Source organism: Arctopsyche grandis, chromosome 6, assembly GCF_051622035.1.
Source record: "Arctopsyche grandis isolate Sample6627 chromosome 6, ASM5162203v2, whole genome shotgun sequence".
In the NCBI taxonomy this organism is placed as follows: Eukaryota; Metazoa; Arthropoda; class Insecta; order Trichoptera; family Hydropsychidae; genus Arctopsyche; species Arctopsyche grandis.
Window position 1 is genome coordinate 7057120 of NC_135360.1, and position 288358 is coordinate 7345477.

At 34.1% G+C, this 288358-nt stretch overlaps 14 protein-coding genes across 16 annotated transcripts; 6 read left to right on the forward strand and 8 right to left on the reverse strand.

Moving 5' to 3' along the window:
- Window positions 1-8011: 8011 nt before the first annotated feature.
- LOC143913074 (extracellular serine/threonine protein CG31145) lies at window positions 8012-157436 on the forward strand. Of its 2 annotated transcripts, XM_077432618.1 has the most exons (12): window positions 8012-8227; window positions 25990-26096; window positions 75962-76526; window positions 85671-85979; window positions 113369-113493; window positions 124312-124390; window positions 146777-146869; window positions 151016-151259; window positions 152583-152663; window positions 152780-152892; window positions 152972-153112; window positions 155972-157436. In XM_077432618.1, exons 3-12 carry the CDS (start codon window positions 76324-76326, stop codon window positions 156162-156164), a joined length of 1581 nt encoding a protein of 526 aa, XP_077288744.1. In that variant the 5' UTR covers window positions 8012-8227; window positions 25990-26096; window positions 75962-76323; the 3' UTR covers window positions 156165-157436. The 2 variants fall into 2 exon arrangements, with proteins under 2 accessions (XP_077288744.1, XP_077288745.1); XM_077432619.1 differs by lacking the exons at window positions 8012-8227; window positions 25990-26096 and adding an exon at window positions 62041-62085.
- Window positions 52616-55081, reverse strand: LOC143913295 (uncharacterized). Its single transcript, XM_077432992.1, has 2 exons — window positions 54879-55081; window positions 52616-54808 (listed from the first exon to the last, which is right to left on the reverse strand). Exon 2 carries the CDS (start codon window positions 54763-54765, stop codon window positions 54187-54189), a length of 579 nt encoding a protein of 192 aa, XP_077289118.1. The 5' UTR covers window positions 54766-54808; window positions 54879-55081; the 3' UTR covers window positions 52616-54186.
- A 9167-nt stretch (window positions 157437-166603) lies between the features above and the next one.
- Window positions 166604-173555, reverse strand: LOC143913125 (uncharacterized). Its single transcript, XM_077432728.1, has 2 exons — window positions 172711-173555; window positions 166604-172333 (listed from the first exon to the last, which is right to left on the reverse strand). The coding sequence occupies exon 2, from the start codon at window positions 172021-172023 to the stop codon at window positions 167848-167850; it is 4176 nt and encodes a 1391-aa protein (XP_077288854.1). The 5' UTR covers window positions 172024-172333; window positions 172711-173555; the 3' UTR covers window positions 166604-167847.
- A 12124-nt stretch (window positions 173556-185679) lies between these two features.
- LOC143912551 (uncharacterized) lies at window positions 185680-191958 on the reverse strand. Its single transcript, XM_077431836.1, has 3 exons — window positions 191917-191958; window positions 186025-186148; window positions 185680-185948 (listed from the first exon to the last, which is right to left on the reverse strand). The coding sequence occupies exons 1-3, from the start codon at window positions 191956-191958 to the stop codon at window positions 185680-185682; spliced, it is 435 nt and encodes a 144-aa protein (XP_077287962.1).
- A 1787-nt stretch (window positions 191959-193745) lies between these two features.
- LOC143912552 (general transcription factor II-I repeat domain-containing protein 2-like) lies at window positions 193746-197048 on the forward strand. Its single transcript, XM_077431838.1, has 2 exons — window positions 193746-194247; window positions 197005-197048. Exons 1-2 carry the CDS (start codon window positions 193746-193748, stop codon window positions 197046-197048), a joined length of 546 nt encoding a protein of 181 aa, XP_077287964.1.
- Window positions 197049-197960: 912 nt separating this feature from the next.
- Window positions 197961-215231, reverse strand: LOC143913078 (uncharacterized). 2 transcript variants are annotated; one of them, XM_077432622.1, is made up of 3 exons: window positions 207400-207764; window positions 200458-200581; window positions 197961-200381 (listed from the first exon to the last, which is right to left on the reverse strand). In XM_077432622.1, exons 1-3 carry the CDS (start codon window positions 207439-207441, stop codon window positions 200164-200166), a joined length of 384 nt encoding a protein of 127 aa, XP_077288748.1. In that variant the 5' UTR covers window positions 207442-207764; the 3' UTR covers window positions 197961-200163. The 2 variants fall into 2 exon arrangements, with proteins under 2 accessions (XP_077288748.1, XP_077288749.1); XM_077432623.1 differs by lacking the exon at window positions 207400-207764 and adding an exon at window positions 215060-215231 and having other exon boundaries at window positions 198804-200381.
- A 1008-nt stretch (window positions 215232-216239) lies between these two features.
- LOC143913075 (developmentally-regulated GTP-binding protein 2) lies at window positions 216240-219360 on the forward strand. The gene is made up of 8 exons (XM_077432620.1): window positions 216240-216349; window positions 216624-216781; window positions 216853-217023; window positions 217099-217242; window positions 217319-217426; window positions 218637-218794; window positions 218867-218993; window positions 219075-219360. Exons 1-8 carry the CDS (start codon window positions 216286-216288, stop codon window positions 219234-219236), a joined length of 1092 nt encoding a protein of 363 aa, XP_077288746.1. The 5' UTR covers window positions 216240-216285; the 3' UTR covers window positions 219237-219360.
- On the reverse strand, window positions 219264-220549 carry EMC3 (ER membrane protein complex subunit 3). Its single transcript, XM_077432621.1, has 5 exons — window positions 220339-220549; window positions 220128-220266; window positions 219944-220061; window positions 219711-219872; window positions 219264-219640 (listed from the first exon to the last, which is right to left on the reverse strand). Exons 1-5 carry the CDS (start codon window positions 220488-220490, stop codon window positions 219423-219425), a joined length of 789 nt encoding a protein of 262 aa, XP_077288747.1. The 5' UTR covers window positions 220491-220549; the 3' UTR covers window positions 219264-219422.
- A 2258-nt stretch (window positions 220550-222807) lies between these two features.
- inc (BTB/POZ domain-containing protein inc) lies at window positions 222808-227081 on the reverse strand. The gene is made up of 2 exons (XM_077431839.1): window positions 226878-227081; window positions 222808-225497 (listed from the first exon to the last, which is right to left on the reverse strand). The coding sequence occupies exons 1-2, from the start codon at window positions 227079-227081 to the stop codon at window positions 225045-225047; spliced, it is 657 nt and encodes a 218-aa protein (XP_077287965.1). The 3' UTR covers window positions 222808-225044.
- Window positions 227082-236076: 8995 nt separating this feature from the next.
- LOC143913373 (4-galactosyl-N-acetylglucosaminide 3-alpha-L-fucosyltransferase FUT6-like) lies at window positions 236077-239679 on the forward strand. The gene is made up of 5 exons (XM_077433105.1): window positions 236077-236330; window positions 237011-237153; window positions 237226-237483; window positions 237560-237799; window positions 239151-239679. Exons 1-5 carry the CDS (start codon window positions 236094-236096, stop codon window positions 239650-239652), a joined length of 1380 nt encoding a protein of 459 aa, XP_077289231.1. The 5' UTR covers window positions 236077-236093; the 3' UTR covers window positions 239653-239679.
- A 124-nt stretch (window positions 239680-239803) lies between these two features.
- On the forward strand, window positions 239804-244221 carry LOC143912554 (alpha-(1,3)-fucosyltransferase 7-like). The gene is made up of 7 exons (XM_077431840.1): window positions 239804-239876; window positions 241460-241525; window positions 241570-241808; window positions 241882-242021; window positions 243081-243335; window positions 243409-243648; window positions 243725-244221. The coding sequence occupies exons 1-7, from the start codon at window positions 239804-239806 to the stop codon at window positions 244182-244184; spliced, it is 1473 nt and encodes a 490-aa protein (XP_077287966.1). The 3' UTR covers window positions 244185-244221.
- A 72-nt stretch (window positions 244222-244293) lies between these two features.
- Window positions 244294-246370, reverse strand: Lamtor2 (Late endosomal/lysosomal adaptor, MAPK and MTOR activator 2). The gene is made up of 2 exons (XM_077432889.1): window positions 246227-246370; window positions 244294-246145 (listed from the first exon to the last, which is right to left on the reverse strand). Exons 1-2 carry the CDS (start codon window positions 246292-246294, stop codon window positions 245836-245838), a joined length of 378 nt encoding a protein of 125 aa, XP_077289015.1. The 5' UTR covers window positions 246295-246370; the 3' UTR covers window positions 244294-245835.
- Window positions 246371-247931: 1561 nt separating this feature from the next.
- Window positions 247932-269349, forward strand: LOC143912555 (uncharacterized). Its single transcript, XM_077431841.1, has 4 exons — window positions 247932-248145; window positions 266792-266884; window positions 268799-269003; window positions 269143-269349. The coding sequence occupies exons 1-4, from the start codon at window positions 247932-247934 to the stop codon at window positions 269228-269230; spliced, it is 600 nt and encodes a 199-aa protein (XP_077287967.1). The 3' UTR covers window positions 269231-269349.
- Window positions 269350-273341: 3992 nt separating this feature from the next.
- LOC143912778 (uncharacterized) lies at window positions 273342-282137 on the reverse strand. The gene is made up of 8 exons (XM_077432149.1): window positions 282043-282137; window positions 279181-279365; window positions 278919-279107; window positions 278704-278841; window positions 278512-278617; window positions 276782-276915; window positions 276576-276700; window positions 273342-276503 (listed from the first exon to the last, which is right to left on the reverse strand). Exons 2-8 carry the CDS (start codon window positions 279361-279363, stop codon window positions 276428-276430), a joined length of 951 nt encoding a protein of 316 aa, XP_077288275.1. The 5' UTR covers window positions 279364-279365; window positions 282043-282137; the 3' UTR covers window positions 273342-276427.
- Window positions 282138-288358: the final 6221 nt, after the last annotated feature.

Here is a 288358-nt window from a genome sequence, read left to right on the forward strand (position 1 = left end):
ACACGAAAAAATGTATGGAAATGTGTGCGACAAACAAGTTGACGGGTGTGGCATGTCCCATCTACCTGCATGCATTGGTCTGGTCGCCCTCAACCAAGTCGCTCGCAAGTCGCACGGTGCGGCCCGGCCCATAGTGCGTTCAGATCTCAAGCCCAATTTAGAGGTCAATTAAGTCAACCAATAAAGCCCTCTACACGAGGCCACCACCCCCCAACTGATACAGTCTGAGAGACACCCTTATGTCGGAGAACGAGACGGTTGTCCGGCAATAGCACTAACTACCGCACATCACTGTTCTATTAAAAAAAATGAAACACCACAGTATAACTACATAATATATATTATATAAACATACATAAATTTAAAGAAAATTACATCCTAAATGTGAATCGCTACCAGGACTACCACCGCTACGAAAATCGCCCGCGCGGTTTCCTGTCGCATGAAAATTCGTCGCACAGGGAAATTGCCGTACAGAAAACTGCCCAAACATTGCTCAAAAAATACTTTTTTATACGAGATTTGGGCAGTTTTCTGTACGGAAATTTTCCTGTGCGATGAATTTTCATGCTACAGGAAATACGCGCGAGCAATTTTCTTAGCGGTGGTTGTCCTGGTAGCCATTTAAATTTGGGATGTAATCACCGAAACAGAAACCACGTGTTATACAAACGATATTTAAGAACCTTTCAGCTTCGGTTAGTTTCATATACAGACAGATTTACCATGGGAGACATCATTCATTGCGGAGCTTGAGACCGTTTTCAGGAACTTGGAATGAGATACAGTAGGATCAAGCATCATCGGTCGGCTCTTGAGTTACCTTCGGTTCGCTGATGATGTACATATTATTATTAGCTCGCAATTCAGCTGACTTACTTAACAGACAGCTGGATAGAGAAAGTAGGAAAGTGGGATTTAAAATGAACAAAGATAAGGCCAAACGAAAGTTCAATAGTTATTGCATGCCTGATAGCATTTCATTAGATGCTAAAATAGTAGAAGTAGGTAGTAACTATTTACATTAAGGGCAATTAGACATGTCCGGTAGAAAAGAAGAAGAAATAAAGAGATATATTAAATTACGATGGAATGTATTTGGACGAACGAAAACTGTTTAGATTAAAAAAAAATGCCACTTTGCCTGAAGGAAAAGATCTTCAATCCACTAACAGATCCAGAAAATGGTAAGGGAGGGGGGGGGGCGCATTCAAATTAATAAATAAAAATACATAAAAAGATCTTGTTGAAAGCCATAGATTTTAAGGACTTATTTTTTGCATACATCGCGAAATGCATTAAACTTTCATCAAATGGTACATGAGAGAATGTGAAAGAGTAAAAGGAAGGATACAAGCGAGATGGGTTAATAAGATTTAAGAAAATTTGTAAGATGAAATGGACGAGAGTAGTCCAAAGCGAAGATGAATGTAAGCGTATTGGAGAGATCTTCATCCAGCAGAGGATGATGAATGGCTGTATATGATGAGGATAGTGATTATTTTTAACTAAAGACTTTTAAAGACGATTTAAAGCAAATAGTGTTTTATATCTATCTATCTATGTAATAGGTATAGACATCTTGTTGTAATCACCGAGACTCTACTCATGTTTATTAATGATTCTTTCATAGAATCTTTAAGGTTAGTATAAATAAATGATTTTTAATGTTACACGAAAATAACATAGATCCGGTTCATAGCAAAATAAGGTACATAGATGAATTGAATCACATAGAAACCTAAATCTAGAAATATCTAATAACTCTATCTACAAAAATCTGATATGATTTCGTGGAAAAAATTAATACCTACTTGGCCCCGATATTGGATACGAAGATTGAAGTAGAACAATAATTTAATATACATATACATATACATGTACCTATAGATGTAGCACATATTTCTCATGAACCAAATTTATTTTAAATTACATTTACTTTTATTAATACTATTAATACCAAGCCTTTTCACTTTCAACTCTTATTTTATTTGGCATTATTTTATTGATTTGTTGACTTTTCATCTACATACTCACTGTTGCCATTAAAAATAAATGAAATTACATAAATATTTATGTACGCTGAAAAGGTACTTATAAATCGCACCGCTATTAAAAATTGAGTTATTATACTTCTGGCATATTCGATAAACACACAATTATACTGATAAAATATAAGAAAAAATAAAGTATTAGTACAAATCTACATATGTATGTACATATAATACGAGTACAATTGATTCACATGCAAGTTCACCATTACATGTCTAATATCTGAATTAGGGTTGCCACTACATAAGTTTGGCATCATTATGTCAGCGAACATTGTCGATAAATATAGCGCAACAAGGGAGGCGGGGTGGGGCTTTTAAGCTAGAAATTTACGACTGGGGAAACGTTAAACCTTTCGTTGATATCTGTCGTTGATGTCGCCCATTACCAATGCCGTAATTTAAACGCCCAAATCGACAGGGACTCGTTAATATTATCATTCAACCGAATTTATGGTGATTACGATAAAATGTATGCGCTGTGTGCGGATTAGCCGAACGTCTGTTTCGCACTCCTATATTCTATTTCAATCGCAATTTATTATGGCTAAACGAAACACTACATTGCATGCTCTTGTGTAATCACACAAGACAATGCTGGAGTGCTTAAGTATGCGGATAAATACTAAGACATATTATTACCTACGTACCTCGGAAATTGTGGTATAAATATTTTGAAAGTTTCGGTACCACGACCAGTCTTGTGGATAATGTGTTCTCGATTGTCTGGAGACGCTCTTCGGTCTATTAATTTTAGCCTTGTCGCATTACTAAAATCAATTTGCCGATTTATTTATGATATTACGTCAGTGCTATGACTGTTTTAGCTTCTTATACACCGTCCATCATCGGTGTGACCAAATTGATATATGTTATAGTGTAAGTCGTATGTTTATTTATTATACTATTCCAAATAACTGATAATAGTAAAATATCAGTAATTATTATATTGGCTGCATTTTCAGATGGTCATAATTAAGAGCTCAAACGCTGCTCGTTCTAAACGTCTACTAATATTTGTTACTTCCAAGTGGTTCAAAATTGGGCTGACCAACTTCTTTAATCATCACATTCATCAGCCAGCAGCATAGCTCGGTCGTTAAGCTTCTGCTTAACACTGAGAGGCGCCGGGTTCGATCCCATGAGCTGACCTCGATTGAAAAGAATTTTTCTGAGTATATCTGTAGTGCTGCTGGTCAGACTTGGATATTTGTGGCTCCAGGTCGTTCGTTTCCTATCAGAGTTTGCTAATTTCTCCGATTTCATTGTTGAAACGGTTCCCGATTAAAATTGGCTAAAAATCCTTCCTACCTACTATGTCACCACAATGTATTTGAGTATGATTAATCTACAATAAAATGTATGTACAATTCATAGATGTCTCGTTAATTTGCGAGTTTTCGGTAAATGCTGCTTTGTTTGTAATTGGCCAGGAAGGTGCATTGGCGTTACCTATAAGGCCTTCCTGGAATATATGTATATGTAAAAAATAAAATAAAATAAAATAAATAAATAAAAAATCTACTTTGATGGAGGCAAAAAACTGCAATAAAAAATTCAAAGTTTGGGTAGAGATCAATGGGATCAGGGCAATAGAAAACAAATTGTTTCTACTCTTCAAAGTTTTTACTATGATTTTTACATATAATACTTGTCACGGTCTATAATCTAACTTATTTTTAGCTACTTATAGTAGCTTTCACGGAACCGAAAGTCTAAAGGTCATTTAACGTGGATGAATATTGGTTTACTTTGGGTTGAGGTCGTTCCATCTACGAAGGCCTACCCCCACCCTTCTCAAAATATGCGTTCGCTAAGACTGGTCGAATAATAAGCAATGACTTTCTGCAATCCTTTATTTGGTAACTTTTTTGTTTTGTGGTTGCAAGATCAACTGGCTGAGCGAAGTTATCAGTCGTCCATCTTGGTCCAACGGAGTATATGAAAAAAAAGGGTCGCGAGGACGCTTTCACTGCCCTTCGCAAGTGAAGTAGAAAATAAACCTAATAAAAAGCCTTGCAATTAGGATCTATTTCTCTCACTTTAATTAATCGGTCATTGATCTCGGAACCTTGAAACAAATATTTAGAGGTCGCAACATACTCCTCCCTATAAATTCTTGTGGAACTTATACTTAACAAAGACCATGATTGGATTGGAAGTGGGTTTCGAAAATGGGACTACTTCCAAACTTTGGTTCACGATGCAGATCTACCACTGAATATTGAAAGGGAAGTTTACCATAACAACAATAGGTCAGGATAGTGAAGTTTTAAGGGTGCATAAGTTGGCACTGGTTTGGTTGTATGTACTTTTGAAAATTTGATGAATGGGGCATTTGCTACATACTATATGCCAAGTTCATAAGCCGCAGTGATGTAACGGTTGTAATGTAAATACAATCCAAAATTAATTGTTGTCTTTAAAAACTGTCAAAAGTATGCGTTCGGCTCTAGTAGACCGTTGTCGTGAAGTAGACGAAGAATGGAAGACGTGTTCAGAGTCAAATTAGGAATGAGTGAGTAAGTATGCGGCGACAATTTGGTTCGAGTAATTTCGAACAAAACGCATCTAGAATATTAAAGTGTATATGTGACCCGTTCAGAATCCAGTTATGCCAGAAGAACGGTTCGCCGACCATTGTTTGTGTGTCTTCACCGTTTTGTTGTCAAATGTACGTAACATGTGAAGGTCAGGGTTTGGTGAACAGGAACTGATATTATTTTCCGGTTTCTATCTTTTGTATAATTTGCCTTGATTCCATGTTTGCATATTACCATGAAGATATGAGTCGTTATATTTGAAAGTGGTGGAATTTCAATTTTTAGTTCCAAAAACACTCTATCCGGGTTGCTGGTGAAAACGACCTCTTTAATATAAGCTGTGCTGAACTGGTTGAGTGGTTGTGGAGCAACGCCCATGGTTGTTTTTACTAGTTGAACCCGGCATGTGTTGCAATGCCACAATAACGGATGCATTTCCCATTCCCGTTCCCGTTCCCATTCCCGTTCTCGTTCCCGTTCCCGTTCTCGTACCCGTTCCCATTTGTCGGAAAAACACAGACAGCGAATACGTTGGTCGCGACGAGAAAACATTTGAAATTATAGCGTTGCAATGACACTCATTCTCGTTTTTCCCGTTTCCGTTCCCGTTTTTGGGTGATTTTTTTCTCAGTAATCTTCCCGGATATGCATACAACAAATCCTGAAAGTTCCATCGTAATCGGTTCAGTGGTTTGGGAGCCTATTAGAGACACACAGACAGACATTCATTTTTATAAATATACATATCATGTAGAAGATATGTAGATATATAAATAATATAAAATATAACCAGGTAGTAATTATTATGATTAAAGTTATTATTATTATGTGACTACTGAGTATCCTGTAATGTCACTGTGGCTATTATTTTAAAAAATAAAAATAATGAAAAACCGCCCAAAGGAGCTAATTTTGACTTTCAAAAACCGTCAACATGAAGTCTTTAACTTTCTTGTGTTTATTTTTTTTTATTAATTTTTTATAATAAACTCAAAACATGACTATACATATGTATACGTAACTTCAAACGCTTCACCCGAAAGCCAAATTTATACAAGATCAAAAACGTATATTATTATATAATACATAGTACTTTTTTGGTGTTTGGTGGAACAAGTTCAGCGGTTTAAATACACATTGATAATTTTTTTATGTAATTAAATGTTTTATCACGCTTGAAAATTTTATTTTTTCCAAAAAAGTCATAAAACACGTTTCACAACGATCGTTGTTTGTTTTTATTTAAACTGAAATTTATTTATGAATTTTCATTTGTTTTCAAAATTTTCTATCCATAACCGTCGAACAATAGACGCAAATCTATTAAATTAAGTTTGTAGGAGTAATTTTCAATAAGTTTATTTATATTTCGCGTTTTGCTGAAGCTGTGATCTTCGAAGAATTTGGATCTTACGGAAAAATGTTTTTGCATCGTTGCAGAAAAGAAAAGAGGCTGTCGATCGACATTGCGCCATACGAGAGTTCTCAAGTACTTTATATTTTGTGTGAATTCAGAAAATTATAAATTACAATGTTAATCAATATCTGTGGAGGTATTTAAAGTTCATATAAGATGTATAAAAATAAATTTACTTTATATTATTTTTTTTGAAAATTTTATATGCACTAAAATTTGCGTTTGATTGTTTAATGAAACCATTGTTTGATTCAAATTTCAATAATGTTAATGATGGTTTAGCAGTTGCATTGTTCGTAATAATTAGTAATATAATAATTAATAACTTTAAATTTCTTAAGGGCTGTCCAAAATTTGGACTTTTTTGAACATCACTTTTGCGTTCTTATATAATAGTATACTTTTCTTTAATCTAATATACTTTCGAAAGAGACTTTATATGTATGTAATTTTGGTTAATGGAATCAAGAAAAAACTGTATATGTATATATTGTTGGCTATCAATATTTCCTTTTAGAAAATAGTGCCTCGAGCATTTAGCGCCATCTACTGAAAATTAATTAAATTAATAAACTAATTTTTCTATTGATGTTTTTATATTGTTTATATGCAGCAAGGTAGTTTTTACTTACAATACACCCGATGAAATTTTAATTGGGTGTATCATCAGTTTTCATATATAACGGCTTAAATATACAAGTACGTCCGTACCCAATGAACCCAAACTTTTTTTTTGTATTTTTTTGACAACCCTAATGTTATTAAACAAGCTAATCTTGAATAATTTTGTGTATATATTATTAAATGTACACACATATATTCGCCATTCTTTTCTCAAACATTGGAGTAATGAGTATTTCTTCTAATTCTTGCCTGTAAATTTCAATGAAATGGGTCTCGACTTTGAGAAAGCTTATTTGGAAAGGGAAATTACTCAATTCAAACTCCATATAAACTATGTAACACACCGTTACCTAGGCAGCGAACAAAATATGAATCAACCAAATCTAATGTACCTAAATGAAACACTTTACACGTCTATGATCGAAATATGACTAACCAACTATGACCAACTGAGATGGATCTAAATTTTTTGATTTCTAAAAGCTTTTTACTGTTCAAATAAAATGTACTTATTTACATATACATACATATATGTATGTATATTTTAGGCTACATTACAGCTCAAGTCTATTTTAATAGCTACTGATTAATTCAACATTTTACACATTATTTTTCTCGTTTAGTATTTATAATATTTTATTATTTGAATATTAGTGCTTATGGTATAATAAAAAAAAAGTTGCATTCTGGACAAAAAAACTTTAAATTGCATTTGAACATGCCATTAAACTTTGCTTTAAGCTATTCTCTTTTTTACATTATATACCTAGATGAAAATTCGTTAAATTTCATTCAAGTTAACATTAATTACTCTTGCTGCAAATTTTATAAGCTTTGCTAGGATTGTGTTTGTGAATGTGCTGCTAAATCCTCAAAAACCAGCTCGCTTTTTTTGAGAAAAATATACTTTTAATATTTTACCCTCCCCCCCCACGTAAAAATTTAGAGATCATTGGACAACTGTAATTGTTAAAATGCGCTACAGGTGAAAATTTTGAACGTATGTTAGTATCAATAAAATCACGAAATTTATTAATATCAATTTTAATTTTAAAACTTGTCTCAACATCATAAGTTTTCCTGTGCTCGAGCTTGTCTACAAACGGGTCATCGAATTTTAAAAATCTCAATATCCAGCTCCAACACACCCCTGCATATATGTAAGTACGTACGCCTCCTTATTATTGCAAGATATTGAAATCGACAAAAAACTCTTATCACTGATAGTAACAATTATCAATATTAATGCATGGCCGCAAAAACGCTCACCTTGCGACCCGTTCGAAGTGTTCGACGAGCGACCAATCACATTGAACCGCGCGAATTTTCCAAATTCTCAACCGGTTTTCCGGCGGCTCGTTCGTTCGTTCTTCTTCTTCTTGTCTGTTTGTTCGTTGGATAAATCACGGCAACGCTCAGTCGGCTCCCCGAGCTCGTCGGGGTAGGACGTGTAGTGTGTGTACGCGGGGTACGATTCGCGTCATATATCGCGACGTTTGTTTACGAAAAGTTTTGTGTTCGGATATAAACGCGCCATTTTGGATAATTTCTCCCTTGGAATATTTGCTCCCGCCACAATTCTCACGTTTCTGGTAAGGCGAGACAGATTTTGCTTAAAATAGTTAACTTTGTGACAAGTTTCGATGTGTGCACACGTGACTTCGTAGTAATAATGTACACCTATGTAAATACCCTGTTGTTATTTTTTTTGGAAACACATCCGTCTCCATTAATGTCGTGTTTATTTTGACGGATTTTAATCTGGAACGTGTTGCGTTTTGTAAACACTGCGGCGTTTTGAAGTGTGTCGGAATAATTTTCGCGAAGAAAATTGTCTGTTTTTTTCGCGTCAATCGCATAGAGTTTATATTCATTCATTCGAATCACATCAATGTTACTATTTACATATTTTCATTGTCTATTTACAATTATTTTAGGGGGGTCACGGTTTTTTAAAGGATGGTGTTTGTAAATTGTGCAAATTTCGATTTTAGCGTGTGTTGTATTGAATTTTGCACGTTTGCAATTTTCAATTTTTGCCGTGTCATTTGTGTGGAATATCTTGTTGGAATTTTTGTTCAGCAAAAAATCGTATTGACGTCTGTATGTATGAATGCGTGTACTATATGTGTGCATAATAACATTCGAGATAATTTTTTTTTCGGTACGATAGTAGCTATTCGTTTAATTTTAGTGTTATCTAAAGAGCCCAGTAAGTAAATAGTACACGTTCATAATCACCACAGTAGTTTGTCAGTGTCTAGAGATAATGTTCATTTCAAATGTTGAAAATGAACGGCTGAAATTTTTAAGATACGAAGGGAGATAGATACATGCATGAAGTTTGTTTGTTAATACATTAGGTATAAATATAAATTTGAAAAGTAGTTTTAAATACAACGGGTTGTTTTTTTATTGCTTTCTTTTTTAGCTTATTATTATAAAATTATAATTGCATTAAATTTACTTCGGTCGATCGAGCGGTTCAATTCCTCGTATGAAAAGCTCGCGAACGGTTCATATCCATTAGCTTCCCGTTAAACATACCCATTTGCAATAAAATTATCTATTTATAGAGACATTTGTATTTTAATGCTTCATTCAAAGCGTCGAATTTGAATTTGTCGATTAATGGATCTGTTACGGATCCGAGCCACCAAACAGCACGGCTACCTTGAATCGCAAAGATCATCATAGCTTTTTACGAGCTGGAAAGTATACGTTCTAAAAGGTTGAAGAATTATCTACATAGAAGTTGCGACCTTTTTTTTGCCTGAGACTGTGCGGTGAACTTATGTACATATGTATTTCAGACGCTACTTTAGTACCAGCGATTGGCCCAAATCGAAAAAAATATAATGGCAAATTTATTATACGGTTATATCGTGTGATTAAACAATGTCGAACCGTTTCACGGTGTAACGGTTTTGATACACGACTATCTGTGTAGGGGAAATGTTTTCTTGATTTTTCCGATAATGTTGAATACATTTAAATGTAATGTTCTCTGCGTAATTCCGCAATCAAATTCTTATCCGCCGTTTTTATCGCTGAATTGAAATCGTGGATATAAATAAGCGGTTCACAATAAAACCGCAATCATTGTTACATTGTTGTGTGTATATAAAGTTGCATCGATAAAACTTTACCCGTTGTTATTACACAATAATTTAATAACGCTGTGATGTGCCGCGACGCGACGTGCCAAAACGTATCACACGAAGTCATGTACTGAATTTCAGACGATCAAATATTTTATTTAATTAAATTCCGCACACCGACATATCTGTCACGGTGCGGATGTCAAATGTCTTTGCGGTTTCAAATATTAATCAAGGTCAAATCACGGGTCAAAATTTGATGTCGGATTCTTAAGTTTGGATAAGTACATAATATGTATTTGAAATAAATAATATACGTAAGTTGTGTATGTATGTATATATTTATCACTTGAAAGTTGGCATTCGTAGTTTAGAAAGTATGTGTATTTGACATATGTATGTATGTATGTATGTATATATATGTATGCAATTTAATTCAACTGAAATTTGGAAAAAAAAACTGGCCCTTTTGTAACTAATATGTACTTAGTATTATTTATGTATGAAAATGGGGAAAGTAAAAATTCAAAAGCTCACTTAAGTATGTATGTATGGGTTAGAAATTATCTAGCGAGTGTTTTTTTTTTTTTTGTCAAATATTTTACTAATACTTTTGTTAAGTGGGCGTATCATACGATGTATGTATGTACATACTTCCATACATACGTATACGTAATTGCGTGTATACAATTTAAGTATATATAATGTGTGTGTGTTTGTATTTTATGTACATAATGGGCCAACAATTGGACGACATCACAAAATGTCGGAACAGATGCGAAATTCCCATGTCATCCGTTCGATAGAAAGCGAAGTTTTTCACTTTTGTTGAGCGTATTTTTTCGTAAAAAAAAGAGATCCGATGTTACATTTTAAAACTCGTTCTATAAATTAAAGTTCAAGTATACAATGATTTTTTTGTGCGTATTGTTGGAATACTTACATCGTTGATAATGAATTACCGGTTTTATTGGTGTGCAAATTTGATCCCAGACAACGCACGTTACTTAAATGTTATTTTGTGCATTGCTTTCAAATGGAGTATAACGAATGCATTATAATTTTACAAATTATATATTAAATTATTTTTGCAATATAAAAACAGCACATTCTCTGTTTGCAAGAATAATCGGAAAATTCCCGGAAAATCGATTTCTAAATTGTTTCAAACGTGTAAATATTATGAAAAATAGATCTAAATTTTTGCATAAACGTGTGCACGTATGTACAATTTTAATCCACTCATTATTTATTCATTTATTAATAGTTGTTTTACCTGGCTCAGTATTTGTAATATAAACAGCTTACTAATGGCGAATCTAATAGTAAATATTCATTTGTTTTTTTATTAAATTTATTTGAATCGAAAAAAAAATAATATTCAAATAATCGAATCGTCGTCATAGAAACTTTGACTTGTTTTCGATTCGCAATCAAAAATATATACTTACATGCAAAGTCTCTTTCAAAATTATATTTATTTATTATATGCACATACAATGACCGTGGCCAGATTTTTTTAAGGAGGGGGGGGGGGCTTAAACACAGACACTCCCCTAAGCGTTTTTTTTTTAAATTAATTATAAGCTTTTTTTGTTCCTAAAATACGCGAAAAATTAGGATTACTGTACGTATATATGTAAATCTTAGCTATGTACATATTATTCGGCACAATTTAAAGAAATATTTATCCAGGGAATTCATACGATAAGAATATCAAGTTGAATAGAATAATCGATTTTACGTCATTTTTGTGACATTTTCGAACCGAATTAGCAAATTTATTTTTCGGAAAAAATTTGCGTCTGCGCGCTTTAAAATAAATAAAATATGTGTGTTAAATTTATAGACCAAATAATTATTTTTTTTAATTTTAGGGGGTTTGGCGCCTCCATATTGTCCCCCCTCCATACATATGTTGTCATTATTTTTCCTCATAAAAATAAATTTTCAGGAAAAAATCGAATTTGAGGCCTTAATTTTATATCTGATTCCAAAGCCTTGTGTTACAATATCAACGGGCACTATTATTCGAACTTTTATCTCAACTATTTTTTTTCTTTTTATAATCTTCTATGTAAAATTGTATAATTGTTGGAAAATTATATACTATCACCATTCTATATTTTTTATTTTTCCTCAGCTATACCCAAATCTAAATATGTATTATACATACATATATATAGTTATAAGAAATCTCTGTATCACGTTTTTATTTATACGGTATCGTATTTTGTTGTATTGGAGTTTTGTCTACACGCACTTTTCCACAGTCGATTATATATACATGGAGTAACATGTATGTACGTATAAATATCTATAAATATACATACGTATATTTTCTCGGTCTATCCTAGCGTCATTTGCATGATACAACGGCGCAGAAAATTAGCTCTTGATTAACAATTCTCTCAATATAATGGCACGCGTATGTGTGTTTGTATCGACCTGTCTAAAGTGACCGCCACAACCGTTACACCTTTTCAATGAGAACAAGAGTCGACTCGAAAAGAAATTAAAAAAAAGGAAAAAAGCTCGACAACTGTCCGTGTGCTATACACGCGCATTTATGCAAATCTATCGCTTTTATTTTGCGAAAAAAAAAAATTTCGTCGCGCAAAAAACGCTGAGAGGTCAAATATTCGCATCCGGCACATCAACCTTTGAAAGAGACATTAGTCTTTATAAAAGTCGTAAAATGTGTTATGGACATACATATGTATGTATGTATGTACATAGGTATTTGATAATGTGTTATTGTATTTTGGAACGATGACGGCCGGAGACGCGTTATTGAGTCGAACAATGCGATCGATTTCTATATACATACATACCTAGGCATCCGTTGAATATTTATTGCATTTTAGTTGGGATACTTACTTGGGATATTGTTGCTTTATGGCGGTAATTGCAAATAGGTGGCACGCTATGAAACTTTTGATGGATAAAAAATTGCGCCCCGGATGATTGTTTTCAAAATTACAGAGCGTTCCAAATTTGGCAAAAGAATATTTTTTGGAAAAAATCGTCCGTCGCGCAATTTGATACGTTTTCCTGTAATTAAATTAAATATAATATGTAAGTTAATGTTTCTATAATACCATAAATAAATACGGTTCTAGGTAAATTGATTTTTGTTAACTTTTATAAAAAACTAGTGTTCTGCCCGCTGATTTCAACGGGTGGTTTCGGAAAGGAATTTATACACGAATTAAAATAAATGAATATATTGTAATACAAATATTTATTAAGGTAATTTTAAGGCACGCGGGCGCACGTAATATTAATCGTAATAAAAAGTATGTGTGTATGTGCCACCCGTGACTCGGCCCAACGTCGCACATGCCTGTCGTCAAATGACGCTCCACACCCCCCCCCCCCCTCTTGAGGGGGGATTGAGTGTGTATCCACGCGTCTGCCACACATATAGTCACATATCCACACAAGTCACGTCCATTTTTATATATATTATTATTAGTTTATTTATTATTTATTTAATGTTTAAATGTCTTTCATTCATAGGAAAAAAATTAAAAATAGACAAATTAATAGAAACTTTCATGTCTTTGTTTTCTTTCGACCAAATAAATTGTATTTCGCGCTTTGTGATATCCGAGCCATTTACCGGATACTAATACATGTTCAGAATTTTTTTTTTCTGTAATTTCAAATAATTTTTCCACATGACACGTTATTCTATACAAATCGTTTTTGCCACCTTTTCTGTATGTAAATACACAATTGTTTGTGTATACCTTGATGGTCTATTTTATACTTTCTAAATCTGAAGAAAATACGCATGTATTATATGTATGTACATAGTATGTACTTACATAGGACGTTGTTTCTTTTCGTTTTAATTTGGCAGTAGCCATTACGTTCGTCATCTACTCTAATTGTTATTTCGAGCGTTAATTAATCGCACTAATCCGCAGTTCAATGTTGTCACGGAATTTAATTAAGTCATTCCTTCGGCGTTTGAATTCGTACAAATTAGTCTCTAATCCCTTAATACCATTGTGCGAATTTTCTCTGGAGAAAAAACGACCTGATTTTCAAGTTTCAATGTTGTTTCAAACTTGTGCAGATTTCCTATAATCGAGTGTATGGTCTTAAAGGTGATTTCCAAGTTTTTTGCAGAAATTATACATATCTAAGACATGCTATCGTCGCTCTCGACCGCAACTTCATTCATTCCGATTGGTTAGGAATTTTTGTAATTAGCCTTGCACACAACTCAAATATTTAAATACATTTCATTGTCAATGGAAGTGTTTAAAAATAAACGTCACACGTACATACATACATTCCACTGGCGAAAAAAAATTATAAATAATTTATTTTATGACGAAACACCGAAGTTTAATATAATACGATTTTATATCATCATCATTTACAGCCGTTCACCATCCACTTGGTAACACGCTCGTTTTTGTTTTGCGCAATTTTCATCCATCTCACCCCACATATTTTTCTAATTTCGTCTACCCATCTTCCCTGCGGTCTTCCTTTTACCCTTTTGCATTCTCTCGGGTACCATTACCGCACTCCTTTTATCCACCATTCGTCCATTCTTCTAGATACGTGACTCACCAATTGACATTTCAATCACTTTATTCTCTCCTCTATATCCACTACCCCTTTCGTACTTCTCGCTCATGTATTCCGCTTCCTATATTTTTATCGCTATGCCGAGCACACGGCGTTCCATACATTTCGGTACCGCAAAATTCGTAAATATGGAATATTTGGCATTCGAATTCTCGTTAGCGTAATATAGTTCGCGTGTGACTCTCGATGGGTGGAATGCCAGATATTCCGTGTTTGAGATTTTCGTGACGTGTATAGGTCACAATTTTGTATTCACACTTCATTTCACTTAAATTGCAAATTGATTATTCACTTTGAGTTTACGAGCGTTATGCAGCTTATCCCAGATATGTTTCTGACCAATTGCGATCGCACGTTTTTACGCCAATTCGAATCAAGAGTAGTAGGGTATACGAAAAATGTGGTGGTTTTTTTTCGCACGGTACGCGCCGGTCGTTGTCGAGTTTAAACATAAACGTCGGACAAGTTTAAACCTTGGGAAGTTTTTTAGGAACAAGAAAACCGTTTTCCCGTGCTTATTTTTATCTACGTTAGAGTTGGACCGCCCCCGCTCGTTCCGGAATAGAAATGCCACTTGTTGTTTAGCCGCCGGATTAGAACGACGCTCCCGTCGGTCCATTTTCGTAAATTTTCCCGTAGGAATCGGTTACCGGTCGCCCTCTCTAAAAGCCGTTACCGGCCGCCGGAAAATTCTGTAAATAAAAATTATGAAAAAAAATACGCACGTTTCATCATAAATATTGACGATGACGTGACGGCTGGCTCTCCTCGTTCGGTGATTTTTATGCAGGCGGTCTACGCTTGTCTGCAATATTGGAAGATATGACTATACATATGGATGTATGTACATATGTATGTATGAAGTATGTGAGTTTAACGGGTCAGTTGCCGTAACGGTATATTTTAACCTGTATGCAAAAATTAATCGATTGGTTTTATGACTGAAGGTCACTTTATTACATTTTTATGTATTTACTTTATGTATGCATATACATATCTTTAGGATTTCTTTTTCTTACCGAATGTAGGAAAAATAATTACATAAATTTGGGTTTTCGAAATTTTATCAGTTTTTAATATGTCGACTGTGAATGTGAACTAGTAGGTATGTATATAAAATATGTAGATTAACATTTTCCAATATGTATACATATTACATAACATTAGGCCGGAGCGAAAAATGCGAATTTATGATTTTCTTTGTTGTACCTAGTGGAAAACTTTCGTTGTATCAACAGAACGTTAAATAAAAAGCTTGTGATTAAAAAAAAAACGTTCTGTGCCTTTAGCCAATCGATTTATATCGAAAAAAGTGGGATTTTTTTCATATACGTATACAATATATTTTTTTTTGAGAATAGTTTTAATTTTTTAATATTTAAAAAATAAATAAACGTCTTTAGATTAAAGGTATATTCTCAAAGAAGCTCTCAACGACTTTTTTTTTCACAATAATCACGAGAGCATGAAAGAAATGACGATTTTCTGAAAATAGCGCTTCTCCCATACAAACACCCATTGCGGCGCGCTTTGTATGGGGACTTTCAAATGAATCTTCGACTTTGAATTCTCGTTTATCGGTCAAAACTTATCATAACTAACCCAAATAAAGTTAAATATGTGAATATTAAGCTTTTTTTTTTTAAATATTAAGAATGTTAAGCTTTTGGTGCTTAAAATCAACGATTATTTTACGTTCCCTCGATACTATGAAGGTTTTCCATTAGGTCTTTCAATGAAAATCCAAAATTCTCGTTTTTCGTTCCGGCTTCAAATTCGATAATATTATACATATGTCTATATGTACATGTGTTTTATCAGGTTTGAATGTAAATGTATTCCATTTGAAAATACGTTTGTATTATTTTTAATATGACTTCGTTTTAAATTTTTTTTTCGTTCACTATACATTTTCCATACGTACATATGTTCACATGTTTATAAAATTTAATATAATAATAGGATACCGCGTTTTGTGAATATATTATATTATGTAATTTATCTTATTTTATTACAATCATCATATGTTGAGAAGATTCTTATAATATAAGTCGCCCTTATAATAGCAATAGGTAAGGGCGAGTTCATAAGACTATTTATCGGTTTTGGCTCTTTGGAAAAGTTTTATAGAGTAAGACTCCTTACTAAGCTCACGGACCCAAATAAATAACGAAAATAGTCGCTGTCACAATAATTAGAATCAGCGTTAAATTTAACTATTTACGTAGTTCTTAACTAGGTTCAATTGAGATGGTCTATCTACATACATACATACATATAACCACACACATACGCGATTAGCGAGTGGCCAAAAATATCGCCAGCCTGTTTTGCAAAAACCGGCGAACTCTGACCTGGAAGTTTGACAGTTCGGCCGGCCACCGCAATTTTCATCGTCGAGATGAATTCTCACGTAATGGATTTTCTTGCAGTCGGTTTCGCAAAACCGGCGACTACAAAAGAATCAACCTTGAACTTTACACACGTGCATACATACATATATACATTCGACGCCCACTTTGCACCCACAGATTATATGATGCACGTTAATTAATAACTATCTCATTACCGACCGAACCGTGTGCAGATTATACGGTCGGTCGAGAATCCCCGTCGACAGGGGATATCGTCGAATTAACAATTATACTAATTGCGACCGTTAAACGCGTCGTTTGACAACTTTTGTCAATGCTGCCAATTGGCAGACGATTCGAAACGCCCGTGTAATGTTATATGTTTGTACGAGTGACAAAAAAAAAAACAAAACACAACATTTTTTTCTCTCTTTCTTACTATTGTTCGGTAAACTTGAAGTGTTTTTCTTGAATATATTATGTATTGCCTGTTCATGACTTTCGGTCAAAGTTTTGTTTTTGTACGCATGTTAATGGTAGTTTACGTAGTATGTAGTGGTCGTTTCGTGGTTCTCAATTAGTGCGTTATCGCACATCCTGTGTCGTCAAGTTGTTGTTAAGTTGTTGAACGAATGTGTATGTATGTATGTACGTATATACTGAATTTTTGTATGCAATCGATTATCCTGGTGCAAATTTTCTGCTCTTTTTTTACCGGCAAAAGAAAATTTTTTTTTAGACAAAAAAAATTGAATTTTTAAATTATATATAATATAATATAATCTGTCTTGAAGTGATGAGATTAATTTTTCATTGTTATGCTAACAGGAATATCCTAAATAGCCTACTTTTCTTTTAGTCGATCCGATGTAGCGTATGACTTATAGCGGTGAGCGGCCCTAGGATGCGCCAGCTCGAAGTTAATTGTCAATTTCTATTGTTAACCAAAAAATTGTTGAATATGATGTTTGATAGACACAAATCGGAATATTCTTAGTTCAAATTCCATAAATGCTCGAAGAGAGGGGTAAATGAAGAAATGTTTTGTCTTTGACGGAACGCCGATACTACATATACATATGTATATGTACATACATAACAATTCGCCAGTACCGCGAAGGGAACATAATTGAGACGGAGTCCGTGTAAGCGGTGTAAGCGAACGACGCGGCGGACCATACCGTAACAATCCACTACCTCTACCTTAAGTAGGGCCAATTCCGGTTTTTGAAATTCACTAATGCAAGTGAATAATATCAAAATGGACAGCGATTTGAATTTATTGATATTTTTATCAATAAATGATTAGAGGGGCTATCCTAGTCTCTTTAGTCCAATGACGGCACACCACTTACATGTATGTACATATTATGTGTTTTTGGGACTGGAATTATATATGTGCATATGTATGTATGTATGAATGCAGATATGTAGTTCTTGTGGAATGTTTTGTCTGTCAGTGGGTTCGTTTCAAGCGTTGACGTGCCGCTGCCCGTCGAAAATGTGACATCTTGAAGTTAACCTATTTTCGTGAAATTATTTTCGTTCGTTTATTGTTGTCGTGTTGTGTAATTATGTACGTACGTAAGTATGTATGAAGGTATGCATTGGTGAATATTTGAGTGTGCAAAATATAAGTTGCATGTTTGAATGTCGTATGTTAAGACGTGTCGTTGGTTATAAATTGGATAGTTTCAATGATGATTGGTTGATCGATCGGAAGTGTTCGGTTCTAGCACGTTTGTCGATTGAGTGCGTTGTTTGTTTGACCAATTTCTTTCGATTCTTTCAACGGAAAGATCCTTTCAGTTACTTTTTTTTTGCAACTGTGAGAATCAATTTTGATAAGGCGGAAAACTGTAGCTGTTTTTTTTATTAAAAATGCCAACAGTTTTCTGTTTTTGTTGGTAATTGATGTATTATATATAAACATATATGAAGGGAAATTTAGCTTTATACATTTAAAATTATTATTGTATTATGTATGTACATACATATGACACTCATTATATTATAGAATGAAAACAATGCAACTTCTGACTCATTCGGCCTTTGACTTTGACGTTTCTTATGCATATACGTACGTACATTAATTGCAATTTAATTACAACACACTAGAAAACGCACTGAAAGCAATATCACTATAGAATGGATACAATTTTTTTTCACATTGTATGTACATACATACAATATATTGTATGTATATGTTATATAAAGTTTTAACATTTGTGTGTAGAAGCAAGTGGTCTCTATTTTTTTTTTGACGTAAATCTACCCATATTCGTGAAGCTCGCATTTCTTACATACATCTTGCATTAAATCCATAAAATTGCAGTCCACTTTGTTGGAAACATGGAAGCAAAATTTAATAAAAAAAATAATACAAAGAATAATATCATTCGATAGAGTGAGAATGACGCTTTGTAATAAGTTTAATAAGTTAGCTTGGTGACATGCAGTTAGTCCGCAGTATTGCGTCGAAGCTATGCGAAAAAAAAGGCATGAAATTTTGTATGAAGTCCCGTAAGTGACCGTAATAAATGGAACTATCGTTAATTCCAACGATGTTCGCAAAGCAAATGTACAATACGATGATGATGACTTTTGGACGTGACAGTGCCCTTTGTAGGCGGGGGCAACTTGCCAATGGGCCCTATTGGTAAAACATTTTATAAATTTAATAACATCTAAAGGCTAGCGGAAATATAAAAAAAACAATTTCTATTCTTCCACTATCAACCTAAACGAGTTTTTACTTTATCTATGTACGTAGTAACAATCCATGAAATTTTGTGATAATGCGAAAATTCGAACGCGAGATTTTGACTGATTCGAACTCAGAATCGATCACTGATCACGTTTTCATGATTTAGAAAAAAAATTTGTGTGTGTATTTTGGGGATTTTTTGAACACCGTTAGTCCTATCGAGCTGAAACTTTGTATCGGTTACTGAAATTCTTATCGATACGACGTAATATATATTTTTTTAATTGGTCAGAGGAAGAATTTTAGGCCTTACGGTTCATAGAAAATATTAGATGTCCATTGATTTGGTACTTATAATTACAACCAACATAATGTTCCCTACTTAAAAAAAAAACAATTTTAATTTTATAAATAACAATAGTTCGGCCCCTCAAATTCCCATTTTTTGCGTTCGGTTTCTTTTTTACAAGGTTTTTATTAGTTTCACCTCGTCAATTAGTCTGACAAACTTCCTACACTTTTCCGATCGCTTTGAAACTTTGCTATTTTGCGAGGTTGGCCGCCGATATTATTTTAATTGGGTCCGCTTAGTCGATGGTGAAATATAATCGTAATAAACACGTTTAAGAATCCAAAAAATTTGAAGGAGCTGACAGCTCACCCACCGCCAATAGCCAGTATCCTTGTTTGTTTGACTTTCCACCCTCCCCCCACCACTCGTTTCGTCAGATTTGAATTGCTTAATTGCCTATATCTTCATCATTTTCACTCTATATATTATTCAATTTGCACTATACGCTCTCATTATCTTCCACATATATTTTTTATTACTAATAGGTTATTTGTGACTATAGCACCGATGAATAGCCGCCATTTAATGACTATATAATTGCAAATCTGCTATTTTCATTTCAACGGGATATCCTAAGCTGACGCGTACGTAGTTCTATGCCTAAACACAACTGGCAAAATCACTTTTTTTTCACACAAGCATAATGTAGATTGTGTGTTATATAAATACGCTTATTTATGTATGTAGATACGTTTAATTTTATGTTCAATAAAATAACACAGACTTAGCACACGCACACATTTCACATTATCATATTTTATATAATCCCTAACAATTAAGAATTAGAACAACATTTTTTTTTCGCCAATTTGGCCGCCATAAACGTTCCATACATCGTTTGCATATTTCCATGTACATACATGCGCCATTTACTGTTTTTTTTTATTCGCCGGTATAACATTGTTTTAATGTCTTCACTTAAGTAACGTAACATGCGGGTCGTTTAACCGTGACTTACTTAGCCTAGGTTAGGGTGTATAAATACTCGCGTAATAACATTCAGATCGGAATCTTGCGGTGTAATTTAGTAATTTTGGCGTCTCCTTCAAGACGACCTCTGTCCTTAATGAAGCGTTATTACTTATATTGCGATAATGAGCGGTCTACTTGTTTGTGTGCATATTTGCCAACTTTATCAGTCTGGAAATGCGATGTATGTAATGGAGACCTTTCCGTTTCTGCATTTCGTGTGGTATTTTATGTGCTATTTTTTTTTTTTTTTGTTTGGTTTGAATGCGTAATGTCGTTTTCTTGCGTATCAAGTGTGTATACTTTTGTGTTTCTGCAGCTTATCTGTGCAAACGGGGGAAAAAAAACCAACAAGTTGGCAATGTGTGTTGCCGCTTCTGTTGTATTGAGATAACATAATGTATCGTTTGTTGTTTTTGAATTTGTGTTTTGTTCGCTTTTTGACTATAATGTTTGAATTTTTTCGTAAGTGGGTTTTATAATGTGACGAGTTTTTTTTATGAAAGTGATGGGCTTTGTATCGGCTAGTTTTTCCTGTTTTGCTAATAAAACTCGATTGCTAATTTAATTTCGGTTTTTATCTTTTTATTAGACTGTGATGATATAGTCGTGAGATATTTTCGTATGCTATGTATTTTGATATAAAATTATCGTACTTTGTCTGTATATTATAATAACATTTTATATTATATTTCTGGATCATGTCCTTTTTTTTTAAACTATATCTTGGGCTATTTAATTTAAAAAGTTAAATATAATCTTTAAAAAAAATATATGTAATATCATGTTTTGAGCTTTCGGATTTGATTTGGTGTTTTATTAAATTTTACTCATTATGGACCGCCCGAATTTACCGAAAACTCTCTATGAGGATATGATAAATTAAATAGTTTAAAAAAAAAAGGTAGGATAAATTAAACTTAACTCCCAAGTATTTCTATCAATTAAATCGAAAAATGAAACACGCTTCTTTACGGTTGTGTTCATCCGAATGAATTATCAAATCAGTATTTCTCAAACTGTGATGATTGATTTATTCAATGCTGTATAAAATTTATAAACACTGCAATATATTTTCACATAATAAACAATATCTATCTTATAGATAATCATTTGAATAAAATATTCAATTTAAAAAGTACTATACATATATGCTGTACGACAAAAAACCGGTCAAATCTGATATGTGTGGTTTTTTAAATCTTTTCTGTATATGTATACATATTTTTATTTCGAATTATTATCGATAAATTACTTTTACGGCCCATGATGAGTTAAGTCTTCTTTTTTTTACTTTATGTTAATTGTATATTCATTTCCTTAATGTCGAACATTCCTGTTAAACGTCATGTATTAAGTTTTCTTGGGATTGTTTTCCGTTGTTTCTAGATATCATACAATGGAAATGATCTATGAATTATTTTAGGAAGGTGGCTAATTTTGTATGGAATCGCATCTGATTTACATAGATAAATTCAAAAAGAAACTAGATGATTTATGTGTATTTCAAGCTTTTTATTTTACGCTATGGACATTCTTTATATGTTCAATGTATGTATGTAGGAAGTATTGAGAAAATTATATCCTGACATAATTTTTCATGCCCCTTAATTTATTGCCTAAAATCTATTGAAATGGGTCTTGACTTGTGAAAAAAAATAATCTTATACATACATATATTTTACTAACAAAATCGCGCGCTATTACCTAGGGAACCGATCTTGATAAGGTAAACAAATAACGTTACTACTTTATGATAAAAGAAGCGTGTCAAATGTAAAAATTCGATTTCCGAAACATTAAATGAAAAAATATAACATTAAATCTAACGGAGGACTTAAACTCACGACTTCTCGATCGGTACTAAAATACATTGTATCTTTTTTTGTTTATCAGTATTTTGATATATGTAAGTATATTGTAAAAAAATGTTTACCAAACTGCTCCGAATTTCCGGGATCGATTCGAAATTGTTCTCGCATCATAAAAGAATGAACGAATTTTACAATGCAATTTTCTATAACTACACACGGTAGTTCTAAAATAATTATTTATCAGCAGGTATGGTATTTTCAGAGTATTTTTCGTTACTCGATTATAGACGGTACGAGTAGTGGGAACACTATCGTGTTCGCGTGCAACAACCAGATTGGGATGTTCAATCCTTAATTGGTACAGACTTTTATGGTCCTTTCATGCGATGCACACGAACCGAATTGTATCTATTATTTAAAATTCGATTCGACATTTGACTTTTCAAAATGACATTTTTAATCTATGTACAATATAAACCGTTATCTTCAGTGGGTAAACATATGTAAGTACATACATATACATATCTGTTTTACGTAGATATATTGTGCAATTGTATATGTCACAGTGAAATTATATTCCAAGTGCAAATATATTTTCACTGACGTTTCAGTGAAATCAATCAGTTTTATTCGTTTAAGATTAGATTGTTAGGGTTGGTATTATTTAAGGGTTAGGATAGGTTAGGTTAAGTAAGGGTTGGCCATATTCATTTATGATTGGGTTGTTAGGGTTAAATTAATAGAGTTAAACGTTGTATGTAAATTCATTGTTTGATACATTTTCACTGCTTGAATTGGTGAAAATATATTTTTATTTCAAATATGCTTTCACTGTAACATATACACAATCGATCAAATGTATTTACATACATAGGAATGATTCATATGGTAGTTTTTGTTTTGATTGCTTTGAAATTATTAATTATTAAAAGTAGTATATTTATGTATCAAAAATTATTACACTTTTTAATTATATATGTAGACGTATTTCTTTCTGGTATAGCACGGTGGATATGTTTTGCAAGAAAGCGGTATTTTTATTGCAAATCGACCGTTTCCTTTCTCACTTTATCTAAATTAATTGTTGAGGTGATTCCATTCATTCCATTCAAATTTCACCACATTTGAAAAACTGATCATAAATCGTTATCTCCACTGTATTGTATTGTAACGTAGAGATTAGGTGAGTGACGTTCGTCAACCACTGGCTTACTAGCACTGATCACTTGATCTCGCGTTCGCGCCAAAAAGACCCCGGCGTATAAACAATAACTAAAATACAAGTAAAAAAGTAATTCCACCTGCAAAGACCCACCCCTCTCCTTGAAAAAGCAACGGTCTATACACGATTCTAGTATGCGTATCTTTTCTATGTGATGGGGGTGGGCCTAAATCCTAAACAGAACGATCGTTTTTTTAATTTATTTCCTTTTGTTTCTTATTGAATATATTGCTCTTATTGTAACGTTTTTAGATGAAAGGCTCTTTCAGGGTATATTCGATGGAAAATTGGTGGCCTAATGTTGAAGGCTTTTATCGCTTCACTTCATCGGCCGTTGAAACGGCTTTAATAACACTAATAATAATTCAAACTATGTATCTACCGTGTTATAGAAACGGTGACTGTGTGTATTACATTTCATTCATTTCAATTATCAAAATTGAATCGCAAGCGTATTTTTTTAATAAAACTTGATGCACTTTTTAGTCTTGAGTTTCATCAACGACAGTCCTTGAATTTCACAAACGATGCGTTTTTAATGTCATCTTCTGTGCATTTTTACTGACGAGCGTTGCACAGCAATTATATTTTCCTCAATTGGGTAAATGCACGTTATTAAAAAAAAAAACAGAACTACGTTAATGCCACGTTATAACAGCACGTGTACCACTAACAACGTACATATGTATGTACGTTTAAATTGACGTCTACGAGACGATTTGTCGCGTGTGTGATGACAAAATGGCCAATTTTCCGCACCGTGACGACCTTCTAGTACATTTTTCAGATTTGCGAAATTGTCTCTCGCGTCCTTAGCCTCATGCCGAGTGATTTTTACTGTCCGTAATAAGCGTTATATGTGTGTATAATATGTACATATGTACATACATAGTTGCGTGGGTGTGCTAGAGTGATCCGAGAGCAATAGTCATCTTCCTGTCGGCCGCGGGGCAAAGTAGCCATTTCCTCTCTAGTACACTACTATTTACTACGAATTGGTCGCTTTTTGCCGGTCTTTACGTGCATGTACATACATATATATGTGCATTACTTTTCATCTCTGTCGGCCGGGCGGTAGGCAGAAAAATGCGCGATTGCTGTCGCTAAGAGAGATACCTGCGAAATAAAAGCACGCATACATAAATAAATACGCTCGTTGAACGGGCATTTTGTTTAATAAAAACACTCAAGAGGTCATTCTCTCACATTCCAAAAGGATAAATCTAACGAGATGATTAGAGAATCCTTCTTTACGAATTGAGTGGTTCAAGTTTGTATTGGTTTGATAAATTCATTTGTTACTTTTTATTTTTAGTATTTCTTTTTTAATTCCTTTTTTTGTTTTGTTTTGTATCGAATGACAAACTACATACTTGGATTCATTGGCTTTGCCGCATTTCCATTTATATTTATTACTACATAGTTGTTTTACCCGGTTTCGCTCAGTATTTGTAATATAAACAGCTTAAACATGGCAAATCCAATAGTAAATATACATTTGTTTGTTTATTAAATTTATTTGAATCGAAAAAAATATAATATTAAACTACTTGAATTGTCGCCATAGAAACTTTATTTTGTTTACGAAGTTTCCAACCAAAGATACTTACATATATACATACTTATATACATACAAAGTCTCTTTTGAAATTATATATTTGATATAATCGCCTTAATCTGTGACTGTGTATGTGTGTGTGTGTGTGTGTGTGTGTGTGTGTGTGTGTGTGTGTGTGTGTGTGTGTGTGTGTATGTGTATGTAGTAACGCTCTCCGTAGTATAATAGCCGTTTCAATTCGACATACGTCGCAGTTAAAACAATGCCAACATAATAACGAATCAAGAAAAAAACTTGTATATATGTATATGTATACTGATTGCTACTAATATTTCCTCTTGGAAAATAGTGCCACGAGCATTTAGCGCCATCTACTGAAAATGAAATCATAGTTATTTCCATTGTTTATATGTATGTACATACGTAGTTTTTATTTATATTAATGAAATTAATATAACATTTTACTTATGTTATAATAAATTAATATAAAATAATATAAATATAACGGTGAAATTTTCATCGGGTCCATCACTAGTACATCTATTATATAAAAGGCTTATATCTTCACACACAATAATTATTCGTACAGACAATGCGCATGCGTTGTCGTATTATTTTATTTTATTTGCTATTTTGTTTTTGTAATTTTATAATTTTTAATTCCAGGTCACATCATTGAGCAGTACGTTGTTCGAGTTCGCGTCTACGTCTCTTCAGAGATGAAATAAGAAGAGGCAGCGGTAATAATCGAGTTAGATAATAATAAGCTCGGGGTGAGTGATATTTTCACTTCATTGATTTAAAAGGCTCATTTACATATATATGTATGTACATATGTATATGCGAGCCCACTGCACATTGTTTACAGCGCGTGTATATTGCGCAGTGCCTACGTTATATTATTATTTATTTAAACTTACACCATTATGGAATTACAGTATTATGGAATCCCTAATGCGTCAAAATTTATACATACATAAGTATATACAATACAGATAAAAATACATTTACATATACATAATCCACGAAAAACAATAGCATTATAATAATAACAGATAAAGTAAAAATATCAAATAAACAGAGTATGTACATCCAATGTTATGTCATTAAATAAATTATGTTTAATCATTTTTTTTGCCAGTGGTGCTGTGACGTTTATTTATAGACTTTCATTATTGATAATGAACCGCATTTATTTGGACTAAGTGCGAAATTCATCACAGAACTCATGGATGAATCGGAATTGAGATCTGCATTTCGCTTAATGTCTTGTAAAATGGAATGAAAAGTGTACATAATTGGGGTGAATGGTTTTATTTTTTGTTTTTTAATTTTTGGCGTTGGAAATAAAATGAAATTTCCACGTGCAAATGTGTGAATTTGAATTTATTATATGGAAACTCGCGTATAAATTTCGTCCGAGACAACCTTTTTCGCAGAGGAAACGGCATAAGTTAACCTAATCGAATCGGTAAATCCTCGAATTTAAAAGATAAATGTATTGAATTCAAAATATAATAATATTATTAATGGGCATCTACGATTTATGTACATACATACATATGTATGTGGTTATTGATTGTTGTTCTGTTTGTGGCCACGTAATAATAAATTTGGTTTAAAATTTATGGTTGAAGATATTTCGGTAGTTTTTTACTATATTTTTGTGTGCGTTTGAACGGAGCCGTTGTTTGGATTTGTGGGTGTATAATGAATTGGTTAGTGTCAATGTTGTGTATTAATCATTTTGACACTGCTTAATCTTGACTATGTTCATATGTATTGTATATACATACATATTTCCGAAACACCAGTTTATATTGCTTGTATGTAGTTCTATCCATATTTTATGAGTGGATCGTGTTTATGGGAAAATATATATTTTTTGTTTTTATAGTATTTGTATGAATGTACCTGTCATGAAGTAGCTGACCCGATTCAAATGCAATGTTCTCTAATAAATTTCGATTTGCTATGCAAAGGTTTCAAGTTTGTAAGGAATTAGATTAGAAAAATGTAGATAGCATGCTTAGTAGTATACTATAGGAATAAGTATGTATGTACATTTGTACAATGCATGCTGGTATAAATAATATGAAGGAGATTTTCACATATTTAATATGGACTATGGCTAAGCTGAGTGTGACCGTTTTACTAATCTACATAAGAATATTAAATTGAAGTGCTATTATTGAGAAGGTCAGGTGCATTAGATATGGGGTCACCATGCGTCCCGTTTCAGCAGGGACAGTCGTTTCTTACGTTCTTTGCGTTCGTCCCGTCGTTTTAGTACAATTGTTTAAAAAGTTCTGTTTTGCCCGTCCACTAATGTAGATGAGAATTTTATTACACATATATTTACATATTTTTCCTTGTTTTTCCAAATGAATTTTTTTCCCAAAAACAAATATTATTATATAAATACACTTTAGGTATGTATGTACATACGATATATTAATTTAAAAGTAACATTTAATTTTTTTTGTTACATATTTTCGAAAAAAAATCACATTGTACTATTATTTTCATCATAATTATTTTTAAATAACTGCAAAATATCTAAAAAAAGATATTCTTTTAATTGCAAAAATTATGTATGTAATTTTACCAGAACGTAAATTCCTTTTCAAGATGAAAATGAAAGAAGATAAAATATTCTTTGGAAAATCTGAAAAATTTGTTATTATTTTTTTTGTTAATTTTAAAGACAGCCGGCGGTGCATGACTTAGAATATTGTATTTTTTTTTAAACTTGTTTCTATTTTCTTTGTTTACAAGAATTGTACATTCTGTAAAAAAAAAAATTCCTTGCCACTATTTAAAATTATTCCTTGTCAATTTTTTTGCGGTGCATCCCGTTTTGAGTCCTGGGAAATATGGTCACCCTAATTATATAAGTAATAAAACAGAACATATACATAGGTAGGTATATGTGCTAAAACTTGCAGAAAATTTCTGCAAATATAGTAGAATATAGTATTTTCTGCAGTATTATACTATCACATCTAGAGAATCGTTAGTGTCAACATGTCACACTTTCCTGTCATGGTTGCCATTGTATCGTGCTTCTTCAATCGATTTACACATAACTGTTATGTTATGTTCCGTAGCATCAATGCGAATTAATTTCGAAGTTTTAGACACGATAGCTTATAAAGATATAACAATAATTATAATTCTTTCGTACATACATCTCGTTGTTAATATGTGATATTTGATCGGCAGGTTAAGAGTTAATACGCTCTGTAGTGGAAGCGGACTCCTTGAATTTAGCCCCCAAATAAAACAGACGACTCTTTTTATACATCTATCGACCCAATGTGAACTCAAGATCCATATGGATGCGGTGCATCCGCTCTAAAATCGCCAGACAAATTGAACGACAGATTAACGGACGGCTGCTGATAGATTGCACATCAGATGACGGGTAACCTTTCGATGTGCACAGATGCAATTATTAAAATGGTAATTATTAAAATTGAGTTGGATCTTTCTGGCGAGTTTAATAAGGCAAGATTCGATAAGTTCCAAATCTTGCCTTATTAAACTCGCCAGAAAGATCCAACTCAATTTTAATAATTGCATCTGTGCACATCGAAAGGTTACTCGTCATCTGATGTGCAATCTATCATTCGAGAAAACGAGAATTACGTTTAAAGCTGCCGTTCTGTTAATCTGGCGATTTTAGAGCGGATGCACCAAACCCGATCCATATACATATGTAGATTTCAACTATGATTCATACATATGTACATATATAAAATATATACGAACATCCGTCTTCTTATATCATAAATAAGCAAAGTAACTGCTATGTATATGTAGGTAGATAGCGCCAAAATATTCATCGCAATCTTGCAAATCCGGTTTATCTTTTGATCTTTTACTTTTTTTTAAGTATTTTTGTTTACACTTTGATATTTTTCTCGTTTTATATACGTTATACATTTTGTATGTATGCAGGTTGAAGTAGCATGAGCAGTCAGTATTTTCTCGCACGTACATACCTATATTTACCTTATCGTGTTCTTTCAATTAACGCGCCGTAACTGAATACCTTATTCACTGTTCGGATTTGAATGAAAGTTGTTCCAATTGTCGCATACAACCTTCTGTCCATATTTGCACTAATCGAATAGAACATGATTACATTATTGGCGATGGACGGTGAAGGGCTCTCGGCTGGTGGGTGGGTAGGTGGATACTATATGATACGTAAATATACATATATAGTCTGTCTCGGATGTGGGTTAGTGGAATTTGGTCGGATGGCCTCGAAGTCGTTGTCTTGCACCAGTTGCAAGTTGGAAATAGTACCAATCGATAGCAAACTGGCGTGTCTGCCTCGTAATGCCCACCACTGTCTCGTTCTGGACTCCTCCCCGTCGAGAAATTACACGTTTCCACGACATTGATTCCAAACATTGTCCGTAGTTTATACTGCCGCTTCTCCCGGTTCGTTGTTTATGTTTTTGGCCTTGTGAAATTTGTACGTTTGTTGTTGCACTAAGTGGTCGGATGGATGGTTGGACTTGGTTGGTCTGCGTTGTGTGGGCCTGTCTGGAAGTGTGACGTTTTGATGTGATTAAGAAGGATTTGGGTACTGAAAATTTGTAATTATAAACTACATACATACATGCATAGCTAAAACAATCCAGCTTGGTTTGGACTTCTATTAAAGTCTACTGTAATTGAATATCTGTTGATTTAAAAGCAAACTACATATGTAACATATGTATATATGTATCAGTGGCGTGCGGTGAAAGTCTCCCTATTTTTGTCGCACAGCCTTACTTACATACGTGTGTGTGAGCAGGATACAAGGGGACTTGGTATGACGTCACCTAGTCCCCTTATATCCTGCTCGCGTAAGACTGTGCGAAAAAAACAGGGAGAATTTCACGGCTCGCCACTGATTTGTATGCATGTATATTTTGAAAAAAATAGCTACCTCTCAATGTAAAGCAATTATGTGTGTTATTTTCGAATGTATGTAGTTTTTTTTTTATTATTATTTATTTAGTAGATTCTTGTTGTCTTTTCATTTCATATCTGAAAGGCAGGATAGGGACTCTACTTTGACCCCAATTGAAAAAAAATTGATTGATATTTTCAATGATTGACTTTAACTCCAGGTCTCGAGTCCTATTGGTCGATGAGCTTTAATATTATATATCTGAATATTTAATCGTACGATTTATTTATGGGCACAGACATACATAAATAGTACGCGGTACGTGTTTTTGTTTAAGTTGTTTTAATAAGTTTTGTAAAAAAAAAACGCTAGCACGCCCAATATGTGCTATTGCAATCCAGGACGAAATTTGAACCTTGTAGTGTTTTCCTTGATGTTTTATCTTTGTATTGACATAGTTTTGACTTTGATCCGATAATGGTGATTCCCATATTTGAAGAAATGTAGGAGAAACTTGTTGAAGTCATGAGATCGTACGAATTAACAATGACATGAAGACACACCTATCACAGCCTGAGTTACCTGGCCGTACTTTTGAGTGGGTTCTTACCACTAAGCAATTCCTTTCCTGCTGTTCTGTCGCTCTTGTAGCGTCACAGCTTCAATATTCTGACTGAGAATTATTCTGATTGTATATGTACATATTTGATGATTTTTTTTCCAATTGTCTTTGTTTTCAAAAGAATGCTGAACGAATGAACCCCTTTGTCGAAAATTTGCTCAAGATTGCCTTTTCTTCTCAGCCTCACACGTATACATATGTACATACATACATATATGTATAATATTTATTTATTTATTTATTTTATTCTAAACAGACCATTGTGGCATAACAGGAATTCCTAAAGCGCCACAATGGTCAAAAAATATAACACAAAAAAAAACAAAATAACAATTAAACATAAATTAATACATAACGAAAATAATATACTTATAAATTATACACAAAAAAATACATTTGAACATAAACATAAATACATCCATACATAAACAAAAAAAATAGCATTTAATAATAACAGATAAAGTAAAAATATCAAATAAAAAATATAGCATAAGGAATGCCTTGCACCTACAGCCAGTTTCAATAAATATGTAAGAAACAACTACAAATACAAAACATCCCTGTAAGGCCCAAATGGAATAGAGTTAATCAAAATTTCACCCATAAATCACAATCAATCATGAAAACAATGATGAGCGCAGACTACCAGATAAATGGGTTAGAGTAATTTCCGACAATTTATGCTCACTAAGGTGAAAAATATCACATTCAGTCTCGGCAGCAACGATTTCATTAAGAAGTCGAATAGCTCTTGGAATATGAGCCATTCGAAAAAGAACTGTACGGGCAGGAGGTACAGCCAGCAATTGATGATGTCTACCACGCACATAGTGATTAGGGACATAAAGTCCCAACTGCTCCAGCAACAACGGGCATGACGTATTACCACGTAAGAGCAGGAGAACGAAACGAATTAATGAGAAGTTTCTCCGAAGTTCAAGGGAATTATACCCAAGCATGCCCAAAAGGAAAGGAGTGGGGTAGAGATATGGGTAATACCCATATTCTTTCCTATATAGGAAACGAAGAAATGCTTTTTGCACTTTCTCAATCATCAGAGAGTAATTTGCTTCATGCGGATTCCACACAATCGCATTATACTCTAGCTTACTTCTCACAAGCGAATTGAAAAGCAAGCGAGAAGACAAAGGATTGGAGAATAATCTTGCATATCTCAAAACAAATCCAAGTCGCCGAAAGGAAACGTCAGCGACTTTCTTGATATGGTTGTGAAAGGTGAGTTGAGGATCAAAAGTGATACCCAAATCGACTATACATATATTCCACACGCTTCAACAAGACGGATCTAATGGAATATCCGTGACAATAGAGCGAATGTGCATGTCCATAGCTCATAATTGCACATAATGTGAGCTGTCGTTTGTATCATATCATATTATGTCATACAAATATCTTTTATATGTATTTTTTCTGTTTGGATAGGGCAGATTTTTTTATATTCACAGATTGGAAAAATGTATCGAAAATGAGAAATTTAGCAATCGTTGTACTCGTAACGTAGAAGCGACTATTTTATACGCTGAAAAGCATCTAATTTCAAACACCAAAGCATCAAGTATACGTACATTAGAACAGGTTGGTTACATCGAATCATCATAAAATCACGAGCCACCCTTCTGCTGTCGACACCACTATAAAATTCTCCGATGACGTTAACGTTGAGGATACGCTTATCACAGCTGGAGTCAATCTAGGCATACCATGCCGTACGATCCAGTGTATTTGCACCTATAGTCAGACATCTTAGCCAAACAATAGGATTAGCGTATTTTTTCGTACTGTCATATTGTCTAAAATAGGGTATGTCGTCTTTGGTGAATTGAATATGAAAGAATAGTAGATTTTGAATGTGACTTCATGGCAGGTATATAAAATAGCTTTAGGCACTTGTTGAGAAAGATTTTTTCCCATTGGTTTTTCTGAAAATTTGGAGAGGGAATTTCTAATTTGCCGAGATTTTTCCGGTTGTGTCAATTTTTAAATAGAAATTTTTTAAATAGAGTTAGATAATTCCGATAGAATGGAAAAATTTTCGCAAGAGACACGTTCGTAACCATCAAGGAAATTGGATATATTTTTTATTGGGATTTCGGTCGGATTAGTTTAAATCTACGACCTGTCAACCGGTATGCGAATGCGGTAACAAGAGAACTATGCTGTTATTTTGTACAAAGCTATGCTATTATGTGGGTGTTGATAATGTGGTTTAAAGACAGATACATAGAACTCGTCTTCGTTATTTTATACAGTAATTGCAGGTAGTTTGATGACAATTTTCAAGATATATTTTCCTCGTATTTATCTATTTTTTTTTTGGTGGAAATAAATTTCAACTTGTCCGTTTTAATGTCCGTCGGGACAAGGTATGGGAAGACACGCAACGTAAAAATAAATTACCAAATGAAAAAGTCCTGGTATTTAGTCGAATAGTAAAAGAATGTTCAAATTTTAAATTCCAACGGAAACTCTGTATATGCGAATTGAGTTGAACTTGTGTAGACGCTGGAAATTTGATCTTTGAACCATGCCACTGACAGATATCGTTATCCATACATACAATTAAACACGATCAGGAAAAGAAAGTGAATCGATTAGCACGCGATTCACATTATACTTTGACCCCGGGTTTTGCTTTTTTTCGCATAGAATTTGAATACGACATGTAGACAGTTGCGTCATGAGTTTGTCTCCTGACGATATAGAGAGAGAGAGAGAGAGAGAGAGAGATACCTACATACATAATCTGGCTGATGACCAGATCCAGGACCCATCGGGGTATGTACCTATACATACATATGTATTTTGTGTAGATAGGTGCTCGTATGTGTTTCACGTCACCAAATGCGGACAATGGCCGGTGGCCAGTGGATAATCTGTGCATAATTCGTTTCGTATATTGGCCGTTTCCTGTCTGGTTTCGTCGTCTGTGCGTCGTTGTCTACAAACTATCCGACGTTCCGACGTGCTGTGGGTCGGGTTTGGGGTTAAAAATTGAGGATTGGCTTCAGAGGTGTCATCGCTGATTGTATTTTAAATGTCAAGCTTAGTCGCAGCGAGTGATGATGAACTCTTTATTATGTATATTATTGTGGCAAAATGCTTACCCTATTTTTTCGTGATATTTTACAATCGTTTTGACAGTGATACTAGTATATCTGCACGTTTGCAACTTTTCATCGGAATTCCTAGATGTGTCCGTTTCAAATAGTTTGTTTTTTCAACTCAAATAGAGTATCATTTGAGACGAGGCTTCCTATTAAATTGGTATTCTATGAATGTATGTATGAAACGTTTGTTCCATTAAAGTCCCATTAAATTGTCGATTATTTTTTTAAATTCTATAAAAGTATTCATATTCCATTTGAACGTTTCACAATCGTTGAAAAAAAATTACAATTGCATAGTTTAGTAGAAAAAATTGTAGTTCCATGAACGAGATTTAAAATCGCATTAACTCTAATCAAATTGGAGCTATGTACATACATAGCTATGTATACAAGTTTGCCAATTAAATTTCGATTACTTCACATTAACACTGCAATGATATTGAATTTCAAAGTAAAAATACGTTTAAATGCTTATCATAATATTGAATTGGATAAACTTTCAATTAGCATAAAAAAATATTTGAAACCGTTCATAATATTTACCACAAATGTTTATATATTTTGTTATACTTTTTTGTTAACTTTTTTACATATAATTAATTTTTTTATAAAGGTTTATTTATCAGTTTAGTCAAATTATACGATTCACGATCATTTCATCGCAGCAATTTTATCTACATAAGTGGATCTCATCGCAGTCAAATTCATCGCGGGAATAGGTCGCCAACAGATTTTATTTTTTGATAATATTATCACCTGTTAAAATCAGTTGAAATCTCGAGGTAAAAAATAATCTTCTAAATGACCCATATTTTTATATTTTCACACTGAGTCGCCTTTGAGTGTGATGTTTAAGAATTCGCTTGAAATCCCGGGTCTATCGCTTGGATTACATTGCTAATATTTTCCAAAATTTTATTGAAAAAAAATATAATCCTTATTTTAAATGTTCCACTAAAGAAATTCGTGCTCCTGAAAATGCTGAACCGAGATCAACATTGCTTTTATATATAAATATAAACTGTTGCATTTGTCACGACTATTATACGGTGATAATCTAAAATATTCGATATTCAAATCATCCACAATATTAATCTGTATTTTTTATGTTAAATGTACATACATATGTATGTACATATGTACATAATGTACTTCGTGAAATGTAAAAATATATAAACATTCCAATAAAATATTGAGAGCCTTTGACCATTAAACAAATATTTGGAGCAGAGTTGTTCGGAATCATAGTTTTTAGTTAGTTTTTTTTATCAAAATCAATTGAAAACTTTCAAGATTTCTTATATCAACAAAACAGAATAAATTATAATAATTTTTTTATTGCCGTATATTATAACTAGTTGCCTTGTGTGGACATAATTGAGTACTCAGTACAATATCGCAATTCGGATCAACGGAATTAATAATTTATTAATAATTAAAACTTTTATTAATATTTTTGAAAAAAAAATCTTTTGTTTTAAGCTATCCCCGCGATGAAGTTGTCCCGCGATGAAATGGTCATGCGATATTATGTCCGGATACCAACATATACCTACAAATATCTACAGGAAATATTAAAAATAAAAACTTTGTAAAAAGAGATGATTTGACCTTCATTATTATTTAAAAAAAAATTACATACAAGTGATTTACTGTAATTTTTTGGTCATTGGTCTGATCTATTTGTTTCAAAATTGGATTAGAAGCATTGCGACTATTCGTATATGAGGAATTTGAGTGGCGTGCAACAATTTTTCACACAAAAAATTGCATTTCATGATTTCGGGCATTGCCCGTATTTCCACGTCATTCAGACCGTTTCGCTTCGTTTCAATGAATGTATTGTATGCTTTATACGTCTGCATGGACATGCACAGATATCAGCGGTATATGTATTATAGTTTGTTAAACTCGTCTCAAAGTTTGCACTCGACCGGCTGCATTCATTGAAAATTCGCATTTTTTCAGCATCGATTTCAGCTTCGTTTTCAGCGCATACATGTACATATGTACCTATGTAAATGGTAGGTTGAACTGACCTAGTGATTTGTGTAACGATTGCCATGTAAGCGAGCGAACTGAAACAACTGCATTTCCGTTTGCATAGCGAGTAATAATTATTGCCTACCGAAGAACATCTCCTGTGCAATTTTCGTGACGCGTCAATTAATGCAATATGCATCGTCGTCGCCATTGTTTCGTTTGACGAACGCGCAAATTGCACGGATACACCACACCGTGTGCTATAAAAGTTTCTGCAATGTTAATAATAAAAGCTCGAGCGTCGCTTGCACAAAGTGCGATTACGCTGCGTTTATGTTTGCAATTCGTACCTAATAGGTTTTGTCGGTGTAAAATTTGTGAACATGTGTACTTTTTTAAAAATTGATTATTGAGATCGTTTTAGTGAAGTTTGCGTTGCATTGCTTCTTTAACTAGCACAATGTGCAATTTTGTTGAAGTTGATTATGCAATAAATGTTGGAACTTTTTTGCAATAACTTTTAAACAGTCATATTTTATACGATGTAATTTATTTTTACTAGCATCTTATAAAGAAAACATCATAGTTGCTGTCACCTTTGTCTTGTAAAATTGCATTGCAATTAACAATAGTTTCGTTTATTACGGTCATCAACGGGATTTTATACATTTGAAGCAATATTGCGTACTGACTGTCAGTCATCAGACCGACTAATTATTATTATTGTAAAAAGCAATATTCTTTTTTTGCTATTATGCGATAGGGAATCTCAGGTTCATGGCAATTTTATATGCAACACATTTTCATACTACAACTATTACTAATATACATATGTACATTCATATCCTCACAAATAGTTGTAGTTCTATGTCAATAGAAAACCGTTTTTGACGGGTCGTTTACATTAGAATTATGAATGTCGTATTAATTATGAATGTTTCGCTTGAAGCTTTTTACTATTTATATATAGCCACAGCGTAGTGTACTGGTAAAGCTATTGCATACCAGTGGAGAGGTCGTGGGTTCAAGTCCCCGCTAAACACGTTGCTGGTGAAATCTTGTGGTTATTAAGAACAAACACAGATCGACCGTCTCCTGTTAGAACTTTCTGATTTTTCGAGCTTAGTTGTTGTTACGGATCCAATTAATCGATATCCTCCACCCTAGTTTCTCCCAAATTCGAGCTATTGGCATCTCGAATTTATGTTTTAATTTAATATTTTATAAATGCTACCCACTTAATGTGTTTCTAGCAAATTTGCTGTGTATCGAAATATTTGTTGATTATCCTTCGATGGTTCTATTTTATTATATGTATGTACCGTTATGTTTGAAAAGTACAAAAATAATCTAACCAAATGTGTCGCCTTAGGGTGATTCATTTCATGGCATACATATGTATGAATGTATATGATGTGTGTACATATGTAATAAAAATAAAATATTATTATTATTACATATGTACACACAATACATCTTAAGTCTATTTTGACAGCTACTGATGCAATTATCATAATCTATTTTACACATGATTTTACTTTTTAGTATGTATGTATTTTATCTTATTTTAATTTTAGTGCTCAAGGCATTATAGGAATAAAAAAAGCTTTTTAAAAACAAACTTTTTATTAGATAACAGTAAAAAACTGTAAAACGTAAAGTAGTCTTAGAATAATTTCTTTATATTTCTTTATATGGTCATCGTTTCAATTTGACACAAGATTTTGATGTAAATTTGAATGATTAAACTCTTCTAGTTTCATGTCGGAGACATTAGCTTACCTGAATGTATTTATGTCGGTAAGAAATTAAGGCGACCTTAAGAGTGGAATTGGTGCAAAATCAGATCACAATTTTTTGACCGGCAGGAATGTCACTGAACAATAGAGTGAAGCGAATAAAAAGTTTGTAAAGAGAATTCAAATGCTTCTCATTGAAAATATTTAAATTACGATATGATTGAATTTTCGCACAACTTTGACACAATACTGCTGACCTACTGTAAGTCGCCAAGCTGACTAATTATTATTGTTTTCGTTTAGTACATATTAGTGCTGTACGATGAATAATTTAATTGGATTACATGTAGCTCTACGTCAAAAAACGTCAGTAAACGTGAGTTGGGTTTGCAAATTTGACGAAATATCGACGTGACAGTCGTGCAATTGACGCCAGTGCAGTTCACGCAACCGCGTGTGCCGTTGCAACGTAATGCTGCAATGAGCGCGTCTGCCGTTGCGTTCGCGGAAATGCACTCCCAAGTCACGTGTCGGCTAAATCTAATTAACGGGAGATTCTTTTATTATCATTTTATTGTATTGTAATGAAAGTTATTCGTCGATAATAAAATGAAATGCAATAAAGTCGGAAAAACGCCGGGGAACGGGCGTAACGATAGGCCGCGACGCGACTCTCACGGTGTTGCGTTCGCACGTGTTCCCACGCGTTGTGCAACAGATTGGGTTATTTAACTCGTTGAGCACGCGAACGCCGGCGAATATTAATCGATTTGACGTTAAGGTCGATTTTGGCGCTTAAATTTCGGCTGATGATACAGTTTTATGCAGGGCTGTGGAGTCGGATCAAAATTTAGCGACTGTGACTTTATTTTATGATACGACTTCGACTCAAACTTGAACGATTTTAGTAAGATCGAATTTTCTTGCCAACGCATAAAATTGTTGGCAAGCAAATGTCAAAATACGTTTACTTATAATGGAATTCATGATTTTTGTAAATAAATCATTAAATTGTAATTTACTTCAATAAAACTGGAGACTCTACATACATAGTTGTCATATACTGTAATACTGTTAATTAAAGAAAATAATAATAATAAGTCGTAGTCGGTTGATTTATTTCGACTCCGATTTCGCAGCCCTGGTTTTATGTGTAAACAATGATAAATTTTATTTATTTAGTATGACAATATTTTTTTGAAAAAAGATTCTCCGTAGTTGTTTTTATTTATCCTCTAGCGGTGCTACCCGGCTTCACTCGGTAAATGGATATGCAGTCAAGTATTGAAAATACCGTTGAACCACGAAAAAAATCTTAATTTTTTTTTATTAAATTTATTTGAATCGAAAAAATTAATATTACTTAACGACCGACCAATCGAAGACTTTGACGACAGCCAATAGGAAGCGAATTACAGTCGTTTCGGATTTATATATGTATAAGATTTTATTTATAATTTTATTGATATTTTGTTAAATAATTTATTTATCTACAAAAACAATAAAAAACAACGATGAAATTTCCATTTTTAATTCAATTAAAAATGAAGCGGTGATTCAAATAATAATTCATTAGATAAACAAAAACAAAAAATATATAATGTATAGTTTTAGATCCTGTTATAATGATTTAATATATGTATTTCCAAAGACATTAAAGTAGATCGAATCGAACGATTTACGTTGATATAAATACATATATCTGCCCACGATTTAAATCCAAAAATATTTGTATATTTTAATTTCGCCTACTCTAATATCACTCCTCAGTAGATCAACTCTTATTATTCGCTCAATTTTTATTCTTACTATTATTATAATAAATGTGATCAGCGAAAATACCCGGTTCTGTTTGGCTTCAAATACACATACATATGTACATACAAAAATAAGTAGTTAGATTCACTTTATTATTAAATAAATTGGTTTGATTAGCATTTATACGTATGTATAATAAATACGTGCTAATAATCATACGTGCACGGCGAAAATCATTTATTAATAAATATACTATTCTATTCTTACAGTCGCATCTGTAATTACCATGCATATTATTGATTGATTGTATCAAATTACCGAGCTGCTAGGTTGGCCGCACACACGCGAAAATCATCCTTATATAAATTATACATATGAAGATCACAATAAATAATGTAATTTCTCGGTCGTCATCGCGTTAGCTATGAAACGGTGTGATTTTAATGAAAAATGCATGAATCATTTTTTTTGTATCTAGGTCCGCGTATACGCGACCGCGACGGTCACGACTGAGTAATTTATTACATATCATCATCATCATCATTTCAATCATCGTAGTATGTATCGCGCAGTTCATGACCTTGAATTGAAACGATTCGCATTTATATTTTGTGTTGTTAATGTGTTTGCTTGTTGCAGATGCGTTTATTGAGGAACGTTCTTAAATTTTCGATTAATAATGTTCAATTGGTGATAAATTTATATTATGTATATAGTAGCGTTGTGCCCGGTGATATTTCAATGGATGTTTTTGGAAAGGAATTGACATGTGAAAATTTTACTGGATAATTTGACACGTAAAAATTTACAGGATATTGCACTTTGGGACCTAAAGCTTGGGTATTTCAACAAACAAATTTCTAACGATGTACACAAACAACTAATACATGCTTTAACAGCCCAAGGATCGGTTAAATTTTTTTATGACTGTCGAAATATAAATCTTCAACATTTGCGTGGGCCCTTTTGCGCGGGTCCATTTCCAACCTCAAGATTATGTACATATGTATATACCTATGTAACAACTACCCACTGAAATAAAAAGGGGAATAAACAAATTTCCGTGAATAATATAAACTGAATTGCTTAAAACAATTTTGATAGGACCATTCATCATCAACCAGCGATTTAAATTTATTTCATACTTTCAAAATAACAATTGATTATACTTCGACAATATAGTAAGATTTAAATACACAATTTTAAACATTTTCCGAATATAAAATCTTGATACATCCACGTATGTATATAGAAATATAGGATAGGGGCCTTCTCCCCAAAAGCCCGATTTTCGATTAATATTAATCGAAAATATTATGCATTGTTTTCTACCGAAAGTAAAAGCCGCTTTTATCCCGCATTATTTTATGATGCATTCTATTTACCTAGGACAAGGGTTAAAATGAAATATACAATGTAATTTATGGATCTATTTTGCTTTTGCCATTTTTCTTGTTCCTAAATTTGTTTATTCCCATTTTTGAAAATTTTATTTATTTTTTACCCTTGATTTTTAGCGTGATGGAAAGAAGAAAATTTTATTATATGGGGGGGGGGGGGGGGGAGATAATTTTTTTAACCCTGGATGAGCCCCTTTCGAGTCCTGGCAAGCACTGATTTCAGTCCCATTCCACCACCGGCTATCTCATTCCATCCCCGCGCGCTCACCCAGCCGTCCGTGTACAAATGAGCATCTTCGTGAGTGTCTTCGTCAGTGTTCACGGCGTGATATATTGCATTTTTACGAAATTCTGATATTTTTAATATTATTTTTTTTATCTTCATAATTATGTATGTGCATGCAAAAAACATTCACACATTTGCGTTTTTTTATATATGTAGATATGTATTTTGATTTCGATTTTTGTAGTCAACTACTTTAAAAATTACATACAGCATAGTTTTTTTATAACAACTTGGATTTAGTGTTGGATTCGGATTTGAATGTTCGCTACAGGTGAAAAATTGCCTTAGTGGATCTTCGCCAAGTTTTGTGTATATATATATATTTTTCAACATATCGCAACGGTTGTAGCGTAATAATATATACATAAATACATGTGTTTTCTAATATCGCAATGAAATATTGTGATGCTGAATTTAAGGTCGACAGACTATTGGCTGAATGGTCACTAGCTTACAGACGCTTGGCCGAACGGACATTAGGTCGACGGACATTTGGCCGAACGAGCACTTGGCTGAATGGGAATTAGGCCAAAAGAAATTTTTAATTGTTTAAATTTATCAAAAATATCAAATTAAAATGAGATCAAGGTGATTTCTGAATGTATCTGATACACAATCGGCCAAATATCCGTTTGGCCAAAAGTCCGCGAACGGAATCTAATCGCCGAAATTACATATACATATATAGTTGTAAATTTTATTATATTATTTAAATCAAACCCCGATGATACGAAATGTCATGCAAATTTGTTAGGCAATCTGTCGAAATGAATTTGTGTACTTATATATATGTAGATATAAATTTAAATCCAATTACTTTCGCTATTAATTTATACAAAGTAGTTATATAACATCTTCTAGATATGCTGATATCACGTTGGATAACGAATTTTAATAAAATAGCACAATGTGTTTGGCAGTCATATCCAGTATTGAAGTCGAAGTTTTTTACGACACCACATAATTCCGATGCATTTTTTTGGAATCAACACAATTTTCTATCAATTTTTTATGTCAACAGTAAGGTAGTACAATTTCATTCGTATTTTGACATCAAGTGTCTATGTCGATGTCGTCATAATTATATTTTTAATGAAACTGAATCATTATGTATGTTTTTTTTTTCGTAAATTCGATTGCGATTCTTTGCGAATGTCCCAAAAAACTCGTTATTGCTCAAGATTAAATTTTCGAAATAGTATAACGATTCAAACAATAATCTCAAAGTTCACATTTCATTAAAACGCTTAATTCAAATTTATTCAATTCGTCCTCGTTTTACAACCACCATTCTCCAAGTGCAATTTCTATGCAAGATTTCCCTTGACGACCTTCCGGTTGAACGATTTTTTTATATAGAATAGCATATTTTTTTTGGCGCACGCCAATGTCTTTCACTTCTGCCAACTTTCGCGCCACCACTGCACTTAAATTCTCATGTTAATATTCCTACGGCGACGTCCGTGGACTTTCCTTGATTGCGCAACGTGCGATTTTTGCGTACTAAAATACAAAAATCACGGTTTGCCGCAATAGGTACATTTAATATACAATGTATTCACTGTCGCTTTTGACGTTTTCGATGATTTTGTATTGGCATCATCGTCGTCGTCAGCTGTTTCATCCGCGTAGAAATCTCGAAAGACCGGTCAGTCGACCTTGAGGGATTAGCCTCTGTCGAAACGCGGCGCGTTATGCGTGTAGCATTCACGTTTTGTACGAGCTCGTTATATGAAATTTTCGATCAGGCTCGTTTCGGGGGGTAATTGTGATGAATATATGGGTCGAATGTGTGTATGTACGTATTTAGAGCTTTCTCGTTGTGCCGGTCAGCACCTGCTGGCCAACTGTTGTTGCTTTACATTTTTTCTCGAGTGCTAATAAAGAAACCTTTTTGACTGTCTTTATTGATGATCGTCGATTTTTAAATGACGGGGTGTGTTGACTTTCAAATTGAAGGTTAGTGCATAGGTCAATCTGCCGGTAAGTGTGTTCTGGTAACTTTCGCTCCGTGTGCTTTGTCCCGTTCCACAGGTTTGATTTGCCAATTGAAGTTGAATTACTTTGTAATTCACGGTTTTATTTAGTTTGATATACCTGTTTGTTTGTGTGATTCAAATATTGAAATCAATAAATAATCGATTGTCTAGCAATTTTGCAAACATGGTGATTTCCAATGACAATGCAACATTCTATCAAAATTTTAGTCAACTCCTCCCCCTCCCGCAGTTATTTTTTATTTCTATGAAAGTAAATTGTTAAATTGTATCCGTTTATTTATGTAGATAACATATCAAGTAATCAAATTTTTTTCAAGTAAAAATAATTAAATTTTTTAAAATCATTATATTTCACTGCTTTGTCGCTCGTTAAATGATCCCAATTGTCGTTTCGATAAGTTGCCCAATTGATTGCCCTCTACACAGCTTATATGTTTTTTTTTTCAATAACTTTCCTTTCAACTTGACCCTCGTTAAAAATGTTAATTCATTCATAAAAAGTGGTATTTGGTATATCGCCTCTAACGTTTGTTCTAATAATTGTTATCCAGCTTTTACGTGGTAATACATCGTGATGCCCATCGTTGAACAGTTGGGACTTTATTTATTTATTTATATAATTTTATCTATTTAGCTAATTTAAAAATATATTCTTAATTATTTAACTCTAAAATGTTATATATACTTGTCTTAAGTATTAATGTGCGTGGTAGACATCATCATTTAAGCCGTTATATTTGAAAGTGAAAATCCACTTTTCTTGATTTCGAGAAATATTTTGCAAAATATTAAATACTAGCTGTATTACCCGGCTTCGCTCAGTGTTTATAATATAAACCGCTTAAACATGACTAAGCTAATTTAATTAAAAAAAAAAAAAATTAAAAAAAAATTTAAAAATTAAAAAAAAAAAATAAAAAAAAAATAAAAAAAAAATAAAAAAAAAAAATTAAAAAAAAAATAAAAAAAAAATAAAAAAAAAATTAAAAAAAAATTAAAAAAATTTTTTTAAAAAATCAAAAAAAAAAAAATCAAAATTTTTTTTTGCCTTCTAGGGCTTCGCCCTCGGCGCCCCCCTGAGCCTTTGCCTTCTAGGGCTTCGCCCCTCCACGCCCCATGAGCAATTGCCGTTTAGGGCTTCGCCCCCCTTAGTTAATGCCTTTTAGGGCTTCGCCCCTCCGCGCCCCCATGATTAAATGCCGTCTAAGGCTTCGCCCCCATGATCAGTTGCCTTTTAGGGCTTCGCCCCCCGCGCCCCCAAGATTAATTGCCGTTTAGGGCTTCGCCCCCCTTAGTTAATGCCTTTTAGGGCTTCGCCCCTCCGCGCCCCCATGATTAAATGCCGTCTAAGGCTTCGCCCCCATGATCAGTTGCCTTTTAGGGCTTCGCCCCCCGCGCCCCCAAGATTAATTGCCGTTTAGGGCTTCGCCCCCCTTAGTTAATGCCTTTTAGGGCTTCGCCCCTCCGCGCCCCCATGATTAAATGCCGTCTAAGGCTTCGCCCCCATGATCAGTTGCCTTTTAGGGCTTCGCCCCTCCGCGCCCCCATGATTAATTGCCGTCTAGGGCTTCGCCCCCCTTAGTTAATGCCTATTAGGGCTTGCGCCCCATGAGGCTGGGCCCCCCGGGCCCCCTTCGGGGCCCCACGGGGCTGCGCCCCATGTGGCGCCCCCTTTTGAGCCCCATGGGGCTGCGCCCCATGAGGCTGGGCCCCCCCGGGGCCCCACGGGGCTGCGCCCCTTGTGGCGCCCCCTTTTGAGCCCCATGGGGCTGCGCCCCATGAGGCTGGGCCCCCCGGGCCCCCTTCGGGGCCCCACGGGGCTGCGCCCCTTGTGGCGCCCCCTTTTGAGCCCCATGGGGCTGCGCCCCATGAGGCTGGGCCCCCCGGGCCCCCTTCGGGGCCCCACGGGGCCCCACGGGGCTGCGCCCCTTGTGGCGCCCCCTTTTGAGCCCCATGGGGCTGCGCCCCATGAGGCTGGGCCCCCCCGGGGCCCCACGGGGCTGCGCCCCTTGTGGCGCCCCCTTTTGAGCCCCATGGGGCTGCGCCCCATGAGGCTGGGCCCCCCGGGCCCCCTTCGGGGCCCCACGGGGCTGCGCCCCTTGTGGCGCCCCCTTTTGAGCCTCATGGGGCTGCGCCCCATGAGGCTGGGCCCCCCGGGCCCCCTTCGGGGCCCCACGGGGCTGCGCCCCTTGTGGCGCCCCCTTTTGAGCCCCATGGGGCTGCGCCCCATGAGGCTGGGCCCCCCGCGCCCCCTTCGGGGCTTCACGGGGCTGCGCCCCTTGTGGCACCCCCTTTTGAGCCCCATGGGGCTGCGCCCCATGAGGCTGGGCCCCACGGGGCTGCGCCCCTTGTGGCGCCCCCTTTTGATCCCCATGGGGCTGCGCCCCATGAGGCTGGGGCCCCACGGGGCTGCGCCCCTTGTGGCGCCCCTGGCGGGGCCCCATGAAGCTACTCGCCTTGCGCCCCCGCGGGGGTGAATCCATTGAAACGAAAAAAAAAATCGGCGCCCATGGATCGAAAAAAAAAAAAAATCGAATCACGTGTTCGATGACGTCACCGATCTACGGACGACGACGACGACGACGAAGACGACGACGACGAAGACGACGAAGACGACGACGACGACGACGACGAAGACGACGACGACGAAGACGACGAAGACGACGACGACGACGACCAAGGATATTTACATACAAAGTCTCTTTCCAAATTATAGATTAGATAATGTTGTGTTTAACTATATTTAATATAAAACTACTAGAAACTTGAACACTATTTAAATAATAAACAAAAAAAAATTGTAATACGTTTATTCTGCTTTTCCGAGATTCTGGACGTACCGAATGATGAAATTGTTATCACATCGAAGATGTGATAACAGATGGTGATATCAGATGGCTACCAATAGCTGTCCGACATCTTAAGAGGGCTGGACAGCAGCGCCTTGTCCATACAAACGTACTATACTTCTCCCTTCCTCAATTATGGCACTAGAGAAATTATTTTTTAATATGCTATGGATATCCACCATTGGGGTGCATCTATCGTTTTATTTTTTTGATTAATTATTTTTTATAGGAGCTAGGAGCCGCCAAACATCTATAAAATCGCCTCTTTTTTACACCCACGAAACGTGTCCAGCGGCTTATTTAACGGTCGATTTAAAAAATACGCCGATAGATGCACAGAAAGTATCTTTCTCATACCGATGATGAAATTTTTTTAAAGATTGGTCCAGTTTTGGAGGAGAAAATAGGAGAATACGAAACCTCGATTTTGTCAATTTAAAATACATTTTATCTGGTCGAAGCGCAACTGTCGCATTCACTCAATATATATATATTGTCGCATTCACTTAATATATATGTACATAAACTCAATATATATATCGAAGAAAGGAACGGTAACAAAATTAAGGTTTCGGGTGTATAGCCCTCTTAATGAAATCGTTGCTGCCTGAATGTGATATTTTCCAACTCAGTGACCGTAGATTATCGAAGATTATTTTAAACTATTTGTATGGTAGCCTGGGCTCATCATTATTTTCATAATTGGATGTGATGTATGATCTCCTCCATTTGGGCCTCGCAGGGATGTTTCGTATTTACGGCTGGTTCTTATATTTATATTGGTGTTAGATGTAGATATAAGACATTTCCTACTATGCATTATTTTTATTTGTTGGTTTTACTTTTTTTAAATAAAATGCTATTCTTTTTTATGTATTATGTATGAATATATTTTTGTATGAAATATATATATATATATATATACATATATATATATATATATATATATATATATATATATATATATATATATATATATATATATATATATGTATATATATATATATATATATTTTTTTTTTTTATCTCTTATATATATTTCGTTATATTTTCTCTTGTTATATTTTCGACCATTGTGCCGCATTAGAGTTTCCTGTAATGCCACTATTATCCAAACTTACATACATACATACATAATATCACAATTTTTCCGATCTAATTTAATCAATTAATTGATGTAAGCTTGCACTTCGGATTTGACCGAATCCACGTCGATTACACTCGTGAATACCTGATAAAACAAGTACCTAAAAGCTTACCCTAATTAGTTTAAAAACAGCATTTAGTTTAATGACTTTCTTTCTGAACGCCTTACTTCTCCATATAATAGAACCATTATTTTTTTATGATCGTAATAATAACAGCCATTAGAATTGTTACTATCACCTTTCAGTATATTTCTACTTGGATACTTGCGTCATAGCGCTTTTTCTCTCGCTTGTGTATAAGACAGTAGCACGGCAGCGAAAGGGTTAAGTTGAAAGAGTGCACGCGTTCAAATCTCTATTGTTTTGGATTTGTATGCGAATTGCGTGCGGATCGTTTGCATAATCGGAAGCAGGCGATTCGTCAGGTTAATTAATTTATATATGTATGTGTGTAAATAATAAGAACTGAAAAGAGATTTCGAGAAAAGTGAAAGGCTTCCTGCTCCCTATTTCGATTGTTTTCGTGTGAATTTAATTATGTCTCTATTGTTTGTTGTGTTTCTCGTCGTTAACCCCGAGCGTCACCTCGTCTTGACACGTGAAGACCACTTTTCTGACATTTTCGTGTTTTTTTTTGCGAGCTTCGCATTTTCGCCGTCGGTGTCACGACCGTCGACGCGGAACAGTGGCGCCGCTACTCGGATGAGAACGCGAAACGTCATCGCCATTGTTCGCGTTCGCGCTCTTTTGCGATTGCGATCTCTGACTGAGGATTGATGGTTTTGAATTTCACGGTTGGGATGTGGAAAATTTTCGGATGCATGGCCGAGTTGGATTTTTGTGTAATATTATATTATTATGGTGTTATCATGTATAAAAGAACAATTGGTGTTGTTAATCGGTTGTATGTATGTATGTACACACACACACACACATGGGATAATGCGTTTTATTGAATAAAAACAATGAATAAATTGGAAATTATCAAGGTTGTGGGCGGTTGGCGGTTGCTCTAACAGGGTCGCATTATGTATATTAATATTCATGTTTTCATAAAAATTCTTACTAAGATTTTATTTTAGATATTTACAAGGGCATACTTTTCGATAGACGAATCAATTTTAAATATATAGTCTCGTTAAATATACATATCTTTTTCTCGTAAGTACATGTGAGATGAATATAATTTATTTATTTTTTTAAATTAAAATACACTCAACGTAATATATTTTTAAAATAAATACAAAATTTTGACTTTTTTCACTTTAAAAAGTTTCTTAGTAGATAATACATATGTATGTATTTCTAATGGGAAGGTTCGTCTATGATAATATTTTATTTTTAAATGACGATGGCTAAGCATTCTTTGTTCCGACATCTTTAATTTTGGATGTATCGCGATTTGACGAAACTCTTATAGCAAACAATTTCGAAAACGAAAAGGATCGCTTCAGACTGATACGTAATAATATTTTAAAATAATATTCATAATGTGGAGATTAGGTAATTGGTGCTCGTGGGCCACTGGCTTACCATCACTAATCGCTTGATTTCGTGCTCCCGCCAAAATGACATCAACGGATGAACGAGACGTATACAACTACCAATAAGGACTCGCGACCCATCGACCAATGATCTCTCTGTAAGGAGTAATTAGTAGACCAATGATGCCTTTTTCATCATTTCGGGTAGCATTTTTAGCACTCCTTTATTCTATGTAGTTATGTGAACCGTCCATCGCCATATCAGTTTCTTTACTCTCTCCATTATAACAATTCATACAAAGAGTACATTTTAAATTTGACATAATTTCTCAGTTCAGAATGAAAATATTATATTTCCGGCGAATTGCTCGATTTTCAGACGTCATTTAGAGCTAATAAAAATCGATGAGACTGCAAGTTTTCATTCTGACCGATTTTCAAACGACTACGACGATGGTGATGATGATGATGTCGCATTTGTTTAGAGTGGGAAAAAGGGGGACCTGAGGTCGGCGATTTAGGAATGGTTCATTATCTTTGCGTAATACGTTTTCATACATTAATATTTTTGACACATTCGATTTATTACTCACTCTGTATACACGAGACGGATCGATTCGTCGCGCATTTCAAAAGTAAATAATGTCGTCGCATTTTTTAATAACGTCTTTCGGCCAAAAGAAACAAAAATAGCGTATAAATTTGAATTTTTAGCAACACGCTAATTATGCACCATTCTCTGCGCGACACTATTTCCTTTTTTATTTTTTATTTAATATACTTGGGGGAGGCGGCAAAGCCGATAGGCCCAAGGGGTTTGAATAAACATAATTTTACAAATTATACATATATGCAATAAAACAATGAGAAAAATTAAAATACATTAAAAAAAAACAATATTAAAATAAAATAAAATAAGAGAAGAAAAAAAATATATAAAATAAATAAACAAAAAAAGATAAAAATACAGAAATATGATTATGGGAAAGAAGAATCACAAAAATCCTTTGGTTTTAAAAAAAGTATCAAGTTTATTCTTAAAAATATTAATATTAATAGAGGTTACTAAATCGTTGGGAAGACTATTCCAAACTGAAACCACTCTGTTAGAAAAGAATGTATCTCTGATCAATTTATTAGATTTATCTTTTTGGAGTCTAAGCGTGTGACCTCTGAGGTGAGTGTTTATGTTGAATGAAATAACATTAGACATATGACAATTATAGTGATTATTAAGAATTTTATAGACTTCGATTAAGTCACCTCTAGATCTTCTCGTCTCCAATGTAGTGAGATTCATTATTTTCAATCTTTCATTATAAGAAAGTGATTTGAGTTCAGAAGGAATCTTTGAAATTCTCCTTTGAACCCTTTCAATACATGTAATATCCTTTTTAAAATGAGGATTCCATATGCAAAAAGCGTATTCAAGTCTAGGTCTGATGAAAGTTTTATATATTTTTGTTAAAATAGTTAAATTTAGAAAATTGAATACCCGCTTTATAACATACAAAAATGAGTAAGTTTTGTTGACAATATGATTTATATGAGCGGACCATTTTAGGTCGCAAGTGGTGATGATACCTAGGTCTAATTGGTATTGGACGCAATTCAGGAAAAGGCTGTTTATTTTGTAGGAAAGATTTGGGTTATTATTTCCTAGGTGGAGAACAGAGCATTTCTTAACATTTAAAGTTAAAAGCCAAGTTTTAGACCACGTGACAATTGTGTCCAAATCGCTTTGAAGGGAATTTCTGCCATCTGAGTTGGCAGGACAATAAAGTTTAATGTCGTCAGCGAAAATAGAATATTTACAAGTGAGGTCATTTGCTATATCATTAATAAAAATTAAAAAAAGAATTGGCCCTAAAACAGAGCCTTGGGGAACACCACTAAGGACGGGATGAGATTCTGAAGAGCAGGATCCAATCCTCACCGAGAAGTATCTAGACTTTAAAAACACTCTGATCCAGTCAAGTAGCCTTCCTCTCACACCTATATGCTCGATTTTTAGTAAAAGCCGATCGATAGGAACTCTATCAAAGGCTTTTTCGAAGTCAAGATAGACGACATCTACGGGTATATTATTATTAAGAAGGAGAGACCAATCATTGTGCACGGTTAAAAGGTTACTCAGTACTGATCGGCCTTTTATAAAACCATGCTGGTATTTAGATAAAAGGTTACAAGACTCAAGAAATTTAGTCAGTTGAGAGGCGATGATTTTTTCAAAACATTTTAGCAAAATGGGTGAAAGACTGATAGGACGATAATTAGTGGCTTCTAATTTGTTTCCCTTTTTGTAGATAGGAATAATGTTAGAAGTTTTCCATTCGTTGGGTATAAAGGAAGATATAAAGGAATGATTGAAGAGTTTAAAGAGGGGACGAGATATGGATAGAGCAGTTTTTTTAAAAAAAAGTGAAGGTAAGTTATCATTACCAGGGGCGGAGTTGTCTCCAAGGTTGTGTAAAACCTCTGAAACGACTTTTTCGGAAAACATTATATTATTAATTACTGTTGAATTTCGGGACAAGTTAGGAAGCATCGGCAGATTTGTAGAGTCTTCTTTGATGAATGAGTTGCTAAAGGCCTTAGCAAAAGTGTTGGCTATTAAGAGGGGATCCGTAAAAAGCTCCTTTTTTTCATTCATGATTGTGGAAACTACAATTTTAGATTTTAGGTTAGAGTTTAAGTATTTAAAGAAAACTTTGCAATCGCCAGAAGCGATTGAAAGTTCAAAGTCACGCTTTGAGTTTCTTATTTGTTTAGTGACTTCATTATTAAGTTTTCTATAATTAGCATAACCCTCATGGGTTTTATGTTTAGCATAAATGTTCCAAAGTTTCCGTTTTTCTTTAATCAGAATCAATATAGGTTTATTGATCCACGGTTTACATTTGGATTTGAATGGTTTAAGGAAAGGAACAAATTTTTGTATGCCAGCATTTATAATATGATAAAAAGAATCCCACTTAGAATGAATATTAATTTCGAGTTCTAAAAATGACCAATCGCTGTCTATAAAAAAATCATTCAATTTCTCATAGTCGGCTAATTTAAAGTTACGCTTTAAGAAAGGATCAGTTTGAGGTTTACATTGGGATCGATCACACCATTGAATCAGAGAGTTAATTGTAATATGATCACTTAGACCAATTGGGGAGTCAGAGAGAATCGATGATAAGAAATTGTGGGAGTTTGAGAAAACTAGGTCCAATGTCGATGGTCGATTACATCCTCGAAAACGAGTAGGGAAGTCTACCAGTTGATTTAGTCCTGAATTTGCGATGCAATCAAGAAACTCAGCTGCAGAGCCGGAAAGACCAACTGGGCTGAGAAACTTCCAGTTAATGGTAGGAAAGTTGAAGTCTCCAAAAATCAGCGTTGGACAGCTTTTACATCCTTCATTGGCGATGACGTTGAAAAGTTTGATGTCTTCCTCAAATGTGGAAGTGGGAGGTCTATAAATACACGCTAAGATAAATTCGCAGCAGTTAAAACAAACCTTTAACCACAAGTGTTCGATGCCTGATATTGAGATATTGGATGGTAAAAACCTTTCAACCACAATACATGGATTATTAGAAGAAATTTTTACATAAATGCAAACACCTCCTCCTCTTTTATCGGCAAAAATTATATTAGAGCTTGATTATCACTCCATTTCTATTATCTTGACGCTAAAAAGATTCGAATATTACAATATTTCGTTTCGACCGGTTTTTACGACCTCGATTATAATATTTTATGACTCGTTCAAATTTACAGAGGACCTTTGCATAAATTTGTCTACGTAGTCTCTAGGGTGCATTTTGCAATCGACGGATTTGAGACGGTGTCTCTTGTTATTATATTGTTATATATTTATATATGTATCAGTGGCGTGCGGTGACTTTTCAAACAAGGGATGCTGTCTCTTGTTTGAAAAAAAAAACCGACCAATTTATTTTTTAAAATTTTATTTTATTCTTCGTTCCTTTTTACAAAATTCATCGATAACCGCATCATAGAATTTTTTATTGTTTTTTAAATTTGACATTATTTTCTTTTCGATTGCAATTTTAGTAAGACCAGAGAGTCTTTCTTCACTTTGACTACTTCTGGTGAACGTTTTAATTCTTTTCATAGTCGAAAATGATCGTTCAGCCGATGCGCTCGTGGAAGGTATCGTACAAATTAATTGTATTAAACTAAATACTTGTTCCAAAACTTCTATTAGATCATCTTTCACAATTAATTCCTTTACGTCATTTATAGATTTCAAATGAAAATCTTGCGTTGAGTACATGTAAATTAATTCGCTTTTTAATTTCATCAAATCAAATTATTTTCCATAAGTTAGGTGGAGTGATTTAAATAGGATATCTGGAAAATTATTTTCATATTCTTTAAATTTTTTGACGTTAAAAAAAATTAAAAGAAATTTTAAATTTTCGATATCTCGAAATCGATTGGTTGTATTTACTGAAAGAGTTTCTAAAATTTCAGAATAGTGAAGTTTATACGTTGTTTTCACATCTTCTTCACATTCAGCATATTTTCTTTTTCTATTAAAATTTTTAGTTATTACTTTGTTCCACAATGAATCAAAATCGTCTTTTTTGTTATCTAAATATTTTACAATTTTTTTAATTTCACTTACGCAATACGATATGTCAAAGGTTTTTTTTTGTAAAATTTCAAATAAAAAATCTGCCGAATTAAATATTGCAGAAAATAAATGCAAATTGAAATTGAATTCAAACTCTTTTAAATAACGATGAAGGACTTCAGCATTTATGACAGCATCAGTATCCCATTCGTCTTCATCATTAATTATTTGATTAAATATTTCCATTAATTCTGTTTGATATTCTAATACCATATTTAAAATTTTGCTATTGTAGTTCCATCGTGTAGGGGCAGCAGTGGGAAATCGTTTTTTTATTTGACAATCGAGAAGGGAAATTCTTCTTGAAGACTTACAAAAAAAAGTTGAAAATGACAACATACGGCTGAAAAAACGTTTGCATCCGGATATATGGTTAACAGATTGCGACAAAACTAAATTCAATCTCTGAGCGTAACAATGGACAAATAAAGAATTAGGACAAATATCTCGAATTTTTCGTTGCACTCCATTATGCTCCCCGGACATTACAGCCGCTCCATCATACGTTTGTGCAATTAATTTGTCCAAACAACCAAATTCTTCCAAGGTCTCACGTATGTGCTGAAAAAGAGAATTAGCTGTTCTATTGGGACTAACATCGACAAATCCAACTAATCTCTCCTGAATTTCATTGTTTTCATCTACATATCTAAAAATAGTAGATAGCTGAGCTTTGCGACTGATATCTGTAGATTCGTCCACAATTATGGAAACAAATTTTGATGCACGTATTTCAGTTTTAATCTCATCTAGCAAGACTTTTGATATTGCGGATACCAAGTCATTTTGTATATGGTTCGATAATCCAGTAAACACCGTAGAGTTATCTAAATGAGTTTTCAATTTTATGTCTGATTCACTCAACAGATACAGCAATTCAATATAATTCCCTCTATTTTACGATTCCTGGTGTTCAAAATGTCCTCGTAAAGGTTGTTCTTGTTTTGCTAAAAAACAGATCGCGCTTATTAATTTCGACAAAATGTATCTATTTGCAGTAACTTCTTTGTTGTGCATTTCAATATTTGCTTTAAATTGAGCACTTAAAAAATTTTCTATACGAGGTCCCTTTCCAAATTTTTTAAATTGAGCAGCAGAACATATGTGAGCTTGAGAACATTCATGTCTCTTGCGCGATTTACTTAAATTGTTTAGGTCAGAAAATCCAAATTTACTCCAGACATTCACTTCTTGAGAAAATAAAATACATGGCCAACAGAATAATTTCGTTAAGTGAGCACATCCACAAATCCATGAAATTTTTTCGTATGTTTCTGTGTTAAAATACCTTTTAAATGTTTTTGTTTTAGACTGAATATTTAATATTGGTGTGGGTTTGGGGCTCTTAACAATAATCTCCTTTTCATTAAATGGGAGAGAAGCAAATCTTCTTTTCAGCACATTTTCAATTAAACAATTGCAATTATTATTGATCTCGACGACAAGTCCACTCTCATTGTTATTTTCGATATCCATATTAAAGGCAATAATGAAAACTCGTAAGTAGTGGAACAGTAAACTAAAAATAAAGTTAGACGAAACTAATTAAAATGAAAACTTAATTCAAAAGTAAAAAATAACCAACTTACAGTATAAATGATTAACTTCGTCTAAAGAAATGAATCGGCTAGCTTTTTGATAAATAACTTGGGGCGTAGCGTGCGGAAATATCGATCAACAGCGGCTTCCAAGTGAAACTCAATAGATAAGCAAACAGAGAAACCGAATCCACCGTAGAGGTTAAACAAGTGTCAACGCGTCCGCGCGAATAAGACAGCCTCATAGTGCGCATGCGCAAATGGGATCGGTATCGACTCCGAATCCATGACGCGGGCGCACTTCAGTCAGCGTCTACTCGCCAGCGTCACTCGCCTGTGGCCGGCCGGCCGGCCGCCCGCCTATGCGAATCCTTAATAAAAATTATCAAAAGATCCTATATAATGCATCATGTAACAAAAAACACGTGATATGTGAAATATATATATATATATATATATATATATATATATATATATATATATATATATATACTCATAAACTACATCATAATCACGTACATCACTAAGAATACATCGAAGCGAAATTCAAATATTTATTAAAAATACTCTTGGCTTTTTAAAGTTATAGGGGATGCGCCGCATCCACCGCATCCATGGACCGCACGCCACTGATATGTATGTATGTGTTTCCCTTTTCATCGTCGTGACGAGTTACTTGGGAAGTTTCACCATTCATATGAAGTTACACGTGCTATTTATTGCACATATTGTATACGTACTTAGATAGCTGTGATGTATGACACGATTGTTGACAGTGAACGAACGAGTTCTGAGCTCGCTAAAACCGCAGATGGGTTTTCAGGTCAAGTCAATACTTGTAACATATCCGAAGACTTCACGTCTGTATAGTTTTATCGATATACAAAATGATTTTAATGGTTTAGTCGGCAATACATATGTTGAACGTCCGGGATTTGTCTAGTCTATTCTTATCTGTCTGTCTATACGTGTGTAATTGGAAGTTTTTCATATTTATCCTTTTGGAATCTTAAACTGGGTACTACTTTCACGGGAAATGTTTATTTCTATATTGTCATCGTTCAATACAATATGGTATACATATATATGTATGTGAGCTTAAAAGAACGTGATTAAATCATATCTTTGACATGTTGAAATGTGAATGCGTATAGAAATTACTGATAATTGTCATTGACAGATCTGTATCAGGTGTTTGTCATTGTTTGAGTGCGTTTTGATTGGTTTGTTTGAGTGGCTGTCTGTTTGTGATTTTGTAATGCTGGCTCTCTCATAAAAGTTTGCCATTGAGATTTTGGTATTTTAATTCGATTTGTCGGTTTAATGTAGTATTGTGCAATATAAAAAAAATCGACCGTGGGATTTTTACGTAATCTACATCATGTATGTACATATTTATGTATATGTACTATTCAAATCGGAAATTTGAGCCATTTTTTATAATGAATTCGTTTGTCTCGTCAGTCGTATGATTTTCAATATTTTTGTTTTAACTATTGAACGTGATCGTGTAGAGAGGTTTCCGAGATTTGAGTTAAAGACGCAGCAGTAGTGATAGAGGTAGTTATTGTTCTCGATTCATCGGCCTACTAGCTCCGAATGAAGCATGAACCAAAACCGCCTAATATTTATACCCATCGGGTGATCTCTGCACATAGAGATCATTGGTCCATGGATCGCGAGACCTTATTGGTTATTGTATACAGTTTTTTCATACGTCAAAGCCTTTTTGCCGCGAATGCCAGATCAGGTGATCAGCGCTAGTAAACTAGTGGTAATCTCTACGTTACAAAATTTACACTTCTTTAGACGTGTGGTTTTGATGACAGATTTTGAGTATCCATTGGATAGATATACGAATCAAACTTAGCATATATGTACATATAAGGGAGTTTATTTTTCCCCAGAGGAAGATTCTTCAGCTGGTGGATAAACATATGGTATAGTGAATGAAAGAGCGAAATATTGAAAGAAAAAGTCTGTGGCTGGGAGTGTCCGCCACGCGATTTTTTTGAGCATAGTTCATTTTTCCAATATTATCTTATTGGCCAATTTTTCATCTAAAGATGCAGTGGACAGGGGTTTTCAATATAAAATACGATATATATTTTAGTAAAATATATCATAATCAAATAAATAAACAAGTATTACGTATTGTAATAAAGTAAATCAATATCAGTGTAAATATTTTCTTGTTTAATATTGATAAGATAAGATCCATCGTTTCACTTTTGTCTTTATCGGGGAGGTTTACGCCTACTTTTATATTTAAGCTTGCATTTACATTTAACGACATCCGATAACGATCCGTCCGTAACAATGTTTCCTGTTTTTGACTAATTGGCTCCTTTGAGAATATTGTTTTTAAATAAAATGAATATCCCTGCTGACAGCTAAATAATGTCTTGTTTAGAGAAAAAAGTATTAAGTTAACAATAATTGCATACAAAAATAGTTTCAATGAAAAGGCATAGCATACCTATACCATATAGCTAATATACCATAAGTATTCATTGCAGGTATTTATTTTCAAAATATACGAGAACAATATCAGTTTCATGACTGGTATCGTACTTTATTAGTGAAAAAAAGGTATAAAACACTGCGTAGCATGAGTCAACCATCAACCATCATGAGCTACGAGTCATGATGGTTGATGGCATGGAGTGAACAAGATAAAGAGACCGATTAGAACTTTTCGTTTATTTTAACAGAGACAGAGACAGAGACATTCACAATCGAAATCTTCGATTTTGAGAAATAAAAAATAGGAATAGGTATACTTGATGATTTTGCATTTGAGCATAAACTTTAAATATGAAATCAAACATACATATTTTCATAGATTTACATAAGAGCATAGAACCTTTTCAATCAGAATTTAAGCTCATCTTTCACAAAACGAAAGCTTACATGTTTTTATACAATACTAGTGGTGCTACCCGGCTTCACTCGAGTCCACTTTTGACGATCTCTTCCCTTTTAGCACGAATATAATGAAAAGTAACTTGAAATGGAAATGCAGTCTAGTTGTGAGAAACCATGAAAAATCTTTATTTGTTTTTTTATTAAATTTATTTGAATCGAAAACAAAATTATATTATTTAACGACCGACCGATCACAAATGTCTTTGACTAATCTAGCCAATCAGAAACGACTTTGACGACAGCCAATCAGAAACAAATTACGGACGCCGTTTCGGTTTTATATACATATATAAGATATACGGAATAATTAGTTATTGTCTAACTTTCAAGATGTCGTTTCTGAATAAGCTGTATATATTCTATTAAAAAAGAAAACGCACTTTGAATATAACTTTATACAAGTTTTAACAGAATTACAGTACATATGTATATTTTAGTGTTTATTTTTTCTTCACAAATTTCACAATATCAGTAGTTGAAATCATAAGTTATATTTTTGCGGTCTTGATAAAACGCGTGTATGCGTCTTGATAAAACGCGTATTTGAATTGTAATTCAAACACCGTCATACTTCTAATTATTTATATTATGAATCAGAAGCGACATATCTTATTTCAGTATACGAATTGCTTGACTCAACATTTAAAACTAAGTTATTCGACAACCGTTAGCCACTGACAAATATTTGCCAATTCAATTAGAATTTCACACACTAAGACCAGAAAAAAATGTAGGTAGGATGCTGAGAAAGTTTCCCAACATACATATATATGTACATATACTCGTACTACCACTATTTATAGAAATCGATCACAGTTATTCAAACACTTTTTGTACGCACGGTACTCGCTACTAACTATTATATTATACATAATAGTTCACGTGGGAAAACTCGAGTGTCATGTTAGAGATAGATCGCATTAAGGTTAACATTTCAAATGCACTCTCGTGCGTGCAAAATACACATTGCACAATGTGTATGTATGTATGTATATGTGTTTGAAGTATCACGTTCTCGCTATTTCGGTTCATCAGTGACATAATGGTGATTTTTTTGAAAAAGATGCGTGCTCTGAGACGACGGACGTGTCTGGCCTGTTTATAATATGTATATATGTAATATGTAAATGCTCAGACTTGAACCGGTTTTACGAAACGTCAAAAATAAAGGGGAAAATATGTTTTGTTCGTACTTTGTAACTTCAGTTCGTGTTCGGAAGAAGATAACGATAAAATTTGACCCTTTTATGCTTTCGGGTTTATCTCGTCGAGTTTTTGGGTCCTGTTGAACGTGATCGATAGCGGTGGAACTAAAAGTAACTTGCGTAGGTTGCGGTGTTTTGAAATTTTCGTGTGTGTCTAATATAATATGTAATAGAGACCGCGTGCCCAAGTTTGTGCGTGACTGCCGTGGAAAAATATGATCGAAATTGTTTATGAATTACGGTGAGACGTTCATTCTTTAAAATTTTCTCATATGATTTCAGTTTTTTTTTCTTGTTGTGTAATTCATTTTTGTACAGATATAATGGTAGGTCGTTGTATACTCGAATACAGATATTTTTTTATTATTATTATATTGACATTATTGTGCGATACAATTGTGTCCGTTTGTTATTTTGGTATGTCAACTTGTACGAAATGACGTTTGCGTTTTTTTAAACGTTTTCATTGATTGGTAAGATTTGGCCGTAAGCGTAAAATTTTCGGCCAGTCATTCACTTTTCACACTCACGCACGGTGAAATCAGGCAAATATAATATGTACATTGCAATTATAAATTTTCTTTTTTTTTTTTTTTTGTTCAATGATGATAAAATATAAATGAAAAAAATTGAATCCATTCTAAAATACTCTATACTAAATAAAATATATTCTAATTTAATTGACGATCTCACTGTATTTACATAAGTACATATGTATGTGGGTACGTAATATTTCTCACATTAGATTCGGCACGCATTAAATCTACAATCGCCCAAATATATATGTCACGGTCAATGTGCGTGATGATTATTTATGTAAAAACATTCTTAAATTAATTAATTACTTACTGAACTGTGCTATTCAATCAGGGCTGTGTCAAAATTGTTTAATTTTTATTTATAAATCAAAATGCTGAATATGATGATCAAAATGCTGAATATGATGGTAATCTTAATATTGGTTACCTTGCTTAACATTAACATTAGAATAATATAAAACTATGATTACTAACCAAATTAAATTAAATTGTAAAATAGAAAATGATCAGTAGATCAGTAGCTATTAAAATATATATAAGATGTATTGTGAACATAATTTCGTAATAATAAAAAGGATTTAAAAATCAAAATTAATAGCGGTTGCAAATTAAATAATATAAGGTATTTTTTACAAAGCTTTTCAACTCACGATTCATGTCATATTCGGTTATGAATAGAGAATTGTAGTAATCCATTTTATCGTGAAGAGAAAATTTCTTGATCTATTATATGTACATGTGTATGTATGTATATGTACATATATAATTTCATTTTCTGGGTGTTTTTGATTATTTGAATTTAAAGTGCTTTTTAGTATTACTAAATTACATATGTTCACAATACATCTTATATCTACGTCTTTTAATAGCTACTGATCATTTTCAATTTTTGTTGTTAGTAATTATACATAGTATAATATGTATTATTTTAATATTAATGTACAGCATAATAGGAAAAATAGCTCAAAAATCTATTTATAATTCTTACGTGGGTGTTTGCAGTATAAAGAAAGACTAGGGTTTCTGATTTCCCTGATTTTTTCAATTCCCGAGACACGGGACGGAGCTCGGGACCATTCCCGGGATTTCCGGGATCCAGGGGTTGTAATCAAAATGTAAAATAATACATTTTTTCAATTTAGTTTATTTTTAATTAACATAAAATTTATTTATTTGCAAAATATTATTAAAAGTAAACAATGTATCTATTAACTGGAAAAAATGTGACTATAAAAGTAAATTTATTTTAATTAACTTCAGGAATACTAAAATATTTATATGGGAAACCGAAAGCCTGTATACATATATCTAGATTTGGCAAAAATATTTCCAGCAATGAATGGAAATATTAAATTTCACCCTTTCAGTTTCGGTCGAAGTTGGTTTTATAGTAAAGAAAGACGAAAACAGTTTTGTCTAGGCTATTTTTATTGACGTTATTTTGTAGTTTTGTCGTCAAACGCACATTTGTCTCAGCTTCATTGAATCTAAAAGAATTTCTTCCATTGTGGAATCCTCAACACAAGAAGGATACATTCGCTTCATAATTGTTTCATCGTAGGATACATGTACATTCCCTTTGATTGAAATATTTTTTCCCGGATTCTAGATACGAATTCCCGGGAATTTCTGTCCCTGGCTGACTCAGACAGAAGCCCTAGTTCTGACCAATTGAAATCGCGTATTTTAAGGTTCGCGTATGTTTGACATTTTTAATAAAGCTTTTCGACCAATAACAATCAAATCGTAGATTTAGTTTAAAATGAAAACACAGCGTGCATTCAGAAAATTGAAGAAGTTGATTGGTCACTTTAGAATTTACATAAATGACTCAAGTTGACATAAAAAATTCAGGATCTCGTTCGATGACTCATTATATGCGATGATTCAATACGTTTATTGATATACTCATATAAATAAATATTATGATTTATTATTAGCATGTTTAATCGATGCTTTTTTATACTTTAGCAGTGTTTGTTGAATGGTTCTATTTAAATTTTCAGTCACAGATTTCGTTTCCGAAATGCTAAAATCGTCTCACGCAATTTCAAAAATATACGTATGTATGTATAAGAAAATTATCTGTGAAATTAATGCATACATTTCACAGTTCCTCAAATATTCGTTCAATTTCCGAACGCTTTGCGATGATTAGTCAGACCTCGTCTTGCCACACTCGTGTGCGCAGTTCAGTAACCTTGCGAATTTTTCTTTATCCGGTAAATTTTATTTATCCGTATGTGTAAAATGGGAACGGAACCGGTCGGATTGTGCACTCCAGCGATGTACGAAAATTCGATTTGGCCCATATGCCAATTTTTGATCGTCAACGGCCATGAGAACGATCTGTTTAGATTAAGCGGTTCGTGGTCGTAAATGCGAACTAACAAGTATAATAACAAGGTTTGTCTCGAACGATATGTATGTACGTACTTGAGTACTGATAGGTATATTTACTATCGGTGGGTAATTTATCGTAACTTACGACATGACATTGTGCGTTTTTTTACGTGTAACGTCAGTCGGTTTATCATCATCAGTCACGGGAAACATCTCGAAGGTTGTGTGTCGTCGAAAATTCAGGTATGAGAGTGATGATCGCTTTCCAAAACGGTGAAAAAAAATTGAAATGTTCGCTAATATTGATAAAAAGTCGTTGTGTGTGTGTATGTGCGGATAAATTGTATTAAAGTGATGAATGAAAATGGGAAAACTTTCTCAAACTGAGTACGTTCCGCTTCTATAATAGTGTTTACATACATATCTGACTTGGCATCTGTATTGTTTGTTTTGGAGTGTGTGATTTCGAATGTAAATTTTGTCTTTTGAGTGATATTGAAGAGGATGTAAGTACATATGTATTTGAAGTGCTTTTTTTTTCTGCATTTGAAAAGTCATCAGAATTTTTATTTTTGATGAATCAAATATTGTATGATCGTTTCGCAGAACTACGAACTTGTTTTTTATTCATATTTTTTTTGATCGGTTTATTAATTTTCAAATAATTTCCTATCTATGTTTGCACGTACGTATCATATATCAAATGTTTGCTTACTTGGCCCTATTTTATATTATTCTCTTGAATTACTATTCTAGCACTTCCTTTATCTATTTGCTCTTAATTTGTCTGGTTTCATGATTTGTCATGAATCGTTTAACTCTATCGCTGATTTTCACATATTTATATCCAAGTACACATCTTTCCATATATGTATTTATGTGTATGTATCAGTGGCTTGTCGTCATTGAACTAGAGGGACTAGGCTAGTCTCCCAAAAAATTTTACCTAAATTGAAAAATTCAAATCTTTGTCCATATTGATATAATCGTTCACTCGGATTATCGTTCAGAAACCGGAATCGACTCTACCCGAGGTGGTGGTAGTGGTAGTGGATTGGTATGGTATGGTCTGCCGCGTCGTTCGCTTGCACGGAACTCACCGTCTCAATTCTATTTCGTCGAAGATAAAACATTTTTTTATTTACTCGTCTCTTCAAGCATTTATGGAAGATTCACTAGGAATATTCTGATTTGTGTCTATCAAACATCATTTTGACCTATTTTTTTCGGACAACTTACGAAACGATTCCCTCGGAACAAACAGTGGAAGCGCGCGGAAACAAATAATGAGGCCTTGGAATGTTGCATTCTCGATCGATTGTTTGACAAATCACTGAGAAGATTAAGCTTTGAAGACAAACAAGATATTATTTAGAAAGTTAGGCTACTCAGAATATTTCTGTTATTACAAAAATGAAAAACTATACCCATCAATTCTAGACATATTATTATAATTCAAGAATTAAATTAATATTTTTTATATATATATTTTATTTTTTATCCATACTTATTCCCCTGTTTTAAAATTCATCGCACACCACTGATATGTATATATGTATGTGTATGTATTATACACAAAGAGGAACTTTTTATATTTATTCACATCACTAGATGCTACCTACATATTATTATATAGGTAAATACATATATAACAATGGATACATTTTAAAACGAATGTTTTACTCTCAAACTGTTTAGCCATAAGTAACTTTATTGATCTTTATGGTAAGATTTGATCTTTTATGTGGTAGATTTCCACATTTAAAAGATGCTCTATATAGATTTTTCCTTGATTCGTGCAATATTATGTATCTACATATATGTATGTAAATATGTATATGAGACAATATAATTTTAGTTTATAATCTAAATTCATATATGCACATCGGTGTATATAAGTAATTTTTTGATGAGTCTTTTCTTATTTATTTAAATTGAATATCTATCTTACATTTTTCTTCAATACTTATATTTTAAATTTTATAACCCACTTAAAGACATTACAAACGTTCAAACGACAATCTTGCCTGTCTTAGAGTCGCTTTCTACGATATTTTGTGTCGTCATAAAGTTTTTCGGGAATCAAAAATCAACTCTGCCAACAGATTTCCAAGTCATTGAATAACTCAACGACAGATTTATAGAGGCAGACAAACTTCTGCATCGGTGGACTGCATCATCTGAGCAATTTCATAATTTTTACATAATCTGAGCAACTTCGTTGTATTTTTTTTTAAACGTTTGATACTTATACAGTAAAAGGGTCAGAGCCACACAAGATGATCGTTTCGCAAAAGCGAAAGCGGGAGCTTCGAATTACGCGTGCACTTAAAGAACGCGAACGTACGCAATTGGCACAGGGCCGCCGGAATTTAAATCATCTCTCGACGTGTGATAATGACCCCTCACTTTCGGGCCAGGTAACCGATTCGCACGGTAGATTGACCGTGTGTATATATGTATGTGCGTTTGGTGCCGTTCCAACAGTGGTCGTGTGTTGACGTCAGGTGGTCAGCGATGGTGCCAAGATGAGGTGGGTGGGTGGGTGGGGATGGTGTAGCCTCATCTTCGTCTTTTCACCGGTATACATCTTCACCTGTCGGGCGTCATTAGCCGGCAATTAACGCACACCGGACGGACGCCACGCTTCGTCAGTGTCGGACTGTCGTGTGTTTTTTTTTTTGTTTTTTTTTTTTTATGTGCGTGCGCGATTGCCGTCACAATGGTATGGTTTGTCTGTTATTATTTTTTTAGTGTGGAATGTCTGAATTATTTTACTATCGCCAATTTGTGGGTGATATGTGTGTGATGTTCGGTCAGGTGAATGTGTGGGAGGATTTGGATTTAGATGATTTTTATTTTTGATTAAATTGATATTTGTCGTATTATTTTTGGGTCTACTCACGGCACCGAAAGTCAAAAGATCGAAAGGCAAAGATCGAAAATCTTAATTCGAAAGATAAAAAAAGGGTGCATGGTAAACGGTACTATGTATATACATACATATATATATATATATATATATATATATATATATATATATATATATATATATATATATATATATCTATATTTTTTTATTTTTTTTTTTATTTTTTTATTTTTTTTACATATATACCAGGAAGGCCTTACAGCTAAATCCCATATATATATATATATATATATATATATATATATATATATATATATATATATATATATATATATATCAGTGGCATGCGGTGAAATTATCTATCTTTTTGTCATACAGTCTTGTTTAATGTGCGCGCGCAGGATACGGAAGGAAAAGCCTGTTCCTCCCTTTTCTTGCTCGCGCAAATTAAGTGAGGATGTACCACGGGGGGAGAGATACATTTACCGCTCGCCACTGATTTACGCCACGTATTAATGTGCGCGCGCAGAATACGGGAGGAAAAGCATATTCCTCTTGTTCCTGTTGTATCCTGCTCGCGCAAATTAAGTGAGTATGTACCGTTTACCATGCACCCTTTTTTTTTGATCTTTCGACTTAAGATCTTTCGATTTTCGATCTTTGCCTTCCGATATTTGCGTTTTCTGTCGTTTAACATTTTGTCCCGTCACGTAGACCCATTTCAAATACCTAGATAATGAAATTGGCTGATTTTATTTTCGCGTCGCACACATACATATTTATCAAATTGATTTACCGTTTAATACGCCCGACTCTCATATTTTAAAGTTTTCGGAAAATTCAGGCGGTCCAAAATGAGTTAATATAATAAAATATATGGAAAAGAAGAGACTATAAAGATTGCTTGGTAATTTTTTTCATATACATACATTAATTGCCATGACGGGTCACCCTAAACCTATAATTTACATCCAATTTCATTATACAATTTAAGTATACAGATATTAATTACAAATCAAAAAATTCAGACTAATCAAATTCGCGAGAGAGAGAGGGGATTCTGATTTTGTTAGATTCGCCACAACAGTTAAATTAGATGAATTGGCAAATTTTAATGTACCTATGTATATATCAAGATCTTTCTTGTAATAGACAGTCGTAATGTTTGAGAAAATCGTTGATAATAAACACCGTTTGTAATTTAAATTCATATTAATTTATTTTCACTATTATATTGGGCTTAGCGTTTGTATTGTACATACATACATACATGGGTGTCATCAAATTTTTCATAAATTTGCCATTATGAAATGTCGATGATGCAAAAGTGTACGTGTTTTGTTTAGATTTTTTTCCATATTCCATATTTTTGTGTTCATATATGTATTTTTGACACACAAAAGACTTCGTGATATGTTGCACTTTGATCAAATTCAGTGTATTCGTTGCACAATTTTTGATAAAAAATAAATAAATAAAAACTTAATACACAAACATTCTTATTGAATAAAAAATATCTATATGTACATACATATATCTATAAAAATGATATTGTAATAATATTATTATTAAAATGTATGAATGTATGTACATGTAACATTTCCAGTAACCGATACTTAAATAATGATAGATGTGCATTTTTTATTGAAATATTATAATACTTATGTACATATATTACATAAAATATCCATACATATGTACAATAGAACGATTTTTCAATGCAATCGACGCAGCATTTTTATCGCCTTTCATGGAATTTATACGCGATACTTTGAATGTATGTAAATATCGGCAATAAAATTTGTTCAGCTTGTTTGTAATAAATCTCAGTCGAAATGTAAAACTTTTATCGGATTCGCAGTGCGATTAAATTATCGTTTGCGAAGGTTTTGATTCATTATTCAAAAATTGGCTATTCAATTCAAATGTCATATAAATTTATTAATTTAAAAAGCATTTTTAGTCACATCGTAGCTCATTCGTTTATTGGTTTAGAGGTCATGGGTAGAAAAGTCGAAAAAACTTGCAGTATGATTTGGATATTTTTCATTTCGTCTCCAGAACGTAACATTAAACGTGTTAATCTCTGTTAATCACTGAACGTGTTAATCGCTTCAAAAGAGTAGTTTTAATATTGAGAAATATATATGTATAGAATCGGATGATGATTTTGATGATGACTGTAATTATGATTTAGGAATACGAATTGTTAGTTTATTGGAGTAAAACTTCTTTACCGACTATATGTATGGTAAATTGCGTATACCGCGTCATGAAAATTTGCATCGCTGAATACATACATATCATGAAACTTAAGGTTTCCCCTTTTCCCTTTCTACTTCTCTCCCTTTTTTCATCTTCCTGGTTGCAATATTGAAACATTGCATGAAATTATAGTGAAACGCTGGAAAAGTGCTCAATCTAATCCTGTTTCCCTTTTAACCTCTTCCCCTCCCATCTTAAGAACTACCCCACCAACCTGTTTTGTTTATTATTATGTGATGTGTATGTGAAATTTGTGTACGGAAGTTTTAATTATTTTTATTTTATTTTTTTATTAATTTATTTTATGTACATAAACTCAGTGAGGGGCGTAAACACATACGCTGTGCTTTTAATAAAACTTCATTCGATAGCCGTCAGCACAGCGTTTGTGTTTTTGAATGCTCCAAACTTCATATAAAAAAATAATTATTGAAAAGATTTAGTTTCAAACTTCCATTCATACCAGCATAACTTTGTACAAAATTTCGATAAACATTGAAAATTATATGAAAAATACATAATTGAAAAATATTAATATTTCTAAGCTTGATTTTTTTTCCAATGAATTTATCGATAACATTCCTAAATAATAATATTCAGATATTATTTCAAATCTGCAGATATCGAAATTCTCTGATTTTCTGGCGTAGCATACATACTTCTTTTCAAATTGAATATGTAATTAAAATGAATAACATAAAAATCTATAAGATAGATATCGCTTATTACGTTAAAATATATTGAAATGTATATAAATATTATACAAAATTGAATACAGCAATCGCCACATTTTGAAAACTATTAATCTAATAATTCATACGGTCGAATGCATCTGCGAAAAAGTTGTATTCAAAGTTTTAATTTAATTGACAGAAAAATGCTTAGGAATTATGTTTAATTTACAAACCCTACTATTTTTATTACCGTTACTTTTTGAAAAATACACGGACTCTCATAATAATTCTAAAAACCGTGTTGTTCTTGGTGGGTCTTTATACTGTATTGAATCATAAAAATAGCGAAAGATAAGTCTAAACTAGCTTACTTAACTTTAATATATTCTAGATTTCAGGTAATATTTTAAATTATAATGCACATACATATGTGCTCGTATTATATGAGCTCAATGAGTGATTGGTCCAGAGTCAAGCTCCGATTGAAACATTCATTTGGCATTTGAAGCATTTCTGTAGGTCAGATTTGGATGATTGTGACATGCAAATCGATCGTTTCCTATCAGAGATTTCCGATTCATCTGATTTAATTATTGAAAATATTCCTTTCAAATTGACTCTCCTACGCATTGCAACGGAATTTGTACTAGTTTAGCCGTAATTATCGACTAAACTTGGTAATAACCTATTATATAATAGAAACTGATTCGTAATGCTATGCATAAATTCATAGAAAGGCTTAAAGTTTACCAATATTTTCTTATATAACATGTACAAAACAAATAAGCATATAGTCTATTTACGTATATATGTATGTATTTACACCATAACCTAAATGACTTTTCCTTCTAATCTGCTTTGAAAACACTCACTTAAGCGTCCATTGCGTCTATCTATCATGGTGGTTAATTGCTAATAAATCTGAATACCGACACGACTTATCCATGCCGTTAATGGTGCTATAAAAAGCCGTGCTCTTGTTGACACACAACAACACAAGCGATGCATTTTCCTCGATTTTCTCAAAGGCCGTGTTGACTTCCTTTTCCACCGGACTTACATAAGTGTGTCGGCCCAGATGCCTATTTAAGATCGGACTTGTGTAAGGGATGAAAGCTCGCAGCGGGAGATGCAAGCGCTGAATGCACTTTTGCAACACCGCTGTGACCACACGATCGGAAGAAAATGCGGGTCACGATAATTGAAAGAAAAGTCGGAAAAGCTCCACTGTAAGTATATGTATGTATAGGGGGTGTGTCTTATCAGAGAGTGTCCTCGGGCAGACAGTAGGCCGTCGTCAAATAGATAATGAAAAGTGTGTCAAGGTCACGTGTGTTGGTTTTCGCGGTCTGCGATTGGTCGGCCGCACCCCGCGGTCTCACCTCTGATTGGTCAAGACAAATCCGCGAATTTACACCGTTCCCGCCCTCCGCAGTAACCGACATCTCTCTTTGATCCGTTCGTTATAAACATTTTTGTCTCTTTTGTGCGTGCGAAGTCGTTCCAGTTTGCAAATTTTATGTGTGTGTGTGTTGAATGTTTGGGGATGGAAATATCAACGCCCGGATTCGTTTCGGTTGTACTGTTTAATTTTTGTCCGGTTAAAAAGCCAGTTGTATTTTATTTTTGAACATGGATTTAGGTTTAAAAACGTTTTATGCATTTGAAGAATGATAGTTTATTTACGTGAAATCATGCTACGTGCAAAGTGACAATAACAATAACAAAAAAAAAAAAATCAATGACCGATGTGACAGGTTGCCCCAATGCGTCATTCCAGTCTTACAAAAAAAAGAACAACAACAAATCAATCATTCATCTCATTTAAATAGACTCTGGTTGAATCTCAAGACACAGACCGTTATCGAAAGCAGACGTTTTCGCAATAATACCTATAGGTTGGAAAAGTTGACGATGACGCAAAGCTCTACCGTATTTAGGAGCCCAACGTTTGAGCTCATGCAGAATCGAAGGGTTGTCAGTACTGCCCTTTAATACTACAAAGAAGTATTTGGAAATGGCAATAATTCTTCTCGAAGGTAGTGAGTCAAAGCCTAGAACACCTTGTACATACATAGGGGTGGTATTTATATTTTCTCATGTAAAGGTATCGAAGAAACTTTTTTTGGACTCTTTCTATCAAGAGATAATGCCATTTCAGTGGGACTCCGAATTACAGACCTAAACTCTAATATGATCCGGACAAGCGAACAATAAAGGAACACCACAATACTTGGATCTTGGAAGTAGTAAGCCTTACAGCACATACATATATATGTTTGTATGTATCTGTAAAGTCGAAGATAAAGACTTCAAAAAGTTCATTTACCAGTAAAATTTAATTTCGTGAACAAAAAAAAGCAAATGAATGATTAAAGATAAAAAAAAAATGATTGTGCTTTTAATATTTATTTTTTTATTTATTTACTTAACGTAGTAGGAGGAGGCGGCAAAGCCAATAGACGCATGAGGTTTGAATTATACATATTTATAAATTAAATGGAAAATATTAACAAAAGAAATAAAAAATTCAAGATAACAATAATAAAATAAAAAATAAACATATAAAAATAAAAAGAAGAGAGGAAAAATTAAACAAGAAAAGGAAATAACAAAATAAATTAAAATAGAAAGTGATAAAAAATAGAACAGTAAAATAACGAAAATATAGAAAGAAATGAAGATATAGGAAAAGGCGAATCATGAAAACCCTTTGAGTTTCAGATAAACATTTATGTACATAGCTTGTTTTGAAAAATATTAAGGTTGTCAGAAATTACTACATTGTTAGGAAGACTATTCTAAAATTTAACTACTGTGTTTGAAAAATTAACTACTGTCGGATTTTTCTTTTAGTAGTCTGGGAGATGAGTGTTGTCATTAAACATAAAGAGGTTGAACATAGGACTTATTTAATATTTTAAATATTTTTAAGACTTCTATTAAGTCGTTTCTTATTCTTCTCGTTTCCAGAGTAGTACTTATCCAAACAAATCATACAATTTGGGTCTATAGATTTTATTTACAAACCGCAAGCGTGTGTATGCTTGCAACAAGTATCTATCTGAATTTACGAGTAATAATAAACGTTTGCCGTAATGATTTTTGTTAATAACGAAGTTTCACATTTATGAACCGATTTCAATAATTGCATTCTCACCAACAGTGCATTTAATTGACACATGTAAAATTTTCGACGAATCACAGCTCGTGATTTACGTACATAATTGTAATATTCACACGTTGATTTCAATTTGTACGTAGCGTGTAATTGCGGAAAACACGCCACTCCGTGATAGCGGCAATTAACGGGTTAAGCGCACCAATTACGAATTTGTTCGTCGTATTTTCCTTTTATACTTTTTCACGACTCGTTGAATTCCCAACTGTTGGCTATAATATAAAAAGAAAACGTAGAGAAAAAGGTTCCTTAAGCCCGAGGATATCCAGAATATGTAGATATCCTTCCGTAGGACGTCTCAAGGTGTTCTCGTCCTCGTATTTTTATCCCAACTCAAGGTCAATACGTAAATATGTACATATATTCTAAAATATATATTTAATTTTGAATAAATGTAATCGTCGTTTAAATTTAAATAAATATTATATGGGCAAATTTTTTCGCATAACATGTATGTATGTAGTAAAATTATTTATTGATTTATTTCACGTGTTTTGCATTGAAACAATTAGCGTAATAATGTCAATTTTAAAAATATTTATAATAATGTATTTATTTACAGCGGATGTGTGTTATTTAGTCGGGTTGTTTGAACTAGCGCGCTATCGCCTGCAGGAATCTCTGTTTTAGAGCTTTTACATGTACCTACATTTTTTTTAGTAAATAAAAATACTCGATGCACTCACAATATCACACAAATAAATAACAAAAGCATTTTTATTTTTATTTTATCGCAATTCGACTATTATTTAGTATGGCAGGATATCCGGAAACTCGGATTACGATATGTTATGAGAACAAAATATGAATAACACGTAATAACTTCATCCGATCTTTGTGCTTTTATTGTACATATGTACATATATGATGTATGAAAATTATGAATTTAGTATATAAATAACAGTACATTCATAAACAAGTTATAATTGGCGATAGTGTATAGTATGTAAACAAAAACGCGTGTGAAAAGTTTACGACGCGAATTAAAGATGGTGCTACATTTGATGATGTGTATCTCATGTTAGAATCTTATATAATTTTAATTTTATTTAATTTCTATATAAAATTTTGTATCAAATCTTTGATTCGTGTCGATTTAATTTTAATTTAATATTATATTAATCGTATACATACATGAATTGAAAATATTTTACTTGCTCGTTTACGTGTATTTACGTGCACGTGTAGTATGTATATTTACGTCTAAATATAATTAAGGTTGTTATTTGTTTGAAAATTTAAATGATTTTGTTGTAAAATTGGTTCGTTCCGGAATTTCGTTCATCGTGTGGTTGTTCGAATTCCGTTCTTTTTTTTTCAAGATCACCTGTATTTGGCCGAGTTTTTCATTTTTTTTTACCATTCGTTGCGATTGATTACACAGAGCAAATGTTTGGATTACGCTGGCTGAAAACAGATCGTTCATCGGCTCATATGTTGAAAAACCTTGAATACTCTGTTTTATATTTAATGGATGCTTGACGGTTGTACGTGCGGTATTTCACATTATATTACGTGGTAATTAATTTTATTATATTTGATTTTCATAATGTGAAATAAACTTTCCTGAAAGAATTTCTAATATCATTTGGATTGAGAATTGAATGGGCTTGACGTGTAAAAATTTGAGATATTTAATATTTTTAAGTTATGACCTAAAATGCGGTATAAAATTCCCATTAAGAGGGCGCACTTCCAAACAGAATGAGAAATTATTTTGCTTATCACTTGCTCAGTAATGACTTTAATTATATTTACAGACTTAATATATTATACATTTATATTTTATACATATATTATTCAGTTTGCAAACAGGACCTGTATCACAATCAAAATTTAATCATTTTTATAAACTTATCTGAATATTATATAATGGGAAATTTTTCGACTATTTGATTAGACGATTTTCCGAATTTCAATAGCTGATTCGACGATTTTCCGAACAGCAAAAACGCACCAATAGTCTTGGAACCTCTGACGCATTCAGACTGGGAGTTATAAATTTTCACAGCCCTTTGTATAATACTTTCCTCCATATTTTCTTTTTTTACCCTACTTAGGGTTAGATTATTGTGATATCTATGTAGTTATAACTATGGACATCACAATTGATTTATTTTTTTGTAATTATCAAAATATTAAGATAATTTATTTAATTTTTATGACATTTTACTATTTATAACATTCATCCATTACAATTTATCTAGCATACTTTTAAATCATACAGAACGATGCATACAGTTGGTGATGAAAAATACTCATATATTTAAGGCATGTGAATACATGGTTCGATTCGGAAAAGCGACGTTCACGTATTTTCCTACTGCCGCATGAAAAGTGTCAAAATTTGGTTTGTTTATTACGTTTTAATAATAGTTATCAAACTTCCACACCTGTCTATATGTATTGTATCAGATAAGATTAATCTCGCGACTATGAAATAGTGTAAGCTAGCCTTTGAGAAGTAGGCGAACTTGATTTTTACAATATTTATGTACCTATAATACATATGTATGTTAGGCCGGAGCCGTACCTTACCAAGGGTACATTCAATTAAAATTTATTGGTTTAAACCATTTTCCTGTGCCTTCAACCAATCGATTTATCTGGACAAAAATTTCAAAAGGTTTTTTCATATTTCTCTTTTTGGAGAATAGTTTAGATTTTTTTTTACTATTTAAAAAAAAAATATTTTTTGTTTTCAACTTAAAGGTAAATAAATACCCAAAGAAGCTCTTGTTGAATTTCATTATCAAAATAATTACGGGAACATCTATTCCAAGAGCGGCGCTTTTTGCCATGGGGACTTGCGAGCGAAACGGGGACTTTGAATTCTCATTAATCCGTCAAAACTTAATTTAAAAAATCTTAAAAACTTATCATAATCGATCTAATAGTGTATGTCAAACTTCAATAGATGAATATTCAGTTTATTTATTATTGTGTTCTGTTCTCGAAAAAGATATATGAGTCGTATATTTGTCGCTTTATATACAAAGCAATTAGAAGAATAACATGATGATTGATTCTAATGATCAATTTGTGGGAACGATGGTCTCATTTTGAAAGTTTTGGATGTGAAACTTAAGCTTTGAGAAGACTATATTTGAAAGTGGCGGAAGTCCAATTTTCAGTTCCAAAAACACTATTTCAGTTTGACTCAATTCCTAAATTGTTATCACTACATTTAATTCGATTTATACAGTATCTTGGAATGGCAGAATAAACTTATTACAGGCCACCAGTATTTTTTAAATATTGAAAACGCAAAACATTATATTTCTCGAAATGAAGAAAAGTGGACTTTTTCATATACAACTGCTAATATATATAAAAAAAACTGACTCTTTAACTACTTTAACCTACTAACGAGATAAATCATTTGATTGGAGTCACAGGAAATTGTATAAATTCGATGATTTTTTTAATGTAATGTTCCCTTGATACGACGTCAATTTTCCACTAGGTTCATAGATGAAAATTCACGTCTTTCGCTTATTGTACATACATATATGCGTAGGAACAATAAATTAATTTTTGTAATGATGTAAAAATTCCCGGGAATTTGAGATTTTGACTGATTCTAACTCAGAATCGATAACTGATCACGTTTTCATGATCTATATATCTGTGTGTGTGTCTGTGTCTGTACTGTGTGTCTGTGTCTGTACTGTGTGTCTGTGTGTTATTATGTGTGTATTTTGGGGATTTTGTGAACACCGTTTGTCCTATCGAAATGAAACTTAGTATCGGTCACTGAAATTCTTATCGATACTTCGTAAATTTTTAATTTTGACCGGAAATGGTACCTCCCCTTATACATAGTTATTCTCTTTTAAAGTTTTTGGATTCAATTATCCCCAAGGTATAAAATGTATAATAGAAATTATATATTTTATACCTTGATATTAAGCCACAATCTAAAATACCATCGGGAAATTCCGGTGTAAACCAGTGTTTATAAACATTGACATGGATTACACGACCCATGTTCAATGCAGTTTTTTTCAATGCTACCTTTAAAGGCTTAGCAGTTAGTATTCTTGTTAACTTTGTACTACATGCTCAAAATACAACGCCTATCGGCGTTTTCAGGCCCATAGACTTGTTGACAAAACGCCGATTGGCGTTGGTCAGCATTCAAAGGATTAATTAATGTATTTTCCAAACCATTTTCTTCATTGTTGTTAAAATGTAACACTCACGATCTAAATGCCAAGCTACAATCTAAAATACTCGGCGGGTACGGATTTCCATCGGGAAATTCTGCTATGGTTATAAATTCAGAAATTCCGGTGCAAACCAGTGCTTATAAACATTGACACGGATTACACGACCCATGTTCAATGCATTTTTTTTTCATTTAAATGCTACCTTTAGCATTTCAATATTTCAATGCTACCTTTAAAGGTAGCATTGAAATGCTCAAAATACAACGCCCATCGGCGTTTTTAAGGATCATGGACTCGATCGGTATTGTTGAGCATTAAAGGGTTAAACGCCTATAACTACATACATATTTGAATGTGATGTATGAGTGGAATCTTAATCTACCCTCTTACATTTGGGCCTCGCTGTGATTTTATTTTTTATTCATATTTTATTTTACTTTTTTTTTCTCCTTTGTACATTTTTATATACTATTTTAATTTTGTTCAATATAAACAAAGAATGGGGATTTATGGATTTTATTTGATTTTTACACTTTTGTTCATTTTTTTTTTCTGATGTATTATTTTCCTTTTGTTACTTTTTTATTATTATTTTATTTACCATGTTTTCTGCTTTTTACTAATTTTACTTGTTTTTATATCTTTATTAAATGTAGGCCATTGTGGCGCATTGGGTTCTTCCCGTGTAATGCCACAATGGTCCAAAACTATTAATAAATAAATAAATATGTATATTTCAAGCTTTTTATATTGAAGTCGATACAAAAGCACACACATGTGTAGTACATATGTGCATTCATACGGTTCCACACTGTCGGTCAGACACCAAAACGAGCACCAATTGCACACTTATCATAACACACAAGATAAGAGAAGGCACACACACAAAAGACTGATAAATATAAATTAATATACATATATAATATATATATTTTTTCAATTGTTTCTTTGGTAGGTACGTCGAGCAGCGTGGAGATAGAGATAAGGCGAGCGTAGTGCGAGAGAAGTCGCCATGTTGGGCTGAGCGTCCGCGGAGAGGTGGCGGCGGGCGCGCTGTCATGGCGGGGCGCAGCCTCCGCTCCTGCGGCCGCCGCCCCCGCCGATGGGGGCCCGGGGGCGCCGCCACACCACCACCCACACCCGCCACCCGCCAAGCCGAAGCAGAAGTATTCGCCTCCGCCGCCGTCGCCATCGCCATCGCCATCGCCATCGCCGTCTGCAAACAACAAGTGTCATCAACAGCGACATCAACCACCATCATCGGTAGCGGCGGGCGGTAGACGCGCGCAGACGCTCGCCGCACACGCACTCCACAACATGAAGCTCAAGGAGCGAATCATCCTCGGTGCCAGCGTCTCCATCGTCCTCTTCACCCTGCTGCTGGTCATCGATCTGCAGATGGACTATGGCTTCAGCGGCCACCATCTCGCGCGCAGCTACGGCAAGGGAAAGGTCGGCGGCGACGGTGGAAGGGTCTCCGCCTATTCCGGCTTCAGGAAAATGTTCCTGCAGAGGTCCAGGTATGCACGCATTTTTATCACAATACATACATATGTATATGCATGTATATTACGTGAATTATATATGTAAGTAAGTCGTGGCTATCGCGACTCTTATCGCGCGAATGTCAAATTCAAAGACGCTCCGCTGCAGTGATGTGCTGCTTCATTTGCAAATATGTATATTATTCAGGCCGAATAAAACTCTCAACATGAGGCGCACACCCCTACCCTATAGATCAATTATCGTTAAATGAACGTCGGCTTGGTACTACATAGGGTCATCGTAGTAATCATTCTAGAAACATTTCACAATATCTCTATGTATTAATTAAGACATATCTCAACTTTTTAATTCAATGTTTATTAAATGCAAATTAAGAATTTTCAATTTAAAATGTTTTGGTTTCGTTACATTCGTATGTTAGCATGTAGCTGTAATAAACAGTGGCCGAAAGGGATCCCGGGCCCTATGACAAACTAAAAAACAAGATCTTATAGATTTATATATGTATTAGAATATGCGAAAAATTATTAGAAAAATACCTATGTGCTGGTTTTTATTTTTTAAAGTAATTGAATAAGAAAGTATGATATAATATGTAGGTACAATTTCGCATCGACGCAAAGAATGCGTGGATCGTAAAATAATGAACATTTAGCATTAAATAAATATATGTATTTTTATGTAGAATAATATAAAATATCAGAAAGTCCCCATACGGGATCCTTGAGTACTCCGGGCCCTGGAACTTTGCTCCAGCTTCCCCCCCCCCCCCTCTCGTCGGTCCTAGTAATAAACATCAAATTATTTATCATATTCAAAATTGATTATATTCGTGTATAGAAAAAGAAGTGTTAATTTAACGAGAATTTGTGAAAGCAGGCCCACCCACCGCATATGAAAAAACGAAGGAAAGGATTTGAAATTATGTCTAGTATTGTATTTAGTTCAATTTCCACTCGTGAAACAATAGTTTCTGTTCGTGAAATTTACGGAATTATAGCTCCGGCTCTGGAAGTCTACGAAACTTCAACTCCGGCTCGAGAAATCTACGAAATGTCAGCTTCCAATCGGAAATTTCCATTGGAACGAATTAGTTTCGCGTTTCATTGTAACCGATTTTCAGTATAACAAAATAATTTAGTAGTTGAGTGATACATATGTATATGTGTGTATGTATGAATTGTGACGACATCTAATGAAAATTTTCAACCAAACTTTTTGTATGTACCTATCTATGTATATTAAGATCAATTCATTTTGATAATTTTGTCACATTGAAATACTTGAATTAGAATAGAGAGAATGTGTACTTATCTGAACATACTGACGTATGTATGTGTGTGTGTGTGTGTAGATCACAAAAAATATTCTCAATACGCAAAATACGCCCGTTGATGAACTTTTATTATATAGTGATGATTTGGCAAATAAGGCAAACAATAATAGTTTATAACACTTTCCTGAGCAATTTTTCTCTGGAATTTTCGTTTGATTCCATTCAGTCGTAAGCTATGCTTAGCATTGTGTTTTAAATATGTGGCATAGTTTAATTACATTCATTTTCCAGTCGTAACTACATATGTGTATGTACATACATACATACATATGAATTTGAAAAACTTTAATATGAGTTACAAGTGAGCAACTGAGTAAACTTTGCTAAACGCGGTACTAATGTATGAAAATTTTCGATCGAGTCGTCAATTTAAATGTCGTTGCTCTGTGTTTGAATGTTCGGCGTATGAATTCTTAATCAAATGTGTTGTTGTTATTTTTAAATACGTGCAGATTCGAGTCTCGTTTATGACATGTTTTTTTTCCTCTAAATTTACATGTGAAAAATGAATTAATTTAGCCAAACTTAAGTTTTATATACTATTTTACATAATGCAATGTTGCTATCAACCGTTTTAATATCATACGTATGTTGTATTTTATATGTATGTATGTACTGTAGAGATGAGCATGAGTTGAACTATGCGGTTCGATCAAAAGGTCAATGTAAATATGTGTCAAAGGGATAATTATGTGAACGATTTTATGCTGAAAATTATGTATTATTAAATTATAATCGGATGCAAAGCAGATAATGACTGTTGTAATGTTGAAACAATTTATCACTCGATTCGAAACTTTGTTTAAATTGCAATCCTGCAATTTTCTTATCTGAAATTTATCATTGTTGTGAACTACATAAGTCAGCACTTCAATATGCATACGTATGCATGCTATAAATTGTATACATTATATTTTAATCGATTATAATATATGTAGTTCATTTTAATTGCTAAAAAAATCATTAATTTTATTTTTAGTATTGATAAAAAAAGTTATCTAATCATTCCATTCAATTAGATATATTGGTAAATCGTTGGATGCTTTTACAAAAAAAAATTATGTTAGTTTTTCATATTTTAATTTACATTAAAGCTTAACTAAACTTGGTGAACGCAACGAACACGAAATTTCAAAGGCAATTTGTCAGTTTTGTATATGTATGTATATGCCTTGTTCATATTGTTTAGACGAACAGAGGGATCTATGCGCGAACTCTTGGCCGAATGGACAATTGGCCGATGATGGACATTAGGCCGAATGTACATATATCAAGCCGATGAACGTTTGACCGAACGGACATTGTTTGATTGAAAATTTTAATTGCTTTAATTTATTTCTTAACAGCAGTGAATGGTGAACAACTGTGAATGATGATGATGATAATGTTGAAAAGAGGAATAATACCAAGCGGTATTTAGTGGTCTGTGACACGAAAAAGTTTTAATAGCACTGGGGTAGGGAAGATCGAAAATAGTAATTTTTGAATTCAGGTACAACTTAAGTTGAAAATGATGTTCCATATCATAAGAAATGCATGAAGAACAATATAGTTTTTATTGCACTGTCACCAGCCCATTAAGTGCTTTTAACACCGTTTTTATCGTCTACTATTTAGGCAAATAAAATTTCATTCGGCCAAATTTCCGTCGGCCTAATGTCGTTCGGTCAAATGTTCGCCAATCCAGGGTTCGGCGAACACGACGAGCACCGACAAACATCCATTACCTTAAAAACTTCAAACGGACAAGTCTTTATAAGAAACAAAATTACTATTGATAGCCATTTATGTGTTTATTTTGGTTGCTACTGACTTGGTCTTGTTGGGGAGGGGAAGCGAGAAGAGATAGAATTTTCGCGTAATATTCTGAGTGTTCGTCTTGTTCGCCTTGTTCGCCTTGTTCGTCATGCGTGTTTCCTCATATGTTTGAACGCCGTACATAAATCATAAATACATATTTGTAGTATATTTGTATTAAAATTTTGAGTGTTTTGTATACATATGTTCATACATACATATGTATATATTGCATAGTCAATGCACACATCACGATAATCTAGTTATTGTTATACATAATATCAATTACAACACCTCAATGTTATCTATAGGTACTTATTATATGAAAAGTTAAACTTTCGGCGAAATCTATTCCGACTAAAAGCAATAATATGTACATGCATAGATATAGGTATAATGCTTGCCCATGTAATATCACATAACATTATCTATCATATTTAACGCTGGTATATCGGTTGTCAATCGAATATATTGTTTGTATTAATTAATACATGTACAGTTATACTTCTGTATTGATTGATATTTGACAGGGTGATCGTTCGGATTTTTGCGAATTTGATACCGGGCTATTTGTTTAATTATACTTTTTTACAAAATTTCGTAGTAATGTTGTATCTACATATATGTACATATATATATATAATATGTATAATCAACACGTGTAATAATAATAGATCGTTACGTGCCAACGCAAATTTTAAGTATGCTCTGACGTGTTATAAAGCGCTTTTACTAAATATAATGTTACTAAGTATTAATTAAAATTATACTTCGGTGAAACGGTGTTTGTGCAAGTGTGCGCGATTCACTCGAAACAGAGGTTTTGTGGCGTTCGACACTTTTCGCCAATAAAAATATTTGCAAATTTTATTTTATTTATTTTTATTATTATTGTAATTGTAATGTATTATAATATTGTGACGGTTTGTTGTGAATGGGAAAACGGCGTGTTCGGAATCGAGTGGCAGTCGATTATTTTGCAATTTGTGCGGTCGGATGAAATTAGCGCTCGTATTGTATAATTTGCGGATTTAAATGCGATGAAATAACTAACGGTCGCAATTCTTTTCTATTTCCTGATTTTCATTTTTTTTTTTTTAGTTGTTTATCGTATCGTTTACGTTGTGTCGATTCAGTTCCAAAATCAAACATGGAAATTCCAAAACCGTTAACTGGAGTGAACTATGATTTTTGGCCCTCGTTTTTTTATTGAATTCTTTAAAACAATCAGAGCAATTAGATTTTGTGGAGTGGAATCACTTTTGCGCTACAAGGTTGGGGCTTTTAATATTATTAATTTTTGATAAGAGTTTGTAGAAGTGTTTGCTAAGTGTTTACAATTGCCATTGCATAAATGTGTATTATTTAAAAACCCTTCACGAAACCTTGATAAAAATGATCATCCTTAGTTGTGTTTTCTAGCTTGAGATAAATAGTTTTCCGATGGCTCTCTCGTTTTAATGGATCTCTTTCACAGGCATACTAGGCACTCACCTTGGGCCCCCGATCAGTGCTCCCCCCCTTAAAAAAGCCCTACAATTATAAATAATTGCTTTAACATTAACATTTTTTAAAATTAAGTTGATATACTCGTACATATTTGAATGTATGAAAAAATCAAATCACGTATTTGATGGGGGGGGAGGGAGGGAGAATCGTGTTAGGTCTAGGGCTCTCAATTTAGTTGATCTGCCACTGTGTAGAAGGGATAATGTATAATAAAAAGTATTCTTTTATTTTTTTTGCAATTATAGCGTATCTAAGTATAAAAAAAAGCATTAGATTTACTATTATAGTCGATCTGATGTAGCGTAAGACTTACGAGAACCGAGCATGCTGTCACATTCATGCAATGTGTTGTAACATTGTAAGGACGTAAAATAATTTCTTTATCTTTTTTAAATTACTTCTTATTTAACCATATATCATTATTACAATATAATTCAATGTAAGGTTTTTAATAATATTACTGTAAATTTTACTGTCCATAACATGACGTTGACAATTAATTTTTCCGTCTTAAAAATATAAATTTCAATTCATAAAAAACATATACGTATTCCACACATAAATTAATAATATCAACAACTTTACGTATTTATATTAAATATTTCAAAATACGAAACACGAACTCAAAACTAACAAAAATGAAAGTTAAATTCTAACGACCGCTTTACGCACGAACAATGTTGTATTTCTTGACCAAAATGTAATGCGAAACTGAAACGAAATGTAATTGGTCATCGTGGGTTAACTATTCTAAATCCATGTGAGTAATAGTTTTGAAACCATATCTATAAAAATAAGTTCATGAAAGCGATATAAAAATGATTAAAAGTTTTAATTTTTCCTTTTATTTAAATGTAATATTGTATTTTCGAGGTTTAAAAGTAGTAGAACTATTAATCTCAAAATATCCTATGATTAAGATTGCCAATGTATTATCAAAAGTAGTTTGAACAGTCTACAGATATTCATATGCCGTATCGTTAACTTGGTAATTATTTTTTTTCATATTAGATTCTATAATGATTATTTGGTATTTCTAATAATGGTAATGATTATTTGAAGTCTATACATATTTGTATACGTAAGTAGATTGACACATACAAGATGAGGGTTTTCTCATCTCGTCTGTGTCAATTTAAGATGTATGTACATACATATATTTAAATCATGCGTCGTGTATGTAATTAAAAAATGGTGGTTTCGCTGTCAAAAAGACCACGTGGCCGGCCGGCTAGAGCGACACTTACGTGGCCTTCTTTGAATACCTGAATCGGTCTGAAAATGGACAAATATTGACACTGTCTGTGTTCGAGGGCGAGTCGAACCAGAAGATTCACCTGTTTGAACAACTGAACATGTGCACCGCGTACCTATAGACCGGCATAGTCGTGAATGTAATGAAAAGAAAAAGAAAATCGAAAAAAATACACCGAAACGAGAATAATTGATCGATCCATTGTGTTTTGTGTGGGTGTGTGTGTGTGTTTGTGTGTGTTTTGCACTGTTTGATGTTGTACTGTTCGATGAGTGTAATTGAAACTTGGACGATTTTTTTATTTTATTTTTACATAGATATATACCAGGAAGGCTTGACAGGAGGACCCCAATGCGCCTTCCTGGACAATTAATTACAAACAATGCAGGATTTTTTATTATTACATAAATCACTGTATTTCCATAGGCAGAAGAACACGAAATAACAACTAATTAATTAATAAATTACAGAATTAATCATTTGAGACACACAATAAATACAGAAAATTTGTGACAACAGGAAAGATGATTTTTTGCTAATTTTGGAGGAACCGTTTCAACAATGATCAGATAAAATTGGCAAACTCTGATAAGAAACGATTGATTTGGAGTCACAAATACCCCCAAATCTAACCAGCAGTATGGCGGATCGAATCCACTGATCACTTGGTGCTAAACATACACGCTACCATTAAACCAAACTGCTGGCTTACATACATATTAGCCAACCCCTCGTACATACATGTAAATAAGTAAAAAATCCATTTTTAAGAATGTTAATGATCAATTTTCCTTAGAAATATCCTATAATATTAAACGAGCCAATCTTGTGCTTGAAAAATAAGCTGATGATTTCGTCGAAACTTCATTTCCCTTATTTCTGGCCTAAAAGTTTTATTTAAATGGTCTCGTTTTTGAGATACCTCATTTAGGAGAGTGGAGTTTCTCAATTAAAGTCCTATGTTTGGTTGCCTAAGTAGCCAACATAATACTTATTAACCCTATATATGTATGTACATAAGTCAAACATATCATATATGTAATTAAAAAAAAAATCGATTAACGAAGCATATAAGAATTATTTATAAATTTGTATACCCTCTGCCTTAGCGAGCACAATTTGATCATCCAGATATTAGATTTAATAAACGCATAATGGATTTTATTTATCTGAATTAGTTACATCATTTAAATGTTATCATAAAGAAAATGTCGCAAATAAAAATTAAATGTAATTTGGGGATGGAGGGGGGGGGGGATTGCTTACCCATTGTGACATTTACCGATTTTTTACTTCCGTTTTAAATTTATTCAAATAAATTTTAAAAAAATGACATTTTATTACATTAAAAAATAACTTTTTATTACATTTTATGGTTTCTCACTTTTTATTATAGTCTTTATATGTGAGGATAATAAAAAAATACGTATATTTTTTTTAGTCATGTAATATGGATAAGGCAGTCCATTATTCTTAAGGTTATTTATTATAAATTATATTTTTCAAAAATACTGCACCATAAATAAATTTAAGGCTCTCGGTTTATTTATAATGGTGCATTTATATCAAACGAACGAAAGTCATAATTCGAACGGTTTTCTTTGTCTCTATGTTGATAAAGATAAGAAATAAAATTTATATAAATATAAAAGCCCAATTTCGAAAAAAAAAATCGCCTTGGATGGGTCTCGAACCCATGAACCTCCTGCTGATAGCTCGAATGCGTAACTGTTGATGTTATCACTAGTTTTAAACGCACCTTAAAATGTTTCAAAAATATTTCATAGCATACACTAAAATAGTATTGCTCAGCTGAATTACATGTGTATATATGTACATACATACAAGAGTGTATATATGTACATACATATGTTCAGTTGAGGTGTATCATCTTCCAGTTGTTATATATTTTGACTAGTTGGAATATATTCCATTTAACTTGGTACCAACTAGCATTATATTATAGTAGAAGTGTATTTTTATTTGTAATGTATTTTGATTAGTTGGAATATATTCCGACTAATCTACGTAAGTTGACTCATAGGGTGAATTACATTCCAACTGAACAAAGTATATTACAAATGAAAATACACTTCAACTAAACATATGTTGGTACCAGGCTAGGTTTCCGTGAAAACGAAAACGGAATTTACTCGACTAGTAAATTGAAAGTCACATTTTTTTCTTTTGAACACATTTTAGAGCAATACGTAATACGATACGCTACGATATTGTAAATAATAACGCATTTTTGAATTTTAAACACATCATAACTGTCAAAGATAATATATTACAACTCGCGCACATTGTTGAAGGTGCATTTGCGCTTGTTAAATTTGTTTTTTTTTCATGCATACATACATATATACCAGGAAGGCCTAACAGATAAGCCCCAATGTGCCATCCTGGCCAAACATTGCAGTATTTTTTTATTACATAAATCGCTGAATTTCGGGATGCTCTAAACTCAAAAATTAGCGAGACATCTGTGGATTTCAACTTGTGCATATTATGTATATTACAAGTGTTGTACTCGATGACATATCATCGCATGGGTATTGACATATTAAGTTATTTAATAATAAAAAAAATTAAAGAAATGTGTCATCGGTCATGAGTTTGAACCCCCACGCGGTCGAATTTTTTTTTTGAAATACATACCTTTTAAATATATTTAATTTAATATTTATATTTAATTGTTTAATATGAAAAAAAAATGGTAAAAGCTACCTACCCACCTACATATAAACAATATATAAAACACCGATAGAAAAATTAATAAATCAATTAAATTAATTTTCAATAGATGGCGGTATATTATTTTTAAATTATTTCTTTCTATTTTCTTAGCGGAAACATTCGCATCGAACTATATATGTATATATATAGAGCTTTTTTCTTTTGTTATTATTCGTATTATATGTACATTCGTACGTCGTTTTGTTGGTAGCGGTCTAGCTTACGTACACATGTATGTCAAATTGAAACGATTATAATAGTACGGTGAACGTTATACACACAGACACACAGACGGAATAGCGAAATGATATATGTATATGATTATTTTCGTACGTTTTGTTGGCAGTGTTATAATTTTGATGTCGAATCGAAACGACCGTTGTAGTACGGCGAGCGTTATCGCAGACATACAGACGCACAGAATAGTGATAGTATATGTATATATGATACGAGTATTATACATAGCTTTTCAATACTATCAGTAAAATAAATCAGAAGTAATACATGTATTTTTCTTTTTAGCGGTAACGGTTCAGACGAGACGGCGACGATGCATCCCCATGCTCCGTTGATCCAGGAGGCGTTGGGAGGGGAGCACCCCCGCATCCCCCCCGGTCCTGGACTCCCGGATTCGCTGAAGCACGGGAGTGATCCGGCGACGAACGAGCCGCACGACTATTTCAAAGACGTTCAGTTGTCGTTGCGCGTGTTGCAAAGGGACAAACAGAGAAAGACATCCGTGAACAAAGTGATTGTGAAACCGTACGAGGATGGCAACTCCTTCAGGTCGGAAAATCCGACCATTGCCGACCTCATGGACGTCGACCCATCGTAAGTACACTACTTATTTCATACATGCCATAGTGCTATCATTTTGACATTGAAATCGTCACCCCAAATTTAAACTATGACTATCTATTGTATGTTCAAATCTAATCTGGGTTTTAATAGCCATCCAGATAGCAGAAGCGGCGATACTCGTGCTTGTGATCAAACTTTTCGATTCCATATCCACGACCTACATATGTAACTACTTATTTATTTATATAGCAAACTGCTAATACACATAACACAAAATAGCAAAATAATAACAAAAAATTATAAATTATCTTCCACAAAGGTATCCATTAACACCCTTCAAGAAAGCATCAATGTTATTAGAACTTCTAATGCCTTCAGGAAGGGCATTATATTATACATTTGAACACCTCTGTGAAAAACACCTCCTGCAGTTTTAGCTTTCTTAACTCTACCTATAATTAATTTATTCGTTTTATAATTATGTATATCTCTATTCCTAACACAAATAGCAAAATAATAACAAAAAATTATAAATTATCTTCCACAAAGGTATCCATTAACACCCTTCAAGAAAGCATCAATGTTATTAGAACTTCTAATGCCTTCAGGAAGGGCATTATATTATACATTTGAACACCTCTGTGAAAAACACCTCCTGCAGTTTTAGCTTTCTTAACTCTACCTATAATTAATTTATTCGTTTTATAATTATGTATATCTCTATTCCTAACTATATGATTATTAAAATATTTGGGTAATAGATTCTTATCTAGCTTATATGTAAACTTTAAAGTGCTTACTTTAAGACTATTTCTGATGTCCAACCATTTCAATTCATCTAACATACTTCTTACATTCTTACGTTTCCTCACATTTAAAATTGCACGCATTGCTATATTCTGCATTTTCTACAGTTTATCAATACACAAACCACTAAATAGGTTGAGCACTGTAGCACAGTATACAGTATGAGGCCGTACAATACAATTATATATCAATATTTATTTTTTTATATACATATATACTGGTAAGCAATCGCTTTACCTTGTGACTTAATTCACTTGATCCATCATTTATAGTACATTAGTGGTTTTACCCGGCTTCGCTCGGTATTTGTAATATAAACCGCTTAAACATGACTAATCTAATAGATCATTTTATTAAATTTATTTGAATAGTTTTATTTTATATAAATTTATTTGAATACTCAATTGTTTTTTTTTTTTTTATTAAATTGACTGTGGCCTGTGCCCTCAGCGCCTTCGCCCCTGGGGAATTTGAATACTTTGAATTGAAAAAAATTGAATCGGCGCCTATGAATCGAAAAAAAAAAATCGAACGTGTCGTCTACGAACTAACGAACGAAGGTTACATACATACATCTCTCTTTTCATACATACGTCTCTTTCCAAATTATATATTAAATTCATGTTTTGTATATGAATCGGTTTATTTTACAAACAAAAATTGACTTTTCGTTGAATGGCATTGTCGATATGATCAAAATTATGTTTAGAATTGTTGAGATGATGAAATTATAAGGTGTGAAAGTGATAGTTTGACGTCTCTATCACCATTGCATTGGTTGAATAAATTGTTTGGGTTTGGAATAAATGAGCCGCTATATTTGTACGCGGCGTAAGTCCACTTTTCTTCATTTCGAGAAAATATAATGTTTAAATAAAATATGATTTTTTGCGTTTTATAATATTTAAAAATACTGGTGGCTTTTAATAATCTTATTTTGCTTCTTATGAGATTCTTGTAATATCCAATTAAAGCAAGACAACAATTTGGGAATGAAGCAAACTGAAATAGTTTTTTTGGTTTTGAAATTGGACTTTCGCCACTTTCAAATATGCGACAGCCTACATTGTTTCAGTCTTCTCAAAGTTTAAGTTTCACTTCTCAAAGATTTCAAAATGAGGCCTATAATACATTTAAAATCTATTGAACGTGAAACTGAAGTTATCTCGGAGTTCCCAAATAAAAATGCCGGGTGTGTGTTTTTTCGCTATGAAAAACCATATTTTTAAACTTAGTACATATTATCAAATTTGATATACAACCTCCCTATACCCCAACATGAATCTAAATTAGTTTTGGAAAGGCTCTGTAGTCTTGGGTGGCCTTTTTAAGCATTCATCCGCACGAGCAATGCCGGGCAATTTCACATACATACATATATGTAAAAAACTTTATTTTTTAAAATAAAAATACATTTTTTGTATCTTCTTCAATAATAATAGTTTGGGTGAATTGGAATTTTGAAAAATTTGATAGATTTTTAATTTAATTTAAAAAATTTTAAAATCTGACAAATTTTCTAAAATTTTAATTTAAAATTACTAAAAAAGTAAGTCAAACAGCAAAATATGTTTGTATTGTTTATTGTAAACATTAAGTGCATATGTACATATGTATGTCTATGTGAATATATCAAAGGTTTTGACTGCCTTTTTGTTACACATTCTCACTATCAATGACGAGACACGTCTCTTTCTTATCCAGATACATTTTCTTCCGACACGTGATAACATTACAGCAATTAACACCGTGATAAACAAATGTGAGATAAGGCGAAAATAAAGCAAAAAAAAAAACTAAAAGATACATACATACTTGATGAAGTTATCAAACATGTTTGCATCTATTCAACTATACTTAAACACAATCGACCGTAAACGCGTTTGACTTTAATGTATTACAATTTTGAACACATGTGCAAACAGTGACATAGTCAAAATAACACGTAAATATGTATGTGGGGTATGTCTGTCGCTGTGTGTGTGTGTTAACTCAATTTTATTTATTTCTTCGGGAGAAAAGTTTTATTGATCGTTTCGTTTAAATTGGCCGAAACGTCGAATGCATATTTTACGAGGGAATGTCGTGTGATGATCGAAATTGGATTCTGTCGTTTGAACGTATTTGTATCTGATACATACTAAATGTCATAAGTAGGGGAGCCGATTTCGCGTGCATTTGTATAATTTTGTCGATTTTTATTAACGCTAATTGCGCATATGAAATACATACATAAATGGTATTCAATAAGATGATTGTTTTGTGACTGTTTCGAATGTGTAGTTTTTGGATTTTGTTTTTTGTAGCGTAGTTCAGCGCCTCTGGCGACGTGTGATGATATTAAAATGACCGTCAGTTTGATAGTGGCCTTTTTTAATATATGGTAATCTAACAATAATCCCAATTGCAAATCAACATATTTTTTATATTTGATTTATTTATTTATTCAAGAATACTTGGGAAAGGCGGCAAAACCAATGGAAAGTCGTTTTTAATACAAAAAAAAAAAACAAATATCAAATAAGATAAAAAAGTTAACAAAAATCAAAATTTATTTATTTCAAACTATCTTTAGACCTATAGTGACTTTATAGGTTTCTTTAAACCGCCACTATGACCGGAAACATGTAAGCGAGATTAATTATAAAAAACAGTAATAAAAATAATAATATTAAGTCGATTAAATAAAGAAGAAAAATAAAAATAATACAATATGTAAAAATAAAACCGTGAATGAAACACAATAAAAATAAAACAATATTAAATATGAAACGAAATATGAACCAAAAATAAAGGCAACAAAAAAATAAAATGAAAATAGAGGGTCAGATGAGACTTTAAATAAATTATTTTTAATTAATATAAAATATAAATTTGAACACTATTGAAAAGTTTTAGTGTTATTTGTGAGTAGCCCTTTGCCCGCGGCTACATTCGCGGTACTTTTTTAGCGAATTTGTAAATCCAGTTTTCGACCATAGATTGTATATACATACGTATTGTAAGATTTATTCAAGTGACCAAACACATATGTCAATTGACACCAGAAGTATTGTTTTTGAAATAATAAATCACGCCTGAAATATTTTTTATATATTTTATATACAAGTGAGTCGCGCCCATCTAGCTACTATCAATTTACTTATGACGTCTATAGCGGTCATTTAAAATAGATATTGCTCAATTTTTTACGCTCACACTTATCCTGCACACGCCGAGTGCCTATAGAGTAGTTGTACTTCATATATACATATGTATATGTTTATAAAAAATCAAAAATTACTAAAAAAAAATATAAAAATACAATAGTTTCGAAACAACATTATCAAAAATAAAAAAAAATCGGCAAATACAAAATTCCGAATGATAAATGCTATGTTAAACAAACTTTAAGCGTCAATCATAATATGTCCTGCGATTTTTACGCGGTGTTTCATCCGCGGCATCTGACAAAAAATGTCATAGGAATAAAAGTTAGTTTCAATCTACAGTCAGATGGAGCTGTCGTAAATGGGCATTATGTAAGTAAGTGCACCCAGTAAGCGTCGAGCACTTTCGATGCGCATTAATAAAATCACGCATAAATAATACTTACATACATACATTACTGTTTGCTCGCAGATTACTTACCATACATTACATTACGCGCGCTTGTCTTCTTTACTTATTAGCGGCAATCTGTAGGGCAAACAGTGGCGGCGCGTCGCAATTTAAGACGCAGGGGCCGAACTAGATTAATTTCTCGTGGGGGTCCCGAAGCGGGTATCTCAGGGGGAGGGGGGTTGTAATAAATAATGGCGGCCGCCGAGTCGACCTGTCAAATTAGTCAGGGCCGTGCGTACACACATTTGCAGGGTAATGAGGATTCATTAGCTAAGTGAGAGTGCGCGTGGACGCCCGAAATTCCCGCAGGAAATAACCGAGAGTGAGCGAGAGCGGGCCGTCCCGGGAAACGCCGCGGGAAATCCCGGGAAATCGACGATTGTCGATTTCGTCGACTCGGCGGGTTTGTCTTGTGCCTTCTCAGATATTTAAGTATGTATATCGATTCGCACAGATTCTTTTGCGCTCTCTTCTTTGTGCCGTGCGAATTTAAGAATCTTTCAGTTCTGGTCAAATTTTAGTTCGGGAATGTATGTATGTATGTATATGTATATGTTACATTAAGAGCGTCAAATCTCGAATCAGTATACATACATATACTAAAAATAAGTGTGTACACCAGCTTTGGATCTTAGCTAAAGCTTGCGACGCTAGATTCCACAGATAATCATACTAGACAAAGTATACACTGACGTGCAAATTTATACATTTACTGCTGTGCACTAGTAAATCTGCTAACGAATGAAATTTGAGTGGTTTGACAGTTGACCAAAGTTTGTCGTTGCTCTTCCAGTGAATTTTATGCTCAGGAATATAATTGGTTGTGTTCAAATAACTAATTGTTGATGAATTGATACGAAATATACAATAATTAACAAGGCTAAAAATATAATAATTAAAGTATGTACATATATCTGTTTTACCTACGATTTCAGGTTAGGTAAGGTTAAATTTTATTTTGTTCATTAATAATATATTCTTCGATATAATGTCGCATTCTTTCAGTTTTTAGTTTAATCCGTCATAGGCCGACTATATACTTGTTAATAATGTCAACTTATTATTCCTTTCGTAAACATTTACTGTGTATGGAGAGCTAGTATATAACTTTATTAGTAAATGTGTTCAATCATTCTCTCGTGTATACTGTTACTAGGTGATTTTGATGATGCATACACTTACTAGTCAGTGTATACTGATACTGACTTAACACTCTTACTGTAACATATACATATATATTTTTGACCATTGCAAACTATGTGAATATTATTTGTCCTATGTGAAATTTATTTTTACTAACTTTTTACAGAGTAAATTAGTTTACACTATAAATTTAAAAAAAATAAATAATAAAAAAATCTTAAACCAAATTTTATTTCTAGAATACTTCAAAAATCGTTTATATCTTATACTAGTGTTGGACCCGTTGATTTCAACGGGTGGTTTCGAAAAGGAATTGAAACTCGAATAAAAATAAAGTTAAAGATATTGAATCGACTGGTTTCGGAAAGAAATTGATGCACGAATTACGAAGTGATTACGAATTACGAACTACGTTTTGTGCATCGCCGACCTCCTGACGCCTTTGCCCCCGATGCCTCCGTCGCTCCGGGGCCTTCGGCCCCAGCGCCGCCGACGCCTCCGGCGCCCCCGACGCCTTCGGCACCCCGGGGGCTTCGCCCCCAGCGCCGCCGACGCCTCCGGCGCCCCCAGCACCCCCGATGCCTTCGGCACCCCGGGGGCTTCGCCCCCAGCGCCGCCGACGCCTCCGGCGCCCCCAGCCCCCCCGATGCCTTCGGCACCCCGGGGGCTTCGCCCCCAGCGTCCCCGATGCCTTCGGCATCCCGTCGCCCCCAGCCCCCCCGATGCCTTCGGCACCCCGGGGGCTTCGCCCCCAGCGTCCCCGATGCCTTCGGCATCCCGTGGGCTTCGCCCCCAGCGCCGCCGACGCTTCCGGCGCCCCCAGCGCCCCGATGCCTTTGGCACCCCGGGGGCTTCGCCCCCAGCGCCGCCAGCGCCCCCGGCAATGAAAAAACTGAAAAAATGAAAAAAATGAAAAAAATGAAAAACTGAAAAAATGAAAAAAATGAAAAAACTGAAAAAATGAAAAAAATGAAAAAAATGAAAAAACTGAAAAAATGAAAAAAATGAAAAAACTGAAAAAATGAAAAAAATGAAAAAAATGAAAAAACTGAAAAAATGAAAAAAATGAAAAAACTGAAAAAATGAAAAAAATGAAAAAAATGAAAAAACTGAAAAAATGAAAAAAATTAAAAAACTGAAAAATATGAAAAAAAAAAAAATTTGTTCCCCATACTGGTTGATGGTTGATCGTCCGTCACATACAAATATACAAATATACAAATATACAAATATACAAATATACAAATATACAAATATACAAATATACAAATATACAAATATACAAATATATTTAGCGACAGTCCGTTTTTATATATATTATGGTTTCAAAAACGCAATAAAAATGATTCAATTTAAATATGAAAATAATAGTTTTCATTATTCTTTGATTAAATTTAATTTTATATTTACGAGGCTTACAAATTAGTGTAATGTAAATGTGATTTCATGTGGCGTTGTGTTTGGTTTAGTTTGGTTTCGGTTGATTGACCAAGATTAGATCAGTGAATCGGTTAAATGGCTTTGTAATCAGATTGGTCATTGATTACACTGAGCAACAATAATAAATCACTTTTTTACATATCGGAGCTGAAACTAATTAATTTTAACTAAAATGTGACCCACTGAATTCGAATATGACAATGATTTTTGTTGTTTTCTCGTTTATGATATAAGAGCGTTAGAATAATTCGCAATTTTTACATATTTTTGGCTTTTGCAGCTTTCACTGATAATTAATATTGTTGTCTTAAAAGATTGTATCGGAATCCAAAGTCAGATGCTTTTTATACGTATAATTAATTATCTAGCGAATTTTAAGTCAAAAATATATCTTTTTACACATTTTTTATGATTCAATTGATACATATCTATATATTGGTTGACCGTTTGTGTTTTAGTTGAACGAACTGATTTAATTACTCAATGATCCAATTGGTTCAATTCATTGCCTGTTAGTTGAATGAACTGGTCAATGGTTTTTAATTGGTTAATTTAACCGATTGGTGAATTTTATATTGGTATATAAACGGGTCCATTTCTACATATATTTATATATGTATATACATCATAATTATAATGGATCAAGTGAAAAGTCAATTGGTTTATTGAACCGGTTGATTGATTTTTATTTTGTTAAATAAATCATTTGGTTATTTTTGCTTGCATCAACTGATCGATACAGGGTAGGTATATATTTATTGTTTGGTTATTTTTATGTTAACTGGACTGCAAACAATTAAATCGATTGTTAATATGTTTATATATTACTTTATCCATTATAAATATAATTATATATATTTATCCATTATAAATATACTTTATGTTTATATGTTTATATATTATTTTTATATATTACTGTTTGGTTTATATTTTACCAAATAAATAAGTGTTTATAATAGTTGAACGGACCGGCTGATAAATCTGTAATTAGCTAATTACTTACTAGCTACTGCTTAGATTATTTACCAAATTAACAGGTTTTATTATCGGGCTATTTAAATTAAATGGTTCATTAGTTCAGTTTATATAAATAATATGTACAATAGTGGTCACCACGCGGGATTTTTTCGGGCATAGTTTATATTTTGGGCGTGAACCTGTTTTTTCGACTAATAAAAGACGAATAAGAGTCAAGAAATTGATATTGCTCTCGTTTCTTTAAAAAAATAAATAAATGCAATGAATAATTATGGTATATTACATAGTACCTGCTAAGCCCATTTATTGATACTATTTTTGTATGAAATTACTGTTACTGTTCATTTTATTTAAAAAGTAATAAAAAGAAAAAGGAAACGACTGATATTCTCTAAAAAATTTAACACGAAATTATTTATACTGTTATTGATTTATTTTATTACAATATATGTATATAGTACTTGTTTATTTATTTTATTAAAATACATATTATATTTTATAATGAAAACTACAACTACATATAGAAAAAATGCGCCAAAAAGATAATACTCAAATGAAAGATATGATACATAGAAGAGGCTTGTAAAAAAAAACTACGCCCAAAAAGTGCTCACGTGGCGACCACCGATGTACAATGTTAGGCAAATAATAAACGTGCAATTTTTTTAATGTATTTGTGTCTTAAACCAACACAATTATTATACATCACATATATTGGATTTTATTATGAACTAGTGGTTTTACCCGGCTTCGCTCGGTATTTGCAATATAAACCGCTTAAACATGGCTAATCTAATAGTAAAAATTGTATTAAATTTATTTGAATATTTTTATTTTATTTAAATTTATTTGAATATTCATTTGTTTTTTTTATTAAATTTAGCGTCACGGCCAAAACCACGAACCAAAACTTACATACATACATACAAAGTCTTTTTCGAAATTATATATTAGATGACGCAAGCCAATCAAATTTCACTCAGTTTGATATTGAAACTCAATGAAAAAATAAATTTTTGCAAGATTACAACTTTTAAAATTATCACTATATACATATGTAAAATTACTCCAGGGCCGTATCAGTTAATAGTCACCCTTATATTACTACGTAATATCTGTATATGTACATATGTACATATGTACACGGGACTCGGCCCACTTTTGATTTACGACGGGGCAATTAAAACAAACTGAAATGTGGTCAGGCCATAATTTCGGGTTTTCCCCGCCACGTTGGCTGCACTGCTATCATTTCGAAAACGCCCATTTGTTTCGGCTTAGCGAGACGCTAAGTCGCAAAATAAGTCGCACGCCACTGGCCAAATTGACACTACTTACACTGTAAACATATGCGTTCGCATATACTACATACATACATACATATGTTCTTGAAATTTTCCATTTTATATACAAATGTATATGGGGGGGGGGGGGTTCATAATGTTTCGTTACGCAAGTCGATATACATACAATATAGGTATTAAAGGTTTCGATTGTTGTTGTAGGAGGCGCTAATTTCGCCGTGGCCGGTTATTTGTTATTATTAGGCCGGGAGAGGCTGGGTTTTTGCTATGGCGATTCGCAATAGTAAAATCGGTAGTAATCGAGCGGAATAACGGGTGGAACGACGACGTGTTCCCCTGCCGTACTTTCTTCCATTGTTTTGCGGCCATTAGACGCTCCCTAATGGCAAATCGATTCCAGGACCTGAAATTCCTGGTTTTTAGGACACTCGAATTCGCCCTCCGCCCCCCTTTTGTTTTCGCACTTCTAAACAAATTCCATTGGGCGGATTCAATATGCTCTTTATCTATCCGTACGCTAACAGTTTGTATACATTGTAGGTATTTATTTTTTATTTTATTTTTTCATATGACAGATCATTCGAAATCAACACTGTATATATCCTTACATAATTTAGGTATATACATATGTAGATATTAATTAAAAGCGCAAGCATATGCAATGATTGCAACAATCAACAAATTCTAATTAGTTGAATTTGCGAGATAGGAAACGGATGCTGATTTTATTGGAACTATCACAAAAATTAAGTTAGATAAATTGACAAACTCAAACAAGAGACGGTTGATCTGGTTTCAATAACCATTCAGATCATACTAACATCGATAATCATCAAAAAAAAAAAAAAAACAATTCCGGCTGGGATTTTATCTCAAGACCTCTCTCTCTACTGTTAAACAATCACTTAACTAATGCTACCTGTATATTCATATTTTTTATTGACAATGTGTGGGGTTGTATTTTTCATCAATCGACATGAGAAAATTTGTTTCATTTTGATATAATAATAATAAATTTTATTCCGGACGATAGGGAGTGAAATCCCCATCGCCCATATAAATAATATATAGATAATAATATTATTGAAAGATAATAAAAAAAAATAATAAATAAATGATTCAGTGTTGGTTAAAATATATTTTTTTCATTTAATGTTAATTTTTCCAAGCAATAAGTTGGAATATTAAAATAATTAATGGATCAACTTAATTAAAGAGCTTGTAATGTTATGTTATAATTAAAATAACGTTGTTTGTTAAATTATTAGTTCGGAAAAATCAAAGTTTTCCACGGCTTGTTTGGTCGATTATCGCGTCGACTTATTAGTACGTCCATAAAATAATATATTGACCATAAAATAATAATAATATATATAAATGGACGAGATGCTTGCGCGTATGTTTGTACATATGTATGTGGGGAGTACATGATTTGAAAAACACAAATTTATTAATTTATAATTTCAATTTTGATTCCCATTCCGGTTCTGATCGCGATCCTGATTCCTGTTTCACTTCCATTTCCGATTCTGATTCCTATTCCAGTTTCGTTTACAACGCCAGCTGTTGATATTTGTTATTAATTCACGTATCAATTCTTTATCCGAAACCAATCATTGAAATATCAACGGACACAACACTATCGAGTTTTAATGGCCGACTTTTTGAACTGTAAATGTACGATATATTAAAAAATTTGAAGCGTTAACTTTAATAATGATGTAATTTTCTTCAACAATTTTTGTCAACTCACATCGACACGCATAGAGTAAATTTGTATGTTAATGTTTTTTATAATATTTATTTTCGTATTTTCGGAATTGGTTCCATTAAGCAAAACTATATAAAAAGTAATAAGAATCGGTAAAAATGAAATTCATTGATAAGTATCACATAAATTAGCAGCAAATGTATATATTTTCTCACATAAAATCTACACTTTTATTATGCTCAAGTATGAATACCTACTTCATTTCCTCGATTACGCACTTTAACCTACATTCATACAGTGTACACGCATAGGTACATAAGTGTACAACGAATAAATCGCAAATACACAGAATCGGATAAATAAATCAACTGGTGACAATTCAAGTGCAATTAACTCACCCTGCTAAGTTTTCGCTAACGATGTCGTTAGTGGTGTGTGTGGGGTTCATTAATTTTTCAATGACCGTTTGTAAATTGTCGCAGTTGTTTATAATTACGAATGTTTCCCACCGCTCTTTTATTCGATATCTATTTGAATTTTTCAATAGTAGCACAATTGCACTTTTCCAGCGGGATAGATCCACTTAGATTAGCCTCTTTGAATATGCATCGAAAAATTAACCGATCGATGAACAATTCGTTTCAGAGGAAATGTGTTTTTCTTTATTTTTGAAAGCTCTTATCGGGAACTGAATTGAAGGGGCATGTGGAGGCTAGGTATGTACATGTAGGGTGACCGAAAATAATTTACGTTTTTCATTTCCCGGACTGCGGTCACCACTAGAGACCTCCATAGCACCGAGGTTTTCCCAGCCATAAAGTGTCCTTTTTATGGCTAAGATGGCGAGCGTCGATATTGTATGGTGTATCGAAAATTTTCACTCCAAAACTCGAATAGACTATTCAAAAGCCTACAAACTAATATATATGTATGTATGTACATAGAATGGCGGAAAACTTTATATACCTATATAATATGTAAACGTGATTCAAATTGAAGTTTTAACACTAACAATAAATTATACCTTGCTCTTATTGAACAGTTTATCAGATGGTTAATAAATTTGAGATTTTATTTCAATTATTTTTTTACATACATATATGTATATTATGTGTCATGTCAAGAATTATATTACGGTAAGATTAAATTTTGTACGTAAATACCAACAATTTTTCAAACGTAACTATTGCATCTATTGACAATCAACAAATTTTTGATACGCAGCAAATTTACGAAAAATACATATAGATAATATAATTCAAGATGCTGATAACTTGAATTTGCAAGGAACTGAGGGAGGAAATACCAATTTATTGGATTCTAATTAAAAATTAATCTAGATAAATCGAAAAATTCTAGCAGGAGACGATTGATCTGTATATTTTTTTAATAACCACTAGACCTTTCCAGCAGCGTATTTGGCTGGAACTTTAACCCGCAACCTATCTACTGATATAGTAGCTTTACCAGTGCACTACACTGTGGATGAAATGCAAAATCTGCGAGGTTAATCATTGTTATTAGCTATAAAAATCATTTTATTATGTATTTAATAAAATAAACGCAAGAAATTAAAAAAAATGACTGCTGAAGCAGTCACTCTAAGGTGGATATCATTCTCACACTGACCATTGAGCGCGGCGCGTACTGAATTCCCCTTGTCTCGCATCTGTAAGGCACTTGTACAAGAGACTTGGCGCGAAAATAATTACTTGTGTTGATATTGAAATCGAATGGTTTTATTTAATATTGACATAATTCGAATCATAGAGGGTTTGAAGAGGAATACATAAATTATGAAGACCCCGCATTCAGTATATTTGGAGAAATAAAATAAAATATATGTCCTCCTAGTCACTCGATATCCATCACAGTATGGCAAATGTTAAATATATTATATTCAAGGCTGATTTTCAAATGATATCCAAAATATATGAAATCAAAATACCTGTATTAGGTTAATGAAATCCTAGGAGTTAACACAGATTGAAGAAACCAAATTGTGAAATTTGATTTAAAGATTAGTTGGGGATCTTCAAATGGTTTCAAAAGAAAGTACTCGTATATTTATTCAAACATAGAAACAAAGTTGAAGGTAAAACGTAAGGAAAGGGTGTAGAATCAGTTGATTGAATGGAAAAAAAGTATTATAATAATGAAGATCAATAAAACAGAACGTGATTTAGAGCGCATTATATATACCTACATAGTACGACTATATTCATGAAAAATCGCATTAAATTTTCCTCTATCCGATTGAAAATTCCATCGGCTTTTCATCCCTATCGTCGCGAATTAATTACCTCGATCGAATTTTCCGGTTTTGCGAGTGCCCCGCAAGTGTGGAAAATACTATATAATATGTACAGGGAAAACTGAATATTCTCTCGGGATAATGGGGTCGTTAGCTCGGAGGCTTAGCAGGGCGAGCTTCGATTGCGAACCCCTGCCTGCGAATTGGGTGCACCTGGCTCGACTGCATCGATGCACATCTGTGATTTTTCCTAATTATGGTGCATCCTCGAAACGAAATGAAAACACGACCGAATCCTCTCCTCGTTGAAACCGATCACAATAATGATCAGTGTATCGCTACTGCGTTTCTCAAACTGCGATGATATTAATTGGAGCTCTATTATTGTTTGTATTACAATGCTAGTCATTTTATAAAATTGTTCTTACTATTATATCACGTATATACAGACATATGTAAGGACAAATTTGAGTATGATTTTTTTCTTTAAATTATAATCCAAGCTTTAGGGTCACTTTGTAGGTTCGAGGGTCGACGCAGGGAAGGTATAGGGAAAAATTGCTGAGCGGTTGAAAAATAAAAATGTCGATTTGAAAGAGAAACCGCTGTAGATTGGACCAGATATAGGGGGCGGTTGGTCGGACAGCGGTTAGGGGTCGACCGTTTGACTCTGAATTTTCTGGAGATAAGGACGGTCACCAGGGCGGATAAAGCACGGCCCGCGGACCCCACGAGTGCCTCTATCTACCACCCCTTATACACCCTCTCCATCTCTATGTACGCAAAAGAATAATATCTATATATGTATATATAAAAAAAATAGTACACCCTTGTATATGCGGCCGTAATCCCAAATTGGATACATTCCTCCGTGAATGATAGATCGCATACGCTCATACGTATGTATTATTATATATTATATTATTTGTTGTGTGCAGTGTGGCCTTTACTCAACTGTATATAATCTACAAATATGTGCTTGTTATGCAAATCCACAGTTTTCAATTTTATGCTATCGAATTTGGTAGAAATTGGATAGAATTAGAAACATTACATATTAGGAGTTTTAATGTAAAATTGTTCCATTCATATGATGAGGCGAATTTAAAAAAAAATTAAATACTAAATCTGAGCACAAATTTAAAAAACATTTAAAAGAATTGGTAAAATTTACAATTTCGACAAACTTCAATGCAAATATATTTTTTTATTTTATATTATTTTTTATGGATTATCCATGATATATAACATCTTTTCTACCTAAAGGTGTTTCCAAATTCCAAAATTCGCTGTTTTCGATGTACCATACATATCTAATGGTACTTACAATACAAAGTTTTCTGAAAAAGTACTCGTAAAGCGCGCTAAAGCTATTTTATTATACATAAATTAATCAAGCACAATCGTCTAAGAGAATGCTCCAAAGTGACGAGTGTGCTAAACAGATTAAAAATGGAAGAAAGTACTTGAAAATACAAGTAAAAATATATAAAGAGAAGAAAAGAAATATAGAAGAATAAATTAACGTGACATTAAAATTCTTAACTGATCAATCTAACTGAACTGTTCCTATTGGTTGCGACCTCTGTAACCAAGGCAGTGGTGCAGCAAATGACGAGAGATGTGACAAATGTCAATGGTACCATCTAGTGAATTTAAGAAACGGAGGGTACGAGGATAGGAGAATTGAAATAAGCCACAGTTCTTGCCAGAGGACAGGACGATGGCGGATCCATATCAAAACCTACATATGTCTCCACTTAGTCGCTTTCGTCTTTCAATTTTCATTTCAACATTCAACATGATGCATACCTTACGGCATATGCGTAGACGCAGGTAGTCAACCGTCCACACTTGTTAAATACCGTTGACTGAATTGATGTTTCATCACTGTCAGTGCCATATTTTTGTTTACTATCTTTGTTTTCTGTTTATAATATTATGACACTTAGTTTTTTTCTTCACTTATTCATAGTTCATATTATGATTTGTTCCCAAAAATTTTGAAGCATAATTTTTTTATTTATTTAAGTTTTTATCCTTGCAGTCCCATAGTATCGGAAAATTTCAATAATCTTCTATAAAATATATTATTTCCTTCGATTTGAGTGTGTGACGTCACATGACACACGAAAAATTGCAAGAATACCCGACCGTGTATATATGTATATGTATATATATGTATATATATATATATATATATATATATATATATATATATATATATATATGTGTGTGTGTATGTGTATGTACTTTTTGTATTTTACTACATATGCACATATGTATATAGAAGTTTTTCCAAAAACCAAAAAATTTGTAATATGAAAAGAAAGCTTAATGACCTCCTTATGGATTGAATGGAGAGGGGGAGCTTAACTTATCGGTACATCAGCTTCTCACGTCATCAATTTTATCATAAATATTTTGAAGATTTGAGTTCAATTTTATTAACTTATTTAAATACGTGTTTCGTTTCTTTACCGCACCGTATGCTTGATACGATTACATTTTATGCCAAAAATGATTTTCATACCTGTGCAGTTCGCATTTTTTCGGCTTTTTCATAGGCTTCGCAGGCTTCATATTCTCATTCTATTGTAATCCTTCCCAAATATCTCCCCCCCCCCCCCCACCTTAAGTCTCGGGTCCTTGAAATAACAATAACTTAACCGGTCGGCCAGTAAACCTTCGGTGTGTCTCCTGAAAAACGTGCACTCTGAACTGGACCGCAATAAATAGATAATCTGCAAACCCCTTCTCAGGGAAGGGGTTGAAAGTTATCGTAGTGGGGTAACGTAGTAAGTGGAGTAACAGACGCACCCCCAGCACGTTTTATTTTTCAACTTTGACCTACCCACCCTCTTACCGAAATCACGTTTTACGGACTACGTACATACATACAAGGGTTTGAATACTGTTTAGTGATATATTTTTTAAACCCCATACATACATATATATTATATTTTTTGTCTGGAAAATAATTATTCTACCATTTTTTTTATTATTTTACTTAGAACAACTTTTCAACTTAATCTTCATAGTATTTGAAGTCCAAGATCGAAAGGCTTTTAAATTTTATATGTAAAATCACCAGGGGACGCTTTGCTAATGGGTGTCTGCTATTTAATTCGCCTGTTTTCAATACATTCAGAAATGTCAAATAAGGTATACACTCTCACGATATCCTGACTAAGACCCTAGGTGAGTTTTGATAGCGCTCGGATTCGAAAATCGAAGGGCTCCCATATAAAGACACATTTGGCAAAGCCGTTCAAATGTGTGTATCCGCTATTTAATTCGACAGTTTTCAATAAAATCAAAAATGTAAAATTATGTATACTCTCTCATGATACCATAGCTTAGACGCTAGATGAATTTTGAAAGGAGTCCGAGTCCAATATTGAAGTGTCTGCTTTTTATTCAGTAATGTCAAATTAATTATACTTTCTCATGATACCCTAATTTAGACCCTAGAAGAGCTTTGAAAGGGCTTGGAGTCCAAGATTGAAGTGCACCTACGTAAAAATACCCGGGCGACGCCATGTTAATTTGTACCCACTATTTAATTCAACAGTTTTCAATATATTCAAGAAATTTCAAATTAGGTACATAAAATAAGTGCTGTGTCCAGAATCGAGCAGCTGACATAAAAAAATACCTGGGCGATGTAACATATAAAACTGAAGGCCTTCTAAATACTTCAATTTTGCCGAGCAACGCCGGTTCATATGTTATTTATGTTGAAAAATAAAAGTATACAAACATTTCCGAATTTAGGCTAAAAATTAAGTACATACATACATACATATACATATGCAATAACATAGAAAATGTATATACATAGATTAACAATCCTTAATTTAATTCGGGAGCACCAAATAAATATAAACTCACCACAAATCCCGGATACATACTGATTTTTACATTATTATATGCAGATTGTTTAAGGGTTTGTTACTCGTCCCACCCACCCATCCGCCCACTCACCCTTAGGTCCCCCGATCCGGGACGGACATCTCTCTCCCCGCTATATTTTATACATTCCACCTTTCTTGGTCGTAAAGGTTGTTGCGTCCTTTACGATGTTTCAACCGAATGCTTATGTATTTCAACCCCTCACCACCCCCAACGTAAAAATGTGCGAATATCAATTAACTTTCGAAAGTTATTGCCGCACTTTATGTATGTTTGTATATATGTATGTATGTATGTATGTACATACATACAGGGCTGGTTTAAAATTCTGGTCGTGTCCAGCGTCCAGCGTATCCTCTGTGCTGGTCGCTGTTTGCTTTGGAGGAACCGCGAAAGCCACGTCCACCATCTGTTGACGATACCTGAATGCAAACCTGGATTTACCAACCGTCTGCCATGTGTCCTATATATATATATGTATATGAACTTATGTATCTACGTCTACTACAAACACTTTAACGGCACGTGACTGTTTGGTCTCTCTATGTATATGTATATGTATGTACCAGCTTGGATATTATTGAAGATATAAATATGTATGTTGTACATAGTTGTACAATTGTTTTAGTTTTGACGATATATACAATATATGTACATATATATTAATTAAACATTTGAACGGAGAGGAAAAATGCAAATTTTGGATTTTTCACCATATGTATGTATGTATGTATGTAGATACGCTTTATTCAAGAGGACAGTCTTTATTTCACAACTCTGTCCTTTATATTTATTTATTTTTTAAAATTGCCCCTTTGTACTTTATTTTGAAATATCGACTATATTAGCGCCGAAATATTTAAATATGCAATTCATAAATTTTATAAAAAACCTGTGTTGAATACACTAAGCAACAAAAATAATTACCGGAGCAGACTATTAATCTTTACTAATTTTGACTCATTAAATTCGAATATGATAATGATTTTTGTTCGTTTCTTTTTGTTTTTGAAATATGAACGTTTTAAAAATGCTCAATTTTTCTTTGCTCGTTTTTTGTCTTTTTCATTCATTACTCAAAATTTATTTTATTTCTATGGCAAAAGTGTATTGAAATTCAAAGTTGTATGTTTTTTCTATTGATTGTTTATTGCTTTATGCGTATTATTCATTATCTATGGAATTTTCAATGCTTAAAAATACATATAATTGATTATCTAGCGAATTTAAAAGTCAAAAGTATATTTTTTTTACCACATTTTTTCCTTGGTGTAATGAATTTTTTCAGGCTTTTGATCAATATCTAGTATTACTATGCCAAAAATGAGTATTGGAATCAATAGTCATATGTTTTTCCTATTGATTGTGATTTTTCAATGCTTTAAAATACTTATAATTGATTATCTAGCGATTTTAAAAGTCATGTAATGAGTTTCCGTGATGTAATGAGTTTATTTCGCTAATTTTTCTCTTTACCACGTTTATAACGATTGCTTTTCTATCTTTATAATTTTTTTTTCATTTCAACGTACTAATTCGAGCGTTAAATGTCTTTTAAATTTCAATAATATGTAATAAATATGATAGTTTAAAACTGAATTGTATAATAAATGCTTTTCTTTTACATATTTCTAAAACGATTCTTTACATGTACTTTATTTTTTCCAAAAATCATGGTCACTGTAACGATAGACCTAGTGGAAAATTTGCATCATATAGATTTTAGTGACTTATGTTAATTTAATACATATTATTTGACAATTATATTAAATCATTTTCAAACTTTTTAGATGTTTCGGCGTACAATTTTTTTAAAGCTCCATACAAAATAGACCACTTTCAAAACATTTAATTTTATTTTTCACACAAACACGCCGAACTATTTTAAAACATTTTTATGAAGCGTTCGTCTGTTCATCCGTTCATTCTTGCTTGACACCTCGACACATTTATTTTTCATCAAATTTGCCGTTAAAAACGTACAAATTGAAATGCTTTGCGTAATTTCGCTAGTTTCAAAAACGACGACCGCCAATTTATAACAAATTACCAACATCCATAAATGGTATAACAATGGTACCTAGTATATTCGTGTCTGAAGAATTTTCAATAGATTTTTCAGCGCTTGTCTGGGTATTAGCAATTTCATACTTCATGAGGTGATTTTAGTAAGCCAGAGCACGACCGTGTTGACTCCAAGAATTTCATATAAATGGGCCATTATTACAATGGAGACGTAGAGGCTTTTCAGCTCACAGCGCGAACGACCAACTTTCAGCTGGAACTAAATATTAAAAAATTAATCATAAATGAAACAAACCACCATAGAAAAAATGTCATAACAAAAACCATACATACAAGATTTCGTACTACAGCGAAAATATATAGAAAAAAAAACTATCTATACAAATAAATCAGTATTAACCATATAATATATGTACAAATTTATTCGTATAATATGTATTTTTCTGATATTTACAATTAAGTGATTTTTCCTGTGTGTTTCTACAGCACGAGAGAGCTTTTCCACGGTGTAAACTCTACGTCATACCCAAGTATGCGAGCTTTAAAGCCTCTCTCTAGCGGATTACTTGAGCGTTTTCCGATTGCAATACAAGTAAAGTTGGAACCAACAATGAATAATAATATTTTTTTTATATTATACAAAGAAAAACTGATCTTCACGAATGACGTGTGCTATATAATTGTACAATGCAATGTGAAACTCATTATATTGTCACTATTGTCATTATTATACGTGCTATTATTATGCAGAATACTAGCATTATTGTTGACAACATAGTCAGTCGCAGTTGAAGTATCATGATGTGAAAGCGTATGATTATTTTTAGATCGGATATAATACGTACATTGTATTCTGCGAAATTTAATTATAATTCTTTCAGAACTAGTTGTGTATTGAGATATTAAAAATAGCCGCTCTATATTTCTAGATAGTGTCAACAAATTAGTGATATTTATTTTCATTTAGAGAATATTAAAACAGTATACATATTATTGTTGGCTTTTCTTCATTCGCCATCCATTGATGGATGAAGGCCTCTCTACAAACACGACCAAAACCGGGTAAATTTGTTGCGCGACCAGATCAAATGTGTGCAGTTGTATGGAGCATGCCACACCAGGCAATTCACCGGTTGTCCAAGTCGTAAGGTCACCCAACCAGTGAGCTCGGTTGCCGGTGTTGGGTCCGGTCACGGTGATTTTATTAATTGAGCAACTCAGTGATTAGTTGCTGGTGACTCGATAGATAAAAAAACTATAGATTGTGTGACTATATCGTCACGTATTGAAAACCTAGTTAGACCAAGTTAGAATAAACCTTCAACGCGAACCGAATTTAGAATGAGCATCTTAGATATATAATATTACCTTCAGGAAATTACTTGGTACATGAGGATACCTTACCCCTATACCCAGATTACATCTCCTCGGCACATGAGACAAATATCAAAATATTGTCATAGAAAGTTCAAACTTTAGCTAGTATACGTATATACATACATATCATGTATACACATAAGTTATTTAAAATTTACATCTACTTTTATTTTATTTTATGTTCTATATATAAATATTACAAGTTAGACATTGAACCTCAAGTTGCTACACAAAGTTGAAAGCACTCAAAGAAGTATAGAACGTTGTATGTTTGGCATAACGAGGAAAGACAGGAAACGTAATACGTGGGTGAGAGCTATGACAAGGGTAGTGGATATATTGGATAGAGTGAAGAGATTGAAATGGCAATGTTTGGGCCATGTGGATAGAAGAATGGACGAAAGGTGGACAAATGGTGCTGGAATGGTACTCGAGAGAATGCAAAATTAGGAAATTAGGAAAATGTGTGTGGTCAGATGGATGAGAGTTGCATAAAACAGAGACGAGTTGAAGCTTGTTGGAGAGGTCTTCATCCAGCAGTGGATGGTGAATGGCCGTAGACAGTGGTGTAGTCGGGCCGGGTCGCCGCCTTGATACTTATTTTTGAGCCAGGTCGCCACCCTGGCACTTTGATTGATATAAAAATTGTTTTTCGAGTAAAATTAAAAAATATTTCAACTAAAATTTCACATAAAATTTTGTATTCCAAATATTGTCGGCAGACTCTCGTTCTAACAAACGATGACCACAATCGAATAGTAATCTGAGCACATTCAAAACTTAAAGGACGATTAATGAAATTTATTAATAGGAAACATTCTTTGAAATATTGACCATAGGCACTTGAGGATAAAAAAAATGAGGGAACTCAGCTAAAATGAATAGTCATCTCTAAATTCATATGTTAAAATTTGATAGTTTTTTGACATATGTACATGGTTTTAGAATTGCTAAAAGGAAATTTTGCTATTAACACGGGTTTTGCAAAATCAAAGATGTTGAAGAGGATGCATTATGGAAGTTTTTATAAAATATAAAAAAATACATCATAATTTCAAAGAGTCAGAATATTTGTTAATTATTATTTGATTTTTTTTTATAAATATTTTAACTACCAATTTTTTAGTAAGGAAAAAAGCGGGGGGGGAGGGTCGTAAGCATTAAACACTGACCTGGTTTTTTTTTTATTTAGCACTACACCACTGGCTGTAGATGATGATGATTCATATTACTTATTACTTATATACCGAATACCATATGTGCATATGTCAATAAAGTATTTTTTTACCATATAAAGTGAGTAGTTTTCAAAAAGCATTCCACTCAACCAATCAATTACTTCAATTCAATTGAATTTGCAAAATCACATACGTACATGTGTGTCACTTACACGGTTAATTCATCACTGATTGATTTCCGATCTGAACGGGAAGCGGACATCGATTGTCAGCGAACAAACAGACCGAGACAGTTCAGCGGTCGTGTCTCTTCGGGACCGAGAACCCGCGCTTCTCAATCTGTGGCCTCGGGTCACTCTACTACTTTTATATACTTATATTAAAATTTGTGCGTGATTTCGCATTTAATTTTATTTCGCATTCAAGTCTCGCGTGCGTTGTCAACTTTGCGGGCACGGGCCGCGGCTTATCCCGGGCAACGCCGTGCGGAATGGCAAGTCTCGGAGCAAAGCCCTCCAGCTCGGGGATCTTCCGACCTTGGCACACTCGAAAGCCCTCTAAGTCTCGTACGTGGCCCTCCGCGACGGGTTTTGGTATTCCGTGCGTGCGATTTTGGTACTTCTCCTTGCAGAGTCGGCGAACCGTGAAGTGAATGCGGTCCACTTGGTCTCTTGATATTTCTAGTCAGCGGTCGCCAAACGGTTTCATTTGCGGTTTGAGCGATTCTGATCCTTTCGGTTCTTAGTGTGCTTTTGTTTAGCGAAAATGCGAGTTTGTTTTCCTGAATATAACGCGATAACCGGTTCAATTCCATTTGCATAGTTTGAATCGGTACGTGTGCTTAGCTATTGAATAGAATTGTATTTTCTATTTATATATGAATATCATATTACGGCTATACAATTTGAAAAAAAAAAGGTATTCAATATTTAAATGTATATGATAACCGGTTCAATTCCATTTTGGAAATTGTATAAAAATGCACTGTTCACTATTCATATACAGTTTGAGTCTGTCAAGATTAAGTTTTAGAATTTTGAATCAAATTATATTTTATATATGGATGTAGTTTTGCCTAATGGAACCAACTCTCTCAAGTAATATTTATACGGTTGGAATTTTTTTATTAAGACATATAAATAGAAGTTGTGATAATTGTTGGCAACGATATATTTAGATTGTTTATTATGATTAAATTTATGATTTTGTTTTTATATACTCATGATTGGTTTCTTTAGATCAAATTATGACTATTTGAAAAATCGATTTTATATATGTATATGTTACAGTTGAAGTGTATCTATAATATGTAATATATAATATTTTGACTAGTTGGAATATATTTCATCTAATGAGGGATCAATTTGTATCATTATAATTGAAGTGCATTTTCAATTGTAATATATTTTGACTAGTTGTAATATATTCCAACTAACCCACATATGGCGACTGGTCAAAATGTGCATATTACAACTGAAAATACAGTTCAACTATAAGTTGGTACCAGGTAGGGTGGAGAGGTTAGGTTTTCGTGAAAACGTCACTCGACTAGTATATTGAGTTAGAAAGTCGCATTTTTGTTTTAAACAAATTCTTAGAGTGGTCGAAATACAGTACTCATTATCTTTATTCGTAAAACCTAGCAAATATTAACGCATTATTGAATTCTAAAGCATTCATAATAAAATCAGAGCTGTCAAAACTCAACAATTATATTACAACTAGCGCACATTGTTGTGATATAATTTACTAGTTGAATTGTATTCGAATATGAGTGACCTAAAACGCCAGTTGGAATATATTACAACTGAAAATACACTTCGGCTGTATACATATACATATGTACATATATACATATGTAGCATTTCATTTTATGCTGTTTGAAATTTAAATTTTCGTTGACCGGTTCAGTTCCATCGACGTCTATTCGACCGATTCATTTATTTTAGTGATACTTTTAAAAGTCAAAACTAATTGTTGGCATATTATTTTAACTTTTGCTATATAACAACCGGTTAAGTTCCATCATCGATAATTTAAAATCGTTAAGCATAATTGAATGCAGTATAATATTAATCCTTACTGTTTTTTTATACATTGACATATTTTCGAAATATTTTATCAGGTTCTAAATTTTTTAAATCAATATTAGAATATTTATCATCACTTTTTAACCGTACATTTCCAATGAAATCCAATACTGCATGGCATATGTAAATTATATATAAAAATTTAAACTATCGTCATTAAAACACCAAAAAAAAACTCACCTCTTGATTTAGAACTCTGTTGCAAGGTGACCGACACTATTATAACATAAAAACAACAACAAATCATTAATAGCATACGAAAAATTAAATTTAAATTTACAAATTTATTTTTAGTGTGCGACTCAGCCGCCACTGAAAATAGCGCAAATTATAATTAAGAATGACAAATTCAAATATTCACATCCACTATTCGATTACATTCTTGGACGTTGAAAATATTGTCATTCGGCCAAATCATCATGTACTAGTATGAATTATTGTTTTCATTATCTCATATAACATTTGAAACAGTCCATCATTAGAGATTACGGCCGATTTCCATCGAACAGATGCGATACGTATTCCGCTAGCCTTGAGCTTTGACGACAGCTATATAGAATGACTGTACGAATGCGAATTCGTCATGATTTGCACATGTATTTTTTTGCACAGTGCAACACACGCTTTTGGCACCGAACCGGTGCATTGACCGGTAATCTGTAATGACTTATAGACTTGGCGAATTACAATGCCGTGATTTATTTGGCGATTAGCAATTTAAAAGCTTCGGGCACAAGGTGAATAAAGCCATTTGAATTTCGAGAGGGCTTCCGAAGCTGCCAAAGCTCCCAGACAATATCAATATGTGAACACAATAGTGTGCTCTGCAATTGCAACCGTTTACAATATCTGTACGATGGTCAGTTTGATTTCGAACCTGTATATGCACATATGTACTAGCTAGCAATGTATGATATTTGATATCTAACAGGTTAAAATTCGAACATGTTGCATCTCTGACAGTTTATATTGTAGCATCTTTGCAGATTGAAATTTCAACAGAGCACGACTGAAATCCTCACAGGGTGAAATATTGATACTACAAGTTAGTAATTAATAATTGGACGATACCGATCGAGAGGCTGTCTAAGGGACTACACGTGTCCTTGTAGTTGTCTGCCCACACAAGACCAACTAAAGTTACCGGTCTAGTGATCATTATCTATTTACATATTATATTTCTTGTTATTTTCTTATTTTGACATTAGCGTATGCAGCTTAAAGGCACAAACACACTAAATCGTATATCATTCACGTGCTCGAAGTTTCTAGCTGGGAAAGGCGTTTTCTTTAAGAGGGTATTCTAGTCTAGAGGCATAAACTGTGGGTGTTTTTTCAGGTGCAAAGAAAAAAATTCAAAATTCAAAAAGTTACAGGCTGATGAAATGAGGGGTCTCAAAAAATTCAACCATCCTAGTAATCTGATATCAAAAAAACAAATTAATTATTAATCCAAAAAAATGCTGCAATCGCACGAACTACGGAAAAGTCAGCCGCTATTTTGCGAAAAAAATAGGCTGTCTGAAATAAAAATATACCAGTTTTTTTGAATTTTCTGAATTTTTTAAAAATAGTAAAAATTGAAATTTTGTTATAGTTTTCTCTTTAAAAATAGAAATTTTGTTATAGCTCACACCAAATTTCAAGTAAATTGGTTCAGTAGAACTTGAGATATCATGTCAACTGTATTGAAAAAAGTAGTTTCGAGAAAAACGCGTTAAAAGTTACGGGTAAAGTTACGCGCCGGTTAGATGCCACGTTACTGAAACAGCTATATCTCCGAAAATAGTTTGAATTTTGAAAAATCATCTTAAGGACATATTTTTAAAGATATAAGCTTTGAAAATATGAAAAAAAAATCGATTTTTTTCAAATTTCTAGACTAGAATACCCCCTTAAAGATCTTTGTTAATTCGTACGATCGACAAGTTTCTCCTACATTTCTTCAAATATGATAATCATCATTATCGACCACTGTCAAACCTATGTCAATACAAGGATAAAATATCACCAAAAACACTCCAGGAGATGAGTTTTAGGAAGATCGCGGCGACATAGTCAAGAATGCCAGCGTTTATTTTTCATGTGCAAAACTATCTAAAAAAAAACGTGCCGGGTACGATTATACATATATGTCCGCACCTTAATTGGTAAGAAGCTCAAAAACCTAAGCTAAAAAAGAGATTTATGAATTTTGATATAGCTGTTTTGTTTTTTTAGTATGTCGATTGAAATTTTGAAACACTGATAAAGAAAATTAAATCAATTGAATAAGACTCATATTTGTGTGTTAATTTAGTTTCAATTATTCATACATATGTGTTTGTATTGTGACCCAAACCTAGTTTCACAGTTGGTTTCAGAACTTGTCTGCAATTGAAATAAGTCGATGCGTGTTACAATTGTTGATATTATATTACAAATGTCGGCTAATGGGTCAATGTTTTGTTACCTTTATCGTTTTGTGTACGCATATTGTTAACAATCAGGTAAACATACACATTACAACACGACCATATGTTTCCGAATGTCAAAGTTACACGTAGCATACAATAAGGGTATATCTATGTACGTATGTATATGTATGTAAATATGTACGTTGATAGGTTCGATCATATAAGATACTTTTTTCGAACGTATTTGAGGAATGCTTTAATTAATGAATATCAACAGGGATAAAATTTTGGGAATTTTTCTTATTATTAAATAACATTAGTATGTATGTATGTATGTATGTATGTATGTACTTGAATGTACATAATGTTAGGAATTGTTCGCATAACGTTGATACCAGGGTATTATTTTGCTCGTGGGAAACGGAGCGAGCAAACAGTGCTTCTAAAACTGTATGTTAAATTAATTAGCCATATACAATATTAACGTTAAACAGGTCATAATTAGGCTTTAAGTGAGTGCATTTTATTAAAAAATATTTTTTTTCTTACTAGAAATATTCAATCTAAAATAATTTGATTAACTTTTTCACACACTATCATTAAACTTTACAAATTTCATTTCCAAAATTCATAAAATTGTGCTATCAAAATATTAATCGTATGGATTGGATCCTTCTTGTAGAACTTCGTACATTTTTTTTTGCTTTAAATAGAATTATAATGAATAAAAGTAATCAAAAGTATGACGTGTGAAAATTTTGATGTAAAAAACAACCTATGCAACTGACAAATACGATAGATAGTGATTCACTAAGTGATAACAAATAGTGAATCAAGTTAAACAGAAATATTCTTTTTGAAAATAAAAATTGTACTTCAGCCACATTCAAATATAATATAACGATTCATATGATACTAAGCGTTGACTATTCCTATCTACTCATTTTGGGCTGCAGGCCATCGACAGCCGTCTTTCGATAGCTCTTTGAACTTATCCAATCTAGCAGCTACCTTTAGAATAACCCCGTATACGTTTTCATCCGAGAAGTTATGTGACCGTGATAAAATGCATTCATGTTCGTTTATCAAATGTCACTTGACACTCGCCATATTGACGCCCATCGAAAAAAAACTGAACTTGTAAACATACACGTATAGCTATGAAGTATAATCAAGGTTGCTTTCGTTATGATTTCAGGGCTAACGCGTCCAACCTGGAACTGTTCCAGCTGAGGATATCCCAGCATGAGCTGTACCCACCTGGCGACGTACTCGTCAACAAAGTCATGGAAGATATGGTCAAGCTTCCTATTCTCCATGTTGGTAAGTACACGTGAATTTGTTTATTAAAATTAAAATGTCAACTACTTACTATCTACTAATTTGTCGCTTCGATAAATTGTCCAACTGATTGTACCAACAAGTCACTGGGCAACTATGCCATATGGTATCGTTACAAGTTGTACCGTACGACAAATTACTCTAATAAATACCAGTATATTTTCACTGTCCATTGACCACCTATACCATGTGTCCATTCACGAATTGAATCCTAGATGTATGGTAGCATAGACGTGTAGACAGGATTCTAAGATCGAAGTGAAAGATGCAGCGAATGATGTTAGAGGTAGTTTATTCTTGCTAATCCATTGACCAGCCAGCTCCCAATGAAGCACGGACCAAATCCGCCAAATCATTGGTCACGGTGGTCACGGAACCTTATTAGTTGTATACGGTTTATTCATACGTCAATGCTTTTTTGGTGTAAACGCGCAATCGGATGATCAGTGGTAGTAAACCAGAAGTCGACGAGCACCAATCACCAATCTCTACGTTACAGTATTAATTCTCCGTAGCCTTTTCTCAACAACGGCACTTCTAAGGTCATCTCATAATTTCGCATAGCACTACATATAATTTATATACTAGAAAAAAATCGACTGTATATTTATTCATCAAATTATTTATTTAACTTTAAGTTTGGACCATTGTGGCATTACAGGGGTCCCTAGTGAGCCATAATGGTCGAAAAAATACAGGGAATCGAGAAAAAATCCACGACTAGACCAGCAGCGTGGTCTAGTGGTGAATGTTGAATTATTTCGTACTTGATGTTACGAGTTCGATTCCCGCTAAGTCTCGCTGTTGGCCATAATGTTGCGAACCTTTAGTTATTGTTATATCTTAGGTTTCGCCATATTGCTCACCATATATGTCTCTGTGGTTGTTTATCGAATGTAAAATTCGTATTGTTACATGAAAGTTATTCATCGTTATTTATCGTATTAATACGATGTTTGTAATATCTGGCCATAAAAGTCAGATATTGTTTTGATTTATATGTATCTATGTAATAATTATGTGGACCAGGAAGGCGCATTTGGGGTTTACCTGTTAAGCCTTCCTGGTATATTTGTATATATGTATGTAAAATAAAAAAAATATATAAACAGACAAAAATACATTTATACGTACACAATCATAAAAAAAAAGCATTATAATAATAGCAGATAAAGTAAAAATATCAAATAATAAAACAAAAAGTATGGAATTTCTTGCGCCTATAGTCAGCACCAATATATAAGAATCTGGGGGAATCACTGGCGTGGAAAATATCACATTCAAGCTTAGTAGCAACGATTTCTTGGAATAAGATAGCTCTTGGAATAGGAGCCATTCGATGAAGAACTGTGCGAGCCATAAAATGATGATGTCTACCGCGCAAATAATGACATGAAGTCCCAACTATTCCAGCAACAACGGGCATGACATGACGTATTACCACGTAGAAGCTGGAGAACCAAATGAATTTCGTACTACGCACTGCACTAATTTTATATTTTGTACTACGCACTGCAGAATTGAAATCTACATAGAAAAAAGTTAGGTTTGTGAAGTAATTGTCAAATCGAGGAAAGGGGGGATTCAGGCCCCTTTTTACCGTCTCACTCTAGCTTAACGGCTCAGAGGAGTGGGGGTGCAACGTTTCGTAACACGCTCACCCAGTGGCATAGACTAGTGGTTAGCATATAATACATTCAAACAAAGTCGTCACGGGTTCAAATCCCACCGGTTGCTGCTGGTCAGACCTTTTTGATTCCAGCTCGATCGTTTTCTATCAGAGTTTGCCAATTTAACTGATTTTCATTGAAACGGTTCCAGCAAAACTGGCAAATTTACCTATTTTCTCGCAAATTTCGAGTTTTGAATTGTATAAATTGCTGTAAATTTGACTATATATATATATATATATATCTGTATGGGTGTTGATTGATGTATATTTGCTTTGTTTTAATAACAGGTCAGTCCATAAGTTCGTGCACATTTTCAACATGCACGGGATTCGCGATGACTCATTACTAAACCAAAAAGATTTCAAACCTGTCAAAATTTGTCATCGTTTGACTAGTGTATTAGTCAGTCTGTCACCAATTTTCGTAAAAATCGGATGCATATTAGTACCCATAAAATGAATATCGATAATCAATACAAACGTGCTGTTTTATACTTTTTATTTTCGTGTGGTGAATCTGCCAGATCTGCAGCGATAGAAAATAATTTTGAACATGGTGAAAATACTATCAGTGTAAGGACTGCCCAAAAATGGTTTAAAAATGTTAAAGTTGGAAAAACCAGCATTTATGACGAATCCCGTTCAGGACGTCCTGTTAATATTGATTTCTTAAAAATCTTGTTGATTTAGAGCCACAATTAACAGTGGATCAGATCGCAAAAAGGATGGATTCATCTCATGGAACAGTCTTTCGTCATTTTTCATTTAAATATTTCCTGTCCGTCATTTCACTATTTAAAAATTTCCTGAAAATGCGTATGAACTTATGGACTGGCCTGATACTCAATGTACATGTACAATGTTTGACCATAGATGTCGTGTTTAATATACAACATATCCATATGGGTCATCATTACGTATCCGTAGGCACAAAGTGAAGATGTCTCGGATGCAAACGGAATATTTAATTGATTAGTTGACGGACGACCCCCGTAAATTGCCGGTCGGGGGACAGTTCTGCGAACTGCATTGTTTGGGGTCGCTTTGTTTGGCCTAGTAGTGGATGTATGGATAGAGAGAGAGTGCATTGTGTGCACACACGATGCACCCGTCGAATAATTCAATGAGCGTGGACAATCACCGACAACGAGGACAATTGGTCATACCCCAAATAATCGTCGGGAATTAGCCAGGTCGCACAACACGTCCGAATCTCATGCCAAATGAAAAATGTACGTATTTGATGAACTGTACTGTATGCCTAAAGAAAAGTTTTAGGTGAGTTTGATCAATGGCAATCGTTTTATGATACCAGCAGCGTGGTCTAGTGGTAAGTGTTGTACATATTCTCTCGTGCTAGGGGTCATGAGTTCGCTTCCCACTGGAGTCTCGTTGCTGGCCAGACCTTGGTTTGTCGAGATCGGTCGTTTCTTATCAGAATTTGTCAAGTTTTCTGATTTTAAACGATTCCTGTAAAATTGGCTTTCTTATCCAATTTTCTATTGCGAAACACCTTGAGTTATTATTATCTCTTAGGTTTCGGCAGATTTTCTACATATGTAAATATATGTCTTTATGGATGATTATTGAAATATAAATATTTCGCATTGTTACATAATAAAAAATGTTATTATTCGTATTGTTTACGATGTTTATAATGTTTAAACATAGATGGCAGGTGCTGTTTTGATTTGTTTAATTATGTATTTAATAATATATGTATTATATCATTTATTGATTTTTAATCTGTTTAGCACATTTGCTGCTTTAGAGCAATCTGTTAGGCGAGTGTGCAAGATTAATTGAAAAATAAATAAAATAGTATATAAAAATCTACACTGAGGAGAAGATCTGTCGCGGCAATCGATTGGGCAACTTATCGCAGTGAAAATTACGACAATTTATCATTAAAAATTAAGACACATTAGTGTTATCCAATTTCCGTAACAACGGCCTTCTAATAAAACATACTATGATACATATGTATACATTATTTGTAAAACGATTTACAAAAACCCTTTTTTCAACTAAATTATATACTACTAGTGATACGCCCTATGAAATATCACCGGGTGCATTATTAGAATAAAGCTTTTAAATTTATATTCATATAATCAAAAAAAAACTTATTAAAACTTAAATTGATTTTTTTTACCAAATATACGAAAAGAACTTATATTATTGATTTAAAGCAGAATTTCAAATATGAGATTATTTATAGTGGTAATTATTTATAGCGTTCGATTTATCAGTAGGAGATGCACGGGTTCGAAACCCACTCAATGTAGGGTGACCATTCGTCCCGTTTTGGCAAGGAGAGGCCCCCCCCTTTTTTACGTACTTTGCATTCGTCCCATTTTTTTTCGTAAAATTGTTTTTTGCCGTTTTGTCCGTCCACCGATATTGTTTCATTATACATAAACATATTTCCATATTTTTCCTGGTTTTTCCAAATCAATTTGTTTCCCAAAAACAAATATTATTATGCAAATATATATTTACTTATAATATATTCATTTTCAAGTAGCATTAAAATATTTCGTTATATGTTTCTGAAAAAAAAAATACTTCGTGCTATTATTTAATTATAATTATTCTTAAATAAATGTAAAATACAAGTTATTATATAATATATTATATTTAATTGTTATTTATTAATTAATTATAAGTAATATAATATATTAATTAATTATAATTAATATAATATATTTATTAATTATAATTGATATAATGTGGTAATTAATTATAATTAATATAATACAATAATTATAATACATTATATTTAATTTATCGTGTTTCATTTTTCATTTAAAGAAATACATATATACATAGATATATTATTACGTTCTAGTAAATTTACATATGTATATTGCTTAGCAAAGAAATAAATGAAATCAAAATTTTCAGTCAGACATAATTTTTGCAATTAAAAGAAATTGAAAATATCTTTTGGATAATTTGTAGTTATTTTATCTGTGGATTCTACACGATTCAGAGAAAAATCCGGTGGCGCATTAATATCGATTATTGTACTAATTTTTTTTATCTTGTTTCTATTTTTTGGACATAAGAATTGTACATCCTGAAAAAAATATATAATTCCTTTTCAATATTGGATATTTGAACGTCGTGTAATATATTTGAGTTAATTGAACATGATCGTCATTTCCTATCAATCTGCATGTCGTTGACTTTATGACTAGATTTAGTACATTTTTATATTCAGACGTTTAATTTTTATTATGAGAGGATTCTATATATCTGATCTTTTTATAAAAAAATTTCAAAAAAAATGACTGTGTATATTGAAATGTTCATAGATCTAAGTCCTTAAATAATCTCTAAACCCAGTGCTAATTTTCGAGATTGACCACCGGGCATTGACCTGATCATTAGAAAACATCACGGAAAACTGTCAAGAGCGTGTGTATTAGACCCGTCATTAAGTACTGCTATAATTCAAAATCACAAGCTTACAAACGTCATATTGCAAGTGCATGGTTAATTTTCAATACCAATTACATTCATACAACAAATTCAACATTGACAGGTGCGGTCAGGGTTGTCACCGAACGATCGAACTGCGATATATAAATTTATTGTATTTGTCGACAATCGGTAAACATCGGTGATTATTATTTGTTTACGCAACGGTGATTGCGTGCATCGTAAATGTGCAAACACACCCTGACTGCACGCGCTCAGGGCTACCGCAAACCAACCTAAAATTAATTTTAATTATAATTAATAAAAACCCGCGAGGGTCGTTTCGGTTTAACCCACCCTTTTTGCACGCGTCGGCTCATTTTTTGATTGCCCATTTTCGTTTTGGCTTTTTTTTCACGTTTGCGGACACTGACCGGATGTTGCCAGGTGTCGATGAGGATGGGACGCATTGTCAGCTAAACCCTGGCACACTTCCAAACTGCCGATCCGTGAAATCGACTGATAACAACTGACCCAACGTGTATGTATGCGCGTTACTTTCTCCGTAGTGTATATATGTAAGTATAGGTACAATGGAAATTATTTGTTTTGTGTTAATTTTTTAATCGAATCGTGGATTTTGGGGAAGAGTCGTGCGTGCGATGGTCGCATTTGATGGCACTTTCATAATATAATATATTAGGCATCTAAAAAATGTATTTTAGAGTACGTAAACATGTTCTGTTTTCGCCTATTATTGCGAAATCTAGCATTCTTTTCGATACTGCGATATGCATAGCCATTAGGCTATTTAACCATGTAGCTGATCAGACATATTTACATAGTGTAACTTTTGGTTAGTTTATTAAATTTATTCAAAATATTATCAATTCTTAATATTATGTTTTACTATTTTTTTTTCATTTCTAGGTTTTTTTGTCATAAATGTACATATTTATGTCATATGATTAACGGCATATTATTGTTTTCATTACTTTTAACTATTGATACTGTTTTCTTTTATTATTATCTAATAGTGGTTTTACCCGGCTTCGCTCGGTATTTGTAATATACATAAACCGCTTAAACATGACTAATCTAATAGTAAACATTTTATTAAATTTATTTGAACAGTTTATTTTAATATATTATTTTTATGAATATTCATTTGGGGGACTTTGCCTCCGGGGACTTCAAACCCTTAATAAAATAACAAATTTTAGAATACCAGGACTGTATTTATGCATAGGGATGTGGCGTGACGATCGATCGTGTCGAGACGATGCGGGGAAACGGGGTAATCAACGGGCACAACACTAGTTATTTATATTATTGCTGGACAACCACCGTCTCGTTCTCCGATGATAAAATCTCTCAGACTGTATTCGTTGGGGGGGGGGGGGGGGGTGGTCTCATGTTGAGGGCTTTAGGGGTCGAATTCTTTGATCTTTAAAGTGGCCTTTAATTAATTATATGATGTACTGAAATGGGTTTTTACCTGTACAACATAAAATAATGTTTTTATAAATACATGTTTAATGTTTAATACAAAACATGACACATGTAATATTATCATTCTAAAATTTTCACACACAGCAATATCAAACTTCACAATTGAAACCATCACAAAATACATATTAGATTACACTTAATTTTTTTTTTGATCTAATTTAAATTTTAAAGCCTTAAAATCTCAATATCCAGAAGACTCGTATATCCTTGTCCGCAAAAGCGGTCTATCCCACACTCCAAAAATAAATTGGAATTTCACCGCAAATTATACATGTGCAAGTATTACAATCCAGGTACGTACATATATTCGGCAATTGGGATAATACTTTATAATTATAAATAAAATTTCAATTAAATTAATATATTTAAATGTTTTATATCTTTATTTTTGAAAAATATGGTGTGTAATGTGCTTGCTTTAATTCTAAACATGTAAACATATAATTTGTAAACGGAGTTTGTGTCCACGTTAGGAAAATGTAGCATGTGTGCTCTCTTAACGTATTTGCATTGCACAGGATGTGGCGCAAGTGCAGCCAGCTTCCATTTAAATGATTCTCCTTGTCGCCATTATTGCAAGGCATTAGTCTTTGTCTTCAGAAAGAATGTCGTTCGTTTTCAGGCGAAATTACTTTGCACGTCCAATTGGAAAACGACTTCATCTTATCGGTTTTTATTTCGTTTTGGTTAATTTCTTTTAAGTGGATTTTTTTCCCGTTAACGCTTTCACGACCGCGCGAGGTTAGGCATCAACTAAAATATATTCAAAGTGAGAAAAGTTGCATTCAAGGGTACTATCGATAAATGTGACATTGTATTCGTTTATTGCACCTTTTTTTTCGGACATTGTGACAGTTTTTCACTTGACATTTAATAGTGTCACGGTCGTTTACACAACGCTCCAATTTTAGCAGTCTCGTTTCGTAATTTTTCGTAATTGTGGAAAAGGTTACTAAAGCGAAAAAAATTGCATGTTATCATTCAATTTCGAATAAATTTGGTGTAAGATTAACATTTATTGCTCTTCTATGCATACTGATGAGATGTTGGATATACATGTGTATATATGCATACAAGATTTATTTATACATTAATACAGGTTACACGCATTTTTATTAATACGACATCTTTTTTCAACATCGTAAATAAGTGTTATTCAAGGTTAATTATAAATATCGATCACCATAGAGACATGTATTGACAAATTTTTGCAACATCTTTTAATATCAAAAAATTGTGAGATGCTGTAAGCTCAAATTTTGCGAGAAATAGGACGGTACTTCCAATTTGTTGGAACCGTTTCCAATTGAAATCAGATAAATTGGCAAACTCTGGAAGGAAACTATCGATCTTGGAATCACATATCCAACCGGAAATGACAGCATACTCTTGTTTGATTTTTCTTTCTATGTTATTTTCGACCCTTTAAATTTGTGTGCTCTTCACGAAAAAAATTCCTGTATAGTTCTTATATCAATTTTCATGTACATACATAAATACAAAAATAACAAATTTGATAAACCGGAGGTGGGGATTATTTCATCTTAAAAAAGTCTACTGAACGCACTACTGAACGTACTGAGCTGAAAATATATAATTGTATTTTTATGTACTAACTTTGTGTTGATAAGGTTTTGGTCAGAATTCGTAAAAGTGATGTAGTAATTTTTTTTAAAACAATATTTCATTTTATTTCGACCTTTTAAATTATTTTTATTTTCTTGATATTTAATGTGTAAAATATTTATAGTGATTTTAAGTAATAAAAAAATTTGAACAAAATCTGACTATCGGAAGTAGAACGTCTTGTGTAAGTTTCCCTAAATTTGCACACCATTTGTAGCGAAAATACTCTCATATGAGTGAACGTGTATATATGTATGTATGTTTAAATATCGAATTGTATTTAATTAACCTTCTTATATTCCTCAAATATTGTTTGGTCACATTCAAATTTTTTTATACTACGAACAAATTTGAATTATATAAAAATGAAATCAAATAGTATCAATAACTTACATACATTCGATTTGTTAAGATATTCAGCTACATATGTATATGTACTAAAATTGGAACATCAAATACACAAGTAAAAAGTCTAGTCAATGCTTACTTGAATCGTGTACAGATATACATACATACTCATATACATATGTATGTTTGTATGTATCTTTGTATGTATCGTTTGACGGTCTCAATGTACATATGTATTCGCCATTTTGTGTATAAAATTTGGCCGCCAGAGTGACGCACGGTTAGCCTCCAATTAGTAAACACGTGGTGGCGCCACAGGGCCGCCGAGCTCTTCCAATTCAAATCAGTTCGGTTAATCAATAATCGGTACAAATCACCAACCCCCACCCCCTGTTCCAACCCTTCCCCGCCACAGGTACTCCCACGGTCGGACATTTAATGAATCCTTAATGAAGTTATCTCTCTCGGCGCACACAATTTCACAGACTACAAACAACAAACCCTTTGCATGGCGCCATCTATCGCACTATTTTCCACAACAAGTGACAATCGGCGACCGCAAAATAGCCGACAATTACTTATGTCAATAAATTTGCTTGATTTTGATTTTTAAATGCTTTTTATTATTACTAAATTATGTTCACAATACATCTTATATATACATTAATAGCTACTGATCTACTGATCATTTTCTATTTTACAATTTTAATTTAATTTTGTTAGTAATCATATTATTATAATGTTAATATGTACAGCGTAATAGGAAAAAGAGCTCAAAAACCTATTTACAATCCCTATAAATGCTCATAATACATCTAATACATAATATTAATGAAAGACTCTCTAAAGTCGACGACCTAGAGCAGATTGTGTTTAGGTAATCTATGTTTTATACCTGAAGGGTATAGACATTTTGTTGTAATCACCGAGATTCTTCACAAGTGTGTTAGGTGTGGTTATTAGTGATTCTGTCATAGAATCTACTAGCTAGTTTGTTAGTAATGTCTGTAACGAACGGAATATTATTTATGGCAAGCATTTTTTTCAAGTTTGTATATATGGGTGTATTATAAATTATTTTTAGGGATTTATTTTGTATTATTTGGAGTTTGGAAAGGTTATTATTCGAGGTGTTATTTCATACAGGTGAAGCATATGTTAATAATGGTAATATGAGCGCGCGATATAATTTTATTTTATTTTGAGTTGATACAGAACTATGGCGATTAAATATTGGGTATATTGAGGATAAGCCCCGCATCGCCTCGCATTTTGATGCCTCAATTTGAGGTGCCCATCTCATTCTTTTATCGAACGTTACTCCTAAATATTTTATTACTGACTGCTATTTCAGACTTTCTCCAGAGGGGATTTTCAGATCTGAACTTGGCGTATGCTTTCTAACACTAAAGAATATAGCGTCTGCTTTGGTTTGATTAATTTGAATTTTCCACTTAGTTAAGTGTTCCGTCATTGTTTTAATTGCAAATTCAAGATTTTTACGAATAGTGTCTGGTTTTTTGCTACTTGTGAAGCAAGCGGTATCATCTGCATAAAGGGCTATGTGACAGTTTTTTGTGATAGGGATGTCATTTATGTTTGTATATGGAGTGGGCCAAGCAAGCATAAATTTGCTTCAAACGACACCGATTAGATGGCGACTTAGGTTTACTAACTAACAAGCTCAGCTCCTTTTATTATAAAATTATTTGGTAATCAAAGACACTGCAATTATTATTATTTATGATTCAATCTAAGTTAACGTTTTTAGGAAAAGTTACCACATATACATACATATGTAGATATAATCCATGATTTTTTTTTCATTTACCGGTAAATACCGGTATACCGGCAGTAAAAACAATTAATTACCGTTTACCGGTTTATAAAATTTGACCGTAATTGCAATCCCTACTGCACTCCTTTGACTGATACCTAAATTATTCCAGCATATATATATATATATACAAACTTAAAATTCGATACAAATTAAAAAAAGGACATACAATATCTGTGCACCAATCCATTGATATGTATAATATATTTAAATGGAGTATAACAGAAACATTCAATATTGGATGTTGACATTACGAATGTATGTTTGTGATGTCATTGGTATATTATAATTTCAGTTTGTTGATTTTGTCTATTAATCAAATGTCATCTGCAAACATTTTCACCCGACTGTACTGATGTAATTTATTTTGTTTTTGCAGAACAAAAGGAAGGTGGCACCCAGTTGAAATTAATCATCGTGTATCCAAACGGCATCATGGCGCTGATGAAACCTATGAGGTACGTTCAGCGTTAACATTTAATCCACGGGCGGAAGGAGAGATGGGGAGTTTGTGAAAAGTTTTCCGAACATTAATTTTCCACCGAGCAGATTTTCCACGAACCACTGGACAGCTACGCGAAAAAACAAATCGTCAACGCCTGTGAATTATTAAATCGGGCAAAACGGTCAAAGTTTCACTCCTCCCCTTCCTCCCCATTCTCTCTCTCTCTTTCGAATATCTTTGTGCTTTTGAACGATGACAAATGTTTTCTTTTTTTATTGGGAAACGTCGAGAGATTTTTCCGTGTGAAAATCGCTCGTGATACCCACTTTCAAAGTGTCGATGAAAATCTTAGAAAATTTCACCCTCTTATGAGTAGTCGAGTAGTTTTTCGTACCCATTATTTTATAAGATCGTTTCACTTCAAGACTTTTAGCTTCAAATCTAACTACCTATTTTTTTATTATGAAAATTAAATTCTATATTTTCAATAGGTATTTATGTACAACTAGTGGTTTTACCCGGCTTCGCTCGGTATTTGTAATATAAACCGCTTCAACATGACTAATCTAATAGTAAAAATTTTATTAAATTTATTTGAACATTTTTATTTCATATAAATTTATTTGAATACTCATTTGTTTTTTTATTAAATTGACTGTCACGAACAAACAAACATATATACTGTCTCCTTCGAAATTATATGTATACCAGAATCCGGTGACAGAGACTTTGAATTCTTTGAATTGAAAAAAAAAAAATCGAACGTGTCGTCTACGAACCAATGAACTAAGTCTCTTTCGAAATTATATATTAGATAATAAAAATTTTATAATAATAATTGAAATATTATTAAAATATAATATTTTTTCTATAATAATCCCAAGAGAAAAAAACGTAACATCTGTTATTAATATCAGTTCCATGTCATGTCTCATCGCATTGTGTCGTGTCGCGTTGCACCAACCTACATACATACATATATCAAACATATAAAGGTCTGTTCATACCTAATTGGCACGTATCGGCAGCAATATTTTATATGGACGCGTATGAATGCGTGAATGCACAAGCGCAAATGGAGTATGAATACGTCCATATAGAATGTACCAAAGAATACTGTCCGTACTTGCAGGTTACCTGGAGCTTAAGAACAGAACAGCCCTTAAGGATGTATTTTTTACTTTTACCAATAATTTTTTTTATTGTTTCCATACATTCTTGGTATTATTTATTATTATATTTTAAGAATTTGTTGAATATCGTCGTATAGATAGGGTGACCATACGTCTCGTTTTGGCTGGGAGGGTCCCGTATTTTTGCATGATTTGCGTTCGTCCCGTCGTTTTCATAAAATTTATTTACATCGTTTGGTCCGTCTACTGACTGATGCACTGACTGATTCAACATTTTAATAAATCAATTTATTTCCCAAAAATAAATATTATTATATAAATACATATTTTATTTTCAGACTGATTTTACATGTTTCCGAAAATAAAATCGCTTTGTGCTATAATTTTCATCATAATGAGTTTTAAATAACCGTAAAATACAATATTATATTATATTCAATTTTATATCTTTCATTTCTTCTCATAAAAATTATTTATGTATTACTGAACAAAAGAAAAAATTAAAATTAAAGAATTAAAAGTTTACAGTTGCATTTAATTAATTAAAATAAACCGAGAATATCTTTTTGGAAATTTTTTTGAATATTACACTTTTAAGAAAAAAAAAATCTGCTTTATTCATCAAAAAATCATCATTTTTTTTTTCTCTTGTTTCTATTTTATTTTTACACGAAAATTGTACATAATATTTAAACGAATACAATTCCTTGAAATAATTTTGATTCTTTTTTGAGGAGCGTCCCATTTTGAGTCCTGTGAAATTGGCCACTCAATTTATTATCTCAAATTATCTCAAAAATTAAGATAATGTGAATCGATTGCATTGATTTAAAATACACAATAAAATACAAACATATTATTTTCAGTTTATATTCTATCTCGATTCATAACGACAGTACACTAAACGTGAATAATACTAAAACCCACCCCAAAGACCAAACCTCAACAGAGTCAACACCTCATAAATATTTCTACACCTCGTCGAGGGTCGAAATTGTAAAAATGGTCGGTCGTAATCCCGAATTATACGAGTGGAGAGGCCTGCATCCCCACCTGACCGTGGACCGTAAAGATAGGCGCATAAGAGATGTCGAAGCTTCCCCTTTTTCCCGCGGGGGTGCGCCACCGTTCGCACCGCCATCTTTCGGCAAAAACGTCGTCAAATTTACGACCCGGTTTGTTTTTGCCACTCGCTTCCTTATCAACTGAAAATCTGGCGTACGTACGCACGTACGTGCGACCCATTACCTGGCGAATTTACAACCCCTGTCTCGACGTATAAATAAATAAGGAGCGTAAAACAAAAGCCGTATTAAATCACCTGTCTGTCGAAAAACTTTGTGATCGACGCCAAACTCACCCTCCATCTTTCGGATTGTTTTGAGTTGACTTGGGTGTATGTATATTAATTTGAAACCACTTTAAAATGGGTAGTTTAAACGCTCTGAGGTGTGTTTTTGTTGTATATTGTTACATTGATTTATTTGTGTATTATGTAGTTGATTCTAATGGATGGTGTTTCTGTGTAACTTTATTATGTTGATAAATCTGTCGTCTGTTCGAAATAATAAAAGGCGATTTATTTTATACTGCTTGGGAAGTTTAACCTACTTGAAAATTCATTTAATTTTAATACACATTTTTTACATCTAAAGCTTATCTAAAATAGTTGTAGAGAATCTTGTTACCACTGATAGCGAATTTTTTTACGTTTGCGTACCAAAATTTCATTATATTTATTTACGTCAGGCGTGCCAATGAATTTTTAATTAAGGAAAAAAGTACACTTATTACTAACACATATGAAAATTTAATATAAAAAAGATTTTTTAATCTAAAACTTCAAATTTTAATAAAAACATTTAATAAAAAGCACAACAATTTTATTTAATGTGATATTTGCTGGTGTTGATTTAAAGTCAAATTCTTTATATATGTATGTACATATATCTGTTTCATATTTTGTGACTTAACAATATGCATTACTGAATTCATTATTTTTTAAGCTGGATTTTAAAAAAATCATTTCAGAAAATGATTTGTTCAGACTGACAAGCATTTGTAGACGAAAAATCGATTGTATTGCCTTCGCTGGTTTTTTTAAAAAGCTTAAGATGTCTAAAGACAAAATTGTAAATCATTCGCGTGCCAGATAATTTTTTGTACGTGCCACCTTTGGCACGCATGCCTTAAGTTCGCCATTCACGATCTAGACAATTAATTATAAGATTTTGAAATGTGTAAAATGTATGACGATTAATTTCATACATTTTACACATTTCAAACAAAATAATTATTTTGACTGTAAGATTTTAAAATTTTGAGTTAAGGCCATTAAATGGGCGGATTGTACAATTTATCACGATGATTTTTCGCAGCGAAAATTGAAATAGATAGTGATCTTTAAAAGACTAAAAAAAAGGATAATTAAACTGTAATTCAAAGTGGAATTTGACAACAAAACTATCTGAAGACTATTCTCCGAACTACATTCCATTGGTATAATCGCTAAAAACGACACAAATATTTTAGGTAGCGACCTCTACGACCGACATATCGCTTCATCTGTGATTCCAGTTTACAGTTTACACAACGTCTACGACGAAATGATAACGCGACACAATGAAAAAAAATATAATATATTAGTGATTTTAACCGGCTTCGCTCGGTTTTTTTATTAATATAAACAGCTTAAAAATGGCTAATCTAATAGTAAACATTCATTTGTTTTTTTATTACATTGATATCGTTGTCATAGAAATATTGGTTTGTTTTCGTTGTCCCCAACAAACCTCACATACAAAGTCTTTGTATATATTTGTATGTAGATTTGGCTGTACAGAAATAATCCTATTCAATATTCCAGACGTAGACTATCAACTCGTTGCATACTGTACAATCGAAATAATATAAAATAAAAATAAAAGACGCAAGCAGCCGACACAAAAAAACATCCCCCTGCTAGCTTTCTTTCAGATTTTTTTTCGCGGTAAAAATGGCTCTGGAGAGATAAACAAGTTTACGGCCGTTCGTTACCTTTATTGGCGTGCATTATTATAATAGGGCCGAACTCAAAAAGGGCGTTTCCGATAGTCTCGAATAATTGATCGTCGACCATGGCCGTATTTGCATCGGGGTTTGTTTTCGCACGGCTTTCGCGAAAACCGTTATCGTTTTCATCCCTCCCCCCTCCCCACCCTCCCACTTTTCACCCCGTCGATAAAATCGAAAAGGTAAGACGTGTGACGATTGTGACGGCAATGGAGGAAAGTTTTATTTTATGCCCGGGTTCACGGGGGTGCGATAGCTCGCCAAAACACGCCATGTTTATGACGTCACCGAAACCATTGAGGAAATTGGTTACGATCCCAACTTTGAATATTTATTTATCCGTTTATCTATCTGTCTATTCGTCTATTCGTCAATCTGTATCGTCTTGGTTATTTGAAACACTATCAAATGTTTTGAAATTTGTCGAAACTATAGGTACTAGAGTTTCCAAAAAACCGCCTGAAAAAACCCAGTTTTCGGTTTTTGTTGCTGCAAACAACAGCCGGTCAACCGGTTTATACGGGCTTCAGAAAACTAAGATTCTTTATAGAAATTTGTTAAGATAACTTTTGGATTTCGGCTCCTTTCGACATAAATCAACAGTAGTTCATTTCAAAATAGATATAAGCTTTGAACGTAACCTTTATAAATTATTGTTTATTCAGGGGTCTCCAAACAGTTTCGACCGGTAGGTTGGATCAGCAATTGTTCGAAGGCCGGCGAGCCACAACCCCATAAAATTATAAAATGAATAAACCAATTTCCGATTTTAATAATGTAATCGGAAAATTATATTATTCATATATTTTTTTATGAATTGCATTAATAGTATACATATCTTGAATTTCTAGCTAAGCAGTTTTTTTATTTGTCTGGATGAAGTTTGGAAAATTAATTTTCTTGTTGTATCTTTCGTTGTAAGAAAGTTTTACTTCTCGTTTGAATCGCCCCTCGAGTCTTTGCGTCCTTCGAAAAATTTCTCTCTGCCGTGGCCTTGTTAAATTTATTGAAACTACTTTCAATAATATTTTATTGGTTTATGACCTGATCCTCGCTAGTTTTTATATTCGTCTACTTCAACTATTCGAATATCGAATAGTAAATCAAGAGCTATTCGAATATTCGAATATATTCAAAAATTAAAAAAAACTAATTACATATGTACCAAACACAAATTTGAATTAATCTTCTTATTTTAGTTGCCATTGAATTCCATCTCGTGTTTACATTACAGCCAATAATAATTTAAATTTTGTATTTTCTTTTTTCATTATGATTTCTTGTAAAAATTTATATTTCACCGGTGAATTCTTATCTATTCGTATTATTTTTCTAATGTTTTCTAAAATTTCGTAGAGATTATTATCGATCGAAAAGTGATTTTCTTCAAAAATTCCCGTATTTAATGAATAAAAATCCGTTTCTTCACATGTAGACATTTCATCTTCTTCATTATCTTCATTTTTATCACAATTATCCTTATTATATATTTCATCATCTTCATTATCGTCGGCTTCTTCGTCATCACTTTTTTCATGTTGATTTTGTATATTTAGTTTATATAAAAGTATATACACGAATAATATTCAAATAGTTGATGAAATATTCAAATAACGAATGGCTGAAAAATCAGACGATTCATTCGAATACTCGAATATTCGATTGGGATCCCTAATCCTCGCCCATTACTGAATCTCAAATCAACCGCTAATTGCTGTCCTTTTTTTTGTTGTTCAAAGAAATATACGCCTATTCCCTAAGAAAGCCTGGATATGCTAATTTTTTTTTGTTCTTTCAAAGAAATTTGAAAATCATAATTGTAAGTTTTGAGAAAAAAAATATTTAAAAATCAGGTTAATCAAGCCAAAAAAAACAGTTTTGGTTCTTTGAATAATAATCAAAAAGCTGTTTTATTCGTTTCAGTTTTAACTGGCTTGGAAGCTCTAGTAGGTACATACATTTAAAAGTGGATAGACTCCATTGGCATGAGCATTTTAAAGTAAAGTCGTATGGTATGTACGTCACTTGTATGTAAAATTGCATCATAACAAGCCTAATCGAATTGAAATGAAATCAAAACCAAACTGGTTCGAATTTGCAACGCGATATTATCTATACACATATACACATGCCATAGACTGAACATGACCTTAGCGGTCAAATAAACTACAAGTACGAACATCATACTTCAAATTCAATTCTCGAGACTGGAAACTTTCCAGCCTGAAGTGTAGACTTTATAGCGAAATTATTGAAAGGAAACATTTTAAGATGGGATGGGGAGGGGGTGGGACAGTGGCTTAGGACAGTCGGGTGGGAGTTGGGGGGGTGGATTGCTCTAAGTTTGCAGCCGCGACGTGCACAAACATCGGTAGGGTAACCCTCCTGTCGTAGGTTATAAAGGGATGTCTCGACGCGTGGGGTCCGATCCGACCCCACCCAAACGTGATGGGATTAATGGACCAACCTACACGTTATACCTATCCGTTTCATATTTGTCTACCGATTCCGGGCGGCTTTGCGCGACTTAGCCCCGCCTCTGTTGAAGTCATTTAAAAATTGTCAGTCTTTTGGAAAAAGTTTAACCAATGAACATTTTTTCCGGTGCTTCATATTACTGCATACAAGTTGAAAGTGAAAGTCGTAAAGTTATATTGTATCTTGTGAATGTTCACTTGTTACTTGAGTCTAGTCGACGAGTCTGCGAGCCATCCACTTGTGTCATGTTCTGAAGTGACGTCACACTTGTGCGGTACTTTTAACTTGGACCGTAGATCAGTGTACGCCACGCGGGCTCTTTTTGGTCGTAGTCCATTTTTACAGTATTATCCTATTGGCATATATTTTTCTACAGATGCAGTCGACAGGGGTTTTCAATATAAAATATAATGTGTATTTTAATAAAATAAATAAACAAATATTATGTATTGTAATAAAATAAAACAAAGCCAGTGTTCACGGCGCGAACTCTTGCATTTTTATGAACTTATCATACATAGTTCTAATATTTATTTTTTAAATCTCCTTGCATTAAAACAATTTCGTTAATTTTTAATAGAATATTATGCCTTTATAAATGTACTTAATTCACGATAAAAAGTTTCCGATAATTACCGGTAAATTTTAAAATTTACTGGCATTTACCATTGATGTATAATACACATAGATGGGCCCTGACGTGTGATTTTGGTCGGAGATCTTGTCTTCACTAACTGAGGGGTGCGGGGGGTTTAACTAGCGGGGAAGTTGGGAAAAAAATGTTTTTTTTTCCTATGACGCAGCGGTTGACACCTACCTATTGAGAGAAACTGTGCATGCGCCATGTATTTTGCATGCGCCAAAAGGGAGACCAGTATAAGACGTCAGGGCGGATCTAGTGTATTATACATCAATGGCATTTACCAATGGCAATTTTTTTTCGATTTACCGGTATACCGGTACACAGATATTACAATCCCTAGATCTAGCTGAATAAAGTCGCACATACTATAAAACAAATATCTCGCAAAATATTAAATATTTTTTTTGTGCTTAAGAATATTTAATTATATATTTAAGTGGTCTATATTAATTCTGAAATTCTGGACATATCGAATAAAATAACAATTTGTGAATTAAGTCAAACAGAAATAGTTTTTTTGGATCTGAAAATTGGACTTCCGCCACTTTCCAATATAACGGCTCATACAATGTACATATGTACGTTATAAACTATTTGTTATACTATTTATGTAAATACTAGCTGTATTACCCGGCTTTGCTCGGTATTTGTGATATAAACCGCTTAAAAATTAACATAGTAAAAATTTATTAAATTTATTTGAATAATTTTATTTTATATAAAATTTATTTGAATACTCATTTGTTTTTTTTTATTAAATTGACTGTCACGAACAAATAAACATATATAGTAAGTCTCTTATAAAAAATATATATAGGGCTCCGCCTTCGGCGTCTGGGCCCCCGGGAACTTCAAATCCTTTAAATCGGAAAAAAGCGAATTATTTGTTCGATGACTTCAGAACAACAGACTGTCGACTATTAATTAAATTGACGAAAAATACGTACATATGTACATACATACGAACAAACTTTGGTGTTTTATATGTTAGATTATTGTATATGGAACTCAACAAGAATATACGAATACATATGTACATATGTAGTTAGGAAATTCTGGACTATATTATAAATATATGTAGTACAATTTAAAAGACAAATTCGCACACACTGAGCTTTCCAATAGACGTCCAACGTGAAAAATTGACGATTTCCCAACAACAACAGCGACATCTATCGCCGACGAAATAAATTACAAAATACGTCTACATATACTCAACCTTTTTTCGTTCAAATTGAATCTCTCAATATGACTGCTCTTTTTTTACCGTATAAAATTATCATAGTAGCATCTTGAGAGTGAGGTCTTCTCAGGTTCTTGAGAGGAATGGTTTTGAGGGTGAGAGGGGGTGTCTCGTTGGTATTCCGTCGGCGGGGTCGCGGACAAATGGGGCGGCGGCTCCAGCGGCGGGGCTCCAATAAAGCCCCCGGGGGCGATTTGCATATCGGCACCGGGGACAGGTGACAGATTATGCGGAGTCCACCCCCTTCATCGTCCCACACCTGCTATATAGCCCTCAATCCGAATTGTTTTTCGATTCGACGGCTCGTTTTGTTATTGTCACCTTGCCGGGGACGGGGTGGGGGATGTAAGTTTGAGGGGGTAATTTGGAATGGGATGGTGGGGTGTATCTGGGGAAAATTGTAGGTAATCCTAGGCGTAGTATTGATGAAGCAAATGTCTTGGTTTGACCCACTATTATGACCGGGATATTATTTGTTTTTATAAGTAATTAGTTGTTTTACCCGACTTCGCTCAGTATTTGTAATATATTAATGGCGAATCTAATAGTAAATATTCATTTGTTTAATAAATTAAATTATTAAATTTATTTGAATCGAAAAAAAAATTCAACCAATCGAAACTGACTTATTTTCGATATAGTTACAAACATACAAAGTCTCTTTCGAAATTATATATTAGATGTATTATATATTATACCAAAATCCAGCGGCTCCCCCGGCGCCATTCGCCCCCGGCGCCCCCCATCCCAATGTCGTCATGGAAATTTTGACTTGTTTTCGAAATTCCCAACCATTATCCAACCAAAAATATTTACATACAAAGTATCTTTCGAAATTACATATATATTAGATAAATCCAATGTTATGTTCCAAAGTCATTTTTCCTTTCGATAGCATGCAATTATTTTCAATTGTTATTTTATATTTTATTTTACATAGATATATAACATGAAAACCTAACAGGTAAACCCCAATGCGCCTTTCTAGACAATTAATTACAAACATTGCAGCTTTTTTATTACATAAATCGCTGTATTTCGGGAAGCTGAAGAGCTCGAAATTAACAATCAATCAATTAATTAATTAATCCATAGAGACATCTATGGACATAAATTTTTCATATTATAAATCAAATTCAGATATTTGTGACAACGGGTAGGATGATTTTTGCCAATTTGATGGAAGAACCGTTTCCACAATGAAATCAGATACATTGGCTTATAAAAAATATATACATATTTATATATATATATATATATATATATATATATATATATATATATATATATATATATATATATATATATATATATATATATATACTAGGTACATACATAAATCGCATTGCGTTTTCAATTTCAATAAACAATTTATAGAGCATCATAGATACATTTATGGATAAATGTGATAAATATTTTTGCAGCATTTTATAAATCAACAAATTGGAGATGCTGAAAACTGGAATTTTCGCGAAAAATAGGACAAGGTTGCCAATTTGTTGGAACCGTTTCAATAAAATCAGATAAATTGGCAAACTCTGATAAGAAACGATCGACCTAAAGTTACATATCCAAGGTCTGCCACGGATTTAGCCCATGACTACTTAGTTGAAAGCATTACACGCTAACCACTGCTCTATGCTTTTAGTTAACACATTATATATGAATATAGAATATGTTTGCACAAGGCACTGGCGAACAAGCCGGTCAATTAGAGTTCGTATAACATTTATTTATTTATTTATTTATTTATTTATTTAATAGTTTTGGACCATTGTGGCATTACAGGAAGAACCTAATGCGCCACAATGGCCTACATTTGAAAAATATATAAAAACATGATATAAAAACAAGTAAACTGTAAATAAAGGAAAAAAGCAAAAGCAGAAAACATGGTAAAATAAAATTACAAAAAAAGTAACAAAAGGAAAATAATACATCATTCAGAGAGAAAAAAAAAATAACAAAAGTGTAAAAATTAAAAATAAAATCCATAAATCCCATTCTTTGTTTACACTGATCAAAATTAAAATAGTATATAAAAATGTACAAAAGAGAAAGAAAAAATAAAATAAAATAAAACAAAATATGAATAAAAAATAAAATCACAGCGAGGCCCAAATGGAAGAGAGTAGATTAAGATTCCACTCATTCATCACATTCAAATTAAGAAAGTAATGATGAGCGCAGGTTACCAGATATATATGTTAAGATAATATCCGACAATCTACGCTCCCCAAGGTGGAAAATATCACATTCAGGGACAGCAGCAACGATTTCATTGAGAAGTCGAATAGCTCTTGGAATAGGAGCCATTCGAAAAAGAACTGTGCGAGCAGCAGGTACAACCATTAAATGATGATGTCTACCACGCACATAATTATTAGGGACATAAAGTCCCAACTGTTCCAGCAACAACGGGCATGACGTATTACCACGCAATAGCTGGAGAACGAAACGAATTAACGAGAAGTTTCTCCGAAGTTCAAGGGAATTATACCCAAGCATGCCCAAAAGGAAAGGAGTAGGATAGAGATATGGGTAGTACCCATACTCTTTCTTATAAAGAAAACGAAGAAATGCTTTTTGCACTTTTTCTATAATAAGAGAGTAGTTTGCTTCGTGCGGATTCCACACAATTGCATTATACTCTAGCTTACTTCTAACAAGCGAGTTGAAAAGCAAGCGAGAAGACAAGGGGTTGGAGAATAATCTAGCATATCTCAAGACAAATCCAAGTCGACGAAAGGAAACGTCAGCGATTGTCTTGATGTGGTTGTGAAAGGTGAATTGAGGATCAAAAGTGATACCCAAGTCGACCATTGATTCCACGCGCTTCAACAATACGGATCCAATGGAATATCCGTGACAATAGAGCGAATTCGCACGTCCATAACTCATAATAGCACATTTACTAGTATTCAGTTCAAGCCCTAAACTGGAACTGAACTCTAAAACAGCGTTAATATCAGCTTGAAGGAGAGAGGCTTGCCTCTCATCCTTAACAGCAAAGAATAGTTTAACGTCGTCAGCAAACAAGAGACATGAAGCATTGCGTAGTACTTTTGGGAGGTTATTAATGACTATTGTAAATAGTAAAGGGCCTAAGGTGGACCCCTGAGTTACACCAGATCGCGTAAAAAATGAAGGAGATTCATAAATACCATATCTAACAAATTGCTTCCTATCACTAAGATAAGAAGCAAAGAGTTTAAGAAGACGTGGAGAAAAGCCCACTTCAGCTAATCTGATCATAAGAGCGTCATTGTTGACAAGATCAAATGCTTTTCGAAAGTCAAAGTAGGCTACATCAACTTGTTGTCCACGGTCAACTTTAGACATGGTATAATATGAAAAGCAGGCAAGATTAGTGGTAGTGGAACGACATGGTGAAAAACCATGCTGCTCATCACACAACAATCTTTTGAACTGCGAAAGAATCAAACGGTGAAGGATATTATCGAAAATTTTGGGAATAGCCGAGATGATAGCAATAGGTCTGTAATTTTCAACCTCATTTTTAGAGCCACTTTTATGAATGGGAATGACTCTAGATAATTTCCATTTTTCAGGATAATTACCAGAATCCAGAATAAGGTTAAAAATAAACTGAAGAGGCTCTAAGAGCGAATTACAGCATGCCTTTAATACGTCAGGGGGCACACCGTCAGGCCCAACAGACCCTTTCAGCTTCAAAATTGCTATCCTAACATCTCCAAGCGAGACCCGCGAAATGTCTATAATAACACCTTCAGTACCAATTTGGGAAGCCAAATTAGCATCAAGGGATGGTGATCTCTGATCAAATACAGAGCTAAAAAAACTAGCAAAAGCTTTAGCGATCTCAGGACCGACACAACTTTTATTATTAAATGAGAACGAATGCTCAAGGCCATGTGAAATATGCTTACTCTTAATAAATCTGAAAAAGTGGTGAGGATTACTAGCGATAGCACTCTCCATCTCTTTGAGATAGAGGGTATAACGCTCACTCACACCACGTTTCACGATCTTCCTAAGAATCCGAAATTTCTCATAGTCACGAAATGATTGGCTACGTTTCCATCTTCTATGAGACAACCATTTTGCACGAACATCAGTTATAAGTTTGGACCCAAACCACGGTGGAAAAACCCGACGATGTAGTTCTAAATTAGGATAACTGATGAACCGAGGAACATAACTGTCAAAAATATTATATAGTGTGTTATACAAAAATTCAACAGCATCACCAGTATTCATGAGGTACATTTGGCGCCAGTCCATAGAACGAACCTCATTATAAACCAATTCAGAATCAACGCGAGCAAAATTCCACCGTGATGAAGGAATCCCAACAGATGAACAAGCTGAAACAGGTCTCACAGAAGACAAAAACAGAAGCTCAATTTGTAATGCATCATGATATAGGTCCTCAGGGATGATCGCAGTTCCTTTTGGGCATAGGATCATCGTTGCTGACACATTGGATTCATTCACCAACATAATATCAAGCTTACTTGGACTAATGGGTGAACCAACCTGTACTAGGTCGCAATAGGAAATAACAAAATTAAATTTATTGCGGACATGAATATTGGCACTAGGCATATTAAAATCACCCATTATTAATAATATGTCACGTTCATTTATGAAATCACGTACATTCATCATATTTGCAAACAATAACTCATATACATCGTCTTTCGCAGCGGGCGGAATGTAAACAACACAAATAAAAACTCTCGCAAATACAAAATCAACTCTCACCCATAAGTCCTCGCCAGAAGGAGTTTCAAAGTTCTTCAACCTGACAGACCTATGTATGTATGTATGTATCAGTGGCGTGCGTTGAAATTCTCTCTCTTTTTGTCGTACAGCCTTACTTAATGTGCGTGAGCAGGATACAAGAGAAACAGGCTGTTCCCCTTGTATCCTCCTCACGCACATTAAGTAAGGCTGTACGACAAAAAGAGAGAGAATTTCACCACACGCTAATGGTATGTACGAGTATATATCTGTTTGGCTGTTTGTCTGTTTATCTGTATGTGTTTCTGTCTCGTATAGGCTCCTAAACAACTCAACCGATTACGATGGAACTTTCAGGATTTATTGTATGCATGTCGGGGAATCTTACTGTGAAAATACAACGAGAAAAAACCTCTTAATAATAATATTCGTAATTACGATTTACTGACGCGCCATTGTGTAATCAAGGAAATGTGTTCATTGGTAACCACGTTAGCAATTGAAGAGACGTTAGTTGAGTTAGTTGGCTCCAACCATCACATGAAACGGGAACGGGAATTGCATGCCTTATTCTGGCATTGCAACGCATGCCGGGTACAGCTAGTATGTACATACATACATATAAACGAATCAATTATCATTGTTTTTTTATTAATACACATAGTTGAGAACTTTTGGACATTGTCACCATTGTAAAGTGCTTCCTGTGATAGCTGCCGTTTTACCTATAAAGGTCTGTTCATACCTAGTCAGCACGTACCGACTTCAGCAGGTATCCGGCCGTACGAAAAGTATTCTTTGGTACATTTTGTATGGGTATATTCATACCAACCGTCACGTTTACGCCACGGCAGGCTTACAGCAGTACCCGACATTTCCTGTTCATACCTTACAGCAACATCCGTCAACGTATCGTACCCGTTTTTTTGGCCATCGTGGAAATATACACGCGAATTGCGTGCCATGAGTCAGCCGCTTTGCTGTTTTGGAGCAATTATCGATAGTGACAGTTGACAGATGTTCAATCTTTCGACATGGTTTTGGCGCAAATATTTAAAAAAAAAATAATTTTTTACGGAAATATTTAAAAAAATTTTGTCCATCATCCACAAGCTCCTTATACAGTGTCCAAAACTCTCCTTCGGTTTTTCTATTTTTTAACATGGGATGCACATCAAAACGCTTTCGTTTCTTTTTATCGCCTTCTTGAGCTTCTTCTTCCAACAACAGCGCGATTATACATCATTTTTCGTTCGATAAACGTCGAAACATTTTTGCTGACTTGCTGACTGTATTCTGACGCGTAGCTACGAATGCACGTGTATGCATTCATATTGCAAGTACTCGACAATACGACGTAAGCAATATTGCGCCGTATCGTCATGGCCTCTAATGTATAAGTAAGCCGATTTTGCCTTGCACTCGGCCAAATTGCTGTAAACGTGACGTGACCGCGACGTGTAGGTAGATATGAATAGAAATGTAATGAAATGACATATTTGAAACGGAGTCGTGCAGTGCTGAAGCCGTGCAGTGCTGTTAAGTATGAACAGACCTTAATACTGTCACTTGGATTACCAAACTTTTTAGACTACCTTTTTGTAAATAATTTCTTTTGATGCTTTTGACATGGCTTCGTATATGGAAATACCCATATACAGAATCGTTTTGAATAGACTGAATGAGGTCATTCTCACGGATAGAACTATTACAATCATACAAAAACAGCTTTTATACAACTTTTTTATATCTAAATAATGCTATCGTTGTCAAATCAAAGCTTCGATTTTCCGCAAACCGATTGATCTCCCCTGCTCCCATCCGGATGAGGGACGACATTAGCATTTCCGAACGTCCGGCCCTCACCTGACACCTGTCATCGTTAACGTCCGTTCCAGAACTATTGGTTTCCGACGCCTGTCTATTATCTTACATTAAAATAAGAATCTTCCTATACGTACGTACAATCCGATGTCGAAACGCTTAGTAAGCTCGATAATTTTCACGTGTCGAGTGGCTGGCCGCAAAGCCAATAATTTGGCTGAAAAATTGGCTAGCGCTGAAGAAGTCCATATTTTCAGTAGACTTTTGCACACCGCATACAGCGATGCAGTTCCCAGATAGAGCACGAAGTCCCCCAGGGACGTTGTCTGGACCTAATCTCTCCCAGACGAGTCGAGTGCCCCAATTGAAGAATCGACACTAGCCCCCCATATGTGAAATAAATTATTCATACTTTGCTCACGCACTGCACTGTAGACCAAATTCATTAATGTTAAGAACTAAGACAAATTCAAATTTTATGTTCTTTGAAGATTTCTATACAACTCTTATAGTGCTATAGTGCTGATAACGCTCGACAAACATAAATTGATAAAAAGCCTATACTTTGTATAATTTTAGTCGAACTCGCGTCACCCAAATATCCGGTATATACATACATACATATGTACATATCTAGGTTTACTTGATTTCAAAGAGTTAGACCACTAAGCTAGCGTCGATTCTTCGTAAGGCCTTCTTTTAATCATTATTAATCGAAATTGCTTACGTCCGCCATATGAAAAATTTGTAACGGTAATTTTATTTTAACCACTTTTTCATATTAAACAATTAAATACATATATTAAATTAATTATATTTTTAATGTATTTGAAAAAAAATACAAATTTGAGAATTAAGTTTATTGAAAATAACCAGCAGAATAGACTAATAGACTAAAGCATATAATGCTTTGAACAGAGTGGTCACGGGTTCAAATCCCACGGATTTATGACACCAGGTTGATCGTTTCCTATCAGAGTTTGCCAATTTATCTGATTTTAATTGAAACGGTTCTAATTGAAACATTTTTTCGAAAAACTCGACTTTTCAGCAATCTCGAATTTCGCTAAATTGTATAAAATGCTGCAAATGTACAAATTTGCAAATGTACAAATGTACAAAATGTATTTACTTTGTATAATACTAACTATACTTGTTTCAAATGTATAATGTTTCTGGCCAGGAAGGCGCATTGGGTTTACCTTTTAGACTTTCCTGATATATACACATATTATATATGTAAAATAAATAAGTTTGCAGAGAAATTTAAATAAATTTGGCTTGGGTGACGCCGAGTATTTGTAAACTTCCCCTCAAACGCTACATGGTGCACAGTGGCTCCTTACACATTTTTTTGTCGCCGAAACGGGAGACGCTCCTTAGGGAACCAGTCAAATTGAGGGGACAGGAATAAGTCTGCGATAAGCTTGCAGTCATTAATCGAAGCTAGTCCAATTCAGCTTTCTTACTTTGAGCAACTTGTGTTCGGCTCTCATTTGTCTTTGCTAGCTGGCCATAAATCGCTGCTACCTGTGTCTACCACCTCGCATCCAACCCTCACTTCTTTCCATCCCTTTATGGGAACAGGGGAGGGTTAAGGTGGAGGGGAGGAGGGTTAGGAAGAGACGTGAAAGTTTTTATTGTTTTGCGAATGGGTTTAATCGCTGTGCGGCGGATCGGTGTAATCTCTCAGGTGACAAACTCGTCAAGGAATACTAATGGTTTCATTCCTCATTCCTCTCGCATAAATTTTGCGCTGGATTAAAACACATCCGCCTAATCTGCACCGACTGACTAAGTATCTACTAACTCTTTGACGACGCTGACTACATTGTAATTAGTCAATGATTTTAGTAAGGAAGGCGTTTTAGTTCATATCGTCTTTTCAAAAGATTGATCAATATAAATGAAGGGGTATTTTTACAAGCCTATTTCACTTCGATATCGATTCAGTATCTATTTCTAGTCTTTCGATCGTTTTAAAACTTAGCCATTTTTACTGTTTACAGGCTGTTTCTTCTGTATCATAACTCATAATAGTCATAACGCTGTGTTTGCTTAAGCGCAAGCGTAGTGAGTCATCGTGCAACACAAAACCGTGCTCCACTAGTACGAACTTTTAGCTCGCAATTTTACCGATTTAAAATTCAGCACTCTTCCAATTAACCCTTTTAAACGAAAAAAAATAGTGTAGCCAGAACACTATCCCAATAAATATGTTTCAATAGAAAATACTCAATATAAAATAGTATTAACAGTGGGGAAAAATCTCAAGTGAAAATACGTTCTTTTGACTTTTGATTTGAACTGGACTACTACTTAGAGAGATTTAAAAGTTGAAAAGTACTATAAATGAAATATAAAATATCCGACTATAGATTCCAATATTCATTTTGAACAGGAAATTGACAGATTTTGAGACATCGACCGAACAACACCAAGATATAGAAAAATCGCGCGATTTAAAAAATACATATACATACGTATGTATATGTATACATACGTATGTATATGTAAAAATACGTATGTATCTCCGAATCTCGAGTCAATCAACATTTTTTATTACCAGATTCGTGTTCACTGGGCATAGATCTATAAGAAATGTCATATCTCGTCACTGAACCAAAAAAGTCGTCATTTGTCGAACAGTGTTATTATTATTAAAAAATCAAATTTTAAATTTCGAAATTATACAAAATACTAATATTCGGTAAAAACATTGGATGAAAATATATTTATACATTTTTTATCGGCAGGCAAATCAAGCTATTTTGATGAGGGAATGATATTTTTAAGAAGGCAGATATCATTATACAATTTATTGGCATATAATTCTACATTTACGTATTTAAAAATCCTGGTATTTCAAATTTTCATTCTCAAGATTAATTACTAGCAATAGGCAATGGAAACTTGTCGGCCGGTCTCTGATCATTAATGACGAGGATAAAGATACAATACAACAAGGGATTGCAGTGCGTCGCAGATGTTTGTAGAAGGGCACGTGCCTCACTTTGAGGCCATTCTCAGGATGAGAGCGGCCTCCCTACGTCGTCGGATATTTGTATCGCCAAATTGTTTGCTTGCTGCCGCATCTTTTGATTTTCTTTCATCTCTGTATGTTCGGTGGATGGAGCTACTTCACCGATCGCTATAAATAGATATTAAATTGATTCATTATTATTACTACTATTTATTATTTAAATATTATTTTTACTATTACATAAAAGTTAAACGGCTCCATGCAGTTAGTGGATTTTCACTGTACGCCGAATCATTGGCTTACACGTATTCAAGTGTAGATAATGCAAAGCTATGGAGGTTGACCTGTGCAATCGGGGTGCATCACATATTTCGGGAACATGCGGTCAATTTCCGTAGTACGAGTACCTCTACGTGCTACGAGAGTGCACGTAGAGAGAGTACCTAAAACAATGTTCGATATCTGAAAAGCTCCGACGTGCATAGGTACTTTGTTACCGTATCATGTAAATAAATAATATAAAACAAAAACGAATGCAACGAAGGGTTGTGGGTGGGGTGGGGGTGGTGGTGGTGGTGCAGGCTGGATGCACGTTCGGAACAATACATGCAAACTTTAGCCGGAAACGTTTCCGTCCCAACTTTTACACTGTCGGTTCAACTTTTTATACAAGTTTCGAACTCTTACCTTCTGTCTGTGTCATCGGTGGACGGTGGTAAAAAGTTGAGCTTTTCATTTACTATGGTTTTCGCCGAGTTTCAAAGTCAAAAGTGATTCGATACGCTGGTTTTTCCAACTAGCTACCCATGTTTTGTACGTTGTGTAGATATAAAATATGACTAATATTACAACTTGTTGTGTAACTGCATCTCCCATCATTCAAAAAGTAGATGTGGCTATTGTCTATAGTTAATTCATATTAACACAGCACGTACCGGTAACTGGGCGTAACCATCAATACGAAAAGTATTTTTTGGTACATTTTGTATGGACACATTCATGTCTAACGTAACGTAGACGTAACAGAAAATAACAACAGTGGCCGAAAAAATCTATTCATACTATACAGCAGTACATGTCACCGTAACGTATCAATCAAACCAGATTTTCTTTGTTCACTGTGGAAATATTCACAATACATATAAATATTCGATTGATCATGTGACCGAAGTGATATGCCGCGTCTCTTTCCACGATATACGATTCCAAGGACAAAAAAATACATTTCAAAAAAGACAAAAAGAAAAATTCACACGCACTCGACGCAATAGACAATTATTATATACGATAATTGTACATATTATATGGAAGAGAATTACAAAAACGAAAGAAAAAATAAAATAGAATAATAATATTGTTTTATTTTATAATTGTTTTATATTTATAATAATAATGTATTTTATTTGTTCTTTTGTTTTTGTAATTCTTTTCAATGTCCCCATATTGGGCATTTCGCTCGCATTGGCGTCTCTGCAGAGATGAAATAAGAAGAGACAGCAGCAAAAATTGAGTACGATAATTAGTTAGGGCTGATTGACCTTTTCAATTCATGGATGCCAAAAGTTCACTTTTTATCACGTGCACAAATGCGTACACCAAGGCCTCTAGTCAATAAATAATAATACGATAACAAATATTCATAGCTCAATCTGCTGTAAGATCACCAGATGAATAATTCATTCTATTCATAGAACAGAATCACAAATTTGACCTTCGCCTACGGCGCAAGTTTAATACATATATCGAACGTAACAATCCGTATTAATTAAATCGTTAAATCTTTCCACGACGACACAAGCATCCGGGGTGTATTTGACCCGAGAGAGCATTGTGTCCGGATAACGAGTTATCATTGCGGTCACGTAACGATAGACGGCAGCGCATCCCACCTCATCCCAGCGCTGCCACCATGCGGCTAAAATATGTAACCTAGACCGGGCGCCCAGTCTCGAAGCAATTTAAATAAGGGGAAAAACAATAGGACCGACCCAAATCAGGCACGAAACTTCCAGACATACCACCACCGCCACCCCCTCCTCCTCACATCCCACCTCGTTGTATAGGTATAGTTGAATATAGAAAAAGTGTGCCTCGGGGTGCGCGCACTCGTTAACTGAGAGTGTATAATGATGAGCGTCAACACTGGTGCTTTGTTTCGCGCCGACACTAGTTGGGGAATACAAAGTGGGTGTTGGATGCACCACCCCCTGAATGCTTCCCCCCCCCCTCCTCTTTCCTTTGCTTCCGGTTGCCTTTTGCACTATTTAAGCAAATCCATTTAAAAGCGTCGTATTTCTTACCGAAGTCGCGTACTGAATAGCATATGTGTTGAATTCCTGTTCGGTTGGTTGTAAGGATGGTTGTACTGTCCGTTTTTTTTTATTATTCGTAGTTGCAATGTATGGAAAAGATGTTTTTGATTTTGTTTATGAAACTTAGAGTTTAAAATAGGATTTTACTTTCTGTGCTGTATTATTTACGGAAATGCTCCACCAAATTTGGAAATAGCCCAATTGATCATAAGTAGACTTAGGCGTTGGCTTGGTGCTCTTCAAATATCAATTGACAATAGTGAACCATTTTTTGTGCCAAAAGCATCATCCCAATCCCGATCCTTGATCATAAGTGTGCGTCATTATTAAAGCCCGGACCCAGAGCGTGCCGCGTATCGTTCATATGTTGTAAATGCATTGTTAAAGGTTTGCCGAACCTTTTTTACAAAGGATTTACAACAATGGAACAATGAGCGGCCCCTTGGCTATCCTACCTCTAGTCATTATATAGGTAGATAGACTGGTGTTGTACCCGTTGATATTTTAACAGCTTATCATGGAAAATAATTGTTACATGAACCGCACCCAAGGATATTGTCGCTAGTGGTTTCAGCAAGCATAGCACTTGCGGTCAGTTTGCAAACTGATCGCAATCCCTTCAATCCTCCCCCCAAACTGTCCCCTCATTCCATCCCCGTACACTCACCCAGCCACCCACGGCCGAACATGTCTATACGTGCTTTCGAGTATGATTGTAGTACTTATTTTTTGAAATCTGTATACTTATCCATACAAAATTAGGTAGTAAAACACTTAGTAACGATTTAACTCTACTAGGGTTGAAACCTTTGTTGAAATTTATTTATATATTTTCAACATATTGTTGCGTAGGGGTGGATTCAGGGATCCGAATGATAGACCAAAGTCAGTTCACAGCATTTATTCATGAGGTTTACACAGAACTGACGCTCACTCCAGTCCAGTCCAACATGTGTCCCTCCTTTTAAAGGCAAGTAGCCGACTTTTTAGACACGCAGTAGTCCGAACAGCCCCGCCATTCCCCATAAACGTTATTTCTCACAAATGGTATTCCCTACAAATTCGGAATTTCTACATTACAATATTTATCAATTAGGTACATATATTCTTGACTACAATTATTTTATGTATATTGTGCATGAGTATGATATAAAAATTATACGTAGAAAAAATATCTGAAATATTTTGCCTAATCAAACACGCGTGCTTTGAAATCTCTAGCTACGATACGAATATCATAGGTAGCGATCTTTACGGCCGACAAATCGGGGAGATTATCGCATCATCTGTACGCCCCTAATATGAAATCAATATCGAAATGTGCTCATACATAATATATGCTTATTACATTTATGTATATAAATTTTGCATCACCTTTCTGTAAAACTTTTTAAAAATTTTTCCAAAAAAAATACAAATTTTCAGACCCTCCCCTTTCTCTTATTTCAATGGTTCTAGAATAATTTCCGAAATTTTTATTTTCCGGCACAAAAACAACATTCGAAAGTCGGCTACGTACCGAACCGGTGCAAACACTCTCGAACTTAACGCGGCGGTTACTTTTAATCGAAAAATATTATTCGGAGCTCCCGGGGGAGAGGTTGGGGAAATCCCATTTGTCGTCATGGCAACACCCATCCCTCCCCCCCTTTCCAGTCCACCTATTGCCTCCCACCCTCCTGCACTCAGTCTGCAATAATAATATGATTTTTTTATTCCATTAACTTAAGCACAATTAATTTTTGTTCAAATCGCACAGCCCACCCCTCGAAACCCTAGCCAGTGCCACTCCACCCCCTCTCGCCCCCTTCATTGTACGTCACAATTCCCCGCGGAGATCCAATCTTAAGTTTCGCCTTTAAATTAGAAACAATTGTGCGACGAAAGCTTTTTATTTCGACTTAAAAGTCGCCAACATTCAATTCCGGAACGGAATCTCAAGCTCCTTGTTGAAATAAATTATTATAATTAATTTCTATAATAAACTTATATTTTTTTTTTCAGATTTCCAAGAGAACAAGAAACGCTGCCAAATCATTTCTACTTTTCGGACTACGAAAGGCACAATGCTGAAATCGCCGCTTTTCACTTGGACAGGTACGAAACCGTTTTATCGTTTTGTTTAATATACATATGTACATATGTACCTATACATACATACATACATGATCCCTAGTATATAAAACATTTACTTACATAACTAATACATGTGATGTTCAAAATTCCAGTGAAATTCGGAAAAATATTCGATTTTCTTAATGAATATTCTTTCTAACTTTATAACTTTGAATATATACATACATACATATATCCATATGTTATATCATGTAAAATGTGTAGTCATTTTTTCGTGAAGAGGAAGAGTTTCCCTATTGCTTTCTAATTACGTATTTTTCACGAAACTTTCGATAATCTTCGATGTAACTCAATCAATGTATGAACGGTGCCAAAGCATAACGTTAATTATTCTGCAAGGTATTATTATAATTATTCACCGGACCCAAAAGGTGCCGCGTATTGTTCAAAGGTTGTAAATGCATTGTTAAAGGTTTGCCGAACCTTTTTTACAAAGGATTTACAACAATGGAACAATTGATAGCACTGTGACTATCCGGTGTCTAATTATAATCATTCAATGGGACATCAATAAATCTTAGATATTAGAAAAATAAATGGAACAAAACGTTTTAAGTGCCATCATTTGTTTCATCATTCAGGGCCATACTACGTTGTATGTACCACTTTCATAATAATAAATTGACAACTTCTATAGGGTCGTCTCTCTCAACTCACATGCTACCCTGATCATGGTGGCTGACGATATCATCAGCTTTTTGATATTATTCATCTATTTAGCAATATTCATCCAGATGTCTCATTACTATTTTTGCCCATGGGCGACATCTATGGTATAAATTTCTGAAATCATATTCAAATAATGGTGACATAGTGGATAGGATGGTTTTTGACCATGATTCAACAATGAAATCATATAAATTGGCAAACTCTGGTTACAAATATACGAGTCTGAACAGCAGCACTATAGAGTATACGCAGAAAAAATTATTTTCAATCGAGGTCCACTAACGGGATTAAACCCAGACACCTCTCGGTGCTCAGCATTATCGCAACCACCGAGCCATGTTGTTGGCTAAATATACTGCTATGTGTATATATTTTTAAGATACTGACAGTGCAACTAATACTTACAACGTTATAACTTACTACTTCAAATTTCTACCCCTCGGAGGAATTCAATTTTTTAAGGTGCTAGAAAAGACCGGCATATACGCCGCAAATCACGAATAAAGCACATTTGAGCCTATGTGGCACTTACAACCTTATGGTTTGGTAACCATCAAGTGACTAAGTGAATCTAAGAAGGCACTTACAACGCTTTGACTTACAACTTCAATTTCTTACCCATAGGAGGCGTCATTTCAATTTTTTTTTAATTTACCGGCACTTAAAACGTTTTGGTTTGACACCACTCATATATAAAATGCTTATTTCGTCATACTGATAATTGTGCGTACAGACGTTACACCGTCAATGCTCACTTTTTATCGAATTCAATAATGCGTGCACATGATTACTAGTATACATGATAAATATGTAAAAGATTTTTCAATATCAATGGTCCCAAACAGTTTCAATAAAAACTTTGATTTGTTATTTATTAATATTCAGCGTCTTAAAAATAGTGCCATCTTTATATCAGCTGAAAAAATCGACGAAAAACCACTTCCGATACATAATTCATGGAATGGATCATTTAGTATGTGCCTCTTAACCGGTTGAGGGGGAACGATTTGGCATTTGACGTACGTACATACATACGTGACGTACATACACGTCACGGACGCGTTAATCACTTAACCGCTTTCATAATAATGAAAGATTCACTCGATCCGACCCTTAATCATGTGTAGGTACGTTTCGTCGTTAATTTTTAATGCCGCTCGCATTTCAATGTGTGCAAAATGTTAAATATGACTAACACTCGAACCGGTTGTTTGCACCGGACTATTTTTTGTTTAGTTTTTTTTTTGGTTTTGTGAAATAACAACCGATGTACAGTAATAATGGCTGCGTCTGTAAGCCGAACACATTCGTTATTCATACAACTACCGAGAAAACTAAGTGTAGGCAATAAGTAGTGGAAAAGCGGAAGCTTTCTCCCGGCCACGAGATAAGCTTTTGAAACTTGGAAAATCGTGGAAATTGCACGTATCTATTAACTTACGGGATGCGAGTCGTGAATCTAAACCGGTTCGGTTCCACTTCCATTACGCTCATAAAAATGCAATTTTATGATGTATTAACTAAGCATCTCTTAGTAATAACGTTTTTATAATTAAACATAGTTCATATTTTAAATTTGGCAAAAATGTAGTGTGTTGATATCACGTTTCGTCATTGAAAAGGGGCGTATTTTTTCCCATGCAAAAAAAGGTCTCCCATAAATGAAACCACTATATTGAGTAGAATATTAAGGAAAATCGCCCAATATATTGAGTAACATACGCCTTTGTGAGATAAAAACACTAATTTAAAGATTGGTTTTTGATTTCTTTAATTCTGATTTATATTAGTTCATATTTGAACCGGTTCAGTTTCTATCAAATTATTAAAAATTTTAATAGGAACTCTTTATTTTACTGATTGCTTTTAAAGCAGAGTTTTCCAAACTACGAACAAATTTTGACGGAACATCTGGTTATTTCGCAATAAAAAAATTCTAGAAAACAAAATATTTTCACACATTAGTTTAAATTAAAACAGGAATTATTTTCAATATTTTTTAGTTAAAGAAGAGGGGGGAGGGGCTAGTTTAAATGGAACGGTGCTTTAAAAACATTATATAAAACATAAATAGACATAGGTTTTGTTCCGTGATTCGTTTGGAGCTGGTTCGTCGACGGAACAACAATTAACTAACGCTACTACACTCGCTGCGTCTTTCACTCCAATTTCGAAAACCCCTCTACACGTCCAAGCTACAATAATAATATCAGAAATAAAATATAATCCTTATTCCAAATGTATCAAGATATAACAGGTTGTTATTATTATACATCATCTTCTATTAAGATCTTCTATTAATATTTCTTGGTGTAAACTCGATTTCTTTGAGCATATTTCCTTCATTACTGATAAAGCATACACATTTCATGGATTCCTACTCCGCTCAACAAAACCCTTTAATGATCCTTATGTACTTAAATTACTTTATTTTTCCCTTGTAAGTTCTCACCTTGAATTTGCTTCAATTATCTGGTTTTTATTTATCCCCATATTAATTGTATTGAAAAATTCCAAGTCTTTACGCTACCGTTTACTTACCTACGCCTATACTACTGTTCCCGATATTTTAAACATCGTATCCTTTAACAATCTTTCTGTCAGGCGACGACTCACTAATTCTACATTCTTTTTTAAGCTCCTATATAGTTTCCTTGATTGTCCCGATTTACTGAGTAAGGTTTATTTCAGAATCCCAGTTAGGTATTCTAGGCACTCTTTTCACTTAATCCTTTCAAAACCAATTCCCTAAAATATTCCTATCTACAGCGTGTTTATCGTAAGCCTAACGAGGAGCTGAATGACGTTGATCTATTCGGTATTTTCTTTCTTTATCATTTATTTGTCTATATGTACTATATTATGTAATTCGTAAAAATCTATAATTTAATTATATAATTATATTATAATTTATTTTTATGCATTTCTACATCTGTTGCCTGTTGATTTTTTCAATAAATAAATAAATTATGATTAAGGTTATTATTATTAATGATGCTATGATTGCATGACTGGCCTTACAAAATAAAATGTCTACATAATAATAAAATCAGACGCCGCAGGCAAAATTTTTTTCAAATATATCTAAATTTGAGATTTGAATGATAAACTTTGTAGTTGATATTTCTTATCGGAACGCTTAAACAGTTTACGCGGAATGTAATTTGTGAAAGCCTGATTAAGAGCATAGCATACTTCGAGCATAGAGCACACACCTATTTTACAATCAAATGACAGTTCATTATAAAGAGACCAAAACAATACAAGCGCACACGATTATATTGTACGCTGCGTGTACGTACATTCAAATACAATTATTCTAGTGCAGATATATGTTAACATATACGTACACGCAACGTACACCCCAACCATACTAAAAGGAAAACACCAAACATATATAACAATACATATATTGCAGTTTGATAATACCGATTGCAGGTTGCTCGGCTTCCGACGAGCCATGCCCGTGGTCGGTCGCATCCTGAACGTGACTACGGAGATTTACAACGTGGCCATCGGAGATATCCTGAGGACATTCTTCGTGTCGCCAGCCAACAATATCTGCTTCCACGGCAGGTGTTCGTACTATTGCGACACGGGTCACGCCATTTGTGGCAGCCCTGACAAGCTCGAGGGCAGCATGGCCGCCTATTTGCCCAGCAGTGACTTGGCCGATAGAAGGGTAATTATACATTTACATTTACATTTGCATACTGAATGCATGCAATACATACATACATACATATGTACGTTGAACATTCAAATCGGAAAATTTTATGACCGTTTTTTATGTATTAAATGTAATTTTGTATTAAATGTAATTTTGTATTAAATGTAAATGTAATTTTTATGTATTAAATGTAATGCCTTTAAATTTAATTTATGGTTTCACCAAAGCATTTAAAAAATGGAATAAAAAAATAACGTTTTTTTACATTATTTTAATAATTCGTAATGTCGCGTGAGTGATTTGTCCCGTGAGCGAGTTGTCGCGCGACTGATTTGTTGCATGAGTGATTTATTTGTGAGTGTAACGTCCGTGAGCGAGTTGTCGCGTGAGTGAAATGTCGTGCGCGTAATGTCGTTGAGTGAAAGGTCCGTGAGTGATTTGTTGTGGCAGCGTATTTAACTTGTACGTTTATGTATGTATGTAAATGTGTATTTAAAGATATTTTTGTTACCTCATTCGAATAGTGTTGATAATAGTGAGTAGTATGTGCCGATTTGATGAGGAGGCGTTTCAACAATGAAATCAGATAAATTGGCAAAATCTGATAGGATATTATCAACTTGGAGTCACAAATATCCAAGTCTGAAGCTCTGACTAAATTATTTTCAATCAAGGTACTCCAGGATCTCACAGTGGTTAGCACTAACGCAATCACTAAGCTATATTAAATAAATACATTTGTTTTATTATAATTTTGTTCGGATTGTGTGTATTTGATATTCTCTGGCAAAATTACAAAAACTCGAACCATATACATGCATTCATATCTAATATATAATTTCGAAAGAGACTTTGTATGTATGTAGTACATACATATGAATGTATGTATGTAAGTTTTGATTCGTAGAATTAGTGACGTTATCGAAAAAAATTTCCATGACAACGATATCGATTTCAATTCCGGATCCGAATTCCTGTTTCAGTTCCGGATCTGGATTCCTGTTTCAGTTCCAATTCAGATTTCAGTTCTGATTCCGGGTTCCAATTTCAGTTCCAATTCCCTTATATACAAAAAAACAATTCGTTTCTGATTTTTTTTTCGTTTCAAATAAATTTAATATTAAATTAGCCATGTTCAAGCGGTTTATACCGAGCGAAGCCAGGTAAAACCACTAGTATTAAATATAACACAATTATTTTCAAAAATCTATCTGTTGAATTTCAATACTAGAATAGAAAAATCTTCAAAAAAGTTCAAAATATACACAAGTATATTAAGTTTTAAATATCTATAAATACAATAAATGATCTTAACCGTTAAATCTTTCGTTTCAGATCTGGAGACACCCATGGAGAAGATCATACCACAAACGGAAGAAGGCTCAGTGGGAAACCCAAGACGATTACTGCACATTGGTAAACTACATACAAATAAATAAAACTTGTGCATTCAAAACAACATACTTCATATGTAATACAAAGCAGACAAAAGAGACCGCCATTTCGTAAAGTAAAGTACGTCCATTTTCCAGATAAAAGAAGTTCCACCGTACGACGAGGGTAGAAGATTGCTCGATCTGATAGACATGTGCATTTACGACTTCCTCATGGGCAACATGGACAGACATCACTACGAAACTTTCAGGTACCAGTTGTGGACACTTCCGGCGGTGCTACCACCACGAAACTTTCAAAATTAAACGGCGAACATCGTTCAATTTCAGAATATTCGGCAACGAGACGTTCCCCCTTCACCTGGACCAGGGCAGAGGGTTCGGAAAAGCGTTCCACGACGAAATCTCAATTCTGGCACCGCTACTGCAGTGCTGCTTAATCCGGCAAACTACTCTAAACACCCTCCTCAAGTGAGATTATTTGGATTTTTCAGCATACACTGGAAGCATACCCGAGCTTTCAGTATTATGTTTTTTATATACATGCATATATACATACATACATAAAATATTATTATAAAAATGAATTTGCATTATGTGTGTTTTTTGTGTGGTCTCAGCTGCTTATGAACGAGCTGAGTTCGCACGAGACCAAAACAAACACATCGACACGGGAATAAAGGAGTGATGAATTTTAAATTTTCCCGCGTTGTCCGAGCGCAAATAGCCTCGAGGGATTTTTCCAGATTTTTCCGGACATTACCCCACTTTGCTTTTGCTCCCTTCATTTTGTCCAAGTGTGGGATGCGATAGGGTGGATCAAAGTGTTTTTATGGTTACCCAATCAAAATATGTATTAGATATATTCATAAATATGATAAAAATTCAATCAACACTCCATACAATTTGGGAAAGTAACTTGATTTTTTTTTAATGTAAAGGCAAATGATCATCCTCATAACTAACGGTCTGATAGCAGCTAATGTCAATAAATCAAATGATGTAGTCTATTTTATTGGAGGCTTTATACAGCATGACGCAGTGCGATGCGACACAACCAATTGTAATTGAATAAAGCCATGTACACGATCAAAGCTGACGAAGGGGGGAAGGGGACCAATTCCCAATTTTATTTTATATTTTATATTATAAGGATATATCTAGAGAAAAAAATGATAAACAATCAACCGAAAATAAAGAATCTACTTTTTTTTTAATTTGTTTGTGGCCCAACTTTAAGATACGGTTGATTTTATCATTTAAATAATATATATTAACATTAAAAGTTTTCAAAAAAAATTTTTGCGCATGCTTTTTACAAACCTTCTTTACGTTTCACTTACGATTATAATTTAGGAAAAAATTTGCCTCTTATCCGATCGTTTTCATACTTTGCCATATTGCTCATTTTGGTCATCAATATAAGTAAATGGATCCTCCGTCATTACGATAGAGATAAAATATCGTTTAAGACGCGTTTTAAGTTTGCAAATTTGAAATCTGGGTGACTCCATGTAGTCTTTAGTTTTATACATAGATGGCGGTAGTAAAATAAGATTGTTGGTATTTTTATTCAAAATAATAATTTATATATCTTAATATTATATACAAAACTAAAAAAGAGGTTTGTTTTTAAAAATCTTTTTTTTACAAGGCTATTTTTTGATTCTTTTTTTTACTAGAAATTTTTAAATTAGTCTCCCTACCCCCTTCACAAAAAAATATCCAAAATCCCCAGACTTGGTTTTGATTTTGACGGCCCTGTATGTGACTACGTATGTACAGACATGACGCGACGTGAAATAAAATATAAAATATTTCAATAATACTATAAACATAGTATTATTGAAATATCTTACTTAAAAAAGTACGCAGATACATGTTGCGCACCATTTGCTTAAAACTAATACAGTGTTCTTATCGAGTCGCATCGTATCACGTCGCGTCAATAGCTCAATAATTCTCGCATACGAAAAAAATGGGTCTACGTGACGAGCCAGAATGTTAAATTACAGAAAACACAAATATCGCAAGGCAAAGATCGAAAATCGAAAGATCTTAAGTCGAAAGATCAAAAAAAGGGTGCATGGTAAACGGTACATACTCACTTAATTTGCGCGAGCAAGGTACAACAGGAACAAGAGGAACAGGCTTTTTCTCCCGTATTCTGCGCGCGCACATTAATACGGTTAAAATTTAATGGTTAGGATAGGTTAGGATAGGCTAGGTTTAATAAGGGTTGGCCTTATTCGCTTAAGATTGAGTTGGTAGGGTTAAATTTATAGAGTTTAACGTTGTAAATTCATTTTTTGATACATTCTCACTGCTTGAATTGTGAAAATATATTTTCACTTCAAATATGCTTTCACTGTAACACATACATATATACAGAAAGGCCTGACAGGTAAAACCAAACGCTCCTGGCCAATTACGAACATCGATAAACAATTATATTTTCACGTGAAATATGCTTTCACTGTAACATATACATACATATATACAGAAACGCCTGACAGGTACTACCAAACTTACCTGGCCACTTACAAATATCGATAAACAATTATATTTATACAGTATCATTGAGACATCTATGGACAAATTCGATAATACTAATCGAGAAATACATACATAAATTTTACAGAATGGGTAGCATATTTATAAAATAATCGGTGACACGACAACTCGTTCACAGATTTTCCGTAAACCGAGGATGCGCTCCAGGCATTACGTATACGGCCATCTCTTTCTCACCCCGTCTGTTCACCAAGATCTCGTTTACTATGCCATTACGTATGCAGCCATCTCTTTCACAGACCGTCTGTTATCGGTGAACAGACGGTCTGTGAAAGAGATGGCTGCATACGTAATGGCATAGTAAACGAGATCTTGGTGAACAGACGGGGTGAGAAAGAGATGGCCGTATACGTAATGCCTGGAGCGCATCCTCGGTTTACGGAAAATATGTGAACGAGTTGTCAGGTAACCAAAATAATCAACAAAATCAAGATGCTAGAAACTTGAATTTGCGAGACATACATAGGATAGGTTGCAATTTTGGTAGAATAATTTTATCAATTAAATTAGATCATTCGGCAAACTATGATAGGAAACGATTGACCTGGAGTCATATAAATATATACATATATCCAAGGCCTGGCCAGCAACACCGGGCCAGGGTATGAACCCATGACCCCGCAGTTGAAAGCATTACACGCTTTCCACTGAGAGCTGGCTAATATGTCATTGAATTCACAAACACATTCAAAACTTTTAAAAATTTGCTTTTTAATTATATTTTTATATTTAACAATATTTTTTTGTTATTATCAGGTACCACAATGGGAATAAAAAACTATCGCAGGCCATGAGAGAAACGATGTTTAGCGATCCTATAAACCCAGTTCTATGGGAACCGCACCTGACAGCCCTGGACAGGAGGGTGAAGATCATCCTGGAAGGAGTCAGGCAGTGTCTGTCCAGGGCCGAGGAGAGCGACGAGCTCTTCCTCGGCGAGTTGGCTTGATGTATATTGATCTTGTGCATTGCATTAACTGTCAAATCCGACAAAACAACATCAACAGTGTTAAACCCACAATTACTATTAGCAAACAATCGCATTTATCATGATATCTCAACTACAGTCCTGATTTTCCAAACCACCATATCGTAGCGTTCGCCAGCCTGTGCAGTTCGTTCGCCAGACGTTCGCAACGCCTATTATTTATTTATTATTTTAATTATTACATATTATATTGCCCGTTCGAATTTTAAATGCGTTGCGAATTCTAGTCAATCGATCGATCGCTCTCGCGAATCTGTGCACAGGCCTGGTACAACGTGCGATATTTATTGTAATATACATGATTTTTTTTTAATAATCTAAACGTGTCAAATATTGGGTATATTTATTCTATGTATGTAAAAAATCAGGTGTATCCCAAAAAGCCATATATCCTTCTCGCGTATGTATTATTAAAATATACATAAACTGCAAAAAATTGTTAATTGTATTGAATATTTTATATATATTTTATATATACATGTTGTTATGGAATTTAAGTGCAATTTTTTTTTTTTGTTAATTCAATCCTATTTATTTTTTATCATAAACAATATTTCTGCATAATCAAATGGTTTTACATGTAATTATTAAATAAATGCAATTTGTAAATAAATTTATAAATATTTATAGACTGTTGAGAGTGAGGAGGCATTGATTGTGAAGTTTTTTTCCAAAGAGCTCGTTACCAATTTATATAAATAATAATAATAATAAATAATTACTATTGAATGTGTGTAAATAAAATGAAAAAAAGTTGACAATTGTCGCATGCAAAAATTATAATTAAATTTTATTATTGATTTTTACTATTTTAAAATATTATAAAATCAAATGCGACACTTGTATCTTTTGTAAATACGATTTATTGTTATGAAAATAATTTAATGAAAATAAAATACACAAAAAAAATCAACTTATGCTTTTAATGTGCTCTTTCGTTTAAAAAAATTATCGTTTTGATATTTGATTTGTATTTTTTTTTTGTAATGATTAATTACGTGACTTTTTTACTACTGGTGTGTATGCTGAATTTAAAAAAATAAAAACAAAGCTTTTGCAGGCAGTAAAAATATTTAAAATGATGAAAAAAAAAAAGTGGAATTGTTCGCTGTTAAGAAATTATATTAATTTTGTTTGAATGAATAAATGTATATTCGAAGATAGGACGGATGTGAGTTTATAATAATGACTATTATTGTATACATGAATTTATAAATAAATTATTTTCTGACAATTCGCCGTTTCATTATCGAAACTTCATCGAATTATTGCGCATTCATGAGAGCGCCGATCGAACGAAATCCATACCGATTCATTCGTAAATTGCGATATAATCGAATCGAAAACTTCTCCCAATCACGCGATGGACAGGTGGATTTTTTGTTATCACAAAAAATAGAGAGGGAAAAAAATAACCATCATACAAGAGAACAATGCCGAAACGCGGGACTGTGCGGCTGAAAAAGAGGTAGACGCGAGTACGCCCCTGGAAATCAGGGGCGGCACGCGACACGCATTGTTCCAAAAAGTTTTAATCCGCAGCACAATAAAGAACCGCTCGTTCGCTTGAATGGAACGCTCGACCATTCCACTTATTAGTTTTCCTTTTGAAGTATTGTACAATACCTGATGTTCGACGAACATGTAACAAACACTACGTTTTGTACCCATTATACATATAATAATTTCATCAAAACGGAAAATAAAAACAAAATAATGCACATATATACATATAAGCAAACGATATTTCGATACGTTAATGTTATATTTATACGTTTTGCGTTGATTTCGCATTAGATATGATATGATTTTTCCCATTAAGGACAGGTGGAAAGTGAAGTGAGTAAAATTTCGCCGAAAAAATATATTCGAAGAGATGCTCGACGACGCGTAAAATCAAAATTGATGATCAATCTAGGTATCATAATAATAAAATCGTACCGGGAGAATGTTCGAGGGGGGTTGGGTAATAAAAATTTGCGTAATCAAACGTTATTGACTCTCAAAGATCTTATACGTGTATTATTTGATTTGATCTGTATGATGTATACGAGGTTTTCAGACTTCAAACGAACAAATCTAAATTTATTTTACATATATACCTAATAGGTTTTTTTCGTGTAAAATACATATGTATATTTAGTACGTATCATAATTGTACGAAAATTGACTAAGAAATAATGTATCAATAAAAATTTCATTGCAAAAACACACTGAATCGTACAGCATGCACGCGCTCATGGTGTCCAGCTGGGAAAGTCGTTTCTTCAGGCCATTATTAATTCGTATGATCTTATTTCGACAAGTTTCTCTTATATTTCTTCAAATATGGGAATCACCGTGATCACTGTCAAACCTATGTCAATAAAATTAAACTAAAAAATATCACCGAAAACACTCCAAGGGGTGAGTTTTGGAAAGATCGAAGTGGCACAGACTAAGCTTGCCAGCGTGTACATTTATGCTTTCAATATTTAGAATCGTCAAAATTGTTATATGTACACGCTATCAAATGGCCCTCTAATTTAGATCGTTTATGCAAAACTCTTACTCCCTTGAATAATGCCAGACAAATTAGCAATATCTCTTTATATTGGGTCTACGTGACGAGCCGGAATGTTAAATTACCGAAAACGCGCGCACATTAATACGGGAGAAAAAGGCTGTTCCTCCTATTCCTGTTGTATCCTGCTCGCACAAATTAAGTTAGTATGTACGTGAGTATGTACCGTTTACCATGCACCCTTTATCTTTTGATCTTTCGACTTAAGATCTTTCGATTTTCGATCTTTGCCTTCCGATATTTGCGTTTTCGGTAATTTAACATTCCGGCTCGTCGAAAAAATATTGTCGCGCAGGCGGTGGGTGGGTTCAGAATCCAAATGAAAGGCCAAAGTCGCTTCACAGTATTTATTGAATGATTCAGGAGGTCCACACGTAACCAGCGCTTGCTTCAGAATAATCTTATAAAAGACAAGTTGCTCACTACAGCTTCCCCGATCCATTTATGTACCCATTGTCTAGGCCCGTACAGTTTTAAGTGAGTCTCACGCATTCGCCCGGGTTCTGAGAATTCCAGCGGCCACTAACTGAGTCCCGTTAGGCCAATTCAGGGGTCTCCATTGTTCACCCCCGAATGCATTTCGACAGCGGATACTCTCTCTCGTGTTCCCACGTTCAAGTATGATGAATTTCATACATTAGTATTTTGAATTTTTTTTATATTATTTTAAAATACATATAAATTCTGATTTTGACTTTGAAATGCATTTGAACGCTAAATTATCTATCTATATATATATGTTACACCGAATCCATGAAATTGTCTATTACAAGCATTCGGCAAGAGAATTGCCGAATGCGTGAAGAATGCAAGCACGTTGCCCAGTTCACGGATTCCGTAAATTATTTGCCGAATGCGTGAACTGGACAGCGTGTTATATTATAACCAAGTATCAAAGTGACAGCTGAATAAGGATGTTTAATTTAGTTTAATTTACATATTATTATGTATAATGTGACTACGTACATATGTTTCACTGTTAAAATATTGATCAAAATGTATAAAAATGGCATTAATTTATGCATAAGTCATATGAGATGATTGAAACATATGTATGTAGTCATATTATACATAATAATATGTAAATTAAACATCCTCATTCAGCTGTCACTTTGACACTTGTCCACGCTGTCCAGTTCTAAAAAACAACACCGGAGCGCTGCTGTCTATTTGCCGACTCCATGCTTTGAGCAGACAAATTCTTGCCGAATACACGCATTCGCCAAAAAATTTACCAAATCCGTGAACTGGGCAACATGCTTGCATTTTTCATACATTCGGTAATTCTCTAGCCGAATGCGTGTAATAGACAATTTCACGGATTCGGTGTAACATATATAAAATTGAATGTCTGTCTGTCTCGTATAGGCTTCTAAACCACTCAACCGATTACAATGGAACTTTTGTTGTATGCATATCCGGGAAGATTGGTAATTTTGTGTAGTCAAGGAAATGTGTTCGTTGGTAACCATGTTACCAGTTGTTTTATGACGACACAGCGTTGAAGAGATGTTTAGTAGAGCTCCAACCATCACTTGAAACGAGAATGGGAACAGGAACGGGAACGGATATTGCATGCCTTATTCCGGAATTGCAACGCATGCCGGGTTCAGCTAGTTATAAAAATAAAAATAAAATAAACCAAAAAATATACATATATTACAATATGAAATAAAAAATTTATCACGGTTTGCTTGCATTGTGTATGTAACATACAACCGAAATAAATTTCTACATTGAATACATTTTTCACTTTTAATTGATTAATTTATTTTTCAATTTAAATTTCGACGCCTCATCGAAACATTAACCCTTTACCCGCCTTTCGAATTAATACAACATAAACAATGCAAGGCGAGCACTTTGCATTGTCATACGCGGCAATCACTCCACTTGTCAATTACTTAAATGTCTCTGCTAATACAACCACTACATAGATACGATACGACATTGCAAACCTCCTTCCATGCCCAAAATAACATCAATCCCTAAACTAAACAAGTTTATTATACCTACTATTGCGGAGTGATTTGTAAATAATTCTCATTGTATTATTTTGGCTCGTAGAAATAAAGGGTTTCGATGAGAACACTGTGGGTGGAGTGAAGGGAGGGGGGGGGTTTCGAGAAGGTGATGTCGTTTTCCATATGGTTTTATGGTCGACCATATTCATATCCTGGCCGCCGGAGAATAAAAGGATACAAGTCGTGCAATCACGTCACAATGGAGGTTGCCCCCCGCATCGTAAAATAAATGTATGCAAAGTTATTTGTGCCCCCTTATCTGGCTGATTTGGTTAAAAGGTTCGTCCTCGATCACCCAACCCCGGAATAAAGTAAGTATATGAACATATCCAGATGAAATTTGTCTCACATGTGAATAGGATTTTAGAGTAATCGAAAAATTTAACCGTCCTACATCTGACTCAAATTTATTTTCAAATAATATTTTAACCCATTTCAAAGAAGCTTAAGAGGGCTGCACACCAGCGCCTTGTCCATACAAACGTATTACACTTCTCCCTTCCTCAATTATGGCACTACAGAAAAATTATTTTTCAATATGCTATGGATATCCACCATTGGGATGCATCTATCGTTTTATTTTTTTGATTAGTTATTTTTAATAGGAGCTAGGAGCCGCCAAACATCTATAAAATCGTCTCTTTTTTACACCCACGAAAAGAGTCCAGCGTGCTTATTTAACGGTCGATTTAAAAAAAAATACGCGCATAGTTGCACAGAAAATATCTTTCTCATACCGATGATGATTTTTTTTATAAAATTGGTCCAGTTTCGGGGGAGAAAATTGGAGAATATGAAACCTCAATTTTGTCGATTTAAAATACGTATTATCTGGTCGAAGCGCAACTGTCGCATTCACTCAATATATATATTGATAAATATTGTCGCATTCACTCAATATATACATATATTGAAGAAAGGAACGGCAACAAAATTAAGGTTTCGGATGTACAGCCCTCTTAAGGGCGAAATAACACAAGGAAGAACGGCACGTCGTGTGCTTGGCTCCCCGCTGTGGGGGTTCTCCTACTTTTCTTCAAATAAGGGATACACCGTTATTGATAACTGCCAAACAAGGATAAAAACGTTCCGAAAACACTCCAGGGGGTGATTTTGGGACGTTGTGAGCTGGGCGTCCCTTGAATGAGTGCCAGGCATGCTACATTTTTTCGCATGTTTAAAAGTATCTAAAAAAAACCATGTACCGCGTTCCTTCCTGTGTGATTTCGCCCTAATTTAGATTCCATATTATACGAATACATATGCACATACATTAAGCCAGCAGTTTGGCTTAGTGATAGCGTATATATTTAGCACCACTGAGGTCAAAGGTTCGAGTCCTCACCATCTGCTGGTTAGATTTGGGGGTTTTGTGACTCCAAATCGATCGTTTCTCTATCAGAGTTTGCCAATTTTATCTGAACATTGCTGAAACGGTTCCTGAAAGTTGGTATTAGATCTATACCTGTTGTCACAAAATCTGCCTGTGTATAATTTGTAATAATTATACACAGTAATCTGAAATCTATAGATATCTCTATAGACATTTCTATAATTTCGTATTTATTATATGTATAAAAATTTTACACAAAAAAAAATCTACAAAACTAATCCATAGATGTCTCTATGATTATTATTTCTGATTAATTGTTATATGCTATATATTCTGATTGTATATGTATTACTGTATTTCTGATTTCTGATTGTTTATGTATTCTGTATTTCGTTAACGTACACCCGTCGCATTGGAGCAAATCTGTTATGACGAGTGTGTATTGATTTGTAACAATAAAATAAAATATATTCTGAACTTGTTTCAATCTTGTTTGATCTTGAATGAGTTTACTCACTTTTTATATTTCACTTCTAGGGGTATATTATATGTATAAATCTTCCACATAAGTACTTTTATATATACTGTATGATACATAATAACATGACGAGGTCCATCGAATGGGAAGTTTGTTTTCGCTAGCTGTCAATATCTTCGCGAGACTGCCTTGGACAGCGACTTTGACAGCGGATGCGGAAATTGCGATGGCGACTGTTATGACGGCATGCTCAACTTCATCCATATCGGCAAACAAATCTGCTGCAGAAATTAAACGTCTATTGGAGATTAAATTTGCTGCGATGAAGCTTCGAGTTACATGTCAAATGTTAAACTGTGTGTGAAGTGTCCAATAGAATGTAGTCTATCGTGTGTGTCGGTTTATTTGAATCTAAACAGTGCGCTTGGCTTAATTCAATTAATGCTTGAATGATGCCACTAACACATTGATTTATAGCGTTGATATACTGCCTGGGAAAATATTTGTCCTATTTCGTTATTATTATAGAAATTGATTTATATATATTTTTTTTTAATAAAAGTCAAATTAGTCTGCTCGCTTTTCACGCTGTATTGAAACCGGATTAAATTATGACAATTTAATTTATTTATTCAATTGTTATTTTTTTATTCAAATTTTAATTTAAGTATTTGCACGTTTTATTATATAATAAATGCGACATCAAACTGCAATTATGTAAATGATTCGCGAAAAAGAAATTTGTAAAAATTGATACAATAATAGTTGATATATAACCTAAAACGCATTGTTTATTTAAATCGAATGCAATTAAAAAAAAGCAGAATTCTACAAAAAAATCCATACACATACATTTGTATTTACTTGTACCAAAAATATTTGTGAAATTGTGACGGCAGTGGTAGATTTACTTTGCTAGGGACCCTAGGTGTTACGAAAAAATACTTCTAAACCCCCCCCCCCTCCTCTCCGCCAGTTAAACGGCCGTATTTAATTGAATGATGACGAAAACCGTGCTTATTTTCGGAAATGCGTACGTGCGTGCATAATAAACGCCCCGTTGATTTTTATTATTATCCTGCGATCTTTTGATAAAACAATAACCAGCAGCGTGGTCTAGTGGTGAATGTTAAATTATTTCGTACTTCATGTTACGAGTTCGATTCACCGCTAAGTCTCGCTGTTGGCCAGACCTTGATTTGTCTAGGTCGATCGTTTCTTATCAGAATTTGCCAATTTTTCTGATTTTCATTGAAACGATTCCTGTAAAATTGGCGTTTCCTCCCCAATTTTCTGTTGCGAACCTTTAGTTATTGTTATATCTTAGGTTTCGCCATATTGTTCACCATAGATGTCTCTGTGGTTGTTTATCGAATATAAAATTCGAATTGTTACATGAAAGCTATTCATCGTTATTTATCGTATTAATACGATGTTTGTAATATATGTATACTGACCATAGATGTCAGATATTGTTTAGATTTACATGTATCTATGTAATAATTATGTGTACCAGGAAGGCGCATTTGGGGTTTACCTGTTAAGCCTTCCTGGTATATTTGTAAAATAAAAATAAAAATAATAAAAAAATAAAAACACTTTATTTGTAAATACGTATGGAGCTTTTTGAAAATGTGATGCATTTATTCTATATTTATTTATGCTATTGTATTTTGTAAAAATCTATAATTGGGCTCAGATGTTATTTTGTTATATTTATTCTTTGTTTTAATGAATTTCTACATCTGAGGCCTGTTGATTTTTCAATAAATAAATAAATAAATATCTCAACATACATGTTACAATATTTTGCATATTGCTTTATTTTTGTTTGTATATTATTGTATTTTGATGTTTAATTTTATTTTTGTATATTTTCAAATGTTTTTCCATGTGCATGTACAGACATATGCTTAGCTATAGTGACGCCCTGGAGTATATCTGTAATGTCACTATAGCTTAATTGTAATAAATAAATAAACATTCGAATTTTTGCACCAAACAAATAAATAAAAAAACATCGGAGAGAACACAATTGACTAAATCCATGAACTACTTGAATTGAGTATACACACAATGCTTGTTCACTACTAATCGTCTGATTTAAAAATTCAAATGCTGAAAGATTATTAATATGGAATCCCTCATATTTTTTGATTTTATATTTGTAAGCCAAAATCTACATTTGAAACAATCATATTTATAAAACAATCCCATTCTAATAAATAAAATACAGTTTTCGATTCACACCATACATTAAAATAATTCAGACTACCCTGAACGATGAGATGATGCACTTGGTTTTATCCTCAGGTGAAGAGGGCCATCATCCCTCAATTCTCGGGACACGCGATCTTCAAGTAGTGAGACGAAAGAGAGGGGGGGGGGGGGTTAAAGAAGAGAGGGTGGTAAAGAAGAGGAGGGAGGGGACAATGTTTGGTAGAGACGGCCGTAACGCCGCCACCATGAATGTTTAATTTTTCGTTTTACTTGTGTGCGGCTGAAAGCATTTTTCAGCCCCTCAGTGTTTGCTCCCCCGCACACGCCGCGAATTTTAAATCAATTTGCCGCGAAAGGTCAACACCGTGGTGAAGGGGAAGGGGGTTAGAAGCTCACATATATGTTGAGTATGAGCACGCGTGCGCTGCAATGCTCGTCCGCGTTATTTATTTACGGCCAAAGCTGTCGCAGCGCCACTTTGACAGCCGGACTTGCGATAGCTCAAAATGGCGGCAACGCAAACTTTCCAAGGCACTGCATTGCATTAAAAAACACAATGCTATTTGGTCTTTCAACTTCGCATCTATTATACTTATACAAACGGTTAAATAAAATATCCAGCCTTGATTTGATTTAAATATGTACATATGTATAAAATATTAAACTTTGGCTTACATTTAGCCGCAAGTAGGTTCAACAGATTTTTACTTTACTGTATATGTAATTATATATATTTACTGTATACATATAATTGGTCTATAAATCCTACTCCTATAGAACAATAGGCTAAGATAATATACTTACTACCTTACAATAAATAAAAGTACTAATTAGCCAGCAGTTTGGCTTAATGGTAGTGTATATATTTAGCACCACTACGATCACTGGTTCGATTCGCCAATAAACTGCTGGATAGATTTGGGGGTTTTGTGACTCCAAATCGATCGTTTCTCTATCAGAGTTTGCCAATTTTATCTGATCATTGTTGAAACGGTTCCTGAAAATTGGTAATAGATCATTTCCTGTTGTCACAAAAATCTATGTGTATAATTTGTAGAAATTATGCACAGAAATCTGAAATCTATAATTTCGTGTTTATTATGTGTATAAAATTGTGCACAAAAATCTAAAAAATAATCCATAGATGTCTCTATGATTATTATTTCTGTACTCAATTAATTATTGTATTCTACGTATTCTACGTATTCTATGTATATTTGTATTCTGACCGTTCTTGTACACTCGTCGCATTGGAGCGATCTGTAATGACGAGTGTACATTGATTGATTGTAATAAAATAAAATAAAATAATTAAAACACATCATGCAAAAGAGTCTTTCAGACTGAGGGGCGGTGGCCTCATGTTGAGGGTTTTATGGGTTGAATTCATTGACCTTTAAAGGTCTGTTCATACCTATCCAGCACGAACCGGAAGCAGCAGGTATTCTGCAAGTACTGACAGTATTCTTTGGTACATCCTGGTCTTCAGAGTCCACGTTTCACATCCATGTAGCAATACTGTCCAGACGTAGCTCTTCGCGAATCTCAAACGCGTGCGACGATGATATGCTTGTTTGTTTTGCCTTCATTTTGATAAACGCTGTTGTGGGTCCATCTCTTCATTTGACCAAGTACCCAGGTATTTGAGTCTTTTGCAAGAACTCCTCTGTAAAACTTACAGTAATATAATTAAAGACCTTGCATTGAATTATATTGTAATAATATTATATATGTATGTACATAATTAAATAAGAAATAACTTTGGAAAAGACTTCGATAATGGTTTGATGTAGTTTATTGAAATGTAAAATTTGCACGTGGTGGTTCAGCGGAGCGTACGGAACACAAGTTGTCCGTACGCCGTCTGCTCGAACTCTGTCGACCGTCGCGTATTTCCGCTTGGGCCGACACTAATGCCAACTCGTCAATAATGCCAATCGACAATCAGTTAATAAGACTGTTTGCCACACGTCATTACAAAAGTCGGAACATAGTCCCACATAGGAAAACTGTTGAACAATACAGTTATTCTACAGAGTTACAGCATTACTGACGAGTCGTTTACAATAAATCATAGCTCTTAAAATAATTAAATAGAGGGTGAATAATGAAACCTTTGCCTCATCCAGTGTGAGGATAAAATCAATTTATTGGTTCAGTAATATTTCAACTTATAGGTATACCTCTGGTGAATGTTGTTTCTCTTTACATTAAAATTTTTGAAATCTCCTTTGAAGCTGTGAATAAGCATTACAAGATAAGTTTACTTTAAAGAAGAGAGAGTGGACTGTATATGGTTTAAAACTTAAGCATTCCTCATCTTGATGTTAACTTAGACAATACAATGTTGACACTGTTACAGTTGTCAAGACAGATCAGCTATTACCGATCAACTAAACTTGATTAGTGAGTGTAATGCTCCTAAGTTAACTTGATTTCATCAACAAGTAGCACAAACATTGCTAAATTAAAAGTAAATTGGAAAGTCATTCATTCATTCCTACAAGCAGGAAATGAAGGCGAACTATGATTATAGATGTCTCTACGTTACATCGAAATGTTCAGTATTATAATATTTACTTATTCTATGATTCACATAAATACTATAAACAGTAAGAGTTAACTTATGTTTTCATAACAAGAAACATAAGACCTGCGGATGACTCCCGGCAGGTTATAATTAAGTAGACATGAAATAATTTAAGATGCTCCATTAAGTGTGGCTTGGAGACTAACATTAACAAATCATGAATCTAATTTTAACTGTCAAATTTGAACAGTTTATTTTAAACTCGGATATAATCCTTCCGAGTGATGACATGAGACAAGTCTTATATTATAAAGACAAGATGATTAGATTAAATTCGGAGATATATACTGCCGAATGTTAAAATGAAAATAGCTTAAATTATACACACAACACAATTAAAGTGAATTACGGAGTACTACTATTAACATTGAATGATTTAAACTCATGATTACATCTAATAAGTAATATGAGTTGGGGGTAGTGTCTTCGGGTTAAACTAAGCTACCGAAGTTGACGGAATTGAAGCTGCTGTTTCTCCTCCCTCTTGCTGATCTTCCTTCCTGTCAAGTGGTCCTTGTGGTAGAATCGGCAATGGCGCCACTAGATGACTGGACCGACGAAACTCTCCGCTGGCAGTAAAGACGTCGACGACTCGAACTCTGCCATCTGGTCCGGGATACGATTTAGTGACTCGACCCAAGACCCATCGGGTTGGCAGCATGTGTTCCTCCTTTAACAGGACCATTTGACCCACACTCAGATTGTTGCTCGAGTCCTTCTTCCATTTGTGTCGTAACTGCAAAGAATGTAAATATTCCGCCGACCAACGTTTCCAAAATGCTGCTGTGGTCAATTGTATCTGAAGCAGATTGGCATGGACATTAGTGTTATATTTAACCTCCATTGGAAGAGCGAGTAAGGATCTGCCAATTAAGAAATGTCCAGGTGTGAGGGGTAAAAGGTCTAGTGGATCCGAAGACAAGGGACTAAGAGGACGGGAATTCATGCAAGCTTCTATTTGAGTCAATACCGTACAAAATGATTCGAAATTTAAGGTGGTGGCCTTTAACACCTTGTTTAAATGAATCTTCATGGATTTAACCGCTGCTTCCCACAGCCCTCCCATGTGAGGCGCCCTTGGCGGGTTAAACTTCCAACGAATCCCTTCGGAGGCTACATACCGTAGTAGCTTCTCCTCATGAGGACGTTCGTAAATTAATTTTACTAAATTAACGAGTTCACGACTTGCACCGACAAAATTAGTAGCATTGTCGGAATATATCGTATTGGGCCTGCCACGTCTGGCTACGAATCTTCTTAAACAATTTAAGAAATTTGAACTCGTTAAGTCTCCGACAAGTTCCAAGTGAACTGCCTTACTGGAAAAACACACAAAGACACAAACGTAACCCTTAATTATCTTAGAATTCTTATTGCAACCACTCTTCACAGGAAAAGGTCCTGCGAAGTCTATCCCCACATGACTGAAAGGAAAATTCGCAGTGGTACGTTCAAGCGGGAGTAATCCCATTAATCTATTGTGTGACAGTGGTTTATTTCTGAAACAAATGACACATGAACGCACCACTCCTTTGACAGTATTATGTCCGGCCAATGGCCAATAGGTCTGCCGCAATAACGACAGTAAGGCTTGAGTACCCAAGTGAATATATTTCAAGTGCGCATCTCGGACAATCATGTGTGTAAGTTTATGCTTATTTGACAAGATAATGGGTGACGTTGATAGAGTTGTTCCCAGAGGAAGTCTACTTCCAACACAAATTAAATTCTCGTGGAATAGAGGGGACAATTTAGCTAATTTACTGCTACTGGGAATTGGATGTCCCTTGCTCAGCAAACGATATTCCAATGGAAATGATTCCATTTGCGATAACCTAATCAAATTATTTAAAGCATCATTTAATTCTAAAGCGGACGGTTCGTTATTTTCTTTAACGTTTAATTGTTTATTCCTTAGTGGCCGACGAACATATGATAAAACTCGAAGGAGTCTTGGAAGATGAGAATATTTATCTATCCAATTATTTTCCCTCACAAGGGTAGCGTTAGTGACTACCCTTCTCTCTGGAAGATCTATTGTGATCTCAGGAGGTCTTCGAGGCCATCGTGATTCGTCTAATTTCAACCAACTAGGGCCGTCCCACCATAACGAATTATGATTTAATTGTACATTTTTGTTTTTCTCTGCTATTTGAATCTGTCGGTACATCTGCTTAATATCCGCAGTAATCACGTATTTATGGAGTCGAAAGTTGAGTAGTAAACTTAACAAATCTGATTGGACACTAGGTCCCACCATCAAAATATTATTTAGTGAGATATTGGACGTTGTCTTTGCGGACGCATCAAAAACTACACGATATTTAGTGGTAAGGCTAGACTCCTTAACCACGACGTGATGAGGTAAATAACAATGAACCTCATGTGCCTCCGGAGGTTCACACTCTGACATATGTCCTAAATTTATGTACTCTTCTAAAACTTTATTGTATTCCATTTTTAAATTATTATTGGCTAAAAAACGTCTTTCCAAAGTTTTGTGTCTTTTCTCCGCAATGTGCAATGAACTTCCTAATACTACCGGGGAATTTTTATATGGTAAAGCTACACAAAATCTACCGTTTTTATCTCGTGATGTGTGTGCTTGGAAATGTTCCTCACATCTTTTCTCCTCAAGAGATTGATGTTTTACCATAGGAACCTGGTCTATCATCCAAAAGTTTGGAATGTGACTGTCTAATTGACTTAAGCCTATGTGGCTCTTCCCTGGAGCATTATTTACTTCGGGATATGGACCAACTATTGTCCATCCGAATTCGGTATCCTTTAAGATAGGCATACCTTTTCCTAACTGGATGGTTCCTGCTTTCATAGCATGAACGCAAATCTCGGCGCCGAGCAATAAATCGATTGGCGTCGGTTTATTCCAAAGGGGATCTGATAACTTGATTCCCGCTGGTATTGAAATTAACTGTTGATCCAGTTTCACAGTTGGAATTTCGCCAGTAATTTCTGGTAATACCAAACACAACACTTTGGTTGAGTAATTAGTGGTTGAAGACCTTATGGTCACCTTGGTGATGTGACGAATGCTACTTTCTTGATTAGCGATACCTACAATTTTTTGAGAGATTTTCTCTAACTTGAAGTTATTCTTCTTAGCGAAAGATGTGGTAACATAGTTGACTTGTGAGCCGGAATCTAATAATGTGCGACCCTTAACGACCGTTCCATTGGACGTTATAATGTCTACTTGTACCGTCGGTAAAATTATCTCCCTTTGAGAGAAATGAGTAGAATGAGCATTAATTGACTTCCTTCCCGTATTATTGGAACTAAATGTATCGTCCTGATGCAACAAAGTGTGATGGTTTTGTTTGCACCTTAAGCAATTATAGTTAGACTTGCAATTTGTTATCTTATGCGATGAATTTAAACATTTAAAACACATGTTATTAGATTTAACGAATTCATTTCTTTCCATACTGGATTTTGCTTTGAATTTATCACATTTGCCTATGAAATGATTATTTCGACAGAATGCGCATGCGTTTACCTTACTTGATGGGTTTTTGTTCGCGACATGAGTTCTCATGATTCTTTGACGACTATGAGGGAATTCCTTCACCGTAGTTACAGATGCAGTAGATTGTAATACATTACATCTATTCTGCAGAAACGTTTCTAACTTCTCGTACGGTGGCATTTCTCTGTCAACCAGAGATGTTTCCCAGTCCTTTAATAAACTAAATGGTAATTTCCTTAGAACTAAACATGTTACCCATGGATCTAAAATTTCTCTCGCGTAACCCAATGATTCAATGTTTTTAATACACACCGTTACCTTATTTAATAGATCTCTCAATTCGATATGTGATTCCTTTGTGATTAATTTTAAGTCACAAAGTGAGTTGATCCTAGTTTTGAGATTAAGTCTTGGTAAATTATATTGCTTGTCTAAAATACTCCAAGTTGTTTCGTAATTGTCTGAGTTAATATCTAACCCTGAGACAGCTGCTAAAGCGGGACCGAGTAATGATTGATGCAAATATAGTAATTTAGTGACATTAGAATATTCAGGTTTATTTCCTATTATATTTTTGAAGGTTTGTTGAAATGATTGCCATTCAGATGGATCTCCCTGAAATGTGGGAATAGTCAACGTCGGTAACTTATCTCTAGCAAATTTAATTGTTGTTTGCTCTACTTTTAGTTGATTATTTTGAATGGATTGTCTATCTAATGTCGCTTTAAGATTTTGAATTGTCATTGAAATCATGTCGAACTCTTCGTCTATTTGATCCGCCTGCTCTATATCTGTGAGGTTATCTAAATACTCATAATGGAGTTTTCGGACATAATCGTATGCTTCTTTAATGGTTTGATACTGGCCTTCATTTATTTCGGAGGTTCTTTCTATTTTTCCCTTTAGTCTTTTTAACGCGCCCGAATACCTTAATTCTATTGACGCCATTGTAACTTCTACTTTATTTTCTTTCGCTAATATTTCTATCGATTGAGTCTGACTTCGAGTCTGATGTATTCTAGAGCTTGACCTGTCTCTAATAGGTTCTACGTCCCTAGTTGGATTTCGACCTTTATGCGACTTGGAAGTCGAAGCTTCTATTTCCTCGTTTTCAGCACTTGACATTTGTTTCAGAAAGTTGCACTATTTCGTCTCATAAATACAGTTATTCTCTACTATAGCTGTCAATTGAACTATTCGTAGAGATAAGGTAATAATATTCAATGATTAACCGTGAATCTTAATATTCTACTTTAACTATTATCACCAGAATCTATCCAACATATTTTGGAAGAAATAACAACCCTAAATTGGTGGGTGCTTGATTTAAACCACTTTGGGGCTACAAGTCTTGTGATTTATTTTAAATCACCACTGTTTCATCACACATTATGAAACAAAGAGATCTACCGATGTATGAATATGCCGGTATGTACTTGATTTAATCCACTTTGGGGCTACAAGTGTAATTCCACATTTATTGTGGAGGGGGGGGGGGGGAGGGTGTTTCTACACACATTAAGAAACAAAGATTTACCGATATGAATATACCGGTATGTACTTGGTTTAAGCCACTTTGGGGCTACAAGTATAATTCCACATTTATCGTGGAAGGGGGGGGGGGGAGGGTGTTTCTACACACATTAAGAAACAAAGATCTACCGATATGAATATACCGGTATGTACTTGGTTTAAGCCACTTTGGGGCTACAAGTATAATTCCACATTTATCGTGGAAGGGGGGGGGGGGGAGGGTGTTTCTACACACATTAAGAAACAAAGATCTACCGATATGAATATACCGGTATGTACTTGGTTTAAGCCACTTTGGGGCTACAAGTATAATTCCACATTTATTGTGGAGGGGGGAGGGGGGAGAAAGTTTCTACACACATTAAGAAACAAAGAGATCTGCCGGTATATGAATATACCGGTATGTACTTGGTTTAAGCCACTTTGGGGCTACAAGTATAATTCCCCACGTGCTTTGCTAATTTTACACTACATCTGATTTTACACTTTTAATACGAAATTCGATGCGACCGATGAAACATTCCTTCGTAGCGCGATATTATTTTATACAATCGCGTTAATTAATTGTTATACTTTAAAACATATTTTAAAACTGACCTACCCACATGATTGCCTTTTGAACAGATTGCCTGAGATTGAATACATTCACTTACTTGAATATCCTTTACGATGTTTATGTGATCGTTCCGATAATTTTGGATTACCTCTGTGTCCCATGCGTCTTTGTAGGTTATGTTTTTATTTATATATTTTCTGCGTCAATCACGCGGTCATGTACCTCTGTACATCAATCAATATATTGCTGAAATAGAAGCAAACATGTTATTAGTATTGGAAAGGTATGGATAGTAACAAAGGAACGATACCGATTTCTTAATTGACATCCATTTTTTCTCGACCACGTTTTTTCCTATTGGTTTGTCCGTTTGGTGTTGTGGCCTAGGTTACTGGTGTCCGGTTCGAAGTGACCATCATGGAAAAGACTTCGATAATGGTTTGATGTAGTTTATTGAAATGTAAAATTTGCACGTGGTGGTTCAGCGGAGCGTACGGAACACAAGTTGTCCGTACGCCGTCTGCTCGAACTCTGTCGACCGTCGCGTATTTCCGCTTGGGCCGACACTAATGCCAACTCGTCAATAATGCCAATCGACAATCAGTTAATAAGACTGTTTGCCACACGTCATTACAAAAGTCGGAACAAACTTTAAATAAATAAAGAAATTAGTTTACGTTATTTCAATGTTACAACACATTGCACGAATGCGACAGCATGCTCCGTTCTCGTAAGTTACTGCATGCAGCAATTATTGTTCGTCCTTTCCTGACGGATATGATATTAATACAAACTTGTTCATACTTTAAATAAGAGCGCGTTTTCGGCTTGGTTAAGCCAATTTGGCTAAGATGCTGCAGTACCACAATAATTAGCCAGCAGCATAGCTCGGTGGTTGGGCGTTTGCCTAACACCGAGAGGCACCGGGTTCAATCCCGTGAGTTGACCTCGATTAAAAAGAATGTATTCTGAGTATGTCTGTAATGCTGCTGGTTATACTTGGATATTTGTGACACCAAGTCGATCGTTTCCTATCAGAGTTTGCCAATTTTTCTGATTTCATTGTTGAAACGGTTCCTGCATTAAATTGGCTAAAAACCATCCTACTTACTAGTTCACCACTATTTGAGTATAATTAATGTACAATAAAATGTATGTACAGGTTTAAAACTCATAGGTGTCTCGTTAATTTCCAGTTTTTCAGTGACTCGTAATTCAATGACAGGTAATAAAAATAATGCATTATTTGTAATTATCCAGAAAGGCGCATCGGGGTTTACCTTTTAAGCCTTCCTGGTATATATGTATATAATAAAAATAAAATATTGTAGACAACATATCGTTAGAGGTACAAACATCATCTCAAAGGATTTGATAAAGGTTGACAGAAAAGTTACATCATTTCTGTTTTTAATAAATTGAAGCTTGTAAAAATGAGCTAATGTTTACCCACGCTTTTCACTCATGTATATATTATTGTCACAATGTTATTATATTCATGAATTGTGACGTCATATGACTCATTAATCATTATTTAAAGGTATTGTTTATAGGAAAATTACCGGCCACTTTCAATATATGAGTGCATATATTATATACTGGCGTACACAACTATAAATCGTTCCCGAGGAAAAGTTATGAAACTTGAAAAGTGAACGTTCGGTAGAATTTCGGGGCGGGAAATCCCAAGGGAATTTTATTGTATATGTAATAAGTCTTGAAACGAGCGGTCCCGATTTCGAAAGTAGTCTATATATGTACGTATTAATGTAGCTTTGGAAGATACGACGTGATAAATAATGAAGTCATTCGGATAGTATACAGGTATACCATATACTGTTAACCATCGCGAGGTTCCCAGTTTCAAGCCCTTACTTTACCTTGATCGAAAATAATTCATTCGTAAGTATTTCTTTAATACTGCTGGTCAGACTTGCATATGTGTGACTCAATTTTCTAACCAGAGTTTACCAATGTATCAACGATTTAATTGTTGAAATGGTTCCTCATCAAATTGGTCTCAAAAACCATCCTACCCACTATGTGAACACTATTTGAATAGGATTTCAAATTTATAATCTACTAGCTGAACAATAACGCATGTAATTCACGTTCCTGCTCTAGTTCTCGTTCCGGTTCCCGTTCCCGTTCCCGTTCCCATTCCCGTTCTCGTTCCCGTTCCCACTTGTCGGAAAAACGCAGCGAACACATTTGAAACTATTGCGTTGCAATGACACTCATTTCCGTTCCCGTTTTTGGGCATTTTTTTTCATAGTAATCTTCTCAAACATGCATACAACAAATCCTGAAAGTTCCATCGTAATCGGTTCAGTGGTTTAGGAGCCTATACGAGACACACAGACAGACAGATGTTCAATTATATATATACCATAGGTGTCGCTCAGGGGCAATTCGTAATGACATCATGGTAAAATATTAAATAAAAAATTAAATTAATAAATATCTCAAGTATATAAAGATTCATAGACAAAACCAAACTTCTCATAAATTGGATATGATTTAATCAATTCAAAATTATGTTCAATAAAATCTTTTTTAAACATCACTTTTTAAACTTTTTCGATAAGTTTCATTAATTTCATTTAATTCTGTTGCCAATAAATTTGGAACAAAATCTAGCTCTAATTAATTTGCAATAAGAATGATACGATCATATTAACGTCCATAAAAGAGCAGTAGGAATTGGATGTAATCGTTAGTTTCATTGCTAAATCTATTCTTCTCTTTCTTGGGCTGTATTATTTTCAACTAATTCTACATATATTCAAAATTCTTTTGGATACCATTCGAAGATCTTCCGCATGCAACTTCTCCCAATCGTCTTATCCATTGTCATTCCAACTTCACTCCACTATACACTCATCCACAAACATAGTGGAGTGAATACTCACTGTGCTTATAGGTTATAACCATAGAAGTAGAATGTTATAACAATCCGTTTACAAAAATGGTTGATGGTTGAAAATTTTAGCCAAAATTAGGGTAGGGGACACGCAAATACAAATAAAGCCGAGTCTTGTGCATATTTGATGAGCCATTAGCCGTTCGGATTGAAACGTCAACCAGCAGTTTTCACAATTAACAATTAAACCCATCACCAGCCCGGTTGATGCTCCGCGTTGCCATTAACGTTACGATAAACCACAATGGAAGCTATATTTAAGATCAATACGTAAATAAATGTACGTATTATGTATATGGTACAGTCGAAGTGTATTTCCAGTTGTAATATATTCCAACTGGCGCTTTACGATATTCATATTCGAATACAATTCAACTAGTAAATTATATCTCTACAAGCGCAAACACACATTCAATAATATGCGCCAGTTTAATACAACAGTTGAGTTTTGACAGCTCTGGTGTTTTTAGGAATGCTTTAGAATTCAATAATGCGTTAATATTTGCTAGGTATTACGAATAAAGGTTATTTATTTATACACAAATTTGCCATAGTGACTTTACAGATCAACTCCAAATCGACACTATGGTTATATAAAAAGGAAATTAATTATTATTATATTATAATAATATTATATATTAATTAAAAGAAAAATATGGATAAAACAAATATAAAAATACAAAATTGTAAAAATAAAAATATAAAATTTTAAATACATGAAATATAAAAATATAAAAAACATGAGAAATAAAATTATAATGAAAAATAATAATATGAAAGATAAATATATAAAAATATAAAACATAAAAAAATAAAAATTTGAAAATATAAAAATGTAAAAATATGAATATAAAAATGCAATATGTTACAAGTTGCTACGATCTCAAACTAAACAGTACCTCAACCAGATCAGTATATTTTAGATTAAACAGATCCAATCCAATAGAAATCTGGTTGAGGAGCTTGATGCCCCTGGCGACAGGGGACGAAAGCATTAAATTGGTACGTGCCTCAGGTGGGAAGAACAATTCGCGGTATCTAGTAGCTCTGAACTTGCTGGGAACATTAAATTTCAACTCCGCAAGAATACGAGTGAGTATTATGAGTACTGTATTACGATAACTCTAAGAATGTATTTAGCCAGCAGTATGGCAGAATGGTAGCGTGTATGTTTAGCACCAAGTGATCAGTGGGTTCAATCCACCATACTGCTGGTTAGATTTGGGGGTATCAAATCGATCGTTTCTTATGAGAGTTTGCCAATTTTATCTGATCATTGTTGGCTGTTTGGGTGTGTGTATGTTTTTGTGGTTTGTGTCTGTGTGTTTGTGTGTGTGTGTGTGTGTGTGCGTGTTTATGCACGTATAAACATACATACAAGTATGTTTACTTGAGGTGTGCGTGCATTCGCACGGCACATTTCAGGTATTATTTCCTAGCGCATGCGCGCTTTATGTGTTCATGCGTTGTTGTTTATTTTGTACTTGGTTATGTACAGTGTGGTTTTTTTATTAGAACAGTGATGTACGGTTGTTCTTGTGCGATATTCATGAACAACCGTCTCGTTCTCCGACGAAAGGGTCTCTTAGACTGTATTCGTTGGGGGGTGGTGGCCTCATGTTGAGGGCTTTAAGGGTCAAATTCCTTGACCTTTAAAGCGGGCTTAGAATGAGCATTGTTGGCAAACAGCTCCTCAAAATTGGCAAAAAATCATCTTTCCTGTTCACAAATCTTCTGTATTTATTGTGTGTATAATTTGTAAAAATTATGTTCAAAATCTAAATCCATAGATGTCTCAATGGATTAATTATGTAATTAATTGTTATTTCCTGTTCTTCAGCTTTGGGAAATACAGTGATTTATGTTATAATAAAATGCTGCATTGTTTGTAATTAATTGTCCAGGAAGGCGCATTGGGGTATTCCTTCAAGGAATCCTTCCTGGTATATATGTACATATATCTATGTAAAAATAAATAAAAAGTATTAAAAAAAAATGTGACTCAATTCACTAGTCGAGTGTCGTTTTCACGAAAACCTAACGTCTCCATCTAACCTTGGTACCAACTTATAGTTGAACTGTATTTTCAGTTGTAATATATTTTGTCCAGTTGGAATGTAAATTGCCATATGAATCAACTTACGTGGGTTAGACGGAATATATTCCAACTAGTCAAAATATATTACAACTGAAAATACAATTCAACTATAACGGTAGTTGGTACCAGGTTAGATGGAATATATTCAATAACAATAAACTACCTATACCACTACTCCTGCGTCTTTAACTCCTCTTCACGTCCACATCTCGAAAAACCCTCTTCACGTCCACGCTACAATTTAGTTATAATTGTCTTTTAGTGAACGATGCTCGGTTTCCCAGATATACAGTTTAGTAATGAATTAGTTAATTCAGTTTGAATCCGGTCGCTTTCAACTCCCACTGAGCAAACATCTTAATGCCATGCAAATAGATCGGCAAAGGTGGATTGACGGAACGCGTGACACAAAAAAAATCGAACGGTTTATTAAAATGGTTGGAGACCGCTGAAAATTACCCATAATTCACAGGACGCCCGTGCCAGACGTACCTGCGCCATATGGACTAATTCAATATTTCAGCTTGAATATATTATATAGTATAAATTGAAATCGACGATCAAAAATCAAACCAAAAGCAATTTCCCGTGCGAAGAATCGAACAGTCCAGTGGCGCAAACGGGAAAAGTCACTTACAATAAGAGCAGAATCAGTACACCCAATGTCTTCTGATTTATAGTGAAATTTATGAAAGTCCAATTCGAAATTGAAATTTGATTTATTCATACTTGAAGAAAATTTATCAAAAATGTCTACATATGCATTAGTAAAATGTTCGGAATGGTTGTATTATTCAAATGAAAAAAAAATGTTGAGAAAAGTATACATATACATATGTATATGTATGTATATCTTATAAATGTTTCGTTATCTGAAACGGAAACCCTCACTTTTTAACATATTTATGTCAATGTGTTCTTTTTAGAAATGTCAATAAAGTGGAAGTCACCATTTAACAATGTTAGTTGTCATGGCGGCGAAACTAGCAAATAAACACAAAAGATATTAAAGACAAAAAAAAAGTTTTTTGAACAATTATGTACATATATTCATTAAAAACTCCACTCAGGGCTATCACGAGCGAACTCGAATAATTCTGGACATATTTTGTGACGAGAGGGGGGGGGGGTTTAAATTTTGAAAATAAGATATTCCCTTATTTCGACGTTTTAAAAATTATGAATGAAAAAGAATGCACCGCAAACAAAAAAAAAAATTTCATGTACCTATTTAAATATCAAAATATCTTTTTTTGTATCAAAATTTTTGATACAAAAAAAGTATTTTTAAAATTATATAACTTTCAATGTAGCCTAATTACATATGTAGGCATAAATTTCAATTATATAAATCAATTGGATTTTTTGATTTTTAAATGTTTTTATAATTAATAAATTATGCTCACATTGCATCTTATATCTATTTTAATAGCTACTGATCCACTGATCATTTTCTATTTTACAATTTTATTTTATTTTTGTTAATAATCATAGTATTATATTATTCAAATGTTAATGTACAGCATAATAGGAAAAACAGCTCAAAAACCTATTTACAATTCTTATCAATGCTCATATGTAATACATCTTATATCTAATATATAATTTCGAAAGAGACTTTGTATGTAAGTATTTTTGGTTGGGAACATCGAAAACAAGTCAAAGTTTCTATGACGACGATTCGATTGGTCGAATATTATTTTTTTTCGATTCACATAAATTTAATAAAAAAAACAAATGAATATTTACTATTAGATTCGCCACGTTTATGCTGTTTATATTACAAATACTGAGCGACGCCGGGCAAAACAACTAGTAATACATAATATTAACTAAAGACTATCTAAGCTTAAGCTTCTGCTTAACACCGAGAGGCACCGGGTTCGATCCCATGAGCTGACCCAGATTGAAAAGAATTTTTCTGAGTACATCTGTAGTGCTGCTGGTCAGACTTGAATATTTGTGACTCCAGGACGATCGTTTCCTATCAGAGTTTCCCAATTTTTCTGATTTCATTGTTGAAACGGTTCCCGATTAAAATTGGCTAAAATCCTTCCTACCTACTACGTCACCACTATTTGAGTATTATTTTATTTATTATTTTATTAATTGAAAAATCAACAGACAGGATGTACAGAGATAGGTATAAAAAAAACAAAAAGTAAATAAATAATATATGTAACATCCGAGTCCAATAATAGATTTTTACAAAAATGAAAAAGATAAATATAAGGAAAACAAATTAAAAAGTAAAGAATAAAGGCATGACAAAATATGTAGTACATTGCATAATTAAACTATAGTATTAAAATATTTGGAAAAAGTTATAAGATAGAATATAAGAAGAAATTGAAATTTACAAATATAAAAAACAAATGAAAAAGGTAAATACAAAATAAACAGATGAAAAGGAAAAGAATGAAAGCTATAATATGATTAAATAGCACATTACATAACTAAACTAAAGTATAAAAATAATGGAAATATTGGAAAAATAGAATAGGAGAAAAAATGAATCAATCGGTTAAGATTCTCTTGATGTTAGACCTGAATTGATGTAGGGAAATACCAAACAGATCAACCTCATTCAGCTCTCCGTTAAACATACGATAAACGCGCTGCAGATAAAAATATTTTTGGGAATTAGTATTGAAAGGATCAAGTGAAAAGAGTGCAACGCGTCTAGAGTATCGAACTGGGATTCTGAAATTAACCTTATTCAGTAAATCAGAACAATCAAGAAAACCATTTATGAGCTTAAAGAAGAATATAGCATCAGAATGTCGTCGCCTGACAGAAAGATTGTTAAAAGCAAGGATTTTTAAAATGTCGGAAACAGTAGAATGGGTATAGGTAGGAAAAAGGTAGCGTAAGGATTTAATAAATTTAAGTTGAACTTTCTCAATACAATTAATATGGGATAAATAAAAAGGTGACCAGATAATTGAGGCAAATTCAAGGTGAGACCTTACAAAGGAAAAATAAAGTAATTTTAGTACATAAGGATCATTAAAGGGTTTTGTTGAGCGGAGTAGGAATCCAAGAGATTTAAATGCTTTGTTGGTAATAAAAGAAATATGTTCAGAGAAATCTAGTTTATTATTGAGTATTACACCAAGATCCTTAATAGAAGATGACGTGTTAAGGATTGAATGATTTAATTGATATTGATTAGTAATAATTGACTTATTTCTAGTGAAATTTAAAATAGAGCATTTTTCTAGATTAATAAAAAGATCATTATTTAAACAATATATAGAGAATCTATCTAGATCTTCTTGTATCTTATGACAATCGTCTATGGTGTATATAGGTTTGTAAATTTTTAAATCATCAGCGTAAAGAAGTATAAAGGAATGTTTGAAGATGTATGAGATATCATTAATATAGAGTAAAAAGAATAAGGGACCTAAATGCGACCCTTGTGGGACACCGGAAGGAATATGTCTAAGTGATGATCTAAAACCATTGAGAATTATGATTTGGTGACGATTTAGTATATACGAAGAGATCCAACGAAATAAATTTCCTCGGATTCCAAGGGACCAAAGTTTATTGAGTAAAAGGTTGTGATTGATTTTATCAAAAGCTTTAGAGAAATCCGTATAAACGACGTCTATTTGGATTCGTTTGTCCATATAAGATGTGAGAGTACTAGTGAAATTAAGCAGGTTAGTCTCTACCGATCTCCCCTTAAAAAAACCATGTTGTTCAGGTATGAGTATGATTAATATACAATAAAATTTATGTACGATTTATAGATGTCTCGTTAATTTGCTAGTTTTTCAGTGTCTTGTAATTCAGCGACTTGTACATATAATAAAAATAAAAAAAATGCTGCATTGTTTGTAATTGGCCAGGAAGGCGCATTGGGGTTACCCGTAAGGCCTTCCTGGTATATGTAAAAAAAATAAAATAAAGTCGACGATCTAAAGCACATTGTGTTTAGGTAATCGATTATCTAAATTTCAATTTAGCCTAGCAAATGTATTGATTTGATTAGAGAATTGGAATCCTTCAAACAGCACGGGCCCTGAAAATCTGGAATTTATCACACCTGACTCTACTTTATATGTATTTACAAATGTTTTTTGTATATTTTTATTTTTATTCCAGTCTTTAAATTTGAGGATATATGTATATTTTTTCAGCCTTCGGTATTTTCTCAGAGGTCAATTTGACTGATGCGTCTGTCAACAGACAAAAGGGAAAGAGGCCATTTGGCCAAACAGTCACTTAGCGGGTTGAACGCACACATCTCTCTGTATGTACATATCTAGCTGTACAACAATCACTAAGGTTTTAAATGTATAGGGAAACAAATAAATACTTATATTTAAACAGTATTTATTAGTGACCGATGTATTGTATTGGTACAATGATGAAGCTGAACTAATTTGAGGGGAGAAAATATTCCCATTTTATTGATACGAATTCTGAGATAAAATACGCTGTCGTGAGATAAAAGTATATTCGATCATTAAATATATAAAAACTCAAAACAATTAAGACAAACATTGGCAACATCCACCTTTTTATAAGCATGAGAAGCTTTTTTTTTATTTTGCTTACTGATTTCCACTTTGTTCCACAATACGTTCAAGTACAAATTTTGCTTCAAAAACATAATAATTCTTATATAAAGGTGTCAGGATAGTATTTGAGTATGAGTTATTTTAAACTAATTTTTGTTTAGTTGTGAACAACAGAACTATTGTAAGCACACAAGGTTCTCACTAATGTTATTTAAAAATATTAACATCCTAGTGTAGGTCTATAATTGTATTACTAATCCTAATTGGTCTATAAATCCTACTCCTGTAGAACAATAGGCTAAGATAATATACGTACTACCTTACACTAAATAAAAGTACTAAGTAGCCAGCAGTTTGGCTTAATGGTAGCGTATATATTTAGCACCACTACGATCACTGGTTTGATTCGCCAATAAACTGCTGGTTAGATTTGGTGGTTTTGGGACTCCAAATCGATCGTTTCTCTATCAGAGTTTGCCAATTTTATCTGATCATTTCATTTATCTGATCATTAAATCAATCCAAAAACAGTTCTAAATCAAAATCAACATAGTTCAACTACCTATTAGAATGTATGTAATAGATAATACAGTCATAAAATTGGATATCTACATACATTCAAACTTGAAATGATGCAGTTCTTCAGTGATGTGAATCAATTTGCAATATAGCGTTGATAATGCGAAAGTAATGGTACGATAAGGGATTCAAATTGAATTCTCCAGTTTGGCAAATTGATTTTAGTATAATATATATAAATTCGCTTAAAATGTAATTGTTCGATTTAAATAAGAATATTTTGGATACGGTTGAGAACACCTGTAACTTATACTAATTTAATAACATCCGCGATCTACACGATAAAAAGTATCATATATATATATATCGATAAATACATATATATAATACAATAAAAAGTTACTTTTTACTTTTAGGACTTTTGAACATTTTGTCGCTTGAACGTTATTTCCGTGAACATTTTGTCGCGGGTACATTTTGTCAGTGCACTAATTTTCGGGTACATTTTGTCGTTGAACCTTTTGGACTTGAACCAATTGTCGTGTAAAATTATAATATGTATATGTATGTATCTACTTACATATGTACTTATATAAAGTGTTTGTAAATAAAAAACATATGAAATAATAATAGGTCTTTAATTAACCATATTGATTTGTATACACGTACATATTGTTAAACATCAAATGCAAATACGCAATAATTTTTCATTATAAGATTATATCAAAATATTATCATTTGTGCAAAAACGTATATAAAAAAGTTCATAAAAATACAATATTTTTGAATTTTCATAGAAAAGTAAAAAAATATTATTCGGTACGTAAAAAATTTACGATTTTAAAAGGCAGCTTTTGAATTTGATACAAGAAAACTTTACCTAACAATATAAAATGTACAGTAAATAACATCAAAACTATCATCTTGGATGTGTAGATTAAAAAAAAACAACAATCAGATTTTAATCACAGTATCGGTCGTAAATTAGAAATAGGTTTGTGAATTTCTAAATTATAAATTATACAAACTAAATGGGAAGTTGGATGTAAATGTTAAATGTTTAACTTATTATGTTAAAATTCAATGTCGGCGATAAACTTTCAATCTATTTACAAACAGTACAACTACATATGACACATGGAAAAATATCTAAATGAGTATTTACAGCGATGAATGCCTACATGAACATTTATTTTAACCCTTTGACTGCTACAACAACGATAAAATGTTTTGAAATCGGCGAAGATTGCTACGACGATCGTTGTTGTCGTCATTAATTGTCGTATTTCAATACTTTCTTTGCCAGCGCATCAGTGGCACGAAACATTTTTTTTATATACGTATTTATATTTATTTTTCAATCAAGCTTTATAAATATTTATCAATTTTTTAAAAGCTCTTCAATTTCGGGTTCATCATCAAAGTAAATTTCGGGTTCGTTGTCATAGTCATATAAGGAGTTATTACTTGGGAATTGATTATTGTCGATAAATTCATTTTCAGAATCAGTAGAGCTGCTGATTTGTCGAGTTCCTCAGCGAGGAGCTATTATTTCGCTTTCGTCACTTTCACTGTCCGATATCATTTTGCAGAGTTAAAATAAATGGCAAAAAACAATAGAAATCCGCTTTCAATTATATAGGTCACGAGACGTCACGAATTCGTGCAATCAATCAAATGCAACTGAAATGCATACAAAATGTTTATGATACATGTTGAAAAATTATTTGATTATTAGAAACTTCGCATCCTTGTGTGTCTCGCTCACACGTACACAATTAAAACCAAGAAAGAAAGAGAGAAAGACCGCTACCTGTTTCAAATGTATCGCATGTTTTAACAACGACAAATACATCGATGTCTCAAAATAGATTATTGAAAAAAATAATGCGTCGAAAACAATCGTCAAAACTTATTAAGTGTAAATATGTAGGTATCTCTTTCGCACGCACGCATGTAAAAGCAAGACAGAAAGAGAGAGCGCGAGTCCACAACTGCTTCTTAAAAATGTATATAAAGTATTAAAAAATTTACGCGCGTTCGGCGAAGTAAGTATGTAAAAAAATATATTATATTTATTTTTTATAAAGTAATTACAAATGTTAGCATTTTTCGCTTGGACATTGAAAAACCTCGTAGCAGCCAAAGGGTTAATGACATAACCTAACCCAACCTAACCTAAATCAGATTAATTTAGATTGCACTTCCAAAACGTTTGTTATTCACCCGTGCATACTGAAACACTGAAATCATTTGGCAGTAAACATATTATAAGTATTGTATGTAAATATATTACCTATCATTTACTTCTAATAACTAAAGAGTCCGCAGGAATTAGGCGATCATCGAAATTTTAGCATTTATTTAAAAGGAACAATATTACAACAATTAATTCTTGCATTATTATAACGTGACAGTGATCTGGTATTAAAATGACTGGAATTAACTAATTACTAATTTATTAAATTCATGGTGGGGAAATGTTGTCACGGTAATGAAGAAAAAGCAAAATTTTTTTATATCATATGATTAAGAAACTCTTTCCTGTGGACTCGTCAATTTTTTATGCAAAAAAATAGAAGCATTCATTATAAGGCAGTTTCCGTCTATAATAATATTAACTAAGCCAATTGAAGGAAGTCAAAAAATTTTCAAAAGTTGGTAAATCCCCATTCATTGAGAACGTTAAGATGGCATCGACGAGGAAAACTGCACCGTTGATGAAGGCCATTGCAGCTTTTCCGAATTGCATGTCTCTATATTCGCCCTTTGATGAGTGTTGATAAGCTTCGATGGTCCATGCACCCGATGCAACGAACAGAGTGCAACCGATCAGAGAAAAGAAGATGTCAATGCGTATGTCGATTGGCGCTTGCAATACGTATCCTAAAATGATAACCAAATTAGCATACGAACAATAGACGACAGTGTGATAATTAGTTTTATTAAGGTATGTAAATACCGGCAGCCAGTCCAATCATGACGATGATGAAGCCAAAAAACGTTCCCGTTGTCAGTATGGCTCGGTGAATGTCTCCGCATTCGAAACTGATGTAGTGGATACCGAAGCATATGCATGTCAACGCCTGAAAAATTATACATATGTATATTGTTAAATACCTTTGTAATATATTATTATACAGTTGAATAAAATCATCAGTACGGCATGTATATATGTATGTATCGGAACCGACTCTGATATTTATTTAATGAAAAATGAACAGACAACAGATGTACAAATGCATAAAAATTATGAATAAATGTAGCAAAATAACATCTGAGCCCAATTATAGATTTTTACAAATGACATAAAATGGTACATAGAGATAAACAAACGAAAAAGTGCATAACTTAACATAAAGTTATATAATATTGGATAAAATTTAAAGGTTGTGGCTATTTGCAGGTACTATATCTGCAAATTATTGGCTATTTGCAGGTACTATATCTGCGAATTATTGGCTATTTGCAGTTACTATATCTGCGACAGGCGCAAAGCCTTCTGCGCATGCGCGTGAACTGTCACTGTCAGCGTGTTTACTGTTAAAATTTTGTCTTAAACCTCTTTATATTTAGTTCGAACTCGTAAAGTGACGTAGAGTAAAAAATATAATCCAAATTAGTTAATATTATTAATTGTTAAAAAATTATTATCCTATACAACGTATAGTACCTACATACAAGTACAAGCCGCGAAGTAGCTAAATTATATACATCTATTATAATAACGTGCGAAATTTGTTTGCCTCATGTATAATGAACGATTGATTAAACAAGTCTATTTAACAGTAAACACGTTGACAGTGACAGTTCACGCACAGTCACAGCATCGCAGCAGATTTATTCAAATGTGTAGTAGAGATTTGCAATATTTTAACACGTTTTCTGACATCATATATTATCCAATATCCATCATACATATATGTATGTATATAATAGCGGTCTCCGTGACGAGCCGGAATGTGAAATGCCGGAAAACGCAAATATCGGAAGGCAAAGATCGAAAATCGAAAGATCTTAAGTCGAAAGATCAAAAAAAAGGGTGCATGGTAAACGGTACATACTCACTTAATTTGCGCGAGCAGGATACAACAGGAGCAAGAGGAACAGGCTTTTCCTCCCATGAGGTAGACCTCTATTTGATGGTGGTAGATTTCTATTTGATGGTGTTTTATATTGTTTACATGTAGTTATATAGGTAGTTTTTACCATTGTTTTTTAAATTAAATATAAATATAAAATTAAATTTATTAAAAATGTATTTGACAAAAATTTGTCCGCGTATGGATCGAACACAGAACCGACAAATTTATTTTAATTTAATAACTCAATATGCCAACACCCATGCGATGATATTTCATCGGGTTTAACACTAGTAAAGTTGTACATATAATATTGCATCAATAACATTTATATTTACACAATGTAAAAATAAAGATTGGTGACGATAGGTTTAGATAAGAAAGTTTATATATACAGTTAATGTTATACACAACGTCGAAATCAACATCGGAATTATTTTTAACCGATACTTTTAAGAACAAAAACAACTTTGTAAATAGGCGTGGTTGTCATCGTGTTTTCACAGACGGCGGCAAATAAAATGCTGGCTTCTTCTTGTTTAACTTTAAAATTCAAATGGCCAAGACTGCAGTGTTGCCTTTACATATTGAGATTATATGTAAATAATTATCATACTCAAAACCAGCAAACGAACGAATTCCGTAAAGTAGACAGTGTCGCACATGCTTTTGGCTAGTAACTATATATATTTATATTATATATATAGTATACAATGTACATACATAACATGTCTGCATTATTTATCTCGCATAAACGAACTACATATATACAGATGTGACCATGTTTGATTATACTCCAAAGGAAGCTACTTGGCTAGGTCCAAATTACTACATACATAGATGCTCAAACAACATATACTGACGACATACTGATGCTATATTCTTCTTTAAGCTCATAAATGGTTTCCTTGATTGTTCTGATTTACTGAATAAGGTTAATTTCAGAATCCCAGTTCGGTACTCTAGACGCGTTGCACTCTTTTCACTTGATCCTTTCAATACTAATTCCCAAAAATATTCTTATCTGCAGCGCGTTTATCGTATGTTTAACGGAGAGCTGAATGAGGTTGATGTATTTGGTATTTTCCTACATCAATTCAGGTCTAACATCAAGAGAATCTTGACCGATTGATTCATTTCTTCTCCTATTCTATTTTTCCAATATTTCCAATATTTTTATACTTTAGTTTAGTTATGTAATGTGCTATTTAATCATATTATAGCTTTCATTCTTTTCCTTTTCATTTGTTTATTTTGTATTTACCTTTTTCATTTGTTTTATATTTGTAAATTTCAATTTCTTCTTATATTCTATTTTATAATCTTTTTCCAATATTTTAATACTATAGTTTAATTATGCAATGTTCTACATATTTTGTCATGTTAAGCCCTTATTTTCTTTTTCATTTGTTTTCCTTATATTTATCTTTTTTATTTTTTTTTTATAATTTTTGTACAAATCTGTAATTGGACTCGGATGTTACATATATTATATATTTACTATTTGTTTTTTTATACATATCTATGTACATCCCGTTGTCTGTTGATTTTTCTATAAATAAAATAAAAAAAAAAAAAAAAAAAAAATGTATATGTACATACCAGGGGGCGTGCGGTGAAAATCTCTCTGTTTTTTTCGTACAGCCTTACTTAATATGCGCGAGCAGATACATATAAATTTTTCTCTATGATGCATAAATAGAATGCATCATAAAAGAATGCGGCATAAAAGCGGCTTTTACTTTCGGCAGAAAACATTTGGGGACGTCAAAAAATCTTGTTTATATCGGAATAAAAATGGAAAATATTCTTTGCATACACCTTATTGATTTATAAAATATAAAAAAAATAAGCTTATTTTTGAAAAAATATGTATGTATGAAACAAAAAATATACGAACTTTCGGAAAAACTAAACGTTACACATCTGTTTTTGAGACAAAATAAAGTAAAGGGGACCTATCTAACGATTCGTTCCATAGGATGAACAATTTCTAAGAATTTTACCCAAGGCATACCACTTAAACACCAAAATATACTTGTTTCGAAATAATAAAATCTTTTTTTTTTCAAAGCACATTGCAGCGATTATTTTATCAGTAACCCAAAAGTAACATACATAAGAAATAAACGTAGCATTCATAGATCCATAGTATCTCATTAATCGTTAAATTCATAATATTTTTTAAATTCACACTATTCCTTAATTTAGGGGGGCGAGCCCCCCCTATTACGTCCCTGAAAAAAATGCATAATATTTTCAGTTAATGTTAATTGAAAATTGGGATTTTGGGGAGGGGGCCCCTATCCTATATTTCTGTATAAATACATGGTTGTGTCTAGGTTAGGAATAGATTTTATATTAGGAAAATGTTTAAAATTGTGTATTTAAATCTTACTATATCGTCGAAGTACAATTAAATGTTATTCTGAAGTAAATTTAAATCGCTGGTTGATGATGAATCGTCCTATCAAAATTGTTTTAAGCAATTCAGTTTATATTATTCACAGAAATTTGTTTTTTCCCATTTTTATTTCAGTATGTAGTTGTTACATAGGTATTGGTATATACATATACATAATCTTGAGGTTGGAAATGGGCCCGGCAAAAGGGCCCACGCAAATGTTGAAACTTACATTTCGAGCCTAATAAAAAAAAGTTAACCGATACTTGGGCTGTTAAAGCAGGTATTAATTGTTTGTATATATCGTAAGAAATTCGTTTTGTTAAAATACCCAAACTTTAGGTCCCAAAGTGCAATATCCTATACATTTTTACACACGTGAAATAGTTAAAAATTTATTTAATTTTACTGAGGGCCCATATTTTCTAACAGATAGTGGGGCCCACATGCCATCGGGCATGTTCGCTTGTATGGCCAGTCCGCCACTGGTGATGATGCATTATGCTGCGTACGGACCAAACCAACGACGATTTTGGGCCAACTTTTAAAACCAGTAGCGTACAAAATATCGAAATAAAAATTAAATTAAAAAATTGAAATTAAATATCAAAATTCAGCTAAAGAGCGAGATTGAGCTAAAATTAGATCATCGTTGATGTTTTGAATTACAACAATGTTTTGAATTACGACGATACGCATTACAACCAGAGAAATACTATAATTTCTCTGATTACGAGCGAAAAAAAAACCTGGTTATTATTTCTTTAAAGTCATCGATATACTACTGTTATTCGGCCGTCGATGGAATATTTAACAAAAAAAACGTCAGTGTCGGATGTTGGTGATTTGTCAAAGGGTTTTTTTTTCTTTCGTCGAAATAAAATTAATAATCACACATTATCCGATAAATTTTACCTCTGAGATGTATTTAATTAATTGATTTATTTCAACGAGAGAAACAATTGAAGACTAAAAAAATTTCGATTGATGTACCGACAACGCATGGATTGCGACGATCGCTCGATCACCCATACTAATACATGATATATTCTCAGTAACTGTGCATTACGGGGAAGTAAAATAATAATTCTTTGATTTTTTTTTTGATCTTAGTGCGTATCTTCGTAAGTCAAAACATCTTCGACAAACAAAAGTCGAGGATTACCTGTATGTGAATATTGATGATCTAATTTTAGGTCAATCTCGAAAATTTATTTAAATTGAGCATGTTCTGTTTTTACTTTCAATATTTTATTTTAATTTTAATATGTCGATTATAATTTTATTTTGATATTTGAATTTATATTTAATAAAATGATAATAGTTTTAATTTTGATATTTAATTTCAATTTTTAAATTGAATTTTTATTTCGATATTTTGTACGCTACTGGTTTTATCCTGCTGGTTAAAACGATGAAGAGAAAACAATTGTGTGTTTAACAATAAATGAAGAATTATATAAGGAGTTATCAAAGGCAAAAAATAACCTCGATATTAAAAAAGAAATTAAAATCTACATGCTTGACAGGAGAAAAAGCCGATAATTTTAAAAAATTATTTTCGTCCCTTTTAACAATAAAACCAACTTCGATCGAAACTGAAAGAGTTTTTTCCATTGTTGGAAATTTTTGTACCAAATCTAGGCTTTCGGATTCTCATTTAAATATTTTAGTATTCTTAAGAAGCTACTTTAAATAAGTTTACTTTTATAATTACATTTTTTCAGTTCCAGTTAATAGATATATTATATATTGTTTACTTTTTTTTATATTTTGTAAATAAATAAATATATTTTTTTTATTAATACAAAATATATTAAATTGAAAAAAAAAATGTTTTTTTACACGTGTCCCGGGATCCCGGGTATTGCGGGAACGATCCCGGGCTCCGTCCCGTGTCCCGGGAATTGAAAAAGTCCGGGAAATCAGAAACCCTAGATACAACATATTAATAGCAAAACCAGTTTTCTCCCCTTAATTCGACATGGAAGTAGAGCACTCCAGATGTGGAAGATTTCGAGCTCAAACTCAAATCTTTCTAGTTAGTTGTGAACTATTTATGTAATAAATCAAGATTGATTGTCTCAAATCAACATTTATAGTTCTACATATTGTAACCTACCCACGAAATCAATCCAGAAGGCAATCGAGATATGCCCTTCCCAAAACACTACAAGACAGACAGTACATTGTAACTGCTCACACTTGATATCAAGTATGCATTAAAAAAATGTTTCAAGTGGCACATAAGACTTAAAAACATATAAAATTACTCCATCATATTATTCGTAGTGCCGAAAATGTGCGTATGGGTAAACCGTGGTCTTTTTAGAGCACAGTATGTGCTTTGATCGGTAGAATTACTCACCAGCTCCAAAAACTTGATGAAAGATAATCTGCTGATAGCCATGGTGAAGGTTTGAGGTGGTTCTGTCTGGTGCTAGTGATCGATAAAGAAGGGCGTCTCCCTGACGGAAGAGCAGACGACGACTACAAGGACCGACGACAAAAAAGCAGACTGTGCGAGCTGTTTGGGAGTGTGACTGTTTGGGACTTGTACCCAACCCATGCGCACAAAAATCGCTTGTTGCTCAAGGCCCGAGTGGTAGGAGATTCCAGTAAATTCTCAATCCATTCACTATAAAACAGTGATGGGACACCTTTTTGGAAGTACTTCGATAACACAATGCCTCAAGTCCACGAGAGGTCAGGTCGGGGACATATGGTACCCAATTCCAATGTTTGACTAGATATGAATTTATATTTCGATAACAATAGCGATCAGGGGTAGTATAATGTTTCAATTGTTATGCTATCATTTATGAGAGTAATTAACCTAGTATTGTTATATTAGTTGATTTAGAGGAAGTATGTACGAAAATATACCCACTTTTATGATCATCTACAGCAGGGGTCCCCATCCTTTTTGAGAAATGGGCCGATTCAGAAGTATGGAGGGCTGATGAAAAAAAATCTTATTGAAATCCAATTCACCATCCACTGCTGGATGATGACCTTCACAACGCTTCCATTCTTCTCTGTTTTGAGCTTCTCTTATCCATCTCGTTCTTCACCTTTTTATAATTTTCCATCTCTCTTGTGAACTTCCCTGCACCTGTTTACTCGGATACCATTCGAGTAATTCTTTCGCCCATTCTTCGAGCTAAGTGGTCCACCCATTACCATTTAAATCTTTTCACTCTCTCCACTATATCAACCCCTATACCTTTTTCATGCACTTGTCTAAAAGGACAAATTCAACTGCCATAACTTTAATAAAACTTATGTAAAAACACTAGCTTTTAACGAAACTAAAAAAATGTTTATTAAACATCATTCTCAAATACTTCAACATCTCATATCCAAATGGCCCACTTCTGTAGAATTGGTTTTGTTTAATACTAACTCAGGGCTGCTCCTAAGGGGTGATTTGAGGGTGCAAAACAACAGGAGGCCAAAGCCCCAAAGGGCACCAAGCTCCATGAAAAAAATATTGGCTTCCGTTAAACAAAAAATGACGGCTTCCGTTAAACAAAAATTGAAATAAATTTATAACGTCACCAATGTCTACGTTACACGTGCAGGATGGATTAGACCAAGCCTGGGCAAACTGCGGCCCGCGGGCCGCATGCAGCCCGCCACGCAATTCCATGCGGCCCGCGTGATTATTTCCAAATTACTTATTTTCCTTCAATTTTTTTAAAATAGTGTTTATTCATTTTTTTTAATATATCCGTGAAGTGATTATAATACAATCCCATGTATTATAATGTATCCGTGAGTATAATTTATTATAATGCAATCACTTTAATCGACTTGTGACTTGTCACGGGGTTGGGTTGTGTGCGGATAGTCTTATCTGCAATTCGTGCGATTCGAATTAGCGCGGGAAGTCCTACGATGTGGGCTTTTTTTACCTAAATTCATGGTAATTCCATTGTGAACCATCCATTCGCCAGGTGTTAAATCATAAAAATAATCCCTAAGCCTTTTTTGACCATTTTGTGAGTATCTTTCGACTGGCCAACACGGGTAGGTAGTGACGGGTAGTGAAACACACAATTTATCAGCTTTCTTGAAGATCTTGATGCAGAGAACACAGATATTCCATTTCACAGCCATATTTGATGGTTAAGTTTAGGGAAAGTACTTCAAAGAGTGTGGAAATTAAAGGATGATATAATTTTATTTTTAAAAATGAAACATATAACTGATTTTCCAGAATCCACTAACAATGACTGGCTTTGTGATTTTGCTTTTACTTTGGACATCATAACACACCTGAACACTTTCAACTGCATTTTACAGGGTAAAAATGTATATGCTCACGATTCGATAAAAAGCTTGAATGCATTTAATTTAAAACTCCAACTGTTTCAACGTCAAATATTAATTAAGAAACTGGATCACTTCCCAACACTGAAATCATTAAATATTGTTGAAAGTAAAATTAAAAAATACGGAGACACCATCAAAGCTTTAAGTGACTTCCGAGTAATTGAAAACAGCCTAGCAATAATCCGAGATCCGTTTTTAGCAAATGTTGACAACATTCCGAGTGAACTACAACTGGAAATTTTAGATTTACAGTGCGATAGAGATCTGAAATATTTATACCGCCGTGAAGAAATCTGCAAATTTTATATTTCCCTGAATTCTGAAAGATTCGGAAAAATTAAAGACTGCGAGAAAAATGTTGGTCATTTTCGGATCGACATATGTATATATGTATGTATGTATGTGAGCAGACATTTTCCGTAATGAATTTAAATAAAAGCTCCTTAAGATCAAGCATTACAGATCAACACTTACAGGCAGTTTTAAAAATTTCTTCTACCAAATTTAAACCTGATATACAGAAAATGTCGACAGAAATTAAAATAATCATTCTCATTAAAATTTTAACCTTATTAATTTGTTTTATTGTAGTTATTTAACGCACACACACATACATGTATATATATATATATATATATATATATATATATATATATATATATATATATATACAATTTTAATTTTATTATAAATAATTTTTTTTTTATAATTTCAATAATTTTTTTTTTTTAATTTTTATTTTACTTACTATTTTTCTATTAAATTATTATATATTTTAAAATTAAATAAATTTTTTTAATTAATTAATCTTATTTTATATTCAAATATTATTTCATATTCAAATATATATATATATATATATATATATATATATATATATATATATATATATATATATATATATATATATATATATATATATATATATATATATATATATATATATATATATATATATGTATATATATGTATATACATATATTAGGAGTACCGGAAAAAAATCCATTTTTACTCTATCTATGTTTTTAATAACCACAAAAAATTATCGGATTATAGAACTATCACAGAAACTTATAAATTACCACAGAACTATCACAGAGAATATAGGAACATTTTAAAGGATCGGAAAAACAAACAATGGTTTTTGTCCTGCACGCACGAAAAAGAAGAGTGATGGAAAACATGGTTTTTTGTCCATTTTTCAGGGAAAAACGCTATCCTTTTTATACCTCAAACCATAATATGGTTTTTTATTTACCAAACCTCGCTCCTTCATACTTTTACCTATTTAGTTCCATGGAGGCCACATTAAAAAGAAAAAAAAATCAACAGCGTGAGTGATGTGGTAAACCAAATATTAACATTTATTAATTCAAAACTGGCAAGATTTTTCAAGAAAAGGATTGAAATATCGACAAAAAGATGGTAAAAAGTCATGAAAATTAGAGGAGATTATATTTTGGAGTAAAATGTGCAAAAAAAAAATGAAAAACTGAATATTTAAGTTGATGGAAAAAATGGATTTCTTTCCGGTACCCCTAATATATGCAGCCCGCCGACTCATATAAAATATCGAATTTGGCCCTTCAGTAAAAAAGCTTGCCCAGACCTGGATTAGACTGGCAGCCGTGCCTGTGCCGGGTACTAAGCTCAGTGTTGTATGGGTGGGTATGCATTGTTGCCCACGTCCCGAATGAATCCACCGATTGTGGATTCATCCAGGACGTGTGAAACAGTGCATACCCGCCCATACAACGCAGAGCCTGAAAATCCCTGAAAATTCGGAATTCATCACACCTGACTCTACTTTATATTTACATATGCTTTTTGTATATTTTCATTTTTATTCCAGTCTTTAAATTTGAGGATATATATTTTTTCAGCCCGCGGTATTTTCTCAGAGGTCAATTTGACTGATGCGTCTGTCAACAGACAAAAGGGAAAGAGGCCCTTTGGCCAAACAGTCACTTAGCGGGTTGAACGCACACACTTGACACTGTTCACAATCAAACCGATCAAATATTTTCGCGCTGGAAAACTCCGCAGTAAAAATAATAATATCTTCGATTTCGGTACTTATTTTTGGGGAAGTCATTCTTAGGATGAGGCGCGCGTGCCCCGTTAAAAATGGCTGTCGAACCGACATCTGCATTCTTCCCACGATCACCCCCGCAAAATATGATTGTGCAAACATGGCCGCAGCCGTGATCTTTACATTGTAAACACCGTGTAGATACAGTGCGGGCGAAAAGTGGCAATCACCATATATTTTACATGACATTTGTCAAACGAGTTCCGCTTTTAAAAGGTCGTTGTACATATGTACATCAGAGAAATGTAATATTAATAGAAGTGGCTTTAGGTGTTATATTGTTGTCAAGTGACATTCAGTCCACGGACAGATCTAAATAATTTTAGCATTAGTCGTATTTGATGCTTGGTGCTCGACGTATGTCCGATAAAAACTTCTCTGTTTGTTTATATTACTCGCAAGATGGGTAAGCATCGGTAAAAATTGCACAATACATTCAAAAACACACAATAAACAACATGGGATATATTTTCATAAGTAAATTGATCCGATTGTATTCCGTGCGATGTAGCGTATTTGTATGTACCGCGTAAAATTGACAACAATTAGTTATTCGTCTATTCTTATTACATCTCTATGTATGTACATATCTAGCTGTACAGCAGTTTTATCTCACTAAGGTTTTAAATGTATTGGGAAACAAATAAATACTTATATTTAAACAGTATTTATTAGTGACCGATATTTAAAAATATTGATGGATGGTATTAGTACAAATGATGAAGCTGAACTAATTTGAGGGGAGAAAATATTCCCATTTTATTGATACGAATTCTGAGATAAAATACGCTGTCGTGAGATAAAAGTATATTCGATCATTAAATATATGAACACAAAATAATTAAGACAAAAATTGGCAGCATCCACGTTTTTATAAGCATGAGAAGCTTTTTTTTATTTTGCTTACTAATTTATGTTCCACAATACGTTCAAGTACAATTTTTGCTTCTAAAACATAATAATTCTTATTTAATGGTGTCAGGATAGTATTTAAGTATGAGTTAGTTTAAACTAATTTTTGTTTAGTTTTGAACAACAGAACTATTGTAGGCACACAAGGTTCTCACTAATGTTATTCTACAACATTTAAAATCCTAGTGTGGGTCTATAATTGTATTATTAATCCTAATTGGTCTATAAATCCTACTCCTATAGAACAATAGGCTAAGATAATATACTTACTACCTTACACTAAATAAAAGTACTAATAAATGCACCCGGTATCACCCGAATATGCACGTCAAATTAAATAAATTAAAAATTTCATAATAATTTCTTTTAAAAATTTAGAAATTTTCCTACTTATATGTATGTACATATCTTTAATAACCGTCCATAATGCAACAGTATGGCTCGGTAGTTGCGTTTATGTTCAGCACCGAGAGATTACTGGGTTCGATCCCGTGCTAATCTTTAATACTGCTGGTTAGACTTGGATATTTGTAACTCCAAGTCGATCGTTTCAAGTTCAGTACACTTCCAATTAACCTTTTTAAACGAAAACAAAAAATAGTGTGGTCAGAACACAATCTCAATAAACATGTTTCAATAGAAAAAACTCAATATAAAATAGTATTGACAGTGGGGAAAAAATCCCAAGTGAAAATACGTACTTTTAACTTTTGATTTGAACTGGATGACTACTTAGAGAGATTTGAAAGTCGAAACGTACTACAAATGGAAGATAAAATACCCGACTATAGATTCCAATATTCATTTTGAACAGGAAATTGACAGATTTTGAGACATCGACCGAACAACAGCAAGATATAGAAAAATCGCGCGATTTATAAAACACATATATCTCCGAATCTCGAGCCAATCAACATTTTTTATTACTAGATTCGTGTTCAATGGGCATAATTCTATAAGAAAAGTCATATCTCGTGTCTGAACCAAAAAAAAAGTCGTCATTTGTCGAACAGTGTTATTGAAGAACACAATTCAAATAAAATTTTAGTCAAACAAAAAACAAACGAATATGAACATTATTTTTATTAATGAAAATTTAAGCCCTTTCGTTATATTATGATTACAATAATATGATTACTAACCTCTTCTTAGTTCGGAAACGATTTTTTTTATAATTATATGTATGTAATACATACATAATTAGATAAATAAAAAATAGTAACCAAATATCATTCTGTAATCTGTTGAAAAACACAATATATTAGACGAAAGCTCGTTCATCACTTTCTTGTGCACCATATTGTCGGTTGGTAGTATAAAAAAGAAAATATGGCGTGATTAGTTACATTAGCGCGGGCAAACATTATACCTAACAAAATATAATATTGGGCTTTGTTTGTGCGATTTTATGATACAACAGTTTTTTTATGTTATCGGCTAAATTAGCCCCCTTTTTATAGAACATTATGTACAACGTTGCCTGTGATGATAACACTGTCCAATTGAATAGACATTATATGTCCAACACGATACTATAGTATCACAAACTGTGTACAATTTAAACATGGATATTTTGCAGTAAATAGATGATATCTTCGATGGAAATTTCAGTTAATTAAATCAATCCAAAGACAGATCAAAATCAACATACATAGTTCAACTACCTTAGAATTTATGTAATAGATAATACAGTCATAAAATTGGATATCTACATACATTAAAACTTTAAATGATGCAGTTCTTCAGTGATGTGAATCAATTTGCAATATAGCGTTGATAATGCGAAAGTAATGGTCCGATAAGGGATCCAAATTGAATTCTCCAGTTTGGCAAATTGATTTCATAGTATAATATGTATATGTATCTACTTACATACATACTTATATGTAGGGTTTGTTAATAAAAAACATATGTAATAATAATAGGTCTTTAATTAACCATATTGATTTGTATACACGTACATATTGTTAAACATCAAATGCAAATACGGAATAATTTTTCATTATAAGATTATATCAAAATATTATCATTTGTGCAAAAACGTATATAAAAATTTCATAAAAATACAATATTTTTGAATTTTCATAGAAAAGTAAAAAAATATTATTCGGTACGTAAATAATAATAAATAGGTATATTTGATTCATTGGTTTGTCTTTGTAAGAACGATTAAGCTTTTAGTTACACTATAAAGTATACATAGATATATAAATAGAATACATGACATATTTCGAATAGCAATGTAAAAAATTTTCCATTTTAAAAGGCAGCTTTTGAATTTGATACAAGAAAACTTTACCTAACAATATAAAATGTACAGTAAATAACATCAAAACTATCATCTTGGATGTGTAGATTAAAAAAAACAACAATCCAATTTTAATCACAGTATCGGTCGTAAATTAGAAATAGGTTTGTGAATTTCTAAATTATAAATTATACAAACTAAATGGGAAGTTGGATGTAAATGTTAAATGTTTAACTTATTATGTTAAAATTCAATGTCGGCGATAAACTTTCAATCTATTTACAAACAGTACAACTACATATGACACATGGAAAAATATCTAAATGAGTATTTACAGCGATGAATGCCTACATGAACATTTATTTTAATGACATAACCTAACCCAACCTAACCTAAATCAGATTAATTTAGATTGCATTTCCAAAACGTTCATGTTTGTTATTCACCCGTGCATACACCACTTAAAAGACTGAAATCATTTGGTAGTACACATATTATAAGTATTGTATGTAAATATATAACCTATCATTTACTTCTAATAACTAAAGAGTCCGCAGGAATTAGGCGATCATCGAAATTTTAGCATTTATTTAAAAGGAACAATATTACAACATTTAATTCTTGCATTATTATAACGTGACAGTGATCTGGTATTAAAATGACTGGAATTAACTAATTACTAATTTATTAAATTCATGGTGGGGAAATGTTGCCACGGTAATGAAGAAAAAGCACACTTTTGTATATCATATGATTAAGAAACTCTTTCCTGTGGACTCGTCAATTGTTTATGCAAAAAAATAGAAGCATTCATTATAAGGCAGTTTCCGTCTATAATAATATTAATTAAGCCAATTGAAGGAATACACTTATTTCAACTAAGTTGAAGTGTCATAAAATTTTCAATAATTAGTAAATTTCCATACAATATAAACGTTCGAATATAAATACATAGAAAAATACATTAAAAACTATGAGAAGTTTAATCGTGTGTAAGATATAATAATCTATATTTCGGTTAGTGTTTATTCTCCCCGGAACGTTAAGATGGCATCGACGAGGAAAACTGCACCGTTGATTATAGCCATTGAAGCTTTTCCGAGTTGCTTGTCTCTATATTCGCCCTTTGATGAGTGTTGATAAGCTTCGATGATCAATGCACCCGATGCAACGAACAGAGTGCAACCGATCAGAGAAAAGAAGATGTCAATGCGTCTGTTGATTGGCGTTTGCAATACGTATCCTAAAACGATAACCAAATTAGCATACGAACAATAGACGATAGTGTGATAATTAGTTTTATTAAGGTATGTAAATACCGGCAGCCATTCCAATCATGATGATGATGAACCCAACAAACGTTCCCGTTGTCAGCATGGCTCGGTGAATGTCTCCGCATTCGAAACTGTTGTAGTGGATACCGATGCAAATGCATGTCAACGCCTGAAACATTATACATATGTATATTGTTAAATACCTTTGTAATATATTATTATACAGTTGAATAAAATCATCAGTACGGCATGTATGTATGTATCGGACCCGACTCTGATATTTATTTATTGAAAAATGAAGATACAACAGATGTAGAAATGCATAAAAATAATGAATAAATGTAGCAAAATAACATCTGAGCCCAATTATAGATTTTTACAAATTACATAAAATGGTACATAGAGATAAACAAATGAAAAAGTGCATAACTTAACATAAAGTGATATAATATTGGATAAAATTTAAAGGTTGTGGCTATTTTCAGGTACTATATCTGCAAATTATTGGCTATTTGCAGGTACTATATCTGCGACAGGCGCAAAGTCTTCTGCGCATGCGCGTGAACTGTCACTGTCAGCGTGTTTATATGCACTGGCAGTGCTCTGTCCAGAATGTCTTGGTACCGCCTTATAAGGGGCAGGTCTCTCAGGGCATCCGGTTACTTCCCTATTGTTTAGGCATGTACCCGGATATGTATTCCCACGACACGCAGTCCCACGGTATCGGTGCTACTTCTAAGAACTCCACGGGAATGCGACCGAGTACCGCTATCGCCGCTAAGTGCATTCGGGGGAGATAATCCTCGAAACCAATTATAGCGGTCACGCACTGTCAGGGATGCGCCTCGGCCTAATCCGATTGCACTTAACCGGCAGCTTCTTTTAGTATATGTACGTAAAAATAGGTTTATTTCTGATATGTATGTATCATTTAATAAGTGCTTTAAAATTCTATTTACACTAACACTATAGAATGAAATTCAATTTTCGTAGAACAGTCACAACTGATATACATATATATAAAGATATCTATAAATAAATAATCAAACACAGCATCCACACATGGAAAATAATTCACGTTCAATCAGAGTAAAATCAAAGCTATTATACATATTATATTTTCATTGAACGCCTACGCGCACGTGTAGGTATGTTTAGTGATCATGATGATGTAATGGAATACCATCATCGGTTACTACAATTCGGCGAACAATGCCCTTGAAGTATGTATGTATTCCGGTGAGGGTTATCAATTTCTTATTGAACTCATTGAATTTAACGTATGACCTCACAGGTGTATAAAATTAGATTTAAAAAATAGCACCAGTGTAATTTGTTATTTCGTCGTGTTTAAACGTAAGCTTTGTTTACTTTCGAATACTTGAAAATAGGTATCTGTATACGTTTTAATTTTTATAACATAAAACATCTTGAAGAATAAATGAGATAATATTCTATTAAAATCGACGATTTCATGAGAAATTGTGTTGATTTTTGCAAACGTTAAAATTAGCATTAGAAGCTAACCACAACAACCGAGTATATTTATAGCGGTAGATCATTATATGAAAAAGTGCATGAAATTAAGATATAATATGAACAATGCATCATTTTAATACTTGTTTTTGTGATTTAAAAGTTACTAGAAGGTAATGGAATATCTCTTCCACGCAAATCAACATGTAAACAATATAAAACACCAATAGAAAAATTAATTAATTAAATAAATTTTCAATAGATGGCACTAAATGCTCAGAGACTTAGCGCCGTCTATTAGCCTAGAGGAAACGTTGGTTACAAACAGTACCTATGTATATATATATATAAGTTTTTTTATTTTGTTATTATATTCGCATACGTTTTGTTGGCAGTGATTTAGCTGTAACGTACATATGTATGTCAAATCGAAACGACTATTATAGTTCGGCGAGCGTTATCTTACACAGACACACAGAATAGCGATATTATATATATATATATATATATATATATATATATATATATATATATATATATACATATATATATATATATATATATATATATATATATATATATATATATATATATATATATATATATATATATATATATATATATATGATAAATTAAATCTCAAAAATAAAATATAATACAATAATATTCGGCCATATTATAATAATATAATAATTTAAAGTTTGTTCATATTATACATGGCGACAAAAATACCATAATTCTTCATATCAGTGATAGATCTTTCATCTTTTCCTATTCGTAAACAATTCAAAAACATGGATCACTATTCTGAAGATATCAACTATTACTTATGATTTAGCTGTGAATTTAAGCCATGCAATCATTTTTAAAAAAGCGCTACTATGTAGATAGTATGAGTAAAAACCTTGAATAATTAACCCTTCCATTCCCTTCCAGAGAAATGTAATTTTTATTTTATTTTTTTATTTGTAATATAAGGAAATGGGTTACATTAGTACATACAATTTTGCAGGTTATAATATTTAATTTTATCGTTGGTCATGTATACCTTATCAGAAAAGAGGGGCTCTTGTGCCTGATTCTTGCTTAGATTCTATGTTATAATATTTTTTGTAATATTAATAGAAGTGGCTTTAGGTGTTCTTTTTTTGTCAAGTGACATTCTGTCCACTGACAGATCTTAATAATTTTAACATCAGTCATATTTGACGCTTGGTGCTCGACGTATATCCGATAAAAACTTCCCTCTTTGTTTATATTACTCGCAAGATGGGCAAGCATCGGTAAAAATTGCACAATACATTCAAAAACACACAATAAACAACATGGGATACATTTTTATAAGTAAATTGATCCGATTGTATTCCGTGCGATGTAGCGTATTTATAGAGACGTACCGCGTAAAATTGACAACAATTATTTATTCGTAAGGGCCCTTCTATTCTTATTACATCTCTCTGTTCCCTTCCCCTTTTCCTCCTCTACAATTAAAGAAGATTGTACGACAAGTGACACGATCAAGAGAGTTGTCGCTTTCTTACAGCGGCAGGAATTACTCCCAATTCCAAGATGCTGATCCGGTCAGCAATTTCGCTCAATCAATCCGAATTGTATAGCTGACACACGGCTAAAAATACACATAGAGTAAGTTACCCGAGGCTTGGCGACTGCCTACTGGACAGAGACTTACGTCAGACCTAAGATAACAGCTGTCATCATCAATTCACACATTGCACAACGCAACCTTGCAACTCCTCGTTCACTTAGACGGGAGTTTTTAACTTATAACAATTAGTACTCTCAACGGCGACAACTTGAGTAAAACAAGTGTCATGATCAAATTCCAACAAGATCGGTAGTGAAATGAAAGATATATATTTAACCAGCTGAATAGACTAGTACTAAGCCCGCTTTAAAGGTCAAGGAATTTGACCCTTAAAGCCCTCAACATGAGGCCACCCCCCCCCCCCCCCCCCCCCCCAACGAATACAGTCTAAGAGGCCGTTTCGTTGGATAACGAGACGGTTGTTCATGAATATCGCACAAGAACAACTGCACATCACTGATCTAATAAAAAAAACCACAATGTACATAACCAAGTACAAAATAAACAACAACGCATGAACACATAAAGCGCGCATGCGTTAGGAAATAGACAAGTGATTAGCATATAAGGACGAAAACACACAGCGGCGCACGTGGCATTTGGTTTTTTTTAGATACTTTTAAACATGCGAAAAAATAGGCCGTGCCTTGCACGGTAATTGGACTATTAGTCACATTGGGGTGGTCACAAAGACAATTTTTGTCATGAAAATCGCGAATATTTGGCACTCAAGTTCTCGTTACTTTGATAGTTATCGTTAGTATGATGGACTTTTCGGCTGCCAGATGTTCCGTTATAGAGATTTTAGTGACTTTGTGACTAGTAATTTGTGACCAGTAATCACCGAACCGCCTTGCACATACTCATCTAACGCCCAGCACGTTCCGCTCTAAAATGATCCTCTGGGGTGTTTTCTGTAAAACTGTATCCTTGTATTTATCCTTGCTTGACAGTGATCGATAACGGTGTATCAAATATATGAAGAAATGTAGGAGACCACCCACTGCGGGGAGGCATGCACACGATGTGCCGTTCATCGCTGTGTGTTTTCACCGTAATTCTTTGAACAGAGTGGTCACGGCAGAGAAATGTTATATTAATAGAAGTGGTTTTAGGCGTCATATTGTTGTCAAGTGACGATTGTCCACAGACAATCCTAAATAATTTTAGCATCAGTCGTATTTGATGCTTGGTGTTCGACATACATATGTATGTCCGATAAAAGCTTCTCTGTTTGTTTATATTACTCGCAAGATGGGCAAGCATCGGTAAAAATTGCACAATGCATTCAAAAACACACAATAAACAACATGGGATACATTTTTATAAGTAAATTGATCGATTGTATTCCGTGAGTTGTAGCGTATTTATAGAGACGTGCTATTGACAACAATTATTCATTCGTAAGGGCCCTTATATTATTATTACATTTCTCTGGGTCACGTGTTCAAATCCCACTAGTTTCATGACTCCAGGTCAATCGTTTACTATCAGAGTTTGCCAATTTATCTGATTTTCATTGAAACGGTTCCAACAAATTGGCAACAAATTTGACCATAGATGTCTCTGTAGATGTTAATTAATTTGTGTTTACTTTGTATAATAATTATAATACTTGTATAATAATAATAATACTTTTATCAAATGTACAATGTTTCTGGCCAAGAAGGCGCTGGGGTTATACATATGTTAGGCCTCCCTGCTATAAATTAAAAAAAAAATGTTTTGACACGAATTTGAACTATAATGACTTTCCGCATGTAGTAAATCATGTGAATTAATATATTGCGGTCGATTCACGTGCTAATGGCGAATATATGCAAGATAAGAATGGTTTTATGACGCGTTAGAAGCCACTCGGCGACAACCGCAATTTGATTTGAAAAAATCACATCGTACATATTTGTGGACAGTATATGTATGTATGTATGTAAATATTTGTTTGCAATATGCAAATTATTCATCGTACGTATTTTTTGTGATTATACAAACGGTGATGTAAACATCGTCCATATTCTAGAAGGACAAGGACTAATAACAGGACGTGTGACGTCACGCTATGAAGGCCAACACGAAAACTCATCAGATACGGCTTAATGGCTATTATAAAAAAAAATCGTCCATATAAAATTTACCTTTATCGAAAAAATTGGACGATAGCTGTATTATGGGGGCGCTAGTTACGTCATGTTTAAACATTTGACCGACAAAAATGCAAATTGGTCATCAAAATTCCAGCAAAAAAAAGCACAATCACACAAACGCAGCAGATTTATTCAAATGTGTAGTAGAGATTTGCAATTTTTAGGAACAAAATGATACTTTTAGGAACAAAAACAACTTTGTAAATAGGCGTGGTTGTTATCGTGTTTTCACAAATTCGAACGATCTAAGTTTCTCATATATTTCTTCAAATATGGGAATCACCATTACCATCATGATAACTATCGAAAATATCACTAAATTTTACTTTATTTGGTATACTCCAGGGTTACTTTTGCCATGACAACCAATTAATATCATTCTGTGCGTAATCCCAATTCACTGTAATCACAAATATTTCTAGAAGACACTTTTATCACAAATATTAAATTGCACTATTGTGATTCAGTAATCGCTAAAATCTCGGAAACGATTGTGACTATTATATCACGCATCTAATGAAATTCAAGCCATTTTATATATTACATACATCAATAATATGTATGTATGTACATACATATAATTGAAATATATGGAACGCTGGGATAGGAAATGGAATATGTGGGCGAGTAAGTATGACAAGGGTAGTAGTGGGTATAGTGGAGAGAGTGAAGAAATGTGTGTAAATGGCAATGGACGGGTCACGTGATAAGAGGAATGGACAAAAGAAGTGCTAGAATGGTACCCGAGACTATGTAAAAGGGAGAAACTAAGGTCGCGAGGAAAATGGGTAGATGAAATTAAAAAAATGTGTTGGGTGAGATAGATGCAAGTTGCGCAAAACAGAGATGAATGGAAGCGTGTTGAATAGGCCTTTATCCAAAACAGTGGATTGTGAATGGATGTAACATACATATAAAGTTTTGTAGTTCAAGAAAAGAACAGACGAATTCAAATAAAACATGCAGTGTTATCAATTCCCTAGTTATACTGGTAGATAAACAATTCAGAAATTCATATGTGCCAATACATATTTAAATTTAGAATCTAAAAGTTTTCTAGAAGAAAAAATGTAGCATAATTGAAATGCGTCACCTTAACTATTAGCATTAGGTCATGGTGATGATGCATTATACATACAAAAAGGCGAATTTAAGGGTGACATCATCACCAAGGGGAGAAAAGCATGGAAAGAGTGGGAGGTGGTAAAACTAGGTCACCTCTTACTTTTCTTTTAAAAGCATCTTTACTAGCATACATACATACAAGCATGTATGGCGAGCTATAACTGACCAATATTGGCAAGACATATACGATACAACAAATTAATAGCGAAACCAGTTTTCTCCCCTTAATTTGACTTGGAAGTAGAGCACTCCAGATGTGGAAGATTTCGAACTCAAACTTAAAACTTTCTAGTTAGTTGTGAACTATTTATGTAATAAATCTAGATTGATTGTCTCAAATCGAGATTTATAGTTTTACATATTATAACCTACCCACGAAATCAATTCCTTCCAGAAGGCAATCGAGATATGTCCTTCCTAAAACACTGCACTACAAGACAGACAGTAAAATGTAACTGCTCACACTTGATATCAAGTATGCATTAAAAAAATGTTTCAAGTGGCACATAAGACTTAAAAACATATACATATGTAAAATTACTCCATCATATTATTCGTAGTGCCGAAAATGTGCGTATGGGTAAACCGTGGTCTTTTTAGAGCACAGTGTGTGCTTTGATCGGTAGAATAACTCACCAGCTCCAAAAATTTGATGATAGATAATCTGCTGATAGCCATGGTGAAGGTTTGAGGTGGTTCTGTCTGGTGCTAGTGATCGATAAAGAAGGGCGTCTCCCTGACGGAAGAGCAGACGACGACTACAAAGACCGACGACAAAAAGCAGACTGTGCGAGCTGTTTGGGAGTGTATAGCATGCGCACAAAAATCGCTTGTTGCTCAAGGCCCGAGTGGTAGGAGATTCGAGTAAATGCTCAATCCATTCACTATAAAACAGTGATGGGGCACCTTTTTAGGAAGTACTTCGATAACACAATGCCTCAAGTCCACGAGAGGTCAGGTCGGGGACATATGGTACCCAATTCCAATGTTTGACTAGATATGAATGTAAATTTCGATAACAATAGCGATCAGGGGTAGTATAATGTTTCAATTGTTATGCTGTCATTTATGAGAGTAATTAACCTAGTATTGTTATATTAGTTCATTTAGTGGAATTATGTATGAAAATATTCCCACTTTTTATCATCATCTACAGCAGGGGTCCCCATCCTTTTTGAGAAATGGGCCGATTCAGAAGTATGGAGGGTCTGATGAAAAAAAATCTTATTGAAATCCAATTCACCATCCACTGCTAGATGATGACCTTCACAACGCTTCCATTCTTTTCTGTTTTGAGCTTCTCTTATCCATCTCGTTCTTCACCTTTTTATAATTTTCCATCTCTCTTGTGAACTTCCCTGCACCTGTTTACTCTCGGATACCATTCGAGTAATTCTTTCGTCCATTCTTCGAGCTAAGTGGTCCACCCATTACCATTTAAATCTCTTCACTCTCTCCACTATATCAACCAATATACCTTTGTCATGCTACTTGTCTAAAAGGACAAATTCAACTGCCATAACTTTAATAAAACTTATGTTAAAACACTAGCTTTTAACGAAACTAAAAAAATGTTTATTAAACATCATTCTCAAATACTTCAATATCTCATATCCAAATGGCTCACTTCTGTAGAATTGGTTTTGTTTTATACTAAATCAGGGCCGCTCCTAAGGGGTGATTTGAGAATGCAAAACAATGGGAGGACAAAGCCTCAAAGGGCACCAAGCTCCACGAAAAAAATATTGGCTTCCGTTAAACAAAAATTGAAATAAATTTATAACGTCACCAATGTCTACGTTACACGTTGGTGGATTAGACTGGCAGCCGTGCCTGTGTCGGGTACTAAGCTCAGTGTTGTATGGGTGGGTATACATTGTTTCACACGTCCCGAATGAATCCACCGATTGTGGATTCATCCAGGACGTGTGAAACAGTGCATGCCCGCCCATACAACGCAGAGCCTAGTACCCGGCGCAGGCGCGGTACCGGTCTAATTCATCCTTCCCGTATAAAGGCTAACTTTGAGCGCCCCTGTACTAACTCAACGTATATTTGCTTTTAATGACGAGGAGTTGTTGATATTATAATATACATATATGTATATGATTTATTATAACGTGTAGTTTATTAATAAATGGAATGATATTCGTATGGATATAGAAGGGCAACGAATTAAATGGCCATTTTTTTTATATATTTAAGTATATAAATCAGTTTTTGGCCAATATTTTACTAACAAAATGATCAGTATAAAAATCTGACGTACATTCGCGAGGACAAATAGCAATGCCTTAAACAAATAGCAACCTTATGGTGATACCAACCTAAAACTAATACTGGCCATTCGTCAAAATAAAACTTACTACTTAACATTCATACTGACGATTTATTATTTATACTGATCACTTGTATACTGAACGATTGACACTGGCCATTTAATATAAATACTGACCTTGCGTATTTGAATACTGACAAAAATGGACTAAAATATTTAGCTGTAAAATACAAACCATATAGAAGAACGCCAAGACAGCAAACTTACTTGAGTGTGTGCTAGCAAGATGCAAATGTATGCGACATGCACACATGCAATTAACACATGAAGAGAATTTCAGCGGGTCTACCTCGTGGGACCGAAAGTGAAACGCCCGAAAACGCAAATATCGGAAGGCAAAGATCGAAAATCGAAAGATCTTAAGTCGAATCCCCCAGTCGTACATACTCACTTAATTTGCGCGAGCAGGATACAACAGGAACAAGAGGAACAGGCTTTTCCTCCCGTATTCTGCGCGCGCACATTAAACAAGGCTGTATGACAAAAAGAGATATAATTTCACCGCATGCCACTCATATATATTATATATACATAGTACCGTTTACCATGCACCCTTTTTTTATCTTTCGACTTAGGGCCGGGCCGCACCGCTCAACTCGCGAACAACTTGGTTGAGGGCGACCAGACCAATGCATGCAGGTAGATGGGACATGCCGCACTCGTCAACTTGTTTGTCGCACACATTTCCATACATTTTTTCGTGTCGCGCAACAAGTCGGCCGACAAAGTTGCACGGTGCGGCCCGGCCCTTAAGATCTTTCGATTTTCGATATTTGCCTTCCGATATTTGCGTTTTCGGGCGTTTCACTTTCGGTCCCGTGAGGGAGACCGAATTTCAGCACATGTCGATGTTTTTTTAATTTTCTCATCTAAAAGAGTAAATAGACACAGTTTCAAAATGCCAACTCCTTGTAGACACGTCCATCAATGGGACTTTAAACTTCTCCACTCTCCACATCACTTCCTGATCTAGTTCCGGTCTAATCGGAAGTCTCGACACAACAATCAACTGTTTCCGACACCTGATTATGTACAAAACGGTGACGCATCACGCAAAATACTACGCTTACTCATTATTATTATACCTTAGTGTAATAGTGCGGCATTACGCACCAAAACAACACGCCACTGAAATAAAAAGATAGCAATTAACCATATTAATTGTCTAAAAAATCGCAAAACGACCTGTTTTGCAAATACGCGAGGCCGGCCAATTTATTTGACGTCGCCGGCCATGAATACTAATGGCCAACGGCATTTTAATCAAATTAATACACCTGACCAAAAAGCCACTTGATCACCACTGACCTAATTTTTTTTGGCTCCGCACGTTAATCTTATCTGTTATGATCGATATATTGTGGTAAAAGTAGCATCTAATCAATTTTTGCTGAAAAATTGAAAAAATTATCGGAATCGATGTATTATTAGTTACATAGTTACGGCTAGATAAAGATAATACACCAATTTGTAAAAAGATTAGTGACTAATCCCATTGAATTTTGATTCATATGAGAAATTAATAAAATAGGAATTCCATAGCGTGAATAATGTACGATGGTTCGAAAATAATATTCCATAACTGGCGTACTGCATTTAATCACGTAAGTTATGTCCATCACCAAAAATAGATCAAAAGAAAATCGCTGTCAAATTTAGGTTATCGTATATTTATTTATTTATTTAATAGTTTTGGACCAATGAAAAATACATTTGAAAAAGATATAAAAACAAGTAAACTGTAAATAAAGGAAAAAAAGCAAAAGCAGAAAACATGGTAAAATAAAATAATAAAAAAAAAGTAACAAAAGGAAAATAATACATCATTCAGAGAAAAAAAAAATAACAAAAGTGTAAAAATTAAAAATAAAATCCATAAATCCCATTCTTTGTTTACACTGAACAAAATTAAAATAGTATATAAAAATATACAAAGGAGAAAGAAAAAGTAAAATAAAATAAAACAAAATATGAATAAAAAATAAAATCACAGCGAGGCCCAAATGGAAGAGAGTAGATTAAGATTCCACTCATTCATCACATTCAAATTAAGAAAGTAATGTTGAGCGCAGGTTACCAGATAAATATGTTAAGATAATATCCGATAATCTACGCTCCCCAAGGTGGAAAATATCACATTCAGGGACAGCAGCAACGATTTCATTGAGAAGTCAAATAGCTCTTGGAATAGGAGCCATTCGAAAAAGAACTGTGCGAGCAGCAGGTACAACCATTAAATGATGATGTCTACCACGCACATAATTATTAGGGACATAAAGTCCCAACTGTTCCAGCAACAACGGGCATGACGTATTACCACGCAATAGCTGGAGAACGAAACGAATTAACGAGAAGTTTCTCCGAAGTTCAAGGGAATTATACCCAAGCATGCCCAAAAGGAAAGGAGTAGGATAGAGATATGGGTAGTACCCATACTCTTTCTTATAAAGAAAACGAAGAAATGCTTTTTGCACTTTTTCTATAATAAAAGAGTAGTTTGCTTTATGCGGATTCCACACAATTGCATTATACTCTAGCTTACTTCTAACAAGCGAGTTGAAAAGCAAGCGAGAAGACAAGGGGTTGGAGAATAATCTAGCATATCTCAAGACAAATCCAAGTCGACGAAAGGAAACGTCAGCGATTGTCTTGATGTGGTTGTGAAAGGTGAATTGAGGATCAAAAGTGATACCCAAGTCGACCATTGATTCCACGCGCTTCAACAATACGGATCCAATGGAATATCCGTGATAATAGAGCAAATTCGCACGTCCATAACTCATAATGGCACATTTACTAGTATTCAGTTCAAGCCCTAAACTGGAACTGAACTCTAAAACAGCGTTAATATCAGCTTGAAGGAGAGAGGCTTGCCTCTCATCCTTAACAGCAAAGAATAGTTTAACGTCGTCTGCAAACAAGAGACATGAAGCATTGCGTAGTACTTTAGGGAGGTTATTAATGACTATTGTAAATAGTAAAGGGCCTAGGGTGGACCCCTGAGTTACACCAGATCGCGTAAAAAATGAAGGAGATTCATAAATACCATATCTAACAAATTGCTTCCTATCACTAAGATAAGAAGCAAAGAGTTTAAGAAGACGTGGAAAAAGCCCACTTCAGCTAATCTGATCATAAGAGCGTCATTGTTGACAAGATCAAATGCTTTTCGAAAGTCAAAGTAGGCTACATCAACTTGTTGTCCACGGTCAACTTTAGACATGGTATAATATGAAAAGCAGGCAAGATTAGTGGTAGTGGAACGACATGGTGAAAAACCATGCTGCTCATCACACAACAATCTTTTGAACTGCAAAAGAATCAAACGGTGAAGGATATTATCGAAAATTTTGGGAATAGCCGAGATGATAGCAATAGGTCTGTAATTTTCAACCTTATTTTTAGAGCCACTTTTATGAATGGGAATGACTCTAGATAATTTCCATTTTTCAGGATAATTACCAGAACCCAGAATAAGGTTAAAAATAAACTGAAGAGGCTCTAAGAGCGAATTACAGCATGCCTTTAATACGTCAGGGGGCACACCGTCAGGCCCAACAGACCCCTTCAGCTTCAAAATTGCTATCCTAACATCTCCAAGCGAGACCCGCGGAATGTCTATACCAACACCTTCAGTACCAATTTGGGAAGCCAAATTAGCATCAAGGGATGGTGATCTCTGATCAAATACAGAGCTAAAAAAACTAGCAAAAGCATTAGCGATCTCAGGACCGACACAACTTTTATTATTAAATGAGAACGAATGCTCAAGGCCATGTGAAATATGCTTACTCTTAATAAATCTGAAAAAGTGGTGAGGATTACTTGCGATAGCACTCTCCATCTCTTTGAGATAGAGGGTATAACGCTCACTCACACCACGTTTCACGATCTTCCTAAGAATCCGGAATTTATCATAGTCACGAAATGATTGGCTACGTTTCCATCTTCTATGAGACAACCATTTTGCACAAACATCAGTTATAAGTTTGGACCCAAACCACGGTGGAAAAACCCGACGATGTAGTTCTAAATTAGGATAACTGATGAACCGAGGAACATAACTGTCAAAAATATTATATATTGTGTTATACAAAAATTCAACAGCATCACCAGTATTCATGAGGTACATTTGGCGCCAGTCCCTTGAACGTACCTCATTATAAACCAATTCAGAATCAACGCGAGCAAAATTCCATCGTGATGAAGGAACCCCAACAGATGAACAAGCTGAAACAGGTCTCACAGAAGACAAAAACAGAAGCTCAATTTGTAATGCATCATGATATAGGTCCTCAGGGATGATCGCAGTTCCTTTTGGGCATAGGATCATCGTTGCTGACACATTGGATTCATTCACCAACATAATATCAAGCTTACTTGGACTAATGAGTGAACCAACCTGTACTAGGTCACAATAGGAAATTACAAAATTAAATTTATTGCGGACATGAATATTGGCACTAGGCATATTGAAATCACCCATTATTAATAATATGTCACGTTCATTTATGAAATCACGTACATTCATCATATTCGCAAACAATAACTCATATACATCGTCTTTCGCAGCGGGCGGAATGTAAACAACACAAATAAAAACTCTCGCAAATACAAAATCAACTCTCACCCATAAGTCCTCGCCAGAAGGAGTTTCGAAGTTCTTCAAACTGACAGACCGCAACCAGACACGAGAAGCAAATAAAACACCCCCACCACGTCGTTGCTCTCTGTCCCGACGATGCACTGTCCACGAAGAATCAAAGAACTCCGAATTAAAAAATGATGGCGTTAACCATGTTTCAGTTAACGCCACCATATCATCAACAATAGAATAAATCGCCGTATTAAACGCGGCCACCTTGGTCCTGAGACCGCGTACGTTTTGGTAGTACATTGTTAGTTTTCGATCTCTCAGTCTGGCGCGTGAGTCTTTTTGGAACAAGAAATGACTGATTTGAAGTCGCAAGACTTGCCAGCGGAGATAAAACGGAAGGGGAAGAAGAAGGCAATACGGTCACTGTAGAATCACGACACTGAGGAACAGATGAAATAGTCGATGATGCGACAGTAGACATAGTTGCATCACTACTCATAGCATTTGTGGTCGAAAGAGTATTAACAGTTGGTGTCATGCTCCCAGCAGCTCCGGAACAAACATCAGCAAACGTAACGTTTGGAGATACAGCAACCGATGGATTAAGTTGAGAAACAGACGGAGAGGAGGTAGTGGTACTAGTAGTGGTAGTAGAGTTAATATTACTCTTAGTATTATTTCTCCAGTCCCTAAATCTGCCGAAGTGGACCCCAGCAGGCCAAGAATCAGCAGAAAAAAGCAGGCCAGCCACAGAAGCAGGGGCAGAGATTTTAAAAGATCCATAGTCTCCACGTGCTTTTAGTGATAACACCTCTATGTCATCCACGCCTCCACAGATGGCTCGAACGTGAGTTCGTACAGCATCGCAGGAAGTACCCAAGGAGAGCTTCCATACATGAATGTGGATAAGTCTTCTAGCTGCAGTGATACTACCCGAAACAGCCGTCCCAACTTCGAAATTCCGCCGATGAAGTGGAAGTTGCTTATTCGATGGTGCGGCAGCCAAAAGTCCGGATACAGACTTTCCACCGTCCCGAGACAGGGATAAGCGGCGCATATTGACTCTAGGTGCAGAGGGGACAAGAGGAGGATTGGTAGCACCATCAGATTTGCGTCACTTCCTCTTCCTCTTCTTCTGACTGGAGCGACCGCTCACCGTAGCTGCATTAGCAACAGGGGAAACAGAAAGATGAGGGACATCACCTCTTGAGGCTGAACTTTGAAGTAACATCTCCAAAGCAGCAAATCTCTTTTCGATACGGTTTATCGCATCGAAAAAAAGATCGCGCCACATGCGACAACAATCGCCCATCACGTAAACGCAACAATACGTATATCGTTCGCAGTACAACGGCGTACACCTTTAGATACGAAAGACAATGTTGATACGGACGCTGCGATGTACCAAGAGCTCCTCCTAGCTCCTTGTTGTTATTCCTGGCTTCTATTAGTGGTTCTAAAGTGTAGAGACCGCTGGCGTTAGTAATAACCGAGAGCGCACACAAACACGTCCACTCACTATGTATTGTATATGTATTGGATATGTCAATATTTACATTTATAAAACTGAGAATGCGATAGCATTTTTGTCCAGGGTTAAATATGTACATATAAATGGATGTGTCGTGGTACTGAAATGTCATTTAAAGATATACATACATATATGACATTTTCTAGTTATTAAAACTTATTTGGATAGTTTCGTCACTCGATAATGAACCATAAGTAATTGTTTATTATTTGGCCTTAACTACTAACAATTTTGGCTATATAAATATTTTTTTACTATGCTCAATGTTCATACATAAATTATTAAATAGAACAATAAATATAATGGAAGGTACTCATCCGTTATATAAGGTTCAGTGATTACTAGTCAAAACTGGTCACGAGAAAACTGGTCACACCCTAAAACGTTTTAGTGTGACGGGTGATCACGTGTGACCGATCTAGAGCGACCGGTTGTCCTGTGACTGATTTACATATGACTAGTAGTCCGTTTACCCTAATATAATACACATAAGGTATTATTTTGTTTTATGTATATTTTTATTATTTCATTACATAATTATTTAAATTACATTTTTTTACGGAAATACATTCATGCAGAATGCAGTATTTGTTAAATTGAATAAATAAGAACGATCGTTCATAAATAGTAATTATATTAAAATTTACATGTTTAAAACAGTCGATAAGTTACGCTGTCAGATAATTGTATTAGATAAAAATTATCAAATTCTACCTAATTTTAAGGTTCAAATCAATGTAGTGAGGCTGGGGGGGGAGGCTTTACCCCTGCCTCCCCCTTTGAAATGACGTCCTGGTAGTCAAGTTTTGACTACAATTGGTCGTGTGAAAGCAAATTTTTTGTAAAAAAAAAATGCTAAAATTACAATAATAAGTGTTTAATTTGTATTTATTTTCATGTATAATAATAGAAAAATATATTTTAGGTATTTTATAAACACTGTATCGATTTTAATTTCATTTTGAATATAATTTATAAAAATAAGGTCTATAGTCGTATTCATCGCTGTTATGTTCGGCCACTGATTGTCGGCAACGTGAGACCGCTTCTGTCAAGATGGGGATTCTCGAGAAAATTTCGGAAATCGAAAAAGAAATCGCACGAACGCAGAAAAATAAAGGTAAATAATTCACATTCAATTTTTTAACAATTTCACTTCGATAACTTTTAAATAACCTGTCAAAATCGCTCCCAAACCTTGGACTAGCATGCATGCAAAAAACCATTATAATGTAAGGATCGTTTATTACAACTGTACACATGAATGAAATTTGTTTATTTCATAAAATCGTTCAATATAATCAATATTGCTTGAAACTATAAAAAAATTTACACAAATCAATATTTTAATTTTTTTTCAAACTATCCTTATTTCATTATTTACTTTTCAACAGCTACTGAGTATCATTTGGGATTGTTGAAAGCCAAGCTTGCTAAATATCGATCCCAATTATTAGAACCATCAAAGAAGAGCGAAAAGGGTGATGGATTTGATGTACTAAAATCCGGAGATGCCAGAGTTGCATTGATAGGATTCCCTTCTGTCGGAAAGGTACTTAAATTTAAAACAAAAAACTCGTTAATTTCAATACAAAATTCATCAATAATCATTGAAATGTTTAGTCTACACTTCTATCGACTCTGACCCACACCGAATCAGAAGCGGCAAGCTACGAATTCACCACATTAACATGTATACCCGGTGTGATAGAATACAAAGGTGCGAATATTCAACTGCTCGATCTGCCCGGTATCATCGAAGGTGCCTCTCAAGGAAAGGGCAGAGGAAGACAGGTATAGTGTTATTTATTATATTTTATGGATCATTTGCAGGCTTGAGGATTGTTTTAATCGATGTATCCATTGCAGGTTATAGCCGTAGCTCGCACGGCTGATTTAGTATTGATGATGTTGGACGCTACGAAGCCTTACGTTCACCGACAACTGCTAGAGAGGGAACTTGAAAGTGTTGGAATTAGATTAAACAAAAAGAAACCAAATATTTATTTCAAAGTATGACCCTTGTTCAATATAATATGTTGTGATGAATGTGTAGGGCGTTTTTAATTGTGTTGATTTGGATTTTTAGGTGAAAAAGGGTGGAGGATTGTCATTCAACTCTACATGTCCTCTAACTAAAATCGATGAAAAAATGGTTCAAATGATACTCCACGAGTATAAAATTTTCAATGCTGAGGTTTGTTATAAATATGTTTTTTATATTATTATGTATTCAATAATTATTGCAATGTATTTACATATGTACATATTATATTGTATATGGTAAGTTTAAAGTAAAGACATAAAGAGGTATCCAGCACGTGTTTTTAGATAGTTTTGCACATGCAAAAAAAATCCTCTGCTATGCCGAATCTGCACCGACGCTATCCTTCTCAAACCTCACCCCTAGATTGTTTTTATCGGTGATATTTTGTCCTTGTATTTACAGTGATTCCCATATTTGAAGCAATGTAGGAGAAACTTGTTGAATTAGTAATATTGTACGAATTAATAATGACATACGACACTCCTCTCACAGATTAAGTCCACCTAAGCGTCCCATGCCGCACTTTTGAGTGTGATCTTTCCATTCGAGATGAAGCCCCACTTTAAGGTGAGAACACAAAAAGGAATGGCACGGCAAGTCTTCGTGGATTCAACCAAGGAAGGACGTTCCCAGTTCATTGTTAATTCGTACAACCTTATTATTTCTAAAAAGTTTCTCCTGTGTATCTTCAAATATGGAAATCATCGTAATCAATCACTGTCAAGTCAAGCCAAGGATAAAATATCACCGAAAACGCTCCAGGGGGTGATTTTTGGGACTGCGTGCCTTATGAATAATTATGCATGTTTGCGTTATTTTATATATCTAAAAAAAAAAAAACGTGCCGCTTGCCTCTCAGTGTGTTTTTGCCCTTAGTATTTAAAATAAAGTAAAAAAATGATTTTGAGGGCCTTCGAAGAGATATTTTGTATACATTTCGTTTGTTCATGAACATATTAGTTTATTCACACACAGACCAATCTAGCCAGTTATAGTGTACACAAAATAACATATTGACAAATTACATAGTTTATTCATGTACATAAGAAGTATTCTCAATCGTGTGTCCCATCCTTTGTAAGCATACTTGCCCCAGTTTTTCAATATTTTTTAATTTAGTGGAATTATAAAAAACGTCGTAATGCAGTTTCCAATAGATTTCCCATTTCAAACACTTAGCGTTTTAACATCTCAAAGGTAAAAGTGTCATGCGACACCTGGTGAGTCTATATGATGATGGCTTTCCACTGTTAGCACCTAAAAATTAAACTAAGACCAACAATTCGTTTATGAATAAACTAGTATGTTCATGAACGAACCAGAGTGAACACTTAGACTCACATATACAATTTCGTGACAGGTTTTGTTCAGAGAAGACTGCACAGCTGACGAATTGATAGACGTAATATCGGCCAATCGGGTCTACCTGCCTTGCATGTACGTATATAACAAAATCGATCAGATATCCATCGAAGAAGTAGACAGAATCGCCAGGCAAGAAAACAGCGTCGTCGTAAGGTAAATATCCAACCGAATCAATATGTTACCTTGTTGTGTATGTAAAAAATTAAATTTACAATTTACTTACAGTTGTAACATGAAGCTAAATCTAGACTTCCTGCTAGAAACGCTCTGGGAGTATTTATCGCTCATCCGAGTGTACACGAAGAAACCAGGTCAACCACCAGATTTCGACGATGGATTGATTTTGAGAAAGGTTTTATTTCATCGCTGTGTTTTTTATTCAGTGTATGTATGTTTATTATAGTGACATTGATTGACATGGTTGTATTTTCAGGGTGTGTCTGTGGAACACGTGTGCCATTCCATCCACAGAACGTTAGCTTCGGCCTTCAAGTATGCCCTCGTCTGGGGCACGTCAACGAAATACTCACCGCAACGAGTCGGCACCGGTCACGTCATGCAAGACGAGGACGTCATTCAAGTCATCAAGAAATAAATGAATAAAATCACTGAATTTTTTTTTATATTATATTTTTTAATAATATTTCCATTGAAATATTTGTGGATATAAATAATAAATATATTTAATTTAATACGACACGCTTGCTTTCGTCGCTTTAAATACGTATTGATTTATTGCATCCCTCACTAAACATTCGAAAATAAATTATGATAAGGTCGACTATCCGGCTGTTAGAGGAAACTGCATGGACTCGTCGGCGAAGTTGTGACCGGATTTTAGAGTCGGTGGAAGTTCGCCTTCGGTCCATGCGAGTGCCCACTGATGATCGGCGATCTCTAAAGCTTCCCACTCGGCCTTGAATGCGGCTTTTGGATCTGGAGGCATCGCCATGGCGGCTCCGGACATTTGCTCTTGCATGTGTTTGGATTGATCAGCCGCTTCAATGAAAAATATACATACAAACAATGCAATAGCAAATAAATCTGAAAGTTTTTGATTGAATTGTACCGTTATTTTCTCCGAGCACCAGTGTGTATATACTGCGGAGTCCGAACACGTTCAAAAAGTACCAAGACGCTGATGATACCCAAGCGGCGTCCAAGTAAGACAATTCTACACCTCTTTGCAACATCGGCTTGAAACGAAGAGTCAGAGGGAACGGCACTTTAGCTAAAATAAAAACGTTCAATATGACGCATAATTTCATTGGATTTATTTCATTCGTCTCAAAATTAACGTACTTGTTAAAAATCCGCTGAACATCCAATTGATCCAACCACCGATAACGATCATAGGTAGTACATTTGTAACATTGCCTTTTAACATGTCAGTCATGAAGCTAGGATCAGTCATTGGATTCTAAAAAAAAATTGAACATTAGTATAATAGCACAAAGCATTAAATTTGAATATATAAATCGCATACTTGAGAAGTGGCGTTTCTCTTTTGGACTTTGAAGTATCCAGTTTCTTCATTGTTGAACCAGTGTCTTCTCATAAGAAAAGATTGCTTTGGTAGGTATTTTCCATTTTCTCTCAACAGGCGAGATCTTATCATCACCTGACTATTGTGTAAATAATTGTTAAGTTAGTGTTAATGCTTCTTACGACTATGCGAGCAGTGTGAGGTTATGTACCTATCCTGAAGTTGCAATATCTCGACCTTCTTTTGCGAGGATAATATGATGGAGATGTAGTGTCTGAGGATGCCCACCAGGAAAGTGATGGTGACAATGGGCAAAAACACCCAGCCGCGGATGTTAGCATCCAGCAGCAGCTCGGCCATCATACCAGATCTTCGGATACCTTTGACACAACTGTCAATTGATTACTAATCGTAACGCGCTTAATAACGTCCTTACACAGTGGGGTGCTTTTATATTACAAAAAAAAACCATGAATCCAAAATTGGTCTAATTTGAATTAATATTTTACAAAAAAACATCGGCCTCCATGTGTAATCATGTTCAGTATGTATAGTTCGAACTAAGCTCGTTGTTGAACTAAAATCGGTATGAATTATAATTTTTTATGCTCTCAATCATTGATGTATAATACACTAGATCCGCCCTCACGCTTTATACTGGTCTCTCTTTTGGCGCATGCAAAATACATGGCGCATGCACAGTTTCTCTTAGTAGGTAGGTAGGTACCGATGCGTCGTAGGGGAAAAAACCATTTTTTTCTCCCAACTTCCCCGCTAGTTAAACCCCCCGCACCCCTCAGTTAGTGAAGACAAGATCTCCGACCAAAATCACAGGTCAGGGCCCATCTAGTATATTATACATCAATGCTCTCAATGGAATTCCTATCCTCAACTAATGTGTATGTTAATATATGTGTTGTCTTCATAGATCTAGAATATACTAGATATGGCATTTCATACAAATTTCGTTGGAGATCTTGTCGCCACTAACTGAGGGGTGCGGGGGGTTCAACTAGCGGGGGGAAGTTACCTACGACGCAGCGGTCGGCGTTTTTTTCACTTCCCCCGCACCCCTCAGTTAGTGACGAAAAGATCTCCGCAATCGACCTTTCCTGCTTAGAAGCTACTAACCTACTGAGAGAAAAGTGTGCATGCGCCATGTATTTTGCATGCACCAATAGGGATATGGAGGATGAACGAATGAGACGACTGGCATGTTAATGCACGTGTTTATTATATGACAGCTGAAGACAGAGTGAGTAGTGGCTCTCCGAACCCAGCCGGGTTGGTCCCCACTCGCAGGAAGGCAACCAAACTCGACCATGTCGTATAAGCGAGCCGCCACAGGGAGACCAGTATAAACCGTGAGGGCGGATCTATGTATTATACATCTATGGTTGTCTTAATTAAAATAGTCAATAACTATACATCAACTAATGGTGACTCCCCTAATACGAGGGGGAAATTGCAATATTGTATAGGCCAAATTTTGGCCACGGAATTATTAGCCCCAAGTATCGACTTCTACAGACAATAATGTAAGGAAAAGTAAAGGACAAACGCTGGCTTAGCAGGAAGAGGCTCTCTTGGTTCCGGAGAACATGATGATCCGGATGACTGGACATCAGAACATGGATGGGACTCGGACTCGGAAAAATTTTTTCGGCTTGCACAAGATAGGAAAGAACTAGCACGTGCTGTTTATATCACTGAGCAATAAAAAAAAAATGAACGAAGTGGAGATCATTCAATCATTGCTAGATTTTACCCACCGAATTCGAATATAACAATGACTTTTGTTGGTTTCTTACCGCTCCAATAAGTGCGGTCAGATGAAATTAAAAAAATGTTGAGATTGAAGGCCAAAGTAGTAAAATATAAAACCGGCCCAATAGATACATGATAGCTCGAGAAAAAAAGTGTAAAAATATATATGTATGTATGTAATTTTGACTTTTAAAATTCACTAGATAATTCATTATAAGTATTTTAAAGAAATAAAAAGTCACAATAAATAGAGAAAACATCTGATTATTGATTCCAATACTCACTTTTGGCACAGCAATACTAGATTTTCAGTTAGACTGTAAAAGTTAAGATCTATAAAAATTGCGCATTTTTTAAACGCTCATCTCATAAACGAGAAGAAACGAACAAAAATCACTGTCAAATTCGAATTCAGTGCGACGAACTTGGTAAAGATTGATTAACCTCCACTCCGGTAAGTAAAAAATGTGATTTTTTGTTGTACAGTATAATGTCTGCCCGGTAATTGGACTATTCGTCACATTGGGGTGGTCACAAAGACAATTTTTGCCATGAAAATCGCGAATACACAATATTTGGCACTCAAGTTCTCGTTACTATGATAGTTATCGTTAGTATGATGGACTTTTCGGCTGCCAGATGTTCCGTTATAGAGATTTTAGTGACGAGTAATTTGTGACCAGTAATCACCGAACCGTCTGCCCATGGGTATGGAAGATTGGTTTATTCGCAATAAATATGTAGTTAACCAACTGGATTTTAAAGCTATACATTTATACAACCATCAATTGAAAGTCTATCTGAATAGCCTTGTGGTAACGTTTTTTTTTTCATTCATGAATTGTATCAATGTTGAAATTCTGGGCAACTTATAATACCAGGAAACGTCAAAGAATATTAACAATTTAAGATATGATAAAAAAATTGTATTCAATGTGGATATAAATAAAATAAAATGCGTTTAATTGGTGGAGGGGCACAATGTATTCATATTATGCTTAAATTGTATTAAAGAAAAACAATTCAGTAAACTGGCATTAAAAAAAATCACATAAATGTTTTTATTCACAATAATAATAATAAATCAGGTTTTTCATTCATCCTGAATATCACATTTAAATCTGTCAAATTAAGCTAAATTTTACGAAAAAATAAAAAACCGAACATCCTAATCAATATCAACACTGGGATCTTCAGCGATAAACATTTAGATTAAAAAATTCAAAATTTTCAATGGAAAATCTTATTCTTAAAACGATTTTAATATCAAGAATAAAGTACTTTATTCAAAGCCCATATATTATTAATGGTGAATATATTAAAACAAATATCTTTTTCTTTTTTTCTTCATTTTCAAACAACGTTCACATTTTTACACGAGATAAAATCTTTTTTTTTTTAATATTATTATTAAATCTCTGTGCAAATGATGAACTGATAAAAATCGTTATGAAATATAAAACGTTCAAATGTAAAGTGATATAAAGGCTATCGAGTAAATTGATTCAACTATGTATTTATATTGCTGTTATATTTAGTGCTAGGTACGGTTACCTATGTATATTATTATTGTATTTGTAAATAACTACATCAAGTTACACCTATGACAACTTCAGCAAACAGTCAGAATTGTAACTTTTACAATTTTCAACCAGAAAATAATCTCAGTAAGCGTTTATTTATTTGTTCGGCGGACACACATAACAACACGTACCGCAATGCTTATTTTTAATAACGAAACATAATTTTTTACACTGAGAAAATTCGTCTAATATTACTACAATATTATATACGTCCCAGTAATTATGACAATGGATCAAATATCAATCTAATATTCATTCTAATAAGTAACAAATTATTTCCTATAACCGCCTATCATTAACATATTCAGCCCGGCGCATGATTTCATACATTTGCCCATGGCACTGTTTGGAATTACAAAAGTTACAAATAGGAATTTTAGTGTTGGGATGCTCAATGAAGTGGAACCGTAAAATTATAATCTGCTATAGCACTATCCGCGTGGCCACCGGTGGTACACGCCAGGTTGAACGTGTTAACCAAAGGTCTTTACGGGAAATCTTGCGATATTTTTTAACCCTTTGTACGCCAGCGACTCACCCGTGAGCCACGTCAATTCCTCTTCTGAAACGGAGAATGTTTATGGTTCAAAAATGGCTTTATAAGCACCGTCTACGGACAAAGTTGCTTACAAAAATATGATAATTAGATTAATTTAACAAAAATGCAATAAATATCATTAGGGCTGCTACTTAATCAATTACACGAAGAAATCTAAAACGTCCGTTAACTTCCGTGTGACGCATATGCATTCAAGGCCACACCAAACCTCTGGGAGCCCGATTTATGTGAGTCAAATATTTATTTTTGCATGTTCAACTACTTTAAAAACTGCTAACATACAGGAAAACATCAAATATTTCGCAAGTGGCATTTAATCGGTTTAGAATTGTTTTTTTTATTACTTTTCAGTGAACCGAAATGGCTTGGACCATTGTCATGATTAGCGGCACATACGTTATTATACACAAATCAAAGAAAACATTATTTTTCGACTAATAATATCACTACAATATTACGAACAAATATATACTTTATATATGTAGATATATAAATGTAGTGAAACAAAGAGTATATAAAACGTATTATGAACTATTTAACATTTACCATTCAACAAAACAAGATTGCATACAAAGATTATTATCAGTTTTACAATATTCAACTAGTTTCAAAAGAAAACAGACAATGTAAATAGTATAATATATATATGTATATTTTAATGAGAAAAAATCGAATTTTTTAAATCACAACAATCAATTATTTTTAATTTTATTCCTAATGAAAAACTTCGACAGTATCTGATGGAGAGTGTAAACTGTTGAACTACTAAAGCTTTTTTATTTAAACCGCTAAATCCATCACTAAATTTATTCCTATTTCATACGGAATCGGTCTCTAAACGTACGTTTATTTTTTTTTTATTATTATTTTCTTTAAATATAAATCGATTAAAATATAATATATATATATATAAGAAAGCTCAATTCATTATGATTGTGATTGTGAAAATGCATACATAAATTACCACATATAAATAAATGTACAGTAAATGCGATTTAATTCCGACAATTACATCCTCGACCCCTTCTGTTGCAGCACTTTGGCCCTGTCCGTCGGTTCAGTCTCGTGGCTGTTGAGTGATTCGCCGTACTCCCGACTGACGACGCACAAGAACTCGGCGTGCTCCTCGGTGCCGTACGTGTACTGTGATCCGATGTTGATCAACTGTTCGAACTTCCAGCCGTCGGACATGGTCGAGACCATCTGCGTCAGCTCGTCCTCGTGGCATTGCAGCACCCGATACACATGCTTCTTGGAGTCCCTCAATGGTCGGCCGTCCCTCACGCATATCCTCTCTTTGACCAAGCGTATGAGTTCGGTAATATTATAAAATTCGGCCTCCTCCAGCACACCCTCCTCGGCGATCTCATTGTTTATTACTAGTTTTCCGTGTCTTAAATAATTGAGTACCGGCGAGAAGTATGTCGGATCTCTGTCTATCAAGTACGCACCGGTCTCGTCCTGAAATCAAACACACATGCAATTGAATGAAAGTGTCTCCGGTGAATCATCAGTTTGAGTTAAATTAGATCATTACAAAACGCCCTCCCCTCTCGGCTCAATTGTGCAGAAGGTGACGTACAAGTTATTAGTAATTCTAATGGAATGTTTTAAGAGGTAAATATAGAACAGTAAAGCGCTAAAAAATCGCAAATTCACATCTGATTTTAAACAGACTCCACATTAAATATTTGTATACAAACTGTGTCTAATCGGAAATTGCTTACATTTTATGTTTAGCAGTAACAATATACAATTTTACGAGACTTGAAAATTGATATTTTCTTGAAATACCAACGATGAGATAAATCTACCTACCAATTTTTGCCCACATTTTAACCGTTTGCCCGCCGCCGTCTTCTATGGAAGCTTTGGGCGACGAGTCTGTAGCGCGGCTGTCTTCCATAGAATTTCTGAACTTTGCACGGAATTTTGAGTCTTATATGCGCCTATTTCAACTGTTTTGAGGTTCAAAATCGGTTGATTATATCACTGAGAGTTGAATGCCATCTATTCAATTTGCTTAAAATTCATATATACCAGTCAAAATTAGTTTTTTGTGGAACAATACTGAAACCTCGTTTATATGACGTCACGTCTTCATACAATTATGAACAATGATTATTTGACAATTAATCCAAAACTACGAGATATATTATGTATTTTATTGTTTAAAATAATACTTTATGTGTTAATTAACATATCTGGTTACTTGAGTAAATATTAAAATCTGTATTTAAGGTCGAAAACTCGGTTGCCAAATTCGCGAAAAAGGTGACGCGTACAGGGCTTGTTCGCTATATTTATTACCGCGGGCAAAGGGTTAACCAACGAAAATTTTTGAATATTTTCTAAATTGCAATTGCAATACTTCATAAATAGATTGAGCAAATTAATGCATTGATTAAAAATAGTATTCATGAGCTACAGCGAGTGATTATGTCGGCAATGGTGTATGATATTTTTTAAATTGTGTATACTCAACAATTTTTGTAGTATTATTTTGAATTATATACACGGCACAAAAATAAAATGATATTAAATACACCAAGTGAAACAAAATCCAGAGAAAAACATCATCAAACTTGCATTCGTCATACTTGGGTGTGGTTCGAAACAAAAATTGCGCCAAAATTAACCAAGGTCAAGATCATAATATTATTGTACTGAAATAGACGAGTGAATAGTATGGAATTCGGTGAGTAATAAATACGGTATGAGAGGCGAATAAAGGAAGGCTCTCCAGCATGATGGACATCTTCGTGATGGAAATGAAATGTAAATGTTATGATGGGGTGGGTGTTCGGGGGGAGGGGGGAGGGGGGAGGGTCGGAATGTTACCCTGTCGGAGATGAGGTCGCTGTCGTCCCTCACGAGTCTCGAGAGGAAGGAGTTCTGATCCCTGGCCAGCGTGGTCTTGGTGGTGAGGAAGCAGGTGCCCCCCACGTTGAGCCGCACCCACTGCTGACTGGTGCGAGGCGCAGCGCCCGCGCCCCCCGCTCCCGCCCCCGCCCCCGCCCCGCCCCCCGCTGACTCGGCCGACATGCGCCGCTGCCGCCGACTGCCACCGCATGCCACACCAACCACACAACAACACAACACCTAACACCGCTTTCTACGACCACCTACCGCGCCCTTTTCCGAATTCATCACTCACCATAAAACCAGTCTCCCAGAGCGTTTTCAGTTTTATTCAGGACTGTAAAGCGGATTCGCCAACAATTTAAGTGCCTCCGACTACGATTCCACATTTAAATCGCAGTTATTTTTTTACTCGATATTGTTAAAATCACAAATTTCTACAAGTCGACAGAATCGACACCATTGGTGCACGGGTAGTGGAGTCACCCTAAAGGTCTGTTCATACTGTAAGACAGGGAAGGTATGTTGACCGTATCTCGGTCTAACGAAACACGTGTTGTGTAGTTTGAAAGAGGATCGTTTATTTTTGTTCAATTTGGTACAATGGTTATTGTATGTACGAAGAGGATTTTTCGGAGATGTGATCTAGTTGAACTCTAGAGGCTCACTCTGCCGGTGGAGGTTGCTGCGTTGCTTTATAAACGTTTTGGGTTGAAGTGTGTCGTGTGCACATCTTTTGTTCTTGGTACTCGCACTGCCCTAGTTATGCTGCGAGCGTCTTTTATGGGTTCATACGCCTGGACGTAGTTCGTGGTTTTTATGGGTTCAGTGAGTTCTTCCTTTGTTTCCAAGACACGTGTATAGAAACACGTGTCGGCCTTTTGACGAGTCGAGCGTGTGCCATGCGTTAATGACTTTCCTGCATATGTGTCGCAGTGACCTGATGAGATCATTTCAGTTGTACTATATGCCTACAATACTATGGGGGATGAACGAATGAGACGACTGGCATGTTGAATGCACGTGTTTATTATATGACAGCTGAAGGAAGAGTGAGTAGTGGCTCTCCGAACCCAGCCGAGTTGGTCCCCACTCGCAGGAAGGCAACCAAACTCGACCATGTCGTATAAGCGAGCCGCCACAATACCTAGTCAGCACGTACCGACTTCAGCAGGTATCCGGCCGTACGAAAAGTATTCTTTGGTACATTTTGTATGGGTATATTCATACCAACCGTCACGTTTACGCCACGGCAGGCTTACAGCAGTACCCGAAATTTCCTGTTCATACCTTACAGCAACATCCGTCAACGTATCGTATCCGTTTTTTTGGCCATCGTGGAAATATACACGCGAATTACGTGCCATGCCGCTTTGCTGTTTTGGACCAATTATCGATAGTGACAGTTGACAGCTGTTCAATCTTTCCACATGGTTTTGGCGCAAATATTTAAAAAAAAATTAAATTTTTTACGGAAATATTTAAAAAAAATTTGTCCATTATCCACAAGCTCCTTATACAGTGTCCAAAACTCTCCTTCGATTTTTTTATTTTTTAACATGGGATGCACATCAAAACGCCTCCGTGCTTTTTGATTGCCTTCTTGAGCTTCTTCTTCCAACAAAAACGCGATTATACATAATTTTTCGTTCGATAAACGCCGAAACATTTTTGCTGACTTGTATTCTGACGCGTAGCTACGAATACACGTGTATGCATTCATATTGTAAGTACTCGACAATACGACGTAAGCAATATTGCGCCGTATCGTCATGGCCTGTAATGTATAAGTAAGCCGATTTTGCCTTGCACTCGGCCAAAGTGATGTAAGCGTGACGTGACCGCGACGTGTAGGTAGATATGAATAGAAATGTAATAAAATGACATATTTTAAACGGAGTCGTGCAGTGCTGAAGCCGTGCAGTGCTGTTAAGTATGAACAGACCTTAAATCGCAGTTATTTTTTTACTCGATATTGTTAAAATCACAAATTTCTACAAGTCGACAGAATCGACACCATCGGTACACGGGCAGTGGAGTCACCCTAAAGGTTAAAAATCAAAAGATTCCGGAAACCCGTTATTTGTTCTAAAATACATGTATATCTGTGCTATCGTTGTGTCTGGACGTGTTAAATCGTTCGCATTCTACCATGGAGGATATTGTTACTATAAGCCAGAGAATACTCGCGGACCTTTCAAAAAAGGATCTGGTGCCAATGTCCTTACCAAGGACAGGGTGCGATACATCAGCGACGAAATTAAAAATATAGTATCCATCGCACGCGTCGCTTTTAACAACCTGGCCTCGCTAAAAATTTCGTTCAGTCAGGTCGCTGGGACTTCTTCCGGGAGACTGCCATACACTCGTGGATCTGGAGCACCTGATAAAACTTTACAGGTGGCCACTATTCCGAAATTGAAGAATGTACACGTTTTTAATTTGGCAAATAACTGCACTTGTGATACTGTGAAACAGTTCATATTAAATAAAATTAAAAATAAAAGAATCAACGTTTCTCAGGTTGCTAAAACTGACATGTGCTCGTCATTTAAAATTAGTGTAGATACTGAAACTTTTAATATAATTATCAATCCTGAATTTTGGCCTATGGGTACTGGCATAAGAGAATGGTTATTTCTCAAAAAAATCTCTTCGAAACCGATTGCCCAAACCCGTGACCCGTAACATTAAACTTTATTATCAAAATGTGCGGGGTTTAAATACAAAACTCAAGGAATTCTACAACAACGCCGCTTCTAGATCTATTGACGTCCTTGCTATTACTGAAACATGGCTAAACTCATCTGTACATGATGCCGAAGTACTTGACAGCAGTTTCAATATATATCGCCATGATAGATCTGCCAGAGGTGGTGGTGTTCTTCTAGCAGTTAAAAATACAAATATTATTTCGGTTGAAAGACTTAGTCATCTTGAGGACATTCATGAATGTGTATGGCTAAAACTAAGATTTGTTAACATTCCTTTTTTTATATACATATGTACTATTTATTTTCCACCAAGATCTCCACCAAATATTTATAAGCGATTTTTTGATTTAATTATATCTAATTATTCACATTTAAGTAATGGTCGCATTTTTATATCTGGAGATTTTAATCTGAATTCTTCTAACTGTTTTCCTGATGACCTTAATTTTTTTATATCTTTATTCAACTTAAAACAAATTAATACTATTCGAAACTATTTTAATAATTCCATGTTGGATTTTCTATTAACAAATTTAGATTGTCAGAATATTATTATTTCAAATTCAGTTGATTCCTTGGTTCCTGAAGACAGCTATCATCCTGCTCTTGATATTCATTTAAAATTAACTATAACTTATTCCTCACTTCGTTTAATAAATAACTGTCTTAATACCTCTGTCCTAAATGGATGGTTATTTACAAATGTTGATTTCAAATATTTAAATGATATTCTTTGTAATTGTCAATGGGAGCGAGTTTATGAGTGCAAAGATGTTAATTTGGCCCTCTCTAATTTCTATGACATTATATATTCTATTTTTAATGATTGTTTTCGGTTGAAAGGATTAGTGACGAGTAAAAGGATTTATCCGCCTTGGTTTACTAAAGAAATTATTAATCTCTTAAAAAGTAAATATCAAACACATAAACTCTGGAAGAAATCGAGCAATCCTCTTATCTTAAATAATTTCCGTATTTTACGTACGGAAATTAAGAAATTAATTAATAATGCATATAATGTTTATGTAGCTGATTGTGAAAGTTCCATAGTTAAAAACCCTAAGAAATTCTGGAACTTCATCAATTCTAAACGTGTAAATCGTGTAAAGTCGACCATTATGTACAATGATTCTAGATTGTTAGAGGGTGATCAAAACATTGCTAATGGATTTGCCGACTTTTTTAAATCAGTTTTCAATAATCCTACTGATTCCATGGAACCTACCAATGACTCGGAATTTACTTTCCCCACTTTAGCGATTAATCATCTTGACTCTTCCGATCTGAAATATGGCTTTCTAAAGTTAAAAAATATTTATTCTTCCGGTCCTGACTCCATCCCTAATTACATCCTAAAAGGATGTGAGGTTTGTCTCTTAGAACCTTTAAAATTCATTTTTAATTTAATTCTAAGGAACTCTTCATTCCCCAATTTATGGAAATGCTCTAAAGTAACTCCTATTCATAAGAAGGACGATAAATCTTGTGTAAGGAACTACAGACCAATAACTATCTTGTCAGCGCCAGCCAAAATGTTTGAGGTAATATTACACAGATACATTTTTAATCACTTTCAAAGTATGCTCATTGATCAGCAGCATGGCTTTCGTCCGGCCAGATCAGCCATTACCAACTTGTTATGTTTCTCTAATGACATAACCAGCACTTTGGATTGTAATAATCAAATGGATGTAATATATACTGATTTTGAGAAGGCGTTTGATAAAGTTGATCATAAAATTTTGGTTAGTAAATTAAGTTTTATTGGATTTACTTATAATCTTGTTGGTCTTTTTATTTCTTATTTACACGATCGACGTCAATTCGTTAAGTTTGGGAGTTGCTTTTCTTATGAGTATGTTGCCACTTCTGGGATTCCCCAAGGATCAAATCTTGGCCCTTTATTATTCCTAATATTTATCAACGATATTCAATCTTCTATTCACCATTCTAAATTTTTATTATATGCGGATGACTTAAAAATCTATAAGAGAATAATTGATTTACCTGACGCTCTTTATTTGCAAGAGGATTTGAATTCTATTTATGAATGGGCTAATGTTAATAAACTTCCCTTCAATATCCTAAAGTGTCGGGTCATTTCTTACTCTCGTTCTCGTTCTCCTATTAAATATCCGTATAAATTTCATGATTCTCTTCTTCAGAGAGAATTATTTATATCTGATCTGGGAATAGTCTTCGAAAATAGTTGGAGTTTCAACATTCACATTGAGAATATCTGTGATAAGGCAACAAAAATCCTTGGATTCGTAATCCGTAATTCGTCCGAACTAGGGCTCACTGCCATTCGTCGCTTATATTGTACATTAGTTCGCAGTGTGCTCGAGTTTGGCTCCATTATATGGTCTCCCTATCAACTTCGTTACTCTCTAATGTTGGAACGAGTCCAAAGGAAATTCCTTACATTTGGATTTTATCCATATCTGTTCCCTAGTGCCTTTGTCTTGGGATCTTTGGGTTTCAACTCCCTGGCAAAGAGAAGAGATTTATTTCTTGGGAAACATTTCGTAAAATTACTTAGAGGAGAGATTCACAATCCCACTATCCTGGAGAAACTAAAATTCTGGGCCCCGGAAAATCGTAGAGTTTTAAGAAAACATGATATATTTTTACCAATTAGGGCTAAATCAAACGTGCTCATGAACTCCCCCCTCTCGAGAGCTGTTCGACTCCTTAACTTACTGGCACATTACTTGGACCTATTCGATGCCAGTTATGTTGAGTTGGTGGAACACATCCTAAATAGCACGATATAAATTTTTCAATCTTATTTCTTTGTTTTTATTTTGTGTACATATTTTTTACTTGATTTTTATTATTTTTTTATGATGTTTTTTTTTTTTATTTATGATTTTTATTATTTTCTTATGTTTTTTTTTATTTATGATTTTTATTATTTTTTTTATGATGTTTTTTTTGTAATTTTTATGATTTTTATTATTTGTATTAAAATCACATTGACGCTTTGGGGCAACCTGTCAAGTCTCTGTGGTATTGATTTTTTAAAATAAAATAAAATAAAATAAAATATAATTTTTGTCAAAAATTATACAAACCTTGAAAATTTAATGAACTGTCATGTATTAGTGCGTTGGATGAAAAAAAACGTATATATACGTATTTTTTCAAAATAATTTTATTGAAAACAAATTTGGAAACCCGTTGTTCCAAAATTGGGATGACACCACTGTGCACGGGTAATTTTTTAGCACCGTATGGGAAAAGTGGTTCGGTGATACTACTCGTGGTTTGGTGGTACTAGTCAAATGTGAACCGGTCACAGGACAACCGGTCGCTCTAGATCGGTCACACGTGATCACCCGTCACACTAAAACTGGTCACGAGAAAACTGGTCACACCCTTATTTTTATTATTATCAAATCTAAAATGACGTCACGGACTCGTATGTTCATATCAATATGCGAAGTTCATATGTCTAGTCATCTTCTTTGCGGCCTTCTTTAGCCGTTTTACATTCTCTCAGGTACCATTTCAGTACTTATTTTGTTTACCTTTCATCCATTTCTCTAGGTATGTTATCCGCCCATTGCCATTTCAATCTCTTCATTCTCCACTTTATCTACTACCCTTGTCATACTTCTTACCCACGTATTCCTATCTCTCCTCGTTATGCCGAGAATACAGCGATTCATACTTTCGAAACATATTGGCGTTCAATATCCAAGTTTCACATCCATACGTCATCACTGGCAAAACACATTGATTTTTTTCATCAGGTAAAGTGGTACTTTTTGATTTAAAAACGGCGTTTAAGTAAAAGTTCATGATTTACATCAGTTTCTCAACTGAATATAATAATTTGGTGGTCGAATAAAGTAGTATTTTCTTATACTATCGTTTTTTGTCCCATATATCTGAAATATTAAAAAAATATATTTTTTCCTCATTTACATTTACTATTTTTATCATTGAATGTAATAAAACGCTCTGCATAATCCCATAGTAATTGCCATAGTGGGTCCAATAGACCCAGGTCTTCGATTGCGTTCCAAAAATTTGTTTTGTTTTGACGAACACTTAAAAAATGTAATTAGTTAGTGTAATAGTTCTACTACCATGGAAGGATATTAACCGAAGAAATTAATAATTGAATTATTGAAATTTTTTTTTTATTTGTTTGACCGCTATGCAAATCTACATTCAGTTTTCAATTACTTAAAACCACTAAATTTGGTACATATGTATATGTACTATCTAATTTAATACACTAAAATTTGTTACAGACATTACTAACAAACTAACCAGTAGATTCTATGACAGAATCACTAATAACCATACTAACACATTTGTGAAGAGTCTCGGTGATTACAACAAAATGTCTATACCCTTCAGGTATAAACACAGATTACCTAAACACAATCTGCTTTAGGTCATCGACTTTAGAGAGTCTTTAATTAATATTAATATTAGATGTATTATGAGCATTTATAAGGATTGTAAATAGGTTTTTAAACTCTTTTTCCTATTATGCGGTAGATTAACATTAGAATAATATAATACTATGATTACTAACCAAATTAAATTAAATTGTAAAATAGAAAATGATCAGTCGATCAGTAGCTATTAAAATATATATAAGATGTATTGTGAACATAATTTCGTAATAATAAAAAGCATTTAAAAATCAAAATACACTAAAAATTAAACAAAGAACATTCCCGTCACAAGTAATAAGACACATTCAAGGAATAAATGTCAACTTTCAGATAAGCAAACACACCATAATACTCTGCGAAACACGCGCAAAACCTTATCTAAATAATTAACAGTCGTGGCAATTAAAAATAATCAATTACAACAGGTGTACAACAATTACAGGTGTCCCGGCCACTTCATAACTGACTGCGCCAAACTGAACTACTAAATGTTTTACCTGGCTTTCGAAACTTCCGACTATGATGAATACATGACTGAGAAGTTATATTGGAATACGTACTCCAAACAGTGCCGGTTTTAGGAGGGGGCTAGGTCGGGCGGCGCCCGAGGGCGCCAAATAAGTTAGGGCGCCACATAATGCGCCAAAGGCGCTCTAAAATTTAAAATGAGGGCGCTAAAAGCCATACAAAATTTTAGATTAAAGTGCTAAAGGCGAAATTTTTTTCTAAGGGTGTTTAGAAAAAATTGCCCGAGGGCGCCAGGCCGTAAGGGTGTAAGGCCGGCACTGACTCCAAAGGAGCAATGCCCTTCATAATGGGAGCGGCAGAATACAATTGTAAAATGTTGCTGCTGGTGAATTCTTACTTTCATGTTGACGAATACGCTTGACCTATATACGTGGCGAGACATTTCCAGTACTTGAATAAGACTTGGAACGATAATATTTACAATTTTCATCAATGGAGACGCCACTTCAGTGTGGCAAACGAGCAAGGATATGTCGGATCGAGATCTAGTAATTATCATAGTAATTGCCACAGTGGGTCCAATAGACCCTCGTCTTTGATGGCAAAAATTATTTTGACGAACATACGAGTCTCCAAGCGTTTTAATATTTATTTATTTTACATATATACCAGGAAGGCTTTACAGATAACCCCATTACACTTCCTGACCAATTACAAACATTGCAGCATTTTTTATTATACAAGTCGCTGAATTACGAGACATCTATGAATTGTATATACATTTTATTGCACATTAATCAATCTCAAATAGTGGTGACACAGGAGATAGGAAGGGTATTTAGCCAATTTTACCGGGAACCGTTTCAACAATGAAATCAGAGAAAAATTGGTAAACTCTGATAGGAAACGATCGACCTGGAGTCACAAATCCACGTCTGACCAGCAGCACTACAGAATATACTCAGAAAAATTATTTTCAATCGAGGTCAGCTCATGGGATTGAACCCGGCCCCTCTCGACGCTAAGCAGAAGCTTAACGACCGAGCTATGCTGCTGGCTAATATAATAATATAATAAATAACAAAATTTAATAGTTCTACTACTGTAGAAGGATACTAACCGAAGATATTTTTTAAATTGAATTATTGAAATTTTAGGAGGCGAATGGGTCGATAGATCCATCTAATCCAAATTAGGGTTAATTAATCGAGATCATATTGTGACTTTTATAATCAATTACCTTTCGTATAATATTAAAATAAAGAGAAAAAACAGGCCAATGTACCTGTGGCTACGCCAGACCCACTGTATCTGTTAATATTAGGAAAATTGTGGCATCCGTATTAGTGTTAAATCCAGTGAAACACTGCAGTTGCAAATCAATTTTCCGTCTAGTGCGATAATTTTAGCACTTCAAACACAAATTCTTTATTCATTGTGTTGTATTATTGTATTTATTATATTATTTTTACGATTACATTTTATATTCACGAAGTGGTTTTAATATTTCACCTTGTCTTAGTTTGCTTATCAATATGGAGGCAAATTTTATTTTTAGTTCAGTTCGAATCAATTCTTTTAACATATCAAGAGCCATGGAGACAGATCCTCTCACTAATAAGAATTATTTTAGAAAAAAAACATTATTAAATAAATTTTTCATACTGTTCATTTTAGTGTCAACTATTTTAATAGTTTGGACGGCAATGAAAGCAGTACCCGTCAATATTGGATCAAAAAGACCGATTCCTATTGAATTTATACAAGTTGAAGAGCAATTTAATGAAACCGATCATATTGCTATAGTTGAAGATTTTTACAGTCGTCGATCGGTAATATAAAATTTGTATAGTTTTAAGCTTGTCTTATATAATTATTTACACTTAAATTGTACGTATGAAGAATTACACTAAGTCAACTGAGATATTTCAGAGTGCTATGCTGTTTTAGTAGAATTTGGGAGTGTGGCAAAATTATATCATTGCACTTGCTTGTAAACCTCAGAAATCTATTTTTTTTAATTAATCTTTTTACGTATCTTATCCTATTTAAATTGTTGAGATTCATTTATATCGTTTCATTGAAATTTTAAAGGTAGCTCATAAATATACTTAAAACAATCCACATCTTTAGTTTGTAATAATATCAATTTGTTTATTAGATATTACATACCTCCTTTACGTTTCACTTACGATTACAATTCAGGAAAAAGTTTGCCTCTTATCCGATCGGTTTCATACTTTGCCATATTGCTCAATTTGGTCATCAATATAAGTACGATAGAGATAAAATATCGTATAAGAAGCATTTCAGGTACGAAGATTTTTAATCTCGGTGACAGTTGGTAGTCATTAATTTTATACATAGATGGCGGTAGTAAAAAAAAAATATTGGTGTTTTTATTCAAAATAATAATTTTATTTACCTATTTAGTAGACTAAATCATCGCGTTATCATTATTTATTCAAAACACATATTTTGAAAAATCAAATAACGATTTAAATAATTTTAGCATGTTCAATTGTCAGTTTTGGGGAATGTTCTCTTTAGAAATGCTTCTCGTCCAAAAATGCGAAAGAAGAAGTTCAAAATATTAATTTGGAAATATGGAAACTTGTTAAAAAGGCGTCATTTGGAATATTTCCAGACCGAGAGGTACTCAATTTCATTGCTAACTGCTTTATATTTTTAATATTTTTAAAAACGACATTGTTTCCACCATGCAAGTCATGACCCATTCAAAGAATGTGCTGTCAACAACTGTAAATTGAGTTACAATGATACAAACTTGAAAGACTTTGACGCTGTAGTTTTTCTTCTGCATCGTATAAAGAGTGTCTATCAATTGCCGGGACCTGAAGAACGATCCAAAAATCAACGTTGGATCTTCCTAACAGATGAGAGTCCGTGGCATACATTCCTATACTCGAGAAGTAACAAATGGCAAGACTATAATGGTGTATTCAACTGGTCTATGAGTTATAGGTGATATTACAAAATTATATAGTTACGTATTATACAAAATAAACCGTTTGTAATATTGTAGGTGAATATTTTACAGGATGGAGTCGGATATACCTGTACCTTACGGAAGAATAGTTCCTTTAAATTATGGCTTAGAATCTACGACTCCCCTTCTAGATTTAGTGCCTAATGGTTACAAGAAACGAAGGGATGTTCTAGTTGCGATAATGCTTTCAAATGGTGGTGGTCACAATAATAGGATGGCATTTATAAAAGAGCTTCAAAAGTACATTAAGGTTGATGTGTATGGCGGACGTGGAACAACTTTAAAACACGCGTAATTGATTTTGATTCTACTCCTTCATTATTTATTTGAACATTATACATAGGTTTAATGTGAAAAGAAACGCGCGTGTTTTCAGTTTTAATGACAAAAATGCAATTTGCAATTTTTTGAATTAAAAAATTCCGATGCGGTGCAAACGATCGACAAGCGCCAGACAGACTGAAGCACAGATTAACGACACGTGTACCTTATGCGTGCGCACTGCTCGCACTTACACTAAGCGAAATCTACCCGAAGTCCCGACATACCTACCCTGTATACGTTATGTGCTTCTGATACTTTAGTTCCGAATTTTGCCTTATTAAACTTGCCAGAAAGATCCAACTCAATTTTAATAATTACCATTTTAATAATTGCATCTGTGCACATCGAAAGGTTACTCGTCATCTGATGTGCAATCTATCATTCGTGAAGTCGAGAATTGCGTTTAGAGCAGCCATCCAGTTGATCTGTGGTTCAGCCTGTCTCGCGCTTGTCGATCGTTTGCACCAAACCCAAAAAATTCCCATAATTTTTTTAACTAATTGTAGGAATATTGTAAAATATAGGTTTTTCATTCGAAATTCCCTCTTTTTCATTTCAGATTGACCCAAATTGATTAAAAAGGGGTCAATTTGAAATGAAAAAGGGTCAATTGTATCAAAAAAAAATCTGTATAAAAATAATTAATGCGACGTATAAGGACTTTGAAAATTTGACTTTGACACACATTTTATTTTTATACAATGTTAATAATTTACATATGAAGTATAGATTTTTATGTTCATCGACCATGTACATATGTATGTTCATATATAAATATATTTTTTTGTTAATTTGCTTGTCTGCTATGCAAATCTATATTCAGTTTTCAATTATTTAAAACCAATACGTTTGGTACGGGTTTGGTGCAAACAATCGACAAGCGCCAGACAGACTGAACCACAGATTAACTGGATGGCTGCTTTAAACGCAATTCTCGACTTCACGAATGATAGATTGCGCATCAGATGACGAGTAATCTTTCGATGTGCACAGATGCAATTATTAAAATGGTAATTATTAAAATTGAGTTGGATCTTTCTGGCGAGTTTAATAAGGCAAAATTTGGAATTAAAGTATCAGAAGCACAGAACGTATACAAGGTAGGTATGTCGGGACTTCGGGTAGATTTCGGTTAGCGTAAGTGCGAGCAGTGCGCACGCATAAGGTACACGTGTCGTTAATCTGTGGTTCAGTCTGTCTGGCGCTTGTCGATCGTTTGCACCGCATCGGTTTGGTACATATGCATGTATATGTACTCTCTAATTTAAACAGTCGTGGCAATATATAATCAATTACAACAGGTGTACAACAATTACAGGTGTCCCGGCCACTTCAAAACTGACTGCGCCAAACTGAACAACTACATGTTTTACCTGGCTTTCGAAAATTCTGACTGTGACGAATACATGACTGAGAAGTTATACTGGAACGCGTACTCCAAAGGAGCAATACCCATCATAATGGGAGCGACAAAAAACAACTGCAAAATGTTGCTGCCGGTGAATTCTTACTTTCACGTTGACGAATACGCTTGGCCTATAGACGTGGCGAGACATTTGCAGTACTTGAATAAGACTTGGAACGAGAATATTTACAAGTTTCATCAATGGAGACGGCACTTTAGTGTGGCAAACGAGCATGGATATTTCGGATCTAAGTCGTTGCATTATTGTCGGATATGCGAGGCACTGAACTACAACGACCAAAAACCGAAAGTCTCGTCTGACCTTACACACTTTTTGAGTAAATCTAATTGTAGATCAAAACCTAAACAGGACGTTGAAACAAATAGACTTATGTTCTTTGAAAATGTTGGATAAATTTAGTAAAATAAGTTAAAATTAGTATTCGATAGGGCTCAACAATAAAATGTGCAACTATTTTACAATAAATCAGTATTACTAGATGATGAAATTGGTTTAATTTACTAATGAAATTAATCATCCTTGGTTAATGTAGTGTATATTAGTCATGGGCGCATACATGACATGTATTCATAATCCTGAAAGCCGTAAAGAAACTGAAAACCACACGTTCAATTGTCGTAAAACTTACACAATGACAAATGACACAATCCAATAACATTATCTTGAGGAATAATTGAAAAGTTAAAAATATTGAAAATAAATTAAATTAAATAAAACAATGTAAATATATGTATTAAGAGGGCTGTACACCCGAAACCTTAATTTTGTTGCCGTTCCTTTCTTCGATATGTATATTGAGTGAATGCGACAATATATATCAATATATACATTGAGTGAATGCGACAGTTTCGCTTCGACCAGATAGAACGTATTTTAAATCGACAAAATCGAAGTTTCGTATTCTCCTATTTTCTCCTCCAAAACTGGACCAATTTTTAAAAAAATTTCAGCATCGGTATGAGAAAGATATTTTCTTTGCAACTATGCGCGTATTTTTTTGTTTAAATCGACCGTTAAATAAGCACGCTGGACTCTTTTCGTGGGTGTAAAAAAGAGGCGATTTTATAGATGTTTGGCGGCTCCTAGCTCTTGTAAAAAATAACTAATAAAAAAAATAAAAGCACAGATGCATGCCAATGGTGGATATCCATAGCATATTAAAAAATAATTTCTCTAGTGCCATAATTGAGGAAGGGAGAAGTGTAATACGTTTGTATGGACAAGGCGCTGGTATACAGCCCTCTTAAGAAATAAGTATAATATAATAATAATAATGAAAGAAGATTCAACATATATATATATATATATATATATATATATATATATATATATATATATATATATATATATATATATATATATTTAATTACTGATACTTGACAAAATATGGTGATTCTTTTCTAATATGCATACATAACGGTAAGCTAAGTTCCAGTCAGTCGATGTTATTAAAAATAAACTTCCAGTAGAGTCTTCTGATAGAAAAACAATTATAAATAGTTTGTGTAGTTTAATAACTACTTATTCTGATATTATAATACAATTTTATTATATTATAACATCCCTAAAAATAATTTATAATACACCCATATATGTATATACTAACTTGAAAAAACTGCATGCCATATATAATATTCCGTTTGTTACAGACATTACTAACAAACTAACCAGTATCAGAATCACTAATAACTAGAGGTAGGATAGTCACAGTGCTATCCATTGTTCGGCAAACCTTTAACAATGCATTTACAACCTTTGAACAATACACGGCCCCCTCAGGCTCCGGTGACTACTAATAACCATACTAACACATTTGTGAAGAGTCTCAGTGATTACAACAAAATGTCTATCCCCTTCAGGTATAAACACAGATTACCTAAACACAATCTGCTTTAGGTCATCGACTTTAGAGAGTCTTTAATTAATATTATGTATTAGATGTATTATGAGCATTTATAAGGATTGTAAATAGGTTTTTGAGCTCTTTTTCCTATTATGCTGTAGATTAACATTAGAATAATATAATACTATGATTACTAACCAAATTAAATTAAATTGTAAAATAGAAAATGATCAGTAGATCAGTAGCTATTAAAATAGATATAAGGTGTATTGTGAACATAATTTCGTAATAATAAAAAGCATTTTAAAATCAAAATACGTGTAATCATAAAAGAAATAGTGTAAACCGAACCATTAGGTTGCACCTCAAAAACTTGTTCTCTACATGTGCAGTATATAAACAAACAATCACAGAAGCATTTGGGTGTGACCATACTAGTTGTTCTCATATGTTAGTTTCATTCTGAGGACTGGATATGAAATTTACATACGATTTGAAGAGTGAATATTTAAAAGTCAAATATTTCACAGTACGAGAATGGCTCATAGTTATAATTATTTTGGCAATAGTGTGTGTTATAGCCATCATGGCGATATTAGTTTGTTTTTCAATGAGATACAAAAGTGACGATCCGAATAAATCAACAGATGTGATTATCGAAAAAGAAGAGTATACAGAAATTGAAGAATATTACAACATGAGGAAGGTATACATACGTACTTGCATTGTTGTAAGCTCGTTATAGGTGGGTAATTATAGTCAAACTTTATGTGCTTCAGAATGTGAGCTTTTCGAAACTGGGACAGGTGCTTTTCATGAACGCCAAGTACGAACAGAGATCAGAAAATTTTAAAATACTCATTTGGAAAGAGGGACCATTTTTGGAAAGACGACATATACGATATTATAAAACAGCGAGGTAAATATTTAATTTATTATTATGTATGTACATATATGTATGTATTAACTTTGAAACGTTTAAAGGCTTATATGAGTTTTATTGAATAAAAGAATTTAAATTTGAATAGACTAGTGGTTAGCATATAATCATAGAAGTAAAATGCATAGAATCGCTCTCAGCCTCCAAAAAGTTCATTGTTTGCTAAACTTCGTCTCTCTCTCTTTCTTGTCTCTCTTCTGACTTTCCGTCTCTCTCTTCATGGCTCGCTTTTAGACGATACTTTTGTTAACAATGACCATTCTATGCATTCTACTTCTATGCATATAATGCTTTAAACAGAGTGGTCACGGGTTAAAATCCCATTGGTTTCTGTTGTCCAGACCTTGGATTTGTGGCTCCAGGTCGATCGTTTCCTATCAGAGTTTGCCAATTTATCTTATTTTCATTGAAACGGTTCCAACAAATTGGCAACCTTACGCATTTTCTCGCAAAATCTCGAGTTTTCAACAATCTCGAATATCGATGAATTGTATAAATGTCTCTGTGGATATGTATTTATTGAATTTCGCTGAATTGTTTTTTGCAAATTTACAAATTTGACCATAAATGTATCTGTGGATATTAATTGATATGTGCTTTGTATAATACTTATAATATTTGTATCAAATGTACAATGTTTCTGGCCAGGAAGACCTTCTTGGTATAAATTAAAGATAAAATAAAAATAAAGTACGATAATATGTAGAAGTTTCTACGTGTTGAGGTTAGGTTTGTAAAAATAATTTAATTAGTGGAAATAGTTTTGAAATGAACTGTATAAGAGGTAAGTAAAAAGGATTGAACCCTCATTAATAATTATTTTTCAACCGCAATTTCATTAAGTAATAAAATTGATATTTTTTTAACTTATTGAAATACATACACAATAATTAAGTTGTTAAATTTGTAGACTGTTTTTGTTGAATAACAAATACCATATTTTATATAATAATGTCGTTACATTATGTTTAACACGTAATAGACTTTATAATGTTTATAATAGCCTCATTTTCAAAAAAGTGTATTGTGCTATTTCAGAAACAATCCATTTGATCAGTGCTCTGTGAATAATTGCAATATAACATACGAAGACGGGGACTTAGAGAGTGCCGATGCTGTTGTATTCCCTTTGAAACGACTCAATGGAGTAAACTCCTTACCGAAAGCCTCACGCAATCCAAACCAACGTTGGATATTCCTTACCGACGAAAGTCCATGGAATACGTTCGCCAATACGATCATCAACGACTGGAGAAACTACTCGGGAGTGTTCAACTGGTCCATGAGTTACAAGTATGCATATAATTTCTCAATCTAACTAAAGATGAGTCATCTGAAATTTGATGCGTTACAATCTTGATTTTAGAATTGAATCTGACATACCTGTTCCTTATGGAAGAACCATTCTGAAGCATCAGCTCGATAATACATCAATGAATGACAATATGATTATACCGAATCACGACAGTAAAAGAAGAGATGTATTGTTGGCAACGCAAATAAATGATTGTCCGAGCGATCGAGTGAGGACTTTATACATGGAAGAGTTGAAAAAATACTTAGAAATTGATGTGTATGGAGAATGTGGCCAAGATTTGAAAACTGCGTAAGCGAGATTAAGAAAAAAACGATATATGTGCAATTTTGATATGATTTTCAGTACTATTTGATTATTTTTACAGATGTTCCAGAAGTGTTAGCAGCGATTGTAAGCCTCTAAACAACTATTTGTTTTATTTGGCATTTGAAAATTCCAACTGTGAACAATACACGACGGACAATCTATACTGGAATGCGTATTCGAAAGGTGCCATTCCGATAATCATGGGTCCGACCGTTGAAAATTGTCAGATGCTGCTTCCTCCGAATTCTTACTTACACACTGAGAACTACAAAAGGCCTGAAGATTTGGCCAATTATTTGCTGCAACTGAATAGGACGTGGAGTAATGAAATATTCTCGTTCCACGAGTGGAGGAAAAACTTCAAAATCTTGAACGAGCATGGCTATCATGGCACTCGTTCGTTCCACTATTGCAGAATTTGCGAAGCTTTAAATTACAACAACGCTCAAAATAAAGTGTACGAGGATTTGTCGTTCTATTTGAACCCCGTCGAGAATTGTAGAAATTTAGTTTTGTAAATACTTATCATAACGACGGTTGTTACTTAGTAATTGGATTAAATTAGACTACAAGAATTTTACATATTTTTATTGACAACAACTGTATACCATTTTTTATCTTTTATTTAAACGTTTTGTTTATAAGCATTCTATATTTCAATTTTCATCATATTGCAATCTCCAGATACATATACTTTTTGATTAGTTTCAACTTTTATTTGAACTTATTGCAAATATCAAAGTTCTAGTTCCAGAACTTCAATTATAAACTAGCTACATATGTACATTGCGATAAGAAGTGAATAATGGAAAGCGTCACAATAGCTTACTCAACTTAATGTCGATTATTCTTACTACATATTTGCTATCTACATATTGCAATGAAGAATTCTTTTTTTAAATATATTTGTATAGTTAACATTGACATGCTTTCACCCCAATTTCGGAACAAAGGTTTCCAAAAGTATAATATTATCTTTGTGTGAATATTCATTTGCGCGAATATATTATAAATATTTGCAGAGGACCAAAATATAATTAAATATATGTAGGGTTAGCATAGAACGAAAGGCTGATGTATGGGCTATGGCTGAGAAAGAGTATGTTATGACTGATTGTGAGAAGGGGATGAAAAGGGGCAGAGATATAACGGTTAGTCGCAGTTGGACCTGCGCTCCGCGCGGTTGGTCCATTTAGGGGGGGGGGGGGCAAGATTCGGGGCCCCCGAGCGCTCGCTTATTATGTATGATAAACCACCGCTGAATATATGCTAATATTAACAGAATTTATACGAAATTAATAAATACCAAAAAATATAGATGTTCTACTTAAAATAGAACAATTAGATAGTAAATTCTTAAGCGCCACATTGAGATTTTTTCCCCGAAATATACCAATATTAGTGTAATTACATATGAAAAAGTAATGTGTTTGAGAATTTTTTGTTTATTATTACTGAAATTTTCTGCTCATAGAATTCAAGTTATAAATTCATTGATTTTTGATAGTTTTTTAGCAATAATTGAATTTAATTTAAATTTTTGGATATTCTTCAAGTGAGTGTTCGCAGCCTTCCGAGGAGATCGTAGTTTTTAAATGGTTGTAAAATGAACTACATACATATGTATATCATGCAACTATGTTTCTGTACATACTCAAAAATAATAGTATTTAAAATAAATCAGTGCATATTTCATATACTACTTGATACGCTATCAATTGTCAATTGAACTAATCTCAACTATAGACTTTTTTGAAGCTGTAATGCATTTTTACCAGTTTCTTGTGAGAGCACTGCTTACATACATCATATATGCATACTTATTGACGTATGTATACATATGATGTCAGCACAGATGCTGATTTTGTCCGAGTACGAAACCAAATATGTAAATTGTAATATGTAAACAATGCCGCCTGTTGAATCCCTTCATTTATCACATGGTAGTGAAATTTTTGCTTACTACTTTGTTCAAGCCTCGAATATAAGACGATGCCCTATTTTCAATCATAACCTCGGCGTGTAGTCAGTATGTTATTAAAAAATATGTATAAAGAAAAGCATGAATAAATATTAGATAAAATTTATATTGCAAATTATTTTAGAATGTATTCTCACATATACTTATATAATAATATATACAAAACATAACTATACATTATAAAAAGTTCAAGAATTGGCGACTTCCTTCAACGGTGTTTCGAGATATTGGGCTAGGGCGTTAGCTTTCTCTTTCAACAGTCCAAATCCTACGTTTTCCTTAGCGTACAGGCACAACAGAAGATTCGCAACTTGAGTTATCACCAGCTTTCCGTTGGCGCACTCCATGAAGACCAGCTGCAGTCTGTCTTCTTTGAATGCGTTCCGGCCGTTCTTTTCGTAGGCCGTCCACACGTTGCTGGCTATGGCGGCCGTGACGCGAGCATCTTTGTCGTTGTAGCCCGAGTATGCCAGAAGAGCACCCTCGTGATTTAACAATCTATAGATTAAAATGTATATATAAATTTGGGACCTATGCAATGATCTTTCGACGCGTAATGAAATATGATGAAAGTCTTACAGTGTGTTTTCAATCCCACCAGTATTGGCTTGACTCAAAACTTGTGTGAGAGCTTTTGGTTTTAACATTTTGAATTATAATGTGCTTCCAAGTAAGCTGCTACTCGGATTACTGCCGTCACTTTTGACAGATAATACTGGCGAAGTTGTGTTATTTTATTGTTTTACCCTTTTGCCAGTGTACCATAAAGAAGTAAATATTTATTTTGTATGTTGATCTAGCAAAATCTAACTTGGAGAAACGTTTCAGTTTGTCGATAATGCACAGGTACTGGCCATTTGTATTTTAATTTATATTACATCGTTAAAAATTTTACGATGTAATATAAATTCTCCTCGAAGTCTCTACGATGGTGCTCTGGATATAATTTACCACATTTCTAGTTTATAATGATTATGTATTTTTATTTTCACGAGATATTTTTGGTAAATGGGTTGCAAACAGTAATTGGATTATTACTCACGTTGTGATGGTCAGAAAAACAATTTTTGCTATGAAAACCGCGAATGCGGAATATTTGGCACTCGAGTTCTCGTTAGTATGATGGACTTTTCGGCTGCGAGATGTTCCGTTATAGAGACTCTAGTGACTTTTGGGGGAGCGCTTTGTGATCAATGATCCCCGACTCGTTGCAAACATCCCAAGTGTGAATCGCTACCAGAATAACTATCGCTACGAAAATTGCGTGCGCGGACTCCTGTCGTACAGGAAAATTGCCGTACAAAAAACTGTCCAAATATTACTCATCATACAATGTTTTTTATTATTATCAACATACGAAGTTCATATGTCTAGTCGATAATAATAAAAATCTCGTAAAAAAGGAATTTGCTGAGCAATATTTGGGCAGTTTTCTATACAGCAATTTTCCTGTGCGACAGGAGACCGCGCGCGCGATTTTCAGTGAATAAGTGTACAGCATGTTGTCACACTGCGTTCAATAATAAAAAGACGCTCTGAACATTTCGCGCGCTTCTGTGTGAGTACGAGAACGTGCCAACTCCCAGTAACAAACCAGTATCAGCTAACGATCAAGGAGGAACAAGGGCGACCCGTGTTCGGGTGGCTAAACAAAGGGATGACCAACTTTCGTGTGTCGTAGGACAACGAAAGCAGATCATCTGACAACTAGTCTGAACATATACACATTTAAATGTAAATAAACGGTAAACGGACTACTAGTCATATGTGAACCAGTCACAGGACAACCAATCAATAGATCGGTCACACGTGATCACCCGTTACACTAAAACTGGTCACACTCTAAAACTGGTCACGAGAAAACTGGTCACACCCTAAAATCGGTCACGATAAAACTGATTTTAGGGTGTGACCGGTTTTCTCGTGACCAGTTTTAGTGTGACGAGTGATCACGTGTGACCGGTTCACATTTGACTACTAATCACCGAACCAAATAAACACATTTAGAAATATCTAGAAATAACAACAAGAGAGTATGCACGTATTTGCACGCGTTGGGGTCGGAGAGCGAGTGTCGCAAAAACGTCGGCGTCCACGAGCAGGAACAGTGCGCGAGTCGCTGTCGTTGGCGGTAGCTGTGTGTAGTCGCAAGGGCGATTGCGAGCGCGCGAGTGAAGTGTCGTGTGACAGTGCAGCGGCGAGTTTCGCACCTGGGCACTGAAGTGACGAGAGTGAAGTAATCAGTAATCGGTAATCAGTAACTAGTAATCGAAGAGTGCGAACCATGGCCGTGGGCAGCGCCGTGTACCAGCCGACGACCGTCACGTACGAGCAGTCGAGCGGGGGCGGGGGCGGGGGCGGCGGCGGCGTGGGGGGCGGCGAAGGGTGGCGGAGGCGCTGGTGCTGGGGGCGCGACGCGGCTGGCAGGGCGCACCACCTCGCCAGGGCCGCCGCCCTCCCCCTCCTCGCAGCTGCCGCCCTCCTCGCCCTTCTCTTCGGTAACACTACACTTTCATTCATTCGTTACCCCCTTATAGGTTATGTATGCTATGTTCTGTTCTGATCACATCAAGGTTCCAACACTCATCGAATGACCAAGAAAAAAAATTTTCAATTTTCTTGTCGCAATCCGTCTACATGCTAATTGCATTTTGCATTTTGCACTTTGCATTTTCCACTCGAAACGGAAAGTGTATATATGTATGTGTATGTGACTCACCTCTCATTAGTCGCGTTTGTTACAAATGTATGCACATATGTATTTACTATTTCGGTATGACGCTCTTGAAAATTTTTGTATGCGTTTGTTGCGGTTTGGAACGGTGCGAGTTCCGTTGACGATTCGAAGAATTGTTGTTTCCAGCTGAAATGAGCGAATCTGAATACGGTCGTTTGCGTTTTTTTTATTTGTTATCTTGGCAATTTGTCGGATGTTTACCGGGAAAATGCGTAACGCTGAGCGATAAAGCTTCTCGTTGTTTTTCCAAGTGGAAATTCGATAATGCTAAACGTACACTGTGAGCCAATCTATGTATTATAGATTCGTGGAATCGAAGTTCGAAATAAACGTAAGTCTTGTTTACTTTTATGCTGTATGCATTAAATGCACAAAATTGCATATGTATTGTATCAATACATTTCTCATGCATGTAGGTTGGTTCCGTTGCGCAAAACTACATCAATTTGAATCAGTCGAAAATGTGTTTTAGTGTGATGATTGATGATGTGATATGAAAAGAACGTAGACATCGCCCACCACTGATTTATGTGTATTGCATTTGATGATTCAAAATGTCGTTTTGTATGAGAAAAATCTTTTTTCTAAGAGTTTCGGAAATTATTCATGAACGTTTAGATATGAAAAATTCCTTCTTTTTGTACAAAAAGAATTTACAATTAGAAAGAATAATAACAGTTGACCAGTATACTGAGGCTAATTCGACAAAATACTCTCTACATAATGTCCACAACAGAACTTTCATGGACAAAACGTTCACTCGATAAGGGCGAAAACCCACATCACGGAACGTGGCACGTGGAACGTCGACAAGTTCTCCTACATTTCTTCAAATATGGAACATATACACCGTTATCAAGCGAGGATAAATACAAGGAAACAATTTTACCGAAAACATTCCAGGGGCTTATTTTGGGACGACGTGTGCTGTGGTCGTTCCATGAATCTGTGCAAGGCAAAACTATGTGCCACATTCATCGCTGTGTGTTTTCGCCCTAAAACGTTCAAGGACAAAACTTTCAAACGACCGACTTCTCATGGACAAAACGTTCATACGCAAAACTTAAAATATGGACTTTGCGAATACATTTATATTAGACTGGTAATCTGTAAAAGCACAATGTAAAGTTTCGTCATCACACGTTTTTTTATTAATTAAAAAATGTCGTTTTGAACGTATGGACGTTTTCTGAGTGAACGTTTTTTTCGTGGAATCATTCTTACTTATCATTGCAAAATTATAAAAATTTGACGTATGTATATATGTAGATAAATGTTACAGTTGCTCATAGTCATTCGCCAATTAAAATTTAAACAATACATTCAACTTATTAGCTGGTGGTGAACAAACAGGAGCACAAAAGGATCTCGGCGAATAAATTCCGTCGCGTGAACATTCTGCCGTGCGAGCATTTATTTGTCCGTGGATCCGTAAACAGCTCTTTATAATGATGCATCGTAAAATATGAACATGGCTGATTCTATTAAACAAAAGTCATACATATTGCTAAACGCTCGATGCGAACAATAATTACGTAGCATAGAAACGAAAACCCGAACGCAACAGATGTGAACTTCATCCCAAACGGAGCTGAACGCCTTCGTCAGCTTTACATCGTATTATTGACTAGATATTACTCACATACTATATAAACCTGGACAACGTGAAAAAATTCACACACACACACACGGAATAAAATCGACTCGATTGAATAAGCGACGATGTGTATAATAATTATAATAAACAGTGAACATTTGCATAACAATGGGTCGTCGAACCAGACACGAACCTATGTAAAATATATAAAGAAGTAGATCGTTGCACTCGAAGGTTATCGCAGATTGGACCTTCTGGAGTTGAACCAGTCGATTTTTATTTCCCCCCCCCCAGAACCACTCTGGCACCAAAACGGCGTATGTTACTCGACCTCGCGTTTTCCTCGAGTCTAGCTTATGAATTATTTTCTCGCTCGACCTTCAACCATCTCGATTCCAATTTTGGTAACGTTTTTAAAACGACACACGCAAGACCCTCTCTTCCTCATTTAGTACTTGTATGTATGTATGTATGTGGTGTTTTCTGCCTGCTAGGTAGCGGTACTTCTGGTTGTTGGGTCTCTTTTTCGTGGTCGTCTTTCTGTATGTGTGTGCACCTTTCGGTCGTGACTCATCGCCTTGTCCAGGTGAGTCATTCGAAATTGGAGCTGACAATGGGAGGGAGAGGGAGATGGACTCGTTCCACTACTCTTCGGTTTGGATCGATCTGCTTGCTCTCCGTGCTTGGTGGAGGGGTTTTCGAGTTCCGCAGCTGGCGATGCATTCGAGAGGTCGCATCTCGTTTGGTAGGTCTTTGGATGGTGGGTTTGTTTGCTTGTTGGATTGTCTCTATGTATTGTAGTACTATATGTAGGTACAGTGGTGCTGTGCCTCGACCCAACACTTCGCAGATACGTATGTAGGCTTTCAAGGTTCTTATACCTATTGAGAAGTCGTGAGATGAGTTTGATGCAATTGTATTGTATGCAATTATGGTTGTAAACTTTACTTTTAAAGAAATCAATTATCGCTTTTGGAGCATTTTCTTCTTTTAATGGTGCTTACGGACTAAACCAACGACGATTTTGGGCCAACTTTTTAACAAGCAGTAGCGCACAAAATATCGAAATAAAAATTAAATTTTAAAATTGAAATTAAATATCAAAATCAAGCTAAAGAGCGAGATTGAGCTAAAATTAGATCATCGTTGATGTTTTGAATTACAACAATGTTTTGAATTACGACGATGCGCATTTAAAACCAGAGAAATATTATAATTTCTCTGCTTACGAGCGAAAAAAAAAATTGTTAAAGTCGTCACGAGATGTTACTGTATTTCTGCCTTCGACGATCGATAAAAAAAAACAATTCATAAAAAAACGCGGTGTCGGATGTCGGTGATTTGTCAAAGGGTTTTTTTTCTTTCGTCGAAGTAAAATTAATAATCGCACATTATCCGATAAAATTTACCTCTGAAATGATTTAATTAATTGATTTATTTCGACGAGAGAAACAATTGAAGACTAAAAAAATTTCGTTTGATAAACCGACAACATACCGGGTTGGGACCATCGCTCGGTCACCCATACTTATACGTGAGATATTCTCAGTAACTGCGCATTACGGGGAAGTAAAAATAATAATTCTTTGATTTTTTTTTTCGATCTTAGTGCGTATCTTCGTTAGTCAAAACATCTTCGACAAACAAAAGTCGAGGATTACCTGTATGTGATTGTTGATGATCTAATTTTGGGTCAATCTCGAAAATTTATTTAAATTGGGCATGTTCTGTTTCAACTTTCAATATTTTATTTTAATTTTAATATATTGATTATAATTTTATTTTGATATTTGAATTTAATTTTAATATAATAATAATATTTTTAATTTTGATATTTAATTTCAATTTTTAAATTTAATTTTTATTTCAATATTTTGTACGCTACTGGTTTTATCCTGCTGGTTAAAACGTTGGACCAAAATCGTCGTTGGTTTGGTCCGTACGCAGCATAAGAAAAAGTCTTTCAACGCCTCCCACATACTTAGTATCCTTGTAATTGCTGGAAGGAGTGATAACTAGAGGTAGGATAGTCACAGTGCTATATATACGTTCTGGCTTGAAGCGTGCCGTGTGCAGATGCTTTGTCTTCGTTTCCAGGACACGTGTTGACCTGTTTTCGAGGCACGTGTGTTATCGGTACACGTGTGGTTTATAGCTATGGGGTCAGCGCCAGGACTTCGTTCGTTTGAGAATGCGGGCATGTGTCACGCGTAAATGACTTTTCAGACATGTGTCGCGGTTGACTGATGACTAGAGGTAGGATAGTCACAGTGCTATCCATTCTTCCATTGTTGTAAATCCTTCGTAAAAAAGGTTCGGCAAACCTTTAACAATGCATTTACAACCTTTGAACAATACACGCCCCCCTCAGGCTCCGGTGACTAGTGATAACTAGAGGTAGGATAGTCACAGTGTTATCCATTGTTCCATTATTGTAAATCCTTTGTAAAAAAGGTTCGGCAAACCTTTAACAATGCATTTACAACCTTTGAACAATACGCGGCACCTTCTGGGTCCGGTGACTAGTGATAACTAAAATCTGTACCTTAATTATACTTAATAGACCGTTTTAAATATTTTCACCTATTGACGAAAGTTTCTTAGAGCTCTATTTGGTTTTTAATTTGCATATAATAAATTCATCCCGACTTACATACAAAAGTAATTTTAAAATATCATATTAACTGCGTTTTGTTAATTTTTCTCCTATTTAGTTGTAAGCTTACAAATACTAATAGAACGCAATAAAGAGCATAAAATATGTGGGAGGAGATGAAAAAAATACCACTTCCCGTCAATTTTGACGGTCACTGAGTGCAACTCATTGTTTTCATTTTCGAATGAGTGTTCAACGTGCTTAATTAATTACGCAACGCTACGATTTTAATGAATTCAAAGAATGGAGAAATTTTTCAAAACCTACTATACAAAGTTTTTCCGACATATGTACAAATCTACAGTTTTCAATTTAATACTAATAAATTTGGAAGGGTATTTTATTTAGGCTACAAAACTTTCCGACAAGGCCCAATTTTTTTGAAGTTTTTTCTTATAACAAGAGATAGGACCGGAAGCGTGCTTTTTCCAGGAAACAGGGCGTTTTCGGCATATTTTCCAGGAAACGGGGCAAACTACAAAGCTAGAGAGCTTAAAAAAAGGTTCATTATAAAAATGAACAAAGCACGATGAACAATGAACGGCGCAAAGTTGGTCCGCTCTTTACTTATAACTTTCTCCCACCTGAGCAACGCCGGGTAAGGGCGAAATACACAGCACGGCACGTGGAACGTCGACAAGTTCTCATACATTTCTTCAAATATGGGATACACTGTTATCGATCACTGTCAAGCAAAGATAAATACAAGGATAAAATTTTACCGAAAACGCTCCAGGGGATCATTTTGAGACGGTGCGTGCTGGGCGTTCCATAAATATGTGCAAGGCACGGCCCCTTTTTTTTTTGCACGTTTAAAACCATGTGCCACGTTCATCGCTTTGTGTTTTCGCTCTAATTCGACATCGGAATATATCATAAACAAATATTTATTTTAATCTAAATTTCATACAAGTGTGTAAATAAAACGCAATTGATGAAGAAGTTTCAAAGATTATAATTCACGGAAAAGTGATCATTTTCACTTTTAATTTATTTATTCATTCGCATTACTTTCACGCAGCTATATAAAAATACGTACACAAAAAATGCGAATTAAAATTGACTTATGAATGTAAGCAATGCGTTAACGCACCGTGACGACACAAATAGACTAGCAAATACACAAAAAAACAAATAGACATATAAAATAACCAGCAGAATAGACTAGTGGTTAGCATATAATGCTTTGAACAGAGTGGTCACAGGTTAAAGTCCCGCTGGTTAATATATATATATATATATATATATATATATATATATATATATATATATATATATATATATTTATATACTTTGTATAGTACTAATAATATTTGTGTCAAATATACAATGTTTCTGGGCAGGAATGTGCATTGTGGTTACCTATTAGGCCTTCCTGGTATAGATTAAGATATATCTAAGCTTAATAACTAATTATTTATTTATTTATAGTTAGTTTTGGACCATTGTGGCATTACAGGAAGAACCTAATGCGCCACAGTAGCCTACATTTGATAAAGACAAACAAAAAATAAAGCAAAAAATGCCCACATTTATGTATATATAATATAATTACTAGTGTTGTTGTAGTGTATCAACGAGTGGTTTTGAAAGGGTACCATTTATCGGCCTGGCAAATAAAAATAATACCCCTCTCTAAAATAGCTCGCACGACAGATTCGGTTTTCAAAAGTCAAATGGGTTGCCAGTAACAAAAATAAAATTTGACAAAAGTATATACCGACCCTAACAACCTTATCTTAAATGAACCCTAACTTAACCTAAGGGCCGGGCCGCACCGTGCAACTTTGTCGGCCGACTTGTTGCGCGACACGAAAAAATGTATGGAAATGTGTGCGACAAACAAGTTGACGAGTGTGGCATGTCCCATCTACCTGCATGCATTGGTCTGGTCGCCCTCAACCAAGTTGTTGCGACCTGGCCCTAACCTAACCTAACCCTTAAATAAATAAGTGTTGGCTGCTAAGATATTACTATTACCCAGTGAAAATGTAACTGGTTATGGTTATTTATTTTTGTTTCTGGCAATTAGTTTGATGTTTGATTTGCCGGGCGAACGCCGATTCTGTCGTGCGAGCTATTTCGGAGATGTTGATTTGACATTGTGACACAGCCGCGCCAAAATTATTATCCCGTTTTGAAATGGAATTGATACATAAACCACTCCTGAGGCTATTGTCCACAGCTCTTTCAGCTAGCATAGCCTTTGCGGCCAATTTGCATGTATATTATATTATTATTATACAAATTCACAAGGGGTTACCTGTCATGGCCGCCGCTCGACTAACTCCAGAATATTTGCAGAAGTATGTGCTATTTTCGATCATTTTCTGAACGCGATGATGTATTTATAGTGTTCGAGGTTGATTTGTATTGATTTTCGATGAATTTTTGATACGTAGTTCGGTCGGTTGCTGGTTAATTGCTCGTTTCTTCGCTTCTGTTGCACCCGTTTTCCTTGAAAAGTGCATTGATTATTGCATTCGATGCACGACGCATCGTATGCTTCATTTGCACTATTAATCAATGTATCGTCGTATGCAAGTGTGAATTATTTGTGTGCCGAAATTGCCGAGTTGTATTAGGCGTTGTTGTTACCTTTTGGTATTGAGTGCGCCGCGGATTAGGATGAGGGTCAAAATTAAGCGGAATTTTTGTATAATAATGATTTTTAAAGGTCGACTGGTAGCCGTTTTGTGAGGTCGTCAATTGGCTGGTTGGTTTTGTTTTTAATTTAGCTTATTTGTTGATGGAAAGGTGTGGAATTTTATACTTTGTATAGTGTTTTGCTGTTGATTGAAATATGTACAGTGGAACGTCGATTATGCGGATTACATATATTATTTATATAATGGGTATAAATATATTTACGAGTAGTCGAGACGGAAAAACTGGATTTGTGTAAGGTCAGGCACGGTTGATGTGAAACTTTCGAGCTTATTTTGTGGTTTTTTTACAATTAAGTTGCCATTTTAGAGTTTTATACAGCAAATTCGCACTATGTATCTATCAATTGTTTTATACATATACTCGGATTCAAGCAGAGCAAGCAGATATACATATATATACGTGCCCGTATTTTTCGTTACGTTCTCCGTAACGTTTTTTCGGTGAATCGTCTCTAAGGTGATACGATTTTTGCATATTGATTTGATTTTTTTCACAATTTTTACATTATGAGTTGCCATTTTATACAACAAATTCGAGGATGCGGTGCATCCGCTCTAAAATCGCCAGACAAATTGAACGACAGATTAACGGACGGCTGCTTTAAATGCAATTCTCATCTTCTCGAATGATATATTGCACATCAGATGCCGGGTAACCTTTCGATGTGCACAGATGCAATTATTAAAATGGTAATTATTAAAATTGAGTTGGATCTTTCAGGCGAGTTTAATAAGGCAAGATTCGATAAGTTCCGAATCTTGCCTTATTAAACTCGCCAGAAAGATCCAACTCAATTTTAATAATTGCATCTGTGCACATCGAAAGGTTACTCGTCATCTGATGTGCAATATATCATTCGAGAAAACGAGAATTACGTTTAAAGCTGCCGTTCTGTTAATCTGGCGATTTTAGAGCGGATGAACCAAACCCCAAATTCGACTCTCTCAATTATTTTTTTTATATGTAACATTAATTTATATTCTCTTAAAAATTGAAGTTGAATGAGATAGAACTATGCACTTTTCGTTACCTCTTCCGTAACGGTTAATTGTCGTATTCATTTTGATATTAAGTTAAACCACATTCAAAGCAGTTTTTGGGTTTTAGCTCGAGTGTAAGTTTTATTCGGCGTATTTAAGATATCAAATAATTTATTATCTTTTAATAAAGAAATATACTTTATTTAAAAAAATCGACTGGACGCAATTTGCTATACTGTTTTTTGCGGGCTGTTTATTATTATTTAATTAAATGCAATCAGGAAATTTGAAAAGAATGAGGAATCAGCAGAAAAAAGTTTCGGAAGACATGAATTTTGAAATATTTGAAAAATTATTTTATATTTTTGTACCTTTCTGATCTTTTTGTTGAATAATATTCCAAAAAAACCTACTATTTTTTTTTTATAGATTTCTTAAATAAATTATTTTGTTTTTGTACAATTTGACGTGTGATTTATTGTTAAAAGTAAAACCCAGCGTATCGTTTGTTAGGTTTTTTGCATATTGATATGCATATAAATGAAACACTTTGATTTTTACATATTTTTAGAATAGACGAATAGACGCAGTTCTACGTCAAGATTTATATACTTATACATACATATATATTATTAAAACCACAGTCAAACCCACTGTGCATTGATTTTAATCATATATGTATTCCGCATTACAAAACGATATCAATTCGTCGCAAAAGGAAACCAAAATGACGCATCGAAGCTTCACGACAATCCTTTATCCAAGTCGAATCAATACAAAAAACACGAGGCGTCGCCCAGGACTCGAGAATGAGAACCTACACACACATACACAGGCGACTATGTAGCTATCAACAGTTTTAGAAGCTCCAATATCGACAGGTGGTCGTACTCAAATCAACAGGTGCTTCGCCAATATACCGGACGTCGACTCATTTTATATTATAGTCAGATTTCCCAATACTTGGGAAATCATATTATATTTAGCGTTTGCTATTTTGCAGTGGGGTGCGTAGGCGCCGCACAGTGGTCCCACTATGCAAAGCCGATTTGCATTATTATTTCGTTCGTTTATTAGCCCGTTAGGCGATAGGGTTTATTGCTTACGTGGGAAGTTGGGTATTTCCGTTGCAGTTCGCGTAGGCAACCATTTGTCTGCCAGAATTGTATGATACTTACATATATGCCGTGGTAAATGAACTCTGTAGCGTAGTCAAGATGCTTTCCTTGTCGAAGGTGCTTTCCTTGAATGCTGGATGCGAATCATGCGGGATCACCTTCGTTCGTTGAGATTTGATGATATTATGGTTCGAAAGAATTGCTTTTGCCATATGCAGGATTCTCTGGGAAAAAAAATGGAGCCAATGTCGTCAGGGTTGGGTAAAAATATTTATATGTAATTGGCGTAGCCGATGGATCCAATTATATTTTCCCCATGATGCCATTTTGCCTCTGAGCGTCATTTATATTTTGCCATTTTGCACCTGAGGTAGAGTCTGTTCAAGAAACGAGTGATCTGGGTGACAGTATTAGTGTATGTATATACATGCAGTGGTCATTAGTAGTCACCGGAGCCTGAGGGGGCCGTGTATTGTTCAAAGGTTGTAAATGCATTGTTAAAGGTTTGCCGAACAATGGATAGCACTGTCACTATCCTACCTCTAGTCATTAGTTTCGCTTCGGCGTTCGACGTAGGAGGACGTATCGTCGCTTTTTCATACACGGTGGTTACAAAGTTCCCAATACATAAGTAATATAAAAAAATTGTTAGTTATTTTTTTCAACAATGTAAAAGTATAGGTATAATACAGTCGTGCATGATGTAGTGGTGGGGCATGTGCGCTCCGGTATTTCCCTCCGCCAAAACCAGATAATAATCCAAAAAAACCCGTCAATTCCGTTTCAAAATTCCAGAAATAAATAAATTAAAGAAATAAAAAAATAAAGAGATATAAATAAATTTAGATAACAAAAAAGTTCCTTTTGTTTCATTTTTGAGAAAATCTTTAAAAAATTAATATATGTATATGCGTAACGGGTCTACGTGACGAGCCAGAATGTTAAATGACAGAAAACACAAATATTGGAAGGCAAAGATCGAAAATCGAAAGATCTTAAGTCGAAAGATCTAAAAAAAAGGGTGCATGGTAAACGGTACATACTCACTTAATTTGCGCGAGCAGGGTACAACAGGAACAAGAGGAACAGGCTTTTCCTCCCGTATTCTGCGCACGCACATTAATACGGGAGGAAATGCCTGTTCCTCTTGTTCCTGTTGTATCCTGCTCGCGCAAATTAAGTGAGTATGTACCGTTTACCATGCATCCTTTTTTTTGATCTTTCGACTTAAGATCTTTCGATTTTCGATCTTTGCCTTCCGATATTTGTGTTTTCTGTAATTTAACATTCTGGCTCGTCACGGAGACCGATGCGTAACGCATACTTTGCAGTCAACCGGTAGTTACGAACACTGTCAACCAGGTCGCTCGTTTCTTGAACAGACTCTACATATGCAAATTTATAGATAATTTTTTTGATATATTCAAATAGTGGTGACATATTGGGTGGGATGGTTTCTGCCAGATTTATGAGGAACCGTTTCAACAATAAAATCAGATATATTGGCAAACTCTGATAGGGAATGATCGATTTGGGGTCACAAATATCCAAGTTGACTAGCAGCACTACAGATACCACTCGGAATAAATAATTTTCAATCTACGGGATCGAACCTTTTGTGTTAAGCATTAATGCAACCACTAAGCTATGCTGCTGACTAATATGCATATACAGGTATTTATAATATATTAAAACGAAAGCGATGTACATATGTATGTATTTATTGTTTTTATTTTTCATGGATAAGTATTTAGAATTCAAAAAATAATAATACAACTATCAGAAGTTCCAAAGAATGTAGGAGATTGCAACGTAACCACTGATGATTTGTACGCGAATGGCCGTGCGAATCGTGGGGATGCATTGAAAATTGAAAAATATTAATTTGTATGTACATATACCGTGAGTATATACGAATGTAAGAACGCGCCGTGACCAAGAGTACCCAAACAATGCTCATTTGTACTCGGACGGCTGGGTGAGCCTGCATGCTGAAACAGTAGCGACAATAGTCTCGGATGTGGTTCACGTATCAGTTCCTTGCCAAAACCACTAGTTGAAATATCAACGGGCACAACACTAGTTATAAATACTAAAGAGGGCCGGAAAGCTTATGTTACTAGTGTTTTTAAAAGCGATTGCAAATTTCCTACATAATTAGGAAATTAAATTTAAGGTAAGGCTCCAACGGTCGACCAGTTTTGGACCTGACCCATTAGGCTTAGGGAGAAAACACACAGCGGTGAATGTGGCACATGATTTTTTTTTTTAGATACTTTTAAACATGTGTAAAAAATGTGTCGTGCCATGTAGTTTCGTGCCGGGCATTCGTGGAACGCACAGCATGCCCCCCCCCCCCCAATTACTCTCTGGAACTTTTTCGGTAAAATTGTATGCTTGTATTTATCCTTGCTTGACAGTGATCGATAACGGCGTGTCCCATATTTGAAGAAATGTAGGAGACCACCCACAGCGAGGAGAAATGCACACGATGTGCCGTTCACCGCTGTGTGTTTTCGCCCTTACTCTTCTCGTATCCCTGTCGCGTTGACGCTAACCGTTAAGGTACTGTTCAATGGAACTGTATATAACTATTGTATCAAACAAATTGATCAGATTAGATTACGTTAAGGTAACCAACCCCGCCGATTACAATGGATTGCCATGAATAATTTTACTTGTAATTAATGTAATCAACGATCGAACGACTGCTTTTTTTTGTATTAAACATCAATTTTAAAACACGACCTACTGCGATAAGATCAGCTTTTTTTTACCTACGCTTATTTATAATTCACAAAAAGCACGCATACGCTTATAAAAACGCACACTATATATAAAAAGCGCCCAGTGTGCATCGAATCCTAAATAAGGGCGCAGAAACAGTAGTACGTGGCACGATTTTGTTTAGATAGTTGTGCACATGTAAAAAAAAAAACGCTAGCACGCCTGCTCTATGCCAGGCCAAATATCACCCCCTGGAGTGTTTTCGGTGTTATATTTGGGTATGATGGTGCATTTATAAAAATCACTTCGCTCCTTAAAACGAATCATTTGCGCATTAGAATAAAATATATTGTGCATTAAATAAATATATATTTCTGTTAAACAAAAAAAATTTTGTACTTGTAATGCAATATTTTATTTGCAGTCTAAAATAAAAAAAAAATGTTTCGATCATATGTACATATATGTATATAACAATTAAGAGGTGCGCAGTTAAAAAACATAAAATGACAAATTAAAAATATGGTGCTTAATATATATAAATAGGATATGGTAATGCGCATTTCATTCATTTTAGGTTGCTTTATATTTTTCTTTTGTAAAAGTAATTTATTAAATACTGACCTAATTTAAACAATACATTTATAGTTTTTCAAGTGATTCAAGTTTTTGTATTATTTTTTTTATTTATTAATGGGTTTTAGTATTATTTCTTATTTAAATTTTTTAAGTGTTCAAATATTATATTAAAGAAACATAATTTTTGTATGTGTTCTTTTGCTGTTTCTTCTTTAATATTATACCTATATTAGAAAATATTTTTAAATTGTACATTTATATATTTAATATATTTTTAATTGGCACAAATTTTATGAAATGCTCGCGATAAATGCGCTTTTTTTTTTGTTGTAAAATACGCATTTAAATTGTCCCCATATATTTTCCTTTTATTGACATGAGTGATCGATAACGGTGATTCCCATATTTGAAGAAATGTTCGAGAAATCTGTCGAAATAATAAGATCGTACGAATTAACAATGACACAATGCACGCCCATTCACTGTTGGAGTCTACCTAGGCTTGCCGTGCCGTACGCTAATGTGTGTCTGGTTAACTCGGTTATCCCGAGACTCAATGTTTCCTCTCAGTATCCCCTTATGTATCTCCAATATTATTAATTAAATCAGTATTAATATAATTGTATAATGCATTCAATACTAAGCAAGTTCAACTGTATTTTATATACATATGTATGTACATAAGGTACACCTATCACTTTCTAAAACCCACAAAGTTTACATAATGCATCAGCTACTTCATATGTATGTACGTATGTAAAATGCATGCAAGTCTTTCCATCACTGATTCAATTGCCCAATGTGCATCGGTTTAATGCACTGTTTTTTTCATTGTCTGTCGTCAGAATCGTTTGTCCACCTTTGGTAGTCCATTGTTCCACGGCTGTTGACTTTTAATATATGTTATACATGCGTGCGTGTAAACGGTAGTCTGTCGATTTGTATGTAAAACTGTGATGCGGATCCTCGTTTCCGGTAGTTGGTTTCCGACAGGAAGTCCACCTGTGAATCGACTCCTGAATTGATACGAAGATGAACAGGACGGTGTATAAATATTGTGCGTTGCACAATACATGGGTTTTATTTTTACCTAATGGAATTGAGTACTATACACATGTATAAAAGCAAGCTCTTCTTCCATCCCCCTCTTTGTTTTATATTGGATCTCGATCCGGTTTTCCAGGAGAACCTGTCTTGAACCCTGTTTGAACTACTGTTTACCCAGCCTTTTGCAGATTGAGCTTATCTGCTTATCTCGAGAACTTTGTGTCGGCCTACCGGTCTTTCATTTCCCTATGTTTCGTAAAGGATGCTTTTTTTGACGCTTGTTTGGTTGTTTAATATATTTAGTCAGCAGCATAGCTCGGTCGTTAAGCTTCTGCCTAGCACCGAGAGGCGCCGGGTTCGATCCCATGAGATTGAAAATAATTTTTCTGAGTATATCTGTAGTGCCGGTCTCCGTGACGAGCCGGAATGTTAAATTATAGAAAACGCAAATATCGCAAGGCAAATATCGAAAAATCGAAAAAAAAGGGTGCATGGTAAACGGTACATACTCACTTAATTTGCGCGAGCAGGATACAATAGGAACAAGAGGAACAGCCTTTTCCTCCCGTATTAATGTGCGCGCGCAGAATACGGGAGGAAAAGCCTGTTCCTCTTGTTCCTGTTGTGCCCTGCTCGCGCAAATTAAGTGAGTATGTACCGTTTACGATGCACCCTTTTTTTTGATCTTTCGACTTAAGATCTTTCGATTTTCAATCTTTGCCTTCCGATATTTTTGTTTTCTGTAATTTAACATTCTGGCTCGTCACGTAGACCCCTGTAGTGCTGCTGGTCAAACTTGGATATTTGTGACTCCAGGTCGATCGTTTCCTATCAGAGTTTGCCAATTTTTCTGATTTCATTGTTGAAACGGTTCCCGATTAAATTTGCTAAAATCTTCTTACCTACTATGTATGTCACCACTATTTGATTATGATTAATGTACAATAAAATTTATGTACAATTCATAGATGTCTCCATAATTACGAGTTTTCAGTGTCTCGTAATTTATTGACTTGTGTAATAAAAATGCTGCATTGTTTGTAATTGACCAAGAAGGCGCATTTGGGTTTACCTGTAAGGCCTTCCTGGTATGTAAATATGTAAAAAATAAAAATACGACCAGTGGCGTGGACTAGTTAGCATATTATGCTTTCGAGCAGATTGATCATGGGTTCGAGTCCCATTAGAGTCTCACTGCTGGACAGACTTTGGTTTGTGACTCCAGGTCGATCGTTTCTTATCAGAGTTTGACAATTTTTCTGATTTTAATTAAAACGGTTCCTGTAAAATCTCCTTTACTATCTCTCTTGCTAATCTCAAGTTATTCAGCATCTTGAGCGTTCGCCAATTTGATTATAAAATGCTGCAAAAATTTCTCCATAAATGTCACTGTGGATGTTTGTATGAATTTGTATAAAATGCTTATGTATATTGATTGATTTTATTGTATCTGTATGAGTGCACTCGTCGCTTTGGAGCGATCTGTAAAGGCGAGTGTTCATGTTCTATGACATAACATATACAAACCAGCAACATGGTTAGTGGTTAGCGTGTGATGCTGAGTGGTCAAGTGTTCTATCCGTAGCCCGATGCTGCTGGTCAGACCTTAAATATATATGACTGCAGGTCGATAGTTTCCTATCAGAGTTTATCTGATTTCATTGTAAACGGTTCCATCAAATTGGCGAACACCTTTCCTGTATCTGGAAAATTCGAGTTTATAGCATCTTGAATTTGCTGATATTATAAATATACTACTCACTCTGTAAAATGTATTTATTTCTCGAAATATTAGTATTATTATCGAATTTGTCCATATATGTATATGTTAATCTCTATGATAATGTGCAAACTTAATTGTTTATCAATGTTTGTAATGCTTGTATTTAAATATGTACTAATATCGGCTGATAGTTTCGGTAGTTTAAGAATCTTGTTTTGCGGAAATTTCATTGTTGGGCAGCACATTGAAGATTTTTGCTCAAGAGCCATTACAATCTTGGCATTCTTAATAAGAGTCGGTAAACCTTTTCAGGGTGCTTACGTGCATCGAATTCTACATATGTGAGTCGTTAGTACGAAAAATTCTTGAGTATTCTTCTATTATATGGAGTCCTAGTTAGTCGATTGCTTGAAAATTGTTTCTCAGATATAATTATATGACAATTTACGGCCGCTATACTTGGCTCTATCCTAGTGACTATCTTGATTGATTTTTAAATGCTATTTATTATTACTAAATTATGTTCACGATACATCTTATATATATTTTAATACTGATCTACTGATAAAAACCTATTAACAAGTAGTGACTATCTGGTGGGAGCACTAGGCTGTAATTCTCTCTGAGTCACGACATAGAGTATATTTAAGAAAACCTTTCTGCAAATTGCTAGTTGGTTTGGTAAGCAATCCTCAAATTCTTGCGAAATTGAGGTCCAATGTTTCCAGTCAACTCGGGTACATTACATACCGCAGTCTATTCTCTTCTCCTATGGCACGTACCAATTTGATGGCTTCATCACTTGCCGCAGGGGCCATCAAGCTGCTAATCCAGATTACTGTTAGCTTAGATGTGATTAATCTAAAATATATCTGATCTGTTTTCATACATAATTTAATTATTGAATTATTCATATCGTTGCGTAGGGGTGGGTTCAGGATCCAAATGAACGGCAATAGTCGCTTCACAGCATTTATTCAACGATTCAGGAGGTCCACACGTAACCACCGCTCAATCCAGAATGATCTGATCTACCGTGTGTACCTACTTATAAAGGACAAATTGCTCACCACAGCTTCCCCGATCCTTTTATTGTATATACACGTAAAGTTCTACCGTGGCGAGTCTATTGTTCTGTGAGAACTCCAGTGTATCCTTTGTTCGGGCACTTACTGAGTTCCGTTAGCCTAATCCGGGGTCGCTACTGTTCAACTACGAATGCACTTAGACAGTGGATACTCTCTCTCCTGTTCCCACGTTACAATATACATATATGTAGGATCAGGATGCGAGGAATTCTGAATGATTTGAATGGCGCTTATTATGCGTCTTTACGTCAGGTCTGCCAAAGTTACTTAGTTACCCAAAATATATTTTTATATACAAAATTAAATTCAAAACGGATAAAAACTTGTCTTGTTAGCACTGAAGCATTTTATATGTCTCGTAGCATTTGTGTGAATTATTCTACAACGTCTATTCTCAATTATATATTCAACTGAATATATATGAGTAGCACAAACAGGCATACTATATTTACAACACTGAATTGGAGCATTAAATGTAGTCTTTATTACCTCAACTAAGTCAAAGCTTTTCCACACATCGTCAAAGTATATGCAGACTCTTATCTAAATAGGACTTCAGAGTAGTAAAATTATGCTACAGAGATAAAAATTCAAATATCATGTGGGATATTTTTTTCACCATATTAGACGCGGTGAATATAATATACATACATACATTTCATATTGAATCAAATAACCACACTCGTTTTTACAACATACTGTTATTGAATTTCAAATTATGTATTTCTCAATCAAGATATCGTATTTCATTATGTATGTATTATGTTTACCTTTGAGGGGTCATCGGTGAGTCATACAAAGAAAATTCATCGACAATCGTCGACCAATAAGAAACTAGGTACTACGTATAATTTTAAAATACTATCGAATTTTAAAAATCAAAAATATATTTTTTTCCGTAATATTATGAGCTAATTTTGCTAATTTTTCACTTGACCACGTTTATAAGGGTTGGTTTTCAATCTCAATATTTTTTTTATTTTATCTGAACGTACCAATTCGAGCCGTAAATGATTTTAAATTACAATATGAAATGTTTTAGGTGGGGCCGCTCATCGTTCGAAAGTGAGCGTGAGCGAGTGAGATGGAGTGATGCGCTCTCGCTCTTGCATTATCCCATACAACAGCATTTTTAACTCAATTTAAAATAGATACTGTCATGCTTTGGAGTGATGACAGATCTGTCATATTCGATGTATGACAGATCGCTCCAAAGCGACGAGGCCACGAATACAGATACAATACAATCAATATACATAAGCATTTTATATAATGCGAATTCATACAAACATCCACAGTGACATTTATGGAGCTTTTTATAATAAAATTAGCGAACCTCAAGACGCTGAATAACTTGAGATTAGCAAGAGAGATAGGAAAGGGGATGCCAATTTTTATAGGCAAACTCCGATAAAAAAAGATCGACCTGAAGTAACAAACCAGCGAGATGAAGAATGGAGAGCGCATCACTCTATCTCACTCGCTCACGCTCACTTTCGAACGATAAGTGACCTCTTAACATTCGTTAGGTAATTAATTATAAGCAATAAAACAATCACAATCATTAGAAAAAAGATGTGACTATTGATTCCAATACTCACTTTCGGCACGGCAATACTTTATTTTGCATTAAAGACTGTAAAAATTATTCCTTTTTTTTTAACGCTCATGCATCTTAAACGAGAGAAAGCCAACAAGAATCATTGTCATATTCGAATTCAATGAGTCAAACTTAGTGAAGATTGATTAGTTTGCGGTAATTTCTCTGTTGCTCAGTGTAATCCGAGCTAAAATTAATTATAAACCAGTTGTTGCATACTCGGACGTGTCTATTTATATGTCATAATATAAATGCAAGATCTTTTATGCCTGTTTGTATTTGTTCAGCTCTTCAATATGGCACTTATTGTATGCGAAAACTCGTTTGACGAGCGGACAACATGCAAATCCTCTAATTGCACGCTCGTAAACCATCGTCGCATAGTTTGAATGCAAGTTTACACGGTGATCGATCGTCGTCGATTCATATTAAACGAATTATGATGGATGTGGAGTACGATTCGAATTGTTTCCGATTTGTTATGTGTGTGTGCGCGTCTGTGATTGTTTTGCGTAGCGCTCCTATAGAATTGTCCATTGTTTTGTGTCTCCGTTCGTTCGGAACTAATCGTTTCCTATTTTGAAAGCTCTGTATTAATATTGTTTGTATGATTTGTTTGCAGGAATCAAATTGATTATCGACGGCTCGCTGAGCTCCGCCACAGCCTCGCTTATAATCGGAGTGCTCCTTTTGATAGTTGGATTAGGATTAGCCGGTGAGTAAATTTGCTTCGTCTAATCGTTTCATCTACATTGAACTTTGATTTGTAATAATACATATAGTAACGTAGAAATTGGGTGGTGGGTGCTCGTCAACCGTTGGTTTACTAGCACTGATCACCTGACCTCGCGTTCGTGCCTAAAAGGCCTCGCCGTATGAATAAACTGAAACAACCAATAAGGTCTCGCGATCCATCGACCAATGAGCTCTCAGCTACATACTATAAATTTTCGGCGGATCTGTTCCGGGCTTCGTTCGGAGCTGGCTCGTCGATTGATCAAGAACAATACACTACCTCTACTACTACCCGCTGCGACTTTCTCTCTGATCTCGGAAACCCCTTTACATGTCCACGCCACTGTTTTTACACGGCTTCGCTTGGTATTTGTAATGTAAACCGCTTAAAGATGACTAATCAAATATTAAAAACTTATTTGAATTGAAAAAAAATATATATTTGACGACAGGCAATCAGAAATTACAAAAACACAATGAATGTTTTATTTTATATACATATAACGGAACGGGAACTGAAAAGATAATCTTGATCTGGAACTGAACAAAGAATCCGGATTCGGAACTGAAAAAGGAATTGGGATCCAGAAATGAAAAAGGAATCTGGTGGATACGGAAATGAAAAAGGAATCGGGATCCGGAACTGAAACAGGAATCGGGATCCGGAACTGAAACAGGAATCCGGAACAGGAACTGAAAAAGGAATCGAAATCGATATCGATGTCGTCATAGAAAATTATATTTTTTGATAACGTCACGGATTCTACCACCCAAACCTTACATACATTAAACCTTACAAAGTCTCTTACGAAATTATATATTAGATTTTAAAAGAATGATCGTTTTTTTCAGTATTTTTTTTTAAATTTATATCAGGAAGGACTAACAGGTAACCCCAACGCGCCTTCTTGGCCAGGAAAATTGTACATTTGATACAGATATTATTAGTATTATACAAAGTAAATACACATCAATTAACTTTCACAGATACAACTATGATCAAATTTGTAAGTTTGCAGCATTTTATACTATTCGCTATGTGTGTGCGCTCTTATGGGAGAAAGTCCTCTCACTCACCTTCTCTCTAGCGTTCCGGTTACTACCCACTTCTCTAGACTCTCCACACCCTTCCTGACAGTATGGCCTAAGTAGGAAATAATGCTTTTTCTACATATTGTAGAGTCTCTCTGAAATTGCCAGCTCTTTGAGGATAGAGATGTTCATGCGTCTTGGAATGAGCATGAACATCTGCCTTCAGCACCACATTTCGTAGGCATCTGAGAAGTCCTTTACTATCTTTTTAGCGCCGATGTTTCGACTCCATACCAGCAGCATAGATCAGTGGTTAGCATGTAATGCTTTCAATAGTGTTGTCACGGGTTCAATCCCTGACTGTGCTGTTGGCCAGACCTTGATATGCGACTTCAAAATCGATCTTTTACCAATTCATCTGATTTCATTGAAACGTGAGGGTGAAGTTGGCAACCCTGTTATATTTCTCCTAAAATTCACAGCATTTCGAATTTGCTAATTTATAAAATGCTGCAAAGTTTGTAATTGGCCTTGAATTATACCCAAGTTCAATGTTTGACTATAGATGTCTTGTAAAATAAATAAATATACAATGCAATGGGGATCATGAGAGATCGTACCAGACGGAGACTATAGATAATAGTGCCGGTTTACTCTCAGATTAGTATGTAAATGCGTAAGAATAACATAATCAGCCGTTTTTTTTAATGTAATTGTAGGTTTTTGTCTAAGATCAGGTTTAGTATTTGCAAAGTTTGATAAGTGTAATTTTGGATTTGAAAGAGAAGCAGTTTAGTTTGATGAATGTACCCATGTAAGGTTTGCGCCAATATTGATGCTTTGTATAATTGTATGTTTTCAGGTTTAGTAATACGCATTATGGTGCGACGACACAGTGGATGGTCCGACGGGAACAAAGGCGTGGAAGCCGGCGGAGGAATCACCGGTGCCACTCTCGGTGCTCCGAACCCTTCGACCGACCCTCTCGTAGCGTCTCAATACGCACCAGTACGAGACGCTCCCCCTGCAGATGACGAACGTCGTCAGCTCATGGACAACAAAGAATGGTAACATTACTAATATGACTGATCGCATATGCTCAAAGTGTAATATGTTCTTTGTCGAGTTGAATTCGGGACGTCAGTAGTGGAAACAAAACTCGGCTTGGAATGGTTATATATATTTCAATAGGCCTTTTGATTTCAGCTTGAGCAGTGCGGAGGAGAGCGATCGCATGCTGGAGTCCGACCCGAGGATAGTCTTGCGTCCGTCGAAGAACGTAGAAGACGCTTAATAGATCTGAGCGGCTGATAATCGATCGTGTTATTATACTACACAGTGTTTATCATCAAGATTGTGCTGAGAAATATAATTATAAATGAAAAAAAATAATACAAACGAAACTTTTACATGCGTATGTATGCGTACATTATATCCCTATATAAACATGTTCATACATACATACATATATATATGTTTGAGAGATCTTATATTGAATAAATTTACAGAGGATCCTGTCCATTAGATGGTGTATATGTATGTGCTACATATGTATATACATTTTAATTTTTTTTCGTTGTATAAAATAAATGCTATCATTCCATTTCGGGTTATATTTTATGTGCATATATTCAAAATATTGCGCAATCACATATTTATCGTGTGTTTATATAATATATATATATTTAAAATATATTAACTATACATGTTTAATATAGTCGTAGAAATATTTTGTTTTAACCTTTTGATTGCCGCTGCTGAATGTTTGTATACAAATCTGTTGAATTTTCTACTGGAAAGTTTAAAGTCGTAGATTTAAGTTGATGATATTATTTTGTAGGTTATGTGTTTGGATCTTGGCAAGTGTGTATAATTCAGTTTTCAGTTTGAGCTTTTGTCATTTAACATAAATAAAGGTGGCATTCAAAAGGTTAAAACGGTAGCACGGTTAAGGAAAAGTTTGTCGGAATCTCTCTGTTTTTTTTTTTTTTTGGATACATTTGACCTTTTTCGTTGCGTTATTTATATGTGTTTGATCTCGTTTGCACTGCTAAAGTAAAAACAATATTGAAACAGTTGGGCGTGGTACGGCCGTTGGATATTTGAAGTGCAATACGATCGACGAGGGTTGCGAATTCGGTCTGTCTCAGCTCGATCCGACGGGGTCGGATAGTGCGTGATGATTTAAAGTTTTCGTATACATATCAAGGGGAGTTTGATCTGATTCGATATTTTTTTTATGTGTAGTAAATTCACCGATGCACAAATTTTGTTAGAACGTTTGTTACGATTCCTTGCTCAAATAGGCAATGTTGCCGTTTGATAGATTTTTTGATTTCTATTTGTGAATAGTACTGAAGTTTCCTTTTTTATGAAGTGGAATGTTTGATAAGTGCTATTTTATTTATAAAGTATTCAAGTTTGTGCTCGTCCGTATATGGGAGACGCTCTGGAACATTGTGGAATTTTTTTCGAATATTATTTTGTATGTAAATTTGCAAAGCATGTATTTTTAACGATTAAAACAATAATCTACGTACGTATTTTTACGATGTTGAAAAAAAAAAAGAAGTATTATATTGCTGTATCTTATAAATTATTATTATTATAAAATGATCTAAAAAAAAAGACAAAATCATAGGTTGTATTCAAATGAATATATGAATATTATATATAAGGGAATATTAATTTACATTTTTTTTGTATGTATATATACATATGACGATTATTGTAACCGGATATGCATTTTTCCTTTTGTAATTTTAATGACAAGTGTTCATTTTAATTTTGTGATAATTTTTTTTTTTTTTTGGTTGTGCACTTATATATTTTATATTGATTTTTTTTTTACAATTAGTGAAAATTCCAATGTCTCAAAATTTTTTGATAGCAATTTTTGGTGCCATATGCAATTTTTTGTTCTGCAAATCGGCTTCTACATACGTAATAAAATTTTCCCGAATTATTATACATTGATTGCACATTACTGAGATTTTTTTTATATTATTTATAAACATATTTAGTGTGTTGTGTGTGTGTTAATTTCGTATGTTTAATAATTCTATTTATAAATAACATTTTATGTGTATATGATTTTTTTAATATAATATTTTAATGAATTCAATAAAAAATAATAACTTGCACTGCAGCAAGCTTTTAATTGAAAGTATACGTAAATATATCAGTGATTTAAATGATTTATATTTCATAAATACATACATATATCACTGATATGTTTAAATCTGTGTGAATAAATTGTGAATTTTATCCTATTTTTTTTTAGTTTAATCATTATGTATCTCAATGTGTGTTAATTTAGTGTTTTTTTTTTTATTATTTTTAGAAGACGTTGAGCATTTTGGAATTTTTTTTCATACGAAACCTTACTTGTCAAAATATCGTTTATATAATAATAAATGTATACATATTATATATTTGCCAATGAAATTATTATTCATCAGTATAGTTACGTAAGCCTAACTATATATGTATTATCAAAATAAAAATATTTTTACACTCGTGGATACCTTTAGTATTACTGTGACAAATATGAGAGAACGGAGGCCAAAATAAGTTTTGTTCTTATTTTCAAAATTGTCGAATTATTTATATTTATTAATCTATTTAGGATTAAAATAAAATATATGTAAAACTTATCGAAAAAAAATATAGATATTTCATTGGCGTAAATTTGTCATGATTTCCTGTCGTTGAAAAAAAAAAACCAATTTTGATTTACATTCTGAACACTGCCAATTAGTTTTATACGATTACACTTATCTACGCTCTACATTCCATAATGCAGTACAAAAAAAAGGATAAAAACATTAAATGATTCCATCACTTCTTATATGTATGAAAAATAATGCTTTAATGAGATTATAAAATATATAAAAAAAAGCTGAGCTTCTACTTTACAAGGTATTTTACATGAAAAAAATGTGTTTGTCTTCTGAAGTGTTCCGCGAAAGTATTCTGTATTCCCTAATGCTCAATACGAATTCTTCTAATCATCGGTACAATGAATTCTAAGAAGCGCTATAATATGAAAATGTATTATGTTACTTTCGTTCCGTTCGTTGTTGTGTATTTTGTGAATACATGCATGTCTCTTTACAATTTCTTCGGCTTTACACGTAATCGAATATCCACCGACATTTAACCAGCTCTCTCTCTCTCTATTTCTACCTGTCTCTAAGCATACGTGTATCACAACTTCTCCAATAAAATTATAAAACAACACCAAAAAACTTGTTTCAATTCACCCACCATATATGCAATAACTATGTAGATAACCGTATTTTGGGCATCTATTTTTGTCAATTTTAGCATTTTTATTTTGCATTTTAGCTTTTTAGGGCATTAAAAATATTCAATTTAGCATCTATTTTTATGAAGAGTTTAATTTTAAATAATAAAAAATTTCGATGAATTTTGATAAAATTTATATACATATATACAATTTAAAGACAATACAACCATTAAAAAATAATAGAAAAATTCAAAAATATTTTGAAATTATAATTACAATAAAAAAAACATGAATACAAAAATACAAAGACAAAATATGAATATAAAAATATATTACCAATTAAAATTGATTAAAACTTAGCATGGAGCATATTTCTACAGATTCTTTTTTGAGATTCGTGCGACGATCGGTAACAATTATATTATATTTACTAAAATACCTTTCAGCATCCACACTATTGACGGGACACCAAATAGATTTTAGAGCTGCACAACCAAACTCTTCATATTTAATTTTTGTTGCCATCAATAATAGCAATATATCCGGCGTGGATTCACTTTTTATATTCTCTATTAACTGTCTAAAAAAGTGCTGATATCCTTCCAAACATTGAGCCTCTGTTAATACATTAAACAATGGCAGGTTTCTGAAAAACAAAACTGTTTCTTTAACATTAATATTAGATTTTGAACCTGCCACAGATGGGTTGAATAGTTTACTCAATGTTTGGAGGAATAGATTTGTCTCATTTAGTCTTGAGTGCGAGTCTAGTTTTAAGACGCTTTTTTGAGCAGCCTTTTGTATACACAGCTCCAACTGTCTTCTTTTGTTTACAGTAGTAGACAAAAGCAGTTGCTTGGTTTCGACAGGAAAAACACCATATATAGTAAACTGCAAGCTCTGTTTTATCCCCTCAATTTCTTCACATAATAAATGGAAAAAGGGATAGGAAGACCCTTCTAAATTGTCTATTAATGTTATTAATTTTATGCAAATTTCACTTTTGTTTGTTATTTTAGTATCTATTCGAATATTTTACGAATTTTAACATCAATTAAGCATTAATAGCGAAATGCTCAAAATACGTGCCTCTAGCAATAACCATCCCAATAAAATAATAAAACACCTTTTTTTTTATTTAATTTTATATTTTCAATATGTAATAAAGGCATGTATACAATTGTCCATAACTTTAAATATAGGAAAAAACTTCACATTATCAAAAAAGTATATATTGGTCGTTTGAAAAATGATCACAACGTTCGCTAAAGCGTTCACACGTCAATAACTATCACAACAATCGTGCATTCATTACCACATTGAGCGAGATTTTCAATTTTATATTCATTTCATAATCAAACGACGTACATATCTTTGGCGTGAGCGACATCTGAACGTGTCGAAGAATAGTACGGAGACAGTCGTTGAAAAACCTTCGTGTAGTGTAAACGTTTGAGTATGCATGTAGCTTCTATCTAGTATATATATATCAGTCATTCGATTTCTTATTTATTGTTCCAATTTGAGCATTATATATATATCGTCTTATTAAATAATTCTATAATATAATATGTATAAGCGGGTATATAATTCCAAAACTATCATAATATATATGTATAGTATATAACACGTGAACATATTTACACAAATAAGCAAGAATACACAGTACATTTGCATACAAATGTATTGGCATTGATGTAGGGCAAGGTTGTTTATAATATTTATAATTATTGAACACATATAATTGTTCTTTAAGCTCGATCTACATGCAGTGCAGTTTATACTGTTTATTTCCTAAAATTTATGAGCTGATTTTGAACCACTTCCACTCTTCAGATCGCTTTGACATTGCTTTCCGACACGCTAGACGAATTAAATCATCACAAATGTCTGTCACATCGACGTGATGACAGCTGGCTAGTCGATAAACGTCACGCATTTGCATCTTCAAATGTGACGCATTGAACAGTTACTTTTTTCACACTTTCTCATATGAACTCTATATTACAAGCGTTCACTCTCTCTCTCATATGCATTTTTAATTCACTGACAGACAAGGTAGGCTCTGCATGCTCGCACAGGAACGCGATGATTCAATTGAGCGACTTATGTTTTATGGAGAAATATATATGTATGAAGATGAGATCATCAACCTTGATTTGGGATAGTACATACAAGCTGTGCTAATATAATCAGTTATACAGGCGCATCGAGTATTTAATATATTTACACTAACATTCAAATACATAGTAATTACATTAAATTACTGATGACGAAGAAGGCATTCGAATAGTGACGATGCTTTTCAATCAAATATATGAGACTTACACAATTCCTCATGAATGGTTAGTCGACATTTATTCCCTTACTAAAGAAAAATAAGCCTTATTCCCTTACTAAAGATTATAGATTGATTAGTTTAATGAGCCACATACTTAAAATAATTCTCAATATCATTTACTATTAAATGTAAGTGCGAAAGCATGATCAGCGATTCACAATTTGGAATTAGATGGGCATTGGAAACAAGAGAAACGTTGTTGTTGAACTTGAAATTCAGGAAGAGGATGTACGTCTTTTATCGACTTCGAAAAGGCATTCGAAAGAGTGAAACATGATAGATTAATACATGCACTGAATCAAAGAGGGATAGATGGAAAGGAGATAGCCCTTTTGAAGAACGTATATTGGAATCAATTGCTGTTGTGAAGGTAGAAGATATGGAAACCGAAGATATAGAAGTTTGTCGAGGGGTGCGGCAGGGCTGTGTGTCATCATCCATGCTTTTTAAGCTGTATTCGAAAATGGTATTCAACAAGGCAGTTGATAGCTGGAGAGGTGGTCAAATAATTCATAATATCTGTTTCGCTGACGATACGGCAATACTGACTGAGAGTGTTGAAGACCTGCAATCTTTATTGGATGCAATAGATCAATCTTGTCAAAAATAGGGTATGTCCATCAATATAAAAAAATAAACAAAAACAATGATAATAAGTAAGGAAAAGACGGACCCATTAAACCTGAGTGTGCGTACAAATGGTTGAACAATACAACGATCAATACAGATATTAGCTTCAAATCGGAAATACAAAGGATTGAAATAGAAAGAATTGCTTTCGGCAGCTTGAAAAATGATTTGTGTTGCCGAAGGTTGTCTATGAAATTACGTTTACGAATCCTGCATTGTTATGTATGGTCAGTGTTGCTGAACGGAACGGAAGTGGACGCTATTAGTGGCAAGCTTGAACAAGATAAGAATTCTTTGAAATGTGGTGTTACTGGAGGATGTTAAAGATCTCATGGAAGAAGCTTGTGAAGAACGAAACCGTCCTCCAGCTGCTTAATAAAAAGAGTGAGCATCTTGATACGGTCAAGTGACGAAAAATGGAATGTTTTGGTCACGTCATCGCCTTCTACAGACAATAGTGGAGGGGCAAGTAGAAGGTAAACGGTGGCATGGGAGAAATAGGCTCTCTTGGCTCCGGAACATCAGGTCATGGATGGGACTTGGACTCGAAAAATAAATGTCCGAATAAGGATTTGAAATAAGAAGGCCCGGCCCACTAATAGATTATTTAATTTAAGGTCTGTTTTATAAATGGTTACGACTTTTTCAGTGGCAAAACATACCATTGAAAATTATAATATATGTTTATCGAAAGGATTTTTCAAAATATCCCTTCATTCTGACAATGGAATGGGTCGTGATCTTGGGAAAACTCATTGAAGGGGTTTAATTACATTTGAAACTGATGACAATTCGATATCACATGACTGCAGCATTGCATCTATTGGGCCTTGAGCAAGCAGAATGCAAGCTCTGTAGCTTAATTGGTTTTGTGCAAGTGGGGTACAAGAAAGCCACGCTTACATTAACACAAGACCCCGTCAGTCTTAAGAGCATAGTACATGCATATGTTGCAAATAAATCATCTCACTAATCACCTCTTTACTGAATTCTATGTTTAAAATACTAGCTTGTAGATCGAGCTTAAAATGAATAAAATCCATCAGATTTATAGGCACGTACAAATATGTACATTTCCGATTAAAGCTCGGTTAAAATACAACAGTTCCTCAATTCTAAAGATATACAAAAAGTCAAGCTTACAAAAATTTGTTAAGCAATAATTGCAAAATTCCTTTTGGAATTGATTCACACAATTCAATAAAATACTCCAATAGAAATTAAAGCTATATCATTTATAAAAACAAATACAAGTTCATATTGTCATTTTATTGGCGTCTCCACCAAGGAACTCCGTTGATTTCTTCGATGGGACTCGAGCGAGCGTTGTGTCTCTCGTCAGATCTACGACAAATCCAAACGATTAATTTCAAACCAGAATGAAAAATACAATTACAAGCATCACAATATAAAAACCTGTAATAATTTCTCGGCAGCGTCGAAGCACTCATCGGCGGTATCGGAAACAGCAGCGGTTGCATCTGCCTGACAGCCAGGCTTTGAGGCTGTGGAGCCGTAGGACTTTCTCCCATGTACGAGTTCTGAAAATAAAATCGAATTTCGCTTGTGGAGTAATTATTCAGTGCCGCTTGATGGGAATGATGATGATGCGGGTGACTTACTGCAATTGTGTCCATGGGTATGCAATCTGGCGGGGCTGTTCGCATGCGCAATTGCTTGCCTCGTTGTTTGTTGCTGCGACGTACGCAGCATTGTACTCCTAGCAGTAAGCTGCATACCATGAAAGCCAGACAACCTGAAATAGTGCAAAAAATGGTAATTTAGAATTAATTATATACAAGCCTTAATGTGTATATTGTAATATATAAAACTAAGTCTGTTGTTATGGAGCTTTATGTGAAACTTGAGAATGACTGAATTAATTTCAAGAGTAGCGGATTTACGTACAGGAGGGGGAGTTATTATAGTTTTTTTATACCAAACCAATACGACATCAAAGTTGGATCACTTTCTGAAGAAAAAAAAAACATTTGTTTGCCCAAAAGCGTTCAAAATATTCATAAATGCATCATATTTCTGAGAAGCTCCATATTTATATACACTTATTAGTAAATTGTTCAATTGTTGTAAATGCTATTGTTCAATTGATGTAAAAGGTTCGCCCAACCTTTTTTTTTGTACTCTAGCTTTGTAAATATAGCCAAACCGCCCCGATTCCTGGAAAAAGCACTGTGTCTATTGGCAGTCTACTTATTAGTAGTCACTGAGCCTGAGGGGGCCGTGTATTGTTCAAAGGTTGTAAATGCATTGTTAAAGGTTTGCCGAACAATGGATAGCACTGTGACTATCCTACCTCTACTTATTAGCCAGAACTAATGTCTGCAGGAATTTCAGCATTAACAGTCTACTTATTAGCCAGAACTAATGTCTAGCAGGAATTTCAGCATTAACTTGGAAATAACGTTACGTTTTACTTTTATTCTTTTCTCAAAATATGCAGACGATAATAAAAGTCAATTTTTTTATCGTTTATGCGCTAAAAAATTTTCAAGCGTTTATGCGCGCACGTACGCATTTCCGAAAAATGGGAGTCTACTACAATAAATAAAAAAAACATATTCACTGCGTTTTATTACATTGCTCTCGTTTATTTTATCTTCTGGCAACACTGGTTCGACCCAGCGCTTCCTCCAGAAAAAAAAATACACAATAATGAAAATGATAGAACGGATCTAGAAAGGAAGATGTAGTAAATCTATCACTTTCAGACTCTGATAGTGATATTGCAGTAGCTTAATCTGCGACTAAATGTGTGTTTATATAGTAAAATAAAAGCTTAAGTTTGGGGAACCTACCCAGAAGAAGAAAAATAAAGAAATTGTGAAAAAAGACATGATTTTTTTCATAAAATGAAATACATCTGAAAAAAATTATTTGGAATATTATATCACAACTATACGACTATAGTGTGAGTATTATATATTATGTTTTCTTCGCTAATAAAAAATAAACATTGTATTTAATATTTTGCGAAAGTGGACTTATGCCACTTTTTAATATAACGGCTCATATATACATATACATACGTATATATTCCACAAAACTACTAACAATTTTGAAAACATTTTATGAAATCACATTCCAGACATTTTTCTCAGTTTTGATTTTATCTTTGGTGTAAGTTTTTTGTTGTTATATGACCTTTTAATTTACTTGACAACAGTCAGTCATCACAATTAGACTAAAATATATTCGAAAAACACGTACATATATGCATTTTGTTGACAGGTCTTCTAAATTGATTGAAATGTTGAAAAAAAAAGCAACCATTGAACCAAATAAGTATTATCAAAGAGAAATGATATATAAAATAAATAATACTTAAACATACCGATATAAACGAGAACACTCAAATCGCCACCACGATTACTCCGTCTAAGAACACTACCAGCTATACACAATGATACCCCAGTCAAAATACCGACAACGAATATGATCTGAAAACAATATATAAAAAAAAATAAATAAAAATCAAACTAAAAATCACATTCTTATTTCATCAGTCGTAAAAAGATTTAATAACCTGCAAAACATAATAGCAAACATATTCAAATCCCGGACAGTGTCCTCCGCAGCCACCAGGAGCTCTTATTTCGCTCGGAACTGGACTCCTCGCTGGAACCACACTAACAGGACACTCCCTAGTACTACTATCCGACTCCTGAAACGAAACAATAATATATATATTCAGCATATAGTTGAGCATTCAAATAGTTTCGGAACTTTTAAAGCACTCACGTGTACACCGATCGGAATACTATAATTAGGAACGTCTCCGGCCATCTGATACGGCTTGGAGTATCCGGCTAAGAGGGGCGGCGACAGTCTCTGGTGTTCAGAATACGGCATGTGATAAACAGGCGAAGAGAGCCCGTCCGACTGACTCCTCATCGTCCATTGATTCCTCGGATTCGTATAGTGCGTTATCTGCAAACAACGTTAATATTATAATACGGTTGATTTCGCACACTATGCGATACTGTCGCAGTCGAATAAATACCTGATAGTTTTCCGAGTTTGAACTGTTTGTACTTTGGCATTCTTGTGGATGGAATGGAGGATTCTCCAGCCACGGGTATTTAGATCTCTGCTGATTGGAGTGGTGAAATTGTGCATCTGTTCTCGGTACGACAGTCGTCTGATACGGATGGGCATTTCGAGGATGTGTTTGGTGACGGAACATTGCTGAAAATCAAGAAATAATTATATTGTGCGTTGGACTCGATGCATATGCCGAACTTTTCCATAATCAACGTTAATTTAAACGTCTGAAAATGCAATATGCTTATTATAAACAAAACGAATTCTGTATATGTCATTTCATTGAGAGAAAAAAATACATATTACAGTAGAAATTACTAAAAGATAAGTAATATCTAAGGTCAAGGATGTACTGGACGACATCCTTGACCTTAGTGCGTCTTCTGATCTCTACATTTCGAATTGCCTAGAATTTTCCTCTCCATAGCCCTTTGGACCACTTACAGAACACGCGAAGCATCTTTGATCAAAAGTCATATGTACGTGATAATTGATGCCAATCACTGATCAAAGACTCGGCTCTTTGAATTCGGGGATAATTTCGATCGAAAGACGGTATTCAGCCTGCGGAAAGCAGACCAGCTCAGCCATATGCGTCTCCATCATTTAGCCATCTTTCAGAAACGTCAGAAGATGACCCAAATATATTATCTGGTCCGTCACTTCAATGTCAATATCCCGATAAAGGAATATAATTGTAATTGTTATAAGACGTGAGGACTTTTTTCTACTTTTCGACTTGGATATTTATGACTCGAAGTCGATCGTTTCCTATCAGAGTTTGCCAATTCATCTGATTTCATTGTTGAAGCGGTTCCTCCATCAAATTGGCAAAAACCATCCTATCCACTATGTCACCACTATTTGAATATGATTTCAAAAATTTTGTATCAATAACAGATGTCTCGCTAATGTTCATATATATAGTATTTGTACTATGCTTATATGTCTGGTCACATTGACGCGTTAGAGTATTCTGTAATTTCACTGGCTAATATGTAAATAAATGAATATGCTTCATATACAACATCATCATTTACAGCCATTCGCCATCCACAGCTGGATGAAGGCCTCTTCAACACGCTTCCAATCGTCTCTGTTTTGCGCAACACTCATCCATCTCACTCCACACATTTCCTAATTTCGTCTACCTATCTTCCCTGCGGTCTTCCTATTACCCTTTTGCATTATTTCGGGTATCATTTATTTCGTCCATTCTTCTAGCCATTGCCATTTCAATCTCTTCACTCTATCCACAACCCTTGTCATACTTCTCACCCACGTATTCCGTTTCCTGTCTTTATTCGTTATGCCAAGTATACATCGTTCCATACTTCTTAGAATGAATTGGATGCTGGACAGCTGTAGTAGTTGATACAACATCATCATCTACAGCCATTCGCCATCCACTGCTGGACGAAGGCCTCTTCAACACGCTTCCAATCGTCTCTGTTTTGTGCAACACTCGTCCATCTCACTCCACACATTTCCTAATTTCGTCTACCTATCTTCCCTGCGGTCTTCCTTTTACCCTTTTGCATTATTTCGTCCATTCTTCTAGCCATTGCCATTTCAATCTCTTCACTCTATCCACAACCCTTGTCATACTTCTCACCCACGTATTCCGTTTGCTGTCTTTATTCGTTATGCCAAGTATACATCGTTCCATACTTCAAGTGAATTGGATGCTGGAGAGCTGTAGTGGTTGATACTACATCATCATCTACAGCCGCTCACCATCCAATGCTGGATGAAAGCCTCTCCAACACGCTTCCAGTTGTCTCTGTTTTGCGCAACCCTCATCCATCTCACCTCGCACATTTTGTCTACCCATCTTCCCTGCGGTCTTCCTTTTACCCTTTTGCATTCTCTCGGGTACCATTCAAGCACTTATTTTGTCCACCTTTCGTCCATTCTTCTAGCCACGTGGCCCGCCCATTGCCATTTCAATCTTTTTAAACTATACACTTTGTCCACTCCCCTTGTCATACTTCTCACCCACGTGTTCCACTTCCTGTCTTTCCTCGTTATGCCAAGCATACAATGTTCCATACTTCGTTGAGTGAATTGGACTTTGTTTAGCAACTTGGCGTTCAATTTCCAAGTCTCACATTCATACTTCATCATTGGCAAAACACATTGATCGAGGATCTTTTTCTTCAGGCAAAGTGGCATTTTTAATTTAAAAGCCGCATTCATTCGTCCAAATGCACTCCATCCTAATTTCATACTTATATACGTGTATATTATTTTACCTAAATATAAATACTTATTTACTACATTCGTCTATTTTATCATCTAATGAAATGTAATCAGGCATGCAATACATATAGTGCCCAATCTCATAGTAATCAAACTTTGGCTATGAGACACCATGCAATTCGGCTAGTTCTATCAAATAGTCGCAAATTCCAATTGACTTTTGACAAATGTATTGTATTATGACTTACAAGTTACGTCGTGATGCAATTTATATCAAAAGAGAAACGGCACAATCTCCATAGCATAGTACCTTGCATGAAATAAGTACAGCAACGATGTGTAAGATGCGTGGGTGTGTTGTCGAAAATAATTATCCATTGACGTATAATGAAAGGTTCGTACGCGACATGTGATGTTTTGATGGATGGATTGGTGTTGTGAATGACATGTATGAGTCATGTAAATTGGTAACGGTAGCTTGTACTTTGACACATAAGGCTATGTGTTACGCGGCCCATACTCGCGCTCGGGGCCTTCTAATGGGGAATTTCTGGTTGTTGTAAGTTGAAATGGAGATTGAGGAATGGAATTGTGTGAGAAATGCTGGTGAAATACGTACTGGTTACGAGGATCGGACGCCGATGTGGAAGAAACGGCGCGAGACACCCATCACTGACACGCGGACTGCCAACCTGACGGTCTCGTGCACTCGCATCGCAAAGTGGCAATTTGACCATGTTGTTTATTTGTTCTTTTTATTTGGGGAAGAGTGACAGCTGTTAGCCAGTGTACCGTTGTTGACCATTTTTTTACAGGGCTGTGAGTCATTAAAAAAACGCGACCCGACATGATATGATATTTTGCTACAATATGATTATTCCGTTTCTGATTTTAAAAATTAAAATTGATTTATTCCTATAAAAAGTGTAAGCCGGCCCGGGGGGTATATAGGTCTGTTCATACCTAGTCAGCACGTACCGACTTCAGCAGGTATCCGGCCGTACGAAAAGTATTCTTTGGTACATTTTGAATGGGTATATTCATACCAACCGTCACGTTTACGCCACGGCAGGCTTACAGCAGTACCCGACATTTCCTGTTCATACCTTACAGCAACATCCGTCAACGTATCGTGTCCGTTTTTTTGGCCATCGTGGAAATATACACGCGAATTATGTGCCATGAGTCTGCCGCTTTGCTGTTTTGGACCAATTATCGATAGTGACAGTTGACAGCTGTTCAATCTTTCGACCTGGTTTTGGCGCAAATATTAAAAAAATATTTAAAATTTTTTTTAATTTTTTACGGAAATATTTAAAAAATTTTGTCCATCATCCACAAGCTCCTTATACAGTGTCCAAAACTCTCCTTCGGTTTTTCTATTTTTACTTTATCTATGTACGTAGTAACAATAGATGAAGTTTTGTGATCATGCGAAAATTCGAACTCGAGATTTTGACTGATTCGAACTCAGAATCGATTACTGATCACGTTTTAATGATCTAGAAAAAATGTGTGTGTGTCTGTATGTGTGTCTGTGTGTGTGTCTGTGTGTGTGTCTGTGTGTGTGTCTGTGTGTGTGTCTGTGTGTGTGTCTGTGTGTGTGTCTGTGTACTTTGGGGATTTTTTCAACACCGTTAGTCCTATCGAACCAAAACTTAGTATCGGTTAATGAAATTCTTATAGACACTACGTAAATTTTTTTCAAATTTTTAAGTTGACCGGAAATGGTACCTCCCCTTATAGGTGTCCTCTTTTTTTTAAGTTTTTGAATTCGATTTTCTCCCAAACTACTAACTGAATCGGACTGAATTTTTTTTGCATGTACTAGAAATAATAATTTTTATAATTTTATATTTTTTAAATATTTTTATCTGAACCGGAAGTAGTACTTTTACTCTAGAGAATCGAGGTTTTTTATGTTTTTCTCAAAAGCCTTTTGATTATTCGAACTGAAATTTCATATCGATCAGTTAAGGCTCAATACCAAGTTATGTATAAAATTTGGTAAGCGTCCGTCGACCGGAAGTGGCAGTTTACTCTTGTTCGATTTTTCTTCCACTATTTTTTTCGACCCCTTAAACATGTGTGGTCTTCACGAAAAAATGCAAGTATAATTCTTGTATCAATGTGATTAAAATAAAAAAAAATCACTAATTTTAATAAACCGGAAGTGGGATTTTTTCCCTTCCGGAAGCATCCGGAAGGAAGGTCAAAATGTTGTCGCCTGGATCCTGACCACACCCCTGAACGTATTAAGCTGAAAATTTATATTTATATTATTTATGTACTAACTTAGATTTGGTAACGTTTTGGTCAGAATTCGTATACCGGAAGTAGTATTTTTTTTAAAAACAATATTTCATTATTTTTTCATTATTTTATTTTGACCTTTTAAATTATTTTAAGCGTCTTGATATTTATTGTGTATAATAAAGATAGTGATTTTAAGTAAAAATAAAAAATAAAATCATCAAATTTAATGAACCGGAAGTGGGATTTTCTCCTATTAGAAAGGTCAAAAATGTTGTCGCCTGGATCCTGTCCACACCCCTGAACGTATTAAGCTGAAAATTTATATTTGTGTTGTTTATGTACTAACTTAGATTTGGTAACGTTTTGGTCAGAATTCGTAAACCGGAAGTAGTATTTTTTTTAAAAACAATATTTCATTATTTTTTCATTAATTTATTTTGACCTTTTAAATTATTTTAAGCGTCTTGATATTTATTGTGTATAATAAAGATAGTGGTTTTAAGTAAAATTAAAAAATTAAATCACCAAATTTAATGAACCGGAAGAGAGATTTTCTCGTCTTAGAAAGGTCAAAAATGTTGTCGCCTGGATCCTGTCCACACCCCTGAACGTATTAAGCTGAAAATTTATATTTGTGTTGTTTATGTACTAACTTAGATTTGGTAACGTTTTGGTCAGAATTCGTAAACCGGAAGTAGTATTTTTTTTAAAAACAATATTTCATTATTTTTTCATTAATTTATTTTGACCTTTTAAATTATTTTAAGCGTCTTGATATTTATTGTGTATAATAAAGATAGTGATTTTAAGTAAAAATAAAAAATAAAATCACCAAATTTAATGAACCGGAAGAGAGATTTTCTCGTCTTAGAAAGGTCAAAAATGTTGTCGCCTGGATCCTGACCAAACCCCTAAACGTATTAAGCTGAAAATTTATAATTGTATTCTTTATGTATTAACTTAGATTTGGTAACATTTTGGTCAGAATTCGCAAACCGGAAGTAGTATTTTTTTTTAAAACAATATTTCATTATTTTATTTTGACCTTTTAAATTATTTTAAGCGTCTTGATATTTATTGTGTATAATAAAAATAGTGGTTTTAAGTAAAATTAAAAAATTAAATCACCAAATTTAATGAACCGGAAGAGAGATTTTCTCGTCTTAGAAAGGTCAAAAATGTTGTCGCCTGGATCCTGTCCACACCCCTGAACGTATTAAGCTGAAAATTTATATTTGTGTTTTTTATGTACTAACTTAGATTTGGTAACGTTTTGGTCAGAATTCGTAAACCGGAAGTAGTATTTTTTTTAAAAACAATATTTCATTATTTTTTCATTAATTTATTTTGACCTTTTAAATTATTTTAAGCGTCTTGATATTTATTGTGTATAATAAAGATAGTGATTTTAAGTAAAATTAAAAAATTAAATCACCAAATTTAATGAACCGGAAGTGGGATTTTCTCCTATTACAAAGGATAAAAATGTTGTCGCCTGGATCCTGTCCACACCCCTAAACGTATTGAGCTGAAAATTTATATTTGTATTCTTTATGTACTAACTTAGATTTGATAACGTTTTGGTCAGAATTTGTAAACCGGAAGTAGTATTTTTTTTTAAAACAATATTTCATTATTTTATTTTGACCTTTTATATTATTTTTATCCTCTTGATATTTAATGTGTATTATAATTATACTGATTTTAAATAATAAAAAAAATTTGAACAAAATCCGACAACCGGAAGTAGAACTTTTGTCTTGTGCAAGTATTTGCATATATTCGCGCTCAATTTGTATCGCTATCATAGTTATTAGTTCAATATTGAATTTTGTTTTGTAACCTTCTTATATTCCTCAAATACATAGATAAAGTCATGGGTTGGTCACACCCGAATTTTTTAACATGGGATGCACATCAAAACGCCTCCGTGCTTTTTTATTGCCTTCTTGAGCTTCTTCTTCCAACAACAGCGCGATTATACATAATTTTTCGTTCGATAAACGTCGAAATATTTTTGCTGACTTGTATTCTGACGCGTAGCTACGAATGCACGTGTATGCATTCATATTGCATGCACTCGACAATACGACGTAAGCAATATTGCGCCGTATCGTCATGGCCTCTAATGTATAAGTAAGCCGATTTTGCCTTGCACTCGGCCAAATTGCTGTAAACGTGACGTGACCGCGACGTGTAGGTAGATATGAATAGAAATGTAATAAAATGACATATTTGAAACGGAGTCGTGCAGTGCCGAAGCCGTGCAGTGCTGTTAAGTATGAACAGACCTTATAGCGCACTAGGCAAATTGGTTTCAGCACCCCCCCCCCCCTTAAATTTATAAACAACAAATTTCTTGATATTTTATGTCGAAGAAAAATACGAGTATATTAAGACAAAAAATAAATTAAATTTAAATTTTTTATTCAAAATAAGCACGTTTTATGTATATATAAAATAAAATACGGATAGCTATGAATAAATTCAATAGTGAAGAAATTAATTTATATTCAAAAATAAATTGAAAAATTTTAGAGTGATATTTCTTCATTCGAATATGATTGGTTAGGTTGGGTTAGGTTAGGTTTAGAGATATTTAATTTCGTGAAGCAAATCCATTTCAGCAGTATTTAATATATAATTTCGAAAGAGACTTTGTATGTGTGTAAGAAAATATGTAATGTTGTGAAATATGTAATATGTATGTTGGTGTAATATGTAATATCTAAAATATGTAATATTTAATATGTGCATACATATGTTTCAGCGGTATTTTATATAAAATACAATTCCAAATTACCATTTGTACCGACGACAGTTTGCTGTTTTTCAAGTTTTATTCGTGAGTCGTTGATATTTGACAGTCAACTTACTGCGTTCCTCGTAAATTATAATATTTTACAATCAGTATTGTTACTTCGAGTAGAAAGTTGAATATATAATGTTTTATAAGTTCAAAGAAAGCTAAATTATTATTTTTTATTTTTTCAAATTAATAATCAAAAGAGAGCCTCGCAGCGCCCCTTGTCTATGGTGCCCTAGGCATGTGTCTAGTCTCCTGCACCTTTGAGGCGGCCCTGAGTGTAATAATATTTCCAAGTAAATAAACGCGGTCATTATTTCACCAAACTCATACATATATAAACATTATATATACCGGTTCACTATCATGATCATCAGAGGATAGTTCACTATCATGATCATCAGATATGTAGATACAGCCACTCACCATTCACTGCTGGACGAAGGCCTCTCCAACATGCTTCCACTCGTCTCTGTTTTGCGCAACAAACATCCATCTCACCCCACACATATTCCTAATTTCGTCTACCCATCTTCCCCGTGGTCTTCTTTTTACCCTTTTGCATTCTCTTGGGTACTATTGTAGCACTTATTTCGCCCAGTACTGAAATCTTACAATAAAACAACTTATGAATATGAATTTTTATTTTTCTATTTTTTTATTTTTATTTTTATTTCTAACAATTTCATTCGTTGGAAAAAAAAGTCAATCTAACTAAAATCGTTCAAGTTAGAATCCTAGTTTGGAGTCAGAGTCGAAGTCAAAGTCGGAGTCGTAGTAGGATCATAAAATAAAGTTGGAATCGGAGTCGGTAAATTTTGATCCGACTCCACAGGCCCTGTATGTATATAACATTTTATAATATTTAAATTCAATAGAGCAGTTAAATAATTAAACGATTTTAAGTCAAAGGTATTTTTTTAAGGTAAGGTAACAAAAAATTTGTTTATAAAAAAAATCAATTTAAAAATAGTAAAATTTACTGAGCTTAAAAATAAAACATGAGAAAATAAAGTAAAAATCACCTTTTTATTATGAGTTTTTTCATATATTTTCTTTAAAACAAAGCATGTGTATTCAAAAGTATGTATGTACCTACATCTCTATATATACTTTATACTTACATACATTTTGTTTTTTAAAAACTTATCAAATCATAGCTTTTGGGTACCATTTGGGGACTTTTCCAAAAAAGCTTGCATTGATCACTATAATTCATCGTATTTGGCAAATATCTAATCGGTATTTGAAGCTCTTAAAAGCGAGTTTATGATCGGTGAAAAGTTATAAAAGCCGAGTAGTACATATAAAACTATTGTCACCGTTAAGTACTGTTATTTGAAATGCTAATTGGGTATTGTTGGACAGCAAAAGATAAAAGGCTGAAAATCCCTGAAAAGGGGATAATCCCTTTTTTCTTCCCAGTTTCTTTGTAGTTTAAATAAATAAATTCAGTTTAGATTCAATAAAAAAATTAAATAAATATTTGATTGTTAAAATGGTAACTTTTGATATTCGACATTGTTATATACCAATATAAAACTGAAACGGTGTCTGTAATTCGTTTCTGATTGGCTGTGGTCAAAGTCGTTTCTGATAGGCTGGATTGGTCAAAGGCGTTTGTGATTGGTCAGTCGTTAAATAATATAATTTTTTATCGATTCAAATATCTAATATATAATTTCGAAAGAGACTTTGTTTATATGTACCTATGTATAAATGTATACATACATATGTATATGAATATATGTAACATTGGTTGGGAATTCGTAAACAACACATTCGATTTATTTATTTTTTGATTCATCGGCACCGATTCAATTTTTTTTAGTCAAAGGATTTGAAGGCCCCGGGGGCGAAGTCCCGATGGGCA

Coding starts and splice junctions, on each gene's coding strand:
- LOC143913295 (XM_077432992.1), bottom strand. CDS start 54,765: ATGGATATCGAAAATAACAATGAGAGTGGACTTGTCGTCGAGATCAAT.
- LOC143913074 (XM_077432618.1), top strand. CDS start 76,324: ATGAAGCTCAAGGAGCGAATCATCCTCGGTGCCAGCGTCTCCATCGTC. Junction 85,980..113,368: donor CTCATGGACGTCGACCCATC/GTAAGTACACTA, acceptor TTATGATTTCAG/GGCTAACGCGTCCAACCTGG. Junction 113,494..124,311: donor GCTTCCTATTCTCCATGTTG/GTAAGTACACGT, acceptor TTGTTTTTGCAG/AACAAAAGGAAGGTGGCACC.
- LOC143913125 (XM_077432728.1), bottom strand. CDS start 172,023: ATGTCAAGTGCTGAAAACGAGGAAATAGAAGCTTCGACTTCCAAGTCG.
- LOC143912551 (XM_077431836.1), bottom strand. CDS start 191,958: ATGGCTATCAGCAGATTATCTTTCATCAAGTTTTTGGAGCTG. Junction 186,149..191,916: donor TCATCAAGTTTTTGGAGCTG/GTGAGTAATTCT, acceptor ATAATTTTTCAG/GCGTTGACATGCATATGCTT. Junction 185,949..186,024: donor CATGATTGGACTGGCTGCCG/GTATTTACATAC, acceptor TTATCATTTTAG/GATACGTATTGCAAGCGCCA.
- LOC143912552 (XM_077431838.1), top strand. CDS start 193,746: ATGAAACATATAACTGATTTTCCAGAATCCACTAACAATGACTGGCTT. Junction 194,248..197,004: donor AGACTGCGAGAAAAATGTTG/GTCATTTTCGGA, acceptor ATTTTTGTTTAG/TTTTGAACAACAGAACTATT.
- LOC143913078 (XM_077432622.1), bottom strand. CDS start 207,441: ATGGCTATCAGCAGATTATCTATCATCAAATTTTTGGAGCTG. Junction 200,582..207,399: donor TCATCAAATTTTTGGAGCTG/GTGAGTTATTCT, acceptor ATAATGTTTCAG/GCGTTGACATGCATTTGCAT. Junction 200,382..200,457: donor CATGATTGGAATGGCTGCCG/GTATTTACATAC, acceptor TTATCGTTTTAG/GATACGTATTGCAAACGCCA.
- LOC143913075 (XM_077432620.1), top strand. CDS start 216,286: ATGGGGATTCTCGAGAAAATTTCGGAAATCGAAAAAGAAATCGCACGA. Junction 216,782..216,852: donor GATTCCCTTCTGTCGGAAAG/GTACTTAAATTT, acceptor TGAAATGTTTAG/TCTACACTTCTATCGACTCT. Junction 217,024..217,098: donor GAAAGGGCAGAGGAAGACAG/GTATAGTGTTAT, acceptor TATCCATTGCAG/GTTATAGCCGTAGCTCGCAC.
- EMC3 (XM_077432621.1), bottom strand. CDS start 220,490: ATGATGGCCGAGCTGCTGCTGGATGCTAACATCCGCGGCTGGGTGTTT. Junction 220,267..220,338: donor ATATTGCAACTTCAGGATAG/GTACATAACCTC, acceptor TTTACACAATAG/TCAGGTGATGATAAGATCTC. Junction 220,062..220,127: donor AGAGAAACGCCACTTCTCAA/GTATGCGATTTA, acceptor ATTTTTTTTTAG/AATCCAATGACTGATCCTAG.
- inc (XM_077431839.1), bottom strand. CDS start 227,081: ATGTCGGCCGAGTCAGCGGGGGGCGGGGCGGGGGCGGGGGCGGGAGCG. Junction 225,498..226,877: donor GCGACCTCATCTCCGACAGG/GTAACATTCCGA, acceptor GTTTGATTTCAG/GACGAGACCGGTGCGTACTT.
- LOC143913373 (XM_077433105.1), top strand. CDS start 236,094: ATGGAGACAGATCCTCTCACTAATAAGAATTATTTTAGAAAAAAAACA. Junction 236,331..237,010: donor ATTTTTACAGTCGTCGATCG/GTAATATAAAAT, acceptor AAATAATTTTAG/CATGTTCAATTGTCAGTTTT. Junction 237,800..239,150: donor GGAACAACTTTAAAACACGC/GTAATTGATTTT, acceptor CAACAATTACAG/GTGTCCCGGCCACTTCAAAA.
- LOC143912554 (XM_077431840.1), top strand. CDS start 239,804: ATGGGCGCATACATGACATGTATTCATAATCCTGAAAGCCGTAAAGAA. Junction 241,526..241,569: donor ACAATCACAGAAGCATTTGG/GTGTGACCATAC, acceptor TTTCATTCTGAG/GACTGGATATGAAATTTACA. Junction 241,809..241,881: donor AATATTACAACATGAGGAAG/GTATACATACGT, acceptor TATGTGCTTCAG/AATGTGAGCTTTTCGAAACT.
- Lamtor2 (XM_077432889.1), bottom strand. CDS start 246,294: ATGTTAAAACCAAAAGCTCTCACACAAGTTTTGAGTCAAGCCAATACT. Junction 246,146..246,226: donor GGTGGGATTGAAAACACACT/GTAAGACTTTCA, acceptor TTTAATCTATAG/ATTGTTAAATCACGAGGGTG.
- LOC143912555 (XM_077431841.1), top strand. CDS start 247,932: ATGGCCGTGGGCAGCGCCGTGTACCAGCCGACGACCGTCACGTACGAG. Junction 248,146..266,791: donor CCTCCTCGCCCTTCTCTTCG/GTAACACTACAC, acceptor ATTTGTTTGCAG/GAATCAAATTGATTATCGAC. Junction 269,004..269,142: donor CTCATGGACAACAAAGAATG/GTAACATTACTA, acceptor TTTTGATTTCAG/CTTGAGCAGTGCGGAGGAGA.
- LOC143912778 (XM_077432149.1), bottom strand. CDS start 279,363: ATGTTCCGTCACCAAACACATCCTCGAAATGCCCATCCGTATCAGACG. Junction 279,108..279,180: donor CAAACTCGGAAAACTATCAG/GTATTTATTCGA, acceptor CGTTGTTTGCAG/ATAACGCACTATACGAATCC. Junction 276,701..276,781: donor TACCCATGGACACAATTGCA/GTAAGTCACCCG, acceptor TTTTATTTTCAG/AACTCGTACATGGGAGAAAG.